At 40.8% G+C, this 267670-nt stretch overlaps 8 protein-coding genes and 1 long non-coding RNA gene across 14 annotated transcripts; 7 read left to right on the top strand and 2 right to left on the bottom strand.

Moving 5' to 3' along the window:
- Positions 1–94771: 94771 nt before the first annotated feature.
- On the top strand, positions 94772–153091 carry ecel1 (endothelin converting enzyme-like 1). 3 transcript variants are annotated; one of them, XM_085479168.1, is made up of 19 exons: positions 94772–94942; positions 102770–102980; positions 103103–103975; positions 104920–104988; positions 105476–105586; positions 105718–105810; positions 109473–109597; positions 126357–126579; positions 132566–132664; positions 133270–133344; positions 136432–136535; positions 137506–137564; positions 142308–142359; positions 145582–145649; positions 146142–146290; positions 147431–147496; positions 148084–148179; positions 151247–151323; positions 151550–153091. In XM_085479168.1, exons 3-19 carry the CDS (start codon positions 103118–103120, stop codon positions 151647–151649), a joined length of 2424 nt encoding a protein of 807 aa, XP_085335294.1. In that variant the 5' UTR covers positions 94772–94942; positions 102770–102980; positions 103103–103117; the 3' UTR covers positions 151650–153091. The 3 variants fall into 3 exon arrangements, with proteins under 3 accessions (XP_085335294.1, XP_085335293.1, XP_085335295.1); XM_085479167.1 differs by having other exon boundaries at positions 102770–103004; XM_085479169.1 differs by having other exon boundaries at positions 94773–94942; positions 102770–103004; positions 146166–146290.
- A 13657-nt stretch (positions 153092–166748) lies between these two features.
- Positions 166749–172197, top strand: xaf1 (XIAP associated factor 1). Of its 2 annotated transcripts, none has more exons than XM_085479166.1 (7): positions 166749–166876; positions 167686–167821; positions 168648–168704; positions 169226–169451; positions 169547–169611; positions 170656–170937; positions 171028–172197. In XM_085479166.1, exons 1-7 carry the CDS (start codon positions 166839–166841, stop codon positions 171058–171060), a joined length of 837 nt encoding a protein of 278 aa, XP_085335292.1. In that variant the 5' UTR covers positions 166749–166838; the 3' UTR covers positions 171061–172197. The 2 variants fall into 2 exon arrangements, with proteins under 2 accessions (XP_085335292.1, XP_085335291.1); XM_085479165.1 differs by having other exon boundaries at positions 166750–166876; positions 169544–169611.
- Positions 172198–172282: 85 nt separating this feature from the next.
- tekt1 (tektin 1) lies at positions 172283–176418 on the bottom strand. 3 transcript variants are annotated; one of them, XM_085479163.1, is made up of 9 exons: positions 176267–176418; positions 175638–175653; positions 175416–175583; positions 175158–175323; positions 174862–174990; positions 174608–174754; positions 174212–174437; positions 172749–172945; positions 172283–172612 (listed from the first exon to the last, which is right to left on the bottom strand). In XM_085479163.1, the coding sequence occupies exons 3-9, from the start codon at positions 175579–175581 to the stop codon at positions 172453–172455; spliced, it is 1191 nt and encodes a 396-aa protein (XP_085335289.1). In that variant the 5' UTR covers positions 175582–175583; positions 175638–175653; positions 176267–176418; the 3' UTR covers positions 172283–172452. The 3 variants fall into 3 exon arrangements, with proteins under 3 accessions (XP_085335289.1, XP_085335290.1, XP_085335288.1); XM_085479164.1 differs by lacking the exon at positions 175638–175653 and having other exon boundaries at positions 175416–175590; positions 176320–176418; XM_085479162.1 differs by lacking the exon at positions 175638–175653 and having other exon boundaries at positions 175416–175590; positions 176267–176417.
- Positions 176419–184847: 8429 nt separating this feature from the next.
- On the top strand, positions 184848–187050 carry LOC146693349 (uncharacterized). The gene is made up of 3 exons (XM_085479160.1): positions 184848–185613; positions 186230–186394; positions 186894–187050. Exons 1-3 carry the CDS (start codon positions 185040–185042, stop codon positions 187004–187006), a joined length of 852 nt encoding a protein of 283 aa, XP_085335286.1. The 5' UTR covers positions 184848–185039; the 3' UTR covers positions 187007–187050.
- A 6910-nt stretch (positions 187051–193960) lies between these two features.
- Positions 193961–202887, top strand: LOC146693346 (uncharacterized). Its single transcript, XR_014923965.1, has 3 exons — positions 193961–194348; positions 194478–194572; positions 200493–202887. It is a non-coding gene; the product is annotated as an uncharacterized LOC146693346 (long non-coding RNA).
- On the top strand, positions 194825–197740 carry LOC146693348 (uncharacterized). The gene has a single exon (XM_085479159.1). The coding sequence runs from the start codon at positions 195533–195535 to the stop codon at positions 197738–197740; it is 2208 nt and encodes a 735-aa protein (XP_085335285.1). The 5' UTR covers positions 194825–195532.
- LOC146693347 (uncharacterized) lies at positions 197789–200279 on the top strand. Its single transcript, XM_085479158.1, has one exon. It carries the CDS (start codon positions 197789–197791, stop codon positions 200261–200263), a length of 2475 nt encoding a protein of 824 aa, XP_085335284.1. The 3' UTR covers positions 200264–200279.
- A 1885-nt stretch (positions 202888–204772) lies between the features above and the next one.
- Positions 204773–207458, top strand: LOC146693345 (uncharacterized). Its single transcript, XM_085479157.1, has 2 exons — positions 204773–205246; positions 205765–207458. Exons 1-2 carry the CDS (start codon positions 204862–204864, stop codon positions 206805–206807), a joined length of 1428 nt encoding a protein of 475 aa, XP_085335283.1. The 5' UTR covers positions 204773–204861; the 3' UTR covers positions 206808–207458.
- LOC146693344 (uncharacterized) lies at positions 207374–210042 on the bottom strand. Its single transcript, XM_085430145.1, has 2 exons — positions 209063–210042; positions 207374–208489 (listed from the first exon to the last, which is right to left on the bottom strand). The coding sequence occupies exons 1-2, from the start codon at positions 209495–209497 to the stop codon at positions 207374–207376; spliced, it is 1551 nt and encodes a 516-aa protein (XP_085286271.1). The 5' UTR covers positions 209498–210042.
- Positions 210043–267670: the final 57628 nt, after the last annotated feature.

The following is a 267670-nucleotide window of genomic DNA, read 5'->3' as shown; positions in this document are numbered from 1 at the left end:
TCTCATTTTTAACATTTATATTTTTAATTTTATTCAACTTTATTTAACAAAAATTTATAATGTATTTCAATGGAGAGACCCTTCAAATTCTCATTCAACTTCCTCCTCTTTAAACTCTTACTACTTCCACATACGTTCACATAGAGCCTCCATTCAAACTTTAAAACGAAGACAAGACATTCAACTATTCAACTTGTATTTATCTTTTCAATATCTATTATACTTTTTCTTCAGTTCCAGTTTAAGTTTCATGATGTTTTTTCACCCGTTTCAGAGTTTATAATGGGTGTGTATGGGACGGAATGTTGGGGCTAGAGTGAGACAGCTCAACTGCTAGAGTGAGAGGAGCAAAAAAATTTATCTTAAAATCTTTTTTAAAACTGCTGCTGTGTCCGCAGCGTTTGCTCTACAGGTATGATTTTACCCTCAAAATGTAGCCATGGCTGTCCTCTTTCATCCAATGTGTTTACTATTGTCCTAGGTGTTATGGTTCTTTCGTAAATGTCACCAATGCACAGCCTCCTCCCTCCAACTCTTCCATAGACTCTAATGTTAAAATGGCTCAGAAGGTTCGTTTGAAAATCAGAAGAGCATGGTGTCTTTACACTATCACCACGTCCATATAATAAACTCCACAGGCATGAAAACTGAGAATTAGGTAGACTGGACATTGCTGCCGCTCACGGTGAAAGAATTTCGTCAATACGACATACACTTTTCATTTGGGAGCGATTTGTTTCGGCCTGACTTTTCTGTTCATTTTAAGCAGCAAAAGTGAGGCGCATGTCTGTGTACGTGTGTATGGAGCCATTGGGTGCAGTCACTATAGCAACCAGGCTCACACCTGCCTGCTTAACGAGCTCTGCCTGCCACTGTACCAAGATTCATCTTAAGCACTTCTCTTTCAACTGCTGCTGTGTCCACAGTGTTACAGCCATCATTATACCCTCAAATTGTCGCCATTATTGTTCTCTTTCCAACACCGTGTCTTTCAAAGCTCAGGCATTTAAGCTTTTTAAACTGTGTGGATCAAAGTGGAGGGATCACATTTGAGTCATTCAGTGATTCAAAGAATATGACCTTTTAATATTCATTCAGATGTTTTCTGACTCTAAATGTTCTTTTCTCATTTCTTAGGGTTTTCTAATTTACATTTAAAACATTTTCAGTTTTTTTCCAACTTCTTCTTCTGTGTAACCTTCACCTTTTAGCAGTTCAGCACTTTTGTTTTCAGGTTAAATTCGGGTTGTTTTTTTTTATCTCATTCAAGATTTTTAACTTAAATTCAGTAATTAATTCATTTCAGTGCATACATTCAGATTCAAGCATTCACACTGCAGTTTCTTCAGAAAATGCACTTTCTAGTTATATTTTATTTTTCCGTACGTTTTTTGTAAGCCTACTCCTTCAAAACCGTTCAACTTAGAAAAACCATTCAAACACCGTTAGATTCCTATTCTTTTGGACAACACTGCTTCTATTTTTCATATTTTTAACATTTATATTTTTAATTTTATTCAACTTTATTCAACAAAAATTTATAATGTATTTCAATGGGGAGACCCTTCAAATCCTCATTCAACTTACTCATTTTTAAACTCTTACTACTTCCACATACATTGACATAGAGCCACCATTCAAACTTTAAAACGAAGACAAGACATTCAACTATTCAACTTGTATTTATCTTTTCAATATCTATTATACTTTTTCTTCAGTTCCAGTTTAAGTTTCATGATGTTTTTTCACCCGTTTCAGAGTTTATAATGGGTGTGTATGGGACGGAATGTTGGGGCTAGAGTGAGGCAGCTCAACTGCTAGAGTGAGAGGAGCAAAAAAATTAATCTTAAAATCTTTTTTAAAACTGCTGCTGTGTCCGCAGCGTTTGCTCTACAGGTATGATTTTACCCTCAAAACGTAGCCATGGCTGTCCTCTTTCATCCAATGTGTTTACTATTGTCCTAGGTGTTATGGTTCTTTCATAAATGCCACCAATGCACAGCCTCCTCCCTCCAACTCTTCCATAGACTCTAATGTTAAAATGGCTCAGAAGGTTCGTTTGAAAATCAGAAGAGCATGGTGCCTTTCCACTGTCACCACGTCCATATAATAAGCTCCACAGGCATGAAAACTGAGAATTAGGTAGACTAGACATTGCTGTCGCTCACGGTGAAAGAATTTCGTCAATACGACTTTTACTTTTCATTTGGGAACGATTTGTTTCGGCCTGACTTTTCTGTTCATTTTAAGCAGCAAAAGTGAGGCGCATGTCTGTGTACGTGTGTATGGAGCCATTGGGTGCGGTCACTATAGCAACCAGGCTCACACCTGCCTGCTTAACGAGCTCTGCCTGCCACTGTACCAAGATTCATCTTAAGCACTTCTCTTTCAACTGCTGCTGTGTCCACAGTGTTACAGCCATCATTTTACCCTCAAATTGTCGCCATTATTGTTCTCTTTCCAACACCGTATCTTTCAAAGCTCAGGCATTTAAACTTTTTAAACTGTGTGGATCAAAGTGGAGGGATCACATTTGAGTCATTCAGTGATTCAAAGAATATGACCTTTTAATATTCATTCAGATGTTTTCTGACTCTAAATGTTCTTTTCTCATTTCTTAGGGTTTTCTAATTTACATTTAAAACATTTTCAGTTTTTTTCCAACTCCTCCTTCTGTGTAACCTTCAGCTTTTAGCAGTTCAGCACCTTTGTTTTCACGTTAAATTCGGGTTTTTTTTGTTTTTTTTTAATCTCATTCAATATTTTTAACTCAAAATTCAGCAATTAATTAATTTCAGTGCATACATTCAGATTCAAGCATTCACACTGCAGTTTCTTCAGAAAATGCACTTTCTAGTTAGTGTGAATGCTTGAAAAGCATTCACAGTATTGTTATTCTAATCTTTCTTATTATCTATTATTCCATATTCCGTACGTTTTTTGGCATCTATCTCCTTCAAAACCGTTCAACTTAGAAAAACCATTCAAACATCGTTAGATTCCTATTATTTTGGACATGACTGCTTCTATTTTTCTCATTTTTAACATTTATATTTTTAATTTTATTCAACTTTATTCAACAAAAATTTCCCATGTATTTCAATGGGGAGACCCTTCAAATTCTCATTCAACTTACTCATTTTTAAACTCTTACTACTTCCACATACATTGACATAGAGCCACCATTCAAACTTTAAAACGAAGACAAGACATTCAACTATTCAACTTGTATTTATCTTTTCAATATCTATTATACTTTTTCTTCAGTTCCAGTTTAAGTTTCATGATGTTTTTTCACCCGTTTCAAAATTTATAATGGGTGTGTATGGGACGGAATGTTGGGGCTAGAGTGAGGCAGCTCAACTGCTAGAGTGAGAGGAGCAAAAAAAATAATCTTAAAATCTTTTTTAAAACTGCTGCTGTGTCCACAGCGTTTGCTCTACAGGTATGATTTTACCCTCAAAACGTAGCCATGGCTGTCCTCTTTCATCCAATGTGTTTACTATTGTACTAGGTGTTATGGTTCTTTCATAAATGTCACCAATGCACAGCCTCCTCCCTCCAACTCTTCCATAGACTCTAATGTTAAAATGGCTCAGAAGGTTCGTTTGAAAATCAGAAGAGCGTGATGTCTTTACACTGTCACCACGTCCATATAATAAACTCCACAGGCATGAAAACTGAGAATTAGGTAGACTAGACATGGCTGTCGCTCACGGTGAAAGAATTTTGTCAATACGACATGTACTTTTCATTTGGGAACGATTTGTTTCGCCCTGAATTTTCTGTTCATTTTAAGCAGCAAAAGTGAGGCGCATGTCTGTGTACGTGTGTATGGAGCCATTGGGTGCAGTCACTATAGCAACCAGGCTCACACCTGCCTGCTTAACGAGCTCTGCCTGCCACTGTACCAAGATTCATCTTAAACACTTCTCTTTCAACTGCTGCTGTGTCCACAGTGTTACAGCCATCATTTTACCCTCAAAATGTCGCCATTATTGTTCTCTTTCCAAGACAGTGTCTTTCAAAGCTCAGGCATTTAAACTTTTTAAACTGTGTGGATCAAAGTGGAGGGATCACATTTTCTTCATTCAGTAATTCAAAGAATATGACCTTTTAATATTCATTCAGATGTTTTTTGACTCTAAATGTTCTTTTCTCATTTCTTAGGGTTTTCTAATTTACATTTAAAACATTTTCAGCTTTTTTCCAACTTCTTCTTCTGTGTAACCTTCAGCTTTTAGCAGTTCAGCACCTTTGTTTTCAGGTTAAATTTGGTTTTTTTATTTTTTTTTATTTCATTCAATATTTTTAACTCAAAATTCAGCAATTAATTCATTTCAGCCATACATTCAGATTCAAGCATTCACACTGCAGTTTCTTCAGAAAATGCACTTTCTAGTTAGTGTGAATGCTTGAAAAGCATTCACAGTATTGTTCTTCTAATCTTTATTATTATATTTTATTATTATTATCTATTCCGTACGTTTTTTGAAAGCCAACTCCTTCAAAACCGTTCAACTTAGAAAAACCATTCAAACACCGTTAGATTCCTATTCTTTTGGACAACATTGCTTCTATTTTTCTCATTTTTAACATTTATATTTTTAATTTTATTCAACTTTTTTCAACAAAAATTTATAATGTATTTCAATGGGGAGACCCTTCAAATTCTCATTCAACTTCATCCTCTTTAAACTGTATCTACTTCCACATACATTGACATAGAGCCACCATTCAAACTTTAAAACGAAGACAAGACATTCAACTATTCAACTTGTATTTATCTTTTCAATATCTATTATACTTTTTCTTCAGTTCCAGTTTAAGTTTCATGATGTTTTTTCACCCGTTTCAGAGTTTATAATGGGTGTGTATGGGACGGAATGTTGGGGCTAGAGTGAGGCAGCTCAACTGCTAGAGTGAGAGGAGCAAAAAAATTAATCTTAAAATCTTTTTTAAAACTGCTGCTGTGTCCACAGCGTTTGCTCTACAGGTATGATTTTACCCTCAAAACGTAGCCATGGCTGTCCTCTTTCATCCAATGTGTTTACTATTGTCCTAGGTGTTATGGTTCTTTCGTAAATGTCACCAATGCACAGCCTCCTCCCTCCAACTCTTCCATAGACTCTAATGTTAAAATGGCTCAGAAGGTTCGTTTGAAAATCAGAAGAGCATGGTGTCTTTCCACTGTCACCACGTCCATATAATAAACTCCACAGGCATGAAAACTGAGAATTCAGTAGACTAGAAGCTGCTGTCGCTCACGGTGAAAGAATTTTGTCAATACGACTTTTACTTTTCATTTGGGAACGATTTGTTTCGGCCTGACTTTTCTGTTCATTTTAAGCAGCAAAAGTGAGGCGCATGTCTGTGTACGTGTGTATGGAGCCATTGGGTGCGGTCACTATAGCAACCAGGCTCACACCTGCCTGCTTAACGAGCTCTGCCTGCCACTGTACCAAGATTCATCTTAAGCACTTCTCTTTCAACTGCTGCTGTGTCCACAGTGTCACAGCCATCATTTTACCCTCAAATTGTCGCCATTATTGTTCTCTTTCCAACACCGTATCTTTCAAAGCTCAGGCATTTAAACTTTTTAAACTGTGTGGATCAAAGTGGAGGGATCACATTTGAGTCATTCAGTGATTCAAAGAATATGACCTTTTAATATTCATTCAGATGTTTTCTGACTCTAAATGTTCTTTTCTCATTTCTTAGGGTTTTCTAATTTACATTTAAAACATTTTCAGTTTTTTTCCAACTCCTTCTTCTGTGTAACCTTCAGCTTTTAGCAGTTCAGCACCTTTGTTTTCAGGTTAAATTCGTTTTTTTTTTTTTTTTTTTTTTATCTCATTCAATATTTTTAACTCAAAATTCAGCAATTAATTCATTTCAGTGCATACATTCAGATTCAAGCATTCACACTGCAGTTTCTTCAGAAAATGCACTTTCTAGTTATTATATTTTATCTATTCCGTACGTTTTTTGTACTCCTACTCCTTCAAAACCGTTCAACTTAGAAAAACCATTCAAACACCATTAGATTCCTATTCTTTTGGACATGACTGCTTCTACTTTTCTCATTTTTAACATTTATATTTTTAATTTTATTCAACTTTATTCAACAAAAATTTCCCATGTATTTCAATGGGGAGACCCTTCAAATTCTCATTCAACTTACTCATTTTTAAACTCCTACTACTTCCACATACGTTGACATAGAGCCACCATTCAAACTTTAAAACGAAGACAAGACATTCTACTATTCAACTTGTATTTATCTTTTCAATATCTATTATACTTTTTCTTCAGTTCCAGTTTAAGTTTCATGATGTTTTTTCACCCGTTTCAGAGTTTATAATGGGTGTGTATGGGACGGAATGTTGGGGCTAGAGTGAGGCAGCTCAACTGCTAGAGTGAGAGGAGCAAAAAAATTAATCTTAAAATCTTTTTTAAAACTGCTGCTGTGTCCTCAGCGTTTGCTCTACAGGTATGATTTTACCCTCAAAACGTAGCCATCGCTGTCCTCTTTCATCCAATGTGTTTACTATTGTCCTAGGTGTTATGGTTCTTTCATAAATGTCACCAATGCACAGCCTCCTCCCTCCAACTCTTCCATAGACTCTAATGTTAAAATGGCTCAGAAGGTTGGTTTGAAAATCAGAAGAGCATGGTGTCTTTCCACTGTCACCACGTCCATATAATAAACTCCACAGGCATGAAAACTGAGAATTCAGTAGACTAGACATTGCTGTCACTCACGGTGAAAGAATTTTGTCAATACGACTTTTACTTTTCATTTGGGAACGATTTGTTTCGGCCTGACTTTTCTGTTCATTTTAAGCAGCAAAAGTGAGGCGCATGTCTGTGTACGTGTGTATGGAGCCATTGGGTGCGGTCACTATAGCAACCAGGCTCACACCTGCCTGCTTAACGAGCTCTCTCTCTCACTCTGCCAAGATTCATCTTAAACACTTCTCTTTCAACTGCTGCTGTGTCCACAGTGTTAAAGCCATCATTTTACCCTCAAAACGTCACCATCGTTGTTCTCTTTCCAACACCGTGTCTTTCAAAGCTCAGACTTTTAAATTTTTTAAACTGTGTGGATCCAAGCAGAGGGATCACATTTTAGTCATTCAGTGATTCAAAGAATATGAACTTTTAATATTCATTCAGATGTTTTCTGACTCTAAATGTTCTTTTCTCATTTCTTAGGGTTTTATAATTTACATTTAAAACATTTTCAGTTTTTTTCCAACTTCTGTGTAACCTTCAGCTTTTAGCAGTTCAGCACCTTTGTTTTCAGGTTAAATTTGGTTGGTTTTTGTTTTGTTTTTTTTTTAATTTCATTCAATATTTTTAACTCAAAATTCAGCAATTAATTCATTTCAGTGCATACATTCAGATTCAAGCATTCACACTGCAGTTTCTTCAGAAAATGCACTTTCTAGTTAGTGTGAATGCTTGAAAAGCATTCACAGTATTGTTCTTCTAATCTTTATTATTCTATTTTATCTATTCCGTACGTTTTTTGTACTCCTACTCCTTCAAAACCGTTCAACTTAGAAAAACCATTCAAACACCATTAGATTCCTATTCTTTTGGACATGACTGCTTCTATTTTTCTCATTTTTAACATTTATATTTTTAATTTTATTCAACTTTATTCAACAAAAATTTCCCATGTATTTCAATGGGGAGACCCTTCAAATTCTCATTCAATTTACTCATTTTTAAACTCTTACTACTTCCACATACATTGACATAGAGCCACCATTCAAACTTTAAAACGAAGACAAGACATTCAACTATTCAACTTGTATTTATCTTTTCAATATCTATTATACTTTTTCTTCAGTTCCAGTTTAAGTTTCATGATGTTTTTTCACCCGTTTCAGAGTTTATAATGGGTGTGTATGGGACGGAATGTTGGGGCTAGAGTGAGACAGCTCAACTGCTAGAGTGAGAGGAGCAAAAAAATTAATCTTAAAATCTTTTTTAAAACTGCTGCTGTGTCCCCAGCGTTTGCTCTACAGGTATGATTTTACCCTCAAAACGTAGCCATGGCTGTCCTCTTTCATCCAATGTGTTTACTATTGTACTAGGTGTTATGGTTCTTTCATAAATGTCACCAATGCACAGCCTCCTCCCTCCAACTCTTCCATAGACTCTAATGTTAAAATGGCTCAGAAGGTTCGTTTGAAAATCAGAAGAGCATGGTGTCTTTCCACTGTCACCACGTCCATATAATAAACTCCACAGACATGAAAACTGAGAATTTGGTAGACTAGACATTGCTGTCGCTCACAGTGAAAGAATTTTGTCAATACGACTTTTACTTTTCATTTGGGAACGATTTGTTTCGGCCTGACTTTTCTGTTCATTTTAAGCAGCAAAAGTGAGGCGCATGTCTGTGTACGTGTGTATGGAGCCATTGGGTGCGGTCACTATAGCAACCAGGCTCACACCTGCCTGCTTAACGAGCTCTGCCTGCCACTGTACCAAGATTCATCTTAAGCACTTCTCTTTCAACTGCTGCTGTGTCCACAGTGTTACAGCCATCATTTTACCCTCAAATTGTCGCCATTATTGTTCTCTTTCCAACACCGTATCTTTCAAAGCTCAGGCATTTAAACTTTTTAAACTGTGTGGATCAAAGTGGAGGGATCACATTTGAGTCATTCAGTGATTCAAAGAATATGACCTTTTAATATTCATTCAGATGTTTTCTGACTCTAAATGTTCTTTTCTCATTTCTTAGGGTTTTCTAATTTACATTTAAAACATTTTCAGCTTTTTTCCAACTCCTTCTTCTGTGTAACCTTCAGCTTTTAGCAGTTCAGCACTTTTGTTTTCAGGTTAAATTCGGTTTTTTTTTTTTTATCTCATTCAAGATTTTTAACTTAAATTCAGTAATTAATTCATTTCAGTGCATACATTCAGATTCAAGCATTCACACTGCAGTTTCTTCAGAAAATGCACTTTCTAGTTAAGTTATAATGTTTCAAATATGCCCGACTCTTTATTTAGTCTTTCCTTTATATTTTATAAGCTGTAGAGAGCAATGAATGTGATGGACAGAGGCAACGTGAGGAGGGAGACAGTGAAAGAACAGGTGAATAGAGGTGAGGAGATAAACAAATGGAGGGATACATTGAGAAAGACAGATATCACAAGGCAGAAGCAGAGATGACAGAATGGGGGTGGGCTGGGGTTGAAAGAGACAGGTGAAAGGAGAAAGACTTATCCGGGCTTCCATCTTCTGTTCAGTGTACTCGGCTGGAAAAGAGGCAGAGTGAAAACTAGAAAAGAAAATGAAAAAAACACATGAAGAAAAAAATGGAAGCGCAGACGCCGAAACGATAGACAGTGAACAGATAACAGGTGACGAGTGAATTTGTGGTTGGATGGAGAGGTGGGGACAAGGAAAGAGAGAATGATAAAAAAGGGGATCCGAAGTTTATGAGGACAGAGAGGGTGGAATTATTCCTCACTAACAAGTAATGAGAGCTCAGGAGAGATAGAGGAGTCAGGAAAGTAAAGGGGGAAAAAGGAACAAAATAGAAGCTGAGATGGGGATTTTGGAGTTGCACAGATTATGACTGTGATAGTGAGAGATAAACCTGCAAATGAAAAGATTTATAAGGGGCAGTCAGGGACCAACACAGACACACAAACACACACAGTGGTTTCATCACGTTTTTGTCATGTTTTCTAAGGAAGGTTGTTGGAATTTGAGTTTCACTGCTGCTCTTCATCACTTTTTGCTTATCACTAATCACTAACTCTTAGGGTTTTACAAGGTATATTCAGATATTCTCCAGAATTATACATTTTTTCAAAAATTTATCTTCAGAGAGAAGCTAAATCACATCAATTTCCCTGAACATTTGGGCCTAGTGTTGTCTGAGTTCCCAGATTTTAGGACACCCAATATAACAAATATAAGGAAGACTGTTTTGTTTGTCTCAGTCACACTAAAAATAACAGGATGGCAACCACCTTGCAAGTAGGAAAAAAATAAGTGGAGTTAGTTTTTTTACGATCAGTGACCAATTGCAAGAAGTTCCAATGACCACATGGAGCATATAACACCTTAAACCTCTGAGCACCCACTTTGGATCACAAGGTGACCAGCAATCGCCCAGTGGAAGGCAACCTGTCTCTAATCACGGTTCAACACTGACTGCAACTACTCGCAGGCAGATTGGCAAAGCTTGCTGTCTAATTTATACGTGCAGACGGATTGCCAACACTCATTCACAACATTTCTGCGATGCATCTGTTCACAGTAGGAGATTCGATTCAGCTGGTTGCCAACTGGTTGTGTTCTGGTTATATAGCCGTATATCAGTGTTTGCCCCCTTCCTGATTTCCTATTTTTGGGTATGTTTGTCAGACTTAATTTTTTTCAGCTCAACAAACAAATTAAAATATTACACAACAGTAAGACAAATAAACACAAAATGCAGGTCAGCCACTAATCAGAAGGTCGGTGGTTCGATCCCAGGCTGCCTCCTGGCTGCATGCCAAATATCCTTGGGCAAGATACTAACCCCATGTTTGCCTACTGGTGGTGGTCAGAGGGCCCGATGGCGCCAGTGTCCGGCAGCCTCGCCTCAGTGCGCCCCAGGGCAGCTGTGGCTACAATGTAGCTTGCCATTGCCAGTGTGTGTGTGTGAATGGGTGAATGACTGAATGTAGTGTAAAGCGCTGTGGGGTCCTTAGGGACTGAGTAAAGCGCTATACAAATGCAGGCCATTTACCATTTCTGAATAAAGGTGTTTATTATTCTGGGGGGGAAAAAATCCAAATCTTCGTGTTCCTGTGTGAAAAAGTTATTGTCCACTAAACCTAATAACTGGTGGGGCCACCCTTAGCAACAACAACTGCGATCAAGGGTTTGCAACAACTGGCATTGAGTGTTTCGCAGCACTGTAGAGGAACTTTGGCCCACTCATTTTCCAAAATTGTTGTTATTCAGCCACACTGGAGGGTTTTCAAACATGAACTGCCTTTTCAAGGTCATGCCACAGCATCTCAGTTAGATTCAGGTCAGGACTTTGACTAGGCAACTCCAATGTCTTCATTTTGTTTTTTGCAAGCCATTCAGAGGTAGAATCACTCTTTTGTTTTGGATCATTGTCCTGCTGCAGATCCCAAGTGTGCTTCAGCTGGAGTTCACGAACAGATGGCCGGACATTCTCCTTCGGCAGACAGTAGTCCTCTAGGTCCAGGCAGCAAGACAGCCCCAGACCATCACACTACCACCACCATATTTTACTGTTGGTATGATGTTGCTTTTCTGAAATACTGTGTTATGTGTTACTTTTACACCAGATGTAATCGGACACACACCTTCGAGAAAATATGTCTGTGAAGGTTCTCAGTCATTTGAGATCCCTTCCCAGACGCCTTAACGCCCACTCACATCCTGGGCCATCTGACCTCAGGAATTCGCATGATAAGGTGGGGCCAGGTTTCACAATGAACACACCCGAAACTCTGGCTGATTGGGACCCACGCCCAGTTTCCCACCTTGGCTCAGGCGATTAGAGGATCATCAGGGGGTCCTTTTGTCCCTCTGTGGGGGGTCACTCCCACTAGGTTTATATCTGGGACTCTCCACCATTTGACCTTAGAACTGAAGAAGCTTCTCGGATGAGAGGTGAAACGTCTTCAAGCAACTTAAAGAAGTCCAGACGCTTTTCTTTGCAAGCTCCTTTGACCACCTTCGAGAAAGTTCAACTATTGTCTGATCAGTCCACAGAGTATTTTCCCAATAGTCTGGGGGATCATCAAGATCTTTTATAGCAAGACTGAGACAAGTCTTTATGTGCCTTTTTCTCCGCAGTGGTTTTCATCTTGGAACTTTGCCATGCAGGTCATTTTTACTCTCTTTCTCTTTTGAGTCATAATCACTGACTTTAACTCAGGTAAGTGAATGTTGTTCTAGGGTCTTTTGTGACCTTGTGAATGAGTCGTCACTGCACCCTTACTAGAAGAATTCAGATTGGATATAGAGGATATGACCTAATGCCAAAAAAGCTTTAAGAACTTTTGACCAAAGACAGTAGATGAGATGGTCACAAAAAGAGGCAACACAATGTCTGACACAAAACAGCATGGTGATGTATGTACTGCAATATTAAAAATGCTGCACCATCGAAAATGAAGCGCAACAAGCTATTTTTATCACCTCAAGCGTCGCCATTCAGAAAAGCATGCCTGGTGCAAGTGCAGAGTATAACAGCAATTGGACACATCCCTTGAGATCGCCTGCAATAAACTGAAAATGTTGATTATGACCCCATTTCCTCTCCAACTTGACTCCACCGTTTGCCAAGTAAGTGCCTCAGGTTCTGATTCCTCTGCTGTGTTGGTCCACCACATGTATAAACTACCCCCACCCCCCTCTTTCTACCTTGCTTCCCTCCTTTACCTCTGCTACATTTCATCATTTTCTTCTTTCACACTGTTTCCATCTTCTCCATCATCTCTTCCTCTGCTCAACCAGACTCTGCTCTGCACTGTAAAAAAATTCATAGACATGCACAGCCAGAGGTGAATGCACAGCATGCACACACACAGGAATGCATTCATTGTCGCTCAACCATGTTTTCAAAGTCTGAAAGCAAATACATACACACACTTAGAGATGGACAGTGTTCAATCTGACAAAACCTACAGGCAGGAGTTGACACTGAACCAGTCTGACTAATGCCTTTTTATTATTTTGCAAAATCAGCAGCTTAGTGGGTTTTTTTTTTAGAATGGCAGGGGCTGGTCTACATTACTGAGGGGGGAGGTCAAACCTGTAAGCTGACTGGTGTCTTTTTGTGTGAAAGGCTTTGTGAAGCTTCATGTGATGAGCTTCATGGAAACCAAGACAAAAGATAGCGCTTGGCCTCATTGGGATAGGGATTTGTGTTGGTCTGTGGGGCTGTAGCGGGTTATATTGTTAACTGGTAGTTATGAGACAGTTTTTTTCAGATCATTTTACAGAGTACCATGAAAATAAGGTAACAAATTTATAACGAATGTCTTTATAATCAAGTAATAATTAAGTAATGTACTGCATTACTTCTAAGAAAAGTGTTCTGTGTAACATGTGTAATAACTTTAATACTTTTACTTTTTTTGAGTAATAACAACATTGATCACAACACAGAGGGGAAATACCTCCAACATGCACAAGCAAAATTAATTTGCATGACTGTAATGTCTTTGATATCCTGCTTAGAGATGGTGGTGACTCTCAAAGCGGAGCCAATGAGAATCGATAAGGTATCGAAATCCCAAAATTCTTATCAATTCCTATCTCTAGATGCAGTGGTGTAAGGTATGCTGCCACTGGGCTTTGGAGCAGTGAAGATGTGTTCACTGAAGTAATGAATCACGCTTCTCCAACTGGGAATCTGGACAAGTCTGTGTTTGGCAGTTGCCAAGAGAATTGTACTTGTCTGACTGTACTGACCCCACTGTAAAGTTTGGTGGAGAGGGTATTATGGTGTGTGTGTGTGTGTGGGGGGGGGGGGGGGGGTTCATGAAGTGGGCTTGTCACCTTAGTTCCAGTGAAAGGAACTCTTAATGTTACAGCAAACCAAGACATTTTGCACAATTTCATGCTCCCAACTTTTTGGTAACAGTTTGGGGATGGCCCTTTCCTGTTCCAACATTACTGCTAACCAGTGCCCAAACAAGCTCCATAAAGACATGGATGAGTGAGGTTGGTATGGCAGAACTTGACCTGCACAGAGTTCTGACCTCAACCAGACAGAACATCTTTGGGATGAATTGGAGCGAAGACTGGGAGTCAGACCTTCTCATCCAACATCAGTGTCTGACCTCTTAAATGTACTTCTGTAAGAATGTTCAAAAATGCACGCTGCTAAACCAACTTTTGGCAATATAGTGTAACCTGATTTTTTTTCCCAAGCAGTGAACATGTACAATGTTCCATGATCACGTGTAGTCAAAACGTTCATATCATGTTATTAATGTTCCTCATTACAAATGAGAAAATGAGTTTTTCTAATAATAAAAAAAAACTCTCCCACGTAACAATACAACAATAATAAGTACACTTACTTGCTTGTTTCTAAAATTGTTTCCGTCAAGTGACAGTGTTAAATGTTAAAAAAGCTGTTCTGCAGGGAAAACTAGAGAAAAAACATCTTGTGTGCATGAGTCTGTGTCAAATTATTCAGCACAACTGATTCATTCACTAAATGTAGGCTTCATTGTACAGAATTATGCCAGATTTATTACCACATTGCTACCTCCACTCACTAGACTTTTTTCCTCAAGTATTCCTGAAAAATATGTAACTCACCAAAGTAAATCAGAAAAAAATATATATATATTTTGCACATTCATCTTTGTGCTCAATACATGTGAGGATTTTAAAGACTACAGAAATTACAGCAATAACACAAAGAACTGGGTCTTTGTGAAATGCTATTTTTTTATGTAAAACAGCAAAAACACTGTCATCACATTGTTCTATGCGCCACTGTCTGTCACATGGATGTTGAAAAGTGACGTGCAACCTTTTTTAGAAGTGAAAGCAGCAGAAATATTGCTGTTTTCTTCTTTACACTGGCTAGCCTTGTGGTTAGAAGGGAATAACCTAAAGTTAAAACAGTGAAAGAGTAGTCAAGATGGCATTTGTTAAAGGTTTATTTTCTGCTAGTTTAAAGCTCTGTTTCAGACTGACATTTAATTTGAGGGAGAGCTAATCCCTAAGCAATAAATAGATAATAGAAAAAAATGGGAACTAACCTAACTCCAAAGAAAACAAAATATAAAACCTACAAAAATAACCTACCTAACCAGCACATAACCAGGAGAAATCAAGGGATCACAAAACACAGACACATAAGTCTAAAAATACAAATCAAAGGCATGTACAACTATGGCAGTCAAAATGGCCAGAAGGCCCAGAAACACAGCTCCACAGACATTATATAGGGATCTGCTGATTGATGACTGACTTGATTCAGGCAGCAGCACCCAATCAGGACAGAGGTGGAGCCTAGACAAAACACAAGGCATTATTTCATAAATTAAAAACTAATATCCTCTGAGGGATGTAACAACCAGTCAGCAATCCACTGGTAACTTCTGGTCACTGTGTATTTTCCAGTGAGTTTGGCGAGTGGTTGCTGAAGGTTGCTTACTGTCGCTTCGTGAACTAAGCTTCAATACGCTTATTGAAGTCAAAGGAGGAACTTTGCAAAGAAAAGCGTCTGGACTTCTTTAAGTTACTTGAAGACGTTTCACCTCTCATCCGAGAAGCTTCTTCAGTTCTAAGGTCAAAAGGTGGGGAGTCCCAGATATAAACCTAGTGGGAGTGACCCCCCACAGAGGGACAAAAGGGCCCCCTGATGATCCTCTAATCGCCTGAGCCAAGGTGTGAAACTGGGTGTGGGTCCCAATCAGCCAGGGTTTCGGGTGAGCTCATTGTGAAACCTGGCCCCACCTTATCATGCGAGTTCCTGAGGTCAGTTGGCCCAGGATGTGAATGGGCGTTAAGGCGTCTGGGGAGGGAACTCAAAACTGGATTATAGATGGCAGACAGTTGGTGTCGTAAACCACCGCCTCTGTTCAAAGATGGTCGCTCACAGTGGACATAGATGGCTTCTTTCACTCCTCTTTCAAACCATCTGTCCTCTCTGTCCAAAATGTGAACATTGGCATCCTCGAAAGAGTGACCTTTATCCCTAAGATGCAGATGGACTGCTGAGTCTTGTCCTGTGGAGGATGCTCTTCTGTGTTGTGCCATGCGCTTGTGAAGTGGCTGTTTAGTCTCTCCAATGTAGAGGTCTGGGCATTCCTCGCTACCCTGTACAGCATACACCACATTGTTAAGTCTGTGTTTTGGAGTTTTGTCTTTCGGGTGAACCAGTTTTTGTCTGAGCGTGTTGCTGGGTCTGAAATGCACCGGGATGTCATGCTTGGAGAAAACTCTCCTGAGTTTTTCTGATACACCGGCTACATAGGGGATGACAATGTTGTTGCATCTGTCCTTCTTATCCGCCCTCGCTGGTGTCTGTTCTTATTGAAGCTTATTTCACTCAAAACATCTTTGTGAATGCTTTGGTCACTAGCTGAACACTCTGCAAACATAAAAGTGCAATGCAAACCAGAAATGGAGAATGTCATCTTCAAAGTAAAACCTTTGTCTTTCAGCTGAAACCAATGCATTTTAAAAGGTCCTTGAAGAGCAACATTCTTTGTTTGCAGTTTGCATCACACCTTTCACAGTGTGACTATCACTTGGCAAGTAGTTGGTGAGTGTTTGCAGACAGGTTGCCATCTTCCATGACTGCAGCACCCTGCTAGCAACCACATCCTATGTAGCTGATTGTTATCAGAGGGCTACAACTGGTCTGCAGACCTAAAAACATTTCATCTTGGACCCACAACAAAGATGGCAAACAGGGAAAAATGTTTTCATGTGTGTCTTTTATTCTTTAATTGCTATATGGATGTTTGTAATTCAAACTGAGTCAACTTTCTTCCTGTTAAAGGTGAGCTCTTCCTTCTGGCTTTTGCCAAGCATTTGCTCATCGGTTTGGGTTCTCTGTCCAGAACTGTAGACTTTACCTTACAATATAAAGCACTTTAACACAGTTGCAACAAACTGATGCTACGAAAATAAAAATTAAACATGCACCAATCTTAACATGTATATGAGAATGTCTCACCCACATCATCACACTGCTTTTGTCACTCACTTTCCCTTTAATGTATTTGCAGTCATGCATGTTTCTAATCATTGTCTTTAAGTGTGCAGAAAAGGCAAGACACCTTGGAAACTTCATGGCCAGTTGGCATCAAGTCAGTTGTGACTCTAGCAAGGGGCACAGGAGAATGCTATCTATTCGTTTCTGCTTCCCTCATCCCACCTGCCTCCCTCGCTCCCACTCCAATTCATTTCATTTCCACGCCTCCCTCTCTTTTTGACTCCTCTGTGAACCGTGAGGAAAACACTCGCTTCCTCGTTTCACGCCAGGGTCCCTCCCAACAGCCTTTTTTTAGAGCATTAGCGGGAAGTCAATGCCTTTTACCTGATGCCTGCAGACGCACATAGCATGCAAGCCTGAGTGCACATACTGATGTGGTTCTCTGAACTGATTAATTTGAATTAAGTAGGTGTACAATTTGCTCTTTCAAATGAATCCCCCAACAGTTTTCGCAGAGAAGGCATGTAAAATGTAAACCAAATCATACAGTATGCAAGCAGATTTCCAGCCAGTCATCACACACAGCAGCGTAGTCGGTGCTGTTTACAGAGAAAGCAGTGTAATTATTGAGTTTTACGGCTGTAATTACCACAGGCAAGGACTTGAAGCAGCGATATTAGTACATCTATTCGTTTCCTCTCCTCTTTTCTCTCTCTATGGCTCGCCTCTGTTCTCCTCTATTGATCTTGTTTGGACCACAGTGCAGAGGCAGGCTGTGAAGCTATATCAACTAAATGACCAGCCATTCTTACTTCTTACATTAGCCGAGGTATCAAAGGCAACCCCCACTGCGTAAATGGGACTGTCACACATGTCACATCTGGACTAACACACACACACACACACACACACATGCATCAGCAGACTGCTCCTAGCGGTAGTTAATACACTATCCCACTGGGCCAGCAATACTAGAAATGGTTGGGTGTGACAGGACACTCTCCATCCCATCATTCCCTCCATGCAGTCGGTGTGAGTGTTTTTTGATAGGCATTCATTTTGCTCAAGTGTGTTTTTAAAAGATGTCAATTTGTAGTAACTTATGTGTTTGGTACATGTCAGGGGTTTTTGTGGTGTGTCGCATACATCTCCAAACATGTTCACAACTCTGTGTAGTGTGTTGCACTCAGGTCAGTATGTGTGAGTGTGTGCATGACAGGTGGGGTGCAGCATTTGCCATTTTAATTTTAATGATGAAGTCAGTGGAGTAGAGATAGTTCTAATTTGCTGCTGCCTCCCCAGTGGCCGGGCATAATGGACTGAAAATGGGCTCTGAATTAAAGTTAGGGCCTTCAAAACACAGCCGTTTTTCCTGGTCTGTAAAAGCCTCTTGCAAAGCAACACACACATACATACACGGACACACCACTGCACTCTAAACTCAAACAGAACTGTATGAGGTGAATCACACCATCAGCCAGGATAACTGAGCTGAAATAGTTATTGATACTGTTCATAGGATATTATCATAATCTCAGGCCAGAGCTAAAACATACTTCATGAGCATGTTTAAGGAGCCTGGAAAGAAAAGTGTCTGGACTTCTTTAAGTTTCTTGAAGATGTTTCACCTCACCATAGGGCTTAAAATCTGGGACTCTCCACCAATTGCTCTTAGAACTGAAAAAGCTTCTCGGATGAGAGGTGAAACGTCTTCAAGAAACCTAAAGAAGTCCAGACGCTTTTCTTTCCAAACTTTTCTTTCCAAACTCTTTTAAACTACGATGACCTGGATGACTGAGAACCTTCACAGACATTTAATGAGCATCCAGTAATGATTTGACACAGCAAAATGCTTCATCACTGAGTTTTGGTTAGGTGGAATGTTAAGCGGTTTAGAATTATTTAAAGCCCCATTTAAAACCTCACTGGACTTGCTGTTTTTGTTGGACCATAACCCACCAGCTGGTCCACACACCAATGCCACACATCAACCAAACTAGTAAACACAGGTGAATCATCCCTACAAACATCAATAATGACGCTGTTCTCCGGAGGTGTTTCCACTTTTTTCTTAAGTCTTTTTCCAGTGAAGGATGCCCGAATACTTATTGTTGCCAAATTAGGCTCTTTGGCTTAATTTGCAAATTATCTCATTGTAATCTTTGTGAATTTTCCTCTTTTTTCTTTAATCTGTTGTAGATGCCAGAAATCAGAAAAGACAAATTAGCAAGACATTGCATGCTGGAAAGTTTTGGAAAGGATTAATGCAATTCTCAATAGGTTTGTACAGGTTGGCTGTTTATTTTATTCCATTTCGTTCCCTATACGTCAGCCAGGACCTTAATAGTCAAAAGAAGGTGCACATTTTTACCTATAATACGTTTTTTTTGGCAGCAGGGCTTTTTTTCTGTTACTTCCCCATTCTTTCATGTGCGTGGAAAACAGCAGCAAGACCCCAAGCACAGAACAGACAACACTGACTAGGTCAGACACATCATGAAAGCAGGAGCCGTGATGGAGCTGGGTTGCAAAGTGGCTTGCACATGGGCAGAAACTACCGTTAGACTAAAGTAGTTCATGTAGAGTGCCCCAAATTACAAAACAGCCAATCACATGTGGCAAAGATCAGCAACGAAATCACCAGATATGCTGGTTTTGTAATGAACACATTGGTGTGCAAAAAACTAAAATGTGATTTTTATAGTCAAGTTCTTAAGTGTCTTTTATTCTTTAATTGCTATATAGATGTTTGCATTTATCTTTTTCACTTTAGTTTAATCTTGTTACTGTAAATGTCTATTGCAGGTCATATCTTGTAATTTGTAAGTTTAATTACCAGGGACCAGCTGATGCCCAATTTCCCTGCTTAATGTCAGTCCCACCTGAATGGGTGCAAATGTAAACAAATGATTGTATTGCTAATAAATAAATATCAATGACAGCTAATGAGAAAAATATTGCTTTTTTAATAAAAAGCTTATCACACTGTCCTACTGTCTGCTTGCTTTTTAAAGAAAAATTACTCTTCTAGTCATGTACACAGTTCATTTTCTTTATACCTTGGTTCTCAGATATGCTGCACATCTATCACCACCTAGGTGCAATGGAGGTGAATTGAAATTCATTTGTATTGTCTGGATAATGCTCAGACCTCCCTGACTTCTAATTAGAACTATTTAAAAAAATTAAAACACACAATACTATTTAGGTGTTTAGGGGAAGGGGGAGATGTCTGGGGAATTTGCTTCTCTGAGCAGCACAATTCTGTTCATAATTATTAAATTATTTACTCCTCAGTAGTGAAGTAAAGTTGCAAGGCAGGAAAAAGTGTGAAGGCTCAGTTAAAGGAAGGAGGATGTGATAGGTGATGATCGTGTCATTGTTGCTTTGTGTCTGTCTGCTTTTTCTGCTGGCGTCACCCTGCTGTGAAATTGCTTCATATTTTCTTGAAAAATAAGGGGGTGTTAGACCGTCACACTTCGGCCATCATGAAAACTAAAATGGCAAAATGATAACTGTCAGTCACATCATGTGCTATTGAAAGACTTTCTTTTCACTGCCACAACAAAAATGGTATGGTGTGCAGAGGTAGAGATATCCAGCTGCTCAGATTGTCTTGATGAGTTTGTAGAGACGCTGTGCCTAAATAACAGAAATATAGTGAAGCTTTGAAATGTTCTTTTCCGGATGTTGAGCTTGTCATTTTATTTAAACTGAAATTACATTTTTGCAAGAAGAAAGATAAGTAACAACCTTCCCCACCTAATTCAAGTGGGAAATGAATAAAGAAATGATACAGGTTTAAGGGGATTCTAAATATCACAATATCGTTCTGCATTCAAATATCATGTAACATGACCTCTGATCTCACTTATATCAAAAGTACCTTTCTTTGAAGTTGACCCCAAAATGTATTATATAAGAAAGTATTGTTAGGAGAATGAGAATGAGCTACCTAGTAAGTTAGAAATTTACTGTAGTATGATATTATATAATATGCACAAGTTGTTCATGTCCAGCTATTTACAAATCAATACCTGTCACCCATCCACTCTCTACTCCTACAAAATAGTACCTTTATCTCATTTTGATGCACTACAAGCTTTTTAAAGTACATTTAAGAAAAAAACCTAAAAAACAAAATGAATATATAAAAACATGCAATACTATTCCCTTAGAAGTACATAATTCAGAGAAAGTGAGCAGGCCTCTGTACTGTGTTTAGTACCAGACCTCAGCTCCCCCCCCCCCCCCCCCTTTTCTTCTGTAAGAAAAATGTAAGAAAAATTGTGTATGTGTCTGTTCTGTGTCCTGTGTACTGTTTGTTTGTTTGTTTGTTTGTATATGTGTCTTTCTGGCTGCTGTTACAACCAAATTTCCCCTTGTGGGACAATTAAAGGATTATTCTATTCTATTCTCTTGTGAAGCAAAATTCATAAGTTCTGAGGAAAAGACAACCACAATGCCCAGTAAAACCACGCTACACTACACTTACACTCAGCTGCTTCTGTTATGGTGCTGGTTTTGGTTTTTTCTTTTCTCTTCCTCTGTCTCTCTTTCTTTAGTCTCTTTAAGTCACAGGTGCAGTTGTGGGCTGGCCCCGCCTTGATGGCCTACCTGTGGGCTCGCCTTTGCTCACCTGTTCAGAGTTGAAGCTGTTGGTATTCAAAGGTTGGGTGGTGTTGCTGTCCTCCACCAGAAGGTTGGGCAGTATTGTTGTAATCAGACTGTCTTTGTGACCTGCTAGTTTTTGTGCTCTTCATTCTGTACCCAATTTGTTTGTGTCCTTCTGAGCAACCTGTTTGGAGCCTCCCCTGTAAACCTGTTCACCTGGATCCCTGCTTCTCTGAGGAGTGTTGCAAGCACCTCTACCCACTCTTGCCTACTCCAAGCCAGTCACTATTAGTAATTACAAAGGAAAGGATGTACCTCCACCTCCCTGCTGTGTATCCCTCTAAAACCAACAACCAAGAGAGTGGAAGCAAATTACAAACATTACAAACAAATCTGTAATATCCTGTTAAACTCACCTTGGTCGCTTTTAACACCATTTCTCTTATTAGGTAGAGCCCCTGGTTGAAAAGCCAACCTCTGTAAACACTCAGCTGATTTTCAATAAACAGTTAAAAATTGCTGATAGTTTGTGGGTCTGGTCACTGAGTAAAATTTAAGCCTAAACATGACAGCTTCATACTGTGATGCTGAATGTTGTTTACATGGTTCCGCTGTGTTGAAAACTACAGTGTTGTAAATACAAATGCAAAAAGGCTCATCTTAGATACTTTTCCCCACATGTTCTTGGCATATTGATTTATGCTAGTTATATAAAAGGGAACAAGTGCTAAAGAATTTATTTAATATCGCTATGTTCTTCAGGCAATGATAAACAATTTTACGACAACCACATAATGTTTAGCATTCACCTGTAGGTTTAGCATAGTCTCCCATTGAAGGATTAAAACATATCAGCAGGTTATGGTATAATGGTGCATTGCTTTATCTTCTTTACTTTCTGACAGGATGGTCCAGTGACTCCTTTGCCCAAGGAGGTAATAAAGCAAGAACTGAATCAAGTATTTAGATAATTCAAACAGTGATTATTATGGCTGCCATGCATTCACTATCACTATCAGGTCTTTCCTGAGTCCTGTTACTTAGTTAGAAAACTTCCAATGCAAAATTGACTATTCGATCACAGCCCAGGTTTCAAATCTTTAGATGGAAGGATTTCACCACACATTTAGGTTTATCGAATAAGCCACTGTCTGTGGATGTTGCTCCATTTTTGCTTCACTGAGCACAAAAAAACTAAAGGGCCCGGTGTCTTGAGGCAAATTAGATTTCTCTCACATCAAGCAAAAGCACAGGGAAAGAGTCAAGTGACTGACTCTAAGAAAGAACACTGTTGGTGGGGGACAAAAAGGATAAGACAGGAGAAAAAGTCAACACTCTTTTTTTCTTTTTTTGACACTGGCCTGCTGTGTCAATTTCTTTGTAATTTTAGAGGCTTATTAGTCCTGGAGGAGAAAATGACTTATAATTACTACTCTGTTCCAAAAAATAGTAATGTCAAAGTATCTTACTGTATATTTTACAGTTTTGTACTGTCTTTCTAGAATATCATTAAATTTACATAAGAAGACTGTGATTTTACATGTCAAAGGTAAAATAACATAACATCACTGTAAATATAGTAAGACACAATTTACTTGTTTTTTAAATATATTTTTTGTACATATGCATATTTAGATTGTAAAAATACATTTAGAAATGTATCATAATTTGTCTGTTATGCGAGAGAATGATCTGTTAAATTCAAAATTCAAATGTAATACTATGGAAAACTATATAAAATGATCGAAAAATTAATGAGAATAATCAATAATTAAAGGAGTATTTGAATTATAATTTGCTGAAAATTTCATGTCATCTAGGTCTAATTCAATAATTCAGAGGTAACAAGTTAAAATATAATTAATAGGAATAAAAACGTAAAAAAAACATAAAACATTGCATGGCCACGCTGTGCTAATTTTATATTTTAAAAAATAAATGTAGAGGTAAGAATTGCAATTAATATAAATCTCAAAGTATTCACAACATTCCTGAACAGAAATAGGCCTCTGCACCTGGGGTGAGGGTGTGGCCATGAAAACAATGTGACATGCCATTGGATGTTGGGACACATAATAACATGACGCTAAGCATCGGCCAATGAATGTGAACTAACAACCACAAGGTCGCGGGTATGGCTGTACTGTAGGAAAAAATCCTAATATAAGTATTTTACTGTGCATTTTACAGTTTTGTTCTGTTCTTCTAGAATATCATTAAAGTTACGTAAATAGACTGATTTCACATTTCAAATGTAAATTAACGTTAAATCACTGTAATGTAATAAAACATAATTTTCATGATTATTAAATGCATCTGTCTGTACATATGCATATTTAGATTGTTAAAATACATTCACAAATGTATCATGATTTCACAAATATCTGTCTGTTATTTGAAAGATTGAACTGTTGAATTCAAATGTAATGCTATGGAAAAGTATATAACTTTCATTACTGAAAATAACTGTATTTTCATGAGAAAGTTATTTTCTGTTATTTTACGGTAGTATTTTGGCGCCCCAGCTGCCGGAATATTACCGTTTTTCAAAGATGTTTTTAACAGTGTAGGACAGAGACAGAAATACAGGGAGTGCAGAATTATTAGGCAAGTTGTATTTTTGAGGAATAACTTTATTATTGAACAACAACCATGTTCTCAATGAACCCAAAACACTCATTAATATCAAAGCTGAATGTTTTTGGAAGTAGTTTTTAGTTTGTTTTTAGTTTTAGCTATTTTAGGGGGATATCTGTGTGTGCAGGTGACTATTACTGTGCATAATTATTAGGCAACTTAACAAAAAACAAATATATACCCATTTCAATTATTTATTTTTACCAGTGAAACCAATATAACATCTCCACATTCACAAATATACATTTCTGACATTCAAAAACAAAACAAAAACAAATCAGCGACCAATATAGCCACCTTTAACTGATCAAGCACACACATCCATACATATGCAATAATACTAAGTGCAATAATCCTTTCTGTCATCGTTGTATTTTTACTCAGTTGTATATAGTATTTGTATTTGTATTCTATTTTTATCTTATTGTATATTTATTTTATTTTATTCTACTGTATATAGTATTTTATTTTATTCTATTCTGTACAGTTGTGTACTGTATTTATTCTTATTGTATTCTAATTTTTGCCTCATAACTTTTGCACTGTCCACTTCCTGCTGTGACAAAACAAATTTCCCACGTGTGGGACTAATAAAGGTTATCTTATCTTATCTTATCTTTCTTTGCAAGGACACTCAAAAGCCTGCCATCCATGGATTCTGTCAGTGTTTTGATCTGTTCACCATCAACATTGCGTGCAGCAGCAACCACAGCCTCCCAGACACTGTTCAGAGAGGTGTACTGTTTTCCCTCCTTGTAAATCTCACATTTGATGATGGACCACAGGTTCTCAATGGGGTTCAGATCAGGTGAACAAGGAGGCCATGTCATTAGTTTTTCTTCTTTTATACCCTTTCTTGCCAGCCACGCTGTGGAGTACTTGGACGCGTGTGATGGAGCATTGTCCTGCATGAAAATCATGTTTTTCTTGAAGGATGCAGACTTCTTCCTGTACCACTGCTTGAAGAAGGTGTCTTCCAGAAACTGGCAGTAGGACTGGGAGTTGAGCTTGACTCCATCCTCAACCCGAAAAGGCCCCACAAGCTCATCTTTGATGATACCAGCCCAAACCAGTACTCCACCTCCACCTTGCTGGCGTCTGAGTCGGACTGGAGCTCTCTGCCCTTTACCAATCCAGCCACGGGCCCATCCATCTGGCCCATCAAGACTCACTCTCATTTCATCAGTCCATAAAACCTTAGAAAAACCAGTCTTGAGATATTTCTTGGCCCAGTCTTGACGTTTCAGCTTGTGTGTCTTGTTCAGTGGTGGTCGTCTTTCAGCCTTTCTTACCTTGGCCATGTCTCTGAGTATTGCGCACCTTGTGCTTTTGGGCACTCCAGTGATGTTGCAGCTCTGAAATATGGCCAAACTGGTGGCAAGTGGCATGTTGGCAGCTGCACGCTTGACTTTTCTCAGTTCATGGGCAGTTATTTTGCGCCTTGGTTTTTCCACACGCTTCTTGTTGACTATTTTGAATGAAACGCTTGATTGTTCGATGATCACGCTTCAGAAGCTTTGCAATTTTGAGACTGCTGCATCCCTCTGCAAGATATCTCACTATTTTTGACTTTTCTGAGCCTGTCAAGTCCTTCTTTTGACCCATTTTGCCAAAGGAAAGGACGTTGCCTAATAATTATGCACACCTGATATAGGGTGTTGATGTCATTAGATCACACCCCTTCTCATTACAGAGATGCACATCACCTAATATGCTTAATTGGTAGTAGGCTTTCGAGCCTATACAGCTTGGAGTAAGACAACATGCATGAAGAGGATGATGTGGACAAAATACTCATTTGCCTAATAATTCTGCACTCCCTGTAGAGAAAATTAAAAGTTTCAAGAATTGTGGCAGGGGGTGGTCTGCGGCTCTGCTGCAGAGGATGGGTGGTGCAGTAAGTTTGGAGGGCTGTGCCAGGAGGCTGGCAGAGCAGTTGGGACTGATTGTGTAATCATGTGCTCTCTGTTCTAGTAGCTAGCTTGGAACAGACCAGGTCGGAGCTGACCAAAGCTGTTTTCAGACACACCAACTGCAAAGTTGCAGAATGTGTGTGATTGTGTGATCGTTATTCTAAATAAATGGACACTCTCCCTGCAACGCTACCTGTGTATGCATCAGTTCCTTGTCACAATGGTCCTGAAACCCAAGCAGGCATCTTGGTGCCACTCGCAGCGCACTCAGCCCAGCTGCTGGCGCAGATGGTGGTGGGGCTTTCAGCAGTGCAACAACTGCAGCTGCAAGACAATTCTGGGACTCTCCCAGAAGATCCTTGCATTCACTCATTGGCTTCGTAAGGCTGTGGCAAGGTAGCCACAGCTTGGGCCATCGTGAGAGGAGGCACAGCAGGAGGCAGACTTGGTCCTTGAGCAGTCTATGAATGGGCTCCCCAGGAGGACAGATGTGTGGGTCCGCTAACATCGGCTGCCAAACCTGCATGGGTGGTAGTCTGCTGGTCAAAGATGACCTGATAGTGCGGTCAGATGCAATAGTGCACGTGGAGCCGGTGGTGGAGAATTGGCTGGTCTCTGCCCCAAGGAGGAGGTTCTCCACCTACACTCTAGCTGAGTTGGTCTCAGAGCAGCTGCTGCCACCGCAAGACACAAATCCTCTCTCTCTGCTGTTTTCCTGCATGGCCCGGGAGGAAGTAAAGGCCATGATTTGTTCCTGCCTGATGCATCCCTTAATTCCGGGGACAGATTTGCCAGGGTTTAATAACCTGTTGGGACAGTGGTTAGGGATGCGTTCACTGACTGATCGGGGCGTGTAGTCTCTGTGCTGTGCTCAGCGGTAATGTGCAGTCATCTGACACTGACTCTTGGGAGGAGGAGACAGCAGGGCCTTGTTGGGAGGCCCCACTACTCCAGTGATTCACTCCATGGGAGATTTGCCACTAGAGCACACTTGTGATGACAATATGCTCAGCATTTGACCAAGTGATGAAAATTGATGGTCAAATGGTGCGCCCTGACATAGCCACATTTTGTGTTGATTAGATACTGACTGTATTGAGTGAGTCATGACACCCGCATGGAAGAGGAACACACAGTTGCTGGTGCCAAAAAACTGCATGAAAATGATTTTTCAGGTAGCACATTATAACCCCATAGCGGAGAATATGACAAAACTCTTGAGCGAATAATGGCTGATTTTATTGGCTGGGCAGCCACCAGAATGTGCGTCAGTGGTGGGCTTCCTGCCAGAAGTATCAGCTGGACATTCCAAAAGCGCTAGTGTGCCCATTACCATTAATGGATATCCTGTTTGAGCACACTGGCATGAACCTCATCACGCCATTTCACAGGAGTGCACGTGGATATGGCTTTGTAATTACTTCTAATTCATTATGCAACTCGATATCTCAAAGCAGTGCCACTGCACACCATTTCTGCAAAGAGTGTGGCACAGGTGCTCTTTAAGATGATCTTCCAAATTGGGATCCCAAAACAGATTCTGACTGACCAGATCATGTCATTCATGTTGAAAGAACTGTAAGAGTTACTGGGCAATAAATCTCTTCGGACCAGTGTCTACCAACCTCAGAATGATAGGTTGGTGGAGCAGCTGAATAAGACTTTAAAGTCTATGATTTGTAATTCACAAGGATAAATGCAATTGGGATCACAGGATAGACCGTGGGAAGTGCCTCAGGCCTCCATAGGTTTTCCTTCCTTAGAGTTGCTGTTCGGTAGGAAGCCACAGGAGGTGCTGGACCTGATTAAAGCAAAATGAATGAATGAAATTTAATACATCCCACACCTGAGAGCAAAGCTGCACACATTGGGGAGGTTATCACAGGAAAATTTGCTCCAGGCCCAGGAATGTCAGCAGCGCCTGTACAAAGAGGCTAGACTCAGGCAATTCTCACAGAGAGACAAGGTGCTTATATTGCTCCCTTCTTGTAGGTCAAAGGTACTTGCCAAGTGGTGAGGACCATTCGTGGTCACACAGCCAGTGGGAGACATTGACTATGAAGTGGAGAGGTCAGACTGGGGTGGAGCTATACAGGTATATCACCGCAACCTCTGAAAAGCAAAGAGTGGCTGAAACCGCTTCTCTGGTGAGTCCGATGAAGGAAAGAGATGAGTTGGGGCTGGAGGTGCCAAATTCCACTATTCCCACCTCCCTCTATTGTGTTAACCATCTTACACAGGCCCAGAGAGTGGAAGTTGCTATACTGCAACATCCATCCATCCATACAGCCATCCATTTTCTTCCGCTTATCCGGGGCTGGGTTGCTCGGGCAGCAGCCCAAGCAGAGAAGCCCAGACCTCCCTCTCCCCAGCAACCTCCTCCAGCTTTTCCGGGGGAACACCAAGGCGTTCCCAGGCCAGCTGAGAGATACAGTATAATTTCCCCAGCGTATCCTGGGTCTGCCTCGGGGCCTCCTCCCAGTGGGACATACCCGGAAAACCTCGCCCAGGGGGCATACTTGTCAGATGCCCGAACCACCGCAACTGGCTCCTTTTGATACTGCAACAGCGTTTTTCAAATGTGTTCTCCCCCCAACCAGTCGTACCTCGCTTTTAGAGCACCCTGGCTTAAAAGTATGTTCACATCCCCATAGGTTACCTGAACAAAAAGGCAAACAGTTCAGAAGGAATTGGCTGCTATGCTGGAGAGGGGAGTAATAGAAGAATCCCAAAGTGCGTGGTTTTGCCCCATTGTTCTTGCGGTGAAGATAGATGTGTCTATACAGTTCTGTGTTGACTAGGTGAATGAGGTGTCACAGTTGGATGCTTATCCCATGCCCAGGGTTGACGAGCTCCTGGACCGGTTAGGGACCGCTTTTTTTTCACAACACTAGATTTAACCAAGGGCTACTGTACCTCTTTTATCACACTTCCGTTCTGTTGGACCAGGTGTTACATCCGTACGCTGCATATGCTGCTGCCATCAATAGCAACACTTGAACAGAGTCTGTGCAGTGGGTGGCCATGGTCCTGCAGTCCTGCAGGAGCGGCTCACAGCCTACCCAAAGAAGTGTGCAGTTGGATGGAGGGAGGTACAGTATCTGGATACCACCTGGGAGGTGGGCAGGTGCGTCCACACAGGGAGAAAACTACAGCCATTGCATCCAGCCTGCGTCCCATCCCACCCCACTTTGCAGTTATTTATTTGTAAAAAATGTTTGGAATCATGTATGATTTTCGTTCCACTTCTCACATGTACACCACTTTGTGTTGGTCTTTCACGTGGAATTCCAATAAAATTGATTCATGTTTGTGGCTGTAATGTAACAAAATGTGGGAAAGTTCAAGGGGGCCAAATACTTTTGCAAGCCACTGTATATAAAATGCACTGGAGTTCAATTGGAATGGCACTAAGACCATCTTTTCCAAAGGGTCTCGTTGCTGTAGTTCTGGTCAGCACCCAAGTACGATTACTATTTCTTTCTTTCAGCTGTTTGGCTCATCAGGAGTACTTTTCAGTAAATTGTTCAACCACTTCTCTCCTTGAAAAATATAATTTAAAATATAACAGAATCATTAAAAGTAGGATTTTAACAATGATCTATCAAGTCTTCAAGGACCAAATATCACGCAGCCCTTTTCTAGAATGCTAGTTACAGTTGGGTATTATACAAAGGTCTCTGTAAATATGAAAGAACTGGAAAAAATAAATACAGGGGAAGGTTTTCACACTTCATGATGCTGTCACCTTTCATACAGTCTGTTATGTTTGCTTGCCTTTTTAACAGATTAAGCTGTTATATCAAATCCAACCTGACTACACTACATTAGGGACACCTGGGTTTTAATTTTAGTTTCTTTAAAGTTTGCTATATTTTAAAAAGCTTCAAAAAGTCATATACACTAGAAACAGGATAACAAGGGTCCACCTATTGTCATTCTGTCCTTATTGACACATCCTAAAATAAAGACCACATACAGTGGGGCAAAAAAGTATTTAGTCAGCCACCGATTGTGCAAGTTCCCCCACTTAAAATGATGACAGAGGTCAGTAATTTGCACCAGAGGTACACTTCAACTGTGAGAGACAGAATGTGAAAAAAAAATCCATGAATTCACATGGTAGGATTTGTAAAGAATTTATTCGTAAATCAGGGTGGAAAATAAGTATTTGGTCACCTCAAACAAGGAAAATCTCTGGCTCTCACAGACCTGTAACGTCTTCTGTAAGAAGCTTCTCTGTCCCCCACTCGTTACCTGTATGAATGGCACCTGTTTGAACTCATCATCTGTATAAAAGACACCTGTCCACAGCCTCAAACAGTCAGACTCCAAACTCCGCCATGGCCAAGACCAAAGAGCTTTCGAAGGACACCAGGAAAAGTATTGTAGACCTGCACCAGACTGGGAAGAGTGAATCTACAATAGGCAAGCAGCTTGGTGTGAAAAAATCAACTGTGGGAGCAATCATCAGAAAATGGAAGACATACAAGACCACTGATAATCTCCCTCGATCTGGGGCTCCACGCGAGATCTCATCCCGTGGGGTCAAAATGATCATGAGAACGGTGAGCAAAGATCCCAGAACCACACGGGGGGACCTGGTGAATGACCTGCAGAGAGCTGGGACCAAAGTAACAAAGGTCACCATCAGTAACACACTACAACGGCAGGGAATCAAATCCCGCAGTGCCAGACGTGTTCCGCTGCTGAAGCCAGTGCATGTCCAGGCCCGTCTGAAGTTTGCCAGAGAGCACATGGATGATACAGCAGAGGATTGGGAGAATGTCATGTGGTCAGATGAAACCAAAGTAGAACTTTTTGGTATAAACTCAACTCGTCGTGTTTGGAGGAAGAAGAATACTGAGTTGCATCCCAAGAACACCATACCTACTGTGAAGCATGGGGGTGGAAACATCATGCTATGGGGCTGTTTTTCTGCCAAGGGGACAGGACGACTGATCTGTGTCAAGGACAGAATGAATGGGGCCATGTATCGTGAGATTTTGAGCCAAAACCTCCTTCCATCAGTGAGAACTTTGACGATGAAACGAGGCTGGGTCTTCCAACATGACAATGATCCAAAACACACCGCCAGGGCAACAAAGGAGTGGCTCCGTAAGAAGCATTTGAAAGTCCTGGAGTGGCCTAGCCAGTCTCCAGACCTCAACCCCATAGAAAATCTGTGGCGGGAATTGAAAGTCCGTGTTGCTCGGCGACAGCCCCAAAACATCACTGCTCTCGAGAAGATCTGCATGGAGGAATGGGCCAAAATACCAGCTACTGTGTGTGCAAACCTGGTAAAGACCTATAGTAAACGTTTGACCTCTCTTATTGCCAACAAAGGTTATGTTACAAAGTATTGAGTTGTATTTTTGTTATTGACCAAATACTTATTTTGCACCCTAATTTACGAATAAATTCTTTACAAATCTTACCATGTGGATTCATGGATTTTTTTTTCACATTCTGTCTCTCACAGTTGAAGTGTACCTCTGGTACAAATTACTGACCTCTGTCATCATTTTAGGTGGGGGAACTTGCACAATCGGTGGCTGACTAAATACTTTTTTGCCCCACTGTACCAGAATAATTAGTTTTTTCTCAAAAAAGAGGATTTAATAGCCTCAGTAGATAAAATATTTGCAGAGTTGCTCAGACCCCTTTCCTCTATTAGCGAACAGTTGTCTTTGTGTAAGAGAGTGAGGGGGAACAGTTGGTCTGAGACTTCAGTGTGTGGTCTTTCTTCCAAACAGACAACAGACTCCGAGCCAAAGAGCCTGTAAGCCAGATATCTAAGCCTGTGGCCAAGCAATCACTGAGTCATTTGTATTGATCATCAGTCCTATCAGCTCATGGTGATTATTTTAAATTCCTGCTTTTAAATGGGAAAAGTGTGCTGCTTCAAGGAAAAAGGGTGAAAGGATGATAGCGCTGCAGCTCAGCTATAACTATTTGATCTTGATTCCTTTGTAGTAACTCAAATTCAGTTTGTCAGTTTGACATTCAGGACACAAAATACAGGCAAGAGAAGACATGTCATTAGACAAATACACAACGACAGACAGCTTCACAGCGAGAGTACAATAACATGAAGAGCTGTCCAAACTAATTCAGTTCAGCAACACTGAAACAAATAATATCTGTTCATTTCCCTATGCTTAGCCAAAGCGCTTAAATCACAAACAGAAGTTTGGTTTGAAACTTGAACACTCATATGCCCACCATCAGCAGTTCGTAACAGAAATAAGAATGGTTCAGTTCTGAGTGTCCAAGTAACTTTCTCATGTGCTGGACACTCACGATGTGCTGGTATTGACAATAATAGTGATATTTAAAAATGGGGGGAAAATATCACAAAGCATTAAAATTATGCATGTGACAATATGAACAATCCAGGACCAGCACAGTCTGTGTCACGGTCCTGGGTCTCCTGACCCAGCGTTTTTAGTTCTTTGTGATTTTCGTATTATTGTACTTGTGTGTGATTTATTCTATGGCTTCTAGTTTTGATCCCTTGCCCTTCATGTCTCCCTGTGTGCCCCTCTGTGTATCTGTGAGCCCTCGTCTCTCCTTATGTTTTATTCCGTGTCTCCCCTGCCCGTTACGTTGGTGTTCTACTCGTGCTCTCTCTCCTCTGTACTTCCTGTTTCACCTCTCCCGTCAGCGTTCAGTTCACCCCGCCCTGTCTCGTTATGATTATCAGTGTCACCTGTGTTCCCCGTGTGTTCCCACTCCCCTCGTTAACCCTCTGTGTATTTCTGTCTGCGTCTCCCTCTGTTCAGCGTGACGTCGTCCCTCATGTTGTGTGGATCTCCCTGTGTCTCTTCGCGTATGTTAGTTTACTTTTCCCAGTTTAGTTTTGTATTTCCTATGTTCGGCCATTCCAGCATTAAAGCTGTGATTTTGAGTTCATCCCCGTGTCTGTGAGTTTTGCGTTTGGGTCCTCCTCCTGCCTGCCACACAGCCGAGCCTTGACAGTACGACGTCACCAGATATGGACCCAGCAGCACTCAACCCACCAGAAGAACTGCGTCTGGACATAATCTACTCCGTGGAAAGACTCCTGCATCTGTGGCTCGAACATGAGGGGAAGGAATTTCGCCGTGCTGTGGAAACCAGACTACAGCGCTTGTTCTCTGGTCTTCCCTGGCTACTCAGTGCGCTCCACCCACTCGAACAGGATTTAATCCGCAACGAGCTCCACCTTCATCCCCCAGCTGCTACTACCCACCTGCCTGAAGGGCCGGATGTGGAGCCGCTCGGCCCGTCAGAGCCATCATCAAAAAAGAAACGGCATTCACGCCGCCGACGCGCCACCCCACAGCCGGACATTCGGCCTTCTAATTCACCTTCTGTGCTGCCAGAAGCTCCGTCGGCTCCCTCGCAGCCCTTCGCAGCTCCGTTAGCTCCCTCGCAGCCCTTCGCAGCTCCGTTAGCTCCCTCGCCGCCACCCGCAGCTCAGTTAGCTCCCTCGCCGCCACCCGCAGCTCAGTTAGCTCCCTCGCCGCCACCCGCAGCTCAGTTAGCTCCCTCGCCGCCACCCTCAGTTCAGTCTCCTGTGTCCCCGCTAGCTCAGCCATTAACTCCACCACAAGCTCCATTTTCACCTCTACCATCGCTTCAGTCATCAGTTCGGTCTGCCACTCAGTCGCCCTTAGCTCCATCATCCACACTACCACCTGTTTCTCTTCCACCACAACCGTCGCTTCACCCAGCCACTCAGGCTGCTACTCAGTCAGTCATTCAACCCATAGCCCTGCCGTTAATATGCTCTGTAGCTGAGCCACTAGCCGCCCGACCCGCAGCCACTTCAGCCACTCCTCCACCCGTCACACCTCCACTACAACCATCACTGCGGTCTCTAGCGCAGTCACCTGCAGCTCTGCTTTCCCCAGTGCAGTCTCCAGTGTCCCCAGTGCAGTCTCCAGTGTCCCCAGTGCAGTCTCCTGGAGCCCTGCTGTCCCCAGTGCAGCCTCCTTTAGCACAGTCACCCACTCAACCACCAGCACCACAACCGTCACTACCTCTAGTTCATTCCCCTGTGAAGTCATTAACTCCACCACCTACTCCACTCTCACCACCACCGTTACTACAGACATCAGTTCAGTCCCCTGTGCAGTCATTTACTTCTCCACCGTTAGCAGCTCAGGTCCCCGTGTGTCCAGCGGCTCAGGTCCCCGTGTGTCCAGCGGCTCAGGTCCCCGTGTGTCCAGCGGCTCAGGTCCCCGTGTGTCCAGCGGCTCAGGTCCCCGTGTGTCCAGCGGCTCAGCTCCCGCTCTCACCCGTGTCTCCAGTAACTCAGTTAGCTGCCCAGCAGCCACTCTCCGCTCAGTCTCCTGTGTCGCCAGTTTTGCTCATTCACTCCATGCAGAGAGGTAACTGGATTTCTACTCAGGGTACTTTCCATGGTTTAGCCGCCGTTGGCACAGTTTGCCACTCCAGGGCTTCCCCAGAGGCTAGGTCTCAGTCACCAGCTGATTCTGGACCCCTGAAGTTTAAGCAGCCCCCTAAGAACTGCACCATGTTCGCATTGCCTGGGCAGAGTCTGTGCTCAGTGCAGCGCCAGTTGTCCTCATGTCGGCCGAAGGACTTCATGCCTGTTGGCGTTGTTTTGGTCTCCGCTGGAGGGTCCGAGGGGCCCGTTCAGCCTCCTGTCTCCGCTGGAGGGTCCGAGGGGCCCGTTCAGCCTCCTGTCTCCGCTGGAGGGTCCGAGGGGCCCGTTCAGCCTCACGCCGCATCAGCTGGAGGGCCCGAGGGGCCCGTTCAGCCTCACGCCGCATCAGCTGGAGGGCCCGAGGAGCCTGTCCAGCCGCCATCTGCGACCGCCTCGTCATCGCCTGGCCCGGCTACATCCGCCTGTGCTTCTGCTACGCCTGGGCCAGCCTCTGCAGCCTCGCCCGGCCCGGCCTCAGCCTCTGCAGCCTCGCCCGGCCCGGCCTCAGCCTCTGCAGCCTCGCCCGGCCCGGCCTCAGAGCCTTCGTCTGCTGCCTCGCCCGGCCCGGCCTCAGCCTCTGCAGCCTCGCCCGGCCCGGCCTCAGCCTCTGCAGCCTCGCCCGGCCCGGCCTCAGAGCCTTCGTCTGCTGCCTCGCCCGGCCCGGCCTCAGCCTCTGCAGCCTCGCCCGGCCCGGCCTCAGAGCCTTCGTCTGCTGCAGCCTCCTCAGAGCCTTCGTCTGCTGCAGCCTCCTCAGCCTGTGCTTCGCCTGGTCCCGCCTTGACTGGTCCTGTGCCCACCGGGCCTCGGCCAGTACGCCTGACACTGGAGAGCCGCCGCCGCTGCCTTCCGCGCGGCCGGCCCCCTGAACTGCACCGTCATCGCCTGAGTGGCCGCCGTCGCCTTCCGCACGGCCGGCCCCCGGACCCTCTTCTCCTGGGTGGCCGCCGTCGCCTTCCGCACGGTCGGCCCCCGGACCAGCGCTGTCATCGTCGCCGCCGCCTCCCGCACGGTCGGCCTCCTGAACTGCACCGTCGTCTCCTTCACCGCCGCCGTTGCCTTGCGCACGGCCGGCCTCCTGAACTGTTTCCACGTCGCCGCCGTTGCCTTGCGCACGGCCGGCCTCCTGAACTGTTTCCACGTCGCCGCCGTTGCCTTGCGCACGGCCGGCCTCCTGAACTGTTTCCACGTCTCCGCCGTTGCCTTGCGCACGGCCGGCCTCCTGAACTGCTCTGTGTTTGAGTTATTTTCTTGGGCTCCGGTGTTTGCTGTGCTCTTTTGTTTTCTGTTCCGAGCCCTCCGTCCTGGGCCCCCGCCGCCCGCCCTGGGTTGTTTTCTGTTTGGTTTTGTTTTTCTGTGTTTGGGCTGTCTGGAGCCAGCCCTTGAGGGGGGGGTACTGTCACGGTCCTGGGTCTCCTGACCCAGCGTTTTTAGTTCTTTGTGATTTTCGTATTATTGTACTTGTGTGTGATTTATTCTATGGCTTCTAGTTTTGATCCCTTGCCCTTCATGTCTCCCTGTGTGCCCCTCTGTGTATCTGTGAGCCCTCGTCTCTCCTTATGTTTTATTCCGTGTCTCCCCTGCCCGTTACGTTGGTGTTCTACTCGTGCTCTCTCTCCTCTGTACTTCCTGTTTCACCTCTCCCGTCAGCGTTCAGTTCACCCCGCCCTGTCTCGTTATGATTATCAGTGTCACCTGTGTTCCCCGTGTGTTCCCACTCCCCTCGTTAACCCTCTGTGTATTTCTGTCTGCGTCTCCCTCTGTTCAGCGTGACGTCGTCCCTCATGTTGTGTGGATCTCCCTGTGTCTCTTCGCGTATGTTAGTTTACTTTTCCCAGTTTAGTTTTGTATTTCCTATGTTCGGCCATTCCAGCATTAAAGCTGTGATTTTGAGTTCATCCCCGTGTCTGTGAGTTTTGCGTTTGGGTCCTCCTCCTGCCTGCCACACAGCCGAGCCTTGACAGTCTGAGTGTGTAGTCAGTTTGTCAGTTTATCACTTTTCTCTTTCAGAAACAACTTTACTCCTATCTCAGTTTATTTGCAGACTGGAGGACTAAAGGATGGTGACATTGCTAAAAGCATTCACTTTTCTGTAGCACATTTCTATCCCACTGCTTGTTGTGTTGTTGGATTAAGTGCTAAAACTGTTCATTTCGTTAACATTGTTTTTCTAGTTTTTTTCTTTGCTTCTACAGCATTTGAGCTAAGACCATAGACGTTAGATGGGCATAGTATCCATGTCATGTGCTTTAAACGTCATATTTTCAAGTGTCAGTGTTATTCTGCATTTCATTTGCCAAAGAAGTCAGACCAGTAATGATGCATTCCAGTAGTAAAATCAGAAAGGCAAAGAGAAACATGATTGCTTTTGCTTCTTAGCAAGGTAAAGCCATTCATGCATCGCTAGCAATGCAGCACAGTGCTTTCCCCCCTTTTTTTGGCACCTAAAAACACCACTGCACCACATTCACGGATCGACCCAGGACATTCCTGTGTATATGGCTTATTTAATGAGTCACAATAGCCATACAGTTTAAAAGTTTTACAATTTTACTAATGTTGACAAGCACTGCTGCTACTGCTGGATTGTATAGTGAGGGTTGGTAGGGCTGCTGTGACTTTCTAGGTCGGAAACTTGTGTTCCAGATGAAAACTCAGAAATTCCAGCTTCTGTGCTATTAGCATTTTAGCTACTGGTATATACGTTTTCTGAGGCAAAGGCAAAAGTCACCTTGTGTGGACAAAAGGCTGGAGTGCTAAGTTAGATACTAATGCTCGTTAGCTTGGTTGGCATTCATTCTGGAACCATATGACTGCAGAGCAGACTGCATTTTAGCATCATAACATTTTATGAACAAAATTATTGACTATTGCTTATACTGGCTAGTAGGGATGCACCGATACCACTTTTTTGGAAAACGAGTACGAGTACTTGCATTTCAGTACTCGCCGATACCGAGTACTTACGCATTGACAAATGCCAGCCATTTGACTTTCTGGTAGTAATAAGGGAAATGTATTTCATATTATATATATTGCATATACTTGTATTTGTGTATTTTAGTTACAAATATATAATATTTCAGATGTAAAATAATCTTACATTTAGTACTGTAGCTATACTCATTGAATACCTATAGCACACAGACTTTACCTTGGGTCAAGTATGGTGGAGATGAAGTATAGTGGGTTGGTCTCGACGTCACTGAAGCGCTTCTTGACAGCTGCCTGTAAGGTTGCTTTCATTGCCTTGACGCTGTGGTCCTCGTCTGTTTCTCTGTTTAGAAGTCTCACTAGCACAGTCACAGCTGGGATGACATCAGAGGCTAGTGCATCGTAGCTGCTCACTTTTTTAGTTAGTTCCTCAAAGGGGGCGAGGATGGTAACAGTCGTCTCCATAAGAGCCCAAATATATCCATCATGGATGGATATATTTGGGAATCACCTTTTCTCAATGCAGCCGTTTACACATCGCGCTATTTTGCTGGATGAATTTGCAGCATCTATTTATTTATAAGTAATACCAGAATCAAATATAGTAAATAAGCTTTTAAGAAATAATTTTGTTTTACAAAATATGGTAAATGAAATTTAAATTTGAATAATAACAATATTAATAATAATAGCAATAATATTAATATCTTTAGATGCAGTACAGTAAGCTTTTATTACTGGGGTCCTAGTTAGGTGTCTGAAAGCCATAGATGAAACCAGTCATCATGTATTTCATTACCTACACTTTTAGGTTTTTAATACATTTTTTTATGTGAGAGAAAAGATCCAAAATGAGATCAAACATAATTAACAACCTCATTCCACAGCCTCAGAACCTATAACAATTGATGTACTAGATAATGCCAATACAGTCAGAGACAGATGGTAAATGCAGAGTTTTAGGATGTTCAGCATAACAACAGAAAAAGAATCAAAGGTTTGTGAATATGTAAAAAAGTATTCAACAGTCTATTCCACTTCCCTTCATTGGCTCCCTGCTAAATCCAGAGTTGAATTCAAAATCCTGCTCCTCATATACAAGCTTTTAAATAATCTGGCCCGATCTCATCTTAATGACCTTGTAGTACCATATCTCCCCATTAGAGCACTTCGCTCTCACACAGCAGGCTTACTTGTTGCTCCTAGAGTATTTAAAAGTAGAATGGGAGGGAGAGCCTTCAGTTATCAGGCCCCTCTTCTGTGGAACCAGCTTCCAGTTTGGATTCAGGAGACAGACACTATCTCTACTTTTAAGATTAGGCTTAAAACATTCCTTTTGTTAAAGCATATAGTTAGGGCTGGATCAGGTGACCCTTAGTTATGCATGCTATAGGCATAGGCTACTGGGGGATTCCCATGATGCATTGAGTTTTTCCTTTTCAGTCACCTTTCTTACTCACTATGTGTTAATAGACCTCTCTGCATTAAATCGTACTTGTTATTAATCTCTGTCTCTCTTCCACAGCATGTCTTTTATCCAGTCTTCCTTCTCTCACCCCAACCGGTCGCAGCAGATGGCCGCCCCTCCCTGAGCCTGGTTCTGCGGGAGGTTTCTTCCTGTTAAAAGGGAGTTTTTCCTTCCCACTGTCGCCAAAGTGCTTGCTCATAGGGGGTCATCTGATTGTTGGGTTTTTCTCTGTATCTATTATTGTAGGATCTACCTTACAATATAAAGCGCCTTGAGGCGACTGTTGTTGTGATTTGGAGCTATATAAATAAAATTGAATTGAATTGAACTTTGTTCTTTGCTTGATCAGCGCTTTTCACTCTTCAGTCTGCCACTGTGTCCCAATAAAGTAGAGTGGCTGGCTTGCCTGCACCGATGTGACAACACATGGGCAGAATCAATCAACACTTCCAATCAGATCTAATGGAAAACAGTGCTTGATCTATATACAACATGAGGGTGTGGCTGCATTGCTTTCTGAGAGTGTGTGCATATTCGTAACAGCCGCAAACACACAATGACCTCCCACAGCGCTAATTAACATGCACAGTAATTATTCTACTGGCAAGTTCTTGTTAACTGATCAATATGTATCTCACATTAATAACCCTAGCCTTAGTTCTTTCTCAAACCTTGGAACTTTTTCAGTTCAGCCGAAAACCTTCAGCATCAAAGCTAATGACGGCCATGGCGTTCATTAACTGGCAACAACACAATGTGAGGGTAATGAACCTAGTTTGTAAACTGACACATAAACAGAGGAAGCCTTTTCCAGTTGCCTCACTAGAGAGAAGATAAAGGGTTTATTCCTCCACGAGAGCAAATGCAGCAGATACAGGTATAGCAAGTAAAAGCACACTGTTGGAAGCACATAAAGCACTTTTTATTATGTTGATATATATTTCACAAATGTTGCTCCACTGACAATGTTCATGTTTTGACAAATTTGTCTCGCAAATGTGTGATTTCGAAATGTTCTATGCAACAGGCAAACCACAGTAAAAGTTAAACCAATGGTTTTTATAATATTTGTGTGCTTTGTGTACCAGTAAGCTCTAAAATCAATAACTACAGTGCTGGGTGGTATAGTACATACTTTTCTGCTTTACGCTCTCTTGGGTAAACTGTCTGGAAGCGGAGCCCAAAGAAGGATGGGTCCCTGATGTGATTGTTTACTTTGATGGGACACTTCAGGTTACTGTATTAAAATGAGTTACACTGTCACAGCAACCAAAAATTTGAAAAATAAAGTTTGTCTAATTAATTATCACTGATTATTGTTTGCAGTTATTACTTTAATGTTGAAGAAATATTTTAAGGCAAGTACTGAAGCCTCTGCACTGCTGAGTCATAATGACAAGCATGCCTCATTCCTAAGAAAAATGGTAAAATTGTTTCTTAGTCAACTGATTTATAAAATGCGAACAAATATAAAATGCATTTATGTTGCTGCCAGTGAGTGCCACTCAGTGAAACAGCTGTACACACCTGGCTGCAGAGCTCCAGTCACTGTGGGTTCAGACTCCACTGTAATAGTTCATCCAGATAATATTTCAGAATCTCTGAATAGACAGTCTATGGAGTGGACAGTGTTCTCTTAGACAAATAATCTTTCATAGACAAATATTGTATTTATGCAAGTATTTAATATGACAATATGACATGGCATATAGGAAAACATGCATAATAAATGTACACTTTTTTCCTCATTTGTAGAGATCTTTTCATATGGATATTGAGAATGCTACCCCTGCCTTCAATATATTTCCTCATGAATGAAGCACTCTCTTTATGAACCATGTTCCCACAGCTATGATTACATGGACCACATGAAACACAAACAGGTCATTATTTTTTAATTACCATCACGGCATAGCATCTGCCAACACAGCTGCTTTGTGTCAACAACTGTTTGTACTGATGATAACACTTCCGCTGTCAAAGCTCAGGCCTATTTGCCTGTGAGAGAGCTGACATTTAACTATCTCCTGCATTCATTCATTTGGACTTTCATTTGGGATGAAATGTTCATTGAACATCCAGCTCTACAATGCTAACCTGAGCTAGCAAAAATGTAATTTATGGTGTTGTAACCTTTCAGGTTCTCTTCCTCTCCCTCTGTTGGGAGGGCATTTCCTGTGTGTTTGGATATAATTATTGAAGCATACAAAAAAATTTCACACATTTACACCCACAAACACATTGCACCAGGTCTGCAGCTCTCTGCCAGGGCTGGTGTTCGACCTCACAATCGATATGTGTCAGAGATAAACCTCAGCACTGGCCAGAAGGACCTCATTCGTTTTCACTCACTCATATTTACACGTCTTCACTGACTTTGTTTGCATCTTGAAAATTCAAAGGAAGTCATGCTATGCCTATATATATATATGTGTGTGTAGATAGATAGATAGATAGATAGATAGATAGATAGATAGATAGATAGATAGATAGATAGATAGATAGATAGATAGATAGATAGATAGATAGATATTAACCTTCTGAAAATGTTTGGGGTGGGTTTTTCACCATCTTTGACCAGAGGATAAATTTTTTTTTAAGTATGTCCTCAAATGACAACAATGTTTTTGTTGTATTTTTTTGCAATATAACACAAGAAGGTAGTTTTTTCAAGCAGAATGATATATAAGGTGTTAGAAAAGCCTAATGGAATGCCCCCCATATGCCCCCCATATGAGGATGTAAGACCAACCAGACACTGTATTGCTTACCTGCGAAAGTAACAGTGCCCGGCGCGCTGAATATTAACACAGCCTCGCTTAACTCCGTTTTTTTCTGTACCTAACCAGACAACTCGGGTGCCCCTACTCCAAGGCAACCTGGGTTGGACAGAAGCATACAACAACGACTTTTTAAACAACGTGGCCCCTTTTATTTGTTCGGATGGCCCTCATGAACCAAGACTGATTACCAATGTTAACAGGGCCCTGGAGAGCAAAGGGCGACAGCAAGGAAACTCCCCAAGACCAAAGAAATAAAATAAATAAAATAAAATAAAATAAATCAAACAGGCCGGTGTGACCCAATGTTGTGAGTTCTCGACCCCGCCCAAACCACACGAGTCACAGGAAAAGGGCACAAAGATCACAATACAGACCACCACCAGTAGGCAAACATGGGGTTAGTATCTTGCCCAAGGATATTTGGCATGCAGCCAGGAGGCAGCCTGGGATCGAACCACTGACCTTCTGATTAGTGGCTGACCTGCTCTGCCACCTGAGCTACAGCCACCCCAATGGTAAATGGCCTGTATTTGTATAGCGCTTTTCTAGTCCCTAAGGACGCCAAAGCGCTTTACACAACCTGTCATCCACCCATTCACACACACATTCACACACTGGTGATGGCAAGCTACAATGTAGCCACAGCCACCCTGGGGCGCACTGACAGAGACGAGGCTGTCGGACACTGGCGCCACCAGGCCCTCTGAACACCACCAGTAGGCAACGGGTGAAGTGTCTTGCCCAAGGACACAACAACCGAGACTCTCCAAGCCGGGGCTCGAACCGGCAACCTTCCGATTACAAGGCGAACTCCCAACTCTTGAGCCACGATCGCCCCGAATATGGGATAAGGGAGCAGACATTTGAGAGTTTTATGAAATGAAATGCAAGGACTTCTGGAGATGTTAGCAGCAGAATGGAAAGCAAATCTTTTTATTTATTTATTTTTAGAAGGTCCATCTTGCTTTCGATGTGAGTGTCCTTTGCATTTTGTATTAAACTCAACTTTAATGCAGTTGTTCAAGCCCAAGCAGATTCGATTTCTCTTACTGAACAATAGGAAACTGATAAACTGCAGATGAAGTCATTAAATTGCAAACAAAGTGGCAACAAAGTTAAATGTCTTTGAAATTTTCCAAAAACATCCACATTTTGTTAACAGTTGTTTATACAATGCCTATTTAACATTTCCATTGCCTACAAAGATCTATTGTTACTAGTAACCGTTTACATGGAGATAATATAACACTAAGCAGGCTAAACTTTTAGGAACAGTTTCAAAATAAGATCGAAGCAGATAAAATCACTAAGCTGTCAACAGTAAAGCATCATAATTACTGCAGTGAGTGAAAGAGATTACATTTCCAGCTGAGATAGTGTATTTCCACTTAAAAAGGAAAAAAGATCTACACAACAGACAAGTATCGGAATAGTAGAATAACTGCATTACAACCCTGTTAATTGACCACTTGTTTTTTTTCTCTATTAAAGGGTTTGCTGTGGTTTTAAACTACCACACAAATATGTTATGGTTCTTGGTTCAAAGCTTCTGCTGGCTGGGGCCTTTCTGTGTGGAGTACTGTGGGCATGTTCTTGTTGTGCCTGCAGGGGATTCCTCTGGGTGCTCCACCTTCCACACATGCTTTTTACACTAAATAGTTATTCTAAACTCAATGAGGTTTAGATGTCAGAGTGTGTGAATGTCTATCTCCTGTCTGTGTTAGGCTTATGACAACCTGTCCAGGGTTTACCCTGCTTTCTGTCCCGTACCAGCTAGGATAGGCTCCAGTTTCCCTGCGTTGGCCCAGTAGTTAAGAAAATAGATGAAGATATAAAAGACTATTCTAATGGTCAAAAATGGTCTCTACTAGGCTGAAATAGTACAGCATTAAATAAAAGGCAGCTGCAATACTTACATGATACCCCCTACCTGGAGGTTTGAATACTTCCCCATCCGTTAATCAAAGATTGCAGCTCACTAAATTGTTCCTTGTTAAATAAAAGGTTAAGTTAAGGGGACAAGGAGGGTTCCTGACCAGGTTTTAAGTAAGAATATCCAGGTCTATATCTCATCAAGCTCTTCCCTGTCGTCTCTGCTGTTCTGAACTAACAAAAGATGAATAAAATCGAACTGAATCAATCACTTGTCCACTACTTCATTAAAGCACTGTTATTAAAAGACGAGTAAGTACCTCATCAATTTGAGTCTTTCATAATTATTGGAAGCATTCTAATGATTTTCACTGGGCATGTTGAGATGTATGCAGTGATTTTATTTCAATGTAAGCTAAATTTGCACTATAGAGCCACAAAATTAAACCTAAACCAAAAAACACACTGCACTGAAATACACCATGCATTGAGTAATGATTTTATTTTGATTATATTTCTGCAGTATGCAAATTATACCAAAACATGTGCACATTCCCACTGATCTGCTGGCAGAAGGAAACTGAAAAACACTTCTTCAGAAAGAAACTGTTAGTGTAAAAACTTTGTCAGCATAATGAAAAATAAAAAAGACACATTTGCAATTTATTACTTTGTCCAAACTTGGACAAAGTAATAAAGTAGTGCTGACAAAACTTTGTCAGCACTACTCCTGGATGATATTTAAATGAATCTTTTCGATTCCCAAACTCGCTTGTTCATGTTTTTTTGCAGCATGTTTCTCCTTGATTTTGTATAAAAACTGCACCAGAATGAAGTTTAAAGGGAACCCGTGGTACTTGTATTTTAAATCTGGACATCAATAGAGCAGCTTTGCATGAGTCATAACTTCAAAATAATGTTTATGTATCTTCTACTGGACCTTGGTACAACTCTTCAGTTCATCCTCATGATGTTTTAGTTGTTCTCACTTTAAAAATAATTCCCAATACTCTACCTTTGTTTTCACTGGCTTCCTTACAACCAGAAAATTTGAACTACAGAGGGACATTGTATTGCTGTATTGCTAAAACTTTTAAACATGCAATGAATTCAAAGGTTTGTGTGTTACTTTGGCACAGACAATGGCAATCACTGTTTCGCTATGTACATTTGTGGCAATATCGTCAGAAGTAAACAAGCCAGTTTACAGATTTAAGGCTGTATATTAGGTATATGTTAGCTCATACCTTACATTGGTTTGAATTACGATAATAATTCTCAAAAAATTATTTTTTTAAACAAATGTCACAATAGTTTATGATAATTCTGTGCGATAATGGTCATTTAGGCATGTTAGAGCTGTTTTCTTGGTTAAAGGGAAAATCACAGTGATTGAAAGTTTCTGAATTGAGCAGGTGGAAGTCCACAAATAACTTCAACTCTCTGAACTTTGTTGTATTTAAAAGATGCATTGTAGTGTGAAAGATGCAATTTGTGTTTTACATTAGTGATGAGGAGAGCGGCAGATCAGAACGCAATTCAAGGTTTCTGTCAGTATGCTGGGTTCAATAATACATAATTTGTTTAGGTATCATTTTGAACTCAAAGCATTTAATTTACTTGGCTCTATAGAACACTTTGCTTTTCTTATTGGATGAGGCCTTGTCTGTTTGTGTTGAAAGCTTCATTTATTTCATAAGGTTATTTTAGCAAGAGTTTATCGTGAAAGGGAGACACTGTCTTTGAACACATAGTCAACAAGTGTATAGCCTAGAAGTTATGTTTCTTTCTAAGAGAATCTGACATCATTTATGTGAGTATACACACTGAGGCCTTGAAGGACTATTAAGAACATTACTTTTTCTGTGATTTAAAACCATTTAGTTTCAATCAGGGTTAGGTTCTGCTTCTTTAATTCTGGAAGATTCTGTTAGTTAATTTTAAATCACTCAACGAGAGGTGAATTAGTAGAGAGTTCCTGACTAATGAAAAGAATGCAGTATGTGATGCTTGTCTAGTGCCAACCAATTTTTCTGTATACAGTGCTGTGAAAAAGCATTTTGCCCTTTCCTAATTATAGTTTTGTGCGTATTTGTCACACTTATATGGTTCATATCAAACTTATTTCAATATTATACAAAGATATCAAAAATAAATGTGATTTTTAAAAAACTGCTTTTATTTATTAAGGGGAAACAAATGATCCATAGCCATCACCTCTATGTGAAAAGTAAATGGCCCCTAATCTAATAAGAGGTGTTAGCACCCTCGGCAGCAAGAACTACAATCAAGTGTTTGTGATAAGCAGTGTTGAAAATAGTAGTTAGTTACTTTATTACTTAGTTACTTTTTGAAAACATGATACACAACCTGAATACGTCATAAAGCAATAGACCTTTCAGCCCGATTCTATTTTTTCTGTATAATCCATCATATAAAATTGAATCAAATGAAAAAGTCTCTTTTTAAAACTTTTTTTATTAGTTTTAATCTTTTAACTTTATGCACATTACATATAGCAAAAATTACATTATATGCAACTGTCTTTGACTGGAAGAAATTTGTTTAACATTTAAACCTATTTTCTGCATATTCCAGCATATAAAATAAAATAGTGTTTTCTGTTTACACACACCCTTTCAAATAGATGAAAGTAAAACAGCAAAAAATAAGTACAATCAAAGATTCAGCAGCACTAAGTCCTGTCGCTCTTAAATCTATTTTCAACTGTTTAGCAGAAGTGGATGTTTGCCCGATGGCGCAGCAGTCATGTCAATGGATGGATCCGTGGGTTTCTCTGTGAATTTCACATTCCCGTGGCAGCATGCTAGGTGCTTGTTCAGATTTGAAGTTTAATTTTTTAAACTTCAAATCTGAAGTTTTCTTCCCATGCAGTGTCATTTTCACATATGTGGTGATAAGTGACAATGAGTCTTTCACATCACTGTGCGGATTGTTTGTTTGTTTGTTTTTTTCAGACATTTAAAAGTGGATTTGTTGGTGTGTTTGGCATCATTGTCCTTCTGAATAACCCAAGTGTGCTTGAACTTCAGGGTATGAACTGTAAACCTCCTGATGGAACCGCAAACTGAGAATTCAAGATTCCCTCATTTACAACAAGTCGTTCAGGTCATGAAGCAGCAATGCCGCACCAGACCATCACACTAACACCACCATGTCTGTGGTATAATAATAAACCATAAATTCATAAATCTTTTTATGAATTGCTATGTTAGTTTTACACCAAATGTAAGCCACAAACCTTCCCAAAAGTTCAGCTTTGATCTCATCAGTCCACAGAATCTTTTCCCAAAAGTATTGCACATCACCAGGATTTATTTTAGTAAACATGAGACAAGACAATGACAGACTTTACCTAATCTGTGGCAAGTTTGTTTGAAAAAGTTTAAAGAAAGGTCTGAATTAACAGATGGATTTTACTTATTTATTGATTTTAACCAAAAGAGTCGTAACACATAACATATAGAAGTAGAATTCATTGGCAAAGGTGACACTAAGCTGAAATATCTAAACAAGTTCAATAGGTTTTTTCTTATTGTTAGTTATTGTAGCTGCTCAATTTAACTGCTATAGAGCAGCTTTATCTCACTGGGGCTGATGCTGCAGGCAGGGTTTTACAATGCTAGAGGGTCTCTGTCTTTGATTTCCAATTGTTGTTCTTCACTTTTCATTGTGTGAGCACTTTTATGAGCCAGAATCAAACAGTAAAACATTTTGTAAACTATGTTTGTTTGTTTTGGGGGGTTTTTCAGATGAAAAAAAAACACTACTTTTCAACAGAGGGACTGTATTTCAATGAAAGAATTTAGGGGATAAAAACAGATGGCACAAAATTCTAAAACGTCTGAATGCTACTATATCAGAGATTATCCTGAAAAATTTAGCCTACCTCTCCAGTGCCTCTAATGTGTCATTCTTCTCCAAAATGTCCATATTAATGTTAATGTCCAGTTAATTTTTTTTAGGACTATACTTGGATGCTTAAAGTTAGGGATGTTGTTGTTGTGACTGACTGAAATGTTGGAATAAGATTTGTAGCAGATAGCTGTGCCTGGGCCTCACCTCCTCTAATCTGAGTCACTGAATTGGACGTCTCAACCATATTTGTGCTGTTGATACCTTTTGGAGCAGTTTTAATCTGACAAACAATGTGTTGTGCTGGGTGGTGAAGCCCATTCAAGTGGTTTCTGCTTCAGTTTTGGTGAAAGAACTTGTACTATTTAATAACAGACTAATTAGTCTATTAATCAGTTTTAACTGGTAGACATATGTGTTTGTGCATTGGAGTCTGTGGGATCTATGATTAGCTCATATGTAAATGATCAGAGGTGTGGACTCGAGTCACATGACTTGGACTCGAGTCAGACTCGAGTCATTAATTTTATGACTTTAGACTTGACTTGAAAAAATGTTGTAAGACTTGTGACTTGACTTAGACTTTTACACCAATGACCTGGGACTTGAATTGGACTTGAACCGGTTTACTTGAAAAGACTTGATATTTCACCCCAAATATAAAATGTAACATGCATATAGAGATTGAAAATGTGATGTCATTCTGGGGTAGAACCACAAAGGATTCTGGGAACTCGTGGCAAGAGGTACTAGCGCACGCTGGCTTTTAATTGAAATCAGTTATACAGCGATAAAAAGAAACACAAAAATGTCAAGAAGCTGTTGTATTATTAACTGCAATAGCCGGTCACATGACAGCCACGGGAAGTCGTCGGGTAAAGAAATCGGTTGTTATCGGATTACGTCGTTGAAGAGAAATTGTTCGAGCCATGTTTCCGAAGTAACAAAGAGGCGACGGATGGCCTGGATTGCAGCCATTCAAAGACCAAATATAACGTCCCAGAACACTCCAGCTCACAGGTTAGTCTGCTCAAAGCATTTACACGAAGGTCAGTCTGCTGTTGTAGTTAATACGTCATTTTTCTTAACATAATTGGTGATATAGGTTACAAGCAAGTCTGACGCTGAACAGAAATTGTCGCGCTATGCTCCTTTGTTTATTGTGCATAAATAGTGAATTGTCCTGACACAATATTGTGTTTCGCTTCTGTTATTATGGTACATTGACAGAAACATCTACTTTTATTCACAGGATAAAACAGTTGTTTTGTATCACTAATTGCCCAGTACGATTACAGCATACAGCATTATTGTCACTGCTACATTTCTGTAACGCTACCAGAAATTATTTCCACTACTAATTAATTACCGTTGAGCTCAAAGGTTATATTAATAAACGGTTAATGAATGTGTATTTATGACGATGATTTGTGAGACTGGTAAACTTATGATACGTACGATGGTCTTTCGTTCTACACGGTGCATTTCAAGGTCCTGCACCCATCCGTCGGTAAACTGTACCTGGGCTTGTTGCAGTGACCTGAAGTTACTAAACTTCATGAGTGTGTGCACTCACTCCAAGAACCGTATGATTATAAATATGCATATAAATATGCATATAAATATGCTACGATGAGATAGCTGACTTCATCTAACTAGCAAATGTTGTCCAGGCTACGTTGGTGATACAGTTTTTTTTAATGTGTATGATATTTTTGTCATGCGATTTTAAAGCCGGTCCTACAACCGCATCCAAGAATAACATGCAGCTTATCTCAGAACTGTCGGTGAAAATTATTCTTGGAGCTAGGTTTAATTGAGCTGCATTTTAAAGAGGTGCAATTTCACAATTTGTGTATATTTTCTAAGTTCACTATTTTGTCATGTGTTGAGAAAAACACAGATTTAAAAATTACATGGTCTAATATTTACATTTAGCATAACTGCAACATTCTTTTTTCGTTTTTTTTTAAAGACTCGAAAGGACTTGAAATTCAAAATTTCAGACTTGTGACTTTACTTGGACTTTTACACCAGTGACTTGAGACTCGACTCTGACTTGCCTGACATTACTTGAGACTTGACTTGAGACTTGAGGATAAAGACTTGAGACTTACTTGAGACTTGCAAAACAATGACTTGGTCCCACCTCTGTAAATGATACACATTATGCTGGTTACATCCATCTTTTACATACAGTCTGTGGTGTTAGCACCTCTGTCCGGCTCTGTACTAGATTTGAGAAAGTTTACACAAATTTCAAGCTAAGTTGATTAAGTAGGCTAGTGTTACAGATATGGGTAATCCATATCTTCAAACATTGTCTGATGGATAAAAAACAGTGAAGCATGAATCAAACCTACATATTGGGAGTAATTTAAGATTAAGTTTATAATTGCTTAAACCTTCACATGAAGCACTTCTGAGATATAAAATGCAAGATCTGAAATTCATAACATTTTTCTGTGGTCTCTGTGCTAATTTAGGTAATCATTGGGTCATAAATCATTACGTCATTTACTTTTCCGCAGATTGTGTAATGTTGGAAGGAGGGGCCTGAAGGCCTGAGCAGTAAATATGCAGCACCTTTGTAAGACACTGAAGATGAGGCAAACTCACACTTACTCATAATCCACCTCACCTGCAGTGAAGAGTAGCCTGATGACCTTGTGACCATATATGCTCAGGTTTTGATGATGATGTCACACTCTGGCTGTGGCCACAGTAAGGTAACGCTGCCAAAGCTTTTAAGATGTCTGGAAGGGACACATCTGCCAGAGAGACTTTGGGAAGTTTTTTTTTTTTTTTACCTCCCTGCTTATAGAATTGTGCTGCCAGCATTAATTTCAAGTTCACAGGAAAGGACAAGTGACTCTAGACGTTTCTCGTGGATTGTATCTAAATCAGCTCAAACATTCTACATAAATGCTGTTATATATGTAAAGTCAGGAATACCTACAGAAAAGATCTATTTTGATTTAACTGACATGATATCAAATCTTCTTCTGTTTTATTACCTGCATGTATAACCCATAATTGTGGAATGTATCGAGTCCACTGCACCATGGGTTTTACACTTCTTTCTCTCCTTAAACGCAATTTCTTGTCAGAGACAGTAAAGTCTTGAACGTAGGGCACCTAGGCAGAAACTCAAAATTGGAACAATACAGTGCTGTCATGTCCCCTTGACAAATATCTGTCATTTGTTTCCTATTTGAAATTGTGATTTCATATGTCTAAACCATTTACAGACAATTGTATTTAAAAATAATAATTTAAAAAGCTAATTAAAAAAGCATCCTAGATAACACATAATGTGCTGCAGGCATCCACTAAATGATTATAAAATCATTTGTATGGATGTTGTGGTGAGGGTGAAAAAACTAAAAGGTATATTGATGAATTAAAATATGTGTTTAGTTTTTTTCAAATATGTGTTACTTTTTTTTAAATCCAGACAGTGAAAACAATAGACACAAATGTGTTTCCTACATGTCTCAGAACACCTAGAGGTGGGAAAAGAACTGTCACCTTGATGCTGCTGCTAAATTCTCTCATTATCAAAACCCTACACTGAGCAGCACAGGCCACCTCTAAGCTACTGATGGGGGATCTGGAGATAGACTCATGAATATAGCTGGAAAATACTAAAAAGATATCAAAGTGCTGGCTTGCACTTTCCACTGTCTAAAATTTGATCATGGAATGGGAGTCACGAAGAACGAAGACAAGTAGTCTGGAAGACTTGAAGATAAAACCTCATGTCTGCCGGGCAGAGAGACAGAGGAAAACTTCCATGTGACTGTGGAGGAGACGGTTTAGCTGACAGGAGTGGTAGTGCACCATTTAACTGTGCAGTGCTGATGCACAAATAGGGACTACATGCAATAGTCATAAAGAGGAAACCGCAACTAGGTCACAAAAGTCAACAATGAAGTTTACAAAGAAACATCTGGATAAGCTAGAACGCCTCCGGGCTGATTTGAGCTTTTGGGATCACAATTATACAAAATCTGAGCAGCATATCACAAAAAGAACAGCTTGGTAAGTGTTAACCAAGGGTATATACATATTCTGCTTTGCCGTTATGTAGCAGAGTCTGGCAGAAGTAAGCTTGAATAAATATAAATAAGTGCATTCTAGAAAGTATCAGCAAATTGAAAGTTATGGATACAAAGTATATGCAGCTATTTAAGGCGGTGAATGAGAAATAACAATGGGAGACCTCGAAATCCACCTTTAACCTTTATTAATTTTTTTAAATTGTTTATTTTAAATCCTCCCCCCCAAATAAAAGCGAAATGTACTGCGTAGACCAGACTAAAAGATATATCAGGCATGTCAGATATATCTGTTTTATATGTAATGTGTTTTTGATATGAGCTTATAGCTCTGATTCCAAATGTGGAAATTTGGTGCTATATAAATAAAACTGAATTTAACTTGTGTTTCTCTTTTATCTTTATATTCCATCTAAAGGGTGAATTTGAAATTGCAATTTCTGTAAAGTTAAGAGATTAGATAAAGCAAAGTGGCAACCAGTTGAAAATAGCAAAACACCAGGGTTGCTTAAAGCTAAAGGCACATTAGATCGTTTTAAGACTTTTTGCTAATGGCTCGTGGAATAAACTTCCTGCTTTTACATGCCAACTCTCCACCAATTGCCTTACGTTGTTATTTCACTTGAGCTCACACACAAATTTAAAGACACTAAGCCCAACCACCAACCCCCCAAATATCACACCTCACATACAAATGCATCAGTCATTTTATCTTCACATTATATTTTCCTCAAATGGAGCAAACACACAGACTCCACAGCAGCTGAATCACCTAAACACTCATTTGCGTCATTCCACTCTCAAATGTAAGCACTCACACTGCTCTGGCAAAAGTTAAAAAAAAAACTCAAACAAACAAATTCAAACACACACACACTCATACATACATCTATATAGCCTGGACAGCTGTTGAGTCAGTCAGTGGGTCTGGTGGTCCGTGATAATAACAGAGGGGCTGATGGAAGGCAGCTGAATGTTTAGCGGCTGCTGCAGAGTGCAGTCCCAGCATGGTACGTACTGCCAGCAGCCAGACACACACGCACACACACGTGCTATGTGCCATCTTTATGCCAACTCGTCCATAGCTCCCACCCTTCCCAGTCCACAGTGACTGGAACGTGACTGTCCATTCTCATCAGGGGAGGTGGGAGGAGAAGAGACAGCAGCTTGATATACCCCAGAGGGAGAATTCAATAGCGAGATGGAGAAACATGCGGAAATTGAAGATGTGGATAGTAGAAAACAGGAAATGTGATACAGTATGAGACTTCATTCATTCAGGATTAATAGTCTGTTATGGTGATTTTTTCTCCATGAGGTCAGTGTAGGCAACAAGAGCTGCTCTGCAGCTCCACAATGCAAGCAGTAAATCAGTTGAATTACGTCTAATACAAAAGTACCAGCAAACAATAATGTTTATTCCAAACTAAATACGCTACAGTTACTACTCTACAGTAACTCAAAGACCTTGACAGATGTCATCTGTGTGCCTATGTTGGAAGTGCAAAAGGGCAACAAACTGGTTGAATTAATAAGAAAAGGAAGCAGGAAAAAACAGACTTATTTACTGATTGATTCACCTTTCACCGTTTTCGTTTTCTTTTTTGTTTACTGTAAGCCACATTGAGCCATTTAGGGGTAAAATAGGATTCTGCTTCTTACCTAGGGTAATGCTCAATTCTGATTTCTTGATCAGATCCGATTTTTTAGTCTGCTTGTTCACACTACAAATAAAATGTGACAGCAAATGCGCTCTAGTGTGAACCCTCAAAGCAGCCCACATGCGCAAAAGAAGACGTCACACACAACGCGCTCTGTTTAGACCCATACCAATTCAATTCAATTCAATTTTATTTATATAGCGCCAAATCACAACATAAGTTGCCTCAAGGCGCTTCATAGATACAGAGAAAAACCCAACAATCATATGACCCCCTATGAGCAAGCACTTTGGCAACAGTGGGAAGGAAAAACTCCCTTTTAACAGGAAGAAACCTCCGGCAGAACCAGGCTCAGGGAGGGGCGGCCATCTGCTGCGACCGGTTGGGGTGAGAGAAGGAAGACAGGATAAAAGACATGCTGTGGAAGAGAGACAGAGGTTAATAACAGATATGATTCAATGCAGAGAGGTCTGTTAATACATAGTGAGTGAGAAAGGTGACTGGAAAGGAAAAACTCAATGCATCATGGGAATCCCCCGGCAGCCTACGTCTATTGCAGCATAACTAAGGGAGGATTCAGGGTCACCTGGTCCAGCCCTAACTATATGCTTTAGCAAAAAGGAAAGTTTGAAGCCTAATCTTGAAAGTAGAGATAGTGTCTGTCTCCCGAATCCAAAATGGAAGCTGGTTCCACAGAAGAGGGGCCTGAAAACTGAAGGCTCTCCCTCCCATTCTACTTTTAAATACTCTAGGAACAACAAGTAGGCCTGCAGAGCGAGAGCGAAGTGCTCTAATAGGGTGATATGGTACTACAAGGTCATTAAGATAAGATGGGGCCTGATTATTTAAGACCTTGTATGTGAGGAGCAGGATTTTGAATTCAATTCTGGATTTATCAGGAAGCCAATGAAGGGAAGCCAAAACAGGAGAAATATGCTCTCTCTTTCTAGTCCCTGTCAGTACTCTTGCTGCAGCATTTTGGATTAGCTGAAGGCTTTTCAGTGAGTTTTTTGGACATCCTGATAATAATGAATTACAGTAGTCCAGCCTGGAAGTAATAAATGCATGAACTAGTTTTTCAGCTTCACTCTGAGACAGGATATTTCTAAAACAGTATTGTTTGACTGATGGCCGTTAATATAAAGACTTGTTTCAGACTTTACATTTCCCAATTTTGCTTTAAGTTATAAAGTTATTTTGCTATTTACAAATGGCCTAACAATTATCCTTATTGCTGTTTCAGAGAGGAGCGGTGCTTCAAAGGATAGTTGCAGATTTCTGTCAGAATCTGCAGATTATACCATACAAATAAAATGTTCACGTTTCTCCAACGTCCAACAGTTTCACTAACATCTACACTGGATGGCCAGGAAGCGTTCACGATGTCTTTTCTGGTGCTGATAATCGGCGTCTGTCTTGTGTCAGTGACGTCAAAGACGGATTTAATGCAACATGACCATTCAAACAGCAGTCGCTTTCTAAAACATCAGATATGTATCGGATTCAGTACCACATACAAAAGTGACCCAGGTCGGATTTGAAAATATCGGATTTGTGCCGTTCACACTGTCATACCATGATCGGATATGGGTTGCATAAAGTCAAAAAAGTCAGATTTGATGTGTTTTCACCTCCAGTGTGAACGTAGGCCCTAAGGACAGCTTGACATGCATAGCCAGGATCAAACTTCTAACCTAGACCTGTCATGATCTGTGTGCAGGCAGAAAAAGGACCCAAATGCAGACTCATATGGGGAGGTGACGCTTAAACTCAAAAAGCAAAAATATTGCTAAGAAAAACTTAACTAAACTTGAAGATAAAAAAAATTAACTAGGCAGGCTTGGATAGCAGAACACACAGACAGATATGAGGGAGACGCTGACATAAGTACACATAAGGCTAACAAGGAAATGAGAACACAAGGAACACAGCTGACATGAATAACATTAACGAGACAGGGGAAGTAAACTAAACATAACACATGAGATGGGATACCTTCAAAGTAAGAGGAGCAAAACAACACATGGCACACACAGACAGGGGACTGCCAAAATAAAACAAGAAGTACAGGGAACACACGCACAGAGATGCAGACAGACACCCAGAGAACATGACTGGGGAAACATGGATAACATGACAAGCGAGAGGGGAACTGAAGCAAGACAGAAGAACTCACAACAAAGATAATCACAGCCACACAGAGGGAGACACAGAGAGCAAAGACACAAGGGGGAAATACTAAATAATCAAAATCTAAAACAGGAGCAACCTAGGCACTAGAGAATCAACTTAAGAGTACCAAAGAGAACTTAAACATGAAACACAATACAAAGTGACATCAAAACTCAAAACGCTGGGTCAAATGACCCTGGATTGTGACATGACCACCCACTTTGCCTCTGGAGCCACAGTTGCTATTCTTGGCCTGCACAGTACACAGATCAGTGTCCTCAAAGAAGCCAGCCAGGTAAGCCTCACTGGTCCCCTGCTGAGCCACAGTGGAGTCTGTGATGCTATGAGTCTGTTAATAATATGCTTTTGTTACCTGTTGACAATCCAGCTTTACAGGGAGTGCAGAATTATTAGGCAAGTTGTATTTTTGAGGAATAACTTTATTATTGAACAACAACCATGTTCTCAATGAACCCAAAACACTCATTAATATCAAAGCTGAATGTTTTTGGAAGTAGTTTTTAGTTTGTTTTTAGTTTTAGCTATTTTAGGGGGATATCTGTGTGTGCAGGTGACTATTACTGTGCATAATTATTAGGCAACTTAACAAAAAACAAATATATACCCATTTCAATTATTTATTTTTACCAGTGAAACCAATATAACATCTCCACATTCACAAATATACATTTCTGACATTCAAAAACAAAACAAAAACAAATCAGCGACCAATATAGCCACCTTTCTTTGCAAGGACACTCAAAAGCCTGCCATCCATGGATCCTGTCAGTGTTTTGATCTGTTCACCATCAACATTGCGTGCAGCAGCAACCACAGCCTCCGAGACACTGTTCAGAGAGGTGTACTGTTTTCCCTCCTTGTAAATCTCACATTTGATGATGGACCACAGGTTCTCAATGGGGTTCAGATCAGGTGAACAAGGAGGCCATGTCATTAGTTTTTCTTCTTTTATACCCTTTCTTGCCAGCCACGCTGTGGAGTACTTGGACGCGTGTGATGGAGCATTGTCCTGCATGAAAATCATGTTTTTCTTGAAGGATGCAGACTTCTTCCTGTACCACTGCTTGAAGAAGGTGTCTTCCAGAAACTGGCAGTAGGACTGGGAGTTGAGCTTGACTCCATCCTCAACCCGAAAAGGCCCCACAAGCTCATCTTTGATGATACCAGCCCAAACCAGTACTCCACCTCCACCTTACTGGCGTCTGAGTCGGACTGGAGCTCTCTGCCCTTTACCAATCCAGCCACGGGCCCATCCATCTGGCCCATCAAGACTCACTCTCATTTCATCAGTCCATAAAACCTTAGACAAACCAGTCTTGAGATATTTCTTGGCCCAGTCTTGACGTTTCAGCTTGTGTGTCTTGTTCAGTGGTGGTCGTCTTTCAGCCTTTCTTACCTTGGCCATGTCTCTGAGTATTGCACACCTTGTGCTTTTGGGCACTCCAGTGATGTTGCAGCTCTGAAATATGGCCAAACTGGTGGCAAGTGGCATGTTGGCAGCTGCACGCTTGACTTTTCTCAGTTCATGGGCAGTTATTTTGCGCCTTGGTTTTTCCACACGCTTCTTGCTACCCTGTTGACTATTTTGAATGAAACGCTTGATTGTTCGATGATCACGCTTCAGAAGCTTTGCAATTTTGAGACTGCTGCATCCCTCTGCAAGATATCTCACTATTTTTGACTTTTCTGAGCCTGTCAAGTCCTTCTTTTGACCCATTTTGCCAAAGGAAAGGACGTTGCCTAATAATTATGCACACCTGATATAGGGTGTTGATGTCATTAGACCACACCCCTTCTCATTACAGAGATGCACATGACCTAATATGCTTAATTGGTAGTAGGCTTTCGAGCCTATACAGCTTGGAGTAAGACAACATGCATGAAGAGGATGATGTGGACAAAATACTCATTTGCGTAATAATTCTGCACTCCCTGTAGATGATGATTGAGGTTAGTGTGCACTTACTCTTGCTTTGTCACCACTCTCGGTGTTGGGTCATATCCAGCTTTGGATCAGGACGTTGTAAAAAATGATCATGCTTTAGTCATTCAGTACTGGAGGGTCCTAACCCCAAACCTATTCTGTCATAAGGACCTGTTGGATAACAAGAACGAGCACAAGTGGTAAAGACCAAACTTAAAATGTGTTAAATACACAATGTGGAAGTATACAGTATGTGCAATACACATAAGGTGCATACACAGTTTGATTGTAGACAGTCTCTCTGCAGCCATTTATTTCGGGGAGAATGGCTTTGTTCTGGGACCTCCTTGACCCTTCTACACACGGAGGTAAAAAGCCTAAAGCAAGTGGACCACCCCTTCCTTTCCTTCCCGCTGCATACATGGAAAGCCTGAGGCAGAGAGAGCAACAGTGAATCCTGACAGGCACAGAACAGAGCAGGCATAAATTACAACAGGCATGACATTTATCATAAATTACAACAGACATTTATCAAGTCAGACACAGCGTGGAAAGGAGGAGCGGGGTTGGAGATAAGGTTGCAAAGTGGTTTGAAGAGAAAGGGGCAAGGGTAGGCAGGCTAATGCTACTTAACTGTGGGCTGAATTTGACCAACACCATGCTAGTCTGGTTGTCAGATACTTTATCATCTTAAATTGCCTCAGCTTCTTATTCTTTAATACTTATTGAATAACTTATATAAGCAACCTTTTCAGGGCACAGACTAAAGATAGGACTGATAAAAATGTTTTTCAGTCACATGTCACTGCACCAAAGGTTCAGCCTGTTCACAACAGACCAGGGAAATGTCTTCAGTCTCATAAACTGCTGAATGTGTCACGGTGTACAAGGTGGACTCATGCGCTGGACTCCGGGGATTGATGCACACAAGAGAATTTATTAATGAACAATGTCCAATGAGTGTATATACAAAAGGTGCGGGGCAGTGCTATCTACAAAAGGTGAGAGGGGCAGGGCTCCGGGGGAAATCCAACACTCTCGTCTCTCTCCAAACAATCCAAACACAAATCCACTCAAACACTCGTCACTCAGGGAACACCAGGGAAAACAGTCCAGAGGGTCTGTACACAAAGAAACGCTCGTTAGATTCCAAACACACAACTACATGGAAAAACACTTGCTAGACGCTCGACTTTCACTGACGCGATTCTCACAACGATCCAGCGAAGAACAGCCGTTGCTTCCTGGCTTAAATGCCATCCACACTGATGAGGCACAGGTGTGTCCTCCTCTGAGGGCGTGGTCCAAGGGCGTGAACCCATAATGAGTTCCGCCCTGGCGAGAGAGAGAGAGAGAGAGAGAGAGAGAGAGAGCGAACTAGAGAGATAGAGAGAAACAGCTGAATGACAGAATGTCTGAAAATAAGGTGGCTGTTTCACCTGAAAGTCTCAGGGATTAATTGAGGCTTACAGAAAGCAGACTTTGGAAATAAGATGCATCAAGAACAAGACAGGTACGTGAGCATTTGGTTGTTTTTTGTGTTTAAGAGAGGAAAGAACTTCAAATAAAGCTGAGGCAAACAGAGATCTAGAAAAAAGGGAACACAGTGTGGAGAACAGCCAGTATGGAATATATTCAGCTGTCAAAATTAAAAGGAGCAAAGAAAAAAAAAGAAATCATGGAGGTGTTTGTGTAAATGTGTACGAGTGTTTGGACATGAGTGTGGGTCTGCTTGTGTGTGAAGATGTGTGTAATGAATCATCACGCAACATCAACTGCATCCTCTAGGCGAAGCTGTATTGACAGGTGTCATCAACAGGGGGCCTAATCTTGTTTGGAGTTGTTGCCTGCGGCGTTTCTACGTGTGTGTGTGTGTGTGTGTGTGTGTGTGTGTGTGTGTGTGAGAGAGAGAGAAAGAGAGAGAGAGAGAGAGAGAGAGAGAGAGAGAGAGAAAGGGCAGATGTTTTGTGGTTGAATTGCTTTATCTGAACTTTTCATGGCCATGCAGTTGTTTAACCATGAAGATTTTTTGTCAGTGTGTGTGTGTGTGTGTGGGTGGGTGCGTGTTTGTGTGTAATGGAGATCAGCTTTGACTCCAAAAATGAAAAAGCATAAAAAATCTGAAAGCTCACAAATTTTTTTAATACTGCTTTCAACTTTCTCTTTTTATGCTGATTTTACACCCAATTAGTCTCTCAAAACAATCAAACAGCACCTTAAAAGAGTTATTGACAGGGAAATCATCAAATAATTCAAAATCAACAGGGAGCTGAGTTTATTAATTATTGGTATATTGGGATTAATTAAAGTCTGTGAGGGAGATTTTGATCATCTGCTTTGACAGTTTGGGTGCCCAACAATCCCACCTACTGATGCTCTGTTTGAAGCCACCGGGACTGATGAAGCACGTCAGGAGGAGAGACTGCAGCCCCCCACAGCTTTGATCGCCTCCTTTCATTTGATGAATGATATACAGTTGCTAGAACAGAACAGTGGAAATAGTGCTTGAACGAAGCGATCCTATTTGGTGAATAGTACTAATACGCAGATTCCATGCTGTGACTAAACTGTGTATTGATTATGCTTCTTCACCTTCAGCCTTGAAAGATTTCAACTCCATCCTTTAGGTGTTTAACACATACTTGGTGTGCTTGTTGTGAACTAACATTTTCTGTAACTTTGCAAAACCAACTATCGGTGGTTGCTGGAGGTTGTTAGCAGTTCCTGTGAAGACACTTACTGAGCCCCATTTATGCAGGTCCAGAAACCAGTCAGTGACCCCCTGGTAAACACCGGTCACAGGGATAACTGTGAATTCCATGACTGGGTAGTGCATGGTTGGTGGAAGTTACTTGTAGTCATAGCATGAAATTGGTCACAAAGAGTGTCATTGTTACTATCAGGTTGCTTCAGTCTCCAGTACTTTGTGTTAAAGATGCCAACTTGTCTCGAAGCACTCACCAGTTATTAACCACTTTGTAATGAAACTGTGAATATTCAAAGTAATCTTTGAATATTGCTGTTAAAATGTGTTTATTGTGTAAGGCACAACTTTATTTTAAAGGCGAAGATGCCATGTTTACTTTTCTACATTTCACCACAGATCAGAGGCTAAATGTCAAGTTTTTGCAGATGAGTCATCCTCCATGCAAACTAGGGCCAACTGCAGCAATCTATTAGTGACAAAGCAATCACAAGGAGATTTTTGGTTCAGTGTTCTCTTTAGAATTGATTTTACAGCGACTACCAACTACCTCAAAAAGCCGCTTACCAACCTTTTTTTCACTAGCGGCCAGCAGTTGCCAAGGGGGTCATTGAGCAGTCTCTAGGCCCATGTGACTGAAGCCTTATTTCCTTAATTTGTCGTGAAAACAACAAGGGAGCAGGCATCACCTAGTAATCAAATTACTTATCAGTCAATTGTGCAACCAATTTTGAGCCTCTTGAAATGGGGGACTGTTCAAAAATAACAATTTTTTTAAAGAGTTGATGCAATGCTTTTGTTAAACCCCTGAAGGTTTGTGCTCACCGTGTTTGTGTTCAGAGGCAAAGTTATAAAAATTCTCCATTCTCCAAATACTAATGGACCTAACTGTACATCCACAGCAAACGTTCAAGACAGGTATTCCTGTATGCATTTATCATAAATGTGTGTTGGGGTCTGTTCCCACACTATTTTCATGCTTTCAGGAAAAGGTGTAATGTCAGGTGATAGGGAATAAGAGGAGCAAGAAAATTGAATACAAATCTTGAAGGTGGCTCTTCATTATCGAAAAGCCAATTCCAGTCCAACACAATTAAGGCTCAACAATGCAATAACTGTCAGCTCATTACGGAGAATAATAAAATTCACATCACAGTGTCAGTCTTATAAATGCCAACTTGAGGCACCAACTGTGATCACGCAAGCCAATCCCTCCCTCTTTAACAAAGAAATTACAATGGAGCTTTGGGTGGAGGCCCATCTGCTTAGATTTCTTATCTCCCAATCTTTGCTGTCACTCTTTCAGACTTGGGACTCAGCGAGGGGGATGAGAAGGTGTTAAGTTGGTAGGCTGATTGTAATTAAAGGTTTGACAAAAAACTAATGAAACCCAAGAAAGCAGTTCATGTGCGTTATATGTCTGGATATCACTATCTTACTACTATCATTAGTGAAGAAAATGCTGCCTAGCTCATTTTTTTCTTTTTCAATATGTCTATATTCGCTTTTGCTGAGGGGGAACAGATGGAACAGTAAGTATTTAAACCTTTTGGTCACATAATAGGTCTGTTTTATCTTTTTTTTTTTCCTAAGTAATAGAGTTGATCAGATCAAAATATCAATCAGTATTAATACCAATGCTGTTATTGCAATCATCAATACTAGCACAATAGATCATTGCCATACCCTAAGTTCAGTATGTAGCCCCCTGAGTTATTTTTTTTAAATAAATGAAAAAAAATATACCTCAAAGCATCTGAAGCATTTAATGTCAACTGTCACATCTTTTTCATTTATAGCCTATAAAACATTTAAACAACAGAAGCTGACCAAAAGTGCTTTAGAGACAGGCACGTTTACATTTCACTTCTCAAAGAAATTCATACAATACATGCATAAAAAATACATAAAAAAGCTAAAAAAAAGAGTGTTTTGTTGTGGAAAGTAAAAATCACAGTGATTTAGTGGTAAATGTGTTCAGAATTTGCAAACTGATTATGGGTCATCTTGTGGTGGACCACTAGAGGGCTCCACTCACACCCAGTTCTCAGGAAGTGCTGTTGGAGGGAAAAGTATTCAGTTGTGTGGTGATGAGTAACAAACGAGGAGTGGTAATCAAGAGCTCTCGTGTCGTCTATGTTTACCTCAAGATTGGTGACCCCTGACTCGAACATGCTGCAGTCCGATGGTGGCACCGACTCCGCTCTGGATGCATCAGCAGCCGCCAGCCCTCTGCCTCCTCCTGCAGCTGCGTTTGCTGTGGCACTCGAGCTGCTGGACTTTTGGCTTCACGATCCCCCGTCGTGGTTCGTGCACGTGGAGGCTCAGTTTGCCCTTCGTGGCATCTCGGCTGACGACATGAAATATCACCATGTGGTGGGTTCTCTCGAACCCATTAGCCACCCGTCGTGCGTTGACTGTCCTCCGGGACCCACCCACCCGAGGGAAATACGCAGCCCTTAAGGAACTGCTTCTTCGGCGCTATGCCCTCTCCAACGCAGAGCGAGCCGAGAAGCTCCTCTCCCTCTCAGGCCTGGGTGGAAGTACGGCTCTCGAACTGATGGAGCACATGCTATCCTTTCTCGGACCAGATGACGGGGGATTCCTCTTCACCCACATCTTCCTCCGACAGCTGCCGGCGGCCATGAGAGCCGGCGTCTCCAACTCTCCACTTCTGGGCGCAAAGGATTATCGCTCCCTGGCTGAGGAAGTGGATCGTATTCTCGTGGCTACCCGCACTTTCCACGATCACGGCCTAGTTCCAGCCTCGCCGGCGGCACCTTCCACTTCCCCGCCGACCTGCCCCAACGTCTCAGATCCTTCGCTGACGGCAAAGATCGCGGTACAGCGACACCACGGACGGGACCTCTGTTTCTACCATCAGCATTTTGGTGCTCCAGCTTTGACCTTGCGCTAAGTAAAGCACAAAGTGAAAGCCTTGTGCTTTTCCGACCCTGGGACATGGGCCCCGCCAGCGTGCAGTAGCGGCCGCGACCGCTGGCGACAAAGGAAAACTGCTCTTCATAGAAGACTCGCGCTCCGGGAGACGTTTCCTGGTCGACTCTGGCTCCCAGAAGAGCCTCCTTCCCCCGACCGGCGCCGACAGTTTAGCAGCGGGCTGCGGACCGCAGCTTATTGCAGTTAATGGTTCTCCCATCGCAACGTTCGGGGAAAGGTTCGTGACTGTTTGTTTTTATGGTCGGGATTTCCAATGGACCTTTGTTGTTGCCGCTAGCTCTGTACCTATTTTGGGCGCCGATTTTCTTTGTGCCCATGGACTGCTGGTCAATGTCGCTAACAGACGCTTAATCGATGCCCTGGATTTTTCCGCCCACCTCACCGGCACCTCGATTTTTATCTAAAATTTACTTGGTGCGGTGATATCACCAGGTTCCCATGCGCGCCGAAGATGTTCCCAGAACTGCCGTTATTACCCCTTTCGGCCTGTTGAGTTTTTGTGCATGCCGTTCGGCCTGAAAGGCGCTGCCCAGACTTTCCAGCGGTTGATGGACTCTGTCTTGCGCGGGCTGCCTTCCGTCTTCGTGTACCTTGACAATATATTGGTGACCAGCTGTTCTGAGAGTCAGCACGCGTCCCATCTGCGTCAGGTTTTCCAGCACTTGGCGGCGCACGGCCTGATCATCAACCCTTCCAAATGCCAGTTCAGGTTGCCGGTTCTGGATTTCTTGGGCCACCGCATTTCGGCTGAAAGTGTGGTTCCGTTGCCGGACAAGGTCCGGGCGGTTTCGGATTTTCCACGTCCCACGTCCGTTAAAGCGCTGCAGGAGTTCTTGGGGATGGTCAATTTCTACAACCGCTTTCTCCCCAGAGCTGCGCACCTGCTGCAGCCTCTCTATGCTGCCTTGAAGGGTAAAACAGCTAAGGAAGGACCCGATTGATTGGCTCCCTGAACACATCCAGGCATTTTCTGGGGCCAAGGCCGTGCTGGCCAACGCCACCCTGCTGGCCAACGCCACCCTGCTGGCCCACCCGTTTCCGTCGGTAGAGATTGCGTTGACCACCGATGCGTCAGACATGGCGTGGGCGCAAGCAGCGCCAGTTGGCAGCCATTTCCTTTTTTTTTTTTTTTTTCTGCCGCCTGTCCCATTTGGTTCTTTAGCCATCAGAATTGTTGTCTGAAGACCAACAAGGATACCCAATGGATTTACTTTGCCAAATGGATCATCGTGGCATTGCCGTATTGGTCCATTTGGTCGATCTTTGTTTTTATTATTTATTATATTTTATTTTCAGATGTTACAGACGGGACAGACATGAGTGAGAGATAGGAAAGGGAGAAAGAAAGAGGAAGGAAAGGAAAAACAGAAGGGGAGAGGGACAGTGAGAAAGGGGGGGAGAAAAAAAATAAAAATCTCCTGGATCACCTGTTGAGAGAAGAATAGAAAACAAGCAAAAAAAAGACAAAAAAAACAAAACAAAACAAAGCAACATACTAAACACAACACCATCGCATTAATCTAGCTAAGTGTAAACAGCAGTAAATACTAAATATTCAATGTTGTTGTGCAGCACGCAGGACAGATGTGCTTCGAAGTAGCAGCCAAGAAAGGTGTAATTTGGGTCTACGAGCAGTGAACACCCGTGTGCATACCTGTGTGGATCAGCGCGCTTGTATTCCAAAGGTTTCTCCATGTAACGATCTGCTAGGGAGTGTGGGGGGGCCACAGCCCCGTCCTCCAGGGTGTGAAGCAGGTATGGAGGAGATCAAAACTCCAGACATCCAGAGGCCCCCAGAACACAAGAAACCATGGAAGACCAACAGAGGGGCAGCCGCGCCACTGTTCCAGTAAGAGCTGAGGAGAGTCCCAGATGAGGGTTCACTCAGCAGCCGCGGAGCAGAAGCCAGAGGGAGTTGCAGTGATGCGCCCGTGAGCTCCGCCGGCCGCCAGCTGTGCCTGAGTGACCGAGCCCCAGGCCGAGAGGCCGGGGGCACCCCACCCCCGAAGGGGCCCGAGCGAGCCCCAGGCTCCAGGCCCCGATAAGCGGCCGCCAAGGAGTGAGCCGGTGTGTACCTGGACGCCCACCCCCAGACACAAGGAACCACCAACGCACCGACACCTGAGGGAGTCCGCCACCGGCAGGGGAAGTGGTGGTAGATGGAGATAGGCCTCCAAACCTTGGAGGGCCTGAGGTGTCCCCAGAGAGGTGGCGTCTGATACCCAACCTGACATATAGACACAGACATACAGGCACACACAGACACAAACATCCATTCCCCCCCTCATGCTCTCATATGCACTCACTCCACACTCAACCAACGTGGAGACAGACATAAAGAGACGCTGTACACACGATCACACTCCCCAAGCGTACTCTACAAACCGGGTCTAGGTACCCTTGCCCCTGGAGGGGGGAACTGCACCCAGACCCAGGTGGTGTTACCCTTTTCCCTGCGGTGGGGAGAGGCAGACCACCCCGACTCCGTAGCAGCAGGGAGGCCCCACACTCCAGACCGCAGTCGGACGGCCAACTCCTCCTAGCCCTCCCGCTCCAGCAGGCCGCAGAGAATGGGGGTGGGAGAAGACTCCAAACCTCCCTCCACCCGCTCATTGTAGTGTTGATGCATGTGTGTTCTAAGGTGCATTTAAAACCCAGGAGGGCATGGAGCTACCTGCCAAGGAGCAGCAGGTAAGCGTATAGTCCCTCCTGATTTGGCAGCCATTTCCGAGTTCACAACTGACATTCAGCACGTGGCTGGTAAGTCTGTCGCGTGCGCTGGTTTCTCCCGTTTATGTTGGCATAGACTTTGACACTATGGCCGCTGACCAACAGGTCGACCCGGACGTCCTTGCCCTTCGGGCTGCACAAACGGGCCTTGTACTAGAGGACAGACCCGTGTGGAACGGCGGGCCCAGCCTGCTGTGTGTGAATGTGTGCGTGAATGGGTGGATGACTGGATGCGTAAAGCGCTTTGGGGTCCTTAGGGACTAGTAAAGCACTATACAAATACAGGCCATTTACCATTTACCAGGGAGCCGTTTTGATCATGTACATGTGGATCTGGTTGGTCCTCTGCCGCAGTCACAAGGTTTCACGCACCTTTTGACTGTAGTGGACCGCACAACCCACTGGCCCGAGGCAGTGCCTCTGGCATTCACTACAGCAGCAGCGGTGGCCAGGGCATTTTTGTCAACGTGGGTTTCGTGTTTCTGTCCCCCCGCCGATATCACCTAAGAAAGGGGGCCCCCCGGTTCGTTTCCGAGCTTTGGTCTGCCATGGCTGACGGCCTGGGGGTCAAGGTTAAAGAAGACCTCGGGGTTTCCCCAGCTGAACTTGTCCTTGGCCAGCCCCTCCGGGTCCCCGGGGAATTCTTGCCCGAGAGCCCACCCCCATGCTTCGCTCCCTCTGTGCTGTCTCTCTGTCCCCCAAGAGACTCGTTTTCTGTTCCTGGCCCAGTGCACCATTGTCTGCCCGACACCTTTGTTCCGAGGTCGTTGGATTCTTCGCAGTTTGTTTTCGTCAGGCATGACACTCATAGGCCTCTGCTGCGTCCACTTTATGACGGCCCCTTTAGGGTTATTCAACCGGGCCGGAAGCATTTCCTTTTGGACTTTGGGGGTCAGCAGGAGGCTGTTTCTATTGACAGACTTAAACCGGCACATGTGCTTCTGGATGATCAGGTGGTGCCGGCTCAGGCCCCCCGCCGTGGCCGTCCGCCTTCCACTGGACTGGACAACTCTGCTTCTTCCTCTGGGAGCGCCCCCCACCTGGCGGGGCCCGAGCTATCTTCAGCTTTTCCTGACCGCCCATGCCAGCCTGGTCCTCAGGCTCGTTTCCCCTCAGCCAGCTCTCCACCTCCCCAGTTCAGCCGTTCTGGACTGTAAACATACACGGCAGACCCAGTGGCATTTTGATAATTTTTTATTAATCCCTACACGGTTGTTGTACATTCACACTCAGAGCTGCAGCTCTCCCGCTGCCAGCTCAACATAACACCAACAACCCAACCACAGGACCCAGTACAATATTTAATTCGGTGGGGCGTGATTGCGGATGCCGTGCAGGTGCGTCCGCCTCCTCTGCACGGCACCGCAGGCCACGCCCCGCCACATGGATGTTTGATTAAAGCAAGGGTTCTGGACTAGGGGATGACCTTACTGGGTATTGGGGGGGGGGGGGGGGGGGGGGATGTGTGGTGGACCACTAGAGGGCTCCACTCACACCCAATTCTCAGGAAGTCTTGTTGCTGTGTTTTGGAGGGAAAAGTATTTAGTTGTGTGGTGATGAGTAAGCGTTAATCGAGAGCTCTCGTGTCGTCTGTGTTTACCTCCACAATCTCATAAATCATGACACACTGCTCTCCCCTACATAAGATACTTTTATATGTTAAAAGTATCAGTATCTGCAATACTTTCCCTGTATTGGTATTGATATGACAATCACACAGCACTACTGAGCGTGTGCTCAGGCATACTGTTCACTTTAATGGAGACGTTTTTAGTTTACTCTGAAAACTTTTATAAAATGAAAGGGTGGATAAAAGGACACATTGTTTGTTTGGGGTTTTTTTGCAGTATAGTCAACAACAGTTTCACAAGTGAAAGGCCAACATGAACAACCTTGGGCTCTACACAGAGGACCCTCAGGGAAATTTTGAAATACAATAAATTTCCTTGTCCCCTTTGCAAGGGCAGCATGAGATTTAAAAACATACATTCGAGAATGAATAACAGCCTCATAACAAAGCATGACTAAACAGTGATGTCTTCAAAAGTATTCTAAAACTTTTCAACAGCATCTTTAACAGTGAAGTCCAAGAATGCTACATTCATCTTTAAACGTCACAAAAATGACTATTTTGAGCTGGATTTAAAGAGTAAATGCCACTTCTGTCCCGGATACAGTCCCACCAGTGGAAATGCTATGAACAAGTATTGTCTACACCTAAAACAGTTGCAGTATTGAACACAACAACATTTTGCACATACTGTAGGTTATTTTCTTAGTATTGCTTCACCACCAACTGTCCATTCAAGTCCAATATCAGGGGCAATATTGGTCCAGGAGATAGAGCTGGTCATCAAGCAGCCCAGCGATGTTAAAGAGTACTTGGGAAAATTTTGAAACCCAAGTTGCTCCCGATACATCGATGTCAGTGCATGTGCAGATATTAGACAATGTGCTTTAGGTATAGAAAGAAATTGTGTGTGTGAATGTGAGTTGGTGAATGAGGCTTGCTGCGAAAAACTGCTTTGAGTGCTCAGTTAGAGTAGAAAAGCACTACATAGAGTAAGCACCAGTCTATTTGTGAATATTTGTATCTCCAACAACATCAATATCTGGGTCTGAATGGTAAACACATTCCTTTTGCCTCCACTGAAGTTGGTATACACTGGGGTTTTAAAGCTGCTCAGTGTGGCAGAAAAGAGCTTTTTGAGAGCAAGGACATAGAACAGTGAACCTGGACAGCTAAACAATGAGCTCAATTGGTGTATAAAGCTCTGTAAATGCCAACGGGAGCGTCAGATTAAGCTGATAATTCTCTCTGGGTTTGTGAACATGAGCAGCACCTCTCACATTATACATTATCATTTGATACATAATTAAGGTATCAGGTATAGATGCTTAAAAATGTAAACTTTGTGGAGATGTAGGTGTTGTTTTGCAGACAACAAATAAAATGGAAAATATCACATGCCTTCATTCTTCACACTTATTTCCAGAGTTTCATTTCCAAAGCAGGAAATCTCACAACTTGACTAGAAAATCCAGAAATGGGCCCTGAATGGTAAGTATGTGGATATTTTTGGATGGCAAACAGCATTATAATCCAATAATAAAGCATATTTTTTGTTTCATTTTTTTTATTGACTTCCTCTTTTTCAAGCACATAGGCAGAACGGCCATCTCCTGCTCATGTGATAAAGAGGAAGACAGAGAGACTGGATAAGAGACAGAGAGAGAGGAAGACATGATCTCTGGGAGTACATACAATTTAATTATAGCTGCCATCAATGTGATTTGCAGGCACATATACTACAGTGCCCCCCCCCCCCCCCACCCCCAACCACACACACACAAATACATGATTGAATCCAAGTCTCTTTTGCATAATATTGGACTTTCTCACTTTGCCTTTTGTCTCGTTGGAGCTGACACACAAGAAAACAGTGATGTCCTTTTCCTCTGGCTGCATGTCATGAATGCACAAAGTGGAAGCAAAAGCATACATCTACAAACACACATGCACACACACACACATTCCCAAAGGAGAAAGAGAAAATCAAATTTTATGGATTGATTTATTGACACAAACACATATGTGGAGACCAGCACTCACACACACACACACACACACACACACACACACACACACACACACACACACACACACACACACACACACACACACACAAGTATATTGTTCTCAGCAGTAATGTAATCTTGTCTCAGCTGCTGGCTTCATCAGACTGATGTAATAGGAAACTCGTATTTATGTTTTTTTAGAAAAGATGGATTGAGTGGAAGGAGAGAAAGCAGGGCACACAGAGGTTACATCCCTGAACTGACTCCGCTCTCCCGACCGAGCCTGATGGGGGAGGAGAGGTGGCGACACGCAGAAACACAGAGCCAGAGGTGGAAGATTAGATCAGAGGTGAGATCAGGTAAAGAGTTGTTAAATGAATAGAAGGAGAGCTGGACAGATTATTTATAAAGGGGGCAGCATGAAGAAATTGCATGAGGAGAAATGGAAAGAGGAGAGGCAAAGAGATAGGAGGAGGTGTCGATTAAGCAGATTAGAAAGCGAGGGGCTGTTTTTCCATTTCATTTCATGTTGGTTTAACTTGCAATCAGGCACGACAGTCTTTGTGTGTGTGTTTATGTGTGTTTGTGTGTGTGTCTGCATGCAGTGTGATATGGAGTAAAACTATTACATGCAGAAAATCCCTCCCAGGAGGCAACTGTGATGTGTAAAGGAACTCTGTGGAAACAGGAACACTGTACTGTTTAGTGTTATGCAGACAATGACAATGAACACAAGGAGTGCAAGCTGACACAAGAGCTGTGTGTTTCTGTGTAAAAGAACGTACAAGGATTCTTTGAGGGTTCTTTGGTTTGGGGATTTTAACAGCAAGCAAGCTTGATGAAATGCTTAATTAGTTGTAATAAAATAAACTAGCAAAGCATGACGCTAAAATGAATGTGCTATAAAGAGTTCCAATATTACAGCTGATTCTTATGCACTGCACTTAAAAAAACAAAGCAGGTTAGTTATTGCATTCGATAAATAACCTGTCTGAATATTTTGATGTCTATCTCAATGCAAAATACTATAGTAATTGGAACAATGAAAGAGAGTTCACTAAGAAATTACAGTATTGTGCAAAAGTCTTGAGCCTCCACTCATATCTTTATGTTTTTTCTTTCTTTCTCCTTTTCTTGTACATAACACCTGACTAGCATAACCTACCTAACTTAAGGGATGAACCAATGTTGTTTTTACACATAAACGAAAACTTAACAAATAGCTCATTTTAAATTGTATCTTTTGGCACTTTGCAGCCCGTTATATATATTGTTTCCATTTCTTTAGTTCAATCTCTGAAAAAGGCCAAAGATAAAGCTGTCTGACAACTAGAAATGAGTATTTTTGCTACAACATTATTCTCAAATAGCCATTAGGCAAAACCTCAGCCTATCTCTGCATAGTGTGTAGTGTGCCTTTTAAGGTTTGAGAAAACTGGACAGTTTGAGAACTAAAGAAGGGCTGAAAAGCAACTTACTACAGAAACAGGAACAAGAACAAATCCAGCAGAGACCTGTCATGACTGTGGTTTTTTTTTGTTTGTTTGTTTTGTTTTTATGTTGTTTTTATTTTTCCAGAAGATTAAACAAAAACAACCGGTTCATAAAGCACTCAATGGTTTGGTCCTATCTGACTCACTGTCTATAACCGGATTAGGCCTCTCAGGTCATCAGCAGCAGACTGTTAAACTGTTCCCAGAACTAGATGTAAGTGGCTTTCAGTTACTGCGTTCCTGTTCTTTGAAAGGACCATCCACTCACCCGAGGTCAATTAGAACTGTGTCTACTTTCAAAAACAAACTTAAAATATTTCATTTTCATTTTCACAGCGTGTGTGTGTGTGTGTGTGTGTGTGTGTGTGTGTGTGTGTGTGTGTGTGTGTGTGTGTGTGTGTGTGTGTGTGTGTCCTTTCTTTGTAAGGTTTGTTCTGTTGTCTGTATTGGCTTAAAGAATTGTCAACCTCCACAGGTTTTATGTTTTAATATTTTATGAGGGTTTGCTTTCTTACTTAACGTTAACACTGCTGTCTAGCTATTTTGCTCTTTACTAATAATGGAACAGAGAGATTTGCAACACCGATCTTGTGTGGATTTTTAAGAAATCAACAGAAGTTGAGGGACCTCTAAGAAGTTTTTGCTTTCAGGGCTTAATTTACTCACACTGCTGCTGGAAAGTTACTCTGCAGGGTGATTTCATTCTTGTTAATAATCAAAGTTAAAAATGGTCAACTTATTAGCCCAAAAATCTTTTGCGCAAAACTGCTGCAGCAACAATGCTGAGGACAAAATAAAGTTACTATGACTCTTTTAGACAAGAGAAAAAAGCTACCAGTGGAAAATAAGGAACACGATATATAATATACACTCAACTGCTCATTAGCTCAAATAGCAAATCACATGGAAGTGTCTCATAGAAATTGTCAGCAGCTGAAGTGTAATTGGAGCATCAAACAAGAACAAAGTGATTTTAATGTCCATAAAACATCCAGTGAGAGGCCTTCTTTGTGTGAGAGATAAAGATATGCAGAAGGTCATCTCTGATTGGACAACACATTGAATCTTGAAGCACATGGGCTACAGCAGCAGAAGACCACACTTGATTCCAGTCCTGTCTTAAGAATAGAAAACAGTGCCTACAATTGAACAGCAGAAGATTGGAAAAATATTGCCTGGACTTATGTGTCTTGATTTATATGTACAGCTGACAAATCTACAGCAACTGTGTGTTGCTGTCATGTTAATGTAGATCAAAATCTGTAGATTTTTCCAGCACCTTGTTGCTTCCATGCCATTAAGAATGCCAAGATCCAACCTGGTACTAGCAAGGTGTAACTAATGGACTGCATATATAAACACCACCTGTCATTGCTAGTGACAGATTGCGGATTTAACCAGCATTCTATGGGCTCTGGTCATTACTGTTGGTTGTTGCCGGTGCAGACATACCTAAACACTGATAAAATAGGGTTCATTCAATGAGCCACTGAGTAAGAAAGTTAACAGATTTAAGCCACTTTGGTACACTTCAGTAGATCCAGTGTGGACTACAGAGGCATATCTGCAAAGCAACATAGCGTGGCTTTAATTTGAAAAATAAAAAATAGTAGCTGTGCTGCAAATGGTCCTAAAGTCCACTGGAAGCTGATCTTGAATGGAAGATCAGCCAAATTTAAATTGGGTTAGACTTTCGATTTCTTTGGACATGTTCTCTGTACTTTGTGTTCACACCTCATAATACATGTGAATAATGTTGGTTTAAAATAGATTCTGCTGTGCTGTCATTCAGGTAATAAGAAAGCCTCATGCCAAAGGCATTCACATTCTCCTTTGTCCTTTCATAAGTTTTCCCTTAAATAAATCAAAGTAAAGCTGAATGGAGTCAGTTGAAATAATTTGCTTCTCTTTCTCATCTCTTCCTTTTCAACAGCTGGGCTCTGGGGCTATTTCTACTTTAGTTGTATCTTTGTTTAACACAGTCAGCATTTTTTCTGTTCGTGTTCCTACCTTTGGAGTGGTGTAGCCCCTGGCCTTGTTTCATATAGTCCGTCCATTACACCATGTACTGTTATCGACTGGCTATCTCGACATTGGCCCATTCAGCAAAACACGGCAGCAGAAGCCAGGTAGGTTGCCATGGACACTGCAACATCCACAGTTAGTCGTGCTTGTGCAAAACCAATGAAAGTAATTTTTCCAGACATGTTTTTGGATTGGGTGGCAGCAAATCTGTTTTTTTGAGATAAAGAGTCTTTAGGGTTTTTACAAACACATTATCTCATTTTTACTGTTTGTTGTTCGACCAGCTTCACTCTCTGTTTCCTCACTTCTCCCTCTTCTGCAATCATAGGAAACAAACATTACATGTTGAAGCCATGATTTATAACACTGAGGGCACAAAATGCCTTTGTGTGTCTACAAGATAGATTCTGTGCTGACATTTTAATTGAAAAACCTGACACATGACTGCAATGTGTTGTTTTGTCACACTGAAACAGGCTCCCTGTAAATGATTGAGCCTTGTTGATTAAATTTTACCTGCAAAAAAAACTCAGTGAATGAGTTATCAGCAATACAGGCCATTACTTTGAGTGAAAATAAGTATGCTTCCATACTAAAAGAGTGGCTATAGGAAACTTTCATTAAAATACATAAAAGTAAGCTAGTTTAAGGTAGAGATGGCACGATACCACTTTTTTATGTCCGATACCGATACCGATATCATAAATTTGGATATCTGCCGATACCGATATGAATCCGATATAGTGTTTTTTAATCAACAAAACTGTTTTTTTAAAAATATCTTGCTGCATTTTGTATAAGTTCATACTCAAGTTTAAAACAACAACTACACTAAAGCTATTCTGTTATACCTATATGCAAAAAAAAAAAATTTCATAGTTCAGCAATACTGATCAATCTAATAAACTTAAACCTACACCATCCTCCCTATTCTGGTATTTTAAAGAGTACTTAGCGTAAATATTAAGCAACCTAACTAATAGGGTTCCAACTCCCAGCAACAACAAAAATAAATAAAAAATAGGGAACCACCCCTCACACTCCACCTCATGATGCTTAATCAACGTAATCAACCTTAATTTGATGCAGTGTGAAAAAAAATGCACAGAAATCAATTATTTTTCAAGAAATATTAAATAGATTCAACATCTTTCTTCAACAAAATTGCAGACTGCACAGATGGTACCTTCTCAAAGGAAAAAGTACTATAGCTTACTAGGGTATATATATTAGACTTAATAGTCACTATATACAGTAATTGACTTCTATTCATTTTACATCAAATTAAAACTTTGGGTGTAAGATTCGGATAATTATTTATTAAAAGCTCGACATTTTAAATGAGAATAAGAAAGAAAAGTATGTCTTTGTGCCCCCTTTTCCCTGTTAATGCCCTATCGGCCCCCCTGGCTAAACTTTGCTAGATCCGCCCCTGCACAGTTACCAGCCGTCAGCTGTAGAAAAAGATCCTGGAGTAGAAAGTAATAATAAATAAATTCTAACAACAGCTGATCAAGCTTAAACGTGCTGCTGTTGTTCAGCCGCTGGTTTCCTCTTTCTGGTGCAAAGTGGGCCAAAAACAAACCAGAGACACAGACTCGCGACAGAAAAGCCGATCAGCTGATCATTAAGCAGTTTCATGATTGAAGTAGCAGCCGGAGAGCGAGAGGCAGTCGCTTGTTAAGCTTAACGCAGGAATGCTTTACAAACATTCAGAGATGGACTTACACACTTGCTTTACTTCTCTCGGGGATAACTTTGTCGGAGATGAAATGCCGGGTTGCTAGCGAAGCTCCAAATGCTATCCAGACCACCGACAGGTCCCGCATGCCACAGCCGCTCTATCACGTGATGCATACTGCTCCGACGTGCTAACGTTCTGAGGTGAGTTACGGCGTGTTGCAAGTTTTGTGAGGTGCTTTCGTGATATTTAATGGATCGGATTACATTTTTTATTTTTCTCCGATATCCGATCCAGTAATTTAGGTCAGTATCGGACCGATACCGATACGTAATATCGGATCGGTCCATCTCTAGTTTAAGGTAACTAATGGGTCAGTTCCATAACTTGTTGTTGTGTGTTGCTTGCCCACTCTGTCTTGTGTGTATTGCTGAGCATTAAAATTCATTCAAGTCATTGGGTAATGCTCATGCTCTTTACGTTGATCTTCAACTATATCTAATTGAATTCAATGTGTTTTCACTTATATAGTTAGGTTGAGTTTAGAACTCTCACAGTTTTGATATTTGACACTAGATTTCAGGAGTTGTCTCATACTCTCAGGGTACCCAATAAGGAAGTCTCACAGCACCTTTTTATATAAGATAAATTATTTTTGATAAAACATAATTTCAGCAGACTTTAATTCAGGTAACAGACAAACATACAGAGTACTCTAAATTCATCTTTCATATCAACTTTTACCTTAGTCACTAAAATTTGGCCCATAATTTATCTATCTGCTTATTACAAATTTTTTAAAAATTGTTTGTTCTTGCAGCCCAGACGTGCCAGCTGTACCGCAAAATCTCACTTTATAAGCTATTGTTGAATTACAGTGTTTGACAACGGCTATTCTGAGGAAGAGCTCTGCTCTCCATTACAACTGTAGGGATACTTCATACTTTTTCAGCAATATTATGCACAGTTATATACATGTTGTGAAAAAATTATTTCACAGGACTCTGTGTAGTCTTTGTGATTCAATAGCTTGTAGAGCCACCTTCAGCAGCAACAACTTGAAGTAATTATTTTTGTTATGACAGATGTTTCCTGCTCAGTTCCATCCATTTACTCATATCAATGAGCCAGCATGCAGAATACCAGGACCCTGACACTATAGCACCCAAATAGAAAGCACTTATTTTTTTTTATGAATTTTACAATATTGGAAAAACAATCTGCAGTAAAACTCGTCAATAAATGCAGGTGTACAAAGACGATGAGAATATAACCAGAAAAGGGAAAGACCATCTCTGAATTGAGGACGGGTACATCTAAGGGTACATCTTTCACCATCTTACAATGCTGTGATTGCAGCCATCCCCCCAACTCTCTGTGAACGGTAGTCATGGCCATTGATCAGTGGGCTTTGATCAGTGGTTTTTGATCAATGGTCATGAGAATTTGCATAATTATGATGAAGGAACTGACTTCCCAGCCCATTGTTCCTTCAGTGGGCTAGTTTCAGTCATTATGCAAATGTACTGTTTATAAGATTGAGGAAACCTGCAGTCAGCTGAGACGAAACGTTTCTCCCAATGAAAACGCTAAGTCCAGATGAACAGAATCAACTTTTGGAGATTTACGTACCTGGATGATTGAGCATGCATCAAGACCCCTTAAAGTTAAAATTTAGCAGATACAGCAGATACAATTGTCCTATTTGGAACAAAGTAAATATTGCCTCTAACTGGACCAAAAATAAAGTGAGAGTTAATGTAGTTTATAATATTACAGAGGGGTGCTGAATGTTCCTAGATAGGCAAAAATGTGAGCCTGTGCAGAGTGAAGCCACTGTTTTGGGGAGTGGAGCAGGTTAAGCACTTGCTCTGGTTCCTACTTGTCCCACTGGGCTCTTTAAGAAGCTCAAGGCTTACACAGCCACGAGCCAGAGAGTAAAATACACACAGATTCACACACATCCACACAAGGCTACACACATTGTCAAGGTGGTGATAAGGAGCTACTTAAGGGTACTTGAGCTTTCCCGCTTGAACACTTGTTTATAGGCTCTAAGCATACCTAGTCCTGCAGCAGAGCATAATGTGTATTCCACACAGTAAACCAAACCAACACATGAGGAAACAGAGCAGTGTAAATAAATACACACATGACTGGCTCTTATCAACACATATGCTGAGACAAGTTTTTTTTAATGGGAAGAAAAATTTATTTCCTGGAAGCACTTTTACCTCCTCCTTGTCTCTGTCCCTTAATGAGGCAGTGAGCAGAGATCTGGTTGGGCTTTTGTCACTGGGTGTCTGGAGCACCACAGACAAATTAAAACCCAATTATGTTTTCATTTCACGCTCTTTTATTGGGCCTGATAATAAAAAATTTGGACAGAAACTCAGGAAGGAAGATAGAGAGAGAAGCAGAGAAGATAGACGAGGCAGAAGGAAGAAAAATACCGAAAGGTTTGTAACTGTTAACTCAACCCTTATGATTTCTTCCATATTATACCATCTGTTATCGCACACTGTGTGTGTGTGTGTGTGTGTGTGTGTGTGTGTGTGTGTGTGTGTGTGTGTGTGTGTGTGTGTGTGTGTGTGTGTGTGTCTTTCTGTCTGGAGAATGTGCCATAAAGCCTGGCTGGATATTAAAATGAGATATTAGGCCATACCGTCCAAAACAGCGAGAAAGGAATAATGTATATTTGTACATAGTGTTTGCTGTGCTTGTGTGGTTCCAGCCTATTTTTATATACAGCAAGACATCTAAACTCAGGCATAAAGTCAGCTACATCATGTGTTGCATTTGTGTAAAGCTGTATGTCATTTCACACCGTTAATTACATAAACTTGATTATGTTCTGATATGAATCAACAGTAACAACCTCACAAGGAAAGGACCTGGACATTTTAACCATTTACCCACTACGTTATGCTAATATATTGTACTGGTTTGAAAATATGTCTCTTACTTACTATTTAAGCCAGGTCAACGGTTACTTATTGTTTTAAAAATGTTAGCATTTTGTCAAATATTTTGGCTAAGTAAAATTTTCCTTACTTACAATTTTAGCTACTCACACTTTTCATGTCATGCAGCTATTATTTATTGAAGGCCTGAGCTGTTTCTGATGGCCAAAAATTCACCCTATGGCACGAAATTATGGTTGTGCTTTACAAAAGAAGCAAATCATTATTATTGAAACATTATAGAAATTGACTTCTATTTTAGTAGTCACTGATACATTTAAAGTTTTTTTTTTTATCTTAACCTAGCTTTATGCTTTTTTGTCACTGGAGAGTCTATCTATCTATCTATCTATCTATCTATCTATCTATCTATCTATCTATCTATCTATCTATCTATCTATCTAACCTTTAGTTGCAAAATTCTCCCAAAGGTTCAGTGTTTTTGAGCCTCTGTCTTTTAACGTTTCTGGCATTAGACTGACGACATTGACAAATGACGAAAACAAGTGTTTTGTTTCCATTGTGATGAACATGCATCTCATGAGAAAAAGCCATCACCGACACACATGCTCCTCTTGGCCTCCACTGCACTATCTGATTGATTGTACAAGAGAGCACAGCAGATACAATTAGTTCACCGTGGTCATCTCGTTAGTAATTCCCTCAGGATCCTGTCAGCATAGTAGACACCCACTCCTTCACAGATACATGCCCATGCAATTTCTTTCCCTTACCAACCCGTAGCTCTGTTTTTCCTCTGCATTCCTTTTCTCCAGTCAAACTCTAAGCTTTGATTTTTGCCCTTACCTTGCCTTTTCAAAACATGCCCTTTCCAACCTAACCAAATCTCAACCTTGCTCCATCCATCAATCAATCATGGCTCAACTCATCCTCCCCCAACACCTACCCATCCTTACCTCCCTCTCACTGCTGTCGCTGTAACACTTTTAATTACGGCGAGTTAAAAATTACGAGCCCGGAACAGCAAGTCGCTTGGCAGGTTGGCTTTAATTGCCTTGTGTTGTAATTCTGGACAGACGAAAGGGGAGAACAGGGAGGGTTGTGGGGTAGGTCACACGTGGGGGCGGTGGAGAGCAAGAGAATGACTTTCAGGTGACCTCCTTAATCAATCGACAGCCAATCGGGAAGTAGATCGTTCCAGTAGTTTCCTCCTTGTGGCTTGGTCTTGCTGGGCAAATTCCCATACTTTACACACTTCATCTGACACACACCTTCTTCCCAAATCAACTCATCTGAATATTAGAAATTTAACATGAGGCCTGCAGAGGACCTGGTAGATTTCTTTCTCCAGCTGATTTAAGAAAGTGTCATTTGGACCTGTCTTGTTGTTAGTTGACAATGCCTTGCAGCTTGAAGCTAAGGTGATCATTATATACTAGTATTTGCCTCCTGCTACCTCTCATGGTGGTTTGCTGGGTAATTAAACTGAAATCTCAATGGCAGGCGCCTTTGGCCACATTCTTTTCTGACTCCAAACACAGAAAAGCAACACAAGCGCACACACAACAGCTTTCTACTCCCAAGCATGAATTCCTAATGATTTGAAATGATTTATGGCCCCACCTCTCCCCCACATGAATGGCCACCACTGGAACCACTTTCTTATATTAAAAAACAACACGCCACTCCACAGTGGCTGCGACCGGTATGGTTATCCAGCCTAAACAACCAATAAAGCTTTTCTCCCTTCAGTAGATCTCAGACCATGGACTATATGCAGCTTCATGACCACTCCATCCAGTTTTCTGCTGACTCCACCCATCTAATAATGCAGACATATTTGTGTCCTTTGCAGCAAATGTGCATTAAGATGTAGGTCGCTTTGAGGCTAAGTGGATGTGTGTGCGCACAGATGGTGACAGTGACAGAGATGTAAGCGATGGTGGCATCTGACCAGAGGATCCATATAGAGATGACATCACCGAAGGAAGGGAAAAAGAGCAAAGAGGAGGAGGGGTTTTTCAGCAAACTATGAGCTCAGAATATCAATGCAGGAGTACAGCTCTAAGCACTCCTGGCACTGAAGCCCTAGCCTTTTCCATCCCTGTACGCTCATCCCCCTCAGTGTCTAGAACTCCACTGCTGCTAGCCTTTTATCATGGGGCCCTGACACCTGTCCTTTTCCCACCCCTCCCACATGCTCATAGGTTCTCTCTGAGAATTCAGGTTGCTGTCTGCTAGCCTGTCCCGCTTCCAATCACAGTGATGCCACTTTCTCCTCAGCACCTTGATTCCTTTTTTAATTTTGGCTTGTTGCAGTCACTGTGTACAACAGGCTGAAACATTTCCTGTTTCATTGTTGCCATTGTTGTCAATGGCATAGGTGCACCTTCGATTCATTAATTATTATACACATCATTGGCTTTATTGACCTCTCCATTGGAAAAGTATTTTTTCACCTTATATTCACAACCCAGAAACTTCATGTCAGTATGAGTTATTATAAAAGCTAAACTGAATCAATGCCCAATGTTCTTATAAACCTTGTGCCCAATAAAAAGTGAGATAGCCTTTTTCCCACTTAACTATAAAGCGACAATGACTAAGATCAAATGACAGGACTTAGCAATGCAAGCAGCATTGCACATTTAAGGTCTCAACTGGCATAACCAAACAAGTAGACATATAGTTGAGTTGCTTCTCTAGTTGTTTGGATAACTATAAATAAAGAACTTAATCTTAACATAAACTGCTTGCATTGTCTTTGTTAGGATGTTGGGGTGCTCACATTAGCTTTCTCTTCAAAGCTTTTTCTGATTTTTAGTCAGTTTTTCATAAAAAAAATATGGCAAGGCTAGATGGTAAATACCTCACCTCACCTTCACTACTGGAACTTTAACATTATGCACTCCATACTGTACAGTAATGCCACTGTTTTGCACATGTCTCAACTCTGTATATTTTTATATATTTTATTTATTGTTTACTCTATTTAATTTGTAAAATATGTGTACACACACACACACACACACACACACACACGTGTAGAAAAATATTTAGTATACACATCCAGAAATGCATATACTATTATATATTGTACATATATTTATTAGTTTCAGATGTAGCCATTCTTGTATTTTGCTTGTTTACATTATTGTATTTTGCACAACTCTGTTGCTTGTGAAGCTCGCACACAAGAATTTCACTCACATGTGCTGTACCAATGTACCTGCACATGTGATGTGACAATAAAAGTGATTTGATTTGATTTGATTTGATTAAATAATAAATAAAAAGTACAATGTAGTTATAGTGCTGAGCAACTGTCACAAAACATTCAGTAAAGCAGCAGTACAGCTTTTTTTCTCAGAGCTTTCAACTTCAGCTCATATTTCTTATCAGTAGATGGATTGTGATGACTTGTTTCCATTTATTTATCTTATAAAGCTGTTTGTTTTTGCTCTTCGTTAACTTTATTAAGGTATGACAGTATTTAACACAATATAATACCATTTGCAAATTAACTGTGGGTACCCTTACCAATTCATCTCAAAAAGTTGGAGCGAAACCAAGGCACAGTGAAGACGGGTACATTCTTGTTTTGTGCTATAAAGCCATTGAGCGGTGTTTGGTGTAAAAATGCAGAAGCTGGAGGAGCCTGCCAGTCATCTGGAAAATAATATTGTTTGTTTGTGCTAATTACAGCAGCATCTCCAAGGTAATGTGTTGCTGATTTCTTTAAGTTAGAAAAAACGGCTCCATGTACACCTAAGAGTTACTTGCTGTGATTTTCTTCCCAGTTTACTTTCCTCCTCCACGCTCCTCAATCCACCACTTATTCTCTCCCTCTCCTCATCTCTCCTTAGAGCTGTTGAGCTCTCTCAATCCATCTCTTTCCTTCCCACCATATCTCTCCCCCTCCATGCGTCTCTCGCTCCCTGGCTGTTTGAACGAGAGCTCTTTGAGGGTCCACTGACTTAATTACTGTAATGGGGTTTCTGACACTTGAGACTAAAGAAGTAAAAAAAAGATGGAGAAGAGGGACTGGGGAGGGGGCAAATGAAAGGACATTGTTATTAGTTTTATATAGAAGCCTTGGTCCATGAGCATAACATAAAGCACTCCAGACCTCCACAGAGACACGTTCTTTTTGCAGCAGTTTGCTGCACTCTTCATCAGTCCTTCATTATTGCTGGTCTGTAATTGCATGTTTGCATATGTGTATGTGTGTTTTGTGAACATTTTCATAGAACTTCATCATTGTTCAGAAGAGTTTCTCAGAAAAACTATTAATTAAGCAACTATTCAACATTGCAGCCCTGTCTCACGGGAAATGTGGCAGCAGGTTATTTGAGGTTCTTGGTTTTCAGGTTGATTCTGGCAGCTGTTTTCATAGTTCCTAAAGGTCCTCGTGAAGATCAACTGGGATTTGTGCAAAAAATTTTAAAAAGTTTCTATTTTTTGCTATTATACCAGAAGTTAGCTCAACATTATGGGCATTAATGGGAATACTCCCCACAGAAGTCAACCTTTTAAATATCATATTTGGCTTATATCCTTAGCATAATGACGTTTTACACATCTCTGGTTGATTAACTGAATCAAACACATAGATTTCCTCTGAAATCTGGTTTTATATGTTTGACAGGAAAATGAAAGTGACCCATGTTGTCACCAGCCTCACAATCTGGCTTTCAAACTGAGATGAAGGCAGAAGAAATCGGGGGGAAGACAGAAGGATCCAGCCAAAAAAAAAAAAAACATCAGGAAGAAGAAATGAGGAGGGGGAGGAGGAGGAAATGAGAGCCAACTTCTTGTCCATCTTCATTACGGTTCATTTCATTTTTTATCAGTCACAGAGACATCTCAGACGTCTGGCTCGATATACTGGCACGAACACACAAACAAGGATGAGCACACAGATATTTAGAGGAGGCTCAATTCAGTTTCAGTTTAATTAAATCAGAAAAGGAAATTTCCTCAGGATTTTAAAAAGCACAAAACTTTCACCATGGAAAGCTTATTTGAATTTATAATTCCACAACAAGAAGAATGAATTCTCTGCCAGAAGTCTAAAATGCACATTCAAACTCCATTTTAAATTCAATGAACTCAAGAAACCCACACAAACAGATATTTACGGTCACGTTTTACAAATGCTGCATGTAAATATGCTAACACGTGGGCCCTTTCAAACCCATTTACTGCTCTTTCAAATCCCCCTGGTAGCATGAATGTGCTCTCCAGGTCTCATGGTAAATATCAGATAATGCTGTTATGTGTGATACTGTATGTTATACAACTTTACAATACAACTTTATTTATATAGCACATTTAAAAACCAACGGTATACCAAAGTGCTTCACAATAAAACAGCAGGTTAAAACATGAATAATATAAGATGATTAACAAAGTACTGAATATGCTAACAGGTCAATGGCAATAATTACACAAGAATAAAAGTTATATAGAAGATATATAGAAAGATAAAATTGGAATTGAGTATAAAATACAGGCATTAACTAACCAGGAAAGAAAGATTAAATAAGTGAAATCACATACTGTATGTTATGTGATAAGTGTTACTTTTAGGCCCATCTTATAATACAATTGAATCTGGCGCTCCATGGAACAGCACAAGAACAACCATTTAAATGCAAGGATGCAGTTTTAAAGACATGCTGTCATCTAAAGAACTGCTTAAGTTTCGATAGTGGGCCTCAGAAAGAAAAAGTTACTGGTTCTCCAAAGTCTATCCTCCTCTAGACGATATAGATGTCGATAGGGCTGGGCCATATCAGTTCACTGTAATACAGGTATAATGTTGGGCAACGATAAGAAAATGAAATATCGCGATAGAATATGGGTAAAACACACATGCGCAGTGCCTTTGTTTTCATACGCACATGGCAGCGACAGAGAATGAGAAGGGCGAAAGCGGATCGTTGAATGAAACGGATGAACCAGAATTGGTTTGTAAAAATGCTGCAACTTCAGTGGTATGGAACTGGTTTAACTTTTGGTCAAAGGAGCTTGCAAAGAAAAGCGTCTGGACTTCTTTAAGTTGCTTGAAGACGTTTCACCTCTCATCCGAGAAGCTTCTTCAGTTCTAAGGTCAAATGGTGGAGAGTCCCAGATATAAACCTAGTGGGAGTGACCCCCCACAGAGGGACAAAAGGACCCCCTGATGATCCTCTAATCGCCTGAGCCAAGGTGGGAAACTGGGCGTGGGTCCCAATCAGCCAGAGTTTCGGGTGTGTTCATTGTGAAACCTGGCCCCACCTTATCATGCGAATTCCTGAGGTCAGATGGCCCAGGATGTGAGTGGGCGTTAAGGCGTCTGGGAAGGGATCTCAAAACTGGATTATAGATGGCAGAGACTTGGTGTCGTAAACCCCCGCCTCTGTTCAAAGATGGTCGCTCACAGTGGACATAGATGGCTTCTTTCACTCCTCTTTCAAACCATCTGTCCTCTCTGTCCAAAATGTGAACATTGGCATCCTCGAAAGAGTGTCCTTTATCCTTAAGATGCAGATGGACTGCTGATTCTTGTCCTGTGGAGGTGGCTCTTCTGTGTTGTGCCATGCGCTTGTGAAGTGGCTGTTTGGTCTCTCCAATGTAGAGGTCTGAGCCACCCGAAAGACAAAACGCCAAAACACAGACTTAACAATGTGGTGTATGCTGTACAGTGCAGCGAGGAATGCTCTACATTGGAGAGACCAAACAGCCACTTCACAAGCGCATGGCACAACACAGAAGAGCCACCTCCACAGGACAAGACTCAGCTGTCCATCTGCATCTTAAGGATAAAGGACACTCTTTCGAGGATGCCAATGTTCACATTTTGGACAGAGAGGACAGATGGTTTGAAAGAGGAGTGAAAGAAGCCATCTATGTCCACTGTGAGCGACCATCTTTGAACAGAGGCGGGGGTTTACGACACCAAGTCTCTGCCATCTATAATCCAGTTTTGAGATCCCTTCCCAGAGGCTTTAACGCCCACTCACATCCTGGGCCATCTGACCTCAGGAATTCGCATGATAAGGTGGGGCCAGGTTTCACAATGAACACACCCGAAACTCTGGCTGATTGGGACCCACGCCCAGTTTCCCACCTTGGCTCAGGCGATTAGAGGATCATCAGGGGGTCCTTTTGTCCCTCTGTGGGGGGATACTCCCACTAGGTTTATATCTGGGACTCTCCACCATTTGACCTTAGAACTGAAGAAGCTTCTCGGATGAGAGGTGAAACGTCTTCAAGCAACTTAAAGAAGTCCAGACGCTTTTCTTTGCAAGCTCCTTTGACTACGATGACCTGGATGACTGAGAACCTTCACAGACATATGGTTTAACTTTTGTCCGTCAGATACACAACAAAGCACTATTTTTGGTAGAGCATGTGTGATACCCACTAATGAGTGATCACATTTATGTGAATTAATTTAAGTAATTTCACTTTCAATGTAAGTGATATTTCCATTTGGAAATGCCCTAAATAACTACAGTAATTGTAACAGGAAACTTGGTAACTACCCTGGGATATTTGTAGCGGACGCTTCATTTTTATACCAATAGGTGGCAGTGTGAGACCATGGTTTGGCCTGTTGTTAGCAGCCTGAAGCGCATGCTCCGCGCTGTTTTCTCATAATGGCGGAGTATTCAGGAAACGGCAAGCCACGTCTCCCTGTCTGATCATTTCTCTCCTGTTTACAGGTTCGTATCGTGCCCGAAATAGAATATAATAGCAATCACATCCATTATATAGCATAGACTAACCATTACGGTTGGAAAGTGAAAGCGTACAACATTGTGTAGTACAGTAAATTACACTTTTGTAGGTATTTGTTTACGGCTTTAGCAGCATGCTAAGGTTAGCATATTAGTTTGGGTCGCACACCTCCTATGCTCTGTGATGTTAGTGATCGGCTCCACCGTTATTCTGTATTGTTTTAGTATCTTGTTTCTGCCATAAAGTGTTTCCGTGAATTCAGTGCACATGTCAAGATGGTGCTGATTATACCATTCTTTCAAGCTAGTTGAGATTTATAGATTTGTCTTGTTGGAATTCATTTTGAACCAAGTCTTACAAGAAAATTGGTCATGTTTATAACATTGGAATGTGTTATGGAGAATGTGTGTGTGAGCTATGTTAAGAATAAGTAAATACACAGTTGTAATACTGTAAAAGTAATGAAAGGAGTGCATAATTGTGAATTTGAATAAATAATGGCGGAGTATTCAGGAAACGGCAAGCCACGTCTCCCTGTCTGATCATTTCTCTCCTGTTTACAGGACACATATATAGCTGCCTACAGGTGCTGCCACCCGGTACCTGTAACACATGCTAGCGGGCCGTCGTTATTACCGTGTTTTTGGAAAATACGGCACACTTAAAATCAATCCTTTGATTCTTCTGAAAATCGACAGTGCCCCTTATAATCCCGTGTGCCTTATGTATGAATTCTGGTTGTGTTTACGGACCTCAAAACAATTTTATGTGGGTACACGGCGCTCGAACATCGGTCAAATGTTTTAGTACGACTTTGCTAAGCTACGAAGCTGCACCGCTTGATGGATTGTCTGAGCATTACGACTGTCATAGGCAGGAGCCTCGCGGAGTGATACGTACTGTGCTTCAACATAATATTACCGTATTGTGTGTGTGTGTATAACCTCATTTTGAGTTTTGTGGATATTATACATGGTTATGCTGAGGATATGTCGGCCAATTTCCACTGGAAACGCCTTTTGGTTAAACTGTCAGCAAGGAATTCGCATTTGCACAGTTAAATTTTTATATAACTTTAATGCACATAAAAAATAGCTGCTTGTTTAAGTGAAAATACATTGATGGTTTTTTTGCACTAATAAAGTTGTGGAGTTGTGAAGTATTTTGTCTAGTGTCAATTATATCGTCAGTTATATCGTTATCGCAAATTTTCAAATGTATATCGTGATAAATATTTTTGGTCATATCGCCCTGCTCTAGATGTCGATATGACATTTAATGTACTGGATTGTATGTATTGTGCTTTGAGACCTGGTTTCTAATTTTTGAAGGTTTTTTACAAGCACATGTAAAGCATGAGGACTCAGCCCAACACACATTGTTTATTTGTAGCTAATGATCCATTGCTGAAGGCCCTCACAAGGTCCCAATTTCACAATTTAGTTTGGGTTACTTTTTTTAATGAATGGTGAGCTTTATTCTTGTCAAGTTGTATGGCAGTAGGAAATTTTAGATGGGAAGTCATCATGACATTTGCAAAAATTACTGTCAGTCAACAGAAAGCTAAATCTACAGTTCTTGTGTGACCATTACGCTTACATATTTGCTAAAGTGAAATTCCAAAAAAAAAAAGATTATTTTCTAGAATTGATTAGCTTATAGCTCCCAGAGTATCTGCAGATAGCTAAGTTCTGCAAGAGTAGCAGGAGTACAGTATACCTGGCTAACTTGATCATTTCAGATGATCATTGCTGTATTGGAATTAATCAAAAATAGAATAAAAAGTGCTCCCTTTTAAATTGAAAATACATACATAATATTTTTCAAGAGGCACATTTTATTAATTGTCAGCTTGTCAAAGTTTTTTTTCTTATTTTCTTGTTCAAGGAGCTACATTTATGATTTCCAGACATTTCCCAGTCCTCAAATTAGCTACCTAGCATGTTGAGCTATTTCATATGTGGCAGAAGCTCGCTGGCCACCATTGACATGTAACATATTCGTTACATAAAAGCTAACCTACAAAAAATACAATAAAGAATCTTAAAATCAGGCTAAAAATGTTACTTTGATGGTGAAGCCTACCTGCTTAACATTTCATTGTGTGGCATTTTGATTTGTCATTGCCAGCATATAAATGTGTTCTAGTAGTTTTGAAAAAGGGTTAGGCTGAATAACCAAATACCACTTATAATGTGCCTTTGTGCTGAGGAGTTTTTGTTTTCTCTTCTCATACTGATCCCCTTTCAGGAGCTCAGTCTGAGTAGAGTTCTCTCTTTCTCTCCTCCACTGCCCTATTGTGTTGTACATTTCATTGTTTTTCTTTACGCTACCTGTTCTGACCTGTCTCCCCAATGTGATGTTTGTGTGATGTATGTATGGTTGGAAGAGGTCCACTTTTGCTGCAGGCAACTAGGGCTGCCACGATTAGTTGACTAGTCACGATTACGTCGACTATCAAAATCGTCGACGACTAATTTAATAGTCGATGCGTCGTTTGAAGCTTTGTAAGATCCCAAAAGACGCAGGAATAAGTAGTAGGATTTAAGAGTGTAATAACGGATTGAAACAGAAGATGGCAGCACTGCATGTACAAGGATGTCAGCTGCCGTTAAACCCCGAAGAAGAAGAAGCTGTGTCCCAGAATTCATAGCGCGGCCGTGCTCAGTTTCCAACAATGGCGGCAGCTAGTTAGTTTTAATATGACTCTTATTATTCTTTCTGGGTCACAATAAACATTTAACAAAATTTCAGGCGAAATTGTAGCTGTGTAAACCTCAAATATCTGCTCAGTTTATCAAGACACCACATATTTTCAAAAGCGCTCCGACGTTTTCGGAGATGTCTGTTACCCACCAGCTCAATAGCTAGCCGGGGTTCAAGGCTCACTAGAGCCCGTGAGAACACCAGACTCCCGGCAAATCGTTTTCAAACCCACCGCCGTCTTTCACTGCTCAGGTTAAACATGACATATAAGTCACTTAGATAACTTAAAAATGTTATTGTTTGGCTTTTTTCATATTTTATTTGTTCCTGAGTAAATCGGTTTGGCTGAGATTAAAGTTATAGTTTTTGCACAGCTGAACAAACATCAAGGAGACAACTGATTATCAGAAGTGTGAGATGCTCGAGAATATACTCCAGTGTCCTGTTATATTTTAGATAGCAAGGAGCAGACGGCTGAGTTTATGCCCCCAACTTCAACAAACAATCTGCAAATTTCATTTAAATTCAATAAACTATCATCTTGTCTTTATTTTTAGTTAGCACATACCTTAAACACTTAAAGCTGTAAGCTAATGATAGTTATATATGAGCAGATGCATGCTGGTGCAATAAGCTGTACGTTGTACATCCAATGGATGCATGATGTGATTAGTCGACTAATCACAAAAATAATCGGTGACTAGTCGACTATCAAAATAATCGTTAGTGGCAGCCCTACAGGCAATTGCAAATGACAAATAAAGGCTTCATCAATCAATTAATCAAGCTTATCTCTACACCGTGACAATGGTATTAATATACTGCATGTGGGAAATAAGTGCAGCAGTTGTTTGAAATATACAAACATACATGGAATTACAAAAAAAAAAGTTGGTGTAATTCTAATGAGCTTCCGAGTCAATATTTGGTATAACCACCTTTTAGACAAGCTCTCTTTTAATTTCAAGTACTCTTCTGGAATATTTCTCCAAGCTTCTTGATCTGCCAGTGCATGAAATTAATTTTGTAGTTTTTCTTTACCAAATTCTATAAAATAATGACCATGAAGATCACAGAAATACCTTATTTATCTGTGTACAGTATCATTGGGTGAATTATTATTTCCTGTCTTTTCACTAGCAAGAAAATATGCCACTACTACTATTCACCACTTCATGTTAATCTGATAATTACTTAGTCTTTTTGCAGTCCCTAAGCATCATCATTTTAAAAAATTAATTAATTAAATAAAAATAACAAGCACATGCAGGACTTTAACCGAATACTTTACAATCAGCCAAGCAAAAAGGTGTAATTATGAAAATGATCATTATTACTTATGAATAAAGTGATTGTTATTCTGTTTCATGGATACTGAAGAACTAATTATAACTTCATGAGTCATTAAAAGAGCTTCTCCAACTCCAGTAACTCATCGTTGTTTATTATATAGTCCTTGATTCAGACGAATAAGATTAATAGATTTATTCCTGACCATCATAGTTACTCACTGTGTAACATATTGTAAAGTGGTATATGAAACTTGTTTCTTATTAGAACAAAAGTACAAAACCACAGATACGTTCAGACACACTTCTATTTAACTCCAGGGGGTAAAATCGGCCTATAAGACAGCTGAGGTAAGGTGCCACTAGGGGGGTGAGGAATATAAATGGGACTCCCAGCTCCCCATTAGTCTGTCTGAGAGGATGATGTAGGGGGTGGACACATAGGGTGGGGTCAGGCTCAGGTGCTGAGCAGACAGGAGAAAAAACATCCCCTCATCCTCCTCCCGTTTCCTCTTATCTAAGTTGTTGTACCTTTTAGGCAAACTGCCTCCATCCATCTTAAGTCTGCTAAAGCTCTAAGCTACCTGGAGGCTAACTCGCTAATTCTATTACAGGCATCCCAGAAGAGGGTGGAGTATATATCATTGGTCATACAGGCTAATATGGTGTTGTAAAAATCAGCTGACTTTCCACTGTATATTATCATTTGTGTTTCTGACTTACTTTCCTTTGTGAAATGTCTGCTTCATGAGGGACCTTAATGAATCAAGTGAACCAGGACATAAGGGATATTTTTAGTCACTGGAAAAAATAGATTTGCAGTCTGCACCTCTTATAAACTCTTCAATTATTGTCAAGAGGAAGTGTTTGGGGAACACACACAGATGTGTGCATTCACTTGCCATCTCGTTGTTTGTATGTGTGTGAAGTAGAGCCAGAAGCGGCTGGGTTTTCTTGCCTATCCCCGTGGCAGCAGGTGTGTAAATAACACCCTAATATAAAATGAGGTTGAATCAAAGTGCTGAGGGACCAGAACGCCGCTCATCCACACACACACACCCTCCCCTCTCCTCCTCAGACTCCTGACACTGATCCCAGCTCATCTGCTCATCATCAGTGTCCCCCGGCTGCACTGCACTACCTCCCTTCCTCTCTAGTCTACTGGGGCACTTGTTATAATTCTGGGTCTGTAGGCCGCGAGTGTTGTGGCATAATTTTGCCAAGTGTTCTGCTTCTGGGCCGACAGCTGAACCCAAATCCACTGCTTCACTAAGCCGAATTATAGGCCAGTTTGCCTCGTTTCCCTCACTGTTGTTACCTGGTATTGAAATGTGCACGGGAACTGGTGGGGACGGTGGGATAAAATGGCCTCGAGCTAAAAGTAATCTGAATTAGAAAATCGCATCAATAAGAGCAAGGAGGGACGCACTGTGTACAAAGTGATTAGCAATTAAGGTAAATGAAAATGTAGGCAAAGCATCAGGGACTGCCTGTCTTTTCTGCAAATGTTAAAATATTATAGAAACTAATTAGCTCAGTATCAGCATCTCACATTAAGTGAACATGCAGTCAGTCATCTGTAATTAGCCAGCTCCAAACATATACACACACACATATTTGAATATATATATATATATATGTATATATATATATATATATATATATATATATATATATATATATATATATATATATATATATATACACAATCTGATGAAGATGGTTCATCAGACCAGGCTACCTTCTGCCATTGCTTTGTGGTCCAGTTCTGATGCCGTGCCCATTGGTGGTGCTTTCGGTGGTAGATAAGGGTCAGCATGGGCACCCTGACTGGTCTGTAGCTATGCAGATTCATATGATGCAAATTGCAAAGTACTGTGTGTATTCTGACACTTTCCTATCAGAACCAGCATTAACTTTGTCATAAGTTTGAGCCACAGTAGCTTGTCTGTTGGTTGGTCACTCCGCATGTGCATCAATGAGCCTTAGACTCCCATGACCCTGCCACTGGTTCATCACTGTTCCTTCTTTGGACCACTTTTGATACATGCTGACCACTGCAGTTTTGGAGATGCTCTTACCCAGTCGTCTAGCTATCACAGTTTGGTCCATGTCTAACTCGCTCAAATCCTTACCGTTGTCCTTCGTTCCTGCCTCTAACATCAACTTTGAGAATAAACTGTTCACTTGCTCCTTAACAGGTTCCACAATAAAGATAATCAGTGATACATACTTCACCTGTCAGTTGTCATAATGTTTTGCCTCATCACTGTGTTATGTATGTAATAATCCTATAAGTGGTGTTTCATAATAAACCAAAATTTCTATATGGCTGAAATTTTAAGTGCTGTTAATCCTATGAGTTTAAAAGCTCCCTTGTTTAAGGCAGTTTTTTCTACTCTTGGTACTATATGATGTCAACAAGGGGGTCATCTTAGACAGCACAGACAACCCACTTGCTTTTTAAAGCTTTTTATTCCTACAATCAGAATAAAGAAAGGCAGGCTCCAAAAGAAAGAAGCTTTGAATAATGCAAAGCTACCACTTGTTAGGTTCTTGCTTGTCAAAGTCTTTTTGCTCTCTCATTTCAAAATATTATGTAAGCTTTAAAGTCATTTTGCTTTATTATGTGCTAATGTGTTTGGGTACATACATAGTGCAAAACATCTGGAAAGAGTACCTTGGTCTTCTTATTGGCAGCCACCCCTCTCACACTGCCTCCTTAATGTTGATTTATTCAGTGTTTTCCGTGTCCAGTATTTAACCTGTCAGGTTAAATATTGGACACCTAATGTATATCTTAGAGATGCCTGATGTTTCCTCAAAGATGCAATTCTTGACACCCTGGGAAAACAGGTTCAAATATGTATAAATTTAGCACATTTTATTCATGGCCATCTGTCTTGTATTCTCTCTTTTAAGTCTGTTCATCAGAACTGGTGGAGCAGCTAACTTACACTAGCGTTTTTCTGCTCTCCTGTTGCTGGGTAGGGTACAGTGGCTTTATCAAAGTCTTTTCAAAGGAAATGCCTGCTCTAGATAAGAGAATTAACCAAAGCCACAGACTATGAGTCAAGGTCACAGTGAATAGTCGGTGCCATCTTTTCAGGCTTGAGGAGAGGCTGAAACTTGATCAGCACATAGGCAAGTGCAAGGTATCATATGTATGTGAGCAAAAGACCAAGGTGCATCGTACATGTCCTACTCAAGTCTCAAAATGTATCTAAAGTGCTTTAAAATTGTACATTTTTTGATTAAAAATAAAGAAACAACTGTCATTGCTCAACTTTATTATACTGCTGTGACTCAAATTGTAAATGGCCCTCCTAGCCTGACTCACTAGAACAGCTTGTTAATCACTCCAGATCAGGAATTGCAATCAAGCCAGACACATACCCAAACATACCTGCCTTTCAGACCTATTAACTACTTGATTGCTATAAGAGTGAATTTGAATAATGGTATCATAACCAGACAAGGAAAAATGAAATGACTCAGTAGCCCAACACCTACTGGCCATCTCCCCTACTGCTCACTAGTTTACTTCCACTGGTTTAAAGTTCAAGACATGGTACTTTAGGTTAATCAAAACAATAACGTTCAGAGCCATAAAACCAAAATGACTTTAATTAAATATTACAATAATATAGAAAATAATATTACAAAAATATTACAAAGAGGGAGATGAAAGGATAGTTTTTTGTCAATTTGTCACCATAAATTAACATTTATATGAAGGCTATCCCTTGGCACATCACTGGCAACTAAATGCTCGTGATGTTTTTAGGATTAATGAAGTTTGCTAGTTGACATCTGATAGTCAGCTACCTCATGGCCGACTAATGTAAACACATTAGCACCAAGAAGATGAAGGAGGAAGATTAGAAATATACTGATGTACCCCAATTGCTAGCATATTAGAGTACAAAGAAACAGACAAAACTTGAGAAATCTTCATCCAAGGTCAGTGATTACATGTTATTAAATGGGTAATGTAAAAAATATGAATTGTGCTAAAAAAAAAAAAAACCCACACACAACAATTAAGAGACTAAATAATTTTGCTACGCTCATGTCTGTTGAAAAAACAAGAGATAAAGCTTTGCAGACCATAAAAAAGACAACTTCTTTTACGTACATGCATTGTCATCACTTAACAAGCAACTATTCAATTTTATTTGTAAAGCATCAAATCACAACAGCAGTCTTTATAGGTACTTTATACTGTAAAGTAAAGCCCCAACAATGCAGAGAAAACCCAACAATCAAACGACCCCCTATGACCAAGCACTTGGTGACAGTGGCAAGGAAAAACTCCAGGAAGAAAACAGGAAGAAACCTCCAGCAGAACCACTCAGGGTTGGACAGCCATCTGCCATGACTGGCTGGTGGTGAGGGGAGTGTAGAGTGGTGCAAAAGGCAAAACGTTCAGCAAAAAGGGAATCAAACTGGGACTTCACTGCTGACTGTGTATGTAAGTAATGCTTATCTTATTGCATAATCTGAGTGTTACTTACAAAGTGTCTGAATGAAAGAAAATTGATTGGTGCACCTTTAAATCTGCCACTAATCAAAAATCAGTCTTTCCAGGATTTGTCATCCCACACCTGCTCAGCAGATGCTTTCAGAGTTTCCACTGTTGGCACACTTGGCTCTCATTAACAATTAATAATAAATAATAAATAATAAAACAGCAATTTCGATTCATGCTGTTCTATAAACTGGCTTTCTGCCCTCTGTTGTTTTTAGGGCTTTCCTGCTTAAGCCTTTTGGATTTCTCTGACTGTTTGGCCTTTCCCTCCATTGGCAAATGTAAATCTGTTCATTTACCTTTGACTTCAGTGGCAATTCTAAACTTCTAAACATAAACTCATCTGCTTTGGTGTCATTTTTAATTCACATTTAAACCATATCATATTTAGAGTCAAAGCAATTTTTAATACTGTTTTTGCTCATTATTAAAATATATTGAGAATTTTCTCCTGGGTTAATAAGTCAGGGACAAAATAATGAAATTAGGGTTCCAATCTCCAAAATCAACCATAAACCAGTGCTCCTCCCTTCCTCTCGCTGAACAATCACTGCAAGTGAACCGGACACTCAGTTACTCAGCTGATTTACATTATAATATTAGTGGAGCTTTTGGTTTGATTACTTTGGTTAGTGTGACTTTGAGGCCACGTGGAGATGAATGTTTCTGTAGCTCATGGTTTTAGTGGTTGTTTAGACCACAAGATTTATTCAAATAGACTTGGAGGCTCCGCTCAGCCTGATGGTATCAATCAGTGGAATAGGCTCCCTCATTTGGGAATGAGCTGATGTTCCCTCTCTGGGCTGGTAGAATCGGCGATTTTAATTGAAAACTCCTTCAACGCTGTGTGAGGGAAAGTTGAAAAGCGATTAATATTACAGCAAAGTGAACGGGAGGTCTGATGTTGTTTTGAGCAGGTTTCAGGTGATTTTAATGTGCGTGGAACTGCGCGCTACTGCATGAGTCAGCAGTGGCTGCTTTTTCTAATGAAATGAGAATTTTGTGACGCTCACTGAGTCTCAAAAGTCCATCTTCTTACATAAGAGATCAGAATTAACGGTAATTACTGAGCCAGTATATTAAGTTAAAGCATTTGCACCAGCATGAAAATGTACCGAGTGTGCTTCTGGTTTTATAATCACTCACCGGAGTAGTGATTATTTAAAAGTAGCGCCAATTAGAGAAAATGTTAAGTGGACTAAAGGAGGAACATCTGTTTGTGCCTAAGTGTTGATGTGTGTGTCTGTGTGGACCTTTTCTCGTTAATGGACCCCCTCCTCTTTCTCTTCTCTCTCTCCTCTCTCTCTCTCTCTCTTTCCTCCATACATCGGAGGCTGTGAGCTGCAGCGGCAGCAGAACGCGGTGCGGATCCCGGTGTGTGCCGATGTCCGGAGGAGGAGTTGGGGGGGGAGTCGGATAATCTAGCCAGATCCTTCAGAGGAGTGGATCTCTTCCCTTCACACACACACATGCAGTAGCGTGGTTTTTTTTTTTACACTCCCAGCAGGGATTTTAATTGACTCACCACAGGTAAGATCTTTTCTTGCACAAGTTTCCATCAGTCTGCGGATATCCACACCTCTAATGAGCGTTCTGAAACTGCTCCTCCCTCAAAGAGCCAGCCAGGGCGCACCGTATGTGTATGTGACGGCAAGCTGGGACCAGGGGGCTGGGTGGTTCTTATGATTCCAAATCTGATCATTTTGTGTGTTTTCTGAATTACGGAGAGCGAGGATAGGGCGGGAAAGTGCCACAGATTGACTTGGGAATCACGTCCAAGTAAGACACCCTTTCAGTGAGAAGTCTGCGCTTTCGCCATGCACGTGTGCTCCTAGTTCGCGGTGTGTCTGTGCGAACGTGGCCAGAAGTTTTGGTGGGCAAAAGTAAAAAGAGAGAGATTGATGCGCGAGATGCTGCGCGTGGAAGAGACTTTAATTGGCTGCTGACTGAGTGCGTTATTTTCCGGTCGAACGACGTGCGCTGGTCCGACAGGTCCGCGTGCCTCGCTGGCTCTAAATGCTGCCCGTGTATCCGGCTGAAATTAACAACGTGCACAAACTTACTAAGGAATAAACTTGGGAATAAATGACATGTGTATGCGTTCTCCTCGCGCACTCACAGCAGTTCATTCTGTGTCTTTACGCACTTTTTACTCACTTTTCGCAACGCCAGAAAGTTTTATTTGAATTAGCGCTTCTGTGCCAACCCTGCAGACAGAGGTCTATACATGAGAGAAACTGCTCTGCTCTGGTCAGAATTTTCCATCTAAAATCATAAAAAACATTTTAAAAAAATCGTTTTTCTATAATGAAAATCTGGCACCATGAAGCACGATTTAATTTATTTGTTTATTTATTGTAGTTTAATTCTTTAAAAATATTGGTTCTTGGTTCTTTTCAGCGAAATCCACCAAAACTGCCTAACTAATAAAATAAAGCAGATCAAATAAATGTTTGCCTAGATCAAATTAAAACTGTAATAATCCTGATGTTTGAACTGTAGTTTGGCACAGTGCTGGAAAAGGAGAGCCTGGGGACTCATTAAAGATAATAGAGTTACAGTATGTGAGCACTTCATTCCTGCCAATGTGTATGTGAGAGAGAGAGAGAGAGAGCAGGGGGTGGGGTGGGGGCTACTTAATTTTTCTTCAGGATGACTCAAACTCATCTGTTTTAATAATAAAATAAGAATAAGGAGCCCAGTGTGTTCCTTAAAAAAAAAAGTTCTCCAGTAAGTCTGATGTGGGACATTTACTCCGTATACACAACACACATAGTTTTTAAAAGCAGCACAAAGGAGGCTTTGCTTGGGTACATGTCTAAGTCCCGTTACACTGCAGGACCCTTGAGCTGTGTGTCCAAATCTGTAGCCCATACAAACGCACCGCAGCACTATACCCTTGCCTCTGGCGACCGGCGATAAGGCTGGCTTCCACGCTGAACCTTCAGAGCACCGTGAAGCTTTTGGGGCAGGCTCTGTGACCACTTTGATTAAGGGATAATAAGTCCATTTATAGAATGCTTTCAGGTGACGTAACTTTCCCGAGCAGAGATAAAAGTGGCGGGGAGGGGAGAGGGTGCCGCTAAGCTGTTATTTCTGGGCAACACTAAATATCCTCACAAACTACAGTGAAGGTGCGGCAGGAAGTTTGTTCTGTGTCAATTTGTATTAATATGAAGGCAAGGTGGGTAAAAAGCAGCATCCGGAGTATGGTTTAGTTTTGTGGAAGACAAGTATCTCAAAATCCTGTGCCAAAAAAAAGTTTTCAGCTAGGAAATGAATATGAGGGTGTAGCTCTTTATGTATTTGTCGGTGGGGTCACTATTTTGCTGCCATTTGTTAATGGGTGAATGCATAACACTGGCAGAGCCGGTATTTATGGTTTTAATCTTGATGGTCTTCCTAGCAATCGTTTAAGCAACTTCGCAGCTCTGATGCCAGCCGATGTTTGCCCCAGGTGACATTCCATCTCGCTAGCAGCAAATCTGTCTGCCTCCTTGGACCACGGGGAACACTTTAGATCTGTTGATGTGTTAGTACAGCTCATGCTGATACACAATGAGCATTTGATATGCTCGTTTTAGGAATTGAGGAGTAAATAAATCTACACCAGTAAAATTGCCTGTCCACATTACTGAAATCAGTTAACTCACACCAGTAACTCCACATTCCAAGCCCAGTAGTACTTTGATCCATCTACAGTGGTGTGAACCTGACCCTGATATGATTGGAAGCCTCTGCTTATTGATTATGCATTGAGCTCCTCTCAAGGATTTATTATTAGCGGTGAGAAAAGCAATGGGAAGGTCCATGCAACCTTCTGAGTCTGCAGTTTGCTTAAAGGACAACTTCATAACTTTAAAATTGGCTCCGTGGTCCTGACAGTTCACCCATGAGGGCATTCACGGAACCGCAGTTTTATATGTAAACACTAGCACCTATACAAAAGCAGTTTTTTGTGCACACATCACTGAAGCATCTTTCTTACCAGCAAAACCTGGAATCAGAAACGGATCCACCTAAGCGCCGGGATATACTCAGTCAGAGTTAGTTTGTACAGCATGTTGCCTGGACACAGTGGAAATCAAATGTGTTCACAGCTGGCTCAAATCACCCTCAAAAAGAAGGAATAGACACTTAAAACAGACCTATTATGCTCGATTTAAACACCATGGTTTTATTCCTGGACTGTTAGAATTGCAAGATTCTGTCCTTTCTTATAAAAGACGTGCTTTTTTTTTTTTTTGGCCTTTTTTGGCCCCTCAGTTCCCAGTCAGTTACAGTAGGTCGCTGCCCCACCCTTAGCCTCAAAAAGGGATTTCTTCATCCCCACCACTGCAAAGTGCATGCTTCTAGAGCACAACAAGATAGTTGATGTGCTCTCTTTAATGTATCGTCTTTACTTTATATTATGAAGTGCCTTGGGACGAATGCTGTTACCTAAATGGAACTAGATTGAATTAAAGTTCAGATTAATCTTCAGCAATTTCATACTGGGCCTTGGTACATCCCCACAGTTCATCTACTCTCTGAAACACGCCATTTCTCAGACTGCTGGTTTACTTGTGGTTCCTAAGATATTTAAAAGTAGAATGGGAGGCTGTGATTTGCTGTGATTTGGCTCTTTACAAAAACTGAATTGAATTGAATTTTATCCCCTCTATCTTGAAGCTAAGAGTTGGAAGGTAGGTGGGTGTGACTTCTGTGCTCGTAGTTAGAGCTGTGTGCCTTAGATGGCCATATTAAGAAAAACCTCTCTCTGTGATGTCATAAAGGTCCAAGTGAAGAAAAAACTGTCTGAAATGAGTGTTTTATAGAAAGTTGTAGAAATAGCTGTTTGGCAAATTTTGAAAACTAGAACTATAGTAGTTCTGACAGAATAAGCGTGTGTTAGCTTAATGTCCCCTTAAGTAAGATCCCAGTACTAGAAATGGTACCAGATCACTCTTAGAGAACCACAGCTATCAGAAAACAAAAGGCTATATTTTCCTTATAAGATTTAAGGGAAATATTTGACCAGTGACATGGTGCTATGCATCTGCATGGGTGTGCTTTTGTTACATGGATGGAAAGTGTGTGAGTGAGGAAAAAGAAAGGGTGTTTGTGTTTGTGTGTGTGTGTGTGTGTGTGTGTGTGTGTGTCTGCTGCTGTGTTAGTATACCTCTCAGATATTAGGCCCTGTCATGTTCGATAAATAGCCATTTATCACACATGCCTTTCTCTGCGATGGTACCCGCAAGATCCAATCCATTAGCCATAAGCTGGATGTCCACTCAGTGTGTGATGGTGTGTGTGCACATGTGAGTGTGTGTGTCATAATTTATTATAACGCGTAAGGAATTGTGACACAAAGAAGATGTGTATGTGTGTTTGTGTCTGTAGCTGAAAGAGAGAAGGGGAGAACTTGCAGGAGGAGATTGTGTGGTGTATAATTTTAACAATAATTTGATTTTATTTACATTATAATAAATTATGTGCATGAAGTGCAAGAGGGTAATAGTGATCAGTTACAGTTTTATAGATCCAGCATGTTTATGGTGTGCGTGTGTGTGTGTGACAAAGCAGAAGGTTGATGGATGATAAGTTACATTGATAGTGACACTGCACAGAGACACACAATACTTGGCTTTCACTTTCACCCTGTTTTTTCTCCTCTTTCAGCTCACTCTAGTTTGTTCACATCTCTGTGCACTGCACTAACCACCTGCCAGCTTTGCGCTGCACTAGAAAGATGTAAAGGCTGAGAGGTTGATGATATCCCCTCCACCCCCCAGACAAGCTTTAGGGGTCATCTTTACCTTAGTAATATTTTCTGGAAATATTAGATTCAATTTCACCGTTATGCAGATGACACACAGCTCTATTTCTCTTCCCACTTCTGCTCACCCATCCACATCCATTTCTGAACATTTAAATGCAAGTAAAGTTTGGTTTACACACAATTTTCTTAAACTTAATGGTAATAAAACTGAACACCAATTTTGCACCGTCTAAGTCTTATAACTTTTTTAAATGTCTATTGATACCTCTGTTGTCATACCTTCCCCTCGGGTTAAGAGTTTGGGTATCATCCTTGACAGTAGTCTTTCCATCACGGCACATAAACAATATCACCTGGTCTGCCTACCTTCATCTTCACAATAATAACCCCTTTGTTCCTCACTTATTCTCCACAGCCATACCTGTCAATGCTCTTGTCACATCTCATCCTGGTTACTGTAATTCTCTTCTCCACAGTCTTTCTCATGAATCTCTCCATAAACTGCAGTTGGTTCAGAATTCAGCTGCCCACATTATATCCCGAACCAGAGTCACTGAACACATAACGTCTGTTCTTAAACAGCTCCATTGGCTTCCAGTTCACCTACACATTAACTTCAAGATCCTCCTTCTCACTTTCAAAGCCCTTCATAACCTTACTCCTCTATACTTATCTGATCTTGCTAATACTTACTCTCTAGCACACTCTGGTCCTCTTCAGCTTCTCTTTTGTCTGTTCCTTCTGCTGCATCTGACTGCCATGAGACTTAGAGCCTTTAGTTGCTCTGCCCCAAGATTTGAAACACACTTCTTCCAGATCTCCAAACCATAAACTGCCTCTATTTTTAAATCTCATCTCAGAACCTGTTCAGACTTGCATAGCCTTCATTGTAGCATGGCCTTTGTTACTGTGATCAGTTTTTGTTTTTTTTTTAATAATTTTGCTTTGTGATTTTATTTATTTGGTTATTATAATTGTATATATGGCTTTAAATGCTGTATGTATACAAGTTTACCTTGAGATGTTTGAAAGGCACGTACACATGAAATGAATCCTAATTATTAAATTGTTAGAAAACCAAAACATTTATGATTTTAAAAAATGTAAAAAAAACATTTATTTACCATCATGCACGTCAGACCAGCCACCAACCTTACATACAAGCTTTCAGAGTCAGGCTGTGCTGCAGGTAAAGCAGTTATAAAATAGGAAGTGTTCACAGCCACACTCAAAGGCAAAAGAAAAACGCTGTCAATCATAACGAGAGATATCATTGGGCGAATGACGCGCAACAACTCTGCTTCATTTTTCACAGCTTTTCAGCATCAATGTGAAGTGGATGTACACTTGTGCAAAAATTGTTAGACAGAAAAATGCTGGATAGGAGGATATTCACCTATTGAACATTTCTGATAAAGTACAATGTCCAATGTCGACTTTAGACCATCCCAGTAAACATTTTTCAAAACAATGTGTAAAACCAATCACAGGCTTTTGTCGTCACCAGTCAGTAGACAGAGGAGTGTAGCCAGATATTTTCCTCATGAGTTGGTACAGAAAAACAATGCTAAAAGAGAGTACTGGACAAAAGTTCCAAAATATGACTCCAAATAAATTAACCCTTAACTCTGGACACTGTGGACACTATGACCACATGTAAGGCTTTGTTTAGTCTTTGCTTTCCATTTTGCTATTTGGTGCTTGCTCCGATATCTTGCTGCTTCCTGCTACTGTCCCAAAGCATGAATCATACCTTTATTTAGAGTTATCCTGAATGCAGGCATAATCAGAAGTTAAGAGTAGATACCCTTCCAATAAAGATGGCTGTATTTGTTCAAACATGCAATTACTGAGACCGAAAGTCCACATCTCTGCAGTGATAGACAATAATGTTATCCCTGCACCGCGCATGCACACTTTCTACAGTATTGGGTTTTTTTTAGGCTGCCCTTTTCCCACTAAAACTCAACATTTGAACCAACTCATCATCCATCTGCCACAGAATGGGGAAAGCTATACACCTGTTTACCTATAAAGTCTTCTTTAGTTTATTTAAAAAATTTTGTCCTTCTTCCTTTTCTTGCTTTTTCTTTTCTTCTTGTCTACATACAGCATTCTTATAAGGAGAGCTGTTTAAAGTAATCAGTGCTGAAGTTTGCTATCCTCAGTGGCGATAACAGGGATCAATATTTACAGATAGCGTTCACAGCTTTCAGCAGGTCCATTGTGCCTAGCCACTAAAAAACAACCTCTGTCTCACTCTCACTCTCTCTCACACACACACACAGACTTGGGCACGCTTACAAGCTCCGATTGGGACACCATCCAAAAAACAATCAGTCAGTGTATCTTTCTAAAGACCGGTGATATAACTTAAAGGCTACATGTAGAACATAGCCAAAAGTGAAAAAGAATACATTTTAATGTGTTACAGAAATGCATGTTAAGAGCTTTATGAGTGTTTGTGTTAAAATTCAAATGCAGCTGCTCATCGTGTGAGAACTTGGTGTTCTTTTAAGTTCTCTGCAAAGGGTCTACCTTTTTTTCATAAACAGGAAGGCAGATTCAACACAAACATATATGATATCTGAAGTAACATTAAGAAAGAAAAAGACCTTAAAAGAAAATACCCTTCACTTTTACTTAGAATGACAAGAAACACTGGTCCACTCTTTGCTGGCGTATTAGCTCGGTCCACAGCAAGTCAGCTTGGCATGTGTGTGTGTCATCAGGTGATCAACTGTCCTTCTGCAGTAATAAATGTTTTGTGTCAAACTGGACTGACTCACCTATCTTTGTCCATCTGATGCTTAAATCTTTGTTCCAAGTCTTCTCCATTGATGTGTCACAAGTCGGTGGGGGGACATAGTTTCCCTGTGCGTTTACCATCACCAATCAATTCAACAACTTCAGCTGAAAAACCGACAGAGACAAAGTGGGGGAAAGTGTTGCAAAGCAGATGCTGTTTCTGTCATTCTCTGCTTTTGTACTTATAGATTCAATTTTCCGTTTTTCTGTCACCTTGTGTTTTACATTAACAAACAGGGAGTTGGCAGGCGTGTAAGTAAAAAAGTGACATGGAAACTGCATTTCTGCAGCTATATTAAGGAGGAAGGCATTTCCAATTCAGTTTTACTTCTTCAAAATGATCAGAAACATTGGTCTGCTCTTGGCAGGTGTATTATGATGGTCCACTCTTATACGTTCGGCAAAACAGAGGTAGTACATTTTATCTACCCATCTGCAATATAGTAAAATTTTACATCAATTCGGACTGAGATGGGCTACGTTATGGTGATTGCCACACCTATCTTTGCCCAGCTGATGCTCAAGTCTTTGCTCTCACTCGCCATTGATCTGTCCAAAGCCATAATTCAGTTTGGGAGGGGGGGCATCGTCTCCTTGTGGGTTGACTATCACCAATCAATCCAACAGCTTTACCTGACAAACAGACGGAGACAAAGTGGGGGGAAATGTGGCAAAACAGATGCTGTTTTGTCATCCTGTGCGGCTGTTATCATGGATTCAATTTCCCATCTTTCTGTCGACTTACAGCCCTGCTCTGTCTCATTTCTTTTTTATTTTTTTATCGACAGGTGACCTGTAACTGGTTGGAGAGAGAGAGAGAGAGAGCGGGGAGAGGAAAACAAATGGAAAGGGAGCAGAGGGGAGGAGAATGAGCGAGAGAGAGCGGGACCCGAGAGATTCCTTGTTAACAATGGAAGTCTCTTGCTCTGCTGGCTTTTGATTTAAAAAGAATAAAGGGGACTTTTCCTAAAGAAGGCCAACAGGATTATTTTGACATCAGTTGAGTGTTTTGCCCCATACAAGGTATTTATGCTTCTGCCTCGGTAGGAGCGGTCATAAAAGTACTCTGAACACAAAAATAACTCCAATTCCATCCCTTCCTCTTTCTCTTTGTTGACTAGAAACTCTACTTTAAGATGGAGAAGACGTACTCACTAACAGCCCACTATGATGAGTTCCAGGAAATTAAATATGGCGGTCGCTACAGCAGTGATATCCTCAGTAATGGTATGACTCTTCATTTGGGGGGCAGCTTGGACCGTCACATGGGACGAAGTCGGGGAGGGACCTGGTCAGGTGGTCGAAACAAAGATCCAGGGAGCACCGGCAACAGTGGGGGCCTCCCTCGATGGAGCCGGAGGGAAATCTGCCTCCTCTCTGCACTGGTCTTTGCTGCAGGCATGTGTGTCATCCTGGGAAGCATGCTGGCACTCAAGTACATTTCACTGGACGTCCACCAGGACATGCAGTGCCGTCAGGACTGCCAGCGGAAACGCTCCCTCCTGCGGGCTGCTCGTTTTGTTCAGGCCAATATCGACCCAACCATCCAGCCATGCCAGGATTTCTATTCCTTCGCCTGTGGTGGTTGGCTGAGGCGCCATGGCATCCCAGAGGACAAGCTCAGCTACGGCATCATTACTGCCATAGGAGAACATAATGAGGAGAAACTACAGCGCCTTCTGCTGGAGCCAATTCGGAGGCGTGGGCCCAACTCAGCAGAGCGTAAAGTCAAGGAGTTCTATCGATCTTGCATCAACATCCAGGAGATTGACAAGCTGGGGTCTGACCCCATGATGGAGGTAATAGACAGCTGTGGAGGGTGGGACCTGGTGGGGGCTCCCCCTGGTGCTGCAGGGTGGGAAAGGGAGGGTGCACCACAGAGACCGGACTTTAATGAGCTGCTCTATAGGACGCAGGGAGAGTACAGCACTGCTGTCTTCTTCTCCCTCACCGTCAATGTGGATGACAAAAACTCCTCAAGGAATGCTATCAGGGTGAGAACTTATGAGAAAACTCAGTCCATTTGAAAATGCTTGTTGTGTGAGTTTTTAATGGTATTAAAAAAATGTGGGGTTTTTTCTAAATACAGTGCAACAATGGCACAAAAGGTCCAATGGAAGTCTAAATTAGAGCTGAACTTGCCTCTTTACAGACATATTATTATCATTAGTGCTGTCGAAACTGGCCAAAGTCATATTAAATTATTTATTTATTTAAAAAAAAACTCTCATGGAATAAAACAATTTAATATTACATTATGTACACATGAGGGCAAACTAATAGAGCCAGGGATTAAACTACTCTCTTTCTCACCAATGGTGTGTTTTAAGGTAGCTGGATCTTGGCCCACAGCAAACAGCTGTTTCTACTTTGGCGCCCAGTATGGGGTAGATAGAACAGAAATCCAGTTTTACCTGTCAGACAGAGAGCCTCCAGCAGTGCTGCTTTTTTCTTTTCTTTTCTTTGGTTAATAATATTTTTTTTAGTATAATTTATAATTTTCACTTTCAAATGTCTAATTCTTTATTCTATTTGAAGTTTTTGGAAGCCCCTATTTTGACCCAGGATTCATGCATAGGTCACATGTTTAGATTTTAGTCAGAAGACTATAAGTGTGTGGAGAGTTTTGTTTAGTTTTTTTAAAACCAAAACTTCTGGATAGGATTTTCACAAAACCCAGTAATATTAGATGTCAAACATCTGCAGTTTAATAAAAGATGAATTACTCTGTGTGAATTATTCATTAAATGTTATAAATGATTAATGTTTAGCATACAGTGTGGAGAATAGTTTGTAAATGTTACCATTTTTTCAGAGTATCAAATATTAATCAACCCTTTGAATATGTACCAGTGGGGTGCTTAGTAAAACATATGACTACATGGCAGATAAAAACTCTCCTGAGCTTTTGACTGTATGTGTGCATATGTTGGTGCAGATTGATCAGGAAGGGCTCACACTGCCTGAAAGAAGTCTCTATCTGGGCCAGGATGAAGATAGTACAAAGGTGAGCTTTCTCCCTCTATTACCACCCACCAGTATCCCTCCACTTTTCCTCCTCCATTCCTTCTCCCTTCCTCTCATTACTTCCCTGATTCTTCTTCCTTTCACTGGCCTAAATTTCATCATCATTTCATCCCACCTCCTGTTTGACCCCAACCATTGCCTGCCTTCTCGCTTCTCTCTTCTCTCCTTCCTACATCATCTTTTTCTTTTGCTTTCTTTTCCACTTCTCTTTGCCACCCTCCCTTCCTCTTTCCCCTCTTTCCCCCATCTTCTCTCCCTCAGTCCTTTCCTCCTTCTCTCCTCCTCCCATCTGCCCTATTGACTCTTCATTCGCTCTTCTTCATCCATCCACCTGTTTTCCTCTGTCACCCACTGTGGTGTTGTTGTGCTGTCCACTTTGCCACATGTCACCGCCGTCTCCGGACATTATTGACGATGTCTCAGCAGCACCTCCTGTCTATTAGCGCTGATATCACTCTGCTTCTCAGATCCTGACGGCATACAAGGGTCTGATGGAGCGCTTGCTGAGCATGCTGGGAGCTCACAACGCCACACAGAAGTCCACGGAGATTATACAGCTGGAGACCCGTCTGGCCAATGTAAGCTGATTGTGTGTGTGTGTGTGTGTATGTGTGTGTGTGTGCGTGTGTGTGTGTGTGTGTGCGTGTATGTGTTTCTTTTTTCACATGAGTGTGTGCGCAGTGCTGAGTAAAATTTCCTCTCTTTCCAGATCACTGTGTCAGAATATGACGACCAAAGAAAGGACATCAGCACCATGTATAACCGCATCACCCTTAGGCAGCTGCAGCGTATTGCTCCCAGCGTGAGTAGTGCACGTGCATGTACAACCAGAACACATACATATACATATATATATATATATATATATATATATATATATATATATATATATATATATATATATATATATATATATATATATATATATATATATATATATATATATATATATATATATATATATGTAGATATATATATGTAGATATATATATGTAGATATATATATATATATGTAGATATATGTAGATAGATAGATAGATAGATATATGTATATATGTGTATATATGTATATATGTGTATATATGTATATATATATATGTATATATATGTATATATATGTATGTATATATATGTATGTATATACATATTAAGATTAGGATTAAGGATTAAGATTTGAACTCCAACTGTGTCACGGGCTGCGACGGCAGACCGTGGAGTTGTAGTGAAAGTAGGGCCCAAACGCGAGACTTTTAGTGAAGGGCAGTGGATTTATTGACAGGGGGTGGAAAACACACAACTATATACAAAATCCAGGCATTGTGGTCCCGTGGCGATTCTCCCTGAATCCCACACAGTGCAGACGTCCGTGAAAGGTGAAAAGTGGCGACTCCAAAAAACTCCTATTCCCACACCGTGACTTCAAAACACACTCCGCTCCAGATTCCTGGTAACACAAACACATTAAGGTTAGCAGGACATCTATTATCTCGAAGGTTTATACAAAAGTCCACGGCTGTACTGACGAGTTCTGACTCAAGGATCCAGCGTCGGCCTCCGCTCCCTTGACGAGCGTAATCTGCTCGTCAGGTGTAGCTGTCTCTAGAGCAGAAACACTTCCGGGTTCGCAGTCTCCTCAGCGAACCAAAACATCCAGAAGCTCACACGGAGAAACCAGGAGAAAAAAGGAGAGAAAACCAAAACACCACACAGAAAATATAAACATAAACATACACTAAAATACATGAGCCCTGGGTCCCTAGACCCAGGCCATGACAAACTGAGCATTTTAAGTAGTGTGGCGAGTGTGTGACTGTGCAGCCAGAGTGTGTGTGTGTGCTTGGGGAGGGTCAGTGCAGTGAAGCACTACATACACACAGATGTACACATACACACTTAGACACACACGTACATAGACACACCGAGGCCTAAGTGACTCACAAAAGCTGTCCCCCCAGCAGGGGTAGACGAGCAGATTGAGGGACACAACGAAAGAAGAAGGTAGAAAGAAAAGGAGAAAACCGGGTGGTGTTTTGGGGTTGAAGTGAGGGAGGGAGGTGAGAGGAAAGGGAAAGACACTGGAGACAGCGGGAAAGATGGAGAAAGAGAAGGAGGAAGCTCTTCTGTGAAGCAGCGTGTACAGTGACAGAGAATCCTCACTATGTTTCATGGCTGAGGGATGGCTGAAGGGGGAAGCTGGAGAGATGGAAACTGGACATATACTGAGAGGGAGATGAGCAGTTTGAGTTTTAGTTTCTCAGCCAAAAAAAAGAAAGAAAGAAACTCCACACACAGTTTGAACTTGAATGTGGATAAAAGGGGTGTGAGAGATGCTGAGGAGAAAAAAGAGGGACACATAGGAAGAAGCATATTAGAGGCTTGAGATTCGATCAGAGGCTGCTGCTAAATCACTTCAGTGTTTTGTAAGAAAAAATATTTGCTTTTGACTGGATCTGGAGTCCAGTCTTATGTTTCTTCAGTTTTGCTGCAGACATGCAATGCAACATTACACATTATTCAACAGCTGACAATAGTGATGGCAAGAAAAAAGTGAATGATGGGCGATGGGGATACTGCATTTTATCTTCACAATCTTAAATCCCTGGACCGCCAGAGTGCCCCATGTTTTATGTATGTTTTACATCTGTTGCCACAGTAACCTTTTTGGTTAGTGACCTCATCTGTGATGTTGCAATAGTGAATGGAGTCTAGAATTCCATCCGTCCATTCATTTCACCACTCCAAGAAAGGGTCGCAAAGACAGCCAGGCCTCCCTCTGCCTTACTGCCACCTCTAGCTCCTCTGGGATACCACGGCATTCCTGAGCCAGGCAAGAGAAATAATCTCTCCAGGTGTCTAACTGGGGTCTGCTCCCAGCTGGACATGCCTGAAACACCTTAATTTTCAGAGGTGTCCTAGTCAGATTCCTCACCTCAAGTGGCTCTGTGTGATGCAGAGCAGCAGCAGCTCTTCCTTGAGCCCCTTCCAAGTCACTGAGCTCATCACACCACCTCTAAGGGTTTGCATATATCTGCACTGTTTTTCTTTTAGTCACTACTCGCAGCTTCCAGCCATAGGTGAAGGTAGGTATGTATACCGAGCATTGGACCAGGACTAGGTTTTACTTAGAGAACTGTGTTCAGTGTTGGTGTTTGGTTATGTGCTAGGTATGGGCTTCCCAAACTTACATCCTATTAGTATGAACTAAATAAGGTTTTTTTTTTTTCATATATTTTATTGCCAAAAGTATTCACTCACCCATCCAAATCATTGAATGTGTTCCAATCACTTCCATGGCCACAGGTGTATAAAGTCAAGCACCTAAGCATGCAGACTGCTTCTGCAAACATTTGTGAAAGACTGGGTCAGTCTCAGGAGATCAGTGAATTCCAGCGTGGTACTCTGATAGGATGCCACCTGTGCAACAAATCTAGTTGTGAAAATCCCTACCACTGTTATTGGTATAAATAGAAGCAACTGGGAATGACAGCAACTCAAAGTGGTAGGCCATGTAAAATTATAGAGTCAATGACTAGAGACCTCCAAACTTAATGTGGCCTTCAGATTCTCTCAAGAACAGTGCATAGAGAACTTCATGGAATGTGGTTCCATAACTATGGATTAAGAAAAGGATGTCACTCAAGTTTATATGTGTATGAATGCAGACAATCGAATACTTTTCATAGGTATAGTTTAGCAGTTAGCCGTTATAAAGTAGTCAAGTGGCCTCTTTTCAATTTGTTTGGTTTGGACATGGTCAGTAATTCCCCAAAACAACACTTAAATTTATTAACAATGTTTCACCATGTTTGAAACGTTAGTCAGTGTTTAAAGCACTTGGTTGGAGCAATACTTTATTGCTGTACTTTTACTGTACATTCATGATGGATGCTTGATCGCATTTGACAGTTATACTTCATTTGAAAGAAACTGTTTACAGATAGAGAAGCATTTTCATCTTAGCTTCACTACCTGCACCAGAAGGCCCAGATTCCCTTTGAAATTCCACCTTGTTTGCTTGGTACTGCTCAGTCTGGAGCTTGCTGAACTGGGCGTCAGTTTGGTCAGCTTGGAAATGTTCAGTAACCACCAAAATACATTTCATTGCAATGTTGACCCTGTGCTAACTTGCATATGACAAATAAAACTGAAAACTGAAAACAGTCACCAAGCAACTTCTTTTCTTCTTTTTGCCTAAACCTAAATATTTACCATTAACCATTTACCTACAGCATATATCCAGTTACCAGTATAGGTTCTAAGAATAGGAACAAATTATTTAGATGGTTGTTTAGGTTGACTGGACTGAGTTGCTGATACAGGCCTACTTTGATTTTGAATAGCAATAGTCCCGTAGATCATACTATGTATTTATGCATAGTATGATCCATTTATCCAATTTTTTGTCTCTTAAAAGGTTAAACTGTATGATTACATACAATCTAAACCACCCTCTTGTTATTGCAGCTTCATTGGAAACGTTTGCTGGACAGAATTTTCCATGACAACTTTTCAGAAGATGAAGAGATCGTGGTGCTCGCCACCGATTACATGCAGAAAGTCTCTGAAATCATCAAGACCACTTCGAAGAGGTAAAGAAATCAGAGGCATTGGTGCAGGGTGAAGGTTGAGCGTGTGGAGCAGGTAGAGAAAGATGAAGGTGCTGAAATGTATGGAAAATCAATGAGATTAGACGCATGCATTTTAGAAGTGGTACTTTGAGAGTATGAGTAAGCGTTTTAGTTTGAGGTAGTTCTAAGTGTGTGTGTATATGTGTGTGTGCGTGCGTGCGTGCGTGCGTGCGTGTGTGTGTGTGTGTGTGTGCGTGTGTGTGTGTGTGCGTGCGTGTATCTGTGTGTGGGTTGCCTTTATTTGAGTGTTGTCACTATAGTTTGGGCTACAATGCAGTGTCACAAGGTGTATGGATTGGTTTTTGAGTGCTGCTGTGCATGTATTTGTGTACACATTAATGTGTGTGTGTGTGTGTGTGTGTGTGTGTGTGTGTGTGTGTGTGTGTGTGTGTGTGTGTGTGTGTGTGGAGAGTCACTGTTGAGTGAACTTCCAGTTCTACTGCAGCTGATTATTATTGATCTACCTCCACACCTTTCTACCTCCTGCAGTCTCAGACAGACGCAGACGCACATGGATGGACACAAACACACATAAGCACACACACACACACATATATATATATATACAGAAACACACACTCTTTCCTTTCCCTTCTTCTTCCTGACAGACTCCAGGGGAGGCCTTAGAGGGCTGCTGTACGTCAGGATGTGTGTTACAGCCACTGACAGCTCGCCAATAGTCTCTGTGCTCTACACAAATACACAACAGCCCCCAGCCCTCATGCACAGCTGAATGGCTGGATGACTCGCGGGTGGATTACTTGCTTGTCATTTATGTCTGATACAGGATGCATGTCTGTCTGTCCAGCAACATAAATGTCTGAGTAAGTGGCAACGTAACTTACTCAGACATTTTGGTAATTTAATGACTCACCACTTCATGAAGTTGCGAGGACATTCAGTGCTGCTCCTTTATTACCACTGTTCACTGTTTCAGATTTACAAACTTTGTGACATTGTATTGTGAAACCTTTGATTGATTTTGTGCAAGTCATGGGCTTCACGCTGGTGTAATATTGATCAGTCTCACACAAGATTTGTAATCAATTGAAAAGTCAGACTGTAACATGTCTACTTTATTAGAGGTCATGGAGTGACATTGAAATAGTAACAAAAGTCAGCATTTCCACAGGGGTTGTGTTGGTCACAATGTCATATTGTCATATTGTCATACTATTCATGAAGCTCACAGATCATAATGTGCAATATTGACACTATGGTGGAAATGACTGATTGCTTTTGTTTTCTCAATTACGTCCCACTCAGTGTAGGTTTATTACCCAATTAATAGATTTTCTTTGCTTGTTAATCGGAATGAGAACAATACAATTCAGCATGAGTGTTTTTCAAAGTGAAGACCAAATTTCCTACAAGCCACACTTTGAATATCTGAGTAATTCCTCTGAATAACAGAGAGCTTGATCTAGTTGACTGTCCAGCTTTACGTAGATCTGAATTTCTCTGTCACACAAAGCTTTTTAGTTCTAGTCTGTATTAAGGCTCATTTGCTAATGATTGTGTGATTTGTCATTAAAAAAAAGAAATGCTGAAATAACTGACTGTGGTACAGTTTCAACCCACCCAGCTTTGTTACCTTCAACAGAAAACTTTTGCCCCCTGGAAGAATTTATAACAGATCTTAGGATATATTACATAAAAAATTCAACACAAAGTGCAACTCTACAAACAAGTAATTAGCTATCTGACATCCTGCAGCTTGGTATAATTATTAAAGTTTGCAATTACAAATCAGAATTGGTATGTATAAGGGGAATTAACCAATGCAAATTTGTCAGAATGTTATATGATGTTATAATGCCTAAAAGAACTGCTAGTGTTAGTATAGTTACTGAATAATAGTTATTCTTCAGTGACTTCAGCTCTTTAAGTGTTTTTAAACAGCAATATATACCAATCACTCATTTTACTGTAATCTGAAAAAATCACATTTTAATATTCAGACTGTACAGAACATTCTGGACACACCCGGCTGAAGGTACAGATGAAGCGCAGATGTTTGACAGATGGCAACTGCCTACATTAAACAGACTGAAAGGAAAGCCTGAGTTTCACTGTGAGCTTTGTATCACTCAGCACTGGTGATTTTTCAGTGGGCTAAAGCAGTCAGTTAGACGAGTGATGAAACATTTCTCCCACTGAAAACGTGACATCCAGATGAACAGAATCAACTTCCTGGGATTTCCTTACTTGGATGATTGAGCACGTATCAAGACATTTTGCTTCACTTTGGCAAGGACTGCCTAAAGCTGGTACATGAGTATGAGCATACGGCATGTAAGACGGCAGACTATAGCTACCACCTGAGATCCAGTCTCAGATGCAGACAGTGTGGGATTGCTCCTAAAAGTCTACACTGAGATCATCTGTCAAGGGCCACCAAGCTAACAAAGTCCTCCAGAAGGCACAGAGTCAGCTGCTAAATGAGCAGGTGAGACTAACTAATTTCTCCATTGATCAGGTGATGTGTTCAATTGAAAGAGGAACAGATCCATCAAAGACTTATATTACTCTTCAACAGGTGCTCAAATTTACCAGGAAGGGTCATTTAGCACAGAAGGAAAAGTGTAAGACCGGGCAGGATCTAGCTGTTGGGCACCAGAAACATCAGCATAGAGTAGAGAGTTTCCTTAACAACAAGCCACAGGGGTAGTGGACAAGTGGGTGAAGAAATTGTCTGACAGCAACTCACTCAGGTAGAGAAAGACATTATTCCTAAGGGGTCGAACTTTGCTCTCATGTAGAGGCAAATATGCTAGTAGAACTGATCACAGCCACAGAATAAAATATAACAAATAACAACACTGTAGATGCAGATACGAATGTTAAAGTAGAGCGATGGCGACAACTGCAACTGTGGATGAAAGCTTTAGCCTGTCCCAGTTATACAAAGCCTCCAGTGTCCAATATCAGCATCAAGAAGGCACTCACATCACACCAAAACATGGGTGCGCCATGGGTTCCCCAGTATCACACATTGTGGTTAACAGTATATGGAGACAGTGGGGAAAAGGCTCTGTTACCCCACCGAGTGATCGGTTCAGGTATGTTGATGGCACCTGGGTAACAATCAAATCTATGGATTGGGTGTACCACAATTCAAGGTTCACATTAACTTATGAGCAAACACATCAAGTTCACCACAGAAGATATGAAAAATGACAGGCTAGCATTCTTGGACTGTGAAATTTCCATCGGTAATGGGGGACAAACTCAACCTGTAAGATAATGCATTGCATAAACATCAGTATTTACCGTTTAACTCTCACCATCCACTGGAACACAACTGTGTGTCATCAGGACACAAACACCATCCCCACAGACACAGCAGCCATATTAAAAAAGGCCCTGAATTCATGTAGCTAATCCAGCTAAACATTTATCAAAGCTGCGAAGGCACCTAAAGTATGCTCCAGGCAACCCAGAAGAGAATAAGGACAATTGCTGTCTAGGCAAAAACCACTGGTGATCCCTTATGTGTCAGGTGTACAGCTGAGACACTTTTTTTTTTTTAAAACACTGCATCTCGGTGGCTTTCAAACCCCAAAACACACTGCGCCAAAATTTGGTCCACCTCAAGGATCGAGTCCCCTGGGACAAACAGAGTTGCCTGGAGGATGGCCGTGAATTATACATCAGGGAACCCATACAACCTCTGGGAGCTACAGAAGAGCTACCACAGTGGGCTGGGACTCTGTGGTCTATTTAAACCTCCAGGCCAGTGGCCACTTGTTTAATAATGAGCATGTGCACATCCTGGAGGGGAAGGAACACTGGTTTAAATGAGGAGTCAAGGAGGCCATTTATGTGAAAATAGAATGACCATTCCTGAATCGAAGAAGATCTTACACCATGTTACATTGCTGTGATTGCAGCCATTCCCTAACTCTGTGAGAACAATACTTATGCCCATGGATGGTCGTGACAATTTACATATTAATGATCATGAAGCTGAGCTCACAGCTAATCGTATCCATTATGCAACTGCACCATTTATGAGGCTGGGGAAACCTGCAGCCAGCTGAGGCTGAGTGATGAAATGTTTAACATACCGAAAGCACTACGTCCTGATGAACAGAATCAACTTTCTGGGGTCAGTGTGCTAATGTTTTCCTGTTTTTCACAGCAAAATACAACCATCATTTAAACAAAAATGCAAGTTTGTTTTATTTTGGGGACTTCTTCAATGTAACAGCTACAGAAGAAATCTTCTGATAAGTGATTATCACAGAAGAATTTTACTCAATTCCTAAAGAGTATTTTGGGATCTCCCACTGCATCCAGACATTAGTGTTCTGACATGCACCTAGGTCGGGTGATTTCTAGACAAATACAAACACCATGATGTATTTTTTGCTAGACTGTGCTGCAAAAGCGTAGTGTAGCTTGAGGTAAGACACAGAGTAGAAAAGATGAATGATTGCTGGGCATTTTTTAAATGCTTTTACTTAAGTTATTGCTGGCTTTTAATTCCCTTTTCATCCATTTTAAAGGATTTAAATAAAGGTGATTGTTCACTTTTGTGTTATCCCTGCTTACTTTCATTAGCTTCTACGAATGACAGGATGTGTTGCTGTGATTTAGTCCAAGTGCCATCAGTGAAAGCATCTCCTCCATATCACATTTTGTCAATTCATCTGTTTTTGCTCCACTTTTTAAACAGGTTCTTTCCTATTATTTCACAAAGTCTTCTCTTTGTGAAATAATCACAAGACTGTAAGCTTTATATCTTTAAGGGATTCCTAACCCTTACCATTACCATTGCCACCATCACATCCATTAGCACCACCAATTCATGTCTCTTCGGGTTGCAGACTCCAGGTTTGATGCTCTGTCTCTTCCCTTGTTGTTTACCAATCTTCTCTTGTAGTGGTACGTCCATCTATCCCCCCGATGGCTTTAGTAACAGATTCTGCACAATGTTTCAATCATCCTCTCCTTCTGTCTTTTGTTCTCTCCACCAGTGACTATCTGACAGCCTGTGTTTTCTCTCTTTTATCACTCATGCACGCAGTCAGCTTTAACAATCGGCAGATATAGGCTTTAGTGTGGAGCTGCACACCTTATACTCAATACATGCAGTATTTATCCCGGTAAACCTGCCTGCAGTTCATCCTCTGCTTGTTAAACTGACTGGTGTTTGGGAACACTGTGTGTAAAGGGACCCATTATGCTCATTTCTTACTGTAGCTTTTTTATTCTCGAACCACATTTGAGAAGCATGGTTCACAGTTCAAAAAAATACTATTTTACGTTACACTGGCTTGTATGTGGCCCGTCAGTATACCCGCTGTCTGACAAGAAGTTTTAGCTCCTCTTTTCTTTAAACTCAGCCTAATACCTAAACCTACTCAGTAACACTGATTTTAAAATGGGGGCATCGTGGTGATATAGTGGTAGCACTACTGCCTCAGTGCTAACCACTCTGGCACCTTCTCACAGCAAAAAGGTCCTGGGATCGAAACTACCTACTGGCTGATTGCTTTCTGTGTGGAGTTTGTATGTTCTCCCTGTATGGTAGATGGGATAGGCTCCAGCCATCCAACAACCCTGAACTGGATAAGAAGAAAAAGATAGAATCTGAAATGTTAACTTTTCAGTTCCATTTGTACGCGTGAAAAGAAATTTTGATATGCTGTTCTCACTTTGCCACAAAGGAGAAACAACCTTCGGATTCAAAGCAGTCTGAACTGCTTCCATTTAAAACCAAAGATTAAAACCTCTCACACATGTGGCCTAGCCCTAGATGACACGCTCACTCCAGTCCTCCACCTCACCACAAGTGCCATTTATTAGACTGCATTGAAGTCAAACTAATATTTCTAAACTGTACTAGTGAATTTTGCCCATTTTGCACACTGATGACCTTTAAAACACTGCAGTCTGTTTCTGATAGGGAAATAGATGTTAGATAAGCATAAAACCTATGAAATAAATATGTATCAATGGGAATTATTCAACTAACTTGGGTTTGTTTTTGTTTTTTAGACATTTGACTTACGAAGGTTTTCGGTTTTAAATAAAAAGCAATAGTAAGATTTCCTAAATCAATCAAACTTTATTGTAACTAGGCAGTTTAGCATTGCTCTTTCACTGAGTTTTATGCTTGATTGCAGCCAATATTTATATTTCATTTGAAAGGTAAAAGCTTCAGTCTCAGATGAAGCAACGTTTTTATCTGTCCAGTAAGTTTAGTGTACCCTATTTAAAAAAACAAATCCTTTTTTTAAATTAATTTCATTAATTTCATTTAATACAATAGCATGGAGCTGCAGATGGACTCAAATATCATAGAGCCATCCTGACGAATTGTCAAAGTTATTGTCACAGATTTTAGAACACCTATTTGAGCATTTATTGACGGGTTTTAACTAAAAGTGTAAAGAGAAGTGTGACGCAATATCCCATATATATATTTCCTTAAACGTAAACATTTTTCTGTATTTGCGTCATGATACTGGCTTACAAAAGATTTTACTCTTTCCATTCGTAATAGTTATTTCATATATTCTTTTCTTTTCTTGGCAGATATAGCCTTCCTTGCACCAACAGTGGTAAAAATTTGAACTCTTCCGTTTCCCCCTCTCCCTCATTGTGTCAGATATTCTTCTTGTTTCTTCTCCCTCAACAAACTTGTTTCTTTCTCCCAACTCTCGTCATCTTTCTCCATCTCCTCCTCTCTCACTGTATCTGTCTATCCCACAGCTCAGTTTCAATCCATCAACACCTCTCGCTCTCTTTTCTCTCCATCTGCACGTCATCCATGGTCCTCGAATGATCCTACCTGTACCACCAAGTCTCTCACTATCTTTCTTTCTTTCTTGTCATCTTCCTCCCACCTTCAGTCCATCTCAGGTTCTGTCTCACAGGAAATTCATTATTAGGTTTTAAACAAAGGTGGATGGTGAGCTATTCGATTTCTTGAGGGATGTTGCTCATTAGCATAACTTATGAAGACTTGCTTCCACATCAAGAGGTCTTTCCAGTTTTGCACACATGCTTCAAAATAAAAATTACCGATAACATGAAGGTGAAGCTAAACTTCCAATAATTCAATTCAATTCAATTGAATTTTATTTATATAACGCCAAATCACAACAAAAGTCGCCTCAAGGCGCTTTATATTGTACAGTAGATACAGAGAAAAACCCAACAATCAGATGACCCCCTATGAGCAAGCACTTTGGCGACAGTGAGAAGGAAAAACTCCCTTTTAACAGGAAGAAACCGCCGGCAGAACCAGGCTCAGGGAGGGGCGGGGCCATCTGCTGCAACCGGTTGGGGTGATACCAGTGATGTCACAATAACCAAAGGTGCCTATTAACCAATTAATATAGGAGTCATCGTCCTTGCTAGCAGAGCTATGTAGGTTTACCTTAAATACGCATATTAGCATGTTTTGCAAAATACTATCATAAGAAAACAGCGCTGCTTGACATTGCAAACTGAATACTTCTAAATGATGGAATTTTAACATAAACTATCATACGGCTAGTTTACAGTGTTCTAGAGGAACTTTGTAATGTAATGTTATTAGCTGACCACTGCTAAGTGCTAAGTAACAGGCTAATAAAATGTCCTAATTTTATTCACCTTTCCCGCACAGTCTGTACCAGACAACATGTAATATTTTTGAGATACTTACATTAAATTTCCCATAAATTGATCCAAAAGGTACCAACTGTACTAAGGCTGTCGAGAGGCCCACTTCACTCTCCAGGAATTAACAGAAGCAAGGCCTCAGCTGTCTGGGTCAGCATGTTCCCAGTCAGAGTGACCCTAAATTAAAGCCTTAATAAAGTTGGATCAGCTGCATCATACAGAAGGGCCAGTCTATTCATTAGTGATGGGTCGGTCGCGAACGAAATGGCTCTTAGAGCCGGATCTTTGACGTGAACTAGGCGAGCCGGCTCCTTATCGCGAGCCGGGGGGGGTTTTGTTTTTTTTTTCTTTCTCTCACCCTCTCTCTCTCGCACTTTTTTTCCGCTTCACTCAGCATGCGAGCCTTGTGCTTTACGCTGGGAAGAGGGGGGAGGGGCGGTAGTTACACTCAGTAGCACAGGAACAGAGCAGGAGGGAGAAAGAGAGCCAGGGACAACAGCGTAGAAAGGTATAGTTATCATCCACAACTATTTTCAGTTGCAGATGATAAAGGATGTTCAGTTCATGCTAGAAATGTGTTTTGGAGTTTGTATGTGCTTTTTGGAGTTTGTACGTGTTTTGTCTCTAGGGGCCACCGCATATATTTATATTAGAGATGGCACGATACCACTTTTTTATGTCCGATACCGATACCGATATCACAAATTTGGATATCTGCCGATACCGATATGAATCCGATATAGTGTGTTTTTTAATCAATAAAACGTTTTTTTTAATATGCATTTTGTATAAGTTTATACTCAAGTTTAAATAAATAACAACACTAAAGCTATTCTGTTATACCTGTATGTAAAAAATACACTGCACCCAAAATATTTCATAGTTCAGCAACACTGATCAATCTAATAAACTTAAACCTACTCCATCCTCCCTATTCTGGTATTTTAAAGAGTACTTAGCAGAAATATTAAGCAACCTAACTAATAGGGTTGCAAACTCCCAGCAAAAAAAAATAAGGAACCACCCTCCACCTCCTGATGCTTAATCGATGTAATCAAATTTAATTTGATGCAGGGGGAAAATGCACAGAAATAAATTATTTTTCAAGAATAATTAAATAGATTCAACATCTTTCTTCAACAGAATTGCAGACTGCACAGATGGTACCTTCCCAAAGGAAGGTACCATCTGTGCTTACTAGGGTATATTAGACTTAATAGTTACTATGTACAGTAATGGACTTCTATATATCTTACATCAGATTAAAACTTTGGGTGTAAGAGTCAGATAATTATTTATTAAAAGCTCGACATTTTAAATGAGAATAAGAAAGAAAAGTATGTCTTTGTGCCCCCTTTTCCCTGTTCATGCCCTATCGGCCCCCCTGGCTAAACTTTGCTAGATCCGCCCCTGCACAGTTACCAGCCGTCAGCTACATAGAAAAAGATCCTGGTTTAGAAAGTAATATTAAATAAATTCTAACAACAGCTTATCAAGCTTAAACGTGCTGCTGTTGTTCAGCTGCTGGTTTCCTCTTTCTGGTGAGAAGTGGGCCAAAAACAAAGAAGAGAGACGGACTCGCGACAGAAAAGCCGATCAGCTGATCATTAAGCAGTTTCATGATTGAAGTAGCAGCAGGAGAGGGAGAGAGAGAGAGGCAGTCGCTCCATATATCGGTTGTTAAGCTTAACGTGGGAATGCTTTACAAACATTCAGAGATGAACTTACACAGTTGCTTTACTTCTCTCTGGGATAACTTCCTCGGAGATGAAATGCTGGTGAGGCTACAAATACACACAGCCGCTCTATCACGTGATGCATACTGCTGCAATGTGCTACGTTTATGAGCCGAGTTACGCCGTGTAGCAAGTTTTGTGAGGTGCTTTTTTGATATTTAATGGATCGGAATACATTTTTTATTTCTCGCCGATATCCGATCCAGTAATTTGGGTCAGTGTCAGACCGATACCAATACGTAATATCGGATCGGTCCATCTCTAATTTATATATAAACATATATAAATAAAACCACTTTTTTCTTTACATTAGTAATTCCTTTTGTGCATAATTTTATATTATTGTTAATAATAAATTAATTAAAGCAACAAAACAACCTGAAGAGCCGGTTCGTAGCCGAAAGAGCTGGCTCTTTTTAGTGAGCCGAACCGAAAGAGCCAGTTCTCTAAAAAGAGCCGGAAATCCCATCACTACTATTCATAGAGACCAAATAAACATGCTTTTTATTGCTGTTAATTCTGTGATTTTAACATGTCAGTGGTTGGGGATTGACTTGCTTTTGGAGCCAGCCTTAAGTGGCTGCTCCAGACAGAAACTGCAGTTTTTGGCACCTCTTTGTTGGCTGCATTCTCAGGCAAGAGGGGTGCCTTTTATGTACAACACACATTTTCCACCTGCTTTCTGTGTGAAGTGCTTGATGCAAAAAAAAAAAGAAAAAAGTATAGACTAGTTCTGGATGTGTATTCTTTCTATCAGCATGTATTGACGCTATCCTACAAAATTAAGGTTAAGGTTTGCATGAACAGGGTGATTCCCATTGCAGAATTAGTGTTTCAGTCCATCTCAGAATTCAAATAAGTACCATAATGCATAATGTGGGAAAAGAAAACAGAAATATAACCTTTTTCATCGCAGTTGTAGTAAGAAACTTCTCCCTCCAAACATGTGTTTCCTGTCAACTACCACAGAGTGAAATAGGTTAGCTCCACACAGCAGGAGTAAGAGGTCATGGCGGAGGTGCTGGGCAGTTGTCATCATCCTGTAGAGCAGATGGAGGGCAGGTTTGGTTTCTCGCAAGGCCACTAATGGATCACTTAAAAAAACAGAAACTATTTTGTTCTCTACTGGATTCTATCACTTACTAACACACAGACACACACACAAAGGAAGAGCACAGGCTGACATTCATACAAATACAAAAAAAAACCAAGCAGGATAGTTTGGATTCTTGTTAAAGTCAAGGAACTGAAAAAAATACATTGAGAGGTGAAAAGGTCACAGGCGAAGAAGGAGATGGCACAGACAGGTGCTTGAGCCGCCTGTAGGATGACAGGATGGCTGGTTAAAAATTAATGAGTCACCCTTTCTTCGTTTTAACACCCTGCTTTCTTTTTGTTCCTCGCTCTCTTCCTTCCATTTTATTCCTACTTTCTGTTTCCACCACTGCTTCTTTCCTTCATCAATTATTTTTTATCTCTGACTTTGATTCCTTTTCTTTTGCTTCATTTACTTCCAGACAGTTTCCTTTTTTATACTGTCTCCAAAGTTGTTGTTTTTTTAAGTTGCATCTGCCTGTCACTCTTTACCTTCCTTCCCAGGTGTTTCCATCTTGCATACTTCCTTTATTGCTCTTTTTCCCTTCCTCCTCTTTCACCTTAGTGGTTTCAGGTTGCTACTGACAGCTCTCACTCTCTCTTTTTTTTGTCCACTGCCAGTTTTGCAAGCCCTCCATCTTTACAGGCAGCTACAGCCAAGGTCCTTCTCTTTATTCTTCTTCTCTTCCATGTTCTCACATTCAAGTCTTTCTCATCATACAAATCTACTGACAAGAGCAATCACACTTGCATGTCTCCTCATCCTTCATCCACCCTTCTCTTCTTCTTCATACTCCCTCCATTGCATGTGTGTATGTGGTCCCCACGCACAGTGGCAACTGCAGCCAATCCCATTAGCCAGATGAGCAGGCCTCCAATGAAGGGGAAAGCATAATGACAACACCAGCGTCTCTCTCTCTCACACACACACACACTCCTCCCTTGCGGCTCCCTCTGTCTGCTCCGTCTGTTCATCTGTCACTCTTGAGGGCGTGTGTGTGGGAATCCGGTTTTGTTTGGGATGTGCAATTCGAAGGCGAGCGGGAGAATCTGTCATTTTTTTGTGCGTTTCAGCACACAGAAGTGGGGCAGCAGCAGTGGAGGGTTTACTTCCTGCTGGGTGGGATGCCATTAAAAATGTACAGTACGCTCAGTGTAGCCGTAAAGCATTTTGCGAATAAGTGGTTTACCAAACAGTAGATTTTATGGCGCTATAGCTTTCAGCAGGCATGATTTGAGTCCTAGCTTAGCTGAAATTTATGTGCAGTTAGGCTACACTCAGGTAATTTGGGTAAGTCCCCACTAAAAGGTATAAATATATGTGATTTGTTGTCTCTGTTGTGCTTTGGTTTTGCAACCTAAAGCCTTGTGCCCGAATCCCATTATTCCACTTTAATTTTATGATTTAACAAAATAATCAAACGCAAGACGTTTCTCCTGTCAGGCCAAAATTATAGTTTACCTCTAGTGAAGCCTGGAAGAGAGGTGGCCCTCCCTCCTCCATTACCGTCAGGGTCATTACCTGCAGTAATGCGCTGATGCAGTGCAAGGGGACAGTGTCTTTTCATCTCCCTAACTAGCCCCATTAAAATCCATTCAGCTAATGAGCCTTCACTCAGTCCTCTGGTGATTAAGACTTGATCTGTGCAGCGCTCTCACTGACACTGCTTTCATTTAACTCTGTGCAGTAATGGAATCGCAGCAAAGTACACACACATGTGCCTGTCAGTATGGATGAGGGTGCCGAAAACACTCTTATCAAGTGTTACATTTTACGTGTTTGAAAGAGTTTATTAATCATGTGATGCAATGTTTATAAAGTCTGAAGTTTTTATCTCGGGGGGGAAAGTTTGCTGATTTATGCTAAACATTTAATTCAACTTTAACCTTTAAAGTTTCTAAATGTGTTATTTTATGTCCCTGTCTTAATGTGAGAAAGACAGACATGATGTCCATTTTTTATACACAGCCTATGGCTACAATACTAAAATGTTGCTTAGCGCAGTAATATCAGTATTAGTATTTAGTATTTATTTATTTATTGTCATTGTCAAGAACAATGAAATTGCGTTTGGGGCTTCCATACAACCCAAAAAAAAAAAAAAAAAAGAAGAAAATAATAAATACCCCTTAAAACCCAAGTGTACATATTTAACCCAGTGTGACTCCAATGCAATAAGACAATCCTTAGCAATAATGTTCATAGAAATTCAGACAAAGACCTGAGAAACATGACAAAATACAACAATGCAACCCATTCAATATTATTGTACTGTGAGATATGATATCAGATATGATAGTTATCTATTTAAGAAAGAGGGGGGGGGGGGGGGCAGGAGGGGGAAGAGAATAAAGATATGATGCACCAATGCAGACCAGTTCATTGCTATTAAGAAGTTGGATATGGTTATTGTCCGTGAGAGGGGGGCAGAGAGTTCAGGAGCCTCACAGCCTGTGGATACAGGCTGTTGGCCAGTCTGGATGTTCTAATAATCTAATACTGATATTACTCATATAACCAATCTATGATTAGATTGGTTATAGAACCAACTGCTGTTACTTATGATAAAATAAAGTAATTTTTCTGATTAAAAAAAGTACTTTTACTTCAGTGCATTAAAGCAGACTTTCATTTTTAGGCACAGAGTAGGTGGTGTGGATAACAAACAACCTGCTAAGCTAACTAAGACGTTAAAATAAATGGTACTGACAGCATCTAATAGTTTCACACAACATGTAGTGAAGTAGAGGTAAAATTGGCACAACAGAAACACAAGTATAAGAAGTACAAGAACATTAAAACTTTATTTTAATAAAGTACTTGAATAAAGTACCAAGGTACATTACATGTCCTCACCTGATGGTCATGTAAGAGACAATGTAATTAACAGTACTCTAAACCAGTGGTGCCGGGTGGTGCATGTGTTATCCCATTCCTGCAACCTGAACATTCCCCTGGAAAGCAAACAGATACAACTGATATCTACACTAGCACATTAATTAAACTGTACCCTAAAAGTGTCTGTTCTTGTAAATATATGTTTTAGATTCTTTGAGAATTTAAAAAGTTTTTGTGTGATGGATGTGCCTCCCTTTGTTGTTTTTGTTTTGTTACCTACAAAACCTTTTCCAGAAGCCTCCTAAAACAAAATTATGAGCCTGTAAATGAGCAAACTTTAGATGCGAGTTTGGGTTTCAGTAACCGCACTTACTCTTAGAGATTACAGTCATTACTGTTCCTCAAAGATGCCTCGAGTAAAACAGCTCACGCATCGCTCCCACACAAACAGCAGAGACGCTGTACTTTTACTATTATCATATAGATGACTTCCACACATGTGGCTGCCCTGCTGGGCACCCTGTGCCAAACACACACATACACACACACATACACACACATACACAGATACTCAAATGCATTTAAAAAAATAAACTCACACCTGTCCATGTTCAGTAATGTGGAACAAATATTTGACAACAAAACCAGCTAATGAAACAAAGAAGCCCCACCTGTAACTCGTGCTGATTAGATGATACCACCTGAGTCTCTCCTTTTTTGTTTTTTTTACCCTCCCTCCCTCCATTTCCTGCCTTCCTCTTCCTTTTCCCGTCAATTAAATTCACTTCAGAAGTGCTTTGCTGGCAAGACCTCAGGGTGCTGTTGCCAAGGCGCTTTTGATTTAATATCTGTCACGCAAAGGGAATTTTTTTTTTATGTATAAAAATGAGGAAAACAACAACAATATGCCTCGAGGTTTGCATGGAGCTTCACAGTAGGAGGAGGGGGCATTTGTCCCCGCAGGGCAGAGTAGATGCTTGCTCCCAGTGGGGGCACGAGGACACACCAGCACTTCATCGAAGAAGACACAGCTTGAATACATAAATGAATGATCCATTTTCTTTCCTCCCGCTCGACATTTTCGTCACCCCTCTGCTGTGAGTCAGTCTGGATTGGAGGGAGTTGTTCTTTAACTGTTGGGCCCTCTTGACTCCTCACTATTCACTGCTCACTATTCTCTTCGATCACTGTCTCCCTCTTGTTTTCTCTCTGACTTTTCTGACTCTTAAATGGCTTTGAGGGCAGATGGAAAAACAGCAGTTTGGGCCAGATGGGACTAGATTACTGTTAGATATAGTGGATGTCACTTTACAAAGAGAACACAGGCGTAACTGTGCTAGAAAGCAATGCTATTTAGGTTTTGAAAGTAACACAGCCTTGTTCTTAGAAGTAAAAATCATTATTCAAAAGGAATATGAATACACTCTGGTATAGTTCAGGATTTTCACTGCTACCCGTTAACTAGCAGTTTTTAGTTAAAATTAGCTAATGTTAGGTAATTTGCTTAAAACTGACACAAGGGAGTATTTGACTTTTCTCTTTTTATGCTTTTGTTTTAGTATTTACCAGTATCCTATAAAATACAGTTCAGCTTGTTTGTGTTTGTCATTAAAAGTGTGTCATAGCAACAGGACTGAATTTGGTGGTAGTTATGTGACTGTAATGCTCTTTGGTATTTAAATGTTGTTTTAATAATGTCTCATTAGATCAGAATCAGAATCGTGTTTATTGGCCAAGTATATGTGCAGACACATACAGGGAATTTGGTTCCGGTAGATGGCGGCTCTCAAGCACAGCAATATAAACCACACACACACACACACACACACACACACACACACACACACACACACACGTGTCTATATACACACATTACACATGCATACACAAAGCTGTGTAAACCAACTATAAATAACTAATCTAAACTTGTATACATAAAATACAGAAATGAATGAGGTAGAATGAATACTACAGAATGTACATAAGGTGCAGCTGCAGTCTGGCAGTGGGAGCAGTGTGACAGGTCAACTGTTAAGAAGGGAGATGGCAAGGGGAAAGAAACTGTTCCTGTGTTGGGTGGTCCTGGTCTGCAGGCTTCTGTACCGTCTGCCAGAGGGCAGCAGATCAAAAAGTCTGTGTCCAGGGTGTGAGGGGTCTGTGATGATTTTCCCTGCCCGTTTCCTGGTTCTTGAGAGGTACAGATCCTGGATGGAGGGCAGGGGGGCGCCGATGATCCTTTCTGCTGCCCGTACAGTCCGCTGCAGTCTGCTCCTGTCCTGTTTAGTGGCTGCTCCATACCAGACTGTGATGGAGGAGCACAGGACAGACTCAATGACTGCAGTGTAGAACTGGATCAGCAGCTCCTGTGGAAGACTGTACTTCCCCAGTTGTCTCAGGAAGTACATCCTCTGCTGGGTCTTTTTGAGGATGGAGTTGATGTTGGTCTCCCACTTCAGGTCCTGGGAGATGGTTATACCCATGAACTTGAAGGTCTTCACAGTTGACACAGGGCTGTCTGATATGGTGAGGGGGAGCAGAGTTGAGGGATGTCTCCTGAAGTCCACTGTCATCTCTACAGTTTTAAGAGTGTTCAGCTCCAGATTGTGCTGACTGCACCAGAGTACCAGCCGCTCAACTTCCTGCCGGTATGCAGACTCATCACCATCCTGAATGAGGCCAATGACAGTGGTGTCATCTGCAAACTTTAGGAGTTTAACAGCCGAGTTCTTGGAGGTGCAGTCGTTAGTGTAGAGGGAGAACAGTAGTGGTGAGAGGACACATCCTTGAGGGGCACCAATACTGAGGGACCGAGTTTCAGAGGTGATCTCCCCCAGCCTCACTTGCTGCTCTCTGTCTGTCAGGAAGCTGGTGATCCACTGACAGGTAGCTGGTGACACGCTGAGCTGGGAGAGTTTGGAGGAGAGAAGTTCAGGCACAATGGTGTTAAAAGCCGAACTAAAGTCCACAAACAGGACCCTGGCATACGTTCCCGGGCGGTCAAGGTGTTGCAGGATGTAATGCAGCCGATGGATGGACACCATACTAGTGATTTGCACTTCCTGCTTGTAATGTCAGCTCCACAAACCATCAGTCTGTTATACTGACACTAAAAACATGTTACAACTTTGCTAGATGTCATGACGGTATGATTCTGTCATTTTTGAGATTTAAAATCTCATCCTTGGCAACAACTTCTAATTACCAGGGGCCACTTGAAGTATTTTATCCTTTTCCTGTAATGTTAAACACAATCACATGACGCTGGAGTCTTATTTATAGAAGTCTGCACTGTTTTCCTTGAGGTCATTTTATATCTAATCTAAGTAAGGTTCTCTGCTAGAAACGTATGTCTCAAAAACATTTTTGCAAAGTATATTTTTTCCTTAAACTACATAATGTAACTAGCTACTTCTTGTGCCCTCTGTCTTAGGGTTCTTCATAACTACATGCTGTGGCGTATTGTGGCAGCACTGAGTGAACATCTGTCCACGGCCTTCCGCAGCACCATCCATGAGTTTTCCCGAGAGATTGACGGCACTGAGCAGCAGCTGGAACTAGGCAGGCTCTGCCTCACCCAGACAAACAAACACTTCGGCATGGCCCTGGGAGCCCTGTTCGTCCAGCAACACTTCTCCTCAGAGAGCCGGGCTAAGGTCTGGAATCTGGGTGGACTGGTGGTAGGGGGCGCTGTAGTGGTAAAGATGGTAAAGTAGTAAAGAGGCTGTTTTCAAAGGAAATCAGCCTCAGACTTGAATCCACTTTTTTAACATTAGAAACTCGACAGATATTACATCAGTTTGAATGTATTAGCAGTTTAGGCTCTTAACAGAGACCCAGCCTTGCTGAACTACGTTTATAAGTTTATTAATTCATACACCCAAAACTGTAATGTTTTAACCAAACTTGGGGTCATTATTTTTCAAGAAAAGAAGTCATAAAATAATCTGGGTGACTCACAAGTGATTGTGAAAAATTACAAAGTTTAATTTTTGCATTCTACTAGAGCCACTGTGCATGATCTTATACAGGGTCAAGGTGCAGCACCTCAGTTCATACACTGTCTGAAATAAACTTCCCAACCCCGTGAACCACGGTCACCCCACTGTGTAGCTATGAGTTTCACCATTGCACCATTTACTCCATGATGCATTATTAGCACAAAACATGAAACCCCTGTTTCTGTTCCTACATGCAATTCCAGTGTTTCCAAATCGCTGTGCTGTGGCACAGAGGTGTGCCGTGGAAGAATGTCTGGTTTCACCTGATTGGTACTCTAAGCAACCGGCAGTGAGTAACGGACAGAACAATTACATTCTCTTCCACTAGAGGGCAGTACAACTTCTTGCTCCAATTAAATGTATTGCTAACTGCTGGTGAAACAGAAGATGAAGAAGAAATTATATAGTCATGCGCGAGTGAGACAACGCAGTGCAAAATAGCAATAGATTAAAAAAAGAATTTTAAAGTAGTCATTCTAACCTGGGTGCTGGAGAAAATTTCGAGCCAGATTGTTGTTTGATGGTGTGCCATGTGATTTGACATTGTTTTATGGTGTGGGATCTGAAAATCCTGGATTCTAGTCTCTACTTCTCATGCGCTATTTTGCTTTCTGCCTAGGTCAGTCATTACTAAACCCCTCACCTCTGCCCTCTGGTCCCGTTCGCTTTCAGCTTAATCTTTCCCCATACATAGTCTCATCTCAGTCCCATGTCTACTCTGGGACATGGGGATATGGTTCCCAATGGGATTTCTAACCTCTGTAACCCTATGCTCTATCTTTAAGCTCTCCATCATCTCCCTTTCATCATCTTCTTATACTCTCACTGTCCACTGTACATGCTTCATCCCTCATCAGCTATCTGTCTTGCAACCTTTTAAAACTCTACCAAAGCTCTATAACACATAAAGAAAGTTGGCCCAACTGGATAAGTTATGGGTGCTGAATACTTTCTTTACACTTTGCAATTAATTGAAATTTAAATTCCATTCAAGATTCTAATAAGATACTAAGTGTAAATCTCAAAAATGCTTCAAGCTAGTGGAGCCTTTCTGATTAATAAAAGACCAGAGAGGAAGGATTTATATGATCAAGCATACAGTAGGGAAAGTTCTCATCAGATGAAGTGGTGCTAATCCCATGAGCATCTCTAAGTCATTTAAAAAAATCACTCAAAACATCATCTTCCTCTTTCTTGCAGATGTGGAGGGAAGCCTTGAGCGAGGTTATTGCCTTTTGGGTTTTTTTAACCTCACTCTTTTCCACACCGGTCATATCTCACGCTGCTCACAGACGTCGCTGTGTATGATCATGCCACGTCCACACAGGTTGGAGCCCTCATTATCAACACAAGAGCATTACCGGATGCAAAGCCGGTGGCGATGTGCGATGCCTTGACTGACTCACCAATCCTGCTTATCTCAGCACCAACAAGAATTAATGAGTCTCGGGAGCTGACGCTGAAAGACAGGGTAGCGGTCATGTCCGGTTAGGGGCTCTGTTGGCTCTCAGGTGACTGTTTCCTCGCGGCTGCGTGCAGCGGGGCTAGGGGAGGGTCTGTGCTGACGGACGTGGGTTACTGACCTGGTAGCCTGGCTGCCCCTGTGTGGGTCCGGGATGGGCGTGAGGTTCTGGGGGCGCTCCGTCTCTGGGCTGGGACCCGGACCGGGCCTCGGGGGCTTGGGTCCTGGTTGGTGTGTTGCCGGGGTTGTGGGCGGGTGGGTGCATGGGGGCCCAGCCCTGGAGCAGGGTGCCGCCGGTGCGTCGAGCCACCTGGGGGGCTCTTCAACTGGTGGGGGAGATTGTCACATCTTGCAGGAGCTTTCCTCTCCTCAGGAGCTCCCTCTGCAGGAGGGGGAGATACAGGAGAGGTGGAGGAAGATCTCAGCCTGGGTGTTTATTGTCTTATGTAGTCTGGAAGATGAGTGGATGGTGGGGTGGGTGCAGTTTTCTCTGTGGTGGGGTTGGGTGGACTGTCCCGGGCTCTGTGGGGCCGGGCGGCGCTGCTGCACTGGGCCCGGTCTGGATGGGCCTGGGCCCCCTTTCCCTGGCGGGTCGCGGAGTATGGGGGTGCCTACTGGGTTCAGCGGGGGAGCTGGCCCCAGGGAGGGGTCACTTGCCCCTCCCTTCCTTCCCTCCCCATCTCCAGCTGCCTCCCTCTTCCCGCTCCACCACAACCACCCACACATGCAGGGCCTTGGAGTAGGGGTATGTCACCAGGGTGCAGAGGAGGCTACCCCCCCCCCCCCCTCTGTCCCCTTCTGGCTGCCTCTGCCTCAATTTTATCCCACAACTTAGACATTCACATTACTCACACTCTCATTACACATACATATAGGATCTTGGGGGTGGGCACGATACACGGAGTCCAAAGTACCATCAGGGTGTACACCCCACCCCTGGCATCGTTGCCCACCTCTCAATTTTAAATACACGTAGACATTGAGGGCTAGCAGGAGGGACCATGCGCTTACCTGCTGCTCTCTGGCAGGTAGCTCCAAGCCCTCCTGGGTTTTAAATGCACCTTAGAACACACATGCATCAACATTACAATGAGCGGGTGGAGGGAGGTTTGGAGTCTTCTCTCACCCCCATTCTCTGCGACCTGCTGGAGCAGGGGGGCTAGGACTAGGAGGAGGAGTTGGCCGTCCGACTGCGGTCTGGAGTGTGGAGCCTTCCTGCTGCTGCGGAGTCGGGGTGGTCTGCCTCCCCCCACCGCAGGGAAAAGGGAAACACCACCTGGGTCTGGGTGCAGTTCCCCCCTCCAGGGGCGGGGGCACCTAGACCCGGTTTGTAGAGTACGCTTGGGGAGTGTGATCGTGTGTACAACGTCTCTTTATGTCTGTCTCCACGTTGGTTGAGTGTGGAGTAAGTGCATATGAGAGCATGAGGGTGGGAATGGATGTTTGTATCTGTGTGTGCCTGTATGTCTGTGTCTATATGTCAGGTTGGGTGTCAGGCGCCACCTCTCTGGGGACATCTCAGGCCCTCCAAGGTTTGGAGGCCTATCTCCCCCCACCACCACTTCCCCTGCCAGTGGTGGACTCCCTCAGACATCGGTGCGTTGGTGGTTCTTTGTGTCTGGGGATGGGCGTCCAGGTACACACCGGCTCACTCCTTGGCGGCCTGGAGCCTGGGGCTCGCTCGGGCCACTTCGGAGGTGGGGTGCCCCCGGCCTCTCGGCCTGGGGCTCGGTCACTCAGGTGCAGCTGGCTGCCGGCGGAGCTCACGGGCGCGTCACTGCAACTCCCCCTGGCTTCTGCTCCGCGGCTGCTGAGTGAGCCCTCATCTGGGACTCTCCTCAGCTCTTTCCGGGACAGTGGCGCAGCTGCCCCTCTGTTGGTCTTCCTTGGTCTCTTGTGTTCTGGGGGCCTCTGGATGTCTGGAGTTTTGATCTCCTCCACACCTGCTTCATGCCCTGGAGGACGGGGCTGTGGCCCCCCCACACCCTCTAGCAGATTATTACATGAAGGAACCTTTTAAAAAACAAAAAACAAGCGCGTCCATGCTCACAGGTGTACACACGGGTGATCACACCCACAAACTACACCCTTTTTGGCTCCTACCTCAAAGCACACTGTGTTCTGTTGATCTTATGTGCTGCACAATAATGTTTAACATTTAGTATTTACTGTCATATTCCCATATATCATTGTGATGTTGTTTATTCTATTACTCTTGTTCTCTTCTGCTTGCTTTCTTTTTTCTTTCCCAGCAGGTGATCCAGGTGATTGATATATGCATTTTTTTTTTCTCTGCCCGTTCTGTTGGTTTTTGTCTTTTGCCCTTCTCCCCCGTCCCTCTTCTCAGCTGTTTCTCTTTCCCTCTTTCTTTCTCCCCTTCTTTCTCCCAGTCAAGTCTGTCCCGTATTCAGTAATTGAAAATAAAATTAAAAAAAAAAAAAAAAAGCCAGAAGACAGAGGGGGAAAGACGAGCCTCCTTGTTATCCTGAATCACCAATGTGGAGCGAACTGAAGGACACAATATGTCCCGGTGTCGTCTAGGAATAGCATTTCTGCTTAGAGCAGTTCCAGAAAGCACAAGTTGTAATCCGGAGAAGTTTTGGACAGTCGATGCCAAAAACGTCAAGATTAGTGTTATATTAGTGGCACTAAGTAGGTACTTGATCTTCAATTACAGGTTAAGATGAAAATGTTTTAGAAGGTTTCTTCTGCGGTATGAAATTTAAAAATAAAAACAAAAGTCTGCAAGTTTTATCACCCTGCGTGCAGAGCTGGGGCTTAAAAGTGTCCAATTTCAGTTGCTTGAGCTGGAAAACGGAGAAAGCGATGTAAGCGCTTGAGTGCTGGTTTGAACACTTTTCAGCAACACAGTTTAGGTAATTACATATCAGACAATAAAGTTTGCTTTCCACTCTTGTGACATTAAAAACTGCACTAATGGAGCTACAAAAACTTGCAGCCTAACGTAATCAAAATCTAATTAGTTATAGACACACCAGCACAAACAACACTACATCTGCAGTTTGTAGCTTGACCTTCCATTTATTTAATTATTTGGATTTGTTGCGTTCTAAATACAAGCCCTTGAAAACAGTTTATCTAACAGAGGTTTAGACACTGGTAGAAGATGGAGGAGGAGGTATGGAAAGAAACACCTGAGGCATGAGAATCTGCATCAGAAATTGCGTCTCTTTTTGGAGTCACAACCCAGTCAACATGGTTGAATCAGCACTGGTATACTATGAATCTGTCAATTATGGTATTTCCATACATCTGTATGGTAGTTCAGGCAGTAGGGAGTAAAGACGTTACTGTCACCTCACAGCAAGCAAGTGTAGGTTCAAATCTCGGGTTGGCGTCCCCACTGTAGAGGTTTTTACAGTGTTCTCTTACCTTATAGCAGCTGGGGTAGGCTGGTCTAACCCCGAATTGGATAAGAAAGAAAATGGAAGGATGAATGGACACATTTAAATTTCATCTCATTTGTCACATGGTAAACTTCCTTGTCTGGGCTGGTCACAGCTGTTGTTTCTCTGCCTGCTGATATCAGCACTATAAACCTGCAGTTCAAGTCCCTTTGGCTTGATCAGTTTACCCAGTGGGATAAAAAAAAACAGCCATTAAATCGAAAGGTCACCAGTCACCAAAAATACTCCAACCTTTTAGAGTTGTTTTAGATTCTTTCTTAATTTAGGACCTTGTAGATCATGTTTATTAGCAGCCTCGCCATGACCAAACAAGTTTTTCACGGCTCGTTTTAGTATTATTTAATTTTTTCATTTGTGTGAAAGACCAAGACATTTTGTAATCAGTTTAGTAGTGGACAGTCCCCTCACAGTTCAGTTGTTTACCTTGCTTCTCCAAGTAGTTTGTCAAACTGTAGTCAGTAACTACAATCCAGCGTGCTACAGATGGAGCACAGGATGACAGGCTCACTGCAGATGCAGCTATTACTTATTTGCCACAAAGTATTTGACAGTGGAAATATATTTAAAGGGAGTGGAGCTAAAACAGTTTATTTCAGATAGGATGACTAAAGGAGCTGCACCAACACCCAGTTGTAAATAAGGATTATTTTTAAATGTGAATCATGCAAAGCTACTCTAGAATAGAGTACAAGAACACTTATGTGGGGCTTAAAATGAACACGTAATGAATTGCGGGATGATCTCTCTACAGGTACAGGAGCTGGTAGAGGACATAAAGCACTCTCTGGACCTCCGGCTGCAGGAACTTGACTGGATGGATGAAGCCACCAAGGATGCTGCTAGAGCAAAGGTTTGGAGCACTAACTGAGCCTCTGCATCACAAACACGACTTCTGCTAGATCCAATTAGTTTTTGAAAAGGATTCAATTATTTCTTTGCGATTCTTTTCTTTCCGGGACTTTGACTGATTGCTTGTTAGATAGAAGTGTGTGATAGAATACATCTAGGGCTTGACATTGAGAAGTGAGGATTGCCTAATCCGGATCTCTCTGTAGTGCTGATTTAGGGTCTGCACTGGAAGATATCCCTTCTAATACTTTTACAATCTGAAGTTATAATCCTTTTAGAGGGCCATGCTGAATATAAAGAGCTTCCCTGTAATCCTATTACATTGGGTTTGCTTGATTAGCAGATGCTTTTGTGTGTGTGTGTGTGTGTGTGTGTGTGTGTGTGTGTGCGTGCGTGCGTGCGTGCGTGCGTGCGTGTAGATGTGTGTGTGTGTGCGTGCGTGCGTGCGTGCGTGTAGATGTGTGTGTGTGTGCTTGCGTGCTCTGTCAGGGCCTGTGTCCTAAACTAAGTGTGTATGGGTGCTTATTAGTTGCTGTGGGGTGTTTGGTTGTTTGCTCCCCACTTTTTCTTCCCTTCAGCTGTCATTTTCTTTCTCTTCTCACCCAGCTGAAGCACATGATAGTGATGACAGGATACCCAGACTTCCTGCTCGAACCTGAGCTCATTGATCAAGAATATGAAGTGAGTCATCATCATCATCTTTTTCACTCTGCAGCATGCGGTCATCCTTACCACACTTATGCTAATCCAGTTGCCCAGCAGCCTGCTCTACCTCACTCTGTCTTTGTCTTTACAGTTGTTTTTCTATGACACATTATTATGGTATAATTTAGCATAGTAAAGTGCATGTTTATCTTTTTATTTAACATGCAAAATTTCGGTTATTTACTAAATAACAACATAATTTTTAGTTTCAAACAAGTTTTTGACAGGATTCTAAAATATTAACCCTTCTTTTTTTATAACATGCGGTCTGATAAATTTGTTAAGCACTTTGTTAAGCATTATTTTTTATACCAGACTGTAATTATGGATTGTATTGTTGTTTATTTAGATACTTTAACACGGGAGTCTATGGGGACTCGCTCCGTTGAAGTGTCCTTTTAGAGAAACTGCAGTTTTTGGCTTCAGTGTTGGCTTCATTTTTCAGCCCCAGAGTTTTTGAGTTCCTCATCACTTCACATGTGTGAAAGACTTTGTCCACACTATTGTGTGTTCACTTAAAGTAACATCGCTAATGCAAAAATAAAAATAAAAATTAAGCTTTTGAAGAATTCCTTCCTTAAGTAATGTGTTACAATTTAGGATGTCATCAGCAGATAGTGAGCTTAGCATAGGCAACAGCAAGGGGAATAGGAAAGAGCTAGCCTGCTTAATCCAAAGGTAACCAAACTGATTGTCTCCTTTAACGCTCATTAGTATGGTTTATCTTTGTTTTTGTATAGACTAAAACACCAAAATATATGTCAACAATTTCATCCATTATTGAAGTAAGTGAAAGTTCTGTTCCTCAGTCTGCTACCATCATTTTCAACAGATGTGCATTTTTGTCACAAACTCACAGAAGCTCATCTAGCCCTGTGAGACTCAACAAGCAAAAAAAGCAAGCATGAGCAATGGTGTGTTTATTGCCAGTGTAAAGGATGGAGATGTTACAAAGCAAGATACATTACATTTTTTTGCCAAGCGAACAGAATCGGTCTGTGTACAATAAACTACTGCAAGTGCATTTTAATGTCAGGACTGAGGCGCCACTGCAGGAGGAGCAGTACTGCCATGTACTGGAACAAAAATAAGATCCTCCTAGTCAACGCAGACTACCACTATTTATTCATTTTATTTGCCACTATTCGTACAACTTAATTACCCCACAGCATGGCAGACTTTCACAAACAATATAGAAATATTTTACAAATGAAGTTCGGCACAAAGACTGGACTCAGGAAGGAAGAGCACATCTGAAGCTTTAATTAGCAAGTTGCAGTTGAAATGTTTAATCTTTAGAAAACAGCCATTTCCTGGCATCTGGGACATAAAATGGGACTGTGTAATTTTTACGTTTTTGTTGTTGTTTTTTGCCAAATTCAATAATGTAAAACATTTTTATTGACTGAGGTGTTATAGTGTTTGTAGAAAAGCTTGACCTGTTGCATAAAGCTATAGACAGGTGACAAAGGACACGAAGGAAACTGGCCCACAAAATGCTGCCATGTTGGTTCTTTAGAGCTAGAATTGACCATATTTGTGTGCGTATGTGTATGCAAGCTACAACCATAAACTGAATCACAAAAACAAATAAACAAATAGAATTTTATTCACCACAGTGAGAGAACTAATTAATCCCATTAAAATGTTACTAAAGTCTTCAACAGCTTAAAGTGGAGAGGTTTGGGTTTGCAACTGAATAGTTAAATTTGCATGGGACACTTCCTACATAATAATAATAATAACAATAATAATAAAAATAAATAAATAATACATCTTATTCATAGTCACATTTCGGGACACTCAACGACACTTTATAAGTAATGAAATACCAAAAACCAAAATGACAGCTAGAAAACACCTTAGAAATAAAAGTTGATACATCTCAGAATTGAATAGTCAATAATTCATTAAAAAATAGAATACGCAAACTTAAAATGATGTGTTTTAGGAGTGGCTTTAAAGTTAAGGAGAGAATCAATATTGCAAATGTGAGTTCCAAAGACGAGAGGCCACTCGGCTGAAATCTGTTTGGCCCATGGAAGTCAGAAGGAGTCAGGTGGCATAATGAGAGGTTATATAACAGAGGGGGAGGATATCAGAAACATAAAGGAGTGGTGATGATTAGGTCAGATCAGCGAGATACAGAAGTGCAAGATTATGGAAAAACGTGAAGGTAAGGCATGGAATCGCAGCATTAATTTCGGTATTTTATAGGTGAAGCTGTTGGAGGACAGAGGTAATAATGGTCTGTGGAATTGGTTCTGGTAATGACAAAAGCAGCTGAACCAATGTTCATCCTGTTAAAGTATATGTAGAAGTTTGTGTGGCAAACTAGAGAGGATACAATTACAGTAATCAATACAAGATGTAACCAGCACATATACGAAAATAGCAGTACTGTTAGCTATAAGGGATGATACTTGATTAATATTATGCATGTGCTATTGAAAACAACACCTAAACTCTTAACCGATTGAAGAATTTGAACATTTTATTGTCAGTGCTCAACCGGTCCTTCTCTGGATGCACAGCATCTGGACATTTATGTGATTTTCAGATCTGTCTCATACTTTTTTGAGCTTGTTATCAGCTGCTAACTCACAAATTTTCCCCTTCTAACGGTACGTTTTGATTGCCACTGGTGAACAGCTGCACAGTCATGACTGTGTTTGATAGACCCTGTATTTCATCATAGAAATACAAGTGATCAGTGGCCATTTTCTCTAAAGAGACGAGATTTCAGCTTTCTTCTTCAGCTATTTGTCTAAAAAGGGCTTAATAGACTAGTAGTTTACACATTCACCTAACACTGCCTGATTCAACCGTGGGAAGAGACACAAATTCTTTAGGGTTTGCATCAGAAAGGGCACCTGGCATTATAGTCAAACCTGTAGCACTGCCCACTGTGGAAACCCAAAAGTAGCTTTTGTGTCTTATGTCACAAATGGTAAAAGATGGAAGAATCTGATGGGCATGTTTCCAAAAATGTGATTTTATTATTGATTCATAATGTAATGAAAGTGTTCTCATTCTGACTCATTTCATATGTTTGCTGTGCAGTTCGACGTGGACGAGAAGGCCTACTTCAAGAACATCCTCAACAGCATCAAGTTCAACATCAAGCTGTCTGTCAGGAAAATTCACGAAAAAGTGGACAAAACAGCGTGAGTGTCACAATTTCACTAGCACAGACACTGAGCTGCACCGGTTCACTGACAAGCACTGCGAGCAATTAAACAAGGCTCTCAGTGGATGCTGCAGTTCACCGACCGAGAGTGTGTTTCCGACATGGCAGACATCCTGTACATGTGTCCCCATGAATCCCTTTCTAGTTGGACACATTTGTTGACGTGCCTGTAAATTAAAGCAACAGATACCAGTCGACGCACACAGCTGCAGAAAATCCATTTGATTTACTTATCTGCAGCAGCCAGGCAGGAGAAAAGTGCTGTGGGACATGCAACTCATTTTTCTAAAATACAGCCCCGTATGCCTGAATTGAATGCCTCTCTGCTATGACAACACATTACAGTCACATTAGTATTCCAAGGTGCTCAAAACAACTGTATCATTAGCCAACACTCAACGCCCTGAAGAGTTAAATCACACACTCCCTCCTCGCCTTATCATCCAAAAAGTGAACCTTTCATCACTCACTCGGTCTTGTCGCGGTGAAATAAAAAAGGAAGAAAGAAAGAAATACTACTTATTTTCATTGTGTTTGTCTCCCCTCAATCTCTGTGCAGTCCACACGCAGCCATCATTCTCTCACTCCTAGAACAAGGGCATCTCACACTTTCAGCGTTAGTCATTTGTGGGATTTCGTGACAATCGATTGGACTGGCTTTAAGTGGATTACCATAAAGGAACTGTCCGTGTTTTCATATGCAGAAAGGAGCTTTAGCCGTGGGACCCCACACACTGAATACTTCTCACCAGGGGGTTTAGAGAGAGACACACACACACAGAGGTGTTTTTGGATTCTGTTCCAGATCTGGGTGTGTTTTCAGTGGTGATTTCAGTGTGTGTGTGTGTGTGTGTGTGTGTGTGTGTGTGTGTGTGTGTGAGAGAGAGAGAGAGAGAGGAATCCCTTCTGTAAAACCCTGTTTGTTTGACTGTTTTTTTTCTCCTCAGGTGGCTTCTCCCCCCACAGGCGCTTAATGCCTACTACCTCCCTAACAAGAACCAAATGGGTGAGTGTGTGCCTTAACAGTGTATGTGCTGATATTTCTGTATTCTCTGTCATCTGTTTCCTCACACACACACACACACACACACACACACACACACACACACACACACACACACACACACACAGACAAACGCAATCCTTCCTCCATTTCCATTCTGTAATTAGTTACACACAATTACACCATGTTGCCGTCTGTTTCCAACAAGCCAAATACGATGGCCGCGAGAAGAAGGGAGGGGGGAAAAAATCCACCTCCTCATATCATATTCCCTCTCATCGCTCACTTTCTACTTCGATCTCCACCTCACATACCTAATACCCCCCTGGAGGAAAAACAAGCAGTAACACCTTCCCGAGTTTTAACAAATCTAGCCTTGCCGTGTCACCCCTCCCTCCCCCTCATTTTCTCCCAAGATTGGCCCGCTGCTGGCGTCTGCCTGCCTGCTGGATTAAATCTCTTGCAGAAAAATCAATGGCCCGCTCGCAAGCTGATGCTGGAGGACAGGAGGATTCAGACAAACACAGTCATCAGGACCTAGACAAATTTTTGATTTCTCTTTCTTATTGCTCCGCTTAATCCAGTCCGCCGTCAGCTCTTCCTCTTCTTCCCCAGTATTTCTTTTCATCCAGTTTGCTCTTCTATCAAAAATAACGTTGGCCTTTTTAATTGCACGTGTGACTCTTTGGCTTCCTTTACGCCGCATGGAGACAGATCAGCGGTTTAATTAAAAGTTCCTATTTAACACTCGTATATACACTGGTGTTCAAAGAAAATTGTAATTGCCATCCTAAGTGTATGCTAATGTTTCTCACAGATTGCATCAGATAAGATTGACATACGTAGGTGATGATGTAATATTGCATCAGCTGCTTCTTTGAGCCACATAAGCTCACAAAGGGTTGCAGTCATCGGCAGTGAACTTTTCATTTTGTTTTCCATTAACCACAGCAGTTTGGGAGCTTCTGACACCACTTCAGTTGTATTGACGTGGAAATGTTATGCTTAGCAAAACTGTTGTGTAAAGGTTGTAAAACTGATTAATTGCAAGATATATTTAAGAACACTGTTTATAGGGCCTGTTATTGAATTCAATAAGTCTTTTGTTTAAAGTACTATTTTGGTGCTAGTCAAAAACGTATAACTTACTCTCCAGAAAGGTGGTGATAGTGTTCCACGCAATCAAGGTTGACTGACCATCGTTTCTTGGTTGATCGAAAGGTCCAAAATGAAAGTTATGCTCATGTACCACCAGCACCTGCTTGATGTCTTTCTTGAACTTTCTGAGCAAAGGAATTTTTTTGATGCAAGAATTGCACATCTTTTTAATGTTTGAACAAAATAAATCAAACAAATGTTATTGCTTAAGAAAAGATTCCACAGCCTACCAGTCTCTACTAGGTCATAAGGATGGCAGTTACTGGATGTAATCATGATAAATAAGATACCAAAAAATTATTCAAATAATGATGATAAACTACATGAAGACTGCTCTGTCTGCACACTGCTGAGAAAGGATATGCAGAGTTGTTTGAATCTGATCCTCATGCGGAAATGTGCCTAAAAACCTGAAAGTTCCATTCTGCCTGGTTTTAATTAAATACTAGATTATTATTGAAGAGCAGGGACTAATCCAACCACATCCAACCACCAGCTGAAGAGTTTCAGGACGGACCCAAAGTTTTGGCACAGTTTTGGCTCATCCACCCATCTCAATGACACATTCTTTCAATCCAAATAAATAAATGTTCCAACAATCACAAATCCCACAGCCAAAACACGTTTTTCAGCATTAAATTTAGCATTCAACTTCATAATGCAAACCTTAGCATTTGTAGGACTTTTTTAAATATTCTCCAAAATTTTGTGCTGTGAAAGAGGAACAATACACATCCAATAAGGCCAGCCACAAAAAATATTAATGTCCCCAGCTTTCAGTCTCAAAACTCACACTTTGCCTCTTCATTAAATGCTGACAGTGCCCTTTTCACACTAAAAGAGATTCTGGTTCTGGTGTAGAGCGTTAGTAAATCTGGCCCGTGAACTTTTTTTTCAGTTGACTTCTTTAAATATTTGTAGGGAGCTACCCATGCAGCCAAGACACATGCAGCCAATCAAGATATTTTTAAAGTGAGCCAATAGATTAGCAGCATTTAAGAGTGTTAGCCAAATTATAGAATTGAACACAAGCTGTGGAGCTCCACAAATCACTTTGATGTAGTTTTGCTTTTCCTCTCACAGATTTGTACTGTAAAAAAATCCAATCTCTGGCAAAATGCAGCAATTAAACTTTGTAAGTGTGTAAAATTAATGTCTGGCTCTTAAACTGCTATTTATTAATGTTGACTTTAATAAATAGCAAGCAATACATGGTATACAGAAATTTTAAACATGTGACACAGTTATTAAGTTCAATACGCAGATAGGTCAGGCTCTCATGGTAAATAATGTTTTGTGTTATTCTGCTCATAGTACAAGTCAACTGTAACACAGATTTCAGGTTTACACAGTGGAGTAGTTTATAATAACGCAGTCCACCTCGGGAGGAATCCTGCACTCATCCTGAGCTGTCAGATAGATTTGTAGCTCTGACGTTAACTCTGTGAAAAGCTGTAGGAGTCCAGACCAGTGAGTGTGTAAGGGAGAGAGATGGCATCAAAGTTAAAGAAAGAGCAGGAAACTATAGGAAACTATCCTACAGGAAAAAATGAGAAAGAGAGAGAAGACAGTGCCAGGGAGGAGAGAGGTGTAAGCAGTATGTAACTGATGAAGATGGTAAATCGCATTACTTCATGTTCTCAACTAAGTCTGTAATTAAACAAATAGCGCTACACCTGTGGCTGTGATATATTAACTGGCATCTGCAGACTACTTGTTTATCTAGGAGAGACAGTTGTCTTTATGCACAAAATAACAATATTGTTGTCGAGAGTAATACTAAAAATAAAATGTTTTGGAATCCAGGGTTCCTGCTGCTTTGTGGGGATTTTGAACAATAAAATTGAGAAAGATATTGTTTATTAGGTGGGCAAACCTAACCTTAAAGTAACCTTGTTAACAAAACAACTTTTCTTAATAGGTTTATATTTAGAAAGGGATCTATTTTTAGCTTATCCTTCTAAAGGACCAATAGCTTATGGTGATTGTGCACCCATCAATAGTTCACAAGAATCGTTACTCCTCCTACAGTATTGGTCAGATTTGCACACAGTGATCACCTGGTCATCACCCAAATTGTCCTCAATGCCAGGGACATATTTTCTCTTCTACAGGTGCTTTTTCATTTTCACAAGAATCAATACTCTTCATACAGTATTGGTCAGATTTTTGTAAAGTCAGATGAAGTAGTCCTGGATATGATTGTTTGCGAGCCTTTGACCACTCAGTGGATTAACGCTCTCTCCAGCCAATGACAACAACGCTTATCACTTTCTTTTTGTACTTTCAGGACCTTTAGAGAACACAGACAACATGACGCTTAACATCCTGTAAACAGCCTGTCAAACACAATCTGATACATCAAGATTTAAGGCTGGATTAAATTCAAAGATTGACAGCTCCAAAGGGCGCCAGGAGCTGCCATTTGAAATCTCTTTTGGACTTCTAGAGATGACAGTGTTTTTAACAAACTGAATGTTTTTTGAAGAGTGTATGAAAATGTGGAAAAGTTCAAGAGATTAGAGACTTTGGTGAATCCAGTTTATTTTCTGGTAGAGGCAACAACTTGCTTCTAATGAGACTGGTTTCTACATTGCTTCTGCGGGTTTGCTCAGATTTTACAGCTGTGGTCAGATGTTTACATGCATTCATCACAGGCATAAATATCCTGTGTCCTCTGTGGATTAGAGAAAATCCTAAATAAATGCAAACTTGTGCATCCAAATCTTGTTTTTTGAAGCCATCTGTGTTCTACAGTTAATAATGATTTTATGCAAACTTATTATCACAGCTGTACATTTGGGCAAATAGAGGTAGTTTCTGTAACTGTCCTCTGCAGCAACTGTATTATTAGGTTCTAGATCAGGGCTGTCAAACTCACTTTACATCGTGAGCAACATCTACCTCACTTTGATCTTTAACGGGGCAGATCCATGAAATTGCCCTTTCTGTCAGCGTAAAGAAGTTTAACCACACACTTGGGCCCTGGGATATTTTAATGTAAGAACAAGAAAAAGGCACAAGTCTTTGGGTTTAAATTGTAGAAATAAAGGTGTAAAATTACAAAAAAATCAGATAATTATTGTACACAGTAATTGTTATTGAATTACAATAATAATTTTTTAATTCACAGAAAATATCTTGTTTGTTTTGTTTTATTTTTTTTTACTGTCGACACATTGTTAAAAATAGACATTTCAATAGCAAATTGTGAAAAAAGGAACTCTCAATTGTTCATTTTTTACTCAGTTACTTTAGTGTTGTATGAATGTTCACGGAGGACAAATCAGTATGAAAAGTTGTAAAACTTATGGACATGTATGACTGTCGAGGAAGCTGTTGAGAGTGGCAAATTAGAGTTTCTGCTGTTCTAGATAGTTCTGTGTATTGACATATTTATATTAATACCCTGGGCATGGCAGGTATAAAGGTTCAGTGTTTTCCATTTCCTTCAAGCAGTTTTTCTTTCTAAACGAGTCTCTATTCTATCAAGTGGCTAATTAGCACATTTTAGGGTTTAGCTTTTGGTTTTAGCATATCAGAATTTTAAATGACTGCCTTCGTGTTGCTTTTTTTTATCTCTTACAGTCTTTCCTGCTGGAATCCTTCAACCCACTCTTTACAACCCAGAGTTTCCACAGTAAGTAGCTCTCTTATGCTTTCTGCCTTTTCCCTGCTGCTGTCTGCAGGGAGCCAACAACATCCCCACGGCCACAACAAGGTCATTGAAGCCTGCGTTACTCCGGGAAGCCTCTGCTTCCCCTCCAGTCCCACCACACCTGATTAAACCAATTTAACTACCCACCAAGAGCTCAATTACTGAACAAGGTCCCGCTAATGGAACAGGTGTCATTTAGAGGTCACCTAAATTTGAGCCCATTGAGTAATATGATGGTGCATGAAAGCAGACAGCCTCCCCGTCTCTCTCTATAAGTCCTTTTTTCTCAGTTGTTTTTAAAATTATGAAGTTGCATTTTTCTTAAAGGATCAGGCAGTTTTGTATGTTTTAGACAGTTAAAAATTAATACTGTATATTTAATGATTTTCGGCTTTTCAAATGTATCTTGCTGCAGATAGTTTATCAGAACATACCAAGAGTTCATGGAATACCTCACTTCCTTTCGAGCCACCACTTTTTTTCTACTCTACTGTAGGATAATCTATTTAAAGCTTTAGTCACACAGATGTTAACAGATCGTTCGAAACATAATGAGTTGTTATGGCCACAAGGTAAAGCAGGTTTTCGTGATTTATAGCAGAAATGTTAAGCTTTATTTCCCGTGTACCCTTATACTGTGACACATACTTTTGACCATGCAGGGAATCAAGAAAATCCAAAATAAATTCAGATTTGGTTTCGAAGTTTTATTTTTTGAAGTCACTAAATATGTGTGCTGCATAATAATCATTCCACCTCCACCAAAGAGATCAAAGAAATCATTAAAATCCCCAAATTACATTGATGTCCATGATGAATTTAAACATGTGACCACAACTGTTCTGACCACAACTCTGCGCATATTAAACATGGCCAAAGTATGAAAAAGTAATGTGTGTTTAGGCGTCATACTGCTCTAAATAGTAAGTTTTCGCCCTTTCTTCTATTCTTGGCTCTATATGATGTCAGACAAAGCAGCTATCATTGACTGTGGTCAGACACACAACTCCTTCTATGAGCATTTAAGCCCCAGCCACCTCCTGGTCTGTCTTTTGTTCAGCCAATCAGAAGAAAATCTATTTTAAAGTTGGAGACACTACAATAGCTTATTACAGTCAGTGGATGGTGTAAAGGCCTGTGGCGGTTTTGAGACAAACAGGAATTACTTTGAACTGCTATTTTAAGCTATTTTACAGACCAAGAATAAAAGCTGAAATGAACATAACAGAATCTAAGTTTGATTTGTTTGGATTAACTAACCAATTAGAAAAAGTTTTGGAATTAAAGAAATATAATTGTTCACGGTGGTGGCAAAGCAGTCAAAAGTAAGCTTTAACTCTCCACAAGTAGTTTTTCATACAGTACTCATGTGAATTAGAACTAAACTATTGCCTGGAAGGAGGGAAATCAATCCAGAGAGTTTCAGTGTGGTCATAAAGAAAGCATTGCAGTGCGGCACTGAGGCAAGAGTGGGTAAACAGCTATTTTTCCACTCAACACTCAACTCTCTTTGTTAACCAAAGCAGCAACTCACTGCCGCCACTACTGAGCAGCATTTCGAGCAGATACATACAATACAGTCCAAGTAGCTACACCTGCTGCATTCATACAGCTCCTCTGAATAAACACACACACACACTCACAAATATGGGCTAATTGGACCTAACGGTTGGTGTGCCCAACATTAGCTAACATTTCTATGTCTTCATTAGGGGTGATCACTACTACTTCCACTACCTGCTCCCATGCATGCTAATCAATATTAATTAATGATTGTAGGAGAGCGAGCGTGTGAGTGTGTGTGCACCTGTCGCCGTGAAGTTATTACTGCAGTAGCCCTAACCTCCCATAAACTCTCCCTATTTCTCTCACACACACACTTACACACACACACACACCGCTCTCCACTATCACGTCAAGTATAATGAAGCTTCAATCAGCCAGTTAGTTTAGCGAGGGAGTTGAGCCCAGTGTGAGGCAGCGTATCGACTAGCTGTCAGAAAGTCATTTTCAGATGTAGCCATGTGAATAGCCCCGAGTCTGCCCTCTCATCGCTCTCCATTTCTGCATGTGCTGCAAAGACACCTCACCCCAGCCAAGGGTGAGGGTGAAGGAGAGGTGAAGCGACCTGCTGCCTTCTGGGAGCAGGGGGCGACAAGAGAGAAATGTATACGAGTTGTGGGCATGTCCCTGTTTTACTTGGTGCTGAATTTTTAAAAATGATGATTTACGTTCACAGTGCAGCTAAAGGTCCCAGCGCTTATTGTTTCCTCACGTCAAGCTAAAATTTGATGTTTTCTAATCAATTGAGCAAGGCAAATGTGATAGATAGCAATCTGAACCAAATTAGATCTCAAGTGCATCTGTTTTTCTTTTTTTACCTAGCTTGACTGAGCAGATTTCCTAAGGAGGACAACGGGACAAGGGAACAGAGAGAAAGGGCTAAATAGCTGACTTTAATGAGACTTTAAATCAATCAAAAGGCACAAAGCCTTGTTCTAAAGTCGCGGGAATGTACATACTGTCCAGACTTTGGACATCTGTAATACCAAGTTCAAACTAGAACATTTTCACCTGAACAGATTTCCAGTTGCACGGAGTTCCATGGGTTGTAAATAAATGGATACAGTGGCACAACCCAGCCTTGGTGCCTGTAGTCTAGAAAGGTTTCTCTAGTGACTGAGCTAAGCGGGAACATGGGGTCAGGGCCAGTGAGCAGTGGACTGCACAACCCAACTGTGTCAAATTCAATTTCCAAATGATACAAAATGGTTATAGCATAACAGTAACACTAGTACTTGACCATTAACATATCCAGTCTCCCCCCCCCCCCCAAGATTTAGCTTCCAGTAGCTTCACACTAAGCTAGGTTTTTCAGGTTTACCACTTATTTAAAAAACAGATATAAAACTACCATCTTCAGCCAAAACAGTATACTTTCCAAAGGACCCACCAACTTTGGTGAGCACCGTTCTCACAATTCAGCTGGAGAACAATAGTGACTACAAAAACAGTGGATGAAGTCAGCAAAATGACAGCAAATCTTAAGTTTTCTACCATTTATCAGTTTGGATTGTGTTCAGTTGCAAACAGTCCAATAAAGAATGTTTATACATATACAGTGTACAGTGTAATATCCAGGGAGCTGTCAATATCAAGAAAGTTTGAGTTTGTGTAAGGTTCATCTTTCTCCTTCCAACTCAGGTCTCTGAATTATGGAGGAATAGGAGCAATTATCGGTCATGAGCTGACACATGGATACGATGACTGGGGTAAGAATCACAAACCTTTCACCCATTACCCACTGCAATAAGATCTGAACATCTATAGTTTTTTTCCCCATTTGTGTTACCATCATTGCATTGATAAGTTCAGTTTTACTGAAAAAGGTTCTGTGATTTATTTTTATATATATAATTTATTACATTTCTATTGGGCAGATGTGCAGCAAAGACTATTTTGAGGCACAATCTTTAACTTTGGTTTCCAGTCAAATGCGCTGCCCTGTGAGATCCACAGAAAAAAAAAGCAAAGCTCCTCTTCCAGATTGTCCACCATCAATTGTAAAAGTACAAATGTAATTTGGCAGGACCGTTTGTTCTGTTGGCTCATGAACAGGATACATCAACCACTATCAACTCCACATCTTTCAGTGTTTTGCCACTAATGGCTTGGGCATGCTGGGCAGATCTTTGGACTGTGAAGGAAAGTTGCAGGTTGTGTTGTCTTCATGCTAACACTCGCCCTTTTGCCCCTCATCTTAGTGATGCAATGGTTCATGTCCCTAGGGGGCCAGTACGACCGCCATGGTAACCTCAAACAGTGGTGGACCGAAGAGTCCTACAAAAAGTTCCAGAAGAAGGCCGAATGTATTGTCAAGCTCTACGATAACTTCACTGTTTATAGTCAGAGGGTGGGCTTTCACACACACACTTTTCGAGTCGCTACTTGTGCATACAATTTTTACAGTAGTACGACATATGTGTTTTTGATTTTAGGTTTATATAGAAAGTTAGTGTCCTTCTGTGATTTGATGCACCTTGATTTGTTAACTCTGATCAATGCTACTTTTGTTGTCTGAGCAGAGCTATGATTACTGTATCTAAAGAAGTGCTCTGCCAATTTTAGAGACAGTATGAATCTGTAACTGACCTAAGTCAGGTCTAAGAAAATAATCTAGAGCCAGTGTATAAGGATTTACAAGTTTTGAATAAAAAAACATCACTAACTATTGAAATGGTAGCAAGACAGTTGACATAAGATTAATGATATCTCAGATGTCAAAAAGTCAAAAACTTGGTTTCTGCTACTTCACTTTTGACCATTTTATTTTTAATCCATGTCTCTCCAGCCTATCAGCTTTAAAGAATACGAACTTTAATGGTCTCGTAACATGTTACTAGGTATATTGCCTTGTGAAACACCTAATATTAATAGCACTTTATTTATGTACTTTTTTCAAATGTAAAGAATCAGACTGACATTTTGAAAACTGCATTTATCCATTTTAACGCGAAGAGTTAAAGATTGATACCACTTTAACATCTGTAATTTAAATATGAAGTTTGGCCTAGCGGATGATTAGCTTACAGTATGTGGCTTAGTTCAAGCTAAGCAAAGGGAAAGAACTGGGTTCATGACTCTCCACACATGTAGGCCACGTAGGAACCAAACAATTATAAAATAACCAAATTAGTGCTCTTTAGAGCTCCTGCATGGGTATTTTTTTTAGTTAGGGATAGCATGACGCTAGCTGCTACCCCACCTTTTTCCAGACATTTGGCTAAGCTTAGCTCAGTTTCCTGGGTTCCTGGAGCCTATAGATACATGCAAAGATATGACAGATAAGATTTATTTTTAATCTCAAGTGATGTAATTGGAACAAAAAATTTACTTCCTAAAAGCAAATATGTTTCTGTGAAATGGTACAAGCTGTAAAAACAAAACCAAAAAAATAAAAAAAATAAAAAACTGTATTTCTACAGCTGAATAACTGCATCCCTTATGTACATGACATACTGTAAAGTGTTTTACGACTTACCTTTGTGTGTAGGTGAACGGCCGTCTGACACTGGGAGAAAACATAGCAGATATGGGAGGGCTGAAACTGTCATACTATGTAAGTTCCGACTGATACGATCATTCTTCAAATTTGGTCACTGTGTGGCTCCGAGAAATCTAGAAATTAGAATTCACTCTTTTAGTAGGCAACCCATGAGTCTCTGCTCTGTCTCAAAATCCGCCTCTCTTTATTCTTCATAACCACTGTGCTTTGTTTGCATTAAAATAAAGAGCAGAAGTGCCCCTGAATCACGATAAAAGACAAACAATTTGATTTGAATTCCTTTTTACTTGAATACTTGCATGTGTGTTTTCTCAGATAGTGGAAAATCCAGGGTGCGGCATAATTAATTTTCATTTTGAGCAGCCCACATTGAAATAAGGAGTGTTTTGTGCACACAGATACAAAAGTTAAAAGGAAGCACATGAAGGCTTTTAAAATAAGTAAATGGTGATACTGAATGCACCAGTAGGGTCATAATTCCTGTTAGTTGAGTCAGCTGGTTAGACTGATGGAAGTAAACATAATGACTGTTTTATTAGAGGTCCTGTTTGGTTTTGGTTCATATTTAAACTTAAAAATATATACTGTTTAAGACACAAGTTGAGCAGCTACCATCACACTCTCCTTCTCTCTCTGCCCAGGCATATCAGAAGTGGGTGAGGGAACATGGTCCAGAGAGACCCCTGCCTGGCCTCAAATACACCCATGAACAGCTGCTCTTTATTGCCTTTGCACAGGTACACCAAAGTCCTCTCCACAGAATTCACACCAGCGTATTTCATTACATTTACATATTAAATCCTTCCGCTGCCCTCCTCAGCTGGAGCTGCAGATCACAGAGGGCAGGTAGGAGCTAATGCTTCTAACATTAGCTGATGGCAGCATTAACTTTTGGAGGGATCCAAAACAGCAAAAGTGTTGACGACAGTACAGTGTCTCTGAGCGCCATACCACCCATGTTCCTCGTAACTGTTATGACTCATCGTTGAAATTCATGGATTAATGTAACAGAGGCAAAATCTAGACACGCTTAATAACGCAACATGCAGTGTTTTAGGACATTTTTCAAAAGCTCTTGCCACAGGGAAGTGATTTGAAAGTCGTGTTATGGGTTTAGATTTGTTTGAAATGTCGTGTGTGTGTGTGTGTGTGTCTGTGTGTGTGTGTGTGTCTGTGTGTGTGTCTGGAGTGAATAACAGGCATAATTTTTCGCCTGAGGCAATTCAACCACCTCAACCAAAATGAATGTGGTCAAGTTTTTGAATCTGCACAGCAGGCCAACAAACAAGCTTTTTCACTTATCAAAGAACTTGTAGCAAATATCAGGCTGCATATAATGTATTTTTAAGGGTTGCTTCTACTTTTTGGTAAACAAAATGACAAAATTATGTTTGTTTCACTCAAAGTGATGTCCTTAAATTGAGTTGCTTAAAAAATTGGATTTGTTTAATTTCATGTGTGTTTAAATAGGACATATAGACCTCACCTCTATACTATCCAGTATTGTCTGATCAGTTCAAATTTTGGCAAGGATTCATTTTATTACCAGTTCTTTGCCAGAAATTGTTAATATTTGACATTACAATATGCTGCCAGATCCCTATAGTAAGTAAAGGATGAATGTAGAACTTCAGTAACCTATTTCATTTAAAGTAAGTATTATAAAATTAACTTGAATTATTGAAAGTTGCTTAGCAGGGTAACGATTCCTCAAGAATCCCACAGGGCCAAATATTTAAAAACATTTCCATGACTATATATTCATTGTATACATTTACGTTTGTATGCATTGCAAAAGCATGAAGATTTGTTAATTTGGGATTCTAAATTGCGATAGGTCTAGTGATGAGTGTTAATCTTTTGTCTGTTTAGCTGTGTTGTCTAACACATGGACTGGCAAGTTGCTCAGGATAGACTAGAGGAAGAAGAGAAGTATTTATGCAGTCGAGCTGGAACTGACTTTAACCACAATGGATACAGCTGAGACATTTAATTTAGAGTTCATAACTTGACACGGAGCTCTGGGTAATTTTACCTCATCTGGGTATTTTAATAAAACTGTCTAAGATGCAATGCTCCCTCTAATTTTTCATGTGTCTGAGTGAACACACAAACTCCCTGAGCGGTCCCTTGGACCACTGTGAGCAACATTAGACGTGTGCACTGTGGTCACGCCAGCATCGAATCCATCCAAGTTACATCGTTTATTTAAATAATCAAATTACAGCATTTATGTTAGACTACTTTTAATTAACTGCTTTAGCCCACTTACAATGAAAATTGAAAAAAAATCCTGTTCATGACCTGTGTAGTATGTTAACACTATTGGAAGTAAAATTAACTTGAACTCCAAATTTGAAAACACAACTTTCTTTCTTTTTTCTTTTTTTTTTTATAAAGCTCTGACTTGTATTATGAGTATGAGTCTGTGGTCTGGGAGAGAGTCCTGTAACTCTGTCTGCAAAATACATTATATAATGACCAATGTTGTGCAATTACTTATATATTTACTTCTTCAAAAAAGTAACTGAGTTATGCTAACAACAAAAAAGTAACTGCTTTATGCTAACAACAAAGTATTTTGCAGCTGTTTACCTAAAAATGCAGCCAAGGCGTTTTCTTTTTTGTTTGTTTTTTAAATAAACATTTCAAACTATTTACAGAACAACCAGGTGTTCTGCATCAAATTTGATGCCACACAAATCATTTGTGCCACTCCAAAAATAATTTCTGTCCACTATGAGATAAAGGAGAACATCACAAGCCTGATACCTGCAGGCCTGACAACAGGAGATGTATCACTGCTGTAGCACCTGTAACATTCATTGTTCTGACACACACAACAAAACTATTGACTACACTGCACACTAACTACACAAGATTTGCGCTAAACATCACAAATCCCTCACATCTCAAAACACCACCGTCACTCCTAAAACTTCCCCCTTTCCTAAACAGCTAAATGCCATGTTGCCATATAATTTTTTGATTGGTCGACATGGTACTTTTTTCGACGAATAGGAAAGGGTGGGGTTTTTTGGTTTTGTTAACATAACTCTGGTTTTACGTATAAAGTCCACACTTTTTCTGTCAATTGTTCCGTCTGTCCTGTTCACATCTCCAATGGTTGTACACGCTGTCGTTAACGTGGCTTCGCTCCACATCAGCCACGCCGCTTTGCTAGCTAAAACACCGGCACATAAAGACGCTGTCATAGCCTGTCAGCCCGTTAGCTGCGTATATACGAATGTGAATCGCATTATTGGCTGGACTATGGGATAAGGTGGCATCGTTCTAATCCCATATGGGAGCAGCCAGTCACTTAATGACTAACACTGCAAAACAGAATTGTTAAAGTTTTAATTTTAATTTCATTTCAGGTTAGATTTTTTTTTTGAGCGCAACACAGATTTTCTGTGCGCAGAGACCGTGCCAGCAGTGCACAGTTGCGCGCGCAGCTTAGAGGGAACATTGCTCAGATGTGTTGAAGGGAATTATTCTCGTAAAACTGCTAACAGCTCCAATTAACTACAGGGAGCTCCAGCTGCTTTTTATAAGGGCTCCTGAAAAGATCAGGAAGTAGACGTTCATCTGAAAAGTACCTGCTTTAGCTCTTAAAACAAAAAGCACTGCACTTCCCTCTGAAACGTTTTGTGGTAGAAGTATTTAGTATTTTTTTAAAAAAAGAAATAATAGGTAACTCAAAATAGTATTTAATGCAAGTCACTTCCTCAAATGGGAGAAAGAGAATATATTCAGCACAGGCTGTCCCACTTCAACTAAAGTGCAATGTTCTCTTTTCAGAATTGGTGTATGAAGAGAAGATCTCAGTCCATCTACTTGCAACTGCTAACTGACAAACATGCACCAGAGCACTACAGGTACTGTGAAACACACCTGGATGCTGGCCACTGACATACCAGAGGGAGAGATGGGGAATGTTGGTGTGGGTAATGTGGGTACGATGCAGTGCAGCTCAACTTGCCAGTTTGAACTACCTCAGAATAGGCACAATGAGGCTGGTTACATTACCTTTCTTAAGCTTTTCTTCATTTTTTTTATTCTCTGCATCACTACTAGCGCTTCCTGTGTTTCCTCCTTCTGTAGAGTGATCGGCAGCGTCTCTCAGTTTGATGAGTTTGCCCGTGTTTTCCACTGTCCGAAGAGTTCCCCGATGAATCCCACACACAAATGCTCCGTTTGGTGACCTCTCCATCTGGCATGGGATGACCTTCATGTTTAAACTCCAATCCAAACACCCACTCCCCTCCTACATCACCAGATCCAAAAGGATGGTACAGCGTTCAGCCCTTTCATGACTATGAAAGACACAGGAAGGAAATATATATTTTCAACATTATCATCATATATGTTGAGTTCTTATATTGATTGTCCATTAATAACTGTACTAATCGAACAAAGCATGGGTCACGTGACCATTTATTGTGTATGTGCGTGTGTGTGAGTGTGCGTGTGAGTGTGTGTATTATATGATTATGTATGTATACACTGTATCATTTGATTACATATATTTTTCTATGTTTACATTTATTTTCAAATCATCTATTTTTGTATTTAGCTCACACACAAAGATCTCCCAGTTATTAGATTTTTAATCAAGCAACATGTTTTCTCACTTGTTTCTCTCCTTTGTAGCATCAACTAGAAAAATTAATGCTCAGTGAAGATTAAAAATTCACAACTCATGTGATTTCAGTCCAGAATGTAAACTGACCGATTTACAAGAAAGCTGAGATGAGTAGCATCCTCGTGCCTGTCAGATCATCAGTGTTCTCTCTGTTTGGTATTGGATTTGTGTCATACTGCTGCACTCTTGTGGCTGCAGAGAGCAATGGTCAGTGTTCAATCGTCATGACTGTATCGTCTGGCATGCATTGGTCTCTTGTTATTGTGAGCGTTTGTAAAGTTTTTTAAATTTGTTGATTTTTTTTTTCTTTTTAAAAAAAAACCACACAAAAAGAAGAAAGTAGACTCGTGTTTTTCTCAGGATGTGTAGCAAAGTGAAACGCCAAATGGATCTCTCCATTCAGCCTACATCTCAAAGGAGCCAGTATATCAATCAGTCAAACATCAGACAAAAGAAAAAAAAGATTGAGTTCCCTCACCAGAATTGAAAGCACATGGAACAACATGAGCTCTTTCTTTTCTCCTGGAGAACTTCTGCTATTGGACACTTCACATTTCCCATGTTTCCTCATGAACTCTGAGCAATTTCACACAACCTGGGACTCATCATACATTCACAGTAACTGAATGTATGATGAGTACATATAACGCAAGCCAACATACTGTACATTAAAGTGCAGCAATGATAGATGGAGAATCGTGCGTTTGTACAGTGTTACTTTAAAAAAACAACAAAAAAAACTTTTTGTATAAGGAATCTGTTGGTACAAAAAATTGAGACTTTTTGTACAGTAGAGGATTAAATAAGATGTTATGGGTGTACAGTTTGTTTTGAAGAGAGTGCATGTTTCCATACTGATCGACATTCTAACTCTGATCTATAAACATGGAGGACATCGCCCACACACTTCTGACTCTACAGCTGCTAGTTCACACGTGGCTGCTGTCTCTTCCTCTCTGTTGGTTGCTGTTTAATGTCTGAATAAACACAAAGGATCGGTGTGAGGCTGTCTGTGTGGGTCTGTGTGTGTGAGAGAGAAACATTACTCCTCTGTGTGTCAGGCTTTAGCACTGTGAGTGTGTTACCTTGCGGGCTTGTGTCCTCCTAAGATGAGAGCCAGCTCGCTTGGCCTCCCAGCACTGGCTAGTAGAAGTCCACCTCTGCCACTCTGCCTGCTGTTTGATTAGAACCTGCACAGCCTGGCTGGATTTATGGAAGCATGTGCACAGCAGAGGATAAACAAGCTGAGCAAACCACAAGGCTGTTTCAAGTGAGGAGGTTATCAGAGAAACCTGTGTTTCAATCAGTCTGGCACACTCAAATACCCAGTGCTCTTTCCAGAGTTCCTCCTTTAAGATTTCTCTTTACTGCTGCACTGTAAACAAGAAACTGTGTGCAGCATGGGCTCCACTTTTCGTGCATTTAAGATGTGTGCCCATAAAAAGGACCGGTTAAAGGTTTTTCACTCAATATGAGCAATAAGACTTTTATTAAGAGAATTTCTCTTGCTTCCAACCACTGAGGTGAAAACACCACCTATCACCCATACTGTCCAGTTTTTTGTTCAAATCTTTGCAATTTATCCTACTTAGATGTCATTCTCAATTAAATCTATTTTGTTTGTGTGACATCTCCAAATCTAACAATCCAATGTATGAATGCATATATACAAGGCAGTGCTGGCTTCACCTGTGCAAAGCCAAACCACACTAACTTTAAATCTGCCCACTGTCCTCTCTGGACCACTTGTTCACTCTGTAGTAGCTCTGACCACATCTGTGCTCTGTGATTTCCCCACAGATCAAACAGCAAATCCCAAAATTTGTGTGGCAAACTGATCCAACCTTCACTCTGAAGATCATCACTGGTGATAGACACACACAGCAGTTCTCAGTGGAAGAGCGCATATGTCCAAGCCCAAAGGTGGCACATGGGGTTAAATGCACTCAATATTCTTTCCAGCATTGGCTTGTGCACCTTGAATTTGTACCCCAAGCTGATTGTGAGCAGGGAGTACGAGTTTAAAGTCTCGAGGCTTCCGAGTGAGAACATTTGCTGCAAATGATCAGCACCGTGGTGTGTGCTATTGAGCGAAATGAAAAAAACCAAGATCCAAACCAACAAAATCTTTGCTCGGCACCTGCCCTACTTGCCAGTTTCCGCTCCCTGTGATTTTTTTCCTCTTCCCCCAAATGAAATTCAGACACAGCGGAGAACAGGAGTGCTGGAAGCAGCGCAGCACTCCTGACTTGATCTGCCACACTGCATCCAGATGCTGCAGTCGAGCTCCTTGTTGACAGTCTGGCTCTGGGGCACAAATTTATGATGCACAACCTCATTGTTGAATTTGTTGGTTTTTTAACTGTAGAGTGTCCTTATGCTGATACTTGTGACTGGGTGCTCCACCTGTGGGCTTGGAACTGTGGACACTTCCACTGACAACTGCTGTTCGGTCTTTAAGTTCACCAGGCGATGATCCTCAGCATAAAAATTGAGTCATTTTAATGCAGAAGTCGAGGTTTCCTCTGTGTACAAGTTTGAAGTCAGTGGTGAGATCATAGAGAGGGAGCCGTTCAAATGTTGCAGGAACACTGGAAGCGGAGCAGCACTTCCTAATGACTTAAATCAGATACTGTTTTTGATTTCGGTGGGCAGAGAAGCAGAACTTTTTGGCTGGACTTTGTATAAGAGGATAAAACAAAAGGATGTCTCAATGTTTAGACTCAAAACCATTTAGATATTTCTAGACGCATGGATGGGAAGGACGTTTTTCATTTGAAGGGACATTTTTGTCCATTTTAAACAAATCAAGAGACTGTGTTTTTCATGTTGATTGTGACTCTGAAGATTTAAAGAGAACATCACCAAAGACTGAAAATATCCCCCACACATACATCAAAAGGCCCAAACCTTTAGCCAGCAGTGCTTTAAAAGATCAGTGTGGTTCTCTGAAAGACTTTGGGGATTTAATAATGAAAAAGAAGATAAAGACACTTAGAGGCTTATTCCCACACATCAAATCAGGAGTTCCACGTGACTATTTTGCAAAGCACAAGTTGCAGAAGGTTTTGCTAACTAGCCTCAAGGTTTCAGTGGCTTCAAAGAGCAGCATCATTTATTTAAAGGAATAGCTGAAGCTTCACCTTGAACCAACAGGCAGCTGAGACAACAAACCTTTTAATGTCAATAAAAAGAAAATGAAAAAACAGGCTCAGCTGTATACATTTCACATGGAGTTTGCTGTGACCCTCCTCCTCCTCATGCAGCTTCCCAATCCCATATCCTCCTATAAAGATCTCAGTCCAGAAGTGGATACTAATATCTAGTGTGGCTAGAACAAACATCAGTGCTGCAATCTCAATTTAAAAGAAACACCATCAAAAGCTGTTTTGTTCTAATAATAATAATAATAATGGATTGGATTTATATAGCGCTTTACAATGCCACTATTCATTCACTCTCGCATTCATACACTGTTGGAGGCAAGCTACGGTTGTAGCCACAGCTGCCCTGGGGCAGACTGACACTCTATCATAACTCGAGATTGTAACTGTTAATATTCAGTCCAGTGTCTCCTTCAGAGTTTCAATTAGATCAGGTTGGAGACATTTATTTTTATATTAGAAAACAAATTATATCATTTTAGATTATATAATTCATTGTGTTTCATAAGTTGCTTAAAGGCAGCTTGAAAAAAGGGGAGATGCTAACTAAAAATGGCCCTAGCCTAATTCTTTATTCTGTTCAATTCTGTTTTATTTATATGAAGCAACAGTCGCCTCAAGGTGCTTTATATCGTAAGGCAACGATCCTATAATAATATAGATAAACCCCAACTATCAGATAACTCCCTATGAGCAAGCATTTGGCAAAAGTAGGAAGGGAAAACTATCTTTTAACAAGAAGAGGGCTCTGTTGCAAAAAATTGTGAGAGGAGGAAGTCGGGAAAAAGACACACTGTAAAGAGCAGCAGAGATTATTAATAACTAATTATTAAATGCAGAGTGGTGTATAAGCACATAGTGGGTAAAAAAAAAAAAGTGAGTGAAGAAGAAACACTCAGTGCATCATGGGAGCCCCCGGCAGTCTAGTTCTATTTCCCTTTAACTAAGGGAGGATTCAGAGTCACCTGATCCAGCCCTAACTACAAGCTTGATCTAAAAGAAAAGTTTTAAGTTTAATCTTAAAAGTAGAAAAAGGGGTTTTGTGTCACAAATCAAAACTAGCAGTCAACTAGCAGTCTGAGAGCAAAGCGCTCTATAGAGCTGATATGATATTATGAGGCCTTTAAGATAAGACGGGGCCTGATTATTCCAGACCTTGCATGCAAGGAGAAGGATTTTAAATTTGTTTATGTTTTTAACAGAAGAGAATGAAGAGAAGCCAGTATAGGAGAAATCTGCTCCCTCTTTCTAGTCCCTGTCACTGTAGTGAATCAACTGAAGGCTTTCCAGTTACTTTGTAGGACATCTTGATAATAACAAATGACAGTAATCCTGCCATGAAGTAATAAATGTATGGACTTTTTTGTTTTTAGGTTAGGTTTATCACCTCAGCTTCCTGTAAATCGCTGCTATTGTTGCTGGCTCCTCTGCCCTCTGATACGAGCCCTCTGTCGGGTAACCTGCTGTTTGAGTCTGTGCAGCTCATGGTGTCTCTGGGACAGAACGCCTGACTTTTCTGATAATAAACTGTTATTTTTAGCTAGAAAAGGTTTAAAAGAAAAAGAAAAGCCTGAGGTATAAGAAGAAGGCTCTGTGTTTACTTCTGTTACTTGATTGTTTACTTCTACTACATTGATGACCCATTAGCTACTTTATTTTGAGTGAAGCAGCACTGCAGTCAACAAAACAAAAACGTGATGAGAATTCTGTCAGCCTACACAGTTTAGTGCATCGCATCAAAGCAAAGCGCAGAGTCAGAGGTGAGCGTTTTTAATAAGGATTATGAGGACCCACATATATTTTCATATCCACCTGAATTTATCAGCAGTTTTTCTGTTCTTTTGGTTTTGTTTTTTCGTTTTTTGGGGGGGGTTTTTGGAAGACTGAGATGGTGTTTAATCAGAGGTATGAACGGAGTGCTCATCAGGAGTACCTTGGATCACTTTGCTACCCTCCCTCTCTTCAGCATCCTGATCATTTTCAGTTCCTATAAGATACATGGGAACCTACATGTTATGGGACTGTTTTGTGTGTGTTTGTTGCGTTTTGTTTTGGGGGGTTTTGCCCAAAGCCCAGTACTCCTAACCTACAAAACAACATGCTCCCAACAACTTCATTAATCTGCAGCTTAGTTAGGAGTGTAAGAGGAATGGGTTTTAAGGAACATAAATAATTCACTTTTGATGCTGAGACTCAGCTGCAGCTAGTAGATAGTGGCCAATAACTGGACTGTTTGAAAGGTGTAGACCAAAGATAAAAATATAGAAGTGATGCTAAATGGATTCTGTTTTTTTCTCTGTGCCACACTAGTTTGTTGCATCTGTTTGCCTTTCCAAAGAAAAGAAAGGCAAAGGAATGAATGAGTGCAAAGGCGACATTACAGCTCTGGTGCGCAGGAGATCCTGGTGTTTCCTGACGTCCCTCTGAACCTGCACCCAGGAAGTTAATTCTGTTCACCACACTGTGTTTTTCATCTTATGTGCTGGTTGTTCATACTCATGTACCAGCTTTGGCAGTTTTTGCCAAAGTGAGTTGAAGTGTTTCACTCCAGGTAAGGACGAGCATGGTCATCTGGTTTTCAGAGGGAGAAAACTCAACGTCCAAATCAACGCCCTGAAACAACTTTCTGTGATTTCATCACCTGGATGATTGAGCCTCCATCAAGATAACACAAAATATTACCTATTAACTTTAACTGTAACTTAAACAAGCACATTCTTATGTAAAAAATGTCTGTGTGTGAAAATGAATAAATAAATGAAACAAGGTTTAAATTGAAGTCAGTATAAGCCATAATACACAGCTCACACTTTGAAAACACATCAGATCTCAGTGAGAAAAAAAATGCTGTCAACTCAAAAATGTGCTTGTATGCATGCCTGACAACTGATGTTGCTCTGGAGGAATCTTCTGCGTGCATATGCATAATCTGCGTGCGTGCAGAGTCCTGTCTGTGCCCCTCAACAATAATATATACTATTAATCACAGTTTTGCTAAATAAAAGGATCTGGCTTGCACCAATCACATGATCACTATTAACCAATGATCGCCCTTTACGGCAGAACGCGCTGGTTACGAGCCGGGAACGAGCTCACAAAGAGCACGCGCATTTTTAGCGGTCCGGAGCTGCAGGAGAAACACAAGTTAACTCAGAGACACAGACTGATGCGACAAAACCAGTAAGTAGGTGTACAGCGCACACTGTAGTGTGTAGCACACAGGAGTATTAGCTTATTACGTACACGTTGGTAAGTTGTCTTGTTGCAACTGACGAACTGTATTTATTTAGTATTTATTTATTTATTGTCATTGTCAAGAACAATGAAATTGCGTTTGGGGCTTCCATACAACCCAAAAAAAGAGAAGAAAATAATAAATACCCCTTAAAACCCAAGTGTACATATTTAACCCAGTGTGACTCCAATGCAATAAGACAATCCTTAGCAATAATGTTCGTAGAAATTCAGACAAAGACCTGAGAAACATGACAAAATACAACAATGCAACCCATTCAATATTATTGTACTGTGAGATATGATATCAGATATGATAGTTATCTATTTAAGAAAGAGGGGGGGGGGGGCAGGAGGGGGAAGAGAATAAAGATATGATGCACCAATGCAGACCAGTTCATTGCTATTAAGAAGTTGGATATGGTTATTGTCCGTGAGAGGGGGGCAGAGAGTTCAGGAGCCTCACAGCCTGTGGATACAGGCTGTTGGCCAGTCTGGATGTTCTGGCCTGTATAGACCTGTACCTTCTCCCTGAGGGCAGCAGATGGAAAAGGTGGCGCGCAGGGTGATGTTGGTCCCGCAGGATACTGTGCACCCTCCTCAGACAGCGAGTGGGGAAGATATTACTGATCTCTGGCAGACTTGTTCCAATAATTCTGCCAGCTTCTTTCACCACCCGCTGGAGTGCTTGCTGATCGGCCTTGGTGCAGCTGGGGAACCACACTAGAAATCCATACGTCAGAACGCTGCTGATGGCACAATTGTAGAAGTTCAACATCAGAGATCTGGGAATGTGTGCGCTCCGCAGTCTCCTCAGGTAGTAGAGGTGCTGTTGGGCCTTCCGTACAACTGAGGTGATATGGTTGCCCCAGGACAGGTCCTCGGTCACAGTTACACCCAAGTATTTAAAACTGCTCACCCTCTCCACCGCCTCACTGCCAATGAAGAGAGGCAGATGGTTGTTATGACCCCTCTTCCGGAAATCTACAATGATCTCCTTGGTCTTTTTGGTGTTTAAGACCAAGTTATTGTCGTGGCACCATGACTCTAGTTGTTGCACCTCTGTCCTATAGTTTGTCTCATCATTGTTGGATATAAGTCCGAGCACTGTAGTGTCATCTGCAAACTTAACAATGAGATTGGACGCGCAGGAGGAAATACAGTCATGGGTGAAGAGAGTGTATAGCAGAGGGCTCAGAACACACCCCTGAGGGGCACCGGTGTTGACCACAAGGGTGGAAGAGGTGTTCTTACCCACTCTGACACTCTGTCTACGGTTAGTGAGGAAGTCCACAATCCAGTTGCACAGAGAGGAGTTAAGTCCCAGTTGGTGGAGTTTGGGACGGAGTTTGTATGGCCGGATGGTATTAAAAGCCGAGCTGTAGTCTACAAAGAGGAGCCGTGCATAGGTGTTCCTGTGTTCCAAGTGCTTCAGTAATGTGTGCAGCACTGTGGCGATCGCATCCTCGGTTGACCGGTTCTCCCTGTATGCAAACTGGTGCGAGTCCAGGGATGGTGGAAAAAGCAGCTCTGATGTGTTTAATGACCAGTCTCTCCAGGCATTTGGCGGGAATGGGGGTGAGTGCCACAGGTCTGAAATCGTTCAGACATGTGACATTTGACTGTTTTGGGATGGTTGCTGCTTTGAAACAGGATGGTACCAGTGAACAGGACAACGAGGTGTTATATATAGAGGTGAAGACGTCCGCCAGGTCCGCAGCACAGTCTTTTAGCACCCGGCCCAGCACTCCATCCGGCCCGGCCGCCTTCCTGGTGTTAATGCTCCGGAACACACGCCTCAGCTCATGAGTGCTCAGGACCGGAGCAGGGTCGGTTGAGGGGAGAGGGGACAGGACAGGGTCGGTGTTCTCCCTGTCAAAACGGGCATAAAAGAGATTTAGATCCTCAGCCAGAGTAGAACTGTCGGCTGAGGGTGATGGTGTTCTTCTTTTGTAGTCCGTGATAGCCCTGATGCCCTCCCAGACCTGCCTTGGGTTTGTGTTGTTCTCAAACCTGGCCTCGATACGCCTCCTGTGCTGCTGCTTGGCAGTCTTGATGCCTCTTCTCAGGTTGGCCCTGGCAGCACTGTATGCCTCCTGGTCCCCGGATTTGAAAGCGTTGTTCCTTGTTCGAATAAGTTGTTGAACTCCGTGTGTCATCCAGGGTGGATTATTAGGGAACACACGGAATCGTTTCCAAGTTGTTACATTGTCCACACAGAAACAGATGTAGTCCAAGACAGTGGAGGTGTAACTGTCCAATGCGACACGATTGTCAGTGTCCTGCACCTTGAATACATCCCAGTCTGTGCAGTGGAAACAGTCCTGAAGCATCGGAATAGCATCCTGCGGCCATGTTCTCACGGTTTTGGTTGTAATCCCAGTGCTCTTGATCTTTTGTGTGTATATTGGGTGTAGCAGGGTGTAACTGAAACAAACGAGCGTGCTGTGTTTGCAACAGCGCGACAAACATACCTGTCCTTTTATTAACTGCACAAGTAGTGCTGGTCATAGCTGCTGGCTACCTGTGTAAGGCTGTCATGGGTCTGTAGCTCTGTCACCGTTTTAGGGAACATATTTAGTTTTAAAGTATTTAGAAACATATTTAGTTTTAAAGTAAGTTTCCGGGCTTTTCCTGCCTTTCTGGGGAGATTATATTTCACTAAAAAATGATCTAATATGCATGTCCACATAATTATGCATTATTATAATTATAATATATTAAAAACACACGCTGTATTTTAAAGAACATACATTAAGAAGCAGATTATATTAGATTTATATTTTAAATAAGACAAAATTTGGATTTTACAGCAGTAAAATTATTGTATCTCTACAGTTTAAAAATGTAATAAGCTTTGCCCCTGCACAGAGTGGATAGTGAAACAAATGGAATCATCATAATGACATTATTTCATATTTATTACTTCCCCCTCCTCATTGCTTTATTATTGTAGCTCTAGTAATAAATAATAATGTAAGGATTCTGGATCAGCACAGTGATGCCCATAGTATATACAGTATTCTGAAGAAGGTCTAAAATGTCACTGTGTGTGCGTGCATGTGTGTTTTATGTATATGGATTTTTTAAAATATTACTCATGATATAACATTGTCCAGACATGCCTGGTAAGGACATGAGGAGGAAACAGCAGGAGCTGTGTGAGGCTACTAAAGGCAGTGCTATAACATTTTTCTGTCATCATTTAGATTAAGTGCAAGAGTTGTTAGGTGTGGATAATTAGATTATAGTTTATTGCAATAACAAGTTGTGCCTTGTTCTCAGATAGACAGCAAGTGGAGAGTGATATATGAAATGATGGGATGGAAGGAAGAAGAGAAGCAAAGAGTGATTCACAGGCAGAGCCTAAATTATTTCTCACAGTTTTTTGTTGCCTTATGGTTCCAAGCGCTGTCACCAATCTTTGCATTTTGTTATTATCTCATGACATTTAATCAGCTACCATCTCTCTTATGGACTTTTTAATGTCTACAGTCTCAGATCAGCACAGCCCTGCCCTCCAGCACTATCCACAGCAACCCCTCAACAGCAACATTGTACCCATCAGGTAAAACATCGGCTACATTTGCTTTGCCTTGTTGCCCATATTAGATTCTTGATGAATGTGTGTTGTTGTTATTCAGCCTGGTTCAATGTGCCCCTTTTTAACTTTGAGCACCCGCCCCTTTAAACCTCTCTGCACAGCCCTGTTTGACATTACTATTTTTTGGAACAGTGTGGTAAAGAATGTAATAACTCTTCCAACTCCTTTTTAATCTTTAGATTTTTTTTCCCACATCAGCCATCTGTTTTCATTTTTTTTTAAAAACACTTAAACTTTATAAAGCTGACATTTTGGAATATTCACCTGCAACAAAGGCTGATAAACCAGAAATAATCAAAGCTTCACAGTTAAACACAATCTCTACGTATTTTTATCAGTACTAACTTTTACAAGTTGATATTAGTACTTCATAATATCCACTGATTCTTTCTTTTGCCTCCTGAGTCTTTAAGACTGCAGTTAATGTATGTTCAAGACCTATGCACAGGTTGTCTGCCTGCAGGTTAAAGCCCTTTAAACACGGCACAGTCTGCAGCCTTAATTATAAAACTAAGGCAGAAAACCAAAACGGACAATCACAAAATGTGTTTGTTATTTTGAGGTTTTTCAGTTTCTCCCAGAAGTACACAACAATAATCTGATGTGACATAATTACCTGAATGAACACAATATGACTCTAGAAAAGCAGCAAAAAATTTATTTCTGCATTAATGATTCCCAAAGCTGCTGAGCTGTAAGACACGGTCAGGTGGAGTGCACAATTTTGTAACTATCATACATTGTTACTGCAATATACAGCTAAACGAAAGTGTATGGAATGAATTCTTCTATTATTTCCTTCCCATGCACTCTTCCTCGTGCAAATGCAAATTCTAAAAGAAATAAATCCTAAAGAAATGCTTCAGTCAAACAGAAATTCATCTCTTTGAGCATTTGTTGAATGATGGAAACTATGAGTGCGTGACACGCAGGGCCGATCCAATTGTCAGTCAATGAGGAGGTTAATCAGGATTAAAAGAGACATGTTTCTTGTTTGAAGCAAATCACAGCTGAACAGCAACAAAGAAAAGATTACATTTTACTGATTTATATCAACAGCCAGGTTTCAGTAATCACTCCATTTTCAAAAAAAATGAATTGTTCAGGTTTTAAAGGCTTAAAAGTAGAGTTTATTTGACTTTTAAGAATAAAAACAAATGACTACAACAGCTCAACAAAGAGGACAGATTAAATGAAAAATGTTTGAACACCGACCAAACAGAAAACTGAGTTGTCCAGACTTGGTGAGTATCATTTATTAAAATAAGAAGACAACACTGATCTCTACTGAGGGTTTGTGTTTGTGTTCCCTTTCCTCACAGGCCTGCTGGTTCTTGTCAGTCGCGTCCTCCATTGTCTGATCCTCCTGCACAAAGAATCTAAATACCTGTGCCCTCTGAACAGCCTCTGAAATACACAGTTTCAATACATTAAATTACTTCTATACATAAAACTGATGAGAATATTGGTGATTGCCTCTTATCTGTTGCTGTTCTCATTCTCCTAGTTTCTCAGGGCAAAGCTCCTGCTGTCTATCACAATGGCCCCAAAACAGAGAGAAGTCAATACCATGATTAACAGATGAATAAATATGATGAATGAGATGAGTTCCTACCCTGACCTCTTTTAGCTGAGTGTCCAGATCACTCCTTTCACCTGCCGTGTCAGTGAGAACCAGATATAACTGATAATCAGAAAGACAGGAAAACATAGGACTGTTTGAGTTCTTGGTGTAACTTTACCCAACACACAAATTCAAATACTGTTTTGGGAAGCCTCCAGGTCTTTCCTCAGTGCTGTCTCTTCTTTTCCAGCTGTGCTCAGCTCAGCCTGCAGTTTTTCAGCACTTCTCTCCAGCAGCTGCTTCCCTACTGACCGCTCTCCCATGTGTGATGGAGGAGCTCCGCAGGAGGCGACCACAGTCCCCTTTGAGCCTCCACCTGACGAAAGAATTCCAGAATGGCTCATTGGTGTTGAGTGTCAGTGTCATTCAAGTGTGTGGCTAAAGAGTGCAGAGCACAGGCTGAGGACTCACAGCTTTTCCTGCAACTAAAACTTGTCTGTTAGCGTCACCTGCAGCTCACTGTGAAAGTTGCGCTTTTGCGCTTGCTTCTCTGCACACTCTCAGCCTCAAACACATGGAGAGATGGAAATCATGTGTTTGTGTCTGTGTGCGTGCAGTTCCTGTACATTCTCTTCTGTCAGTCAGCACAGGGCATAAATTACCAGGATCAATGACTTTGCATCTAACACAGGAGGATCAGACTGTTAAATTGTTAGTGTCGGTGCTCCCACACTGATAGTTCAATTTTTTTTTTCACTCAGTCCATCTCTGATCACTCATATTTGGAAAAATGTTCAACTAATTTCCCCCGTTCAAATCTTTTATTTGGGTAAGATACCACACATGCTTACGGATTTTCCTGCTAACTAAATGCAACAGTTGCTACTAAAAAACGCTATCAAAAAAGGTTCCCTGATGGTAAAATGGACTTTCATTTGATCAGTGCTGGAAAGGATGGACTGAGTTTATTAAATTGTTTAAATCAGGCTCCTGGTAAAAAAAACGAATTGCAGAATAAGTACGTCATATCTTGGCTGCACACACTTCCTTGAACTTTGTGTGATTTGTTTTGCTTTGTATCTCATCAGCTTTTTTTCCCCTCCTTTTTGTCTGCTTTGGTGTGAAGTGCTTGGATTTGTACGGTCTAATAGAACTAGTGGAGTGTTGTATGTCTTTTACTGATATGCTTTTTTCTTTAATAACAGGGATAAAAGGAATGGGCTTGGTGTAAATAACTGGTTTTAGTCATAAATCCATCCATGAAGCCAAGCATGGAAAAACTTAATGCAACTTTAAGTTTATTTGAATTTTGAATGTATAAAGTTTTATACAATTATTCCATGAAACATAGATGAAGCCTTGACTCTAACTGTCACTGTGATGGTCATGGCCTGCACTCAGCACCAGCTCCTTTCTGCCCTCTTTCAGCAATTTCAGGTGGACCTATTGTGCTCTCTCTCTCTAATCTCTACTGTTCTGTCAAATATATGGTGTTACAATAGTGGATTGTCAGATTAATTATGACGAAATTCCTGTGATCCATTACTCCAGGCTTCAGACCAATCTAAATAGTCAGTAACCATGTTTTTTTCCTACTTTTGACTCTGTGTAATGACGGAGATTACGGATGTCCTTAATATGGTCATAAAGCTGAAGCTGATATATATATATATCTATATATATATATATATATATATATATATATATAGATATAGATATAGATAGATATATATAGATAGATAGATAGATAGATAGATAGATAGATAGATAGATAGATAGATAGATAGATAGATAGATAGATAGATAGATGTGAATACATGAAGGCAAGCTTAAAAGAATATTTTCATTCTGCCGCTTTACTAAAACTCGTACTAAAACTGCTAAATTTGTATATATTTTTTCAAACTTTTGGAAAGAGCACCATTTCTCAAGCAGCACTGGCATCAGTTAATTAGCATTAATTACAAACGTTCAATCAAATGGCCCCATCACCAGTAAAAACACAAACATGAACAGCTTGTCCTGTCATTGCAGTATTGTAGTATTATTGTCCCCAGTGCCCCAACCCTCCCACCCATCCCCTGCACCTCTGTTTGAGCTCGGTCTCTTGTTAAGCCTTCTGGAGCTGGTTCCGGAGCCTAATCACCTCCTCACTGGAGGCCTGCTGCTCTTCTTCTCTCTCTTACATCAGTGCTGCCAGCTGCCACAGCAGAGGAGCTGCACAGGGAAAAACTGAGAGAAGAAAAAAATAAAAACATCTGGTTCAAACAAGAGCCAAATTCCAGCTCTTGTTTCTTTTAGAAAACAGCCATTGTTGTAACAAATCAATAAATTCCACCTTGTCTCATTTAACAGGATTACCTCTATTACCTGAGTGAGAATGACGCCGTTTTCTCTCAGTGTCCAAGTGGAAAATGGTGAGATTTAGGATGTGCAGCAGACTCCGAGTGTCACATACCACACTCACTAAAGAGAGCGATTTTTTCCACAACATGGTCTCCTCTCAGAAAGCCCAGCACTTCCTCTGGGGGCACTTACAGGTGCTGAGTGGGATTGATCCTCTTTGGGAATCCCTGGGTTTGGTCCCTAGATATGATCAGTTTGGATGTGTTTGTAACAAGAGCTGCAGACTCTTCCTCAGCAAACAACAGGTGCTGCTACAGAAGAACCAGAATCTATGTCTGTGGGCCCAACATCAAGGGACACTGCAAAATATGAATTTGCTTACTTTAGAACTATGTATCACTTTTTAAAAAAGAGTAAACCGATATGTGAAATTTTGGAGAGAGTATGATCAGATATCATTATGCCTGCATATATGGGGGGGGGGGGGGGGGGGGGGGGGGAGAGAGAATTTTTCAGTACATGTTTTTAAGGTGGTAAATGTTAAAATATTCATAACATGTGAACAAAAACACGTCCGTAAATAAGTGAGAAGCAATATCGAAACAAAGCGTTGAAATTCAATACGTTTCCAGTTCAGTCCTGCATTAAACTGAAGAACTGAAACGGCCACTGAAGACGTATTTAGAACTCGCGCTCGCCCCTCTGTGGCAGGTGTCCGCAATAGCAATCTGTACACAACTGCTAGATGTTTTCACTTTCTATTTTGGGGAAGCAGTACCAAAGTTGTGAGAGCAGTCAGGCATTTCAGATTAATCTTCCACACTCGGATCATTTTTATGGAAGACAAGGAGGCAACACGCACCTGCGGCCAGTGGTGAGTTCGTGACATGTGACAGCGTTGTTTGAAGTGAAACTTCGATTTAAAAGTATTTTTAAATGAGTGATTACAGTTAATTTGATAACCGGAAAGTGAACGTGAATAAACCACCACGTAAGGTGAATAGATCGGTCGGAGTCAAAAAACTGAACAGAATGAGTGTCAGAATGGCAATTATGTCTGAAAGAAACAGGCACATTGTCCTGATCTGCTCATATATAAAAGTCTTTGTTAGAAGTTTGCAAACCAAGTATGGTTTCGGTGACTGAAAATTGATATGGAACGGTAAAATGCTTTAAATCTGTTTTCTAAAGAGGGCCCAGTCTCAAAAAGCTAGAGTCAGTCCACTCTTTCACTGTGTATTAAGCCCATACTGTGCTCTGCTTCAATTAAGCTGCTGCTTAATGGAAACTGCGTGAGTCTGACAGTTTACGTGAATCAAAAGCAGTCTTAGTTTCGTTTTCAGGAAGGCTCTCCCTAATAAAGATATTTTCGTGTTACTGCTTCACTGAATAAGGTGTGTCTCATCTCTAACTGATTGTTAGCAATAATAAATCTGCAATTTTTCTCCTCTCTCCTCACTGCCTGTGCTTTTACTGTGTTAACACGTAGCAGCACAGTCCAAAAAAGAGAGTCCAGCTGTATTACAGGCAGGGCATACCTGTCACTTCCTATAGTAGCATTCAGTAGGACAGCTGAACAAAAAATGTGGTTCTCGGGTACATACTTTATTTCTGTGTTTGTTTTTGAATGTGACTTCCCTCGCTACAAAATGACATACGTCTTTCCTTCTATTGTTGTTTAAGCCACAAAGAGGTCGCTGAAGCCAACTTTGCTCTACATGAGACGCACTGCAGCCGATTCCTATGTCTCTGTCCGGACTGCAATGAATCAGTTCCCAGGGATCAGCTGAAGGATCACAGAGAGGAACAGCATGCAGAGGTACAAACACGGTGAAGCTGTTTATTCACACAGATCCACTTCATGGAGATCATTTCAGAATTTCAGCACAGGCCACAGAGTGCTGTCATTCCCTGCGCGTTGGTACACCTTTCTACCTTTTGAGTATCAGCATGTGTCTGTGTAGTGAGCAATTTGCATATTTGCCAAACAAGTGACTGCTCCCAGATTCAGTCCTGGGAGGAGATATGAATGCTTTTGGGGGGCATATCAGGAAGATCATCAGGTGTAAAAAAAATTAAAAAAAAACACCCCATATGGAAAAGAAATAGAAAAAACTTATAAAAGACTTGCATCCGATGTGGCCTACTTCATATAGTGAATCATATAAGGCTTATATGATTTACTCATGAAAGTGGCCAATGTCATATATTGTTTTAGTAAGAATCTAAAACATACAGGTTTCATTTATATAATTTTTCTAGGGATCTTATATCTGTTTTAACTCTTGCATGCTTTTCATACAAGTTTCACAAAAGACAGATACAAACTTTATAAGATTTATATATCTTTTCCATATGGGACTCCCTGGAGCTCCCTGCTGTGGTGACCCCTGGTGAATAAAAGGAAGCAGCTGAGAGTAGTTTTGTGTATCAGAATATGATGGATCCCTCAATTATTGGGCAAAATGTAGGTAACAACTCAACATGAAGGCAGTGAGATTTATGAGCTATTCCAGTGTTTACTTTGTTTTACTTTGTTTTAAAAAGAGTTGGTGTTCTCACAATGTGAAAAAGTAAAACACGTACACGACGCACAGACACAGCACAGCACATCTATGTAAATCTGCAAATTTCCTTGTTATCAGGTGAGGTGCTCCAAGTGCAACAAGAAGATGGAACGTTCTCAGCTGATGGATCATGAGGTGAAACCAAAACCACCATTTAGGTAGACATTCAGACACATTAGAACAACATAGTGCAGCTGTGGTCAGAAGGTTACATTCACTCATCATCATGGGCATGGATGTCAAGGTGATTTGGGGCTTTTAATTATTTATTAAATCTATTTTGGATTTTCTCAAAGCCACACAGGATCAAGACATATACAGACTCAAATATATACATGCACCCCAGTAATATTTGATTAAATGTGCCTTAGTAAGTAGCACTTTGCATTCACTTTACTTTACTTTGAGTAAGTGGAGCTGAAGGTTGCACGATGTCCTTTAAATTTGACAAGTTTAAGCTCTAGCTTGCCATGAACTGGAAAGTGCTGGAATACCACCATCACTGTCCCCAGTGAAGACAGTCGCCATAGACTGAGAGGGTTATGACCAAAACAGAATCCACACCTTCATGCTCAAGTTAAACTTGCAGCTGCCCACATGGACGAGCCCTAGTTATCCTAGTTATCAGGCTAACTGTACTTTTCGCTGTCTCACAGGCTGATGAATGTGTGGAACGTCTGCAGGCATGCCAGTTTTGTGACCTAGAAGTGCCATCGAAGGAGCTGGACGGACACAGCTTGGTGTGTGGGAGCCGCACTGAGCTCTGCAGAGACTGCGGCTGTTACGTCAGACTGAGAGACCAGCCCAATCATGGCTTGACCTGCTCAGTCACTGAGAAGTCATCAAGTCCCCTACAAGCGACCAGCAGGGCACTCAAAGAGAGTAAGAGAATAATAGATTCAGCGAAAATCTCAGTAAACCTCAGTGTAATTTTATTTCCTGCTATTTAACACTTGCCGTGCTTCTCTTAACAGCAGAAATGTCAGTAAATTGTACCAGATGTATGGCATCATTTCCAGTTGCTGATATAGAAGAGCACGAGGTATTTAAAAGCATTATTTTACATATAATAATCACAGTTTGTCAAGCTAAGCAGGCTGCTTGTTAGCAGAAAATTGAAAGGATACATGTGGATTAAAGTCACACACATACACACAACAAAAAGACTAAAAATAAACAGATATGACACTGGAGGAAAATATAGGAAGCCAAGTAAAAGATGAAAATGATCAGATAGAAGACATCACGTGTAGCAGAATCACTTAAAAACAAGTCTATAGAAATGAGTTTTAAGAGGTGATCCAAAGGAAGTCATTGGTTCTTCTGGTCTGATCTCCTCAGGCTTCCTCGTGCCCAAGAGAAGGGAGCTGCAAATACAGTAAATATGTGTATGATTGTCTCCAGATCAGAGCATGAAAGTCTAGGTGCTCTAGCCTGTTCTATTTCATAGAGAGGAAGAATGTGAGGCTCAGAGTTAAGGACCAAATCAAACTGAGCTCACAGGTGTTGAGCAACAAGTTTAACATTTGTGTGCAGAGGGTCACATATCTCTCAGTAATGTTTATGTCCTTTGAACAACACCTCATATTACTGTATCACCCCAATAATACAATTTGCTCTCAGACTGCAGGCTTACTTGTGGTTCCTAGGGCATTTAAAAATAGAATGGGACACAGAGCCTTCAGCTTTCAGGCCCCCTTTCTGTGGAACCAGATCCCAGTTTGGATTGTGGAGACAGACACCTTCTTTTAAGATTAGGCTTAAAACTTTTTGATAAAGCTTATAGTTAAGTTAGGATCAAAATCCTCCCTTAGTTATGCTGCCAAAGACCTAGGCTGGTTCTGCCAGAAGTTTTTTCCTGTTAAAAGGGGGATTTTCTTTGCCACTATCACCAAGTGCTTGCTCATAGGGGGTTGTTTGATTGTTGGGGTTTTCTTTGTATTATTGTTGGGTCTTGACCTTACTAGTGTATTTTTTTTTTTTGCTCTTTATAAATAAAACTGAATTCAATTGAAGGAAATTATTTTGTTTTTACACTGTAAAGAGTCACTGTATAATATCTTTTTCTGTATTCCCCACAAAACAGATGGCATGTATTACAACAACCAGGTGGGAATATGAAGTGGAAAAGCAGTCAAAGAGAGCATCAGAGGAGGAGTTGGAGGAGGAGTCAGAGGAGGAGTTGGAGGATCAGGTTGATTTCTCAAAAAAGGGGGGCATTCCCCAGCTGATGACCACCAACAAGGAATTAAACTTCTCAGACAGACCCAGCCGTGGCCCCTGGATCAATGGAGGCGACCCAGATCAAATCCGTGCATGCCCACATTGTCATCTGGCTCTGCCCGTCTCCACACTGCAGTGGCACGAGGTAATGTTTCTGAAGCACCAAGGATTTAACTGAAAATCGCTGAAATTTACCAATGATAAGATGTTCCCCTCTCCTCCTGTGTGTCTGTAGGTGAAGTGCAGACGTCACATACGCTTCAACTAGAGGCAGAGCTTCTCAGAATGGAAAAGCTGCCCCCAAGAGCTTTGACCAACACCGTAGGAGAGCATAAAGGCTTAGCAAGTGCACGTTTCAAACAGATCTTTAGGGTTTCTTCTGATGCTTTTATTAATGTTTACATTTTTTGTTTGTTTTTGAATTAAAGTACTTTACTCTGGATCTAAGTAAATTTCACACTCCTGATACTTACAGTCTATTAATTACAAGCACGGCCACTTAACTTTTATGCTAACCACTTATCCATCATATTCACAGTTTCCACTGCTGTGTGTGTAAAACTGGATCAGTTGTTGCAAAAAATTCTCATGATAACTCTAAAATGTTTTTATGCTCATATCATGTTAATATTCCGGCAGTGACGATCACCTCATCTTTTGTTAGATGTGCACAAAGCAGAGGAAGAGGGGACTGATGGGAAACGTGTGCTAGAAGGTGCAGAGTTCTGTATTCATGGCCCATGAATCACTAACATGCTTCCACAGCTACAATGTGATGTTTTTACTGACCTTTCCACGCCGAAGGATATTTACATGTATGTGAGTCTTAGTCTATCGCTGACACCCAGAGCTCTGTGCACACTTTTGTCTGTTACCCTGTTAAAACTGCAAACCTGAGGACTTTGAGTTGCGTGTTTGAAGTACTTCCATGAATACCAATTGTTGAACTGATATGATATATAATTTAAAAAAAAACACTTCTTTACAAATGAATATACACTTAATGTGTAACCTACATGATCTTCCACTGCGAGATTTTTAAAGTTTATCCTCACATTTAAACCAAAGGTTTCCTAAACAGGGCTACACCGCTAGTTCTGTTTTGGCAAGTGCAGAGCAGAGTGCCAAGACCTGGAAGCTAAGTATGTTTGACTTCTGGTCATTTAGGCAAACGCTACTGACATATGTGCTAATATGTGCCATTTGGTTCCGTGAGCTTTCGTGTTAATAATGCCCAGATAATGTAGCTGACATTAAAGGGTCATCAGCAAATGCAGTTCATCTGGGGATTCAGGCTATACAAGCTGGTGAAGGTGATCATTAAATCTCTTTTACCTTAAATCAATCTTCTTTAGAGGTTAAATTTAAATATTGCTTTTAGGTCTAATAAATTCCGTTTTTATTATCCTGTGTGTGGGCTTCATTCTTGGAACACTTTGCTGTAAAAAAAAAAGCTATTATATAGTTTGCAAATAAAAATAATCACAAGATTCTATGTGAGGTCAATTTTAATATTTTAGTGAGGGAAAAAAGAGATTCAAACAGTTGTAAAAGAAAAATGATGCCAACCAACTACTTAAAAGACAAACAGGATCACAGTTATTGTAAAGAAAATGTTATATGACTGCATTTTGAAATACATCTGAAGTGCATATAATGGTCAGAATGTATGTATCCTGACAGGCTCCCTCAGCTGAGTGCAGATGACTTCGTCAATGTAAAGAGAGCTGGCCTTCATATCGACATCCTCCTCCATCCTCAGCTTGCAGCGCACTACCGCCCTCTGCTGCTCCTGTGACTGAGTTGTTTCCTCACGCAGTCTGACAACACAGAGACAAAAAGACATTGCATAATGATGTGTGTCCCCTGCAGTAATATCCCCAAATACTGCACACGGTCATGAGGTTTGAGCTGTGCAGCACAAACATTTTACATCTGTTTTGTTGCAGGCCATACTTCTTGATGTGAGAGGTGAGGTGCTGGATTTCAGTGAGGAGCTGAGCCTGGGCTAGATCGTAGCACTGCTCCTTGCCGGGCCTTTGGAGACGCATAGCCAGCCGGGTATTTGCCAGATTCAGGGAATGCTCATTCTCTGTGATGGCCACTTGCAGATCCTCTCTGAGCCTCTCCTGGCTGAATATCTCAGACAGAATCTAGAGGGAATACAGGTGTCACATCAGGGGCAGCCAAGATTCACAATCTGCAGTGAAATTATTTCAAACTAATTCTACTATGAAGTTAACATTCTAACGGTGTGTTCACACCGTAACATTTCATTAGTCTGTTCCTCTGTTGTAACAAGCAGATATATGTGTCTTTGCACTGCACACATAAGGTTAGCTTGCTAATACACTTTGATAGCATTAGCTGTTTACATTGCACTCTATCCTCTCATCAAAATATGGTCACCTCTGGGACCAAAATACTAAGGTACTGTGCAAGGTGCTACTCTTGAGGCCTCAAAAATGCAAATCCAATGATGACACCACAGTTGCTATGTCTGTTTTTTTAATGTACACTCTATAATTCAGTTCCTCTGCACTCTGAATCTTTGATCTACTGGGGACAAAGTTTGATGTGATTCACATCTTTTTGGCACTCTGACTAGAGGAGAGCCCTCTGGTTACATGCAGACACATTTTGCTCTGCACATGTTGATTCTTCTGGAAATGAAAACTAAAGTGAGAGGTTTGTTTAGCAGTGTACCTGCAAATGTGGACTTTCAGCGACACTCTGACTGAAACAGAGTTTTGAAGTCAGGGAGTAACCACAATTATCTGAGGCCAACAATATCAACAATGTATGCATGCTTTTAGTCTACAAGAGGATGGGCCATTATATTTTAATAATCATTTTGCTGATGCAATGACATAAAAAAAAGACTTCATGCTTCTTCATGCTTACACTTACTGCAGGGTCAGTTTGAAAACAATGCATGGCCCCTGAATGCATCATATGAAGTCAATCATACAGTTACTGTTTTGAAACGATATGAGGTATAAGGACACAGTCCATGAGTGTGTATGCACACACAAGGACAGACTGTTGTAGAGAACAGCAGATTGCACAGGCAACTTTCTTGGAAACCACACCTTCAAACTATGTGAGTAATGTGTTACAGGAAACCAAAGACAATAAATAGACAAAATGAAGTAGGAACTTGTGAGGCTATCTATGAAAGAACCAGTAGGAGTTTTAGACCATCAGAGTGACGTTTGGCAGGCCATCATTCTTCCTAACTATATAAATATAAAGGCCTGACTTAGGTCACCACAACACGTGCTAACTTTAAAGCAGAACAGAAAATGATGTGAAACCAGTCGTTAATTTAATACCTGGCAGAATGATAAACACAGCATTACATCTGCTTCCTTGTATATTACAACAAGCATGCAGTCTAACAAACCTCCCTGCCCTACCTCCGGCAGTTTCTCTTCCATCTGGCTCTTGGCAGACTTGATTTCCTGGATATGTGTCTGGAAGGCAGTTGTTGTTGCCTGGAACTGCTTCTGCATGTCAGCAGCTGTCTGCTCCAGGACAGACTGCACCAGGGCCCTCATGGACTCAGAGTTGGTCTTCTGGTGCTCTGCTTTAGCTATGTTGATATCTGAAATGTTCTCCCACTGCTTTGGAGTCACTGTCAAGCTAAGAAAAACCAAATGACGCAACTATCTTTTTAACATTTCTTGACTTTCCTTTTATGCAGAAAACTTAAGGAAATTAATCACAGCATAAGTTTAGACCTCAAGTAGGAAAAAACTAATTCATGTCTGAAAACTGTTTCTACATGTTTCTGTGTTAAACAAGAGGTTCACCTCGGCAGACTGGTGCTCTTGGTTGTGGACAGCTGCAGGTTACCGATGGAATGGGTGGTCATTACAACACAGGAGTTGTCAATGTGCTGAGCCTCAGATTTCTCCTTCAGATCCTTCTCTAAATGGTACTTGGCAGATCGGTTCAGTCTGGAAAAAAACAGCAGACTTTCACTTTGGTTGGCTAGGTAGCAAACCCAAAGCCTCTGTGTGCTTTTATGATGCCCTCGAAATCAAATTGAACCCAATTTTCTTACCGAATTTGTTCACTCATCTGCTCCACTGTACGCTCCAGGAGGGAAGCCACTCCTTTGAGAACCTCCTGCTCCTTCAGCAGCTCTCTTTCCACTTCATCCTCCACCCTCTCAGCCGGGAAGCGTTTCATCCTGCAGATCATGAGCCTAATGTTACTAGGAGGTGCATCTTTACACAGAATTAGGGCTCACATTAGCTTCTTTAAAATGTATGCTTCAATCATTTCCTGGACTCTTTGGTACCATTATTATTATAAACTTGTAAACGTTTATAATAATTAAAAAAAATATTGCCTCACCTCTCCTCCAGACAGAGAACAGTGACTCTCAGAGGCTCTTTGGTGCCCTCCAGAGCCTTCACAACACTGCTCTGTAAAGTCATAAGAGCATCAGTCTCCAGAATGACCTCCTCCAGCTTTAGCTGCAATTCTTTTATCAGAAACTGGATATCTCTGACCCGCTGATCTGGACAGCAGAATTTTTTTTAAAAAAGGAAGAACCATTACAATTCACCTCCATAGTCTTTCATTCTGTGTTAAATATTCATTTTTGCTTACCGAGTCTCTTTTGATCATCATTTTGCATGCGCCGCCATGCTTTGTCAGTCTCCTGGATCAGCCCTTTACACTCTGCCCTGAAGAGCTCAGAGTGATTCAGCATAACTTCAATGTTTTTCAAATCGGGTCCCACACCCAGCAGGGAGCTGTGGTCCGGGAACGACATCGTTCTCCACTTGGTAGTGAGTATGAGCAGGAAGGAGGAACATTAACAAGGAAGTGGAAAGAACTGTGGCTGCTGATTGTTACAGAGAAATTAAAAAATAACACCAGAGGAAAGTGCCCATGACACTCTGCTGGGTCTACTGAACACCAGCTGATCGCCTCTACTGGAATACCAAACACTTAATATCACCCTGTACAACTGCACTGCTGTGAAAAGGAGTCTTGGCCAGCCCTGAGTAATCTAACACTCATCATGTCTGAACCACCAGTGTTCTGCTTCAGAGAAGTCTTGTGTTAATGCAGCCTGAGACTGTGTCCTAAACAATGATGCAAATGCATACAGCCTGTTTTCTGTCCTGTCTCCCTCCCCTCTGCATTAGCAGATGGATTTTCATAGTCAGCCGGCCATTAAAAAGTGAAAGAACAGAAACACAGTCAAAATTAAAATAACAGCTTCCGTTACCCCCCCCCCCCCCCTCTCCCAAACACACACACACCCTCCCACCGGACAATTCAAAACATACCAGTAAAAGAGTAAAACGACATGGCAAATTTCCATTTGAAACAACACAGGGTGTATGCCAACCCCAAAATTACTTGCCCGCTGTTCAAACTTCAATCTGATATCACAGTTTCCGACGGGTTAACTTAACAAACGACAGGAGCCTAGCGTTTATGATATATACCTTCTTTGGTACAGCAGAAAACCACCAGAAGAGTACGTTTCAATGTCCTGTACCTTATGCAGGAGTTAGGCGAAACAAGTGGTTACCATAGCAACGGCTAATAAAGCCTCATCAGACGCCGCCACCGGAGTACTGTTACATAACAACACTCAACTATGGAGAACCGGAAGAGTCACACGCATCGAAATAAAGCGTTTTAAAAATGTACTGTGCAATTAAGATTATACATCAGTAAAATAGATTTTAAAATAGATCAGATTCAGTTTCATTTACAAATTCAGTTTTAATTTCGTATTTTTGTTTAGGCATTAACAAAATAAATTATTGTTTAACTAATAAAATATAAGAGTAAATAATATAAATATTTCAAATTTAACGGATGTTATGATTTAATAACGAATTGTGCCATAAAACTAATTGTGCAAAAAAAATCGAAATCCTAATTTTAATAAACATTTTTGAATTCCAATTTTTTTTTAAAAAATTTCAAAATATTTTAAAGATGTAATTTATAAGTATTATATAATAATATAGTAGTAGTATATATATATATTATAATATATAATATAGTATATAATTTATAAGTAGACTTAAGGACTTAATTAGGAATACAGATGTTTGTTTGTTTTTCTGACATTTTAAAGGGTGATCCCACTCCTTATCGATCCCTTTCCTCTTAGCTATCGGATTAACTATCATGATTCAGCTTTAAGATTAACTACAGGACTAGCTACGTAATTCACTAATAAAACTCATTAAGGCAATGGTGTGTGGTATATGTGGCAAACGTACAGACATTCTTTACTTTAAAATTAGGTCTTTAAAGGATGTGTGTATCAGATACTCACAATAACTTCTGTTGAGAGCTCCAGACGATTTTCTGTGTACAGGCTGTAATCAGCTGACATGTGCTGCTACTCTTCGGAAGTTTCCTGCTCTTTGTGGATTTCCAAAACTGAATTTAACAGAATGTAACCTAAAATTTAACAAGCTAACCTGGCTGATTTCCATTATACTGTTTATCCTAACTTTATACTAGGCACTAAACAGGTACAAAGGTAAAAATCAGTAAATAAAACTAAGCATTATCGGTGTAAATTCAGAATATCTCTGCTATATGTGACAGGTGAGACCTGAGTCTGGGAACTGCCCCTGGTGGGCGGAGCTGGTCTTTGCTCCTTTCATAAGCTCAGGTGTGGGCAGCAAACCTGAAGCTGCCAGTGCTTGGTCCAAGTTGGGCAAGTTGGTGTTTTTAATTTCTTTCCATGAAAGCTTGATGCGGGTCCCCCTAAACTTCTGTCAGAACGGTAGGTTACACAACAATGTACCACTTAAGCTCTGGTTGTTGTGGCCGAGGTTTACAGTTATTTGCACCCTTGTAGGTGGGAAACATTGCGTTCCCGTGAGAACAGTGTAGTGGACTTCACCGCCACTGAGGGGCTTGAGCACCCGCCCCTTTCCTGATGTGTGCCCTTCTGTTGAGGCAACTTTAAAAAAATGTTTTATGTGTGTGGGCGTGCGGAGTCCTGTCTGTGCCCCTCAACAATAATATATACTATTAATCACAGTTTTGCTAAATAAAAGGATCTGGCTTGCATCAGTCACATGATCACTATTAACCAATGATCGCCCTTTACGGCAGAACGCGCTGGTTACGAGCCGGGAACGAGCTCACAAAGAGCACGCGCATTTTTTGCAGTCCGGAGCTGTAGGAGAAACACAAGTTAACTCAGAGACACAGACTGATGCGACACAACCAGTAAGTAGGTGTACAGCGTACACTGTAGTGTGTAGCACACAGGAGTATTGGCTTATTACGTACACGTTGGTGAGCTGTCTTGTGGCAACTGACGAACTGAAAGAAATGAGCGTGCTGTGTGTGCAACAGCGCGACAAACATTACCTGTCCTTTTATTAACTGCACAGGTAGTGCTGGTCATAGCTGCTGGCTACCTGGGTAAGGCTGTCATGGGTCTGTAGCTCTGTCACCGTTTTAGGGAACATATTTAGTTTTAAAGTATTTAGAAACGTATTTAGTTTTAAAAAATAATGTAAGGATTCTCGATCAGCACTGTGATGCCCATAATATATACAATATTCTGAAGAAGGTCTAAAATGTCACTGTGTGTGTGTGCATGTGTGTGTTTTATGTATATGGATGGATGGATGGATGGATGGATTTTTTTAAAATTATTACTCATGATATAACATTGTCCAGACATGAGGAGGAAACAGTAGGAGCTGTGTGAGGCTACTAAAGGCAGTGCTATTGTCAGGCTCAGGAGAGACTCGGAGGCAGACCGTCACTTAAGTTCACAATTTATTTACACACAGACACCAGGTGCGGATATATACAGGTGAGGGGGCACAGGAAGAGGGTCTCCAGGGAACACAGGCACGGGGAGGGGACGGCTATGTACACAATCCTTCACTGAAGCTCAGGTAGCTCGACTCCGGCTTTTTAGCTCACCAAACGGCGGTCCTCAGGCTGGCGAGAAATCTGGCACAGGAAGGAAGAACAGGTAAGTTGCGGCACGAAAGAAACTCGGGAAAAAGCTCAGATTTGCAAGGACACTAACGAGTGTTACACAATAATCCAGCGAAGAAGCACTCTCAGCAGCCGCCTTAAGAAGTGAATGAGATGAGACGATTGTTTGCAGGTGTCCGAGCCAGGGGCTGGAGCCGTCACGAAAGTTGCTATACACTTTGATCCTTAATCCACTCTAACCCTACAGCACTACAGATTGTAGAGGAAATATCTTTTTACTGCTTTCATTTTTGTGTGTGTGTGTAATAATCACTGGTCACACTATAAGATTGTCATTGGTCACCTCCATTAGATTGATATAAGTTTGTTGTTTAAAGACTGGTAAATAAAGGCTTCCATCTAATGTGTTAAACCCAAAGTAATGAACCCATTTTTAAAATGTAAGGAAATTACAGTAAAAGTACAAATATTTTGTCAAGGGCTGGAAGGAGCCAACACAACACAGATCTCACCCAGAGTTTGGCCATTAGACGGCCTTCTCCTCTCGGACTTCTCCTGCCCAAAAAAGGCTCTCGATCAAAACATAAACAGACCATCCGTAGTAAAGGCAAAAGAAGCTGTCCTCAAAAAAGAAAAATTCCATCTGCTACTCTGGAGTTGTCACCTCTATTGTATACACTGCTCGAACACAGTAAAGCTGCAGGTTGTGGGAATGACCCATCATTTTTTATATAGGAGGTCTAGATTTATGCCAGAAGTGCATTGCCATGCAAATAATTTGTATTTACTCAATATGTACTTACTAAGTACTACTGTTAAAAAGTAAAAAAAAAAAATGTTTGCCTTTTTTAAAATTAAAACCACTTTATAGAGAATCACAACAGTTACAGTGTAGAATCAATGTCATTTATAGTGACAAATGACAAAATGTTTTGAAAAGAATCTCACTATATATACAGCACAAGACTTTTAAGAGTATTTAACAAAAGCACGTTTAATTTTTCACAGGTTGTACAACCACAATGGGGCACATGTTCACCAAAATGCAGCAAAGCTTCACTATCTTATCCAGAAGGGTCATCTCTTCAACCTCACATGGAAGAAGTAATATGATTGGCATGGTGGTATATTTGAGGCAGGGATTTTGGAGTGCCCCATGTGTAGCGTCAGAATTTGTATCGTCAATTTCACAGGCTGGTTTGCCTGCAATAATGCCAAATAATTATCAACTCTATAAATAGAACATAGTTCTGCAAAATCACTCACTAGGGTGTTTGTTCTAATTTGCTATGACCTCAGAGTGCATCGAAAATAAAACTAATACACTATAAAGAGTAATATGAACCTTTTAGAACTTACCCGAATGAAAATGTCTAGAACACACCAACAGATATCTGGGGATGGTAGTGAACTTGATATCAGCTCGTCTCACAGCTGCTGTACAGGATGGATGCCTTTTTTCCAGGTGGGAAAACAATGAAAAGATTGAAAGTTTATTCTCTTGCCGATCGTGCAATCTAACATTACAGCCGACCACACAGCAAGTATGAACCATAGCTAATGTTATTCAATTCAATTTTATTTATATGACTATGCATATTTACTACATGAACGCATTTTCATCAAGTCATGGATTGCAGAATGTTCTGCTACTGGAGGGGGAGTTACATTCTAGCTATTAATAAATACAAAGGTGCTTTTTCTCCATTTTCGTTCAGGTCTCTACTGATGAATTCTCAGATTGTACGGATTATGAAGATAAAGACTATGTCCCAGATTCATGTGGCAGTTCCTCTGACACAAGTCTCCATAGTGTGGACATGAAAATCACAGAATCTGTGGTTCCCCAAAATACGTTAAATGACATGGCATTGGAGACGGCTTCAGGACACAGTGGGAAGATCACCAGTTCAGAGAAACCTACAACATTTAGTTCGTCACTGAGAAGTAGCAGTCACAGTACTTTGGTAACAAGCCGCAGTTTTGATTCATCAGGGGTCACATCACCTAAAGACAGCTCCATAAAAGTCACATCTTTGCCAAACACGGAAAGACAAAGCAAGTACAACAAGAAGCAATACTGTCTATATTGTAAAAAGGCCATTGCTAAATTGGCAAGACACCTTGAATCTGCCCACGGTAATGTGCCAGAAGTTGCAAGCGCCTTCAGTTATGATAAAAGATCCCGCGAAAGAAGAGATTTGTTGCGCTCTATTAAGAAGAGGGGAAACTTTAACCATAATACTACTGTGGGAAACTCGGGTGCTGGAGAAATGGTTGCTTGTCGAAGACCCACTACTGCAACAGGATCTGAGGACTACCGTCATTGCAAATTTTGTCAAGAAATTGCCTATATGCAAGAAATTGCCTTTGGAGGCATGTGAGAAGGTGCCCTCAGAGGTTTAATGAGGAAGCTCCCTCTGGGCAAAGACGGATGCATCTGCAATTACCGAAACCTGATCAAGTTCATGAAGCTGTATGGAAGATTGCATGTGAAATGAATCAGGATGACATCTCCTTGGTAGTAACGAGTGAAAGAGAGTGAAAGATTCTTAGCCTTGGTGAGTCACTGTACAATGGCAGGAAACCAAATGAGAGAAGGAATGATTACATACGCCAAAAAATGAGACAGATCGCAAGGTTATTGATAACCGCCAGAGCTATAACACCTTTGAAGAGCACAGAAGACCTTGTTATGCCTAGTAACTTTCCCCATGTCATACAGGCAGTCAGAGCTGTTGCTGGTTATGAGCTGGAGAGCAAATCATATAAAACCCCATCCTTGGCTTTGAAATTGGGACACAGTTTGGCTAAAGTTGCAAGCATTGTGCAGTGTAAAGCCATCATTGCAAATCGCTATGATGTTGCAGAGTCAGCCAAGCAGTTTTGCCACTCTGTATGAAAAAAAGTGGTCAGAGTCCATTTCAGCTGCTGCACTGGGCACACTTCAATTTCAATTCAATTCAATTTTATTTATATAGCGCCAAATCACAACAAAAGTCGCCTCAAGGCGCTTCATAGATACAGAGAAAAACCCAACAATCATATGACCCCCTATGAGCAAGCACTTTGGCGACAGTGGGAAGGAAAAACTCCCTTTTAACAGGAAGAAACCTCCGGCAGAACCAGGCTCAGGGAGGGGCGGCCATCTGCTGCGACCGGTTGGGGTGAGAGAAGGAAGACAGGATAAAGACATGCTGTGGAAGAGAGACAGAGGTTAATAACAGATATGATTCAATGCAGAGAGGTCTATTAATACATAGTGAGTGAGAAAGGTGACTGGAAAGGAAAAACTCAATGCATCATGGGAATCCCCCGGCAGCCTACATCTATTGCAGCATAACAAAGGGAGGATTCAGGGTCACCTGGTCCAGCCCTAACTATATGCTTTAGAAAAAAGGAAAGTTTTAAGCCTAATCTTAAAAGTAGAGATAGTGTCTGTCTCCCGAATCCAAACTGGAAGCTGGTTCCACAGAAGAGGGGCCTGAAAACTGAAGGCTCTCCCTCCCATTCTACTTTTAAATACTCTAGGAACAACAAGTAGGCCTGCAGAGCGAGAGCGGAGCGCTCTAATAGGGTGATATGGTACTACAAGGTCATTAAGATAAGATGGGGCCTGATTATTTAAGACCTTGTATGTGAGGAGCAGGATTTTGAATTCAATTCTGGATTTAACAGGAAGCCAATGAAGGGAAGCCAAAACAGGAGAAATATGCTCTCTCTTTCTAGTCCCTGTCAGGACTCTTGCTGCAGCATTTTGGATTAGCTGAAGGCTTTTCAGTGAGTTTTTTGGACATCCTGATAATAATGAATTACAGTAGTCCAGCCTGGAAGTAATAAATGCATGAACTAGTTTTTCAGCGTCACTCTGAGACAGGATATTTCTAATTTTAGAGATGTTGCGCAAATGGAAGAAAGCAGTCTTACATATTTGTTTAATATGTGCGTTGAAGGACATGTCCTGGTCAAAAATGACTCCAAGGTTCCTCACAGCGTTACTGGAGGCCAAGGTAATGCCATCCAGAGTAAGAATCTGATTAGATACCATATTTCTAAGATTTTCAGGGCCGAGTACAATAACCTCAGTTTTATCTGAATTAAGAAGCAGAAAGTTAGCGGCCATCCAGGTCTTTATGTCTTTAAGACATTCCTGCAGTTTAACTAATTGGTGTGTGTTATCTGGCTTCATGGACAGATAGAGCTGGGTGTCATCTGCATAGCAGTGAAAATGTATGCTATGTCTTCTAATGATGCTGCCTAAGGGAAGCATGTATAATGTAAACAGAATTGGTCCTAGCACTGAACCCTGTGGAACTCCATAATTAACCTCAGTGTGTGAAGAGGACTCTCCATTTACATGCACGAATTGGAGCCTATTAGATAGATATGATACAAACCACTGCAGTGCAGTACCTGTAATACCTATAGCATGTTCTAATCGCTCTAATAGGATATTATGATCAACAGTATCGAACGCTGCACTGAGGTCTAGCAGGACAAGCACAGAGATGAGTCCACTGTCAGAGGCCATAAGAAGATCATTTGTAACCTTCACTAAAGCTGTTTCTGTGCTGTGCTGAGCTCTGAAACCTGACTGAAACTCTTCAAATAAACCATTCCTCTGCAGATGATCTGTTAGCTGTTTGACAACTACTCTTTCAAGGATTTTTGATATGAAAGGAAGGTTGGAGATTGGCCTATAATTAGCTAAGACTGCTGGGTCTAGAGATGGCTTTTTGAGTAAAGGTTTAACTACAGCCAGCTTGAAGGCCTGTGGTACATAGCCGATTATTAGAGATAGGTTGATCATATTTAAGATCGAAGAATTAATTAATGGCAGGACTTCTTTGAGCAGTTTTGTAGGAATGGGGTCTAAAAGACACGTTGATGGTTTGGAGGAAGTAATTATTGAAGTTAACTCAGAAAGATCAATTGGAGAAAAAGAGTCTAACTTAATATCAATGGTACTAAGAGTAGCTGTAGATAATATTACATCTGTGGGATGATTATTGGTAATTTTTTCTCTAATGATAAAAATTTTATTTGTGAAGAAGTTCATGAAGTCATTACTAGTTAACGTTAAAGGGATGGTTGGCTCAAAAGAGCTCTGACTTTTTGTCAGCCTGGCTACAGTGCTGAAGAGAAACCTAGGGTTGTTCTTATTTTCTTCAATCAGTGATGAATAGTAAGATGTTCTGGCTTTGCGGAGGGCTTTCTTATAAAGCAGCAAACTATTTCTCCAGGCTAAATGATGATCCTCTAGATTTGTGACACGCCATTTCCTCTCCAGATTACGAGTCATCTGCTTTAGGGTACGTGTTTCAGAATTATACCACGGAGTCAGGTACTTCTGATTTGAGGCCTTAGTTTTCACAGGAGCTACAGTATCCAGAGTCGTACGTAGTGAGGAGGTGAAATTATTAACAAGATAATCGACCTCTGTTGGGGTAGCGTTCAGATAGCTACTCTGCTCTGTGTTGGTACAGGGCATTGAAGATGATAACAGTGGGTGGATTATATTCTTAAACTTAGTTACAGTGCTTTCAGAAAGACATCTACTTTGATAAAGTCTACTCTTCACCGCTGTGTAATCAATTATTGTAAAAGTAAATGTTATCAGGAAATGATCAGACAGCAGAGGGTTTTCAGGAAACACTGTTAAATGTTCCGTTTCTATGCCATATGTTAAAACAAGATCTAGAGTGTGATTAAAGTGGTGGGTGGGTTCTTTTACATTTTGAGAGAAACCAATTGAGTCTAATAACAGATTAAATGCCATGTTGAGGCTGTCATTTTTAGCATCTACATGGATGTTAAAATCACCCACAATAATTATTTTATCTGAGCTCAGAACTAAATTAGATATAAAGTCTGAGAAATCAGACAGAAACTCTGTGTAAGGCCCAGGTGGACGATAGATGATAACAAGTAAGACTGGTTTCTGAGTTTCACAGCTGGGGTGGACAATGTTAAGCATCAGGCTTTCAAATGAATTAAAAGTCTGTCTTGGTCTTTCATTAATTAATAGGCTGGTGTGAAAAATTGCTGCCACACCGCCCCCTCGGCCTGTGCTTCGAGATTTCTGGTAGTCAAATGGAATAAACCACAGATTTTGCCATTTACACAGGATGTGTCACTGCTGCACAAGTTTCTTGCTACTAAGTCTGCAATGTACATGAAGGACCTTGAGGAAAAAACCCAACAGCACAACCTTCGGAAATCTTGCTCAAGTGACTTAACAGGGTAGTGCTATTTAACAGAAAAAGGCAAAGAGAAGTTTCAAAAATGGAGCTCCAGGTTTTTACATCCTGGAATCGCACAGAGTTGCATCCTGATATCATGATCGGCCTAACTGAGTTTGAAAGGAAACTTGCAAAGCACTTTGACAGAGTTGAGATTCGTGGTAAAAGGTCAAGAATGGTACCTGTGCTTCTCACACCTGACATGATCGCTGCAATGGAGCTCCTCGCAAAAGCCAGAAGTGAGTGTCAAGTCCGCACAGAGAATGTGTACTTGTTTGCACGCCCAGGTGTCCTTTCCCATTACAGAGGCTCTGACTGCTTTCGCAAGTATGCAAATAAATGTGGTGCAAAGTACCCAGAGGCCCTTACCTCAACAAGATTGCGGAAACAAGTTGCCACTTTGTCCACAGTACTAAATCTAAAAGAAAATGAAATGGATCAACTTGCCACCTTTCTCGGACACGACATCCGTGTCCATCGAGAATTCTACCGGCTTCCAGAGCCAGAGAGTACCCTGCGGCTTGCAAAAGTCAGCAAACTGTTGATTGCAATGGAGAAAGGAAAACTGTCTGACCTGCAGGGGAAAGGGTTGGATGACATCACAATCAATCCTGATGGTGAATTCTTTTTTTTTTTTTAAAACATAGTTAGCTTTGAATATAACATTTGTGAATGTTCAGCAGATTCTAATATAAATATTTTGTCTTGACTATTTTTCCCCAACAAGATGAAGTAGTTACAAGTGATGATGATTCCAGTGGAGAAACCATCACTGGTATCTTGACTTGTCCAGTGTGTGACAATATCTTTAAGTTATGAGACTGGAGACAGCTAATAGGTTCCTGATAGTCATGTTAGATGGGCTTAAGGGACAGCAGTATATACATTAGACAGAATGGTAGACACCATTCATTAATATGGTACTAAAAGATCTGGATACATTGAAGTCTGGCAAAATGCATAAATAAGCAATACAAAGGCAAATATTAAATATAAGGATTAGGAGGTCCACTTCTGTGAGATTAGGCACACAAGTTGAGAGGTAGTGCATGCAAGTAATGTGTTGCTAGGGAGATGCCTGAGTATTGATGAGTATTATTAGTAGATTATGTTCACATGTAAAATATTCATATCAAATGTAAAATTACACACTGCCCAATGCTGACTTTGCCTACAATGCAAACAAACCAATTGCATGCATTAATTCTCATATTTCACTGTTACTTTTCAAAGGCTCAAGGACCAAGAATTCTGGGAACCAAAGCCGCACACTTTACTCAGCTTCCCTGGACAATATGGAGGTTTCTTCTGCCTCAACCACCCTGGACAATATGGAGGGCGCTTCTGCCTCATCCACCCTGGACAGCAAAAACATCAGCAACACTGCACCAAGAAAGGGTAAAGGCACCCATATACAAAATGTTTTAAGTGAATATACTTGTTATCAATGGACATGTTTATTCTTTTCAGGCATGACACTATTAAGAGCTTTTATCATAATCCGTTTCATCTTCTTTGATTCCCAGCAGAACACAGCACTTCAAATGGTTCATCCCAAGCATCCTTAAAGGAGCATTAAGCAATATCTTTTCACTGCTAGGTGTGCCGTTGTGCACTGCCTGCAAACCAAACCAAAGTCTATGGCTGAAGATCAACACAGAGAGAGGGATTGTGACTTCATGCTGTACTCCAGATTAAATTACCCCTCTAATTCTTCACATAGCCATTTTTAATTCCTTCAACCTAAGTGTGATGAATTGTGCTTATTGCTCCTTTAAAGTGCTCCAGTAGAAAGCAAGGTTTAAGAACATTTTGTATTCACATTATAAACTAGAATGTTTTCTCTCTTATCTTACATTCGCATTAAGATATTTTATTTTGTTTCCATTTATGACAGCTGGGAAGGCAAGGTGCAAGTGGACAAATGATGTGATGCAGGGCTCTCAAAATTTCAAAATCCCTGGTAGCCCTTCAGGCAGGGACTCTTCAGTTTTTGGTAGCCCAAAATAAATGTAAGTAGCCCGAATAAAAAAGAGAGCAATTTTTTGATTGATGTTTTGTTTCCTTTACAATATTATACATTAAAGTATAATATTGTAAAGGAAACAAAACATTAATCAAAAAATTGTTGAAAAACAAATTACAACATTGTATTACAATCATCAACTCAAATACTTGGTTCTAATTGAACAGAAATTTCTATGAACTTGTAAGAACTGTGTAGAACATGAATCAGTCTGTGTCATATCCTGAATTTGAAATTTCCACTGAAGTCACGGGTAAGAGACAAGTGGAACCAAGATCTAGGCCATTTGCTTTTTGAAGTTTGCAAAGACTGCTAAATTTTGCCAGTGGTAGTTCACTCTTTGCAACATAGTACGCTGTTCTAAACAGATTTTTCAGGTTTATTTTTAGTATGTTATTTGCAATTGGTGTTTGTTCTGGGAAAGATATTGCAGACTGAGCAATAATGCATTTCTTGCATTGCTCATGGGTTCTACTGGGGGCCTTTCTTAAAATGACTGGTCCCAGTAACAAAGGCGCTTGTCGACTCAGGAATCGAGAGAAAACCAACAACACACCCGGAGGAACATTATGTTATTTACACGGGTGCACATAAGTGGTCTGCATGTGCGCATTCGCTGTCAAAATAAAAGACGCGCACCAGATAAGAAGTTGCAACGCGCGTTTGCGTCCATATAAAAAGCACTGTTTTTGTCCGCTAGAGTGGGATTTTCACGGCACATTCCGCACCACATCTCTGTGCGTTCATCATTTGTTTGAAGCCAGCTCACCTCCTGCAACCACTTTTCCGAGAATACGTGCTTCTTTTGTAGTTCGGACTCCTTCTGACATTTCTTTGGAGGTGGAAGAACACCAAAGTAATTGCTTAAAGGAGCTTGCTTCTTCGACATCTTTAAGAGTTCTAAACAAATGTCTGTCCTCCTCCAGAAAATCTTATATATGCAAACACGCGTTGCAACTTCATATCTTGTGCGCGTTTTTTTTATTTTATTTTGACAGCGAATGCGCACCTGCGGACCATTTATGTGCAGCCCCGGTTATATAGCTCGTCATATTGCAGCCACAGAAATTATTTTGTCCATGAAACCATAAAGCTGCACTTTCTTTTCGCCTTATAGTCTGATTTGTCATAACTTTTCCGTTTTGTGGTAAGCTTTTCTTTGGCTGTCACTTCTTCACCCTGACCTGTCTTATTTGGCTCAGCAGAACTAAAATATATATCCTGCTGCTTTTACACACACACACACATAACGGTCAGCGATTCTCTGCGCGATCAACCTCTCACATGTTTAAGCTTGCTGCGGGAGATTTCACTTGTCATGTTTGCATAGTAAGCTAACGATTGATAAGACGATATCAGAGGAATTGGTGCGCAAATTATCATTACTCACCAATCAGTACTGTCGCTCTCTATACACAGTTCACCCGATTGCAAAGTGAAAGCAAAAAACAAGCGCAAATTCAAACGCGATTTCAATATGTCACATATTGACAGTGGCTCACCGATGCCAATGACATAATTACCCAGCTACATTTCCGAAAGAATGCAAAAACATTGACATATATTTTTCCTTCCTACCATAGCCCTACGGGCAGGGCAGAGATAGATTTTGGTAGCCCGACTGGAAAAATCGCTAGCCCCGGGACGTCGGGCTAGCGATTTTGCGAGCCCTGTGATGAAGTCAAGCTGCAAAGTACCTGGCAAAAAGGAATGTGACTCCTGCATCCAAGCAGAACCGGCAGCTCTGAAAGGCAGAGACTGGGTTGCCGTAAAGTATTACATTCACAACAGGATCATAACATTGAAAAGAAAGATGAATAAATAAAATTATAAAATGCAGGTTCAGGAATGCTGCATCAGTTAAAATTAACTTTATTTTCATTTTATTTTTTGACTTTATGTCTGTTGGGTTAGCAATGACTAAGTTACTCAGTCCTTTCTCCTGGTTTTTGTCATCATAAGTTCATACTCTGTTTTCAGTTTAAACAAGCAAGGGAGATAGTTTGTTACTCTCACAGTTATTTCAGTATTGCAGGTCTCTGCATTGCATTGTTCTTACCCATAAATCTGTTTATTATGGGTGCATTTTGTAATTAAAAAATAAGAAAGGCAGATAATGTTCCATGTTTTTATTCACATAAACATTCACTGCAAAATGAATTAATGCAATACAATATTAAGACTTAAAAAGTAGACTGACCACATTTTTGAGCTATGTCTCTTTTTAAGTCTCTATACAGCTCAGATTTACTGCGTTGTATTAACACATGAATGTCTGATATTTCTGTCAGAAGTTACCTGACTGGACATCATTACTATTGTACATCTATGCCTATTATATTGTAATTTCAAAAACCTGTAACAAGAGCCAAGCTGAAAATACAGACTCTAGCCTTACCTGGTCCTTATAAGTCATGTATACTTGAAAAAATTATGTGTGTATCCATGGGCTTCACAATTCACCTAAACATGAAATATCAGTGTGTGACCTTATGGTACTCATAAGTCACATAAACCTGACAGTGTCCTCACAAGTAGCAGTAAATTCAGGTTTGACCAAAATGTAGCCCTAGCCAAAATCTCAACAGATGGGCGTGTTCCTGGAAGCATGGGTCAAACTTTCTGTGATTCCCATGCCTGTAGGACCTTTGGAAAGGCACGTTCCCATTTGTCAAATTTTTGTCATACGTACTGATATATCACGAAAACACGTATGTGTGTGTGTGTGAGAGAGAGAGAGAGAGCTGTGCATGAAGTGTGATTTTATCATGGTGGAAGCAAAACAGCAAAAGTAAGAGGGAATTCATGACGATGTTTATGTGAAGCGTAGTTTGGATCTTCTTTTGCTGCTGGTTCGGCCAATATTGTTTGGAGAGAGATAAAACTAACAGCTCTAGAATCAGCGCAAAAAGGACGTAAACACAAAGCGCGGACCCGCCGAAACATCAGAATCAGCGAGCTGTCGGCTTTCAGCCCCGAGCGTGTCCGTGCCGTCGGGTGAGAAAGGCGACATCTCACTGATTCTGATCTGTCGGCAGGTCCGCGCTTTGTGTTTACGTCTTTGTGCAGAATCCGTGTTCCTGCTCTCATTTACTGTTTTAGCTGTTTGGTGGTTGTCGAAATTTTGTGAGGTTTAACGAGATTCTGGCGTTTTGGGCAAAATAAATTTATATAAAAAATCGATTCAGGATTTTAATGAATCGATATCACGTTATCCAAGCCAGAATCGATTTTAATCAATATATCGATTATCAAAACCCACCCATACTTGAAAGCCAGAAATTCCACTACCTTTTCTTTCTGCTCCCATATCTTTTAAAGGTAATGTAGGGAGTAAAAGTTAAAATTTGTCAGAAAAAAATAAATACTCATGCAAAATTATTAAAGTTTTCTGATTCTGAAAATACAGATGCCTGAAAATTAAGTACAGTAACTAAGTATTTTTACTTTGGTACTTCCTACCTCTACTCTCTGCTAAGGTATTAGGATCACAGTGGAAAGTTTAGAATTGTTACCTTGTTTTAAGGAATGAATACAATGATCAAAAGTGCTCAAATACAACAACTCAGACTTAATAAACAAAAAGAAAATCAGTTCAGCCCAATAAATTTTATTTGCAAAGTGCCAGTTCATAAGAAGCTGCTTCAAGGCACTTTATATTGTAAGGTAAAGAAACTACAATATTACAGAGAAACCCCAACAGGGGTCAGAAATGTCACAGACATACTGCATTAGTATTATTGATCTGAAATCACACAAAGAACGTAAAAGCCCAGTAGTATTTTTTTACTGTAAAAAAAACCCCACAGACATGTTGAGTAAATTTTTATAACTTGAAATGCAAATATCAATTGTACATTTTGTAAACATATACAACTATTTATATAAAAATGCAGCCAGTACACCTGCCGTTTTTTGTTTTTGTTTTTCCATTTTGTACAACCATTAAAAAATATTACTAAAACTAAAATGAGAGGACAATCAGGTGTGGCAATAAGATGCCCCACAAATATTGTGTGCCAGTAAAAAAAAAAGTTTGTCCACCAAAAGACAGAGGAGAACAGCACAGGGATTAACCTGCAGGCCTGACAACAGAAGGTGCATCACTCCGTTGGTTTTCTACTTCTTGACAGAGTTTACATTGCAAATGTGCCTTTGTGATCATTAGTGCCCTCACTGACACACAAAACAAAACGACTACACAACAGAACAACTACACAAGACAACACAACACACTAACTATACACTCCACACTAAACGTCACAAATCTCCCACATCTAAAAGCTCTCTCACTCGCTCACTCTGTCTCGCTGCCGTTACCGTCACCCCTAAACTTTCCCCTCTTCCTAAACAACCAAATACCCACATGTTGACTTTTTTTTAATTGGTCGATATGGTACATTTTTCCACCGATAGGAAAGAGGTGGCTTTTTTCCCCTTTCTTTACTGTTTTCGCGCTGTCCTTAAAAAATGCTTAAAACATACACACACAAAAATGTGGCGACAGTATTTATCATAACTCTGGATTTACTGGCCTGTAATTAAAATTTAAAAACTTTGAAGTCCAAACTTTCAATGTGGGCTGAAATAGAGACTCAGCGTGGCTGCTTAAATTAGTCATGTGATTTGGAGGTGCACCTTCCTTCCATTTCCAGAGTGTAACCACCTGTGTAAAATCCGAAATTCCCATGGTGTTGCTCAAAATATGCTCTGGCACAATCATAAGCATCGCTTGCTACTGAAAACAAGAAAAAAAGCAAATGAAAGCAGGTACACGGATTCCACACAAAGACATAAACACAGAGCGTGGATCCGACGCATCAGAATCATCATAAATGTCGTCATGAATTCCCTTTTTACTTTTGCTGTTTTGCTTTCACCACGATAAAAATCAGACGTCATGCACAGCTCTCTTTCTCTCTCTCTGTACTTCAAGAACAGTTTCCCATCTCAAATCTGTTTTCTGCATTATTCATTCGCTTATGACCCACCAGTCTACCATTTTATACAGCGCTGTCGGCCACTGTCTTTTTCTTTTCTTTTGTTTACGCTTACGCTTTCAGACAAGAAAGCGTAATTTGTGCTGTTCAATACTGAAGAAATTTAAACTTTTTAAAATTGTGCAAAACTGCAGAATATTTTTAAGGTTATCTGCTATAAAAATCCAGGCCAGGAAAATCTCCTTCATGTTTTTCTGTGTTTTACTCTCAGTTACTTTCACGCAAAGGCATCTGCTGTGATGTTCACAATTCTGATGAAGTCTCACATGTATCAGTACTGATAAATGATCAGAATTATACTCAGCCCTAGTGAGTAGCCTAGGCCCGACAGAAGTGGATGTAGCTGTGGGTAATAAGAAAAGATGTAAAGAACTATTAACAACTTTTTTAAGTTAAGGCCTGATCCATCTGAAATTCATAGGCAGTGCTCTGACACAGTGCCATCAATCTTTGAACACTGAAAAAGCACAGTGTATTCAGAATACACATTATATGCTGCAATAAATGCACTGCCCAAGTGTCCCCTCTCCTCACTGCCTTTCAGCAAGAGACAGCTGCAAACATGTCGTCAGAGGACTCAGAGATGATGATTAAGTTTAACATTTTCTACAATATTGCCAAAGCACTTTAAGTACAAGATCGTTAGTTAATCATTCACAAATGAATATTGTCTGTATGGACTGCAATCCCCCCCACCCCCAAAAAAAGTGCACATGTAAAACTGTGGTGTTAAGGGATGCGGTTGAAAAATTTGAGTGCGCCTAAGTTTTGTGCCGCACCGGTGCAACTGTGGCAAAAAGTTAGTCTAGAGCCCTGTAATGTAAATATAACCTGGTTTTATTTTGTATATAGGTTTTATTTACATTATAAAACATATATATATATATATATGTTTATACATAAATATATATGGTGGCCCCTAGAGACAAAGCATGTACAAACTCCAAAACACATGCAAACTAGGGATGGACCGATCCGATATTACGTATCGGTATCGGCCCGATACTGACCTAAATTACTGGATCGGATTTCGAAGAGAAATAAAAAATGTAATCCAATCCATTAATTATCACAAAGAGCATAAAGCACAAAGACATACTTTTCTTTCTCATTTAAAATGTCTAGCATTTAATAAATAATTATCTGAATCTTACACCCAAAGTTTTAATCTGATGTAAAATGTATAGAATTACTGTATATAGTAACTATTAAGTCTAACATATATAGTAAGCTATAGTACTTTTTCTTTTGGGAAGATACCATCTGTGCAGTCTGCAATTCTGTTGGTAAAGATGTTGAATCTATTTAATTATTGTAGAAAAAGAATTTATTTCTGTGTTTTTTGTTTTGTTTTTTTACACGTGCATTAAATTAAAGTAGATTACATCGATTAAGCATCAGGAGGCGGAGGGTGGGCGGGTTGTTCCCTATTTTTTTGCTGGGAGTTGACAATAGAGATTGACAGACCACGTGACTTTTGCGCATTGCTTTGTGGGTACCCGTGGCAACAAAATCAAAACGCTGCATCAAGCGCTAGTATTTCCAGCACCAGTAATCATTAATTCTGGCTTTTTTCAGTGTTTTATTTGTTCGTGAGTAAATCTGTTTGGCTGAGATTAAAGTTATTAGATTAGATTCGATTAGATAAAATAAAACTTTAATCCCCTGGGTGGGTTCCTCCTTGGTTTTCATACAGCTGACTAAACGTCAAACAGAAAACTGATTAAACAGAAGTGTGAGATGGTCGAGAATTTATGCCAGTTCCTGTTATATTTTAGATAGCACGAAGCAGACGGCCGAGTTTATTAAACTCCATCGAGACAGCGGTGACGCTAATCAGAAGGCTAGACCGTCCAATTTCCCCAGCCGTTTACTTCCGGCCTACCCGACCTTCTGAGGACCCGGCCCACGTAGACCGCGAAGGCCGGGTCCTGAAGAAAATATAATCTGATCAAACATTATTCAGCTTTAAATATTGTTCAGCTTTAAAGTTACTGTGCAACTGTGTAATAAAAATGTGCTCACGACTTTGGCCTTGAGAGCGATAAGAAGCGATCGCCTCATCCTGCAGGTGCAAGATATCTGCAAGCGAAGAGACTAGAACACCCAAGGCCGATTTCCTTTTATGGAGTTGTTTTTCTGCTAATGCAGCACTTTCCTCACAACCCCCTCCTGTAAGTTTTAGAGAATATATACCCATCCTCACAGCAAATATTAGGAATCTCCTGATGTGAGCTGTGTTGAGAGGTTGTCTCTGTCTCAATAAAAGTTCACTGATTCCCCATCTGCCGCAGGTGTCCGGTTGTCTTCATTCTCCGCCAGCCTGGTTAAGTCAATTCCTCCTTAACATCTAAAAGAACCTATTTAATGAAGGAAGACGGGTTCACTTTGTGTTTAATATTATTCTATTGCTGTTGTTGTTTTTTTTATATCCTTCAATTGGCGTCACGAACAGGATCCGCTCCAGGTCAACTGGAACGGATGGGAGGACATCGGCCGTGGTCTGAGTGAACGGAGTTTGGACAAAAGCTGTGTGCACACAAAAACAAGGTAAGCAGACCTTTTATTTCTGCTATATTGAACATTATAAAAATACTTAGTGTCCAAACTCCTAGTAATTCATAACCAAAATTGTCTGGCTTACTTAAGGCTTGTTGAGAATCAGACAAGTGAATAAGAGATAAGTGAATAAGAAATAAGTGAATAAGTGAATAAAGATAAGAGTGAACTGAGGTCTGACCACGGTTGCAGCCGACGGGTTGCTCTCCGGTGTCGGATATATACCTCAGTGCAGGTCTGGGACCTTGAAAGGGTTTATTAGTAACGCCTTTCTAAACAAATTAAAAGGTTAAAGGCCTTGAGAATATTTTTTAGTAATATTCTCTAAACTACAGAAGGGTTAGGAAGGCCCAGAGGACTTTATTAGAAAAGATCCTCTAAAACTTAAAAAGGAGAAGTACTGGTTGGAGTCCAAAGGAGGGGTCCCTTTGATCAATAGGAGAAAACGGATCTCTTCTTAAAACCCCGATGATTTTAGTGTTTTAAATGTTTTGATGTTCTGTTTGATATTGGACACACATAAATACACGCTGAATGCTTGCTGTGGAACACTGGGCAGGACAGTTTGGTTCTCCGTTGTTCACAGATTACACAATTAAAGGAACTAGGTTCCTCTTTTGGTTAAAATAATACACCACACATAGAATTTTTTTTTACACATTTATTACATACATAAGGAGGGTAATGAGTGACTGCAGGTAATGTATGAAGTGTGAATGAGACGTGTGAACAAGGTGACAACCAACTAGCACCCCTATCAGGAAGCTCTAGGCAAGGTTACCCGCCAGACTCCGGTTTGGTAGAAGCTTGGTAACACCTGAAGGGATATTTCAGTGCTGACTCACCTTTAAAGCAGCGCCCCAGCTGTTAGTGCCTAACAGAGGCAGAAACCCAGCTGGCCCAAATTCTCCTTTAAAATCAATAAAAGAACACTCCTCCATTGACAGTAAAATGGATGGAGAATTAGATCGAGAAACTAATGATGATGGTTGGGGTCCCGGTGTTATTCTTAGCACATTGGGAGAACAATTAACATGTGTTGAGACAGTCATCAACTCCACACACCAGCCTAAAGAAGCAAAAAAGCAGAAAGAGTCATTGAGGAAAACAGCTGAAAGGTTAATGAAAGAAAAGGGAAAGGACGAGGGGAGTAGTGGTAACTGGGGAATAATTTGGCAGAATAAGGCTATGCAGGCAAAAGAGAAAGAGGAAGAAGCCAACTCAGCAGCAGCAGGTGCAGGTGTGATGAGCAGGGTGAGACACAGAAAGGAAGCAGATAAGCACGCAGGCCGCAAAGCTAAATTTAATCACTGGGTGTGTTTATGGGAAACTGCAAAACCACACATGAAGAAAAATAGGTCTCAGCCACCTCCCTATTCTGCCTCAACTCCTCCCTCAGCAGGCATATATCCGGTACTTAATATCTCTGGTGGAATAATGACTATTGGAGAAGAACCGCCCGTAGCTCCAACTCCCATAGATACCAAGCATTTTTGCCCAGGAAGCTCCTCTCTGTCGGCGACATCCTCAGCTAGTAGTAGAGCCCCCTCTTCTATGTCCCATTGTTTTGGAACCGGATCTGAGGGCCTAACTGACCCCTTTGCGAGCGCACCATTTGCGGTTCGAATGAACAGACAGGAACCCACTGAACAACAATTAACTGATCAAGAAGCAGCATTACGCAGCTGCTTAAATGAACATAGGTCAGTGGTCCAGGTGAATAATCGTGTTGCGTCAGCCCCTCTTTCCCGGTCCAACCCCTTTGCCAGCACTCCTGTCGCTGTTAAGGGAGATCTGACCGCTACTGCAAAAACTGAGCCTGGCACTTCACCAAATGTCACAGTTACCATGTCTTTGGTGGGCCGTCAGGATCCGGAAACACAGATGAGTTTAGCCCACGTTTCTGCTGACACTGCTACCCCACCAGGCGGGGAAGAAACTGAGGATACTGATGATGAACTCAGTCACCTTAACAATACACCCCCCTCTACCCCTCTCAGTTTAGGATATCAGACTAGATCTAAGGGCCCTGTGCCTCAGCCTCCAGGCATATTTCCCCTGGTCCAGACTAAAGCGCAACGTAGACCAGTGTATCAACCTTATTCATTCGGAGATGTCCAGGCCCTAGTGGACAAACTCCCTGACATAACGGAGGGAGGGAATGCCTGGTTGGCTGGTTTGGATAAATACACAGCTGGACAGGACCTCGCACTGGGAGATTTTAGAGCTATTATAACTAGGTGCACATCCCGATCTCAGGCAGCGGACCTGGAACAAAATGCGGGTACTACCATGCATGAGAACGAGGTGCCACTAATGCAGGCCTTGAGGTTTATTGGACCGGCCCTGCGCAAACAATTCCCACCCAAAAATCAAGGCACCTTACAGAAATTTAAATGGGAGGGAAAGCAAAATCCCACCCATTATCTAAATCAGGCTGTTGAAGACTGGGTGAACCATACAGGTCATCACCCCAGTAGGACTTGTTCACAGAGCATGTGGTTTAGAAGGGCGGTGCTGAGGGGCATTCCGGAGTCAGTAGGCCAGAAAATGGAGGATAATCCTGATTTGCAGGACTGTGACTTTGCAATCTGGAAGAAACATTTGATTTTTAATCTTAACAAAGTGCAGATTAAGTCTGATGATAAAGCGGAGAGCGTCGAAGATTTACAGTTGCAACTGTTGAAGGTTCAGCTGCAGAAAGCTAAAAACGACCTGGGTGGAAAAGGTGACAAGCCTAAAAAGCAGCTTGTGGCCGCTGCGGCTCCCCCTCCTGGTCCAGTTGCCCCTGATTTGTATCCGAACCCATGGCCAACTGATCCACAGCCCCCCCAGTATGGTGCTTATCACTCCCCGGCCCCTTATGGGCAGAGAGGTTCCCCATTTGGAGGAAACAGAGGTGGTTTCAGGGGAAGGGGTCAGATGGGAGGTGGTAGGGGAGGCCAGATGTATGTTTGTTTCCGGTGTGGACAACCTGGACACTGGGCTAAAGCGTGCCCTTTGAACCCGGCTGCTGGAAGAGGCAGGGGAGCCCGTGGTGGGCCCTATCAGCATCCTGGCCACAGAGGTGGACCTCGTGGTGCTTTAGTTGAAGTGCCCCCGGCCCCACAGATGCCTGTGATGGGGTGGGAGTACTACGAGGGTGGTCCCCAGCTATAGGACACCCCACAGACTGCCCAGGACGGTGAAGGGACAACGGCGGACCCTATGCTGTCCATAACTGTAGATAGAAGAAGAAGCAGCTTTTTAGTGGACACTGGAGCTACGTACTCCACCATTAAGGATGTTGCTCGTGAAAGACTTACTGACAGAGTGATTACAGTGGTGGGCATATCTGGGGAACCTAAAACTCTGCCTTACACCGTGCCCCTCCCCACAACGGTTGGAGATCAGACCTTGTTACACAGCTATGTTTGTTCAAAACAGGCGCCTGTGAATTTACTGGGAAGAGACTTGTTGATTAAATTAGGAGCCACAATACTCTGCTCTTCACAAGGCCTAACTGTGACTCTCCCTACTGGGGTTGTACTTCCCTGCTCTGATGGGCCAGAGGGAGATGGTCAGTTTCTGCTGCAACCCTCCTCCTGTTTGGCGGACTCTGCTGACATCTACTGGGCATTATTGGAAGTTGAAACACCTGCTGAACCAGGAGTTTGGACTGCTTTTCAGCAATGGCGGCCGTGGCTCTCACTCCTACATCCTTATGTCCCTCCCCCTGACCCACCTCATGTTACACTGTTTTATGACAGGCATGACACCACCTGGTACCAGCACATGTTCCAAGAGCAGTGTGAGGGGCGGGCTTGGTCTCTGAACATGTCGTGCATTTTTGCGGCACCGGAGGGAGTGGCAGCAGCGGTTACTTTTACAACAGATCAATTACAGTGGTACATGATGTCTGATGAGGCAGCTCCCCATGTGTCACTGGCCTTACATCCTGGACACCAGGCTAAGGAGCTGGGTGGAATGGTTAAACGTTCCCTTGCGGCCACTGACTGGACACCTACAAAACTCCCACAGGTTTTGTTTTCTCCATCTACCAAGACATACCAAATTTTAAATGATTGCTTTAATTCCTCAACACTGCAACATGGAGTGGTCAGCGGGTCACATGGAAGAGAACACACAGACCACTGTGATGCTGCGCCTTTACTCGACTCTCTTCCAGATTGTTTGTGGTCCCTTGGACCCACAGATGTAGGTTTAGTTGATGTGGAGCCAGTCTCTTTTCAACTGTCATCTGCTACCCCTTTGTGGCAGCCTCAGTACCCACACAGACCGGAGGCTGAGGCTGGGATTGCAGAAACAATTTCTGGTTTGGTCACTGCCGGTGTCTTGGAGCCCTCCTGCTCTAAGTGGAACACGCCCATCCTACCCGTTGAGAAAAAAGGCACGGGGAAGTTCAGAATGGCACATGATTTGAGAAGGATTAATGCCTTACTTGGCACTCCTACTTTGCCTGTGCCTAATCCTTATGTTGCCTTGACCAACCTCCCACCATCTCATGCCTGGTTCACCTGCATTGACTTGGCTAATGCCTTTTTCTGCCTCCCACTTCGTGAGTCACTGCGTGACATTTTCTCATTTACATTTAGAGGCCGACAATGGCGTTACACTCGCTTACCACAGGGATTTGCCCTCTCCCCAGGACTGTTTAATCAGTGTTTGAAAGAACTTTTACAAACCAGCCCACTACCATCTGACTGTATGTTAATACAATATGTGGATGACCTTTTGCTGTCTGCCCCCACGGCTGACATCTGTTTGGAGGCCACCAGAGTGGTACTTCACCACCTGGCCAACACAGGTTTTAAAGTGAGCAAAAACAAACTACAGATTGCAAGAAAACAGGTTTCTTTTCTAGGCCGCATGGTCTCACAGTCCGGTATTTCCTTGTCCCCAGAACACAGGAACTCCATTTTGCACCATCCAAAACCTCTAACTGTAAAAGACATGTTGTCATTTTTGGGCCTGACTGGTTACAGCAGGACCTATGTCCCAGACTATGTTGGCCTTACTTCCCCTTTGCGCGCTTTGGTAAATGAACAAGGCATGAGAAACCTCTCTGCTCCCCTCTCATGGACTACAGAAACAGAACAGGCGTTTATAAAGTTAAAACAACAGCTTTCTGTCGCCTCTGACCTTGCTGTGCCAGATTATGCTTTGCCTTTTCATCTTGATGTTTCTGGAACTGGAACCCATATCAATGGTATCCTGTTCCAGAAAAAAGGGGGAGAGAGAAAAGTGTTGACATATGTAAGCGTAATGCTTGACAACACTGAAAAACGCCACCCACCGTGCACACAACACGTTTCTGGACTTGCAAAAATCATTCAGAAAACAGCACACATAGTGATGAACCACCCACTAAAAATTTTGACATCACACAGTGTGGTGGCCTACGTCTCCTCACAGGCCTTCACACTCACTTCACTCAGGCAGAGACGCCTCAGTACCATTTTGGAAGCACCACACATCACCTACTCACATGAAGGCATAAACATGGCTGATCACATGGGATCAGGGGAACCACATATGTGTGAAGAGGTTGTGCAGGTACAGGAGAAAATCAGGCCAGATTTGCAGGCAGAACCTCTAATGGATGCAGAAAAAGATTGGTTCACAGATGGATGTTGTTTCAGAACTGAAAGTGGAAAGGATGAATCAAACTCTAAAAACTAAATTGGGTAAAATCTGTGCACAGACCAAATTAGATTGGGTTAAGGCATTGCCTCTGGCATTAATGTCCATAAGATGCTCAGTAAATCAAACCTCTGGTTACACTCCATTTGAGTTGGAGCATGGCAGGCCTTTTCCTGGCCCCTCCTCTCGCCTGTTAATGTCGGATGAAGCTGATTCAGACCTCGATCCGAGGACATATTATAACATGCTCCGCAGTTTTGTTGCCCAGTATTCCTCACAGGTCGCTGAAAGAAACCAGCAAGAGCTGAAAGAGGCGGCTACACCTGGAATGGACTACGTCCTCCTGAAAGTCACAAAGAGAAAGTGGGCTGAGCCTCGCTGGACAGGCCCTTACCGCATAACAGAGCGGACCTCCCACGCTGTCAGGCTCGAAGGGAAAGGTGACACCTGGTTTCATTACACACAGTGCGCTGCTGCCACCGAACCAGGAAGAACCTTGAGAGAGGTGCAGAAGGACCTGTCAGAAGGAGCTGCAACAGCATCACCAACCACTTGAGGGAGCCAAAACTCAACCTACAAGCCGGCTGGTTACAAAAGGGGGTGTTCTTCATACTGAACTAAACATTTTTATTTTTCTATTTTTAACATCTTTTATGACTTTGCTTTTATATTGGCTTGAGTTTTTAAGATTTACATTTTACATTGCAATAGTTTTAACCGCTGAAAGCTCATTTAAAGTTGTGTCACTGATACTTTTTGTTGCTCTTTAACTCCTAGAACACGCCCTTGGCGAGGTGGGGGGAACTGGACCACCTTTCTGTGCCCCATCATCCTCTATTAGAAGACATCCAAGCTAAGTAAACATGTCTTGGCCCTTTCCCCCTGAAATGACAGGCAGGCAAAGATGTTGCGTCTTTGTTTGCTTCCTGGCCCTGGGTCTCATTCCCATTGGCATAATCCTGATCTGTGAAGGGCCCCCGACACTTCTGACACCTTCAAGTTCAAAAGCTTCGCCCCCTTCTGACAGTCCCAATCTGACAAATGTAGCCCCTAGGGTCTTGCCCACCACTTCCTCTCCAGTTTTGCCCACGCCCGATCCATTTAGAAAGAAACGACACACGGTTACCTCCTGCACCCCAAGTACGACTAGAATGATTACTCTCTGTGTCCCCAACAATAAAAGTTGGGTAGTCGAAATAGATTTCGCTAGCTTCCCAGTCACTCCCGTCACCAAAGACCAAGGGGGGGATCTTTTTAACCTTGCAGTACATCTCTCCTCCTCAGTGTGGTATATAACCCTGGGAGGTTGGCATCAGTGGAAGTGGTCCAGTTTAGTGTCAGAAACGGACCTCGATTGGTCCAAGCACTCTAGGGGTCAGGCTTTGCACTGGAGAAACCAAAATATGCTCAGAATAGCAAAAAAACCGGATCTTTCAGGCTTAATTTTTACCCTAAAGGATCTGGCCTTGACCTCCTCGCCAACGGATGATGAAAACTCTGATCGTGAGGGTGACGAACATTATCGTCTTTCTCTTGTTTAAATGCTTCTAGAATGGTTGTTTCTCTGTGGTGTTTTGTATTAGGCTTGTTATTAATTGTTTCCCTCACCCACTTCCTCTTGAAGGATATATCTGGTTGGACTGTGTCTGGTCGGGTTGTGAGGGTTAAGCGATGTTCTCAGGGTCTCCGGACTTAAGCCTGAGCGAATGTGTACTCCCACCACTGGATATAAATTGTTTTTTCCACACCCCTTCCTCACGTTTTACCATATTCACTTTTGAATGTCCTTAGCAGTTACCGTTCTGGGTTTATTTTACGGTTGATTTATTCTTTCACATTTTCACGTTTATATCTCTCATTATTATAGTATACTCTGTACTCTCCACATTTTTATCATTACTTATGCTTTTTGGTTGCTGAGTTACAGGAACTGTTAATTTTGTGTCACTACCCTGGTTGCACTGACTCGTTGTATCCTTGTGTGCAGGACAGCTGTTACTGCTTTCGTCGGGAACCGAGACTGCTTGCAGCCGACCCCTGGGCAGGGTGGTGCCTGGACTCTTTTCTCCTCATCTGCAATGACAGATAAAGACAAATGATAAGACCCGAGGAGTTTTTCGAGCCAGGCTTCGACACGTCTCTGTGTTCCTTTGAATGTTACTTATTTTTGTGTGTTGACCCATTTAAGATGGGTCAAAAGGGGGATTTGAAGAAAATATAATCTGATCAAACATTATTCAGCTTTAAATATTGTTCAGCTTTAAAGTTACTGTGCAACTGTGTAATAAAAATGTGCTCACGACTTTGGCCTTGAGAGCGATAAGAAGCGATCGCCTCATCCTGCAGGTGCAAGATATCTGCAAGCGAAGAGACTAGAACACCCAAGGCCGATTTCCTTTTATGGAGTTGTTTTTCTGCTAATGCAGCACTTTCCTCACAACCCCCTCCTGTAAGTTTTAGAGAATATATACCCATCCTCACAGCAAATATTAGGAATCTCCTGATGTGAGCTGTGTTGAGAGGTTGTCTCTGTCTCAATAAAAGTTCACTGATTCCCCATCTGCCGCAGGTGTCCGGTTGTCTTCATTCTCCGCCAGCCTGGTTAAGTCAATTCCTCCTTAACATCTAAAAGAACCTATTTAATGAAGGAAGACGGGTTCACTTTGTGTTTAATATTATTCTATTGCTGTTGTTGTTTTTTTTATATCCTTCAGTCCTCAGGAGGATGCAGCCCATGAATTTGGACACGACCTATTTGTCGTTTCAGGTTGTAGTATTACACAACATTTTCAGATCTAATAGAAATGTGTTTCGTAATTCATTCAATTTATTGTCTTTATTTATAACTGGCATTATTGTTTTATTCTATTATAGAATCTTGCAAGAAAGAGGTAAAATTGTAAAAATCCATCGTGCTTTATTAGCTGCTTCGGTAAAAAACAAATCAACAATGCAAAAAAAACAAAAACATTGCAAAACAACATACTGGAAAACAGTCATTCATCACTTGATTGCTTCAATACAACCCTTGGGTACATATATGCGGGACGTTTCGTGGCTGTTTTGATATCGCTCTCTCTCTTATCAAATCTCGCTGTGGTAGCAGCTTTAAACTCGGTATGACCCAGGTTGATAGAGGGTGCCCAGTCTGGATCTCATTCCAGCATTTTGTAGGCTGGTTTTCCTACAAAACACAACAAACACTGGCCCGCAAAGCCACAGTGAACAAAGCAGCATTGCGCAACGACTTCAATTCAAATCAATTTAAGACTTATTTGTAACCTACATCAACAATTATGTTATGATAAATTACATAATAACTACAACAGAAGACTTGCCTTTGTAGAAATGCTTGGAGCAGACTAACATGTGAGCTGGAGTGACATAATCTGACAAATTACGGATTTTTCAAACAAAAATTTACCAAATTCACCTGAAATGTTCACACTCATGAAAATCTTACTGGTGAAATCTTACTCACCAGTATAAGGTGTATTTGTTTGTTTAAATATTCTATTATACTTATTAGCTTACTAGGCTTTACCATAGCGCTCATCAAGAACATGGGTGACGCCAATGGAGAGCAGGTACTGCTCACGTTGTAATCCACGGGAGCTCATTTTTGGGTTCTTGTGTGGTGTTTCATCGAAGCTATAAAATTTTCAAAGTCGTTCGCAAAATTTAGCAAACAAGTTTTTACAAGAAACTACCTGGTACCAGACCCTCCTGGCCTTTTTGATGGCCACATGTGGCCCATGTACCTGAAACATAAGAAAGAGCTCCTGCTAGCACTCTCATGTGAATACCAAATTCGATTGTTGGCTTCTGCTTTTTTAATTAGTATTTTAATTATTGTATTATTCTTATATGTAATGTGTTTATACATTAATTTGTCACTTTATAAACAATAAGTATCAATAGCTGAAAGCCATAACAAAAGTAAATAAATAAATGAATAAAAATGATTATATAAACAAACAAAACGTGTATAATAAAGTTGTACAGAGTGAAATTTCCCTGAACTGTGTTACAAACGCTTGTGTACTGTGATTTATGCGCAACTTGTGAAGACTCTGACGACACTTTAAACAATTTTACAAACACGAATTTCAAACTTGAATAAACAGCAATCCGTTGTGCATTTACAATAACCTATAAAGGTAGTATTAAAACTAAATACTAACCTTAAGCCACGATGGGGCGATCGTGGCTAAAGAGTTGGGAGTTCGCCTTGTAATCGGAAGGTTGCCGGTTCGAGCCCCGGCTTGGACAGTCTTGCTTGTTGTGTCCTTGGGCAAGACACTTCACCCGTTGCCTGCTGGTCAGAGTCAGTGTCCGGCAGCCTCGCATCTGTCCGTGCGCCCCAGGGTGGCTGTGGCTACAATGTAGCTTGCCATCACCAGTGTGTGTGAATGGGTGGATGACTGGTTGTGTAAAGCGCTTTGGGGTCCTTAGGGACTAGTAAAGCGCTATCCACAGGTTTCTGTAAGAGCGTACGTAGGCTGCCATGACAGACCACTACTTCCGTTGCCCGGTTTTATACTTCCGGTTACTCAAAGCGAGACCCAGCGTTCAGTCGTTGCTAACAACAAAATCAGTTACTTTGTGCGGTAATAAGTGGCTTTACCTGTTCGAAGATGAGCTCGGGTTCAACGTGTGCTGTCGTCGGCTGCCACAATAATTCAAGAAAACTGAAAAACGCATTAGAAACATTTTGCCTTGAGCATCAACAACTTAGAAAGGCCTGTCCGTGCCCACCGCCCTACGCACTGCACTCTATGCCGCGGAAGGAGGATCGGAAACTGGCGTGGCTGGCAGCTTTAAGACTCAAACACCCTCCAAAGAGAGTTTATGTTTGCTCCTTTCATTTTATCGATAAAAAGCCCACAGAGCTACACCCCGACCCGGAGCTTTATCTGGGCTATGACCGACCCCCACCGAAGAAAAGAAGAAGGCTCACTCGGACCACTTTGAGTGTGACAGCTTCCAGTAATACGAACAAAAACACAGAATCTGTACCCGGTAAGTGAAAGTGTAAATGTGGTTTGCCACCGTTTCGCATTTTAAACACGCAATTCTTTACTTTTACTAAATAATAGCCTATGGTGAATGGCGTTAGTATCAGCACTAGCTGGTTATTAGCAGCAAAGTCTAAATTTTAACGAAAGTTTATAATAATAATAATAATGCCAAAAGATTAGCTCCAAGGGCTGTAAAAGTCTTAGGTTTGTGTTTATAAAGAACATGTTTTTTCAAGTCGAGAAAACTCAAGTAAAAAAGTTAAAGGCAACCTTTGCAAAAATACCAACAGTTGTGACTTTTTTTAGAATGTAAAATAAAATCTAATCACATTAATTGAATAAAATTGTGACAAATTTTTAGGGGACTTAGGAACATTTTATGTTGACATTTATGATTTTGCATTTGTGTGAAAAAATGTAGAATGAGAAATTTCACTCAAATATAATAAGCTAAGTGACACTTTACAGTTTCTCTTATGCTAACAGTTTGACTGTACATCATATTTTTGTCTTATTCAGACTCCACAGTGTTACGTTCAGTGGAATTAGACCAGGCCAGCATCTCCACACAACCCCCTGAGCCACATCTGCACTCAGTCCACACACAGTGGGAGGATCCTTCGCAACAAGACCATCAATACTGCAACAGGTCTCGCAGAAAAGATGTGCAGGATAAGATGACTCAGTGTGATGAAGTTGCATATTTCATTCTCAAAAATGATGCAGACGCTTTGCTGTACACTGGGATAGCCTTAGAAACATTTAACACACTTGTGTCGACACTGGAAGGATATGACAACAATGAATTTACCATGCCTGTCCGAGATCAAGTCCTCATGACACTTATGAAATTAAAGAGTAACCGTGTAATAGGTGACCTAAGCCGCCAGTTTCATATATCACAAAGCATGGCCAGCAAGATCATCTCACACTGGTTAGACAAGCTGGAGGAAGTTCTCCGACCATTAATTCCATGGCTGCCAAAAGAAACTATTCAAGCAACTATGCCTGAAGCCTTCAAGAAGAACTTTCCAAATACTACATGCATTATAGACTGCAGTGAGACCCTTTTACAGAAACCCAGAAATCTGGGCTCAAGAGGGGAATCATACAGCCATTATTATTCACACAACACAGTCAAATATTTGGTTGCTGTTGCACCATGTGGACTAATCATGTTTGTGTCTGCGGCATATGGCGGCCGATGTAGTGACAAATTTATCACAATGGACTCTGGAATATTAACATACCTAAAACCTGGTGATGAAGTCATGGCAGATAGAGGTTTTACAATTAAAGACTTACTCTTTGAGAGAAAAGTTAGATTAGTAATACCCACTTTCACAAAAAAACGTAGACAGCTAACTGAGGAACAGGTAACATACACACGTCGGATTGCAAATGTAAGAATCCATGTTGAAAGAGCAATCAGACGCTTGAAAGTCTACAAAATACTTTCACAAATTGTTCCTATAAGCATGGCTCCTAAAGTAGACAAGATACTGAGAATATGTGCTGCTCTAGTGAACTTAACAGAGGATCTCATTCGTGATACACAATAATTGTGTATGTTATGAACAATTGTGGACTCGGGGATATTAAGATGGTTACTCAGGACATAAAGTTGCATAGTGTAATGTAATTATTTTAAAATTTGATGTACATATATGTAGAGAGTAAATAATTCCAGGTCTCACTTTTTTATCTTGTGTTCTAGATGAAAGGTTATGTGATACAGTGTGTGTGTGCGTATGTATGTATGTATGTATGTGTATATATAAAACAATTGCAATCAATCAATTGAACAATTATTACTTTTTTATTCAACCACAATGTGATAAATTTCTTAAATGAAAAAAAAATGTTTTTCTCAAATCTACAATAATTAGTTGTGCATTCTTGACATTTTTTTGTGTTGGAAGATTACAGAAATACAGAACTATTCACAACATTTAATGTTGTCAGTTTGTCATTCATTTCCCACCATATGTTACAACTACGTACATTTTAGTTGTATTGAAATATTTAACAGATTTCATATTGAATGTCTCCTTTCATTCACAAGACAGAGACCAAACTCTGCAGACATGTTGGTGTCTGACTGTCCCATTTATAGTTGTAACATGTATTAAAGCTTGCCCATTATCTTCAAGTATCTCTCATTTAACTGAAACCGTCCTGCTGCATACTCCTCTACAAGTCGAGGTAAGAAATATGAGAAGTAAAACCCTCTCAAGCGTTTTACTTGTTCCTTTACAAATGCTTCATCATACTGCACTGTAAATGAAACATGCTCAGTAGGTGTCCAGATCACAAGTGTGGCAGTCTTGAGCCCTGTGCAAAACATTGTAAGTTGCACTTGCATGTAATAGCCTCTGCTGCCAGTTTTCTGCAGCTGCAGTTCTCCATCTACCAGTTTGATATCGCTGCATTTCTGGGTAAGCTGCTCCGTGAGTGAAGGATAAGTCTGCACAGGACATTTTATTTCTAGAAGCACATCTGAGTCAATGACCCCGTCAGGACTCGCAGAGAGCCATGGCTCCTGGATGCTGATAACACTACCCATGTGAAGGATGTTCATACCCTGTTCTTTCAGCTGATGACAAGCTTTAACTTCATTTTCTTTACCATAGTTTGTTTCATAATTCCCACGAAAGGAAGGGTACATGTGCTCAGATAAAAATTTGTCATTTTTTGTGGTGGCACGTACTGGAACTTTTTTAGCGGAGCTTGCTGTAAGTCTGATTTTCCTGCAGTTGTGCCACAAATCAGATGCACTTTGCTCTTTTGTTTCTTCTTGTAATTGTTCTGCTTGCTCTTCAGAAACTTGAATGTATGCCTGGTAGAATGCCCTGCATGGATTACAGCTTAGTTTGTAACTGTGTGCTTGGTGTGGCTGAAAAAATTGCTCATCAACTTTACTGTTGCGGTGAGGACCTGCAGATGGCGAGGCATTGTAACACTTTCCAATTAATGTGTTCTTGAGGAGGAAAAGTGGCTTCACTGGTGCTTTGCTAACACTGTCAATAAAGTCTTGATGTGTAAGGTGATATGGTGTGTTAGGGAGAGATTGTGTCACTGCAGTCCGGGAGTTCACATCGTACTGCTGCTCTGCCCTGTGATGTCTGAAGTTTATCTGGCTTAGACGTTTAGGTTCAAGGTTCTTTGCTGTCCCTGCATTCCACCTGCGCTGCTCGTCTGTACACGCAAGCCCTGTCTTTCCACTGATCGCAGCATTCTGCACCTGTAACAAACATTAATAGTTTTTTCTCACTGTCAATACTCAAGATTTAACATAACGAGGAAGTTTACACTAACAAAAGCAGTACACGGTTGGTGTCCTGCATGTTATAGATATGACCCTGGGTCAATACACCTGAATCATATCCAAAACAGATATAAACACTGGCAAAGTCACCCATATTATCCATTTCATATTAATAGTCAGTTACTTTTTGATGCAGAAATATACATCCACAGTCTAATTTTTTTCAAAGTAGTGTGTGTGTACAAATATACATATATATAAACAAACATGTATTATACTACTCTGTGTCACTTCTTATAACTATAGTTTTTCTTGTCTTGTAAATTTGACCTTAATGTTCAGTCTTTTATTTTTTTTATATTTTATCTTCATGTGATTGTACAGCATACAGCCCACACAAAGTTAACGAGTGGCTTTCACATGTAAACAGTGCTCCACGTAATACTTGGCTAGATGGCAGTAGCGTGACTCCTTAATCACAGCCTTTGACCAGTCCAGTGTTTCTGTTTCAGTGATTTAAACATTGTGATATCCAGATAAGTGATATACCTTCCACAGAATAGCAGCCGCATGGCTACATGATCTCCCTAATCCGGCGATACAGGAACAGCCGACTGTCTCCACTACTCCGCTTTCTCTTAGCATTACCCATGCTAAGTGTTTCGCTTGATTAATACTCTGGCTCGGCTCTACAGCTGCTTTAAGAAAAATAAAGTCGCCTTGTTTGTTGAGCAGTACTTTATCAATTTTGTTGCTGTGCAGGTAATTATACGCCTCGGTGCTCTTGTAATTACGTAATTCCTCGCCATCAACGCCTTCGGAAAATACAAGGTAATTAATAATGTCGATGTAGCTAACATCGGGCCATAGTTTCATGTCATCTACCCACTCCGTGAGAAGTGACGGGTGAGGCACTGCAACTGAACTGTCCTCGCTGCTTTTTAAAACATCTCTACTGTGTATCCACCTTCGATGTGTCGCCATTTACTCCAGGTAAAACAAACTGCAGTGAGAGAAATCTTTATCAACAGTGAAGGTGTAACCCCGCAACTGTCAACAACAGCGCAAGCGGAAGTAAAAAACCGGCTTCCGCTATGAATCGGGGTAATGGCGCGAAATCAGAAATACTGTGGATACAAATACAGGCCATTTAAATGAGCTGCTGCATTTATAACATTTTTATGGAAAATTTCTCTCCGTAAATGTTGTTAAGTCAAGTAAAACTGGCAAATCAAAGTAACGCCTCTTTTATACATTATAGCCTCATAAAATCAGACAGACAAAAACACCAAGATGTACCAGAATAACGGGAAGAGTATAAAGAAGGATAGAAACAGCTCATAATCCAAAGCCTATTCCATATTATCTGTCAAACATGATGGAAGCAATGGTATAGTGTGGGACTGCCTGCACGTCACTGGTTTCTCTCAGATGATGTGACTGCTGATAGAAGCAGTAGGGTGAACTCAGAAGTGTGCAGTGCAGTACTATAGTCTCTGCTCAGATTCAGAGATTTGGCTGGCGTAGGTTGATTGGACTGCATTTAACAGTACAACTCCATAAGGACCCAAAATGCACTGCAAAAACAACTCAAAATATCCCAAGGCAAAGAAATGGGATATTGTTGTCAAACCAATCACATGATTGAAAAATAACACTCAAAAAAATAACTAAAGCTGATTTACTAAACCAGGATATGTCAACAATTTCCACACAGTAGGGCTGGGCGATATGGCCTAAAATCCATATCACGGTATAATTTGAAGAATGTGTGGTAACGATATATATCGCGATATATTCTTTTCTTCTGTATAACGTATTTTACACACTATAAGGTACACTTAAAATCCTTTAATTTTCATAAAGGTCGACAGTGTGCCTGATGTATGAATTCTGGCTGTGCTTACTGACCTCGAACCGATTTTATGTGGTACACGGCGCATAAAATCTGTCAAAAATGTTTTAGTACGACCTTGGTAAGCTATGAAGGCGCAACGCTTGATGGATTGCCGGAAGCATTACGGCTGCCATAGTCAGGAGCCTCACAGAGTAATCTGGGTCCAAAACTCTGTTTGACTTTTGGACCTGAAGCAGACAAACACTGCAGCATCACTGAGAGTTAAAAACTGTCTAAATTCTTTCATTATTAATAAAATAACCCCTTAAAACCCAACACACTTGGGTTTTAAGGGGTATTTATTATTTTCTTCATTATTTTATTTACGGGTTGTACGGAAGCCCCAAATGCAATTTCATTGTTCTCTGACAATGACAATAAATAAATAAATACTAAAAATGATCAGCGTTGCTGCTTCACCAGGTGTAATAATTAAGTTTAACATCCAGGCAGAACTAGCTGGTATGTTAGCATAACATTAGCACAGTGAAGCTGAAGGATGAACGCCAACTTTTTTCCACTCAACAAAAGTTAACGTGAGTGTTTCTGGTGGTCAGGGACAAATGCAATGGCAGGATGCTATAAACAGACCAGACTTCAGTCAGGGTCAGGAGAACAACTGAGATAATCCATCCACAATACGAAGTTAGTCATTAATATACTGCAACAACATGGGAATAGAGCAGCTGCGAGAGAATTCAGAATTAATGAATCAATGGTACAGAAGTGGAGGAAGCGCAGTTTTTAGCTTTCCCCATATTCCAAAAGTGCTTCATCTCTTTGCTATTACTGTCGCCTGGCATAATTTGCAGATGATGTTGTTTGCATCCGCTGCGATGCTTTCAACCAGAACAAGCGCCGCTTGATGACACCATCAACGTGCACTATTGCGGTAGAGCGGTATAGTCAAAATCTCTACCGTTGCCCAAATTTATATAGCTTCTACCATATACCGTTTATACCGCCCACCCCTACCACACAGTGTAGTTAAGTTACAGCACTTTAGTTATGTGGAACAAACATTTATCACCAACGGAACACAGATATCCAACCCTCTCAGTATCAATAAACATAACTCATTCCTTTTTCTTTATTGGGCGTAATGTTTAACAGTTTTCGCTAAAGAGCAAATAAGAAGGAAAAGTGGTCCTATTTCATTCTTACATTAATAAGATTATAACTAGTGATTTTCTATGCTCTCAAATCCTATTTACAAAGCAAACCAACAGCAAATGGACTCTGTAGCAGTAGCCTGTACAAGTGTTCTGCAGTTCCATTTCAAGGTTACACTAAACCAGCGGTTCCCAATCTTTTTTTGCTAGGCCGCCCTTCATTTTACAAGAAAAATATCCCCAACTACCCCCACCCACCCCCCCCCCCCTCACCCGCTGCACGCGCATGCACGCGCATGCACAGACACATCCTCCAACCACACACACCCATATTTTGCTCCATTGAGGTTTATTTCACACCTCAAACATTTAGTAAACAATTAAGCAAATACAAGTAATCTGCAATAAATTACAGGTAGTAAGAAACTAACTACCTAACTCAACTAACTCTTTTAAGCTACGTCCGCACCTACATGGGTATTTTTGAAAACGCAGCTGTCTTGTCCACACATAAACGGTGTTTTGAATCACGGAAAACTGAGATTTTTTAAAAATTCATTTTTTGCGTTATGTGTGGACGAGGAATACAGAGTTCGTCACGCAACAAAGGTATGTGCCTTTTTTCACGTCATGCTGTGCGCCATGTTATTGTTTACATGAGATGAATTGCAGAATGGCAGATAGATAGATAGATAGATAATCACTGAAAAGTCCAAAATAACTGAAATTTTTGATAGTTTCTGCAGCTGAAAGTAGCAGTTTAAACAGTTTAAATCTTAATTTAGGGAGATTCTTCAAAATCGACTTTCTATGCCAGAAGTTGTAGCACAGTTGCATTCACACAATAATAATAGAATTAACCGCCTAAGACCCAAACTCTTTCATGCATGCAATTTCTCTTTGCTATTTGGGCTGATTGGGACCTGATGAATGTAAAAACAAAGAATTACCCGGGTTTTCTTTTTTTTTTACTGATTTTTGTTTTGAGAAAAATAAGCTCCACATATGAGGACATTCGTTTTAAATTTTGATAGAACAGTGGCTGTATAATGTCCTCGTCAGTGGATGTCAGGCCCTTGTAGATCAAAATGTAATATTTTGGTCTAGACAACCCAAAATGTGATGTCCACATATGTGGACACCACGTCCTTGGAGGTTAATTGACTACACAAATATATTTTTTGTCACGAAGCTCCTCTTTTCCTTCTGAAGGAAAGAAGGAAAATGTTTGTGCTAAATGGGCTGACTGACAAAAAGGTTACATATAGACACCATACATAACTAATATACTGGCATTGCTACAAGTTTACTACTGTGTTGTAAGTTTACTACATCCTTACATTTACTTTGCAATAGCTAATAATAAGCTAGACTGTTGCATTTTGTGTTTTCCCTACCCGCAGGCTTGCTGGCTCTAAGCAGAACAACAACCAGCAGCTGTTAGGTTTATATTTTTGGATTGTCATTTATGCTTAGAAATGTATACTCATATATGCTTAGAGTTATATAATCGATTGCATATTGATAGAATGTCTGATCCCTAGCAGTCTGCAAAGACTCTGTGTGCCTTCCAGAGGGTTCTGGCATGCACACACATCCTATGGTCATGAGAGAGGTCGTACTTTCTCTTACTGATTTATACTATGAGAGGACACCTATTCTGTATCTGTTTAAGTATAAGAACCCTTTGTTTAGGTGGACCGCTGGGCTCCTAGCACCAGCTTCGGGGAGTCGTTTACAGCATCACATCTTGACACACACACACACACACCTATGCCTATACGTGCACACAGACAAGGTACTCCTTGTTCACATGTATGCCTATGTAAGACATCATATGTTAATGAGACTATGCATATTCATGTAACCGCAATAAAGAGCTGTGCTACGGGGGAGCTAACTGAGAGTGACTGGTGTTCGAGCGAAGAGCACGAGCACGAGCAACACGAAGAGCTCTGGTGACTTGCGTCTTGCTTTTGCTGTTGTAGTAGAATTGTCTTGGCGTTCCAGCAGTAGGCCTGTGCTACACAGACCTATCAGCAGCTGCAGTCCAAGAAAATGGGCTTACTGAAGACAGCTAATGACTTATTCACTTATTTATTTTATTTTTATTTTAAGCTAATATTATTTACTTAAGAATTAGCAAGCATAGCTCATCACATTTCATAGGCTACTGTAAGGTATGAATTACACAAGAAAGTGAAGTTTTCTTGTCATTGGTTCACAATACTGCACAAACTAATTACATGTATCCATTAAGAATGACAAATGTGACCTTTGCCACAATTTGGATGAAGAACACAAAAAGCTGACCAATACTGCAGGAGCAGTGTCAGTGTTGTAACAAATAGGAAACTGACATTAAGCAATCCAAATAGATGAAAGGGGCTACACTTCCTGAATTTCTAGCCAATCTAAAATGATTCTTTTCAGTATTAGAGTATAAATGAAAGTCTTCCTTTAAGTCAGTACGTTATGATATATTCACAAAAAAAATTTAACCATTTTAACCAGAACACATACAGATGAGTGGCTAAGTGTAAGAACATGGATGGATATTAATAAAATTATGTTCATACAAAATCCATGAGTGACAACCTCATCAGCTGTCCAAATCAAACTAACTGGACACATAGACCTGGATTCCTTCAAGCCAATCCAAACAGATGAAGGAGATGTACTTACGAAAGATTCCTTGGACATTGGCTACCAGGCTGGGTGGACATGGTCTTCTCAGAGAAATCGCATGAGTACAGGACATTATCCACTGTGGTGCCATGCTCGCTATAGTTAAGAAATGGTAAATGGCCTGTATTTATATAGCGCTTTACTAGTCCCTAAGGACCCCAAAGCACTTTACATATCCAGTCATCCACCCATTCACGCACACTGGTGATGGTAAGCTACATTGTAGCCACAGCCACCCTGGGGCGCACTGACAGAGGCGAGGCTGCCGGACACTGGCGCCACCGGGCCCTCTGACCACCACCAGTAGGCAACGGGTGAAGTGTCTTGCCCAAGGACACAACGACCGAGACTGTCCAAGCCGGGGCTCGAACCGGCAACCTTCCGATTACAAGGCGAACTCCCAACTCTTGAGCCACGATCGCCCTTAATGCTTGGTATTGTGAAGGACGACAAGCACACACACAATTTACATCTTGGTCACTAACAACAACAGGAGTGCTCTGCAGAGTGATGTAGTTTAAAGGCCTCACCTCATCATAGAAAATACCGGCATGTTTCCCTGATGTGTAGTTGCAGTGGCCATAGTTTGTAAGGTACACATCAATGTCAGCACCTTAAAAAACATTTAAAGACTTAAACACCCCTTCCCACAACACAAGGAACAAAGATTTGCAACATGGATTTTTTTTTTTTTGTCTTTTTTCTGTAATATTGATGTGTCAAAATGTATTTGAATGACCCTGCACTCCAATGTGACATATTGTGTTTTTGTTCAATAGTTTTTATTCCACATTCTGTGTCACAGTCAAAGGTTTACATATTAAGACAAAATAAAAATCATCTGGATCTTAGCGGGTCTTGAAATTAAGTCTTGAAATACAACCTCAGATGAACTATAAAATATGACATTACACTGTCACGTATTTGACAAAAACTAAGCCAAAATGCAGAATTAGTGTATGAAACACTAAGCAAACCCTTACTGCTTCCATAGAAATAAAGATGGTATCAAGTGTCAGGTACATACGAATCATAATCATAATCAAATGCAATTGATTAACTGATTAATTGCATGAGTGACGACCTCTATAAACTCAGAAGATTTGGCAGTTTGCTGCTCTGGAGCATTCTGGTGTGTGTCAACATAATGCCAAAGAGGAAATAATCATGACAAAGATTATTTACTATTCAAGTAGAAAACATTCAAGTTGCAAAATATTCCCAGGAGTAAAAGTTTTTTAAAAAATCACCTACTATCAGGCAGTGCAGTGACTCCAAGCACATCAGAAAATTTAGAAAAGGCTATCTGGAGGTTCTGCAAGCTAAGAAATCATGGGGTGTTGTTGGTTTTTCCACACATTGCTTCTGCATCACTTCCAAACCAAGGGCCCTGGTGTACATGCTATGTTGGCAGCTTTGCGTGTCACCAGTAATGCCATCACACAGTTATATCTATGATATATGCTAGCTGTTACGGTGCATGTACATGCTGTAGTATTCTTCTGAACAATAGGTATTTCCAGTCCTCCAAATCAGCATTGGTATAGAAGGAGAAGAAGTCAAAGTTGGAAGCCAAGGAATTTTAAAGTTTTTGCCAAGTTTCAAAGTTTCAACATCTCCCTCTGCATAACCTGTGAATCTCTAAACTTCTGTACTGATATGATGTTTGAATGCCATTAAAAACAGACTTTAACCCAGCTGCAGCAGGAATGGAACAAAGCACCAGATTATTTAAATGGAGAAGATTATGACCAGCAGAGATGACAGCTTTTGCTGTACAGTGACATTTGCCAGGCACCACACAGCAGGTATAATGGGGACCAACCTATGCTCTACTTCTGTCTTGCTAAACTTTAGTCACAAGGCAAGAATATAACCTAACATGCTTAACTGGACTGTGGTGAACTGGTATGATTTTTAAAAAAGTACATCAGACCAGCTTTAATTGTATTCTCCTATGTGAACCTTTCCCCATCAAAGGTGAAACCTAAGAGTGACTCAGAGCACAGAATGCAGGAGGATCCATCAGTGCAGGAGCAGCCTTTATGTCTGAGGGAAAGTGAAAAAAATTGGGGGGGAAAATCATTTAACACATTTCAAAGAGTTGTAAGGACTTTTTGCAACATTATTTCATCTCTTTTAACTATCATCAACTATTTACTGTGCCCTTTAATACACCTGACACTGCTCTGATGTCAAATACTAAGTCAGAGCAGTCCGTATAAAATGCTGTATTTTGTCTTAGTTTTAATAAACTAAATAAATAATTCACTGAGCAAACAACATCGAATCTGATACTTTTGCATCTGCTGGTTAAAGAAACTGATCTGATATCAGTGTTGAGTTAATTAGGTTCATTTCTCTCTTTGACTAAGACACTAGGCATCAGCTAATTATGCATAACATGAAGTAAAAGTACGACTAGAAAAAAAAACTGGTTTTGATAGTTCACTATACAGGAAAAAAGCGCACAGGAACTATTACTGATCTCAGTAGTTAAGCAAGTTATATCTGCTTCTTTTTTTCTTCATAACTCAATAACTGAAAATAAAATGAGCTCTTAGATGATTATGTATCAAGAAAACTGTTAGCACAACAGATTATGTTAGCAATTGAGTATTCAATCAATATCAATAGTAAATATTCAAAAGAGAGAAAACACAACTCTTTTAAAATGAACTTCTCATTTGTTTCCACTTTAGAAATGACAATGTTTTGATAATTTAACTAACAGTATCTGCCAAAAGAGCTCAACTCTTTCATTGTATTTGCATCCTATATCAAAATCTAATTTTCCACTTTGTTGAAGAAACATTCTCCTAAAGACAAAAAACTGATAAATTATTAAAAGTAGAAATAACAGAATTACAATTTTAAGTGACCTGCCAAATAAAATAAAATTGCCTTCTTCCTATCTTATTGGAATGCTTTCTTACATTGTAAGGGGGGGAAAGAGTTCTGACAGTATTGCGTCTTCTAGATGAAGTAAAGTTGATCAGTGTGCATGTGTGTTAAAGTGTGCTAGTGAATGTTTGCAAGCCTTCAAACAAGCATGGAATGAATTTGAAACACTCATTCCTTTTCATACATTGGTTAAAAAGGCCCAGCAGGGTCTCCACTTTCTGAGAGTGCTCAGGAGGAACAACCTGGAGGAGAGGCTGCTGGTGACATTTTACAGAGCCACCATAGAGAGCATCCTAAAGTACGGCATAACAACATGGTATGCAGGGTGCTCAGCTGCAGACAGGAAAGAACTGCAGAGGGTCATCAACACAGCCCAGAAGATCACTGGCTGCTCTCTGCCCAGCCTGGAGGTCACTGCAAACTCTCGGTACCTCAGCAGAGCTGGCAATATCATCAAGGACCACTCTCACCCCAGCAACCAACTGTTTGAACTATTACCGTCAGGCCGACGGTACAGGTCACATAAAACCAGGACAAACAGATTCAGGGATAGCTTCTTTCCCAGAGCTATCACTGTAGTAAATAAGCACAAAAACAATTGAACCTGCTTAGCTATACCATACCGTCACTGTCATTATATTATGCTGCTATTCATACTGTCATTATATTAATGCTGCTATCCTGTATATATTGTACATACTATTGTTTGAGTACTTACGATTGTTTTTTTGTACTTTTTATATTTTACATTTATATTTATTATTGAATCTTGCACCAAGGGAGTGGCACTCCAATTTCGTTGTACTCTGTACAATGACAATAAAGGCTATTCTATTCTATTCTATTGAAAGAAATAATCAGTTTTTAGACTGGTCAACAAACATAAATCGACTTTTTATAAAATAAAAATCAATCACTAAGGGATATGGTTAAAACATTACTTAAAATACACTGAGGCAGTTACACCTCTAACCCAGGAGGGCCTGTATTTACCGTAACTCCAAAAAATATCAGACAACAATAAGTACTAACATCTGTTTGCTGTGAGGAAGTGACATGACCACACCACTGAGCCCTGCTCTTAAAAACTGCCATAGATGTAACTCTCTCTATAAAGTTGGATTTAAAAAATAACTGCTTAAAGTTAAAGTTCCTTCTGTCAGCACGGGACATGAAGTCATGTGGTTGGTTGGCTAATAGACTTACATTAGTTTATGTTTGAAACTATTGACACAATCAATAACTCAGAGGAGGAAAATAAGAACACTAAAACTAAAAATCAGAGGATCACTGCGTGGGAGCAGCGGCTTTGCGCACGCGCAATTCATTTGCAGCGAACATCTCGCTCTGACAGCAGCTGGAAGTAGTGATGTGCGATACCACTGATTTCCTTTCCGATCCGATACCAAGTAAAATTCAGGGTGGTATCGGCGATACTGATCCGATACCGATACTCTGTGCAAAAACTTAATGTTTCATTGCATTTCATAATACAATATATAATTGTATTATGTAATTCTAATAATAACATAACCATACTGCTTCATAATGATTAGAGGACATCAGACAACTTGTTTTTATTGCTTAATAATGCAGAATAATCATATAGAAATAAATAAAAAAAACTGACGTTGTGCGTCTGCGAGAGACGTCTGTCTCGCCCTAGCAGCACCTGTCCCTCTCCTCCTCTTCAGTTCGCCTCAACATAAGCTCATCATATTCTGTAATGTGATTTACTCCGAGGTGTTTGACGAGGTCAGTGGTGTTGCCACAACACCTCACTGTCTTGCCACATATATCACAAACCGCATCTGGGCTGTTTGTGGAGGTAAAACGCGTCCACAAATGACTCTGTTTGCGCTCAGCCATTGTTGTGAGTGTGCACGCCAGGGGCTGCGACACATTTATACAGCCGTATTTCGCTTATGACTATGAAAGGCGTAAGAGGAAGTAGTTCCAAATCTGACTCATTAGGCAAAATCAGAACCGCCTGGGAGCGTGAATTAGGTGTTGAACTTTTTGAATCATGGTGGGATAAGGTGAATCTCACTTTTGTTATTGGGCTGCTAACATAAGATGTCCAGTGTTCTGTTTCTACCACACTCGGAGTGGCTGTCCTGACTCGGTGACTATCGAACTATATAGCAACAATAGTATGTCTTTACCCGCTGCACTTTGCTCTCTACTTTCATTCTCTTTATCCAACTCGTATCCATCCCTGTAGTGAAACACTCACTGAAAATATGGGTCCTGTTTAGGAAATACTTTAATCTCTGTTACTTCTCCCCTCTCAACCCCATTGTGTCTAAACTTTCTGTCCAGTATGGTGTGTTTTGGAGTGACACAGAAGTGGAATAACTTACTTTAAGGACCTTTTCACAGCCAACAAACTAGCATCACAGGGGAGGATGGTGTGTGTGTTTGGCATGATTTGAAGATTTTGAAGCCCTGTTTTGACTGATTATAGTGGGGTGCCCAGAAATGCCAGGACTATTTTTTCCCAGTCCAGCCCTGTGTCTGTGTACACAGATAGATAGAAATCCAACCTGGGCTGTAGCTCACTTTAAGGACAAAAATGTTGGTAATCTGCTGCATGATGTGTTCTGTGAGAAATGGCAAATCAAACGCACTGCTAAGAGAACAAAACATCCCAGTGACTTCAAGATGGATGGATAAAGAAGACATTGTTAAGTTCCGCATTGATTTCAAAATCCTACTGCTTACTTATAAAATCATAAATAACATCGCACCAAGCTACCTAAGTGTGTACTCCCAGTAGAACACTGAGATCGTCTGACCAATTGCTCTTGGTGCAACCTAAGTCACGGCTGAAACCAGAGGTGACCGTGCCTTTGCTTCAGTTGCACCTAACCTCTGCAATAACCTCCCTCATACTGTTCGCGCATCTGACTCGATCCAGACGTTCAAGTCTCGATTGAAAACCCACCTTTTTAGCTTAGCCTTCCCGGCCTCCTATGCATTTTAAGTGTACTTTCTTGCCCTCCCCTTTCTTCTCTTTTGCTTATATTGTTTTTATCGTTAAGTCTTGCTTGCTTATCTGCGTACTTGTATACTTGGTTAATCAATGCTCTGCTAGCTTATCTGCCTTTGTGCTTTACTGCTGTTTTATTGGATTATGTGAAGCACTTTGGCTACCTCTGTTTTACATGTGCTATACAAATAAAGTTGTATTGTATTGTATTGTGTACTCTGAGACTTCTCCTGGACTCAGACAGCTCTGCATAGCAGAAATTGACTTTTGTGATGATAAAGGTGTAAACTCTTTTTTTAAAGGAATTTGAGGCTGAGGAGGTTCAGATAACAAGGAGTAAGCATATTTCGCTTCCTCTTCTTCCAAAGTGAAAGAGAGGAAATTCAGAAATTTACCAACAAAAGAATCCTTCCGTTTTTAGTTGGTTTAACTTGGATACGACCACCTGAGTATTCAGTGAAGATGATATTGAAAGTCTGGATCTTCTGCTTTATATTTATTTTTAATTACTCCAGACGTAATGAAATCATAGCTGGAGCTAGTTACAGTCCACTGGGATTCAATAAAGCAGTCAAGTATGGGATATTTGTCTGGACTTTGTTATTACAACTCTGTTGTTGTCAGGGAATACTGTATCCACAAATGTAGATATTTTAAAACCAAACAGTGGGAAACTGATTGCTTAATAAATCTCCATTCTTGAGTAAATTACTAAAGCTTGCAAGTGATAGGAAGGCCCTTACTTTAGTTACTTTACCTGACCATTTAAATTTAATTTGAGACAAATTCCTGCTTTCTGGTAGTTTATAACTTTTTTTACACATGATTTTATTTGATGAAAACTATAACTTACTTGTCTGTTTGTTTTGCTATTGTTCATTAATGATATTTTTTAAAACAAACAAACTTCTGAGTTCCTATGCTGTGGTGGCGGTGATAAGAAGGGTCCGGACGCAGCCTCTGTGGAGCTCCACAGTAGGCGGAGACACGTCACCGCCACAGTAGGTAGAAACAGGCGACCTGCATAGAGTGGAAGTTATCATTTTTAAACTTCTACTTTTTATCGTGCTGCATGGCAGAGAAACACGGATATGTTTCCTTCCTGGTCCTGGTTTAAGTAAGGGAGCTGGATTAAGGGCTTCTGTGGGTGACATGACAAAAAATAGTCTCTAAACTACATTTTGCATTGAAATATGATTTATTGTTGGTATCAGAGATGGAAAGTAATAAAGTAGAAATATTTTGTAACTGAAGTAGAATTTCCAGTTATCTGTACTTTACTTCACTACTATCTTGTGCCCACTTTTTACTTTTACTTCTGAGTGCCTGTACTTTCTACTCACTACATTTTTTAAATCAGGATCGTTAGATTACCCCCCACCCCCTCGGACACAAGAATATTTTATACTTTACTTTACTTTATACTTGTATACTATATTTAAGTATACTGTAAGTATAAAAATATTTTGTATTCTGAGTAAAGTATTCTGATTCTGAAAATACAGATACCTGAAAATTAACTTAAATACAGCAACTAAGTATTTTTAAATTGGTACTTCCTGCCATCGTTGTTCTCTTTCCAACACAGTGTCTTTGAAAGCTCAGAGATGTAAACTTTGTGGATCCAAGTGGAGGGATCACAATTTAGTCATTCAGTGATTCAAAGAATATGAACTTTTAATATTCATTCAGATGTTTTCTGACTCTAAATTTTCTTTTCTCATTTCTTAGTTTTTTTAAATTTACATTTAAAACATTTTCAGCTATTTTCCAACTTCTTTTGTGCAAATGTCAGCTTTTAGCAGTTCAGCACTTTTGCTTTCAGGCGAAAATTTCTGTATTTTTCATCTAATTCGAAGTTTTTAACTTAAATTCAGCAATTAATTCATTTCACTGCATAGATTCAGGTATCACACATACACACACACATACATACACACACACACACACACACACACACACATACACACACACAGGCAAGGTACTCTTTGTGTGTATGTAGACGTCATATGTTAATGAACCGATGCATATTCATGTAACCTCAATAAAAGAACAGTGTTACGGGAGAACGAAGAGAGCAACTGGGGTCAAGCGAAGGAACGGCGCCTGTCCGGTTCTCTCCCGTGCACGAGAAACATGAAGAACTTTGCCTACTTGTGTCTTGCTTTGCTGTGTAATTATATTGTCTTCAACGTTCCAGCGAATAGGTTCAAGCTACAAACCTATCACTCTGCTCTCTGCTAAGGTTTTAGAATCACAGTGGAAAGTTTAGAATTATTACTTCGTTTCAAGGAATGAATACAATGTATAGAAGTAGATCAAAAGTGCTAAAACACAACCACTCAGACTTAATAAACAAAAGGAAAATCAGTTCAGTCCAATAATTTTTTATTTGCATAGTGCCAGTTCACAAGAAGATGCTTCAAGGCACTTGATATTGTAAGGTAAAGACCCTACAATATTACAGAAACCCCAACAATCCGAGGACCCCCTATGAGCAAGCACTTGGCGACAGTGGGGAGGAAAAACTGCCTATTAACAGGCAGAGACCTCCGGCAGAACCAGGCTCAGAAAGGGGCAGTCATCTGCCGCGACTGGTTGGGGGTGAGGTAGTGACACAGATGGAACGTGTTCATGTCACTTCCTCACAGCAAACAGATGTTATTATTTAGTGTTGTCTACTATTTTTGGTGTTAAGGGAAATACAGGTCCTCCTGGGTTAGAGAGGTAATTGCCTCAGTGTATTTTTAGCATTGTTTTTAACCATATCTCTTAGTGATTGAGTTTTAATTTTTTAAAAAGTCAGTTTGTGTTTGTTGACCAGTCTAAAAACTGATTATTTCTTTCAATGTATGAATGGGAATTATTGTTTAAAATTGTTCTTTCTGGTGTGGGAACAGGGCAGCAGGGTTCTTACTGGTGTGATGACCCGGCTGATGGGGTCTGTTACTTAATTATGGGGGTGTGTTGGTTAATCTGGAGGGTCTACTGCTTACATTCTGCAATGCCAACGTTTTGCCTACGAGAGGAGGGAGGAAATAAACCTTTTTTTCTGTCTTTTGAGGAATGCTTGAGATGAATCTGGTTGAGCGCCCAACCTCAGACTGCTGATATGATTTCGCCATAGAGTTTGGCTTGGCCTTGGTGGAAATCTGAGGTAGCGGGGCGTGCTTTGCGCTGACCTCAAGTGTCAGTTGTTTATTTTCTTCTACAAGGCTGCTGTTCTTAGCCTCATATACAGAAAGGATTCGCTGTGTTGTTACTAACTGCTTTTTGAGGTCGCGATTTTCCCACTCACATCTGTGGAGTTTCTGTATGGCATCTTTGTTTTGAAGTGCAGCCTCCTGATTCAGTGTTGGCCGCAGTTCTTTAATTTCTTTGTCCTTTTCTGTGACCAGTTGTTTATATTTGCATAACAGGCGGTCCCGGCGGCGCTGTTCAAATACTAATGCGTGACTGGACATGTGCATTTTTCTTTTAGCGTTAAGTCTGTTTGTTCGCCGCTGCGAGAAGATTTTTTCCTGTGTTTTTGCAGCGTATTTGTGCAGCTCAATGGCAACCTTTAAGGAATTCTCCTCACGCAGGTCCTTTACCTGCTTCGTCAGACGGTCAATTTCCTGTTTTTGTCCTTCAATCGTTTGTCTTTGAGTTGAACTCATTTGAATTTCAGTTTCCAGCTCTTTTATGTTTTCTTGCTGCTGAAACACAATTTCTTTGTAGTGTGTGAGCTCTTTGTCCACCTTTTCTTTGTCTGCCAAAATCTGGACCAGCCTTTTCTTAACTACCTTGCGCTCCTTGTTGACACAGGCAAGTTGTTTGGCCTGTGCCGTCTGCGCTTCTGCCTGCTTTTGTTTGATGAGCTCCAGTTGATTTTTCACAGCAAAATACCTGGTCTGAGACTTGGATAGCTCTGCTTGAATCATTTCTCGTTCACTATTCTTTTGTTCTGTGTCTTTTGTCAGTGACTCTATGGTGTCCTTAAATTGACTGATCACGGTCTTAGCCTCAGATAACTCCTTATTAAGTTTTTCATTCCAAAACTTGTCGTGCGTCATCTGTATTTTTAGTCTGTGTTCTGTTTCTTTCAGAGCATTTCTCAGACTGACAATCTCATGATCTTGGGACGTCATTTTCTTGAAGGATTCCCGCCTCTCACTTTCAAGTTTGGCTATTTGTTCATTTTTCATCTGCAGGACTTTGTGTTGCGTGTTAGAAAGCTGCTTTGAGGCTTCCTTTGTCTGACTTTCTATTTCCTCTCGTTTTCCTTTTAACTCTTTTACTAGTTTGTTATTGTCCAAGTCCTTTCTCAAAAGCAAATCTGACAGTTCATTATTTTTCATTATCAATGCGCTTTTCTCCATAATGACCCTGTCCTTTTGCTCTTCAAATCCTCTGCTTTTTTTTGCCATGTTTTAATTTCAGCTTTTAATTTCTCTTCTAGTGCCTCCACTGTTTTAAGTCTGTCTCTACATTGAAACAGCGTGCTAGCCTCTACAAGATATTGTGATGTCCTTTTTTCAAAGTTGACCCTCTCTTCTTTGAGCTGGTCCTGGACTCTAAGCTCATTTTTTATCTGTTTTTCTTTTTCCTTCAGTTCTTTTACTTTTAGGTTTTTTTCAGTGGTCACTTGCTTTAATTCTTGCTTCAAGGCCTCATTTTCTTTGCTCAGTCTATTGACTTTGCCTTGAAGACGAGACAGAAATTCCACATCTTTTTCTTTCTGCTCCCGTCTCTTTTTTTCAGTGGCATGTTTCCTTTCCAAGTCTTTGCATTTCTTTTGAAGGTCCAGGATTTTTTTCTCATATTTCTCTGATCCTGCAGCCTTCATCTCACATTGAGCCATACGTTTTCTTAGTTGGTCTACTTGTGAGAGATGGGCGCGGGCTTCCTGTTTAAGGCTCGAAATATCATCCACACGTTCTCTACACACCTTAACAAATTTTGATATTGTCTTCTGCTGTTCCTTGTTTAAAGCCATGAGGTGTTTTTCTCTTCTCCTTAATTTTTCAATTTTTTTATGCTGTAATTCTAGTGTGGCAGCTATTTTTAAATGAATGTATTTAATTTGTATTTATATTGTTTGCGCAAAGTTATCAAGTGCAACCAGTTATCTACTCAACTAGGTAATGTGCGTTCCAAATGGAAACTCAAACTTACAGTTTCTGTCTACATGGGGTGTATTTATAGGTTTTCTTGAAACCTGACTCCGCCCCCTACAGCTATCTTCAAAGGCAATTCTGTGATGTCACAAATGGCTTTGTGACATCACAGAAAAACGTTAATGCTGTTTGTCTTATGGTAAGTGTCCTTTTTGCTCTTCTGTTCTTAATTAGTGTGAATGCTGTAAAAGCATTCAAACACCGTTAGATTGCTCTTCTTTTAGACATGACTGCTTGTATTTTTCTCATTTTTAACATTTATATTTTTTAATTTATTCAACTTTATTCAACAAAAATTTCCCATGTATTTCAATGGGGAGACCCTTCAAATTCTCCTTCAACTCACTCCTCTTTCAACTCTAACTACTTCCACATACATTGACGTAGAGCCACCATTCAAACTTTCAAACGCAGACAAGACATTCAACTATTCAACTTGTATTTATCTTTTCAATATCTATTGTACTTTTTCTTCAGTTCCAGTTTAAGTTTCATCCTTTTTTTCAGCCGTTTATAATGGGTGTGTATGGGACGGAATGTTGGCGCTAGAGTGAGACAGCTCAACTGCTAGAGTGAGAGGAGGGTGGGAATTAATCTTAAAATCTTTTCTTAAAACTGCTGCTGTGTCTGCAGCGTTTGCTCTACAGGTATGATTTTACCCTCAAAACGTAGCCATCACTGTCCTCTTTCATCCAATGTGTTTATTATTGTAATAGGTGTTATGGTTCTGTCATAAATGTCACCAATGCACAGCTTCCTCCCTCCAACTCTTCCATAGACTCTAATGTTAAAATGGCTCAGAAGGTTCGTTTGAAAATCAGAAGAGCAGGCTGTCTTTACACTGTCACCACGTCCATATAATAAACTCCACAGGCATGAAAACTGAGAATTCAGTAGACTAGACATTGCTGCCACTCACGGTGAAAGAATTTTGTCAATACGACTTGTACTTTTCATTTCAATTTCATTTGTTTCAGGCTGACGTTTCTGTTCATTTTAAGCAGCAGAAGTGAGGTGCATGTCTGTGTCGTGTGTATGGAGCCATTGGATGCAGTCACTATAGCAACCAGGCTCACACCTGCCTGCTTAGCCCTCTCTCACTCTGCCAAGATTCATCATAAACACTTCTCTTTCAACTGCTGCTGTGTCCACAGTGTTTGCTCTACAGCCATCATTTTCCCCTCAAAACGTCGCCATCGTTGTTCTCTTTCCAACACAGTGTCTTTGAAAGCTCAGAGATGTAAACTTTGTGGATCCAAGTGGAGGGGTCACAATTTAGTCATTCAGTGATTCAAAGAATATGAACTTTTAATATTCATTCAGATGTTTTCTGACTCTAAATTTTCTTTTCTCATTTCTTAGTTTTTTTAAATTTACATTTAAAACATTTTCAGCTATTTTCCAACTTCTTTTGTGCAAATGTCAGCTTTTAGCAGTTCAGCACTTTTGCTTTCAGGCGAAAATTTCTGTATTTTTCATCTAATTCGAAGTTTTTAACTTAAATTCAGCAATTAATTCATTTCACTGCATAGATTCAGGTATCACACATACACACACACATACATACACACACACACACACACATACACACACACATACACACACACACACACACACACACACATACACACACACAGGCAAGGTACTCTTTGTGTGTATGTAGACGTCATATGTTAATGAACCGATGCATATTCATGTAACCTCAATAAAAGAACAGTGTTACGGGAGAACGAAGAGAGCAACTGGGGTCAAGCGAAGGAACGACGCCTGTCCGGTTCTCTCCCGTGCACGAGAAACATGAAGAACTTTGCCTACTTGTGTCTTGCTTTGCTGTGTAATTATATTGTCTTCAACGTTCCAGCGAATAGGTTCAAGCTACAAACCTATCACTCTGCTCTCTGCTAAGGTTTTAGAATCACAGTGGAAAGTTTAGAATTATTACTTCGTTTCAAGGAATGAATACAATGTATAGAAGTAGATCAAAAGTGCTAAAACACAACCACTCAGACTTAATAAACAAAAGGAAAATCAGTTCAGTCCAATAATTTTTTATTTGCATAGTGCCAGTTCACAAGAAGATGCTTCAAGGCACTTGATATTGTAAGGTAAAGACCCTACAATATTACAGAAACCCCAACAATCCGAGGACCCCCTATGAGCAAGCACTTGGCGACAGTGGGGAGGAAAAACTGCCTATTAACAGGCAGAGACCTCCGGCAGAACCAGGCTCAGAAAGGGGCAGTCATCTGCCGCGACTGGTTGGGGGTGAGGTAGTGACACAGATGGAACGTGTTCATGTCACTTCCTCACAGCAAACAGATGTTATTATTTAGTGTTGTCTACTATTTTTGGTGTTAAGGGAAATACAGGTCCTCCTGGGTTAGAGAGGTAATTGCCTCAGTGTATTTTTAGCATTGTTTTTAACCATATCTCTTAGTGATTGAGTTTTAATTTTTTAAAAAGTCAGTTTGTGTTTGTTGACCAGTCTAAAAACTGATTATTTCTTTCAATGTATGAATGGGAATTATTGTTTAAAATTGTTCTTTCTGGTGTGGGAACAGGGCAGCAGGGTTCTTACTGGTGTGATGACCCGGCTGATGGGGTCTGTTACTTAATTATGGGGGTGTGTTGGTTAATCTGGAGGGTCTACTGCTTACATTCTGCAATGCCAACGTTTTGCCTACGAGAGGAGGGAGGAAATAAACCTTTTTTTCTGTCTTTTGAGGAATGCTTGAGATGAATCTGGTTGAGCGCCCAACCTCAGACTGCTGATATGATTTCGCCATAGAGTTTGGCTTGGTCTTGGTGGAAATCTGAGGTAGCGGGGCGTGCTTTGCGCTGACCTCAAGTGTCAGTTGTTTATTTTCTTCTACAAGGCTGCTGTTCTTAGCCTCATATACAGAAAGGATTCGCTGTGTTGTTACTAACTGCTTTTTGAGGTCGCGATTTTCCCACTCACATCTGTGGAGTTTCTGTATGGCATCTTTGTTTTGAAGTGCAGCCTCCTGATTCAGCGTTGGCCGCAGTTCTTTAATTTCTTTGTCCTTTTCTGTGACCAGTTGTTTATATTTGCATAACAGGCGGTCCCGGCGGCGCTGTTCAAATACTAATGCGTGACTGGACATGTGCATTTTTCTTTTAGCGTTAAGTCTGTTTGTTCGCCGCTGCGAGAAGATTTTTTCCTGTGTTTTTGCAGCGTATTTGTGCAGCTCAATGGCAACCTTTAAGGAATTCTCCTCACGCAGGTCCTTTACCTGCTTCGTCAGACGGTCAATTTCCTGTTTTTGTCCTTCAATCGTTTGTCTTTGAGTTGAACTCATTTGAATTTCAGTTTCCAGCTCTTTTATGTTTTCTTGCTGCTGAAACACAATTTCTTTGTAGTGTGTGAGCTCTTTGTCCACCTTTTCTTTGTCTGCCAAATTCTGGACCAGCCTTTTCTTAACTACCTTGCGCTCCTTGTTGACACAGGCAAGTTGTTTGGCCTGTGCCGTCTGCGCTTCTGCCTGCTTTTGTTTGATGAGCTCCAGTTGATTTTTCACAGCAAAATACCTGGTCTGAGACTTGGATAGCTCTGCTTGAATCATTTCTCGTTCACTATTCTTTTGTTCTGTGTCTTTTGTCAGTGACTCTATGGTGTCCTTAAATTGACTGATCACGGTCTTAGCCTCAGATAACTCCTTATTAAGTTTTTCATTCCAAAACTTGTCGTGCGTCATCTGTATTTTTAGTCTGTGTTCTGTTTCTTTCAGAGCATTTCTCAGACTGACAATCTCATGATCTTGGGATGTCATTTTCTTGAAGGATTCCCGCCTCTCACTTTCAAGTTTGGCTATTTGTTCATTTTTCATCTGCAGGACTTTGTGTTGCGTGTTAGAAAGCTGCTTTGAGGCTTCCTTTGTCTGACTTTCTATTTCCTCTCGTTTTCCTTTTAACTCTTTTACTAGTTTGTTATTGTCCAAGTCCTTTCTCAAAAGCAAATCTGACAGTTCATTATTTTTCATTATCAATGCGCTTTTCTCCATAATGACCCTGTCCTTTTGCTCTTCAAAATCCTCTGCTTTTTTTTGCCATGTTTTAATTTCAGCTTTTAATTTCTCTTCTAGTGCCTCCACTGTTTTAAGTCTGTCTCTACATTGAAACAGCGTGCTAGCCTCTACAAGATATTGTGATGTCCTTTTTTCAAAGTTGACCCTCTCTTCTTTGAGCTGGTCCTGGACTCTAAGCTCATTTTTTATCTGTTTTTCTTTTTCCTTCAGTTCTTTTACTTTTAGGTTTTTTTCAGTGGTCACTTGCTTTAATTCTTGCTTCAAGGCCTCATTTTCTTTGCTCAGTCTATTGACTTTGCCTTGAAGACGAGACAGAAATTCCACATCTTTTTCTTTCTGCTCCCGTCTCTTTTTTTCAGTGGCATGTTTCCTTTCCAAGTCTTTGCATTTCTTTTGAAGGTCCAGGATTTTTTTCTCATATTTCTCTGATCCTGCAGCCTTCATCTCACATTGAGCCATACGTTTTCTTAGTTGGTCTACTTGTGAGAGATGGGCGCGGGCTTCCTGTTTAAGGCTCGAAATATCATCCACACGTTCTCTACACACCTTAACAAATTTTGATATTGTCTTCTGCTGTTCCTTGTTTAAAGCCATGAGGTGTTTTTCTCTTCTCCTTAATTTTTCGATTTTTTATGCTGTAATTCTAGTGTGGCAGCTATTTTTAAATGAATGTATTTAATTTGTATTTATATTGTTTGCGCAAAGTTATCAAGTGCAACCAGTTATCTACTCAACTAGGTAATGTGCGTTCCAAATGGAAACTCAAACTTACAGTTTCTGTCTACATGGGGTGTATTTATAGGTTTTCTTGAAACCTGACTCCGCCCCCTACAGCTATCTTCAAAGGCAATTCTGTGATGTCACAAATGGCTTTGTGACATCACAGAAAAACGTTAATGCTGTTTGTCTTATGGTAAGTGTCCTTTTTGCTCTTCTGTTCTTAATTAGTGTGAATGCTGTAAAAGCATTCAAACACCGTTAGATTGCTCTTCTTTTAGACATGACTGCTTGTATTTTTCTCATTTTTAACATTTATATTTTTTAATTTATTCAACTTTATTCAACAAAAATTTCCCATGTATTTCAATGGGGAGACCCTTCAAATTCTCCTTCAACTCACTCCTCTTTCAACTCTAACTACTTCCACATACATTGACGTAGAGCCACCATTCAAACTTTCAAACGCAGACAAGACATTCAACTATTCAACTTGTATTTATCTTTTCAATATCTATTGTACTTTTTCTTCAGTTCCAGTTTAAGTTTCATCCTTTTTTTCAGCCGTTTATAATGGGTGTGTATGGGACGGAATGTTGGCGCTAGAGTGAGACAGCTCAACTGCTAGAGTGAGAGGAGGGTGGGAATTAATCTTAAAATCTTTTCTTAAAACTGCTGCTGTGTCTGCAGCGTTTGCTCTACAGGTATGATTTTACCCTCAAAACGTAGCCATCACTGTCCTCTTTCATCCAATGTGTTTATTATTGTAATAGGTGTTATGGTTCTGTCATAAATGTCACCAATGCACAGCTTCCTCCCTCCAACTCTTCCATAGACTCTAATGTTAAAATGGCTCAGAAGGTTCGTTTGAAAATCAGAAGAGCAGGCTGTCTTTACACTGTCACCACGTCCATATAATAAACTCCACAGGCATGAAAACTGAGAATTCAGTAGACTAGACATTGCTGCCACTCACGGTGAAAGAATTTTGTCAATACGACTTGTACTTTTCATTTCAATTTCATTTGTTTCAGGCTGACGTTTCTGTTCATTTTAAGCAGCAGAAGTGAGGTGCATGTCTGTGTCGTGTGTATGGAGCCATTGGATGCAGTCACTATAGCAACCAGGCTCACACCTGCCTGCTTAGCCCTCTCTCACTCTGCCAAGATTCATCATAAACACTTCTCTTTCAACTGCTGCTGTGTCCACAGTGTTTGCTCTACAGCCATCATTTTCCCCTCAAAACGTCGCCATCGTTGTTCTCTTTCCAACACAGTGTCTTTGAAAGCTCAGAGATGTAAACTTTGTGGATCCAAGTGGAGGGATCACAATTTAGTCATTCAGTGATTCAAAGAATATGAACTTTTAATATTCATTCAGATGTTTTCTGACTCTAAATTTTCTTTTCTCATTTCTTAGTTTTTTTAAATTTACATTTAAAACATTTTCAGCTATTTTCCAACTTCTTTTGTGCAAATGTCAGCTTTTAGCAGTTCAGCACTTTTGCTTTCAGGCGAAAATTTCTGTATTTTTCATCTAATTCGAAGTTTTTAACTTAAATTCAGCAATTAATTCATTTCACTGCATAGATTCAGGTATCACACATACACACACACATACATACACACACACACACACACATACACACACACATACACACACACACACACACACACACACACACACACACACACACACACACACAGGCAAGGTACTCTTTGTGTGTATGTAGACGTCATATGTTAATGAACCGATGCATATTCATGTAACCTCAATAAAAGAACAGTGTTACGGGAGAACGAAGAGAGCAGCTGGGGTCAAGCGAAGGAACGGCGCCTGTCCGGTTCTCTCCCGTGCACGAGAAACATGAAGAACTTTGCCTACTTGTGTCTTGCTTTGCTGTGTAATTATATTGTCTTCAACGTTCCAGCGAATAGGTTCAAGCTACAAACCTATCACTCTGCTCTCTGCTAAGGTTTTAGAATCACAGTGGAAAGTTTAGAATTATTACTTCGTTTCAAGGAATGAATACAATGTATAGAAGTAGATCAAAAGTGCTAAAACACAACCACTCAGACTTAATAAACAAAAGGAAAATCAGTTCAGTCCAATAATTTTTTATTTGCATAGTGCCAGTTCACAAGAAGATGCTTCAAGGCACTTGATATTGTAAGGTAAAGACCCTACAATATTACAGAAACCCCAACAATCCGAGGACCCCCTATGAGCAAGCACTTGGCGACAGTGGGGAGGAAAAACTGCCTATTAACAGGCAGAGACCTCCGGTAGAACCAGGCTCAGAAAGGGGCAGTCATCTGCCGCGACTGGTTGGGGGTGAGGTAGTGACACAGATGGAACGTGTTCATGTCACTTCCTCACAGCAAACAGATGTTATTATTTAGTGTTGTCTACTATTTTTGGTGTTAAGGGAAATACAGGTCCTCCTGGGTTAGAGAGGTAATTGCCTCAGTGTATTTTTAGCATTGTTTTTAACCATATCTCTTAGTGATTGAGTTTTAATTTTTTAAAAAGTCAGTTTGTGTTTGTTGACCAGTCTAAAAACTGATTATTTCTTTCAATGTATGAATGGGAATTATTGTTTAAAATTGTTCTTTCTGGTGTGGGAACAGGGCAGCAGGGTTCTTACTGGTGTGATGACCCGGCTGATGGGGTCTGTTACTTAATTATGGGGGTGTGTTGGTTAATCTGGAGGGTCTACTGCTTACATTCTGCAATGCCAACGTTTTGCCTACGAGAGGAGGGAGGAAATAAACCTTTTTTTCTGTCTTTTGAGGAATGCTTGAGATGAATCTGGTTGAGCGCCCAACCTCAGACTGCTGATATGATTTCGCCATAGAGTTTGGCTTGGCCTTGGTGGAAATCTGAGGTAGCGGGGCGTGCTTTGCGCTGACCTCAAGTGTCAGTTGTTTATTTTCTTCTACAAGGCTGCTGTTCTTAGCCTCATATACAGAAAGGATTCGCTGTGTTGTTACTAACTGCTTTTTGAGGTCGCGATTTTCCCACTCACATCTGTGGAGTTTCTGTATGGCATCTTTGTTTTGAAGTGCAGCCCCCTGATTCAGCGTTGGCCGCAGTTCTTTAATTTCTTTGTCCTTTTCTGTGACCAGTTGTTTATATTTGCATAACAGGCGGTCCCGGCGGCGCTGTTCAAATACTAATGCGTGACTGGACATGTGCATTTTTCTTTTAGCGTTAAGTCTGTTTGTTCGCCGCTGCGAGAAGATTTTTTCCTGTGTTTTTGCAGCGTATTTGTGCAGCTCAATGGCAACCTTTAAGGAATTCTCCTCACGCAGGTCCTTTACCTGCTTCGTCAGACGGTCAATTTCCTGTTTTTGTCCTTCAATCGTTTGTCTTTGAGTTGAACTCATTTGAATTTCAGTTTCCAGCTCTTTTATGTTTTGTTGCTGCTGAAACACAATTTCTTTGTAGTGTGTGAGCTCTTTGTCCACCTTTTCTTTGTCTGCCAAAATCTGGACCAGCCTTTTCTTAACTACCTTGCGCTCCTTGTTGACACAGGCAAGTTGTTTGGCCTGTGCCGTCTGCGCTTCTGCCTGCTTTTGTTTGATGAGCTCCAGTTGATTTTTCACAGCAAAATACCTGGTCTGAGACTTGGATAGCTCTGCTTGAATCATTTCTCGTTCACTATTCTTTTGTTCTGTGTCTTTTGTCAGTGACTCTATGGTGTCCTTAAATTGACTGATCACGGTCTTAGCCTCAGATAACTCCTTATTAAGTTTTTCATTCCAAAACTCGCCGTGCGTCATCTGTATTTTTGGTCTGTGTTCTGTTTCTTTCAGAGCATTTCTCAGACTGACAATCTCATGATCTTGGGATGTCATTTTCTTGAAGGATTCCCGCCTCTCACTTTCAAGTTTGGCTATTTGTTCATTTTTCATCTGCAGGACTTTCTCCAGGTGTTGCGTGTTAGAAAGCTGCTTTGAGGCTTCCTTTGTCTGACTTTCTATTTCCTCTCGTTTTCCTTTTAACTCTTTTACTAGTTTGTTATTGTCCAAGTCCTTTCCCAAAAGCAAATCTGACAGTTCATTATTTTTCATTATCAATGCGCTTTTCTCCATAACGACCCTGTCCTTTTGCTCTTCAAAATCCTTTGCTTTTTTTTGCCATGTTTTAATTTCAGCTTTTAATTTCTCTTCTAGTGCCTCCACTGTTTTAAGTCTGTCTCTACATTGAAACAGCGTGCTAGCCTCTACAAGATATTGTGATGTCCTTTTTTCAAAGTTGACCCTCTCTTCTTTGAGCTGGTCCTGGACTCTAAGCTCATTTTTTATCTGTTTTTCTTTTTCCTTCAGTTCTTTTACTTTTAGGTTTTTTTCAGTGGTCACTTGCTTTAATTCTTGCTTCAAGGCCTCATTTTCTTTGCTCAGTCTATTGACTTTGCCTTGAAGACGAGACAGAAATTCCACATCTTTTTCTTTCTGCTCCCGTCTCTTTTTTTCAGTGGCATGTTTCCTTTCCAAGTCTTTGCATTTCTTTTGAAGGTCCAGGATTTTTTTCTCATATTTCTCTGATCCTGCAGCCTTCATCTCACATTGAGCCATACGTTTTCTTAGTTGGTCTACTTGTGAGAGATGGGCGCGGGCTTCCTGTTTAAGGCTCGAAATATCATCCACACGTTCTCTACACACCTTAACAAATTTTGATATTGTCTTCTGCTGTTCCTTGTTTAAAGCCATGAGGTGTTTTTCTCTTCTCCTTAATTTTTCAATTTTTTTATGCTGTAATTCTAGTGTGGCAGCTATTTTTAAATGAATGTATTTAATTTGTATTTATATTGTTTGCGCAAAGTTATCAAGTGCAACCAGTTATCTACTCAACTAGGTAATGTGCGTTCCAAATGGAAACTCAAACTTACAGTTTCTGTCTACATGGGGTGTATTTATAGGTTTTCTTGAAACCTGACTCCGCCCCCTACAGCTATCTTCAAAGGCAATTCTGTGATGTCACAAATGGCTTTGTGACATCACAGAAAAACGTTAATGCTGTTTGTCTTATGGTAAGTGTCCTTTTTGCTCTTCTGTTCTTAATTAGTGTGAATGCTGTAAAAGCATTCAAACACCGTTAGATTGCTCTTCTTTTAGACATGACTGCTTGTATTTTTCTCATTTTTAACATTTATATTTTTTAATTTATTCAACTTTATTCAACAAAAATTTCCCATGTATTTCAATGGGGAGACCCTTCAAATTCTCCTTCAACTCACTCCTCTTTCAACTCTAACTACTTCCACATACATTGACGTAGAGCCACCATTCAAACTTTCAAACGCAGACAAGACATTCAACTATTCAACTTGTATTTATCTTTTCAATATCTATTGTACTTTTTCTTCAGTTCCAGTTTAAGTTTCATCCTTTTTTTCAGCCGTTTATAATGGGTGTGTATGGGACGGAATGTTGGCGCTAGAGTGAGACAGCTCAACTGCTAGAGTGAGAGGAGGGTGGGAATTAATCTTAAAATCTTTTCTTAAAACTGCTGCTGTGTCTGCAGCGTTTGCTCTACAGGTATGATTTTACCCTCAAAACGTAGCCATCACTGTCCTCTTTCATCCAATGTGTTTATTATTGTAATAGGTGTTATGGTTCTGTCATAAATGTCACCAATGCACAGCTTCCTCCCTCCAACTCTTCCATAGACTCTAATGTTAAAATGGCTCAGAAGGTTCGTTTGAAAATCAGAAGAGCAGGCTGTCTTTACACTGTCACCACGTCCATATAATAAACTCCACAGGCATGAAAACTGAGAATTCAGTAGACTAGACATTGCTGCCACTCACGGTGAAAGAATTTTGTCAATACGACTTGTACTTTTCATTTCAATTTGATTTGTTTCAGGCTGACGTTTCTGTTCATTTTAAGCAGCAGAAGTGAGGTGCATGTCTGTGTCGTGTGTATGGAGCCATTGGATGCAGTCACTATAGCAACCAGGCTCACACCTGCCTGCTTAGCCCTCTCTCACTCTGCCAAGATTCATCATAAACACTTCTCTTTCAACTGCTGCTGTGTCCACAGTGTTTGCTCTACAGCCATCATTTTCCCCTCAAAACGTCGCCATCGTTGTTCTCTTTCCAACACAGTGTCTTTGAAAGCTCAGAGATGTAAACTTTGTGGATCCAAGTGGAGGGATCACAATTTAGTCATTCAGTGATTCAAAGAATATGAACTTTTAATATTCATTCAGATGTTTTCTGACTCTAAATTTTCTTTTCTCATTTCTTAGTTTTTTTAAATTTACATTTAAAACATTTTCAGCTATTTTCCAACTTCTTTTGTGCAAATGTCAGCTTTTAGCAGTTCAGCACTTTTGCTTTCAGGCGAAAATTTCTGTATTTTTCATCTAATTCGAAGTTTTTAACTTAAATTCAGCAATTAATTCATTTCACTGCATAGATTCAGGTATCACACATACACACACACATACATACACACACACACACACACATACACACACACATACACACACACACACACACACACACACACACACACACACACACACAGGCAAGGTACTCTTTGTGTGTATGTAGACGTCATATGTTAATGAACCGATGCATATTCATGTAACCTCAATAAAAGAACAGTGTTACGGGAGAACGAAGAGAGCAACTGGGGTCAAGCGAAGGAACGGCGCCTGTCCGGTTCTCTCCCGTGCACGAGAAACATGAAGAACTTTGCCTACTTGTGTCTTGCTTTGCTGTGTAATTATATTGTCTTCAACGTTCCAGCGAATAGGTTCAAGCTACAAACCTATCACTCTGCTCTCTGCTAAGGTTTTAGAATCACAGTGGAAAGTTTAGAATTATTACTTCGTTTCAAGGAATGAATACAATGTATAGAAGTAGATCAAAAGTGCTAAAACACAACCACTCAGACTTAATAAACAAAAGGAAAATCAGTTCAGTCCAATAATTTTTTATTTGCATAGTGCCAGTTCACAAGAAGATGCTTCAAGGCACTTGATATTGTAAGGTAAAGACCCTACAATATTACAGAAACCCCAACAATCCGAGGACCCCCTATGAGCAAGCACTTGGCGACAGTGGGGAGGAAAAACTGCCTATTAACAGGCAGAGACCTCCGGCAGAACCAGGCTCAGAAAGGGGCAGTCATCTGCCGCGACTGGTTGGGGGTGAGGTAGTGACACAGATGGAACGTGTTCATGTCACTTCCTCACAGCAAACAGATGTTATTATTTAGTGTTGTCTACTATTTTTGGTGTTAAGGGAAATACAGGTCCTCCTGGGTTAGAGAGGTAATTGCCTCAGTGTATTTTTAGCATTGTTTTTAACCATATCTCTTAGTGATTGAGTTTTAATTTTTTAAAAAGTCAGTTTGTGTTTGTTGACCAGTCTAAAAACTGATTATTTCTTTCAATGTATGAATGGGAATTATTGTTTAAAATTGTTCTTTCTGGTGTGGGAACAGGGCAGCAGGGTTCTTACTGGTGTGATGACCCGGCTGATGGGGTCTGTTACTTAATTATGGGGGTGTGTTGGTTAATCTGGAGGGTCTACTGCTTACATTCTGCAATGCCAACGTTTTGCCTACGAGAGGAGGGAGGAAATAAACCTTTTTTTCTGTCTTTTGAGGAATGCTTGAGATGAATCTGGTTGAGCGCCCAACCTCAGACTGCTGATATGATTTCGCCATAGAGTTTGGCTTGGCCTTGGTGGAAATCTGAGGTAGCGGGGCGTGCTTTGCGCTGACCTCAAGTGTCAGTTGTTTATTTTCTTCTACAAGGCTGCTGTTCTTAGCCTCATATACAGAAAGGATTCGCTGTGTTGTTACTAACTGCTTTTTGAGGTCGCGATTTTCCCACTCACATCTGTGGAGTTTCTGTATGGCATCTTTGTTTTGAAGTGCAGCCTCCTGATTCAGCGTTGGCCGCAGTTCTTTAATTTCTTTGTCCTTTTCTGTGACCAGTTGTTTATATTTGCATAACAGGCGGTCCCGGCGGCGCTGTTCAAATACTAATGCGTGACTGGACATGTGCATTTTTCTTTTAGCGTTAAGTCTGTTTGTTCGTCGCTGCGAGAAGATTTTTTCCTGTGTTTTTGCAGCGTATTTGTGCAGCTCAATGGCAACCTTTAAGGAATTCTCCTCACGCAGGTCCTTTACCTGCTTCGTCAGACGGTCAATTTCCTGTTTTTGTCCTTCAATCGTTTGTCTTTGAGTTGAACTCATTTGAATTTCAGTTTCCAGCTCTTTTATGTTTTGTTGCTGCTGAAACACAATTTCTCTGTAGTGTGTGAGCTCTTTGTCCACCTTTTCTTTGTCTGCCAAAATCTGGACCAGCCTTTTCTTAACTACCTTGCGCTCCTTGTTGACACAGGCAAGTTGTTTGGCCTGTGCCGTCTGCGCTTCTGCCTGCTTTTGTTTGATGAGCTCCAGTTGATTTTTCACAGCAAAATACCTGGTCTGAGACTTGGATAGCTCTGCTTGAATCATTTCTCGTTCACTATTCTTTTGTTCTGTGTCTTTTGTCAGTGACTCTATGGTGTCCTTAAATTGACTGATCACGGTCTTAGCCTCAGATAACTCCTTATTAAGTTTTTCATTCCAAAACTCGCCGTGCGTCATCTGTATTTTTGGTCTGTGTTCTGTTTCTTTCAGAGCATTTCTCAGACTGACAATCTCATGATCTTGGGTTGTCATTTTCTTGAAGGATTCCCGCCTCTCACTTTCAAGTTTGGCTATTTGTTCATTTTTCATCTGCAGGACTTTCTCCAGGTGTTGCGTGTTAGAAAGCTGCTTTGAGGCTTCCTTTGTCTGACTTTCTATTTCCTCTCGTTTTCCTTTTAACTCTTTTACTAGTTTGTTATTGTCCAAGTCCTTTCCCAAAAGCAAATCTGACAGTTCATTATTTTTCATTATCAATGCGCTTTTCTCCATAATGACCCTGTCCTTTTGCTCTTCAAAATCCTTTGCTTTTTTTTGCCATGTTTTAATTTCAGCTTTTAATTTCTCTTCTAGTGCCTCCACTGTTTTAAGTCTGTCTCTACATTGAAACAGCGTGCTAGCCTCTACAAGATATTGTGATGTCCTTTTTTCAAAGTTGACCCTCTCTTCTTTGAGCTGGTCCTGGACTCTAAGCTCATTTTTTATCTGTTTTTCTTTTTCCTTCAGTTCTTTTACTTTTAGGTTTTTTTCAGTGGTCACTTGCTTTAATTCTTGCTTCAAGGCCTCATTTTCTTTGCTCAGTCTATTGACTTTGCCTTGAAGACGAGACAGAAATTCCACATCTTTTTCTTTCTGCTCCCGTCTCTTTTTTTCAGTGGCATGTTTCCTTTCCAAGTCTTTGCATTTCTTTTGAAGGTCCAGGATTTTTTTCTCATATTTCTCTGATCCTGCAGCCTTCATCTCACATTGAGCCATACGTTTTCTTAGTTGGTCTACTTGTGAGAGATGGGCGCGGGCTTCCTGTTTAAGGCTCGAAATATCATCCACACGTTCTCTACACACCTTAACAAATTTTGATATTGTCTTCTGCTGTTCCTTGTTTAAAGCCATGAGGTGTTTTTCTCTTCTCCTTAATTTTTCAATTTTTTTATGCTGTAATTCTAGTGTGGCAGCTATTTTTAAATGAATGTATTTAATTTGTATTTATATTGTTTGCGCAAAGTTATCAAGTGCAACCAGTTATCTACTCAACTAGGTAATGTGCGTTCCAAATGGAAACTCAAACTTACAGTTTCTGTCTACATGGGGTGTATTTATAGGTTTTCTTGAAACCTGACTCCGCCCCCTACAGCTATCTTCAAAGGCAATTCTGTGATGTCACAAATGGCTTTGTGACATCACAGAAAAACGTTAATGCTGTTTGTCTTATGGTAAGTGTCCTTTTTGCTCTTCTGTTCTTAATTAGTGTGAATGCTGTAAAAGCATTCAAACACCGTTAGATTGCTCTTCTTTTAGACATGACTGCTTGTATTTTTCTCATTTTTAACATTTATATTTTTTAATTTATTCAACTTTATTCAACAAAAATTTCCCATGTATTTCAATGGGGAGACCCTTCAAATTCTCCTTCAACTCACTCCTCTTTCAACTCTAACTACTTCCACATACATTGACGTAGAGCCACCATTCAAACTTTCAAACGCAGACAAGACATTCAACTATTCAACTTGTATTTATCTTTTCAATATCTATTGTACTTTTTCTTCAGTTCCAGTTTAAGTTTCATCCTTTTTTTCAGCCGTTTATAATGGGTGTGTATGGGACGGAATGTTGGCGCTAGAGTGAGACAGCTCAACTGCTAGAGTGAGAGGAGGGTGGGAATTAATCTTAAAATCTTTTCTTAAAACTGCTGCTGTGTCTGCAGCGTTTGCTCTACAGGTATGATTTTACCCTCAAAACGTAGCCATCACTGTCCTCTTTCATCCAATGTGTTTATTATTGTAATAGGTGTTATGGTTCTGTCATAAATGTCACCAATGCACAGCTTCCTCCCTCCAACTCTTCCATAGACTCTAATGTTAAAATGGCTCAGAAGGTTCGTTTGAAAATCAGAAGAGCAGGCTGTCTTTACACTGTCACCACGTCCATATAATAAACTCCACAGGCATGAAAACTGAGAATTCAGTAGACTAGACATTGCTGCCACTCACGGTGAAAGAATTTTGTCAATACGACTTGTACTTTTCATTTCAATTTGATTTGTTTCAGGCTGACGTTTCTGTTCATTTTAAGCAGCAGAAGTGAGGTGCATGTCTGTGTCGTGTGTATGGAGCCATTGGATGCAGTCACTATAGCAACCAGGCTCACACCTGCCTGCTTAGCCCTCTCTCACTCTGCCAAGATTCATCATAAACACTTCTCTTTCAACTGCTGCTGTGTCCACAGTGTTTGCTCTACAGCCATCATTTTCCCCTCAAAACGTCGCCATCGTTGTTCTCTTTCCAACACAGTGTCTTTGAAAGCTCAGAGATGTAAACTTTGTGGATCCAAGTGGAGGGATCACAATTTAGTCATTCAGTGATTCAAAGAATATGAACTTTTAATATTCATTCAGATGTTTTCTGACTCTAAATTTTCTTTTCTCATTTCTTAGTTTTTTTAAATTTACATTTAAAACATTTTCAGCTATTTTCCAACTTCTTTTGTGCAAATGTCAGCTTTTAGCAGTTCAGCACTTTTGCTTTCAGGCGAAAATTTCTGTATTTTTCATCTAATTCGAAGTTTTTAACTTAAATTCAGCAATTAATTCATTTCACTGCATAGATTCAGGTATCACACATACACACACACATACATACACACACACACACACACACACACACACACACACACACACACACACACATACACACACACAGGCAAGGTACTCTTTGTGTGTATGTAGACGTCATATGTTAATGAACCGATGCATATTCATGTAACCTCAATAAAAGAACAGTGTTACGGGAGAACGAAGAGAGCAACTGGGGTCAAGCGAAGGAACGGCGCCTGTCCGGTTCTCTCCCGTGCACGAGAAACATGAAGAACTTTGCCTACTTGTGTCTTGCTTTGCTGTGTAATTATATTGTCTTCAACGTTCCAGCGAATAGGTTCAAGCTACAAACCTATCACTCTGCTCTCTGCTAAGGTTTTAGAATCACAGTGGAAAGTTTAGAATTATTACTTCGTTTCAAGGAATGAATACAATGTATAGAAGTAGATCAAAAGTGCTAAAACACAACCACTCAGACTTAATAAACAAAAGGAAAATCAGTTCAGTCCAATAATTTTTTATTTGCATGGTGCCAGTTCACAAGAAGATGCTTCAAGGCACTTGATATTGTAAGGTAAAGACCCTACAATATTACAGAAACCCCAACAATCCGAGGACCCCCTATGAGCAAGCACTTGGCGACAGTGGGGAGGAAAAACTGCCTATTAACAGGCAGAGACCTCCGGCAGAACCAGGCTCAGAAAGGGGCAGTCATCTGCCGCGACTGGTTGGGGGTGAGGTAGTGACACAGATGGAACGTGTTCATGTCACTTCCTCACAGCAAACAGATGTTATTATTTAGTGTTGTCTACTATTTTTGGTGTTAAGGGAAATACAGGTCCTCCTGGGTTAGAGAGGTAATTGCCTCAGTGTATTTTTAGCATTGTTTTTAACCATATCTCTTAGTGATTGAGTTTTAATTTTTTAAAAAGTCAGTTTGTGTTTGTTGACCAGTCTAAAAACTGATTATTTCTTTCAATGTATGAATGGGAATTATTGTTTAAAATTGTTCTTTCTGGTGTGGGAACAGGGCAGCAGGGTTCTTACTGGTGTGATGACCCGGCTGATGGGGTCTGTTACTTAATTATGGGGGTGTGTTGGTTAATCTGGAGGGTCTACTGCTTACATTCTGCAATGCCAACGTTTTGCCTACGAGAGGAGGGAGGAAATAAACCTTTTTTTCTGTCTTTTGAGGAATGCTTGAGATGAATCTGGTTGAGCGCCCAACCTCAGACTGCTGATATGATTTCGCCATAGAGTTTGGCTTGGCCTTGGTGGAAATCTGAGGTAGCGGGGCGTGCTTTGCGCTGACCTCAAGTGTCAGTTGTTTATTTTCTTCTACAAGGCTGCTGTTCTTAGCCTCATATACAGAAAGGATTCGCTGTGTTGTTACTAACTGCTTTTTGAGGTCGCGATTTTCCCACTCACATCTGTGGAGTTTCTGTATGGCATCTTTGTTTTGAAGTGCAGCCTCCTGATTCAGCGTTGGCCGCAGTTCTTTAATTTCTTTGTCCTTTTCTGTGACCAGTTGTTTATATTTGCATAACAGGCGGTCCCGGCGGCGCTGTTCAAATACTAATGCGTGACTGGACATGTGCATTTTTCTTTTAGCGTTAAGTCTGTTTGTTCGCCGCTGCGAGAAGATTTTTTCCTGTGTTTTTGCAGCGTATTTGTGCAGCTCAATGGCAACCTTTAAGGAATTCTCCTCACGCAGGTCCTTTACCTGCTTCGTCAGACGGTCAATTTCCTGTTTTTGTCCTTCAATCGTTTGTCTTTGAGTTGAACTCATTTGAATTTCAGTTTCCAGCTCTTTTATGTTTTGTTGCTGCTGAAACACAATTTCTCTGTAGTGTGTGAGCTCTTTGTCCACCTTTTCTTTGTCTGCCAAAATCTGGACCAGCCTTTTCTTAACTACCTTGCGCTCCTTGTTGACACAGGCAAGTTGTTTGGCCTGTGCCGTCTGCGCTTCTGCCTGCTTTTGTTTGATGAGCTCCAGTTGATTTTTCACAGCAAAATACCTGGTCTGAGACTTGGATAGCTCTGCTTGAATCATTTCTCGTTCACTATTCTTTTGTTCTGTGTCTTTTGTCAGTGACTCTATGGTGTCCTTAAATTGACTGATCACGGTCTTAGCCTCAGATAACTCCTTATTAAGTTTTTCATTCCAAAACTCGCCGTGCGTCATCTGTATTTTTGGTCTGTGTTCTGTTTCTTTCAGAGCATTTCTCAGACTGACAATCTCATGATCTTGGGTTGTCATTTTCTTGAAGGATTCCCGCCTCTCACTTTCAAGTTTGGCTATTTGTTCATTTTTCATCTGCAGGACTTTCTCCAGGTGTTGCGTGTTAGAAAGCTGCTTTGAGGCTTCCTTTGTCTGACTTTCTATTTCCTCTCGTTTTCCTTTTAACTCTTTTACTAGTTTGTTATTGTCCAAGTCCTTTCCCAAAAGCAAATCTGACAGTTCATTATTTTTCATTATCAATGCGCTTTTCTCCATAATGACCCTGTCCTTTTGCTCTTCAAAATCCTTTGCTTTTTTTTGCCATGTTTTAATTTCAGCTTTTAATTTCTCTTCTAGTGCCTCCACTGTTTTAAGTCTGTCTCTACATTGAAACAGCGTGCTAGCCTCTACAAGATATTGTGATGTCCTTTTTTCAAAGTTGACCCTCTCTTCTTTGAGCTGGTCCTGGACTCTAAGCTCATTTTTTATCTGTTTTTCTTTTTCCTTCAGTTCTTTTACTTTTAGGTTTTTTTCAGTGGTCACTTGCTTTAATTCTTGCTTCAAGGCCTCATTTTCTTTGCTCAGTCTATTGACTTTGCCTTGAAGACGAGACAGAAATTCCACATCTTTTTCTTTCTGCTCCCGTCTCTTTTTTTCAGTGGCATGTTTCCTTTCCAAGTCTTTGCATTTCTTTTGAAGGTCCAGGATTTTTTTCTCATATTTCTCTGATCCTGCAGCCTTCATCTCACATTGAGCCATACGTTTTCTTAGTTGGTCTACTTGTGAGAGATGGGCGCGGGCTTCCTGTTTAAGGCTCGAAATATCATCCACACGTTCTCTACACACCTTAACAAATTTTGATATTGTCTTCTGCTGTTCCTTGTTTAAAGCCATGAGGTGTTTTTCTCTTCTCCTTAATTTTTCAATTTTTTTATGCTGTAATTCTAGTGTGGCAGCTATTTTTAAATGAATGTATTTAATTTGTATTTATATTGTTTGCGCAAAGTTATCAAGTGCAACCAGTTATCTACTCAACTAGGTAATGTGCGTTCCAAATGGAAACTCAAACTTACAGTTTCTGTCTACATGGGGTGTATTTATAGGTTTTCTTGAAACCTGACTCCGCCCCCTACAGCTATCTTCAAAGGCAATTCTGTGATGTCACAAATGGCTTTGTGACATCACAGAAAAACGTTAATGCTGTTTGTCTTATGGTAAGTGTCCTTTTTGCTCTTCTGTTCTTAATTAGTGTGAATGCTGTAAAAGCATTCAAACACCGTTAGATTGCTCTTCTTTTAGACATGACTGCTTGTATTTTTCTCATTTTTAACATTTATATTTTTTAATTTATTCAACTTTATTCAACAAAAATTTCCCATGTATTTCAATGGGGAGACCCTTCAAATTCTCCTTCAACTCACTCCTCTTTCAACTCTAACTACTTCCACATACATTGACGTAGAGCCACCATTCAAACTTTCAAACGCAGACAAGACATTCAACTATTCAACTTGTATTTATCTTTTCAATATCTATTGTACTTTTTCTTCAGTTCCAGTTTAAGTTTCATCCTTTTTTTCAGCCGTTTATAATGGGTGTGTATGGGACGGAATGTTGGCGCTAGAGTGAGACAGCTCAACTGCTAGAGTGAGAGGAGGGTGGGAATTAATCTTAAAATCTTTTCTTAAAACTGCTGCTGTGTCTGCAGCGTTTGCTCTACAGGTATGATTTTACCCTCAAAACGTAGCCATCACTGTCCTCTTTCATCCAATGTGTTTATTATTGTAATAGGTGTTATGGTTCTGTCATAAATGTCACCAATGCACAGCTTCCTCCCTCCAACTCTTCCATAGACTCTAATGTTAAAATGGCTCAGAAGGTTCGTTTGAAAATCAGAAGAGCAGGCTGTCTTTACACTGTCACCACGTCCATATAATAAACTCCACAGGCATGAAAACTGAGAATTCAGTAGACTAGACATTGCTGCCACTCACGGTGAAAGAATTTTGTCAATACGACTTGTACTTTTCATTTCAATTTGATTTGTTTCAGGCTGACGTTTCTGTTCATTTTAAGCAGCAGAAGTGAGGTGCATGTCTGTGTCGTGTGTATGGAGCCATTGGATGCAGTCACTATAGCAACCAGGCTCACACCTGCCTGCTTAGCCCTCTCTCACTCTGCCAAGATTCATCATAAACACTTCTCTTTCAACTGCTGCTGTGTCCACAGTGTTTGCTCTACAGCCATCATTTTCCCCTCAAAACGTCGCCATCGTTGTTCTCTTTCCAACACAGTGTCTTTGAAAGCTCAGAGATGTAAACTTTGTGGATCCAAGTGGAGGGATCACAATTTAGTCATTCAGTGATTCAAAGAATATGAACTTTTAATATTCATTCAGATGTTTTCTGACTCTAAATTTTCTTTTCTCATTTCTTAGTTTTTTTAAATTTACATTTAAAACATTTTCAGCTATTTTCCAACTTCTTTTGTGCAAATGTCAGCTTTTAGCAGTTCAGCACTTTTGCTTTCAGGCGAAAATTTCTGTATTTTTCATCTAATTCGAAGTTTTTAACTTAAATTCAGCAATTAATTCATTTCACTGCATAGATTCAGGTATCACACATACACACACACATACATACACACACACACACACACATACACACACACATACACACACACACACACACACACACACACACACACACACACACAGGCAAGGTACTCTTTGTGTGTATGTAGACGTCATATGTTAATGAACCGATGCATATTCATGTAACCTCAATAAAAGAACAGTGTTACGGGAGAACGAAGAGAGCAACTGGGGTCAAGCGAAGGAACGGCGCCTGTCCGGTTCTCTCCCGTGCACGAGAAACATGAAGAACTTTGCCTACTTGTGTCTTGCTTTGCTGTGTAATTATATTGTCTTCAACGTTCCAGCGAATAGGTTCAAGCTACAAACCTATCACTCTGCTCTCTGCTAAGGTTTTAGAATCACAGTGGAAAGTTTAGAATTATTACTTCGTTTCAAGGAATGAATACAATGTATAGAAGTAGATCAAAAGTGCTAAAACACAACCACTCAGACTTAATAAACAAAAGGAAAATCAGTTCAGTCCAATAATTTTTTATTTGCATGGTGCCAGTTCACAAGAAGATGCTTCAAGGCACTTGATATTGTAAGGTAAAGACCCTACAATATTACAGAAACCCCAACAATCCGAGGACCCCCTATGAGCAAGCACTTGGCGACAGTGGGGAGGAAAAACTGCCTATTAACAGGCAGAGACCTCCGGCAGAACCAGGCTCAGAAAGGGGCAGTCATCTGCCGCGACTGGTTGGGGGTGAGGTAGTGACACAGATGGAACGTGTTCATGTCACTTCCTCACAGCAAACAGATGTTATTATTTAGTGTTGTCTACTATTTTTGGTGTTAAGGGAAATACAGGTCCTCCTGGGTTAGAGAGGTAATTGCCTCAGTGTATTTTTAGCATTGTTTTTAACCATATCTCTTAGTGATTGAGTTTTAATTTTTTAAAAAGTCAGTTTGTGTTTGTTGACCAGTCTAAAAACTGATTATTTCTTTCAATGTATGAATGGGAATTATTGTTTAAAATTGTTCTTTCTGGTGTGGGAACAGGGCAGCAGGGTTCTTACTGGTGTGATGACCCGGCTGATGGGGTCTGTTACTTAATTATGGGGGTGTGTTGGTTAATCTGGAGGGTCTACTGCTTACATTCTGCAATGCCAACGTTTTGCCTACGAGAGGAGGGAGGAAATAAACCTTTTTTTCTGTCTTTTGAGGAATGCTTGAGATGAATCTGGTTGAGCGCCCAACCTCAGACTGCTGATATGATTTCGCCATAGAGTTTGGCTTGGCCTTGGTGGAAATCTGAGGTAGCGGGGCGTGCTTTGCGCTGACCTCAAGTGTCAGTTGTTTATTTTCTTCTACAAGGCTGCTGTTCTTAGCCTCATATACAGAAAGGATTCGCTGTGTTGTTACTAACTGCTTTTTGAGGTCGCGATTTTCCCACTCACATCTGTGGAGTTTCTGTATGGCATCTTTGTTTTGAAGTGCAGCCTCCTGATTCAGCGTTGGCCGCAGTTCTTTAATTTCTTTGTCCTTTTCTGTGACCAGTTGTTTATATTTGCATAACAGGCGGTCCCGGCGGCGCTGTTCAAATACTAATGCGTGACTGGACATGTGCATTTTTCTTTTAGCGTTAAGTCTGTTTGTTCGCCGCTGCGAGAAGATTTTTTCCTGTGTTTTTGCAGCGTATTTGTGCAGCTCAATGGCAACCTTTAAGGAATTCTCCTCACGCAGGTCCTTTACCTGCTTCGTCAGACGGTCAATTTCCTGTTTTTGTCCTTCAATCGTTTGTCTTTGAGTTGAACTCATTTGAATTTCAGTTTCCAGCTCTTTTATGTTTTGTTGCTGCTGAAACACAATTTCTCTGTAGTGTGTGAGCTCTTTGTCCACCTTTTCTTTGTCTGCCAAAATCTGGACCAGCCTTTTCTTAACTACCTTGCGCTCCTTGTTGACACAGGCAAGTTGTTTGGCCTGTGCCGTCTGCGCTTCTGCCTGCTTTTGTTTGATGAGCTCCAGTTGATTTTTCACAGCAAAATACCTGGTCTGAGACTTGGATAGCTCTGCTTGAATCATTTCTCGTTCACTATTCTTTTGTTCTGTGTCTTTTGTCAGTGACTCTATGGTGTCCTTAAATTGACTGATCACGGTCTTAGCCTCAGATAACTCCTTATTAAGTTTTTCATTCCAAAACTCGCCGTGCGTCATCTGTATTTTTGGTCTGTGTTCTGTTTCTTTCAGAGCATTTCTCAGACTGACAATCTCATGATCTTGGGATGTCATTTTCTTGAAGGATTCCCGCCTCTCACTTTCAAGTTTGGCTATTTGTTCATTTTTCATCTGCAGGACTTTCTCCAGGTGTTGCGTGTTAGAAAGCTGCTTTGAGGCTTCCTTTGTCTGACTTTCTATTTCCTCTCGTTTTCCTTTTAACTCTTTTACTAGTTTGTTATTGTCCAAGTCCTTTCCCAAAAGCAAATCTGACAGTTCATTATTTTTCATTATCAATGCGCTTTTCTCCATAACGACCCTGTCCTTTTGCTCTTCAAAATCCTTTGCTTTTTTTTGCCATGTTTTAATTTCAGCTTTTAATTTCTCTTCTAGTGCCTCCACTGTTTTAAGTCTGTCTCTACATTGAAACAGCGTGCTAGCCTCTACAAGATATTGTGATGTCCTTTTTTCAAAGTTGACCCTCTCTTCTTTGAGCTGGTCCTGGACTCTAAGCTCATTTTTTATCTGTTTTTCTTTTTCCTTCAGTTCTTTTACTTTTAGGTTTTTTTCAGTGGTCACTTGCTTTAATTCTTGCTTCAAGGCCTCATTTTCTTTGCTCAGTCTATTGACTTTGCCTTGAAGACGAGACAGAAATTCCACATCTTTTTCTTTCTGCTCCCGTCTCTTTTTTTCAGTGGCATGTTTCCTTTCCAAGTCTTTGCATTTCTTTTGAAGGTCCAGGATTTTTTTCTCATATTTCTCTGATCCTGCAGCCTTCATCTCACATTGAGCCATACGTTTTCTTAGTTGGTCTACTTGTGAGAGATGGGCGCGGGCTTCCTGTTTAAGGCTCGAAATATCATCCACACGTTCTCTACACACCTTAACAAATTTTGATATTGTCTTCTGCTGTTCCTTGTTTAAAGCCATGAGGTGTTTTTCTCTTCTCCTTAATTTTTCAATTTTTTTATGCTGTAATTCTAGTGTGGCAGCTATTTTTAAATGAATGTATTTAATTTGTATTTATATTGTTTGCGCAAAGTTATCAAGTGCAACCAGTTATCTACTCAACTAGGTAATGTGCGTTCCAAATGGAAACTCAAACTTACAGTTTCTGTCTACATGGGGTGTATTTATAGGTTTTCTTGAAACCTGACTCCGCCCCCTACAGCTATCTTCAAAGGCAATTCTGTGATGTCACAAATGGCTTTGTGACATCACAGAAAAACGTTAATGCTGTTTGTCTTATGGTAAGTGTCCTTTTTGCTCTTCTGTTCTTAATTAGTGTGAATGCTGTAAAAGCATTCAAACACCGTTAGATTGCTCTTCTTTTAGACATGACTGCTTGTATTTTTCTCATTTTTAACATTTATATTTTTTAATTTATTCAACTTTATTCAACAAAAATTTCCCATGTATTTCAATGGGGAGACCCTTCAAATTCTCCTTCAACTCACTCCTCTTTCAACTCTAACTACTTCCACATACATTGACGTAGAGCCACCATTCAAACTTTCAAACGCAGACAAGACATTCAACTATTCAACTTGTATTTATCTTTTCAATATCTATTGTACTTTTTCTTCAGTTCCAGTTTAAGTTTCATCCTTTTTTTCAGCCGTTTATAATGGGTGTGTATGGGACGGAATGTTGGCGCTAGAGTGAGACAGCTCAACTGCTAGAGTGAGAGGAGGGTGGGAATTAATCTTAAAATCTTTTCTTAAAACTGCTGCTGTGTCTGCAGCGTTTGCTCTACAGGTATGATTTTACCCTCAAAACGTAGCCATCACTGTCCTCTTTCATCCAATGTGTTTATTATTGTAATAGGTGTTATGGTTCTGTCATAAATGTCACCAATGCACAGCTTCCTCCCTCCAACTCTTCCATAGACTCTAATGTTAAAATGGCTCAGAAGGTTCGTTTGAAAATCAGAAGAGCAGGCTGTCTTTACACTGTCACCACGTCCATATAATAAACTCCACAGGCATGAAAACTGAGAATTCAGTAGACTAGACATTGCTGCCACTCACGGTGAAAGAATTTTGTCAATACGACTTGTACTTTTCATTTCAATTTGATTTGTTTCAGGCTGACGTTTCTGTTCATTTTAAGCAGCAGAAGTGAGGTGCATGTCTGTGTCGTGTGTATGGAGCCATTGGATGCAGTCACTATAGCAACCAGGCTCACACCTGCCTGCTTAGCCCTCTCTCACTCTGCCAAGATTCATCATAAACACTTCTCTTTCAACTGCTGCTGTGTCCACAGTGTTTGCTCTACAGCCATCATTTTCCCCTCAAAACGTCGCCATCGTTGTTCTCTTTCCAACACAGTGTCTTTGAAAGCTCAGAGATGTAAACTTTGTGGATCCAAGTGGAGGGATCACAATTTAGTCATTCAGTGATTCAAAGAATATGAACTTTTAATATTCATTCAGATGTTTTCTGACTCTAAATTTTCTTTTCTCATTTCTTAGTTTTTTTAAATTTACATTTAAAACATTTTCAGCTATTTTCCAACTTCTTTTGTGCAAATGTCAGCTTTTAGCAGTTCAGCACTTTTGCTTTCAGGCGAAAATTTCTGTATTTTTCATCTAATTCGAAGTTTTTAACTTAAATTCAGCAATTAATTCATTTCACTGCATAGATTCAGGTATCACACATACACACACACATACATACACACACACACACACACATACACACATATACACACACACACACACACACACACACACACACACACACACACACACACAGGCAAGGTACTCTTTGTGTGTATGTAGACGTCATATGTTAATGAACCGATGCATATTCATGTAACCTCAATAAAAGAACAGTGTTACGGGAGAACGAAGAGAGCAACTGGGGTCAAGCGAAGGAACGGCGCCTGTCCGGTTCTCTCCCGTGCACGAGAAACATGAAGAACTTTGCCTACTTGTGTCTTGCTTTGCTGTGTAATTATATTGTCTTCAACGTTCCAGCGAATAGGTTCAAGCTACAAACCTATCACTCTGCTCTCTGCTAAGGTTTTAGAATCACAGTGGAAAGTTTAGAATTATTACTTCGTTTCAAGGAATGAATACAATGTATAGAAGTAGATCAAAAGTGCTAAAACACAACCACTCAGACTTAATAAACAAAAGGAAAATCAGTTCAGTCCAATAATTTTTTATTTGCATAGTGCCAGTTCACAAGAAGATGCTTCAAGGCACTTGATATTGTAAGGTAAAGACCCTACAATATTACAGAAACCCCAACAATCCGAGGACCCCCTATGAGCAAGCACTTGGCGACAGTGGGGAGGAAAAACTGCCTATTAACAGGCAGAGACCTCCGGCAGAACCAGGCTCAGAAAGGGGCAGTCATCTGCCGCGACTGGTTGGGGGTGAGGTAGTGACACAGATGGAACGTGTTCATGTCACTTCCTCACAGCAAACAGATGTTATTATTTAGTGTTGTCTACTATTTTTGGTGTTAAGGGAAATACAGGTCCTCCTGGGTTAGAGAGGTAATTGCCTCAGTGTATTTTTAGCATTGTTTTTAACCATATCTCTTAGTGATTGAGTTTTAATTTTTTAAAAAGTCAGTTTGTGTTTGTTGACCAGTCTAAAAACTGATTATTTCTTTCAATGTATGAATGGGAATTATTGTTTAAAATTGTTCTTTCTGGTGTGGGAACAGGGCAGCAGGGTTCTTACTGGTGTGATGACCCGGCTGATGGGGTCTGTTACTTAATTATGGGGGTGTGTTGGTTAATCTGGAGGGTCTACTGCTTACATTCTGCAATGCCAACGTTTTGCCTACGAGAGGAGGGAGGAAATAAACCTTTTTTTCTGTCTTTTGAGGAATGCTTGAGATGAATCTGGTTGAGCGCCCAACCTCAGACTGCTGATATGATTTCGCCATAGAGTTTGGCTTGGCCTTGGTGGAAATCTGAGGTAGCGGGGCGTGCTTTGCGCTGACCTCAAGTGTCAGTTGTTTATTTTCTTCTACAAGGCTGCTGTTCTTAGCCTCATATACAGAAAGGATTCGCTGTGTTGTTACTAACTGCTTTTTGAGGTCGCGATTTTCCCACTCACATCTGTGGAGTTTCTGTATGGCATCTTTGTTTTGAAGTGCAGCCTCCTGATTCAGCGTTGGCCGCAGTTCTTTAATTTCTTTGTCCTTTTCTGTGACCAGTTGTTTATATTTGCATAACAGGCGGTCCCGGCGGCGCTGTTCAAATACTAATGCGTGACTGGACATGTGCATTTTTCTTTTAGCGTTAAGTCTGTTTGTTCGCCGCTGCGAGAAGATTTTTTCCTGTGTTTTTGCAGCGTATTTGTGCAGCTCAATGGCAACCTTTAAGGAATTCTCCTCACGCAGGTCCTTTACCTGCTTCGTCAGACGGTCAATTTCCTGTTTTTGTCCTTCAATCGTTTGTCTTTGAGTTGAACTCATTTGAATTTCAGTTTCCAGCTCTTTTATGTTTTGTTGCTGCTGAAACACAATTTCTTTGTAGTGTGTGAGCTCTTTGTCCACCTTTTCTTTGTCTGCCAAAATCTGGACCAGCCTTTTCTTAACTACCTTGCGCTCCTTGTTGACACAGGCAAGTTGTTTGGCCTGTGCCGTCTGCGCTTCTGCCTGCTTTTGTTTGATGAGCTCCAGTTGATTTTTCACAGCAAAATACCTGGTCTGAGACTTGGATAGCTCTGCTTGAATCATTTCTCGTTCACTATTCTTTTGTTCTGTGTCTTTTGTCAGTGACTCTATGGTGTCCTTAAATTGACTGATCACGGTCTTAGCCTCAGATAACTCCTTATTAAGTTTTTCATTCCAAAACTCGCCGTGCGTCATCTGTATTTTTGGTCTGTGTTCTGTTTCTTTCAGAGCATTTCTCAGACTGACAATCTCATGATCTTGGGTTGTCATTTTCTTGAAGGATTCCCGCCTCTCACTTTCAAGTTTGGCTATTTGTTCATTTTTCATCTGCAGGACTTTCTCCAGGTGTTGCGTGTTAGAAAGCTGCTTTGAGGCTTCCTTTGTCTGACTTTCTATTTCCTCTCGTTTTCCTTTTAACTCTTTTACTAGTTTGTTATTGTCCAAGTCCTTTCCCAAAAGCAAATCTGACAGTTCATTATTTTTCATTATCAATGCGCTTTTCTCCATAACGACCCTGTCCTTTTGCTCTTCAAAATCCTTTGCTTTTTTTTGCCATGTTTTAATTTCAGCTTTTAATTTCTCTTCTAGTGCCTCCACTGTTTTAAGTCTGTCTCTACATTGAAACAGCGTGCTAGCCTCTACAAGATATTGTGATGTCCTTTTTTCAAAGTTGACCCTCTCTTCTTTGAGCTGGTCCTGGACTCTAAGCTCATTTTTTATCTGTTTTTCTTTTTCCTTCAGTTCTTTTACTTTTAGGTTTTTTTCAGTGGTCACTTGCTTTAATTCTTGCTTCAAGGCCTCATTTTCTTTGCTCAGTCTATTGACTTTGCCTTGAAGACGAGACAGAAATTCCACATCTTTTTCTTTCTGCTCCCGTCTCTTTTTTTCAGTGGCATGTTTCCTTTCCAAGTCTTTGCATTTCTTTTGAAGGTCCAGGATTTTTTTCTCATATTTCTCTGATCCTGCAGCCTTCATCTCACATTGAGCCATACGTTTTCTTAGTTGGTCTACTTGTGAGAGATGGGCGCGGGCTTCCTGTTTAAGGCTCGAAATATCATCCACACGTTCTCTACACACCTTAACAAATTTTGATATTGTCTTCTGCTGTTCCTTGTTTAAAGCCATGAGGTGTTTTTCTCTTCTCCTTAATTTTTCAATTTTTTTATGCTGTAATTCTAGTGTGGCAGCTATTTTTAAATGAATGTATTTAATTTGTATTTATATTGTTTGCGCAAAGTTATCAAGTGCAACCAGTTATCTACTCAACTAGGTAATGTGCGTTCCAAATGGAAACTCAAACTTACAGTTTCTGTCTACATGGGGTGTATTTATAGGTTTTCTTGAAACCTGACTCCGCCCCCTACAGCTATCTTCAAAGGCAATTCTGTGATGTCACAAATGGCTTTGTGACATCACAGAAAAACGTTAATGCTGTTTGTCTTATGGTAAGTGTCCTTTTTGCTCTTCTGTTCTTAATTAGTGTGAATGCTGTAAAAGCATTCAAACACCGTTAGATTGCTCTTCTTTTAGACATGACTGCTTGTATTTTTCTCATTTTTAACATTTATATTTTTTAATTTATTCAACTTTATTCAACAAAAATTTCCCATGTATTTCAATGGGGAGACCCTTCAAATTCTCCTTCAACTCACTCCTCTTTCAACTCTAACTACTTCCACATACATTGACGTAGAGCCACCATTCAAACTTTCAAACGCAGACAAGACATTCAACTATTCAACTTGTATTTATCTTTTCAATATCTATTGTACTTTTTCTTCAGTTCCAGTTTAAGTTTCATCCTTTTTTTCAGCCGTTTATAATGGGTGTGTATGGGACGGAATGTTGGCGCTAGAGTGAGACAGCTCAACTGCTAGAGTGAGAGGAGGGTGGGAATTAATCTTAAAATCTTTTCTTAAAACTGCTGCTGTGTCTGCAGCGTTTGCTCTACAGGTATGATTTTACCCTCAAAACGTAGCCATCACTGTCCTCTTTCATCCAATGTGTTTATTATTGTAATAGGTGTTATGGTTCTGTCATAAATGTCACCAATGCACAGCTTCCTCCCTCCAACTCTTCCATAGACTCTAATGTTAAAATGGCTCAGAAGGTTCGTTTGAAAATCAGAAGAGCAGGCTGTCTTTACACTGTCACCACGTCCATATAATAAACTCCACAGGCATGAAAACTGAGAATTCAGTAGACTAGACATTGCTGCCACTCACGGTGAAAGAATTTTGTCAATACGACTTGTACTTTTCATTTCAATTTGATTTGTTTCAGGCTGACGTTTCTGTTCATTTTAAGCAGCAGAAGTGAGGTGCATGTCTGTGTCGTGTGTATGGAGCCATTGGATGCAGTCACTATAGCAACCAGGCTCACACCTGCCTGCTTAGCCCTCTCTCACTCTGCCAAGATTCATCATAAACACTTCTCTTTCAACTGCTGCTGTGTCCACAGTGTTTGCTCTACAGCCATCATTTTCCCCTCAAAACGTCGCCATCGTTGTTCTCTTTCCAACACAGTGTCTTTGAAAGCTCAGAGATGTAAACTTTGTGGATCCAAGTGGAGGGATCACAATTTAGTCATTCAGTGATTCAAAGAATATGAACTTTTAATATTCATTCAGATGTTTTCTGACTCTAAATTTTCTTTTCTCATTTCTTAGTTTTTTTAAATTTACATTTAAAACATTTTCAGCTATTTTCCAACTTCTTTTGTGCAAATGTCAGCTTTTAGCAGTTCAGCACTTTTGCTTTCAGGCGAAAATTTCTGTATTTTTCATCTAATTCGAAGTTTTTAACTTAAATTCAGCAATTAATTCATTTCACTGCATAGATTCAGGTATCACACATACACACACACATACATACACACACACACACACACATACACACACACATACACACACACACACACACACACACACACACACACACACACACACAGGCAAGGTACTCTTTGTGTGTATGTTAATGAACCGATGCATATTCATGTAACCTCAATAAAAGAACAGTGTTACGGGAGAACGAAGAGAGCAACTGGGGTCAAGCGAAGGAACGGCGCCTGTCCGGTTCTCTCCCGTGCACGAGAAACATGAAGAACTTTGCCTACTTGTGTCTTGCTTTGCTGTGTAATTATATTGTCTTCAACGTTCCAGCGAATAGGTTCAAGCTACAAACCTATCACTCTGCTCTCTGCTAAGGTTTTAGAATCACAGTGGAAAGTTTAGAATTATTACTTCGTTTCAAGGAATGAATACAATGTATAGAAGTAGATCAAAAGTGCTAAAACACAACCACTCAGACTTAATAAACAAAAGGAAAATCAGTTCAGTCCAATAATTTTTTATTTGCATAGTGCCAGTTCACAAGAAGATGCTTCAAGGCACTTGATATTGTAAGGTAAAGACCCTACAATATTACAGAAACCCCAACAATCCGAGGACCCCCTATGAGCAAGCACTTGGCGACAGTGGGGAGGAAAAACTGCCTATTAACAGGCAGAGACCTCCGGCAGAACCAGGCTCAGAAAGGGGCAGTCATCTGCCGCGACTGGTTGGGGGTGAGGTAGTGACACAGATGGAACGTGTTCATGTCACTTCCTCACAGCAAACAGATGTTATTATTTAGTGTTGTCTACTATTTTTGGTGTTAAGGGAAATACAGGTCCTCCTGGGTTAGAGAGGTAATTGCCTCAGTGTATTTTTAGCATTGTTTTTAACCATATCTCTTAGTGATTGAGTTTTAATTTTTTAAAAAGTCAGTTTGTGTTTGTTGACCAGTCTAAAAACTGATTATTTCTTTCAATGTATGAATGGGAATTATTGTTTAAAATTGTTCTTTCTGGTGTGGGAACAGGGCAGCAGGGTTCTTACTGGTGTGATGACCCGGCTGATGGGGTCTGTTACTTAATTATGGGGGTGTGTTGGTTAATCTGGAGGGTCTACTGCTTACATTCTGCAATGCCAACGTTTTGCCTACGAGAGGAGGGAGGAAATAAACCTTTTTTTCTGTCTTTTGAGGAATGCTTGAGATGAATCTGGTTGAGCGCCCAACCTCAGACTGCTGATATGATTTCGCCATAGAGTTTGGCTTGGCCTTGGTGGAAATCTGAGGTAGCGGGGCGTGCTTTGCGCTGACCTCAAGTGTCAGTTGTTTATTTTCTTCTACAAGGCTGCTGTTCTTAGCCTCATATACAGAAAGGATTCGCTGTGTTGTTACTAACTGCTTTTTGAGGTCGCGATTTTCCCACTCACATCTGTGGAGTTTCTGTATGGCATCTTTGTTTTGAAGTGCAGCCTCCTGATTCAGCGTTGGCCGCAGTTCTTTAATTTCTTTGTCCTTTTCTGTGACCAGTTGTTTATATTTGCATAACAGGCGGTCCCGGCGGCGCTGTTCAAATACTAATGCGTGACTGGACATGTGCATTTTTCTTTTAGCGTTAAGTCTGTTTGTTCGCCGCTGCGAGAAGATTTTTTCCTGTGTTTTTGCAGCGTATTTGTGCAGCTCAATGGCAACCTTTAAGGAATTCTCCTCACGCAGGTCCTTTACCTGCTTCGTCAGACGGTCAATTTCCTGTTTTTGTCCTTCAATCGTTTGTCTTTGAGTTGAACTCATTTGAATTTCAGTTTCCAGCTCTTTTATGTTTTGTTGCTGCTGAAACACAATTTCTCTGTAGTGTGTGAGCTCTTTGTCCACCTTTTCTTTGTCTGCCAAAATCTGGACCAGCCTTTTCTTAACTACCTTGCGCTCCTTGTTGACACAGGCAAGTTGTTTGGCCTGTGCCGTCTGCGCTTCTGCCTGCTTTTGTTTGATGAGCTCCAGTTGATTTTTCACAGCAAAATACCTGGTCTGAGACTTGGATAGCTCTGCTTGAATCATTTCTCGTTCACTATTCTTTTGTTCTGTGTCTTTTGTCAGTGACTCTATGGTGTCCTTAAATTGACTGATCACGGTCTTAGCCTCAGATAACTCCTTATTAAGTTTTTCATTCCAAAACTCGCCGTGCGTCATCTGTATTTTTGGTCTGTGTTCTGTTTCTTTCAGAGCATTTCTCAGACTGACAATCTCATGATCTTGGGATGTCATTTTCTTGAAGGATTCCCGCCTCTCACTTTCAAGTTTGGCTATTTGTTCATTTTTCATCTGCAGGACTTTCTCCAGGTGTTGCGTGTTAGAAAGCTGCTTTGAGGCTTCCTTTGTCTGACTTTCTATTTCCTCTCGTTTTCCTTTTAACTCTTTTACTAGTTTGTTATTGTCCAAGTCCTTTCCCAAAAGCAAATCTGACAGTTCATTATTTTTCATTATCAATGCGCTTTTCTCCATAACGACCCTGTCCTTTTGCTCTTCAAAATCCTTTGCTTTTTTTTGCCATGTTTTAATTTCAGCTTTTAATTTCTCTTCTAGTGCCTCCACTGTTTTAAGTCTGTCTCTACATTGAAACAGCGTGCTAGCCTCTACAAGATATTGTGATGTCCTTTTTTCAAAGTTGACCCTCTCTTCTTTGAGCTGGTCCTGGACTCTAAGCTCATTTTTTATCTGTTTTTCTTTTTCCTTCAGTTCTTTTACTTTTAGGTTTTTTTCAGTGGTCACTTGCTTTAATTCTTGCTTCAAGGCCTCATTTTCTTTGCTCAGTCTATTGACTTTGCCTTGAAGACGAGACAGAAATTCCACATCTTTTTCTTTCTGCTCCCGTCTCTTTTTTTCAGTGGCATGTTTCCTTTCCAAGTCTTTGCATTTCTTTTGAAGGTCCAGGATTTTTTTCTCATATTTCTCTGATCCTGCAGCCTTCATCTCACATTGAGCCATACGTTTTCTTAGTTGGTCTACTTGTGAGAGATGGGCGCGGGCTTCCTGTTTAAGGCTCGAAATATCATCCACACGTTCTCTACACACCTTAACAAATTTTGATATTGTCTTCTGCTGTTCCTTGTTTAAAGCCATGAGGTGTTTTTCTCTTCTCCTTAATTTTTCAATTTTTTTATGCTGTAATTCTAGTGTGGCAGCTATTTTTAAATGAATGTATTTAATTTGTATTTATATTGTTTGCGCAAAGTTATCAAGTGCAACCAGTTATCTACTCAACTAGGTAATGTGCGTTCCAAATGGAAACTCAAACTTACAGTTTCTGTCTACATGGGGTGTATTTATAGGTTTTCTTGAAACCTGACTCCGCCCCCTACAGCTATCTTCAAAGGCAATTCTGTGATGTCACAAATGGCTTTGTGACATCACAGAAAAACGTTAATGCTGTTTGTCTTATGGTAAGTGTCCTTTTTGCTCTTCTGTTCTTAATTAGTGTGAATGCTGTAAAAGCATTCAAACACCGTTAGATTGCTCTTCTTTTAGACATGACTGCTTGTATTTTTCTCATTTTTAACATTTATATTTTTTAATTTATTCAACTTTATTCAACAAAAATTTCCCATGTATTTCAATGGGGAGACCCTTCAAATTCTCCTTCAACTCACTCCTCTTTCAACTCTAACTACTTCCACATACATTGACGTAGAGCCACCATTCAAACTTTCAAACGCAGACAAGACATTCAACTATTCAACTTGTATTTATCTTTTCAATATCTATTGTACTTTTTCTTCAGTTCCAGTTTAAGTTTCATCCTTTTTTTCAGCCGTTTATAATGGGTGTGTATGGGACGGAATGTTGGCGCTAGAGTGAGACAGCTCAACTGCTAGAGTGAGAGGAGGGTGGGAATTAATCTTAAAATCTTTTCTTAAAACTGCTGCTGTGTCTGCAGCGTTTGCTCTACAGGTATGATTTTACCCTCAAAACGTAGCCATCACTGTCCTCTTTCATCCAATGTGTTTATTATTGTAATAGGTGTTATGGTTCTGTCATAAATGTCACCAATGCACAGCTTCCTCCCTCCAACTCTTCCATAGACTCTAATGTTAAAATGGCTCAGAAGGTTCGTTTGAAAATCAGAAGAGCAGGCTGTCTTTACACTGTCACCACGTCCATATAATAAACTCCACAGGCATGAAAACTGAGAATTCAGTAGACTAGACATTGCTGCCACTCACGGTGAAAGAATTTTGTCAATACGACTTGTACTTTTCATTTCAATTTGATTTGTTTCAGGCTGACGTTTCTGTTCATTTTAAGCAGCAGAAGTGAGGTGCATGTCTGTGTCGTGTGTATGGAGCCATTGGATGCAGTCACTATAGCAACCAGGCTCACACCTGCCTGCTTAGCCCTCTCTCACTCTGCCAAGATTCATCATAAACACTTCTCTTTCAACTGCTGCTGTGTCCACAGTGTTTGCTCTACAGCCATCATTTTCCCCTCAAAACGTCGCCATCGTTGTTCTCTTTCCAACACAGTGTCTTTGAAAGCTCAGAGATGTAAACTTTGTGGATCCAAGTGGAGGGATCACAATTTAGTCATTCAGTGATTCAAAGAATATGAACTTTTAATATTCATTCAGATGTTTTCTGACTCTAAATTTTCTTTTCTCATTTCTTAGTTTTTTTAAATTTACATTTAAAACATTTTCAGCTATTTTCCAACTTCTTTTGTGCAAATGTCAGCTTTTAGCAGTTCAGCACTTTTGCTTTCAGGCGAAAATTTCTGTATTTTTCATCTAATTCGAAGTTTTTAACTTAAATTCAGCAATTAATTCATTTCACTGCATAGATTCAGGTATCACACATACACACACACATACATACACACACACACACACACATACACACACACATACACACACACACACACACACACACACACACACACACACACACACACACACACACAGGCAAGGTACTCTTTGTGTGTATGTTAATGAACCGATGCATATTCATGTAACCTCAATAAAAGAACAGTGTTACGGGAGAACGAAGAGAGCAACTGGGGTCAAGCGAAGGAACGGCGCCTGTCCGGTTCTCTCCCGTGCACGAGAAACATGAAGAACTTTGCCTACTTGTGTCTTGCTTTGCTGTGTAATTATATTGTCTTCAACGTTCCAGCGAATAGGTTCAAGCTACAAACCTATCACTCTGCTCTCTGCTAAGGTTTTAGAATCACAGTGGAAAGTTTAGAATTATTACTTCGTTTCAAGGAATGAATACAATGTATAGAAGTAGATCAAAAGTGCTAAAACACAACCACTCAGACTTAATAAACAAAAGGAAAATCAGTTCAGTCCAATAATTTTTTATTTGCATAGTGCCAGTTCACAAGAAGATGCTTCAAGGCACTTGATATTGTAAGGTAAAGACCCTACAATATTACAGAAACCCCAACAATCCGAGGACCCCCTATGAGCAAGCACTTGGCGACAGTGGGGAGGAAAAACTGCCTATTAACAGGCAGAGACCTCCGGCAGAACCAGGCTCAGAAAGGGGCAGTCATCTGCCGCGACTGGTTGGGGGTGAGGTAGTGACACAGATGGAACGTGTTCATGTCACTTCCTCACAGCAAACAGATGTTATTATTTAGTGTTGTCTACTATTTTTGGTGTTAAGGGAAATACAGGTCCTCCTGGGTTAGAGAGGTAATTGCCTCAGTGTATTTTTAGCATTGTTTTTAACCATATCTCTTAGTGATTGAGTTTTAATTTTTTAAAAAGTCAGTTTGTGTTTGTTGACCAGTCTAAAAACTGATTATTTCTTTCAATGTATGAATGGGAATTATTGTTTAAAATTGTTCTTTCTGGTGTGGGAACAGGGCAGCAGGGTTCTTACTGGTGTGATGACCCGGCTGATGGGGTCTGTTACTTAATTATGGGGGTGTGTTGGTTAATCTGGAGGGTCTACTGCTTACATTCTGCAATGCCAACGTTTTGCCTACGAGAGGAGGGAGGAAATAAACCTTTTTTTCTGTCTTTTGAGGAATGCTTGAGATGAATCTGGTTGAGCGCCCAACCTCAGACTGCTGATATGATTTCGCCATAGAGTTTGGCTTGGCCTTGGTGGAAATCTGAGGTAGCGGGGCGTGCTTTGCGCTGACCTCAAGTGTCAGTTGTTTATTTTCTTCTACAAGGCTGCTGTTCTTAGCCTCATATACAGAAAGGATTCGCTGTGTTGTTACTAACTGCTTTTTGAGGTCGCGATTTTCCCACTCACATCTGTGGAGTTTCTGTATGGCATCTTTGTTTTGAAGTGCAGCCTCCTGATTCAGCGTTGGCCGCAGTTCTTTAATTTCTTTGTCCTTTTCTGTGACCAGTTGTTTATATTTGCATAACAGGCGGTCCCGGCGGCGCTGTTCAAATACTAATGCGTGACTGGACATGTGCATTTTTCTTTTAGCGTTAAGTCTGTTTGTTCGCCGCTGCGAGAAGATTTTTTCCTGTGTTTTTGCAGCGTATTTGTGCAGCTCAATGGCAACCTTTAAGGAATTCTCCTCACGCAGGTCCTTTACCTGCTTCGTCAGACGGTCAATTTCCTGTTTTTGTCCTTCAATCGTTTGTCTTTGAGTTGAACTCATTTGAATTTCAGTTTCCAGCTCTTTTATGTTTTGTTGCTGCTGAAACACAATTTCTCTGTAGTGTGTGAGCTCTTTGTCCACCTTTTCTTTGTCTGCCAAAATCTGGACCAGCCTTTTCTTAACTACCTTGCGCTCCTTGTTGACACAGGCAAGTTGTTTGGCCTGTGCCGTCTGCGCTTCTGCCTGCTTTTGTTTGATGAGCTCCAGTTGATTTTTCACAGCAAAATACCTGGTCTGAGACTTGGATAGCTCTGCTTGAATCATTTCTCGTTCACTATTCTTTTGTTCTGTGTCTTTTGTCAGTGACTCTATGGTGTCCTTAAATTGACTGATCACGGTCTTAGCCTCAGATAACTCCTTATTAAGTTTTTCATTCCAAAACTCGCCGTGCGTCATCTGTATTTTTGGTCTGTGTTCTGTTTCTTTCAGAGCATTTCTCAGACTGACAATCTCATGATCTTGGGATGTCATTTTCTTGAAGGATTCCCGCCTCTCACTTTCAAGTTTGGCTATTTGTTCATTTTTCATCTGCAGGACTTTCTCCAGGTGTTGCGTGTTAGAAAGCTGCTTTGAGGCTTCCTTTGTCTGACTTTCTATTTCCTCTCGTTTTCCTTTTAACTCTTTTACTAGTTTGTTATTGTCCAAGTCCTTTCCCAAAAGCAAATCTGACAGTTCATTATTTTTCATTATCAATGCGCTTTTCTCCATAACGACCCTGTCCTTTTGCTCTTCAAAATCCTTTGCTTTTTTTTGCCATGTTTTAATTTCAGCTTTTAATTTCTCTTCTAGTGCCTCCACTGTTTTAAGTCTGTCTCTACATTGAAACAGCGTGCTAGCCTCTACAAGATATTGTGATGTCCTTTTTTCAAAGTTGACCCTCTCTTCTTTGAGCTGGTCCTGGACTCTAAGCTCATTTTTTATCTGTTTTTCTTTTTCCTTCAGTTCTTTTACTTTTAGGTTTTTTTCAGTGGTCACTTGCTTTAATTCTTGCTTCAAGGCCTCATTTTCTTTGCTCAGTCTATTGACTTTGCCTTGAAGACGAGACAGAAATTCCACATCTTTTTCTTTCTGCTCCCGTCTCTTTTTTTCAGTGGCATGTTTCCTTTCCAAGTCTTTGCATTTCTTTTGAAGGTCCAGGATTTTTTTCTCATATTTCTCTGATCCTGCAGCCTTCATCTCACATTGAGCCATACGTTTTCTTAGTTGGTCTACTTGTGAGAGATGGGCGCGGGCTTCCTGTTTAAGGCTCGAAATATCATCCACACGTTCTCTACACACCTTAACAAATTTTGATATTGTCTTCTGCTGTTCCTTGTTTAAAGCCATGAGGTGTTTTTCTCTTCTCCTTAATTTTTCAATTTTTTTATGCTGTAATTCTAGTGTGGCAGCTATTTTTAAATGAATGTATTTAATTTGTATTTATATTGTTTGCGCAAAGTTATCAAGTGCAACCAGTTATCTACTCAACTAGGTAATGTGCGTTCCAAATGGAAACTCAAACTTACAGTTTCTGTCTACATGGGGTGTATTTATAGGTTTTCTTGAAACCTGACTCCGCCCCCTACAGCTATCTTCAAAGGCAATTCTGTGATGTCACAAATGGCTTTGTGACATCACAGAAAAACGTTAATGCTGTTTGTCTTATGGTAAGTGTCCTTTTTGCTCTTCTGTTCTTAATTAGTGTGAATGCTGTAAAAGCATTCAAACACCGTTAGATTGCTCTTCTTTTAGACATGACTGCTTGTATTTTTCTCATTTTTAACATTTATATTTTTTAATTTATTCAACTTTATTCAACAAAAATTTCCCATGTATTTCAATGGGGAGACCCTTCAAATTCTCCTTCAACTCACTCCTCTTTCAACTCTAACTACTTCCACATACATTGACGTAGAGCCACCATTCAAACTTTCAAACGCAGACAAGACATTCAACTATTCAACTTGTATTTATCTTTTCAATATCTATTGTACTTTTTCTTCAGTTCCAGTTTAAGTTTCATCCTTCTTTTCAGCCGTTTATAATGGGTGTGTATGGGACGGAATGTTGGCGCTAGAGTGAGACAGCTCAACTGCTAGAGTGAGAGGAGGGTGGGAATTAATCTTAAAATCTTTTCTTAAAACTGCTGCTGTGTCTGCAGCGTTTGCTCTACAGGTATGATTTTACCCTCAAAACGTAGCCATCACTGTCCTCTTTCATCCAATGTGTTTATTATTGTAATAGGTGTTATGGTTCTGTCATAAATGTCACCAATGCACAGCTTCCTCCCTCCAACTCTTCCATAGACTCTAATGTTAAAATGGCTCAGAAGGTTCGTTTGAAAATCAGAAGAGCAGGCTGTCTTTACACTGTCACCACGTCCATATAATAAACTCCACAGGCATGAAAACTGAGAATTCAGTAGACTAGACATTGCTGCCACTCACGGTGAAAGAATTTTGTCAATACGACTTGTACTTTTCATTTCAATTTGATTTGTTTCAGGCTGACGTTTCTGTTCATTTTAAGCAGCAGAAGTGAGGTGCATGTCTGTGTCGTGTGTATGGAGCCATTGGATGCAGTCACTATAGCAACCAGGCTCACACCTGCCTGCTTAGCCCTCTCTCACTCTGCCAAGATTCATCATAAACACTTCTCTTTCAACTGCTGCTGTGTCCACAGTGTTTGCTCTACAGCCATCATTTTCCCCTCAAAACGTCGCCATCGTTGTTCTCTTTCCAACACAGTGTCTTTGAAAGCTCAGAGATGTAAACTTTGTGGATCCAAGTGGAGGGATCACAATTTAGTCATTCAGTGATTCAAAGAATATGAACTTTTAATATTCATTCAGATGTTTTCTGACTCTAAATTTTCTTTTCTCATTTCTTAGTTTTTTTAAATTTACATTTAAAACATTTTCAGCTATTTTCCAACTTCTTTTGTGCAAATGTCAGCTTTTAGCAGTTCAGCACTTTTGCTTTCAGGCGAAAATTTCTGTATTTTTCATCTAATTCGAAGTTTTTAACTTAAATTCAGCAATTAATTCATTTCACTGCATAGATTCAGGTATCACACATACACACACACATACATACACACACACACACACACATACACACACATACACACACACACACACACACACACACACACACACACACAGGCAAGGTACTCTTTGTGTGTATGTAGACGTCATATGTTAATGAACCGATGCATATTCATGTAACCTCAATAAAAGAACAGTGTTACGGGAGAACGAAGAGAGCAACTGGGGTCAAGCGAAGGAACGGCGCCTGTCCGGTTCTCTCCCGTGCACGAGAAACATGAAGAACTTTGCCTACTTGTGTCTTGCTTTGCTGTGTAATTATATTGTCTTCAACGTTCCAGCGAATAGGTTCAAGCTACAAACCTATCACTCTGCTCTCTGCTAAGGTTTTAGAATCACAGTGGAAAGTTTAGAATTATTACTTCGTTTCAAGGAATGAATACAATGTATAGAAGTAGATCAAAAGTGCTAAAACACAACCACTCAGACTTAATAAACAAAAGGAAAATCAGTTCAGTCCAATAATTTTTTATTTGCATAGTGCCAGTTCACAAGAAGATGCTTCAAGGCACTTGATATTGTAAGGTAAAGACCCTACAATATTACAGAAACCCCAACAATCCGAGGACCCCCTATGAGCAAGCACTTGGCGACAGTGGGGAGGAAAAACTGCCTATTAACAGGCAGAGACCTCCGGCAGAACCAGGCTCAGAAAGGGGCAGTCATCTGCCGCGACTGGTTGGGGGTGAGGTAGTGACACAGATGGAACGTGTTCATGTCACTTCCTCACAGCAAACAGATGTTATTATTTAGTGTTGTCTACTATTTTTGGTGTTAAGGGAAATACAGGTCCTCCTGGGTTAGAGAGGTAATTGCCTCAGTGTATTTTTAGCATTGTTTTTAACCATATCTCTTAGTGATTGAGTTTTAATTTTTTAAAAAGTCAGTTTGTGTTTGTTGACCAGTCTAAAAACTGATTATTTCTTTCAATGTATGAATGGGAATTATTGTTTAAAATTGTTCTTTCTGGTGTGGGAACAGGGCAGCAGGGTTCTTACTGGTGTGATGACCCGGCTGATGGGGTCTGTTACTTAATTATGGGGGTGTGTTGGTTAATCTGGAGGGTCTACTGCTTACATTCTGCAATGCCAACGTTTTGCCTACGAGAGGAGGGAGGAAATAAACCTTTTTTTCTGTCTTTTGAGGAATGCTTGAGATGAATCTGGTTGAGCGCCCAACCTCAGACTGCTGATATGATTTCGCCATAGAGTTTGGCTTGGCCTTGGTGGAAATCTGAGGTAGCGGGGCGTGCTTTGCGCTGACCTCAAGTGTCAGTTGTTTATTTTCTTCTACAAGGCTGCTGTTCTTAGCCTCATATACAGAAAGGATTCGCTGTGTTGTTACTAACTGCTTTTTGAGGTCGCGATTTTCCCACTCACATCTGTGGAGTTTCTGTATGGCATCTTTGTTTTGAAGTGCAGCCTCCTGATTCAGCGTTGGCCGCAGTTCTTTAATTTCTTTGTCCTTTTCTGTGACCAGTTGTTTATATTTGCATAACAGGCGGTCCCGGCGGCGCTGTTCAAATACTAATGCGTGACTGGACATGTGCATTTTTCTTTTAGCGTTAAGTCTGTTTGTTCGCCGCTGCGAGAAGATTTTTTCCTGTGTTTTTGCAGCGTATTTGTGCAGCTCAATGGCAACCTTTAAGGAATTCTCCTCACGCAGGTCCTTTACCTGCTTCGTCAGACGGTCAATTTCCTGTTTTTGTCCTTCAATCGTTTGTCTTTGAGTTGAACTCATTTGAATTTCAGTTTCCAGCTCTTTTATGTTTTGTTGCTGCTGAAACACAATTTCTTTGTAGTGTGTGAGCTCTTTGTCCACCTTTTCTTTGTCTGCCAAAATCTGGACCAGCCTTTTCTTAACTACCTTGCGCTCCTTGTTGACACAGGCAAGTTGTTTGGCCTGTGCCGTCTGCGCTTCTGCCTGCTTTTGTTTGATGAGCTCCAGTTGATTTTTCACAGCAAAATACCTGGTCTGAGACTTGGATAGCTCTGCTTGAATCATTTCTCGTTCACTATTCTTTTGTTCTGTGTCTTTTGTCAGTGACTCTATGGTGTCCTTAAATTGACTGATCACGGTCTTAGCCTCAGATAACTCCTTATTAAGTTTTTCATTCCAAAACTCGCCGTGCGTCATCTGTATTTTTGGTCTGTGTTCTGTTTCTTTCAGAGCATTTCTCAGACTGACAATCTCATGATCTTG

This window comes from Copadichromis virginalis, linkage group LG14 (genome assembly GCF_057382275.1).
Source record: "Copadichromis virginalis isolate Kocher_CV1m ecotype Utaka linkage group LG14, C_Virginalis_male_GT1.1, whole genome shotgun sequence".
Lineage (NCBI taxonomy): Eukaryota > Metazoa > Chordata > Actinopteri > Cichliformes > Cichlidae > Copadichromis > Copadichromis virginalis.
This window is presented reverse-complemented; position numbering and strand designations above follow the sequence as displayed.

Bases quoted from the DNA above. Each gene is read 5' to 3' on its own strand.
- LOC146693345 (XM_085479157.1), top strand. From the start codon at position 204,862: ATGAGCTCGGGTTCAACGTGTGCTGTCGTCGGCTGCCACAATAATTCA. The intron at 205,247-205,764 runs GTAAGTGAAAGT...TGTCTTATTCAG, and splicing joins AAACACAGAATCTGTACCCG to ACTCCACAGTGTTACGTTCA.
- LOC146693344 (XM_085430145.1), bottom strand. From the start codon at position 209,497: ATGGCGACACATCGAAGGTGGATACACAGTAGAGATGTTTTAAAAAGC. The intron at 208,490-209,062 runs GTATATCACTTA...TGTTTGTTACAG, and splicing joins CGGCTGCTATTCTGTGGAAG to GTGCAGAATGCTGCGATCAG.
- ecel1 (XM_085479168.1), top strand. From the start codon at position 103,118: ATGGAGAAGACGTACTCACTAACAGCCCACTATGATGAGTTCCAGGAA. The intron at 142,360-145,581 runs GTAAGTAGCTCT...CTTCCAACTCAG, and splicing joins TACAACCCAGAGTTTCCACA to GTCTCTGAATTATGGAGGAA. The intron at 151,324-151,549 runs GTACTGTGAAAC...CTCCTTCTGTAG, and splicing joins CATGCACCAGAGCACTACAG to AGTGATCGGCAGCGTCTCTC.
- LOC146693349 (XM_085479160.1), top strand. From the start codon at position 185,040: ATGGAGCTCCAGGTTTTTACATCCTGGAATCGCACAGAGTTGCATCCT. The intron at 185,614-186,229 runs GTGAATTCTTTT...TACTTTTCAAAG, and splicing joins CATCACAATCAATCCTGATG to GCTCAAGGACCAAGAATTCT. The intron at 186,395-186,893 runs GTAAAGGCACCC...CATTTATGACAG, and splicing joins CAACACTGCACCAAGAAAGG to CTGGGAAGGCAAGGTGCAAG.
- tekt1 (XM_085479163.1), bottom strand. From the start codon at position 175,581: ATGTCGTTCCCGGACCACAGCTCCCTGCTGGGTGTGGGACCCGATTTG. The intron at 174,991-175,157 runs GTGAGGCAATAT...CATGATCTGCAG, and splicing joins GTTCTCTGTCTGGAGGAGAG to GATGAAACGCTTCCCGGCTG. The intron at 172,946-174,211 runs GTAGGGCAGGGA...TATTCCCTCTAG, and splicing joins TGGAAGAGAAACTGCCGGAG to ATTCTGTCTGAGATATTCAG.
- xaf1 (XM_085479165.1), top strand. From the start codon at position 166,839: ATGGAAGACAAGGAGGCAACACGCACCTGCGGCCAGTG. The intron at 166,877-167,685 runs GTGAGTTCGTGA...TTGTTGTTTAAG, and splicing joins ACACGCACCTGCGGCCAGTG to CCACAAAGAGGTCGCTGAAG. The intron at 167,822-168,647 runs GTACAAACACGG...CCTTGTTATCAG, and splicing joins GAGAGGAACAGCATGCAGAG to GTGAGGTGCTCCAAGTGCAA.
- LOC146693347 (XM_085479158.1), top strand. From the start codon at position 197,789: ATGCTGTCCATAACTGTAGATAGAAGAAGAAGCAGCTTTTTAGTGGAC.
- LOC146693348 (XM_085479159.1), top strand. From the start codon at position 195,533: ATGGATGGAGAATTAGATCGAGAAACTAATGATGATGGTTGGGGTCCC.